The 230,839-nt window shown below is 35.0% G+C and overlaps 15 protein-coding genes and 1 long non-coding RNA gene across 26 annotated transcripts; 7 read left to right on the forward strand and 9 right to left on the reverse strand.

Moving 5' to 3' along the window:
• Window positions 1-19,560: 19,560 nt before the first annotated feature.
• Window positions 19,561-20,454, reverse strand: LOC123675458 (piggyBac transposable element-derived protein 4-like). The gene has a single exon (XM_045610818.1). It carries the CDS (start codon window positions 20,452-20,454, stop codon window positions 19,561-19,563), a length of 894 nt encoding a protein of 297 aa, XP_045466774.1.
• Window positions 20,455-38,152: 17,698 nt separating this feature from the next.
• On the reverse strand, window positions 38,153-39,881 carry LOC123676875 (E3 ubiquitin-protein ligase XIAP-like). Its single transcript, XM_045613136.1, has one exon. It carries the CDS (start codon window positions 38,932-38,934, stop codon window positions 38,335-38,337), a length of 600 nt encoding a protein of 199 aa, XP_045469092.1. The 5' UTR covers window positions 38,935-39,881; the 3' UTR covers window positions 38,153-38,334.
• Window positions 39,882-48,171: 8,290 nt separating this feature from the next.
• LOC123676876 lies at window positions 48,172-51,838 on the reverse strand. The gene is made up of 3 exons (XM_045613138.1): window positions 50,043-51,838; window positions 49,647-49,803; window positions 48,172-48,299 (listed from the first exon to the last, which is right to left on the reverse strand). Exons 1-3 carry the CDS (start codon window positions 50,311-50,313, stop codon window positions 48,281-48,283), a joined length of 447 nt encoding a protein of 148 aa, XP_045469094.1. The 5' UTR covers window positions 50,314-51,838; the 3' UTR covers window positions 48,172-48,280.
• A 1,659-nt stretch (window positions 51,839-53,497) lies between these two features.
• On the reverse strand, window positions 53,498-55,112 carry LOC123675459 (MFS-type transporter clz9-like). The gene is made up of 2 exons (XM_045610819.1): window positions 54,976-55,112; window positions 53,498-54,917 (listed from the first exon to the last, which is right to left on the reverse strand). The coding sequence occupies exons 1-2, from the start codon at window positions 55,110-55,112 to the stop codon at window positions 53,498-53,500; spliced, it is 1,557 nt and encodes a 518-aa protein (XP_045466775.1).
• A 17,355-nt stretch (window positions 55,113-72,467) lies between these two features.
• LOC123677151 (cytochrome P450 9e2-like) lies at window positions 72,468-78,808 on the reverse strand. Its single transcript, XM_045613685.1, has 6 exons — window positions 78,623-78,808; window positions 75,804-76,021; window positions 75,544-75,707; window positions 74,264-74,595; window positions 73,675-74,119; window positions 72,468-72,970 (listed from the first exon to the last, which is right to left on the reverse strand). The coding sequence occupies exons 2-6, from the start codon at window positions 76,001-76,003 to the stop codon at window positions 72,534-72,536; spliced, it is 1,578 nt and encodes a 525-aa protein (XP_045469641.1). The 5' UTR covers window positions 76,004-76,021; window positions 78,623-78,808; the 3' UTR covers window positions 72,468-72,533.
• Window positions 78,809-81,194: 2,386 nt separating this feature from the next.
• LOC123674811 (ribosome biogenesis protein BOP1 homolog) lies at window positions 81,195-94,755 on the reverse strand. The gene is made up of 9 exons (XM_045609901.1): window positions 94,566-94,755; window positions 94,183-94,504; window positions 93,683-94,077; window positions 93,357-93,622; window positions 85,815-85,979; window positions 84,476-84,861; window positions 83,423-83,713; window positions 81,513-81,861; window positions 81,195-81,435 (listed from the first exon to the last, which is right to left on the reverse strand). Exons 1-9 carry the CDS (start codon window positions 94,674-94,676, stop codon window positions 81,279-81,281), a joined length of 2,442 nt encoding a protein of 813 aa, XP_045465857.1. The 5' UTR covers window positions 94,677-94,755; the 3' UTR covers window positions 81,195-81,278.
• LOC123674810 lies at window positions 88,867-92,519 on the forward strand. The gene is made up of 2 exons (XM_045609900.1): window positions 88,867-92,293; window positions 92,377-92,519. The coding sequence occupies exons 1-2, from the start codon at window positions 88,960-88,962 to the stop codon at window positions 92,484-92,486; spliced, it is 3,444 nt and encodes a 1,147-aa protein (XP_045465856.1). The 5' UTR covers window positions 88,867-88,959; the 3' UTR covers window positions 92,487-92,519.
• Window positions 94,756-94,910: 155 nt separating the features above from the next.
• On the forward strand, window positions 94,911-105,016 carry LOC123676971 (dolichyl pyrophosphate Man9GlcNAc2 alpha-1,3-glucosyltransferase). 5 transcript variants are annotated; one of them, XM_045613330.1, is made up of 7 exons: window positions 100,284-100,543; window positions 103,009-103,103; window positions 103,166-103,348; window positions 103,405-103,604; window positions 103,658-104,156; window positions 104,311-104,609; window positions 104,681-105,016. In XM_045613330.1, the coding sequence occupies exons 3-7, from the start codon at window positions 103,279-103,281 to the stop codon at window positions 104,939-104,941; spliced, it is 1,329 nt and encodes a 442-aa protein (XP_045469286.1). In that variant the 5' UTR covers window positions 100,284-100,543; window positions 103,009-103,103; window positions 103,166-103,278; the 3' UTR covers window positions 104,942-105,016. The 5 variants fall into 4 exon arrangements, 3 of the variants coding, with proteins under 3 accessions (XP_045469285.1, XP_045469283.1, XP_045469286.1); XR_006747025.1 differs by lacking the exons at window positions 103,405-103,604; window positions 103,658-104,156; window positions 104,311-104,609; window positions 104,681-105,016 and adding an exon at window positions 94,911-95,307 and having other exon boundaries at window positions 95,357-100,543; window positions 103,009-103,191; XM_045613329.1 differs by lacking the exons at window positions 103,009-103,103; window positions 103,166-103,348; window positions 103,405-103,604; ... (1 more) ...; window positions 104,311-104,609; window positions 104,681-105,016 and adding an exon at window positions 100,636-102,496 and having other exon boundaries at window positions 100,222-100,543.
• Window positions 102,229-112,612, reverse strand: LOC123676972 (zinc finger protein 131-like). Of its 4 annotated transcripts, XR_006747027.1 has the most exons (9): window positions 112,416-112,608; window positions 110,763-111,045; window positions 110,468-110,630; window positions 109,585-109,768; window positions 109,338-109,514; window positions 107,541-107,827; window positions 107,189-107,458; window positions 102,516-102,559; window positions 102,229-102,370 (listed from the first exon to the last, which is right to left on the reverse strand). XR_006747027.1 is itself a non-coding variant. In XM_045613333.1 (7 exons), exons 2-7 carry the CDS (start codon window positions 110,996-110,998, stop codon window positions 107,378-107,380), a joined length of 1,122 nt encoding a protein of 373 aa, XP_045469289.1. In that variant the 5' UTR covers window positions 110,999-111,045; window positions 112,416-112,612; the 3' UTR covers window positions 105,446-107,377. The 4 variants fall into 4 exon arrangements, 3 of the variants coding, with proteins under 3 accessions (XP_045469289.1, XP_045469287.1, XP_045469288.1); XM_045613333.1 differs by lacking the exons at window positions 102,229-102,370; window positions 102,516-102,559 and having other exon boundaries at window positions 105,446-107,458; window positions 107,541-107,821; window positions 112,416-112,612; XM_045613331.1 differs by lacking the exons at window positions 102,229-102,370; window positions 102,516-102,559 and having other exon boundaries at window positions 105,446-107,458.
• LOC123676973 lies at window positions 107,860-108,997 on the forward strand. The gene is made up of 2 exons (XM_045613334.1): window positions 107,860-108,753; window positions 108,809-108,997. Exons 1-2 carry the CDS (start codon window positions 108,364-108,366, stop codon window positions 108,812-108,814), a joined length of 396 nt encoding a protein of 131 aa, XP_045469290.1. The 5' UTR covers window positions 107,860-108,363; the 3' UTR covers window positions 108,815-108,997.
• Window positions 112,613-113,569: 957 nt separating the features above from the next.
• LOC123676974 (mitochondrial import inner membrane translocase subunit Tim22) lies at window positions 113,570-115,197 on the forward strand. The gene is made up of 4 exons (XM_045613335.1): window positions 113,570-114,058; window positions 114,118-114,299; window positions 114,366-114,438; window positions 114,920-115,197. Exons 1-4 carry the CDS (start codon window positions 113,854-113,856, stop codon window positions 115,003-115,005), a joined length of 546 nt encoding a protein of 181 aa, XP_045469291.1. The 5' UTR covers window positions 113,570-113,853; the 3' UTR covers window positions 115,006-115,197.
• Window positions 115,198-118,579: 3,382 nt separating this feature from the next.
• LOC123674488 (protein I'm not dead yet-like) lies at window positions 118,580-188,623 on the forward strand. 4 transcript variants are annotated; one of them, XM_045609375.1, is made up of 6 exons: window positions 118,580-118,820; window positions 178,828-179,204; window positions 181,756-182,056; window positions 185,156-185,541; window positions 187,624-188,004; window positions 188,085-188,623. In XM_045609375.1, exons 2-6 carry the CDS (start codon window positions 178,845-178,847, stop codon window positions 188,346-188,348), a joined length of 1,692 nt encoding a protein of 563 aa, XP_045465331.1. In that variant the 5' UTR covers window positions 118,580-118,820; window positions 178,828-178,844; the 3' UTR covers window positions 188,349-188,623. The 4 variants fall into 4 exon arrangements, with proteins under 4 accessions (XP_045465331.1, XP_045465332.1, XP_045465330.1 ...); XM_045609376.1 differs by lacking the exon at window positions 118,580-118,820 and adding an exon at window positions 125,513-125,645; XM_045609374.1 differs by lacking the exon at window positions 118,580-118,820 and adding an exon at window positions 169,779-170,011.
• LOC123674489 (parkin coregulated gene protein homolog) lies at window positions 130,741-131,863 on the reverse strand. The gene has a single exon (XM_045609377.1). It carries the CDS (start codon window positions 131,527-131,529, stop codon window positions 130,741-130,743), a length of 789 nt encoding a protein of 262 aa, XP_045465333.1. The 5' UTR covers window positions 131,530-131,863.
• On the forward strand, window positions 188,554-192,432 carry LOC123675461. The gene is made up of 3 exons (XM_045610821.1): window positions 188,554-188,559; window positions 189,571-190,836; window positions 192,193-192,432. The coding sequence occupies exons 1-3, from the start codon at window positions 188,554-188,556 to the stop codon at window positions 192,430-192,432; spliced, it is 1,512 nt and encodes a 503-aa protein (XP_045466777.1).
• A 3,597-nt stretch (window positions 192,433-196,029) lies between these two features.
• Window positions 196,030-196,916, forward strand: LOC123674940. Its single transcript, XR_006746724.1, has 2 exons — window positions 196,030-196,136; window positions 196,189-196,916. It is a non-coding gene; the product is annotated as an uncharacterized LOC123674940 (long non-coding RNA).
• A 5,503-nt stretch (window positions 196,917-202,419) lies between these two features.
• LOC123674808 (14-3-3 protein epsilon) lies at window positions 202,420-228,906 on the reverse strand. Its single transcript, XM_045609898.1, has 4 exons — window positions 228,335-228,906; window positions 210,261-210,550; window positions 206,422-206,782; window positions 202,420-202,662 (listed from the first exon to the last, which is right to left on the reverse strand). Exons 1-4 carry the CDS (start codon window positions 228,396-228,398, stop codon window positions 202,607-202,609), a joined length of 771 nt encoding a protein of 256 aa, XP_045465854.1. The 5' UTR covers window positions 228,399-228,906; the 3' UTR covers window positions 202,420-202,606.
• Between the last annotated feature and the right edge of the window lie 1,933 nt (window positions 228,907-230,839).

A 230,839-nucleotide genomic window follows, 5' to 3' on the forward strand; every position in this document is an offset into this window, starting at 1 on the left:
ATTAGAAGAGGTAGTTTCCACAACACCCAGGAGGTACTACCATGAAGCGTTACTTTTTAATGGGTAGTTCGCCAGTAGCCCTATTTTCCCAAAAATAATTGGTATTCAACCAGAAATAAAAAATAAAAATAACAAAACATAAACTCTGTAATTGATAAATAGATAAAATAATATAGATATTCTGTGCAAATAAAAATAACGGAACATAAACTCTTATCTAGTTGATAAATGAATAAAATGATATATCTCTGTTCTCTCTCTGTTCATACTATCTGGGGAGTTTGTAATTTTCTTTTTTTGGGGAGGTGTTTAGATGAATCTAAGGGTGAATCGGTCTTTTTGGATTCAATGTTAGAGTTGGTTTTCTCTTTTCTATAATCATTTAATATTATATTCGCGAACACTGACAGCAAATGAAATAAAATTTTCTTATAGTCCTCTCCACATAAACAAGTATTTTGAAATTTTTCAAAAGCGAATTCTGTCTGAATACTCAGAAATCTGTAATTGCCAAAACGCTTTTCAAGTTTTTCGGTGGTGAATTTACCCGGTAAAAAATATTCAATGTCATAATTTGTGAAACTATACCTAATTACATCCAAAAGTGTAGAAGTACTCTGAACGAAAGCCTTGTAAGTATCATTTGTGAGATGACCGTTGGAATCTAAATCATGCCATTTATTTATCCACACAACAAATTTCTCCAAAAACTTAACTCTATAATCATCATCTTCATTCGAAATCGGTTTAGAAAATTCATTTCTCCTAACGATCCCCTTCATGACACTGGTATTATTAACAATATCCCACCAATTTCTTATCAACTGCAGGAAGTCTGCAATGTCGTTAAACCCAAAATCTTTCAAAGCAGCTATTGTGGTATCGTGAAATAAATTGTCAACTAGTGAAACTTTTTGCCTTTCGAAGCTATTTGGGAATAAAGTTTTGAAAATCAATTTGTATGCTTTCTTAATTATTGAATTTTTTTCAGCTTCGTAAACTTTTCTGACATCACTTAATATGGCATATTTGATAAGACCTGTTTCAAAGTCAGGATAAACGAATGTTTTATCTAAATTTTTTAAATTGAACCAGTTGTTTCGAATATTTTTCATAACATGAACAAAATCATAAGACAAGAATATAGTTTTGCCAGTTTTTGAAGGATTGGGAATAAAATTTGAATTAGACAATTTCTTAAACATTGTTTGGTTTATTCTACAATTATCTGTTATTATGCATAAAATTTCAAACCCACATTTCTGAACTTAATCAATTACATAAGTTGCGAATGGAATAATTTCACTTCCGCTTATACTGTCAACTGGAACTAATTTTACGATATATTTGATATATAATTATTATTATGGATATCATTATTTGGGGAAACATTAAGGCCAGAAAATATTCTCTGCAAATATCTTTTATTAGGTAAAATGAAAAAACCTCTCAGAAGTTCTTACGTGGAGTGGGAAGTTGTATGAATCAGAAAAGCCATAATAATGGTCGATGAAGAATATCTATTTTTCTTTAGAGTGATCTCGAAATTTGAATCGATCAGTTAAGAAACTGATCGATTCAAATTTCGAGATTTTTTGAATGCGGTAAATTATTTTCACACGATACAGTTAATGCTAGGTCCAAATATTTTAAACTTTTCTCCATGAGATAATTAAATGATTAAAAAAATATGTCGGTATCACTTCTAAAGTTTTCCTTGTATCTTGCCAAAATGTTCTCTAGTTGTGACCATCTGCTCAATTTGGAATCGAAAGGAAGAATCCACTTCAAATCATTGAAATTCAACTTGTTTTTACCCAGAAAAACTTGAACAACCATATTCTCATTAATTGAAATTTGAGTTTCAAGCAGAAGCGAATCCTGATTTTCCTGAACTTTCAACTGATAGAAATAAATTTTATTTTCCGCTTTGTGAACTATCCAATTAACAAGTTCTAATTTATTAGAATATTCATTTAACAATTGATCGAAATTTTGAATAATGTTCACAGTCTCAAATTGGTGAATAATTTCATTATGTGAATCAATATTATTTTGACGCCTTTCATCGGAAGTTTTTCTTGCAGAAACAGAAGGTTTAGAAAGATATCCAAACAAATTTGGAAAAATTGATGGAACTGCATTTTTATTTAATTTTGGATATCTGAGGAGGTTCTTTCCAATCGTGCCATCTTTACGTTTGAATACATCGTATCTAATTATTTCATTCTCTTGGAAATGAACTGAACAAACAGCTGTATTTTGGAAAGGTGACCAATTTTTACGAGGTATAGCGGAGATCCATTTCATTCTTGAATCAGGTTCCTTAGGAAATTTAAAAATAGAGACATACGTATTTTGTGAGTCGTAATTGGACTTACAACCTGTAACACAACAGCGACGAGGCATTTTCAATGTTTTTCTGGGGAGACAGGAAGAGTCAGAAACTTTGTACCAGATCACTATGTAAATTCAAGCACTAATTCACAGAATTGATACTGAATCACACTCAAAACTGATCAATATCACAATGTTTCAAACACTCAGATGAACTTTATAAACACTACACACTCAGTACACAAAACCGGTAACAAGTGCAACTTAACCTAGAATCTTAAACTCCGACCTTCCCGATGCATTTCGGGTCACGAGATCACAATCGCCAATAGAACTAGGCCTATCAGACATTGTTGCCGCTCTTACTGTACATGGCTTGAGTTCAAGAAGGCTATGCTCTTCTCCGTTTTCTAGAAGCGCTAGCTTGGGGCGCTTTATTTTAGAGGGGTCTTGCGGATCATAGCTAAGGGCATCTTCCAGAGTCTTATTAGAGTGGAACTCTAGTTTATCTAGCAGCTTTCTATTTCGGAGTTTTATCTGCTTCGATATCGTGTCCATATTCAGGTCTTGTCTAATGTCGGTGTTTCGGATGAACCAAGGGGCATCTGTTATTTTCCTTAGAATTCTGTTTTGCAATATTTCTAGTTTCTTTTTGTGGCACTTTTCAGCTTGGCCCCATGCTGTGGAGCAGTATAGAATACTTGGGATTATAACAACTTTGTATAGTCTTAATTTGTTATCAAGGCTCAGCTGACTATTTTTTGCATGTCTGCTAACTATTTTTGTGAGTAGAGATGTTACTTGGGCCAGCATCTTTGTCATGGATGGTTCTTTATTATGAGTTGGCTTCAGTTTCGGGGCCACTTTGTCTGTGTGGGATATTCCCTCCACAACTTTGTTTGATTCAAACTTCCTCGGCTGGGTTTTCTCCTTCTTTGAGTTACCCGGATAATTTTTACAGCCACGGTAATTTGCTGGGTGTGAAAGTCCGCAGTTTGCACAGACCGCCGGAGTTGTTTTTGGTTTTTCGCACTCGTAAGACCAGTGTTCTCCGCTGCACTTGACGCAATTTGGATTTAGCTGGCTCGTCCCTTGCGCGTGCCCGAACTTTTGGCACCTGAAGCACTGTTTATACGAGTGCTTGGTCTTTTGCGTTTCAACGCTAATTTTGAAGTGACCCAGGAATTTTAAGTTGTAAATTTCCTTGCTTGTTTCGCTTCTTGGGAGTTTCACTAACATCATGGGGAAGTTATGTTTAACTCCATCGATACGCTTGTAAAGCTGTGTAACTTCAATGACTTCAAAGCCTTTATCTCTCAGTTGCTCTTTTGTTGATGTTTCTGTCTCATGGTCAGGAATTCCCCTAATGACAACTCGTAGGAGCTTGTCCTCTGGGAGCGTGTACGAGAAGTACTGCTGGTTATGTTCTTTCAAACCGGCAGTCAGCTTCCTATGATCATCCGCCGTTTCTAAGTGAATTTGCAAGGCCTAGTTGGTGTGCTTTGCAAATTTGATTTTGATATTTCTTTCTCTGGCAAAATTCTCGATTGCCGGGAAAGATTCCGTGTTTTTCACCTTGATGGGTAGAATTCTTGGGGGGGGGGGGCTGGGGTTTTAGGGCTTCAGTGAGAGGCACTGTTTTCGTTGGCATAGGAGGGAACTCTAATCTGTTCCGTCGTTGACTGCCGAGGGGTCTGAGGTTTGTCTCAGTCTCTGTTTGGGTCTCTGGGGGGGTAATTTCCATTTCTTCGTCCTCTAGGATGGCGAAATGGTTTCTTGTTTGTGTGATATTATTATCTGCTTGACGTAGGGTTTTTCTCTGTCTTTTTGGAGTCTGTCTCCATTCATTCGTTTTACTATTTAACTCGTCCTCACTAAACTGTGGGCTCGGGGATTCTGCTCCATAAGTTGTTTGGATAAGTATTTTCGCCTTCAATTCCGCGTTTTCTCTCCTTATTTCTTGGAGTTCTTTTCTAAGCTCAGTTATGAGCAGGGTTAGCTCTTGAACCTGATTCACTCAGATCTTCTTTTTGTATAAGGTCCGGAATTTACATTCCCTTCGCCTCTACTTTCCTTTCACCTATTTTCTGCTTTTGTCTGGTCAGGAGGCTTTCCTCCCTACTTCATGTCACTTTTTTCTTCTATCTAGTTCTTTGAATGAGGTATTTCCTCTTATCGGTCGTTCTTACTTTAATTTGTATTATCTTTCTTAATTCCTTATTCTCGTGCTCTTTCAACGTCTCTATTTTTTTCTTTCTATGCTTATTGACTATTTCTTCAATAGTTTCAATTTTCAGTTCTTCTCTGATTTGTTTGTTAGTTATATACCATGGGGTGCCAACCGCTGTTCTTATTACTGAATTTAGTGTACTTTGCAACTGGTCATTATTGTTGTCCTTCGTATTGTTCTTTATATCGGCTTCTTCTAATCCATTGTTCGGGGAACGGTACACAGAGTAAATGTTTATTTCACCTGCCTTCGTTTTAACAATCACCCCTGTTTCTTCGATATTTGCAGTTTGGACTTCTGGTAGTTCGTGGTGTACAATTCCTCTTTTCACTGAGACGGCTGTACCTCCTCCTCTACCTTGTTCTCTGTCTTTTCTGTATACTTCATAATTTCTTATTTTGAATACTTTGGTTGGCTTCAAATAGGTTTCACCCAAGAGAAGTATATCAATTTTATTTTCTTCCAAGAAAAGAGTTAATTCCTGTCTTTTTTGGAAGACTGAGTTTGCTTTCAAAACGCAATGGTAAGATTTTTATTATTTGTGTGGTTCATTTCTTCTCGAGAAGCTTAATCAGTTTTTCCTGCTCTTCTAAGAAGGCGATCTTTTGCTTCATTGTCGCGTTGGTAGCGCAAAATTGTAGAGTCATTCTTCCTAAAATGGCAGCTAGATTGTCATCGTTTTTAATAGATTTTTTCCCTTCTTTAGGTTGCTTTTCCTCTCCAACCTTTTTGGCTTCTTCCTTTTTGGCATCCATACTTTTTCTATTTTCCATTATTTTGGTCCACGGATTTTCTTTGGGTAGTGGAGCGTCTCGATATTTGGGTTTTTGATTGTTTGGGTTGTTGGGATTTTTCGTGCATTTGATGAATGTCGAAAGATGGTCTCCTCCACAATTCGCACATTTCGGTTGAGTTGTGATCGGTTTGGGGCACTCCGCTGTCACGTGTCCTTCTCCGCACTTCATACATTTGTATGCTGCATGGCAGAATCTTTGTGAATGTCCGTATAACTGGCATCGGTAACATTGAATGACTTCAGACCTAACCCTGAGACTTTCCACCTGAATAGAAATTCCACAGCACTCTTTTAATTTCGAGAATATTCCTTTGTAAGCCTTGTCGATTTCGACAAGCACTAGGGGGATAGGATATCCCTTCTTCCCTTTCATCCTCGTTATTTTTGTAACAGGATAACCCTGATTATCTAGGTCAGCCTTTATTTCCTCGTAGGTGGACTCTAATAGTACTCCACGGAGGACTACTTTTAGTTTCTTTTCACTCTTTAATCCGAACGTGTGAAATTCTTCGTCACTTCCTTTTAATATCTTGTACAGTGCCCTGTAATCGTGTTCGATTTGAACCCCTTGCGCCACTAATTTCACTTTTTTGCACTTCACATTTTGTTTCTGTATCTCCTTGTTCACTTTATTCCATTTACTTTTGTTTCTTAAAATCAATTGGGCGATTCTTTCACTTTTCATGTTTTTTATTGATCTCCCGTTTTTACTCATGTTTTTGTTACTTGCCTGTGTGACATTTTCTTTGTTTGTCTTCTCTTCTGAGTCCATCTTCTTCACTTCCTCAGTAATTTCTGATTCTTCTTCGATTTCCATTTCATCCTCGCTCAGTAATTCGAACGAGTTCGAAGTTTTCACAGTTTCTACCTTCTGTTCTTGGGGGGCTTTGGGGTCGTTTTCTTTGGTTTTTTGTAGACTGGTTCGCCTACTGCTTCCTCGATTTCGTTTCCATTTTTCCTTTCATTATTCTCCTCTTTCCTCACACGTCTGTGCAATTGCTCGCAGATATCTTCTATGTCTACCTTGTTCTTGAGCAAATAATTGCCCAAGGTCACAAAATCTTGTATGGTTTTATCCATTTCGGTTAACTCCAACAAGTCAATAACTCACTACAGTATTGTAAAGTACTAAAACACTTCTTGAGTCGTAACGGAACACAAGATTCACTTAATGTCTCAATTGCCACATGTTTCACCACGTGTTTACTCACTCACTCTTTGCGCACCTCGCTGCGCAACCTTCACACTATAACGTTTACTACTCGACTGTCGACTGACTATGAACCTGATTCTCCATGATAACCAGTTTATACCTCTCGTAAAAACCGGTTGTCCGGACGAGTCCAGGCTCGGAGTAATTTACGTTTAAAAGTCCGTCGACTTCGTCCTCAGTTCGGTTGCGCACTAAGCACTGTCAGGAGTGTCAGGCAGGTATCTTCCACTAAGACACACTTTGGAACAACTGATCACTCCTTACACTTTAGGCACTGATGAATGAATTCGAATGAATGAATTGAATTGAATTCGAATTCCAATGGATTTGAAATGCTAGTCTACGCACGTCCTTTATTCTAATCCCAAAAAACAAGCTGTTGCTTTACATCAGGCGGTAATGTATGGTGATGCCTAACGTGACCATTTATTTTTTTCATCAGAGCGGGACATTTACATAAAAATAGATGAAAGAACAAAAAAAAATTGAGTCCAGAGCGGGACACTAGACTGAGTAACGCAAAAACAAAACTTTAAAGAGAAAAGGTGTACAAATCAAATGATTTCAATCAGAATTAATAAAAATTATAACTAACAAAAAAAACTTGTGATGAAGGACGAATGAAACAAAAAAGAACCGAAAAAAGGGTTCAATATAAGCAAACAAATTACCATTAACATTAAAAATGAATAGATATATTTAAGTGAAAACAACTTAGGCATGAGATTACACGAAACAAATAACAATAAATCAGAGAAAATGAAGAGATAAACAACAAAAGAATAAGAACAACTGGAAAAGCAATACCAATCATCGAAAAAAAAATATCAAAAACTTATGTGCAACATTGTAACAACGAAGGAGTCAAATAACAAACCGAGTAACAATCAGCATTAAAACTGAATGGGAATATTACTAAAACTGTTATCATCTTATTCATATGAATGAATAAACAAAAAACAAATAACAATATTAAGATAAATGAAAAATCAATCACCATTATTTTTGTACTTTTCGGTGGAGCAAATCTGTTTCAATATATCTGGTCTAGTTTTCAAATACGAATAAAGCTCATTACATGTTTTTTTGATGTTAACTTTTGTAAATAGAATGGCCTTCAATACTGCAACACTTAACTGCGTTTTTTCAATTGACCATATTTTATTCATCAGAGAGAAAATTCTCTCTACAGGAGCGTTACTTCCAGGCAGGCACATAACATACTCAGAAATGATATGAAAGATTTCACAGGGGATATTATTGGCACGGAAATGCAGGAACAGTTCTACCCATCGTTGTTCAGAGGCGATATTCTCAGCATTCCAGTTGGTGATTTTCTCATCTGTAAGATATTTTGAAATGAGGGAAAACTCTTCAAATGCTTCTGTATCCTGGCTGGAGCTAATAAAACCCTGAGTGATCAGTATATCCACTACCTTCTGAACTTCTTCCCAAGTCATTCTTTTGTTCAAGTTGACCCATTCGAATATCTCTAGTTCTATATTGAACTGACACCATTGGTCCAAGTATTCCTTACTCGTTTTATAGAACTCGGAAGCCACAGTATTAATGTTCTGTTGGTCAAATGTATCATCAATTTCTTGTAGTTTAACTGAAATTGTTCGGACAGAATGAGGTAAGAAAATTGTCCTCTCTTTAAGAGCGAGGCTTTCTCGGAGAAGGTTTATTTGTCTCCCCGATTCAACTGCAGATATGTTCTGTCCTTCAATTTTCAGCACGACTTTGTGGAATGCAGCTGCCTACGTATGCAGAAAATACAACCATAACTCAGAGGTAGGATCCTCGAAAAACATTTTCAAGATATTCGGGCATTTATCGATACTTAGGAAATAGTTTTTGAAAGGCTGAAACATTTTAATTACCCTCTCCAGAGCGGGCATTAACGCAAGCCATCTTGTCTTACTATATCCAAGCATTTTTTGATACTCTGTGCGAGTTGCATCAGAGAAGTCTTTCAGTGCTTCAACTCGAATGGTGTAGATATAGAAATGAGAATAGATTTTGACTATTATGCATTCAAAGTCGATGGGGAGACAATCTGCGGCTGTTTTGATGGCATTGTGCACTACGTGAGCTCCACATCCGATACCAATGATCTGTCTTTCTAATGATTTTTGCAATTTCGCGTAAACGTTATTACTGCCCTTTCTGTTTTTACCTCCAAAATTGCAATTTGTATTATCTCCACAAAATGCCACTATTTTTTTATTCAAATTATTTAGAGACTATTTATTCAAATAATCAACGATGATATCTGACGTTTCTCCCGGCTGTTCTCTGAACTCTAAAATCTTGACTTTCATACCTTCGTATGGTAAGAAATACCTGATCATAACTGGAAATAGCTTGATCGAACCATGGTTTGAAGCATCAGTCATTGAAGTAATGCAGTGGGTTTCATGAAGTTGACTTTTCAATTCATCCAATGCCATAGGAGCCAATACTTTCACAACTAAAGCTTGTGATTTTGTTCGAGCACAGCGAAATTTTTTTTCGAAGCATGCTTGAATTATAAGAGAACTACAATCATTTGAGCGAAAGCTGTGATTCTCTTGCACAGTGTGAAACGCCCAAGCACCTTCTGCTGCTTCTATATTTAAATCACTAGAAGTTGGCTGATCAGTTCTTTTGAGAAAAGTGAACATTGACGAACTGGATGCCGCAGCTTGGTCAGAAAGCCTGTGTTTTTCACTTTTAACATGTTTTTCAATATCGCCAGCACCACTATGATGAACACTAAAATCAGTTCGACACTTTTCACATCTCACTTCTGATGAAGATATTTCACTTCTCACTTTTATAAATGGATATTTGCTTTGTAAATTAGAATTGAAAGAACACTACCGTTTAGGCATTTTTCTGTATGAGAATCGAGCACTACGTATTTTCGTCCAACCGATACCGGCGCGAATTCAAGCTTCTCACTGAATAAAACCAAGAACTTCAAAGCAGTTCTCGCATAATAATATTGGCTTCAAAGCGGGACTTTCCCGCCCCAAGCGGGACGTATGGTCACTATAGTGATGCCCCATTGATTTGGTACCTTCATTGGCCTTTACATTTCTGCTGTCTAAATAACGCTTGAGGGTCGGTTTTGGAATTCCGTACTGTCTACAGCACTGGTTTAAACCCATATCTCCGTTCCTATAAGAAGCTAGAGCTCTCTCCATATCCTCTTCATTCCACACTCCATACTTTCTTTTTGCCATTCTGAAACACAAAAAATAAGAAACCTCTTTTTCTCACATTATAAATAAAAAGTAAAAAAAGATCTACGTCCTTGATCGCATTGATCTTTCTAGCTCTAGAACACCATGGCTGAATTTGGAAGACATGAAAAAATAGTTTACACGTTTACCTATACAATTAATACTTTTCACCGTTGGAAATTCATAGTTGAATATTTTTCTCACTTATTGTATTGTTGTGTCTCGATGTTGGTAGTTCATTTGACCTTGTATACTATTGCACAGTATTTGTGGAAAAAACAAAACTCACTTCGTATAGTGGACTGTATTTATTTTTAAACTACACTAATATTTACAGATTGTCGTTGTCTACCCTTGTGGTCTGGGCAGTTCGTTGCGATGTAATGAGACTAATGAGAGACAGTACTAAATTCACCCTGTCCGTTTACTATGTACGGCTTCGAGTTTGCGCACTATGAGCGTCGATCTGGGGGATTTGCGTACAAAGACTTAACATGCCGCCTCCCTTGAAAGATCTCAGCCTTCAACATAAATATAAATTATATACAATAAAATTACTACAAACTAATTGGTTCTATACAAATGCCTTGAATGAACAAATATGAAGAATTGTCATAACATTTCAATTGTGTGGTTCACTAATCGTCTGTGATCGAGTCTGTAATGGGTAGCACACACACTTTCGCTATCGAACGTTTAAGTAAGGTTCCACTGCTCACTCGTACGGTCACTACGCGAACTATTCCGTCTGCTCCTGGATGAAGTTCCTTAATTCTTGCGATGGGCCAACGAAGTGGTGGGTGGTTCGCTTCTATTAGTACCACTAGACTGCCTACTTGAAGCTGTGGACCGACATCCTTTCGCCATTTGTGTCGATGCTGAAGCTGCGTTAGATATTCCCGGGACCAACGCTCCCAAAAGTGTTGCATCATCTGCTGTACGAGGTGGTATCTCGACAAACGGTTACTTAACACCTCTCGCACATCTTCTTGAGGAGGTGCAACCAATGAGTCGCCAATCAAGAAATGTGAAGGAGTGAGGGATCATGGGATAAAGGAGTTAAAGGACGGGAATTCTTGTGGCAAAGCAGACATTTGTCTACTGGTAACTACGCGAGTACTAGGTAGGTTACCCATAATGAATTCTGCAGGTTTTGGGTTATTTCTAAAGCAGCATACACACCTTCTTAACACTGCCTTAACTTGGTGTTTGCCGTCTATCTGCCAATATGCAAGTTTTATCACCGACCATAAATTCTGCGCACCCAAGTGCAAGTGCCTTTTATGCTCGTGCTCAATTATGAGATTTGTTAATCTGTTTGCCTTCGGTAGGATAATAGGGTGCCTTTGCGCAAAGTCTACTAACGAATGTTTCAATCTCCCACCTACGCGCAACAGATTATCCTTATCCAAGAAAGGATGGAGTTTTAATAACTTACTATTCTCGGGTAGACTATGACCTTTATTCAGCGTATTTATTTCTACCTCGAATTCTTGATTTTGAACCATACGCAAGAGAAGTGTAGCTGCATATTCTAACTCCTTGACCGTTAAGGAAACACTGGGGCTCTTAACCTTAGTTAAGGCATGAATCTTGAATCTTATACAGTAGGCAACTACCCTTTGTAATTTTGAAAAGTTAGAATAATTTCTTATCAATTCAAGATCAGTTTCGGCTACCTTTAAAGTTATCTGTATTTCTTGCTTCAGCTCAGGCAATACATTGTATCCCGGTTCCAAAGCAGGATTTGTACGGGAGAGCTCACCCGTTGTTAAGAATTCGGGATCGCACCACCAAATATGTGAATTCTTCAACTCAAGTGGAGTTGCTCCCCGGGATATTATATCCGCTGGATTTTCTCTAGTATTTACGTATTTCCAATGTTGAACTGATGTCTTAGCTTGGATTATAGAAACTCTATTTGCCACAAATGTTTTCAACCTATATGGTTCAATCTTGAGCCAAGCCAAGACGATAGATGAATCGGTATAATATGTTAATTTATCAATGGGTATGTTCAGAATTTCCACCACGGAACTAGCTAAGTTAGCCAGCAGTGTTGCTGCTAATAATTCTAATCGCGGTATCGTGCAAGGTTTATGAGGAGCTACCTTGGATTTTGCGCATAACAAAGCACCTTTTCGCGTACCCGCAGAGTTTGATAAAACTAAATACATACACTCACCGTATGCCGCTTCGGATGCATCGCTAAATCCATACAACTATATTGTTTCCGCATCCTCTATCAACACTGTTCTATTTACCCTTATATCTTTTATACCTTCCAAATCTCGCATATAACTGAACCAAACTGAAGACAATTCCGACGATAAGGGCTCATCCCATGTGAGATTGAATTGCCACAGTTTTTGTAAAAATACCTTTGACTTAATAATTACCGGACCAATGAGACCTAATAGATCAAATAATTTTGAAATAGCACTTAACACATTTCTTTTGTTCACCTCATTGAAATTGAAATTTGTGTCCCATGAGTAAGAAAATGTATCTGAATTTGAAAGCCATCAAATGCCTAACGTCTTGAGGTTTGTTGTTTCACGGAATTCTACTGCCTTTTCTTTAATTTCTGAATTTTCCAAAATTAAATTTAAGATTGATATATCATTTGAAGCCCATTTTCTTAACCCTGGTACATCACACTTATTTTTTAAGACATGAACTTCACACTTGGGTCTCAGAAACCCCGAGCTATTTTATAGCAAAAAACAGAAAATTAGGAAATTTTATGGTTTTGGGGGAATATGTAAACCTAATAGGATGTGTAGAAAATAAAATCAATCATGATTTATTATTTCATAATGAGGTATATTTGTGGAAACTAAAAAATATCAAGGAAAATAACATTCGAACATAAAACATTTTTTTTAAACAAATAAACATAAAATTCTTCCAATTGCCTGTAAATATAACTCTATGATCATGCTTCTAACAAAAAAATAATCTCTTTGATCAATAGCGCTCTTAGGTATTGTTAGGTATTGTTATGTTAAATTAACGTCATGTTGTGGTTCTGGAGGGGGAACTTCAATTCCGAGAATGTCAGATATTCTGTGACGTAAGGATTTTTGTAAAGTAGCAACCGTCAAGCGTTCTTTTAAACATGGTTCAATTAGACTCATTCCTAACTGCTTCAAAAAAGATTTTCGATTATTGCTTCTATTTTCCTTCCAGTGTGGATTTGCGAAGGAAAACAGAACCATAGCATTTATTCCGCTAGCATCGAGTATATTGAAAAAGACTCGTAGTGGCCAGCGTCTGGTCTTCCTTGAGGTAGTATACGAATGCCAGAGCTGATCGAATGTGTCTGTTCCTCCTTTTGTTTCGTTATATGAATGTATAATATTGGGCTTCCCTGTAACGGCATTTATAGAGTCATCTGGATGTAATGTTGACAGCAAAATTACAACTTTGTTTGCTTTAGGCGTATATTGGGTTTAAGTCTAAGGATAAAACTTAAGGTCTAGTTGGATCCATGATCGAGATCGACATCGGGTAGAGTACGACATTGCTTTGAGACTTGGTGGTCAGGTGTATGGAGGAGATATCTCTTTAATCAAAGTCCCTGGTAGGAGACTGACGCAATGTGATTGTCATAACAAGAAAGGGAGCAATTTATGTGATGATTTTAAGAGGAGCAGTGGTTTGGATAGGAGGGTTTACTGAATTCCCACCTGGGTATGGCTGAATGATTGCTGCCCCCCTATGCAATGAGTCTTTCAAATCCATGTTTGATCCCTCCGTGTGTATCAAGGTGGCTTGTTCTACAGCATTAGTGACAAATGTTTGAGCACCTCCGAACAATTTCACAATGAATAAGGCATGCTTGACAATGGGGGATACTTGCTCATCGTCTGATGCACCTCTATAATTGAGCATTGATGCTACTCCGGAGTCTCTCGCTATTGCAATAGCAATGTCAGTGAATATAGAGAGATTCCTTCTATTGAACTCCTCTACTTCTTTCTCTTCCGTAATGAGCTTACAATATGGTGCCATGGCTCCAAAACTGACCCATTTCTTGTGAGCAGCAAGCAATTTATCAGAGTGCTTTGCTAATTCGTTCCAAGCTAATAAGATGTAGTTCTCTGCTAAGATGTATTTTAGGATGGTTATGAACATAGACATCTCAGCTCCTTGGAGGTAGACGAGAGTTGTTTTGAAAGCCTGATACAAAAAGCCCTTGTCATTGGATTGGGCTACCCCATACACTGCCATGAACACCTCTCGCCGGATCAGCCGGTTTCCATTTAGGAATCTGTAAGCTCCTGCGCAGAAGAACTGGCTAGGCTGCGCAAAAACATATGAATTGTTGGCACGGTTGCAAGTCAATGCTGCAGCAAATTCATCCAGGCGTCTCGCCATCCATGTTGTGTAATTGTTAGCATTCATCGACCTCCCCATCATTACGGCAATAATGCCCAAGAGGGCATGGATATGCAAGGAACTTAGGTCTTCCAGGTCCGACAGATCTTGGATGTCAACATCTGTGAAACTTGATGTTGCCAAGAAGTCTGCTAAGTTGGTACCCAACATCAGCTTGTATCCTGCATCACTGAACATTTTGGCGGCATTACTTGCAGCATCGGGAAAAGAGTAACAGTGGATATTATACCAGATGTGCGCCCACTCAACATAGGTTGCATCTACCTCACTGCTGGCAATCTTAAGAAGGATCTTTATGTGGCGGTGCGGGTCATTATCATCGACAATAGGCTCAAAGACTTCAAACGTAACTATATCTGGTGCTCTTACTCTAGGAAACGATAGTTTTCCTTTTGTCAAAAGCGAAAATCGATGTACCTACTTCTTTTTTTTTGGAGAAAAGTTGTAGGTATTTCTCTCTTATTTTTTCTAAGGGTTCCTAGAATAGTTAACTGATACTGTTCAAGCATTTGATCAGCTAGGGGAATCGATGTAAACCAATTATCAACTGTGATATTCCGATTAGTTCCATGTATTGGTTCTGAAAGTTTTCGAACATAGTAGGTAGGAACCGATACATTGTTTTCTGTAGTTACTCTTCCTACATATGGTATTCCATTGAGCATATAACTGGTTTTTGAATCGTTCAGCATCATTATTTTTATGCCATACTTATCTGGCTTACTAGCCATGTAGATTCGGAATGGGCATTTTCCTCTATATCCGACAAGCTGTTCATCTATTGTACAGAATTCATATAGTGTATAGAATGATTTACAATTATTCACAAACATGTCGAATAACTCTCGTATAGGGGCAAATTTGTCCACTAACCTTCTTTCGGCTCTACTGGATTTACTATCAAACCTCAAGCATAATGCAATAAATTGAAATCGCTGCTGTGACATTGCAGCCCTAAATATTCCATTTCCCGAGGGGGTAACCACTTCCGAAATCGATGTAATTCTGAAACACGAAATCCCGAAATCATCATCCGAAATCCCGAAATCGCCACCGAAATCACGAAATCATCTCCGCAATCCCGAAATCACCTTCGAAATCCCGAAATCGCTACCGAAATCACGAAATCGCTACCGAAATCACGAAATCGCTGTCGAAATCCCGAAATCGCTACCGAAATCCCGCAATCGCTGTCGAAATCTCGCAATCGCCGCGCCGTCGAAATCACATTTCCCGCAATCAATGGAGTGTGCGCAGTGGCTAAGGCACTGACGTTTGTTATGTTACATATTCAGAGGTTAGGTAACAGTTTTAGCACGATTTTCTTTTCTTTAGTTAATCAAGTGGAAGTATTTGGAAGAGTGTGTAGACGAGGAAAAAGGCAAATTTGGAATTTATGATTTCAATGAGCTCTGATAGAGATGCTGATGAAGAAATTGTTTTGGATTTCGAAACTAAGCGGTCATTGAATTTGACGATACAAAGGAGATCGGGGTCGAGCTGAATATACAGGGTGTCCCGGAAGTAATTGTACATACTCTTATTAAAAAAAAAAAGAATTGAATAATAAATACAAGAGGTAGAGTAGGGCTAGGTGAGTACGGATCGACGGAAAAAAATCAATTTCTGTCTTTCCTTGGAAAGCACATGGGGATTTTCATATTCATGGAAATAATGAAATCAAAATAATAACCAAACTTGTCGGTGGAATTTATAGAAATTTGGGATGTTATTGACACATACCGAGATTGAGTCAGAGATATTAATTACTTCAATATCCCATTTCAAGTGTTCAGGTTAAAATTATTACTTTGTATTTCGAATTTGAAATGAATCGAAATGAATTGTTTAGATTTTCAAAAAGAGCATAAATTTTTGCTTTAATATGCGGTATCATTCAAAGTTGTCACATCTAACATTCTTTTTTTATGAACTTTTGAAATTGGAAAAAGTTCGAAAAATTTGATTTATTCAGGATAGAGGTATCTCGTGAAAATCGCGAATGAATATAAAATCTTCTCAAAACACAGTGAACGTCTATAAGATGGTACGAATATGCTAATATATGAAATAATTCATTCACAACAATAAAAAACAGGAAAAAAATATGCTCAAAGACGAATTATGAATTCCTCGGAAATATTTTGTCGTCATTTTCTATGCTGAAAACATACTGAGAACTGAAATTTGAAATAGTTATCAGTTATTTGTTGGGATCTCGGTGGTGATTCAAATATTGCTATGAAATTTACGAATTATCAAAATTACCAATTTGACAAATAGAGCATTTGCTATAATATTGTTTTTGTTAGGAGTTGAAAATCTAAAATTTTGTATTATCTGTTCAACATTTCCAAAGATGCAATATTTTTTTATAAATAAAATTAATTTTACGGCATTCAAACAATTTTTAAATTTGGAAAAAAGTACCTCCTCCAGCGGGACTCGAACCACAACCTCCGATTAACTAGTTCGAGTTTGAGTTGGGAGGTTCTGGGTTCGAGTCCCGCTCGAGGATGTAATTTTTCTGAATTGAAAAATTGTCTGAATGCCGTGAAATTAAGTTCATTTATCAAAACACAGACATTAAACGATTATTCACGTATTTTTAATAAAGAAATCATCCAAAATCGCCCGAAATCCTCCGAAATCCCAGAAATTCTCCGAAATCCCCGAAATCATCCGAAATCCCTCCGAAATCCCTCGAAATCCTCCTAAATCCCCCGAAATCTTCATGATTTCCGAAATCGGTGTATCTTTTTCACGGAGTGATTACCCCCTCGCCATTTCCAAATTGAACAGACCAAAGTTCATCTAGGTTACAGTTTGATACGCGTTATGCACCTGCTGAAAATAATAATCCAAAAAAAGCCTTCACTTCTGTTTTACTTACAGCTCTAGTGTAACTCTTTTGTTTTATTTCACAGAATTTACGAATAATTTCTTCGTTTGTATGTAATATAACCATGTCTATCATTTGCTCGTTGAATAATAAATTCCAAGATTCTTCTGGGGACTGAACTGTTCCTGCTTCACCTTTGGGGCCAGGTAAATGAATAACCATGTTCTCTTGTCTTGTACGGCCCTGTCTTGCTGGTAATTGTGTGCTCCATCTATGACCATTTTTCCCTAGTATAGAAGCTATATTTCTAACCGGCTCGACCACTACTTCGTCTTCATTTTCGCTCTGTTCACTGTTGCTGTCTGTAGTTGCTCTTCAACATAATCTTCATCAGACTCTTCCCCTCCAAACATATCATCACCTATCTCACTTTCAGTCTCATTTTCCCATAGATTGTCTGCCTCCCTCTGCAATTCTGCCTCAATTAATGGACGACGATATTCCCTGATTTGTTGGCTAGTTGAAGCCATTGTGCTTAAACAAAACGTATAACATTAGTTGAAATAAAACGAGCATAAACATCACACTTGGGTCTGGCGTACCCATGGTTAAATATTTGGCGTTATCTTACCTTTTTTGTTTCGCTCAAATGCGGCAAACGACCCGTATTCTAACTCGACAAACTTTAGACTAGGGCTGGGAATCATGAATGAATGATTTGAATATTCGAATAATCATTGAATAATTATTCGAATAATTGCATTTTGCATTATTCGAATAATCATGAGTATTCACTGACTACTTTTCTATTCATGAATAATCAGTGAATAGTCGAGTATTCACTGAATAGTTGAATAATCAATGACTACTTTTCTATTCATGAATAATCAGTGAATAGTTGAGTATTCACTGATTATTCATGAATAATCAGTGAATAGTTGAGTATTCACTGATTATTCAGTGAATAGTTTTCTATTCAGTGAGTAGTTGGATATTTATGAAGTTACGAATGAAAGTTTGAATGATCACTTGACTCACTATTCAGGAATGATTAAAACAAGGTTTTGTGATTCACTACGGAAAAATCGTTTTATTAATATTAAAATTACTGGAAATTACATAATATTGAAATTAATGGATACAATTGAATTGAAATTATTCATTTGATAGTAGTAGAAAAAGGTATTCAGCCAAAGAAAAATTAATAAAATTTGGATTTCATCAATGAAGAAATATAAAAATGGAATATAAGATTCTAACATATGAATTTACCAATAAAGAGTTTCAATAATAATAATATAAGATTCTACATTAGAAAATGTAACCTTGTCTTCCTATTCCGTATGCATTGCTATTTCTAGACATTTATGAAAATAAGCCAATTCCTTCAACGAGACCGTACTAATTTGAATGACAATTTATTTGTTTAGATTCCGAACACTGACAGGAGAACCAAAAATGGCGGTGTGTGACGTCACACTAATAGAGCGTATATGGCGAGAGGCAAAACACCAAAACGATTATACCACGTCGCAAAGGGTATATTCACTCATCAAAACGCTCGGATTTTATTGGTTCATTAAAACATGAGTTTAATCACTGAATATTGACTGAATATTCATTGAATTCACTGAATCACTGAATAATCAACGAATAGTTGAATATTCATGACTACTCATGAATAATCAAGCATGAATATTTGTTTGAATGAATTATTCCAATGATCGAATAAATTTATGGATGAATATTCGAATACAAAAAGGCGAAAAAGTCCCATCCCTACTTTAGACTGAATTTACATGGAATGGCGACACAAATAAACCACTCATGCGCATGTCACATTGCAATGAATGCTGCTCTGGGTTTCTGAGACCCAAGTGTGCAGTTCCAGGGTTAATTCGAATCCACCTTGTTTTAAAATACTCGTCAACTCTTCATATACCTCAATTACCTCTTGTCTCGTTTTTAGGCTCACCAAAAGATCATCCATATAAAAGGAATTCAAAATAATCGCACATGTACGCGGAAATTTTGCCTGGTTTTCTAGAGCCAATTACTTTAAACATCTTTGAGCTAAGAAGGGGGCGCTAGTTGTACCATATGTTACTGTATCTAATGAGTATAATTGTACTTCTGTTTGTTCAGGAGGTCTCCATAATATTTGCTGGAATTTACGATCTTCAGGATGTATCCAAATTTGCCTAAACATCATTTTGATATCGCTACTCAGAACATATTTATATAATCTTAGACGCATAACTATGTCAAACAAATTATCCTGCAATGCATAGCCAGGATTGAGATTATCGTTTAAAGATTCTCCGATATTTGATTTCGCCAAACCATCGAAAACCACTCTAAACTTGGTTGTTGTGCTGTCATGTTTTATTACTGAATGATGCGGTAACAAAAAATAGTGTTGTGTGATCAATTCTCTTCTAAAAATACCCCACGATGTCATGTGTCCCGAATCAATATATTCTTGCATAAATTCACTGTAAGTTTGCTTCAATTCATCATCCCTTGATAACTTAATTTCAAGTATCTCTTTTCTAGTGGAACATTGGGCTTGTAGTGATTTATATTTCGTTCCAAACAGGCTCTACCTTTTTTCGGTGTCCCATTTCCAGCTCCTACCAATCCTGCTATTATAGCCAGACGAAACTCCTTCAGATTCATGCTCCTGCTGTCTCCACATCGTTTTTGATGAATTATGAAGGCATTGACTACGATGACATCGATAAAGTGCCAGAATATACGTGGCCACCATTTTTTACTCTTTCTATCGATTTCATAAGTTTTTTTCAGCATGTCCGCTTTATCTACGAAGCCCATATTTTTGTTATAATTCTTCAAAATCTTAGGACAAGAAATATTTTCCGTCTCACCATTTTTCTTTTTCCTTGTCACATTGTCTGTTTCAGATGGATTTTCGCAATTGGAAGCTAAGAGAACTATTCTTTTGTCCATCCATTTTACACATGAAATTCCATCATCAGTCATTCGCCAATCGAAATCACCACGCTTCAGCATTTTATGAGCTATGAAATCTCCAGGTATTCCTATTCTATTCTTTCTAATGGTTCCTGTTGCGTGAATGTTCTCTGCTCGCAACTGCCTAAGTAGCGGCAGTGACGTGAAATAATTGTCAAAATATACAAAATAATTTTTTCCAATCAGAGACCTTGTAAAATCCTTTATCACTCTTGGTCCTAACTGTGTCTCTACTGTATCATTGACTTTCCCTGTATATATTTGAAATTCATCAATGTATCCAGTTATATCTGCTCTGGTCCAAACCTTATAGCCCCATTTTATGGGTTTTTTAGGCATGTATTGACGGATTAACGATCTGCCCTTGAAACAAATCATAGATTCATCTATGAAGATGGTGTCGTGCATTTTGTAATAAAAACTGTAATTATGCAATAGTGAATCAAGAAATGGTCGCAACTTATAAAGTTTGTCATAAGTAGGGTCATTGCGGCTTGGCTGGAGAGCGTTATCGTTCAAATGGAAATTTCCTAACAACCAATCGAATCTAGTGCGATTCATCAGAGTTGGAATATAAGAATCTCTCAACTCTGTTTGTGTTGACCAGTAGTCCCGATAACTTGGTAGTTTTTTCACACCCATCAACATATTTATTGCCAGAAAAATATTCATTTCCTTGACATTCACAGGAACAAACTTTTTTCCACATTGGGTTACATAAAGGTTAGTTTGAAAAACAAAATTTTCAATTATTTTTGCATCAACGAGACACCCAAAAATATCAATAGGTAACTCAACATCATCCGGAATGTTTGTGGGCCCAACAATTTCTGAGAATATGGCTTCTTTACCTTTATTGGTTATTGTTGATAGTTTTTTCCAAATGAACTTATCTTTTGGCACAAAATGGGATAATGGGATGTCATCTTCATTATCCACAGGATCTGATGCATTCTGAATTGGGGGAATATTCATAGAACTTTCGATATGCATGGACGCAACAGTGGTTATGCGTTGTGGTATATTTGAGATACCACAAATGAATGATGGTGAAAAGCAATATTCATAAGTGAGAAAATTCAATATTTGAATATTTCAATGCTAATATAATGTTGCTACCATATATTGTTACTTACCTGCAATTATTTCCAGTTTTATTATGCTAAAATCATCCAATAAAGTTGAACATCAGAAAACAACAACCACGTGAAAGGGACTGACCCACCAGATCACTCGTAGGAAAATAACCGTTTTGTTTTTAGGTTATAATGGACGGAAATAGGTTCGTGAAGACGTAAAATCGGTGGTACGCATAACTAACCACAAAGCAGAACCGAGAATGAGTTTTACACCTGTGGTATGTCTAGTATACCACTAAGCTTGAAAGGGTTAACGTCTCAATTGCCACGTGTTTCACCACGTGTTCACTCACTCACTCTTTGCGCACCTCGCTGCGCAACCTTCACACTATAACGTTTACTACTCGACTGTCGACTGACTATGAACCTGATTCTCCATGATAACCAGTTTATACCTCTCGTAAAAACCGGTTGTTCGGATGAGTCCAGACTCGGAGTAATTTACGTTTAAAAGTCCGTCGACTTCGTCCTCAGTTGGGTTGCGCACTAAGCACTGTCGGACAGGTATCTTCCACTAAGACACACACTCTGGAACAACTGATCACTCCTTACACTTTGGGCACTGATGAATGAATTCGAATGAATGAATTGAATGAATTCGAATTCGAATTGCAATGGATTTGAAATGCTAGTCTACGCACGTCCTTTATTCTAATCCCAAAAAACAAGCTGTTGCTCTACATCGGGCGGTAATGTAGGGTGACGCCCCATGGATTTGGTACCTTCATTGGCCTTTACATTTCTGCTGTCTAAATAACGCTTGAGGGTCGGTTTTGGAATTCCGTACTGTCTACAGCACTGGTTTAAACCCATATCTCCGTTCCTATAAGAAGCTAGAGCTCTCTCCATATCCTCTTCATTCCACACTCCATACTTTCTTTATGCCATTCTGAAACACAAAAAATAAGGAACCTCTTTTTCTCACATTATAAATATGAGTTAACAATGTCGTCAGAAATTATTTTCGATTACCTACCCCCCCAAGTAAAAAAAGATCTACGTCCTTGATCGCATTGATCTTTCTAGCTCTAAAACATCATTGCTGAATTTGGAAGACATGAAAAAAATAGTTTACACGTTTACCTATACCATTAATACTTTTCACCGTTGGAAATTCATAGTTGAATATTTTTCTCACTTATCGATATATATTCCGTGTTGAAAGAGGTGAAAATTAGCCATTCTGGCGTATGAATCTAGTAAGCCGGAATTTGAAAACCTATTCGAAGATAAATAAGAGACATTTTATAACGTTGAATTTTCTGAAAAATCCACAGTTCCCCATTAATTCATTACCACTATCACTTAGCTTAGCTACTTCTAAGAAGCATGGCACTCATCGTCTTTTTCACTAAACTCTATATAATTATAAGAATAGAACAAAAAAAATCACAATAACAACCTGGCAATTTTGTTGGTATCGCTCCTAAAAAACGGTAAAAGATAAATAGAAGGCCACCTGATCAATAAAATGTTATGTTAAGTTGCACATTTCTACCAGTTTAAACTCTCATATCCTAAGTCCATCCAGGAAAAAAAACATAACAGATTCATAATGTGCAATAGTAAATAGTTATAGCTAATTCACCCCTGGAAAACGGAACACTGAAGTTTTTGCAAGTATTTGAACCTTGGAAATAAGCTACTAAATTGGAAACACCATCATACACTCACTTTGAACATTTCATTTGTTGAACTAAGTACAATACATACAATAAATTAGTTATCCCAATTTCATTGACGATAAAGATTAAATATTTTTCTCTTGATTTTCTATTTCATTTTCGATAATCATAACGAATTGAGCTCGCTACCGCCCATAGTAGCTCTGATATTCATATCCATTCATTTATTATATCGCATTTATGTAAGGATCTAAAAACCTTGGGCTAGCATTACTTACGTTAACACCCCCTCCCAATCTGAGAATCGGACAACTGACTATTTACCACAATAGGTAAAACTTAAACTATATATGTGTATAGAAATTTCTTGACTTATAAGACTTTATGTAACAAGGTTTATTTACACAAACGTAAAACAATTTATACAGATTTTAACATTAAGTAGTGTAGATGCGTATCTTTGGAATGTTGGAAACGTACTGCCACTACTGCCTCTCCCAGTGAAACATCGACGGGGTACCCAATACTTGTTGCTAGGGCGCGATAGAAGGGCTCGTCCCTTCGGAGCTATATTTAGACCGGGTTTTTTTTAGATCGTCGTCTTGATTCTTGAACAATATGTTTCGTTCTGACTGACTTTTCTTGAAACTAGACTTAATAACGATATATACTGAATATATACAATAATAATAACATAGATTACACATTTTTCAGATATGCAGGATATATACACTTTTACAATTTTTTAAATTCTTATATCTAACTGAATTGTCAGTAGAACTCAACCAAGGGCAGTCATTGCTGCTGACGAGCAAAGGTTTCTCAAAGCGAACTAACTTACAAATTTATTTTGAGTGTTTTGCTTCCAGGGACCGAAGACCCTTCTCGCACTTACTCAACATGATTATGTTGTACAGACATAACCAACAGGATAATTAATATCATTTTCTTACCAAAATTAGACTCAACATGAGTTTATACCTACCGAAGGAACCGAAGACCCTTCAGCACATAACCTCAACCTGATTATATCATAAAGACATAAGCAACAGGTTTATTAGTGTCATTTTCTTTCGAAAAATACACTCAACATGAGTTTATACCTACTTTCAGGGACCGAAGACCCTTCAGCACATAAACTCAACATGATTATATCATAAAGACATAAGCAACTGGATTATTAGTGTCATTTTCTTTCGAAAAATACACTCAACATGAGTTTATACCTACTTCCAGGGACCCAAGACCCTTCAGCACATAAACTCAACAAACATGTTTTGAACATTAATCAGTACATCGTACAAGTAAAATGTATGATCAATGACTCAACTGAACAAGACCCGTATTTATAGCCAGGTGTGACCTACTTGTATACCGTAAGGGGCGCATTTCTCATCGCCAGGGACCGAAGACCCTTCTTATTTTAGATACTTGCATTTGTCAAAATTATATCTCCAGGGACCGAAGACCCTTCTCGATTTAATCTAGACAAACGCCAAGAGATAAACAACCGCAACAATACAGTATACTAACAATTGACAATTCACAAGTAACCTAGATGGTCACGTAAACTACGAAACTTTACTGCAGGCAAAGGTTTCGTGAGTATGTCTGCTATTTGATCGTTTGTATTTATTTTTGATATATTGACTTTCTTCTCATGAACATGTTGACGAATGAGAAGATATCTAGGTTCAATATATTTCAGTCGACTCTAACTTGTACTAGTCAGACAGCTTTGTCTGGCTGCCTCATTGTCTTCATGTACAGGTATATAAAACAAACTATACTAACTGATTCTTCTAGCAACTGTTCTAGAAACAGAGCAGAGCTTCATTCACTGCATGTGTTAATGCAATAAATTCTGCTTCGGCTGAACTTCGAGCAATTGTAGCTTGAAGTTTCGAGCACCATACAACTGGATTACCAAAGGCAAAGATCACAATGCCAGTGGTTGATTTTTAACTGATTTTGTCACCAGCAAAATCCGCATCACAGTAACAAGAGAGACTTGGTGAACCATTTGTGTATTTCAAGCCTAATTCAGGAGTTCCTTTTAGATACCTAAATACTCTTTTCACCAACGTCCAATGATAATGTTGTGCATTTGACTGAAATCTGGCAAGATAACTTACCGCAAACGAAATATCAGGTCTAGTGAACAAACTAAAATACAACAAGGAGCCTATCGCTTTCTTGTACGGAAAATAAGCTTCATTTGTCCTTTCAGAAGCTTTGTGCTTCCCTTGAGGTACCAATGGAGTATCAACAGAATTTGAGTTTTCCATGCGAAACTCTTTACAAACTGAGTTTGATGAAGAAACAGATGGTTTCCAGTTCTTATTATTTCTAAATCAAGGAACTTTGTTTAGAATTTAATTGATTGACGGTATCTTTAATTAGTTCAACACTATTTCCAGTTACTAATAAGTCGTCTACATATATTAAAATCAGAACAATTTTGTCTTCCTTCTTTTTCATGTACAAACAAGGTTCACGATGATTTGATTCAAAACCACATTTCTGTAAGTATTTGTCGATAGTGACAAACCAACATTTTGGTGCAATTGCTAGCCCATAAATAGCTCTCCGTAACTTACAGACAAATCTCGTTTTATCGGTATTTACACCTTCAGGTATAGCTACTTACTTAATCCTATCAATATCTCCATGTAAGGAAGCTGTCTTAACATCGAGTTGTTCAATGTGCCAATTCTTAGTAACCGATAAAGATTAATTCAACTACTGACAGGGCAGGTGTGGGCGACGCTGTTTCTTCAGGATTATACTTTTCAGTGTATCTACACCCTACAACAACTTTAAAACTACCATCCTGTTTTATATTAAAGACCCATTTTAACGGAATTACTTTCATACTTGACACTTTTACTACAATATCCCATACAGTGTTGCTTTATTGAAATTAGTTCAGACTCAATTGCTTTCAACCATTTACTGCTGTTCAGGCAAGTAATGGCTTCATGATAAATTTGAAGTTCATTACTGGTATTATAGATCTCATCTTCAAAACTAAAGCCAAACTTACTTAATATACATGAGTTTACACTGATTTCTGGTGAAACTACTTCTTCACTGAACTGACTATTAAACTGTGAAATCTCTTCAAATTCTATTGGATTTATATTCTGACTATTTTCTAATTGAGAGATTTTTTCTATTTCTATATCATTTACGATCTGTTCATTACCATTTACCAACTGATTAGTATTATGACTCACTGAGTGTGTTGGCGATTCAACAGGACCAAACTCATTTGATCTATTGTCTCATATAATGAAGTAACTACTAGTTCATTCCCCTCAACTATCAAATCGCTTTTACAAGATTTAAAGTTGAATTTTTCATCATATTACATGAGATAACTGTTTTATGTAATATAGGATCATACAATAAATATCCTGTATCAGTGTACCCTACAAGATACATTGTGCTTGAACGGGGATTCAACTTTCTACCTTTAGGTATATTTTCAATTTCTACTTCAACTTTTGAACCAAATATTTTAATATTTTGCAGATTAGCTTGTTTTCCAAACAACTTTTCATATGGAGTTAAAAAATTAACAGAACAATGAGATGTTCTATTATATAAGTAACACGCTGTTGAAAACGCAAAACCCCAGAAAGTAATAGGAAACCCAAAATCAAATATTAAAGCTCTAGCTTTTTCTTGAAGAGTTCTATTGAACCTTTCAGCTGTCCCATTATGTTCATGCTGATAGGGTTCCGCTAACTGTAATTCTAGTCCAAATTTATTCAACACTGTTTGACTCTCTGCACTAATGAACTCTGTACCATTATCACATCTCAATTCACTAAACTGACCCGGTCCTGGAAGGATTTATTGTAAAAATTGCCACCCTGAGTTTAGAAACTTAGGTGTTTCTGATTTTAGATTCATTAGAAAAATTTGTGAATATCGTGAATATTCATCAATAATTATTGAAATATACTTTTTCTTACTGAACTGTATCGGAGGATTGACATTTAACAAATCAGCATGTACGATGTACGATTTGACACGGTCTAGTTGCCCCTTCGCGTTCTTTTAAACAAGGCTTTTTATGCATTTCAGCTTTTGAACATACTGAGCAACTGGCAGTTGTATAATTTCTAGTTCTTTCACACCCTGTACCACATTAGAAAGTTTTCCCAGATAAGAGGATGATATATGACCCATTCTACGATGCCATACTAAACCTTCTTCCTCTAGCTTTTGTAATTGATGAGTTTATTTCTTAATTTACGTGTCTTACGTTTCTTTTCAATAACTAGATTAAGTGTAGTATGCTTCATTTTACAAATTGCTTTATGAGACAAATTATTAACCCTACACTTCTCGAATTTTGTTTTTTGTTAAAAAAATATAATTTTGATTCGTAATATTGAGAGGAAGTTTAAAAAAATAATAAAGAAATTCTAGAGTTTGTATTAAGTTTTATTCTTGAAAAACATTAGTTGTATCAAATTTGATACATAATGCATATGAGAATACATTTTCAAGGATCGTGGAAATTAACAAAACAATTATTATTCTTGTTGAGACACGAATGAACACCAAATTTTGAACATTTCAAATGAGAGAATGATTTGCAAGAAGGAAATTTACATCTTTGTCTCACATCATCATAGGTAGGCCACTTTTTCTTTTTCGCAACAAGCATATTTTCGACGGAATCCTTGGATGGTCTACCTCGTTTCTTGTTTCCATTTTGTGACTTACAGAGTCATTCTGCTATTTCTAGCCGAACATCAACCTGTTTGAGCTCTTGCTTACCAATCCTCTTGTGGAGCAACCATGTATTTACTAAGGTCATGTCGACTAAATGGTAAAAAAGACGAATATACCATTTCTTAGATCTAACTTTAATTTTATTTTTGCCAATATAATTGTCCATGGCATTGTATTCCTCCCATATGAGCATTGTATTCCGGGACTAGGTTTGGACACTCAATATTCACATACTTTTTTGATTTTCTGCCCCACCTTCTCACTTCTTTTGGAGGCATTTTCCCTTTGAATGTTGAAAGAAACTGGCTTATTATCTAGCCATACTACAGATGTTATGTCAACTCCATCGATATTGCAGATATATTCATGCGAAGAGCCTCTAGGTTCTTTCATCAACTCTTTTTCAATTTAAATATGCGCTCAAATATGTATCAAATTTGATACAACTGAAATCATGTCGAATATAAGAATATCACATGGTATAAATGAATGAAATTATGTTATATTTGATATATCTTACCTTTATCGAAGTAAAAACAGTTTTTATAATGCAACTTTACGAAAATTCGAAGGATAAACAAATCTGAATCACCTCACACTGGATATGATATCAACTAGCTACCATTTTGAAACATAAACATACCACAGATGGTATTAGCGCGCGGAAATGTATTATGAACCGTATTGAATCTTAAAATAAGGATGTATCCTCAGAGGAAAGAAAAGATAGAGGTGCCTTATAACATTTGTTGACATCGCTATAACATTTTTGTTTACAAACACTTATAATGTACTGCGTTGCCATTCTGAGGAAGAAGTAATCTTTTCTCCGTTCTGTTGGATAGATGTTTTGCGAATATTCTGAGGATTTGGCAACACGGTTCTGTTGTTGTTATTGCACGTGTCAACTAGAGGTGCGTTAAGGGTTAACTGTTCATTTTAATTTCACGTTTGTAATCGGCGTTATTTCATACAAGTTTGTGAATTTTAAGTTACATATTGTTAATTTTAATCATGGTAAATACTCGAAAAACATGTATAGTGTGTACAACATCGGAAATGAAAACCTAACCTATCATAGGTTAGTTCACGTTTTGAGTCCATAGGCGTAGAATATATCTCGTCTATGGCGTAGTATTTGTGAGATATCGAAAACTTAATTCAATGCTAACATTTGTAGGTTTCCTTCAAATAGAGAATTTAGCAAAATATTGTGCCACGTATTAATATTGCAAATGAGCAATTTGCCGAAATATGCATATGTTTGTTCCAAACATTTCAGCACCGAAAACTTAATAAGAGGCAGTAAGAGAACCATTGACTACGCCACTGAAATGTTTACCGCCCCTCTAATTGTCAATTTTGCAGGTTTGTTGTTGTCCTATCTCACTTTATCATCATGCTGTTGCAATTGATTACAATACAACGCTATTTACTTCTAAGGGCACCTCTATCTTTTCTTTCCTCTGAGGATGTATCAAATATGATACGGCGCGTTATATGTAAGAAACTGCTAAATAAGATAACTTTAAATGAAGTTTATTTGGTTGTATCTGATTTGATACAATAGGCAGTGTAGGGTTAATATTCTTCTGACTATAAACACATTGGCTTCTTTAATGGTTGGTATTGGTAGACTATTTTCCTTTACTTCGTAAATGCGAACCGCAACTCTATATAGTCCCTCCGATACATACAGAAGACTTGATTTTCTTCGAAACTTTCTAGAGAGGATAAATCCATTATTAGAATTCATCACGACACTTGTACTAAATTGAGCATTGAATGCTCGAACACTGAGAACATTTTCTCTCAGTCCAGGAACATACTGAACTAACTTCAAAACATGTGAACTGTTTACAAACTGTACAAGAATTGGTAGAGTACCCTCTCCCAAAGCAACAATGTTCTCTGTTTTCGAAGCAAGTTCAACAGACATAGGCTATTCATAAACAGTTTACTCGAACGAGATATTTTGTGCATTCACTACATGGTGAGATGCACCAGAATCAACAAGAAACGACACAAAACTAACGAAGTTATTCAAATTAAATTCAAACTTACTTGATTTCTGACTTTGTAGTTTCTTACAGTCTTTCTTTTCATGACCACTCTTGAAGCAATTAAAGCAGAGTCTGCCCTCGCTACTACATTCTGAGGCCTTATGAAATAAAAGACCACAATTGTTACACCTGGCAGACTTCTTCTCTTCAGGTGTCATCCTTTTTATTTTTTCCACCTGTTCAGGCGTATAACGGAAGTTTTTGACCCTTTTCTCTGGATATTTTGAGTGAGGGGTCATTAGCTTCTCCCTCTTTCTATGTGGTTCTGATGAACTTCTTTCTAATCTACTTTCTACACAAATCAATACTACATTTACTACCATTTAAACAACAAACTGAAACAAATGCATCATTCTTTGAGTAAATTTCCTTTGGGAAATATAAACAAAGAGAACATACTGCGATAATATCATTTTCAACAGCCTTGTTGCTGTAATCTAGAATATCATCACATTCAGAACATACAATATCTGCACTAACTTCACTGTACTTTCTATTTTTCATTTCTAGACTATAGTTATTACCAGCTACATCCATAAATGTGTTTCTAACAAATTCGTACGTTCTAGTATTCTCTGGAAAAGTGGCCATTGTCGCATAAAATCCACTAAAGGTTCTTAGATGACGAACCTTGTGCAGAAAATATGCTACAACTATCTTCTTGTCCAGTGGAACACTTGTCTTACTGCACTCTCAAATTTAGTAATGGACGACATTAGATTTATTTTGGGATGTAGAACTATCTTCCCAAAATTGTCCAGAAGTCCACCATCTTTTGGATATCATTTTTCCCAAACATATCCTCCAACTTCTGAAAAACATCCGCTGCCGTTGCTTCATTTACAATGAGAGAACGTGGCCCATTTTGCAAGGTTGCCTCCAGGTATTGCCTTACTTGAGCATCATACATTCTCTTCTCATAAGAAAATTCTTGTCTTTCACCCCCACGTGCAAATCTTAGAAAGTCATGTCTGCCCATGGCTATTAAATCCCTTTCAACTCTATGTTTCCATGACCTATAATTGCTATGGCCTTTCAATTCATCCTCATCATCTATTGCCGGTATTGCAAAATTGGGTAGTTGAACACTTCTAGAGGTTATCGAAGTGATCTCACTATGATCAATATCTTCATTGCTAACCCCTGGTGTGGAATTCGGAATCAACTGATCCCTTAGTTTATCGGCTAGGACCTTAATAAAATCCTCATTAGTGAATAACGCAACCACTTGAGTTGCTAAATTTTGTGATGATGTTGAACATATTCCTTCTTCAAGATTCTCTTGTACATTCATCTTGAAATAGTAATCAAAGTTGATTTTGTCCATTTTCTTGGCTTTTAGTGAATTAACGAAGAAAAAAAAATGAAAAAGAACAAAAAAAAATCAAACCAAGATATCTGACTTGAAAGACGCTTCACTACAGAAGCTCTGCTACCATGTAAGGATCTGAAACGATAACAAAGTGGTTCTCGTGATTTATCTACAATTGAGATATAGAGAATATTTAATAGGCACTTCTGAGTATTAATTGATAATATATTAATACTGAATTATATTATAATAGATTATAAAGACGGTTAATAGCTTGGTATATCTTATCTGCTCTTTTTCTAAAACAGAACTGACATACCGCCTTCAACCATAGACTAGCTTTTCTTTGTGTGCACACATGTCCGATTGCGAGGTTACCAACCTAACGAAGTATGCTGCCACCTTGGGCCAGCATTACTTACGTAAACAATTTATAATATATCTTTGTTCATTTCATTTCGTACAAGAATTGCCATTTAACCCTACATTCTCAAATAAATAATTTTCATCTGTGAAAGTTCTAACACAGACTAGTAGTCTGTGATTTTAAGATCATCTGGTGTGAATGAAGAAGTATAGTTTCGGTGGAACAAGTTGAAAGTAATTCAATAAACTGAAATTCAAGACATTTCTAAGGTGAAGGCACCAATGCTCGACACTATAAGGAGAACATAAACTTCATTTTAAGAAAAAAAAAACTTTACTGCAATAGAATATTAACTGCTTCAAAAATTAATACAGTGGTCCATACAAAATATTATTTCACGACTAAACGCCTATAATCCACAAAAAATGATTCGAAATATATATATTTTTCAATTATGTCTGAGTAACCTAAAGATGACACCTCAAAAAAATCTATATCACCATTAGATGACATTCTACTGACCAATAGTGGACATTATATCTCAATATGAAATAAACATTTTAGTAATAACTAAACAAACTTTAATATCAAAAAATTAACATTAGCTCTCTAATATATCATCTACTATATCTATTTAATATTTTATCCATCAACCTCTAAAGGCTCTGAAAATGTGTACTTGATTCTATCACCCATTATAATCATCTTTGGGACCTCAAGGATTTCAATTATTTGTGAATTACTTAAATTACTGATATCTTTTTCATTTTCTTTAAATAAGGTTTTAGACTCATCACAAGATATTATCCCTTTTAGTAACCTTTTGAACTATACAAACATATTTATGAAATCTTTTCTTCCCAGGAAACTTAACAGTACCGTTATCACTCTGTTTAATTATTTTGCTTACGTCCTGATACTCTTCTCGCTCTACACACTCATTTTCTTGGTCACAATCATCATAACATTCGTCAGATATATCATCCATACTATTTCCAGACTCTAACCATTCTTCTTCATAACTAGAACTTGAACTATATTCAGTCTTAGATTTCTTATTCAGTATTTTGGTTTCTCTTTTTTATTTCATTGGCAGCCTCAATTTTTCTTGCTTCTTCATTTTCTTTTTTTCACTTTTCTCTTTCTTCAGCTCTTTTCTTTTTCAATTCTTCTATTTCAATCTTTTTCTTCTCCTTGCTCCCATGGTATTTTTGCCATGCAACAGACGATATGACGGAGGGGACTCTTTCTTTATAAAGTTAACTATAACGCAATAAGAACACGATATTGATGCCTAAAAATACAAAGAAAATTGCAGAGAAAGAGTTAATGAGCAGTACGCTAAAAGAAACTTTTCCCTCCGCCGTTCAAGATCAAATCTGAAGGTACCAATGTATTTACTTGTATCACCAGCCACTTTCTCGTTCCAACGACTTCAACATCCTTCCCTGATAGAGCCTTCATAACTTTATCTTTCTTTTCCCTTAGAGCAGACCTCAACGTGGAAGGGTCTTTGGAGTATTGGGTCCCTGAATTACCAGTATTTAAATAGTCCGTCATCTTCTGAGTTATTGTCCTCCTAGTAGCACCAGAGAAGGATGGCCTCGTGAAAAGACACTCCTGTACGTTGCCCAACGTTCTCGTCATGAGGGTCTGAGCCATTTTTGCTACCTTCGTGAACGTTATTGGCTGGAAAACAAGCTTAGTGGCCTGGGTCCTCTGCTTGAACATTTCATTCATCTTTGGCCTTTTCACCCATTCATTGTGATTAGTAATTTGAGGCAAGATCGAGATGTCGTCCAGATATGTTCCAAAGCTTGCGTGGAAAACTGCTTGCGAGGTTAAGTCGGCGGATCCGGATGATCTCATTTTGTATCTCAACCCACCTAATGCTACTAACTGAGAGTAAAGTGCCATTACGTTAGGACTTGCGAAATTCCATTGGAAGTCCTTCCCTCTTTTGTACCACATAATTCTGAAAATGCCCATGGGCAAGTAAATCTTCTGAGTGCATCGAGCTGTAGTCAGTATTAGCAGGTCTCCCAAATCGCCTATATTCCAGCTTCCGCTTTTTTGAATTTTCTTTAGATGTTGGCCAAAACAAGGCTCTTTTAAAGGGACTAGGTATTACCATATCAGATGAATTCTTTCAGGGACCTTCTTGTGGTATGGATTGTTTTGATGCTTGTGGCAATATCATTGAACTTGTACTCACGTTTTCCTGATGCGAGATGATTTTTTCGGGTGCTATGTTTTGATTTTGAGGGGTTGAAGGTGAGTTTTGTTTTGATGGTGACAGAAGATTGTGCGAAGAATTTTTTTTGGGAGTAAAGACATCTGATGTATTATTCGGTGGAGGTATCATTTCGAAATTTGTGGTATGATCTGGCATTGGAATGTTTGAGTTGTTTGTCAAGTCAGCAGGTAGTATAGTAAATCCAAAGTCACTTGGAGGAAGCCAAAATATTTCGATTATACAAGGGTTGTCTAAGTTTCCAGAAATTCCTTTGGGGCCAATGAATTTATTGCCTAATAATACTTTCAACCTGGTATTTATCGGATCGCGATATCCACTTCAAAAGGGACATCTGGCCAAGCGTTTTTATATGTACTAGTTCAAGTGACTTTGGATATACTATAGCAGGTTTTCTTTGTTTTTTTTTTTAAATTTCTTTGACGTTCTTATAGAATTTGAATGAACTGATTTCTTCAGTGGCGCCTAACCATTCGTCACAACCTTCAAACTGTTGAACTTTTTCTGTTTCAATGCTTATTCAAGTATTTCAGTCCAGTTTCCAGTTTCTTGATTTTTGCCATTTTTTGTAATACATTCAGATCTTCAATTGGGTCCTTCGACTCACAACACACTTCATCAGAATTCCATGGTGAAAGGCCGCACTTATCAGGTGTGTGAATAAGTCTTTCCCGTTTTTTTTCAAATTTCGAGCCTTTATTGTGAAAAAATGGTTACAAATGAATTATTGAAAGTATTGGCCATCGCTAGCTACAACTTTTCCCCATCTTTCTGGCAACATACGAATCCCGTTGCGAAAAAATTCGACCGGTTTGGCCTCTATCCAGTCATCCACCCATTTTTTGGCTTCCTCGTAGGAATGGAAGTGCTGGTCAGCCAGGCCATGCGTCATCGATCTGAAGAGATGGTAATCAGACGGAGCAATGTCTGGACTATACGGCGGGTGGGGTAGGACTTCCCATTTGAGCGTTTCTAAGTATGTTTTCACCGGCTGTGCAACATGTGGGCGAGCATTGTCATGTTGCAAAATAACTTTGTCGTGCCTGTCGGAGTATTGTGGCCGTTTTTCTCGCAGTGCGCGGCTCAAACGCATCAATTGTCGTCGATAGACCTCGCCTGTGATCCTTTCATTCGGTTTCAGAAGCTCATAGTAAACCACACCTAGCTGGTCCCACCATATACAGAGCATGAGCTTGGCGTCATGAATATTTGGCTTGGCCGTCGATGATGATGCATGGCCGGGTAGTCCCCATGATTTTCTTCGCTTCGGATTATCGTAACGGATCCACTTTTCATCGCCAGTCACGATACCCTGCAGAAAACCCTTTCTTTTATGTCGCTGAAGCAGCTGTTCGCAAGTGAAAAAACGCCGTTCGACGTCTCTCAGCTTCAGTTCGTACGGCACCCAATTTCCTTGCTTTTGGATCATTCCCATGGCTTTCAAACGCTTGGAAATGGTTGTTCGGTCAACTCCCAATGCTTCAGCAAGTTCTTCTTGCGTTTGACACGAATCTTCATCAAGCAAAGTCGCCAATTCTTGATCTTCAAAGATTTGCGGCCGCCCGGAACGCTCCTTGTCTTCCACGTCGAAATCGCCACTTTTGAAGCGTCGAAACCATCCGCGAACACTTGAATCATCGACACAACCTTCTCCATAAGCTTCCTGAAGCAACCGATGCGCCTCGGCAGCAGATTTCTTCAAATTGAACCAATAAAGTGAAACTTCCCGCAAATGACGTCGACTCGGCTCAAATTTCGACATTTTCACGATTTCAAAAATTTATGATGCGAAAAACTTTCAACTAATGTGTTAGTGTGGAATTGTTGACAGATGAATAAGCTTTGATTATGACATATGACATTAAATACTCGCACAGTATTGGTGGCGCCATCTCTTACAAAAAACGGGAAAGACTTATTCACACACCTGATACGAAAACCATTTTTGAATACTTCAGGTGATAAAGTTTCTTTCAATACTTTATTCAATAATGGGCAAAAATTAACCTTGCGCAGAACGGGATTATCAATATTATCCAAACGCCAGGAGTGAACTGCGGTTTTCCACGCGCCCTTCAAGCTTCTGAACACAGCAACATCTATAGGCTGTAATAAATGCGTGGCAAAATTTGAGATGAATTTTTTATTTTGTTCATAAATTTTTTGTCTCTTGTCATTTTCACACATCTGCGATCGTTATCGAGAAAAAATGATACGCCACATTCAATTAAAATTTTCAACAAAAAGTAGGAAACTAGTATCACAATCAAAACACAAAACTCTACATATTTTGTTTGTGATCTAAATAACAAGCTCCCTCGAACATTTCCTAAAAAAAAAAAAAAAACCTAATGAACCTATATTCCAAATTTAATCATAATATCTGGAAAACTGAAAGAGCTATGAAGAAAAAAATTAAAAATCTTGAAACTTCAACGCTCAGTAACGTAACGAAGCATTTGCGTACACATCTTTATGGAAAAAAGTCTCTTTTTGACCTGGAAAATATACCCCTGAAATCTTGATAGTAAATTTTGAAACACTCTGTATAAACATATAATTCAACTCTCATGAATAACTCTGCAGTATTTCGATAACGCAAGATGCCGGACGGTAGATTACTAAGAATACTTATTACAGACAGTTAAAAAAGGGTTGAGTATAAATGATTGAGAATACATTGTCAAAGTCAATTTTGAAGAGATAATGAAATGAAACGTTAAGTTAGTAAAAGAGATAATTAACTTAATTTCAAGAGCAAATTTTCAAATAATCAAATAGTTAATCAAAAATTGTGTAATCGCTTTTTTATTATCATTGGATACGGACAAAAACTTCCATATTTCTTATAAAAATTAATTTTTAAGACGAACGATATCTTCAGTATTTATAGTTATAGAGGAGAGTCAGTGTTTCTTAAATTGGACACCCTAAATTTTTCAAACAGTTTTTTAGCCGAAGATTTGTCGAAAACCATCCCGTTATCGACATTTTCAAAAATGTCATCCGTTTTGAAAATATCTAGTTTTCCGACTCCATTTTTATGGTACACATTATATATAATTATTTTTCATTAGAACAACTGTTTCAATTGTAATCGAGTCATATATAGGCCGTCCCATCCAAAAACCCCAACTCTCCTTTATATCTCTGAAACTGTAATTGATTTCTATGATCTATTAACGATTTATGAATTCAATTGTCATACGGCATCGCATTGTCCAAAACAACCCTAGTTTAAAATTCCAAGAATTACTAACTATCGAATCATCGCGGTAATTTTCAAACTGAATCACTGTAAGGTTATAACAAAAACAAACATAGCAATTTAGATAATGGGGTTTTGAAATTCATTACACATCTGTTTTAAATGAAAAGTTTAAGATAATAATAATTGATGATAGTTACCTCTGAATAGTGACCAATAAGATCATTGTTGAATTCATGTTTCTCTTCTTGTCGAACAGGTAGCAAATTTCTATCGTTTTCAGGTTCTTGGCCCAGGAAAAAATTTTTTATAGGATACATATTAATGTCCTCAAAATCTGATTCTGAGTTGAATTCATGTTTCTCTTCTTGTCGAACAGGTAGCAAATTTCTATCGTTTTCAGGTTCTTGGTCCAGGAAAAAATTTTTTATAGGATACATATTAATGTCCTCAAAATCTGATTCTGAGTTGAATTCATGTTTCTCTTCTTGTCGAACAGGTAGCAAATGTCTATCGTTTTCAGGTTCTTGGTCCAGGAAAAAAATTTTTATAGGATACATATTAATGTCCTCAAAATCTGATTCTGAGTTGAATTCATGTTTCTCTTCTTGTCGAACAGGTAGCAAATGTCTATCGTTTTCAGGTTCTTGGTCCAGGAAAAATTTTTTTATAGGATACATATTAATGTCCTCAAAATCTGATTCTGACCTCTCATTCGTAGTTTCAATCGATTTTCTACGGTTATAGAGTCTATCGATCATAATGTTGTTAGGTCCCGGTTTTAACGAAATATCGAAACCATACATCTTCTGGAAACTCTTTTCCTCTGAGGTTTCCGAAAATTCAATATTTGCCATTGAATTATGTCTCAATACTGCATTGAGATATGAGTCACTGAAAAGATAATATATGTAAATTAATTCTACAAAATTATATCAAAATATTTCTTATACTTTATGCGAAAAGTTTTTGAATACAAATAAAATGGTGTACGACAGAAACATAGAATTTTTAATTCGATTTTGAATTGTAAACATTCAAAATGAGCATTCAGATTAATTTTACCTGTTCTTGATTATGTACGATTAACGCTGTTGCTGTGGTTGTTGTTGATGCTGCTACTGCTCTATGAATAAAGTAAATATTTTTTATATAAGGATACAAAATTTTCAAATTGATGCTTACCCACAGAGTACACTAACACACACGCACAGCGAGAGATATGGTCAACCGCTCCAATAAAGTTTCGAATTGCAACTCGAATGAACAACAACAACAATGTATTGTCAGACGCAAATGAGGGAGAAAACTGTGATTCAGTAAGCAGAACGGCTGCTTAAATAGGCTCAAGTCACCCTCTAGGAGATGTGAGTCACAATATTGTTTACATTTGAGAGTTGACTGCTATGCAGAAACAAAAGAGCTTATCCCAATAGTTTTTCAATATTGTAGTTGCAGATAATCTCATATGTTGGGAAAAAATCACATGGAATGTTAATGACAAATCTAATGTGTATGAACAGGATTTTATTCCAAAAAATAAACTCACATATTGAAAAATGTATGTTTTACTTTATTATGATAGGAATGCATGTACTGTTGCTTGAATGTTTTTTTCGACACACTGGGCACTCTTTGAACGCTGAAGCACAATCGGTACAAGCCACCATATGCCCACAAGGTGAAAAAACGATAGCCAACTCGTCTTTGAAACAAATTTTACATAAAGTGACGCTTTGCTCTGATTCAGTACTCGAAATCTCGTTAATCGCATCCTTTTTGCTAGACAATAAACTCTTATATTTTTCATGAACTGCTTCAACGAATGCTGGAGTCTTTTTCAACAATAAAAAATTACATTTGGGGAACCAAAGGGCATGCTGTTCCCAAGGATCATCATCCTCACTCCAATCTTCAAGGCCTCCTCCGCAGTAAAAACACATGGTTTGATCACCAGCACCAGTATAGTATAATCCTGAGGCAGCTAATTGTGAGGGTTTTTGTTTCATACATTTTGACCAATTATCAAAGGTTGATAGCCTAGATTCGTATGTGATCTGATTCAGGAAGCAAGGATCTTTGGCTTTTTGTATGACTAATTTTTCAAGTCGGGTTTCGAAGTCTTCAGTTCGGGAATTCGGTAAAATTTTCACAGTCGACTTATACATCTTGAAGTTATATTATAATCAAATTAATCTCTAAATTTTATTGTCAGGTCGTGATTCTGCAATCATCGGTTTGCCTTTTGACTGAGTCCGGTACTGCTTTCTAATCAACTTGGATGATACTCAGCTGTTGTTGTTTAGATTGTCTCGAATGCGGATGCAAATCGATATGTCACCATATTTCCATTCCCGATATATCTCACATGCTTGTTGTTGACATGAAAAAAAAATTCCTTCAACAAAATCGCAATTCTGCTTTCAGACAATGTTTGTTTACGAATGGCTTTGTCTGAATCCTAAAATATTTTCCTCGGCAATGAATCATATAATCCCACAGCGAAAAGCATTAGCTACCTAGTTAAAAAGTGTAATTTGCTTTTTCATTTTCATATCACATTGAATGCCAAAATTCCATACATATCCTTGATTATCATGAGACACCCCCAGTACATTCATTCATTGAGATCATGCAAATATACACACACACACACACACACACATTACTCAATTCAAATAAAACACGCTCAACTATTAACATTATGAACTAATTAGTATGGAAAATTACAGAAATCCACATTCCACTGAGGATAAATCCAATCTTTCAACAACGTAACCATCTATTCGTTCAAATCTCAAATATTCAATTATCGCCTCGAAGAACACACTCCATTTCTACCCCTTAATTTACTACTTTACTGTGTGCCTCCCTGTAGCTTAGTTGCTAAACCGTTGGATTCACAATCCGACGCTCGAGGCACCGCCGGTTCGAATCCCGCTCAGACTTTTTTATCAGTTCAAGCTCCACCACAAGATGGCGCCGCGAACGGTAAAACAGTTTCCACCACTAGCTTCCAAACTCACTCACACGCTATCCACCACAAGATGGCGCCGTGTGTCTGCACTCCAATATTCATCCACTAATCCTACTAATATCAAAAAGTGAGGTTATGTTCGTTTTCTGGCTTAGAACATACTTATCCCTAACTACTAAGGGGCAGTTTACACTTATGAAATTTTTGAGAATAACCCTGTAAAAAATGTTTAGCCAAGTTCATATTAGGTATTATTACTCTCAAATAGCTACAGAATAACATATCCGAAGCACATTGATTTGCAGGCCGTCTAAAGGGTAGTTTAAACTTGTGAATTTTTCGAAATTTTCAAAAAAGACCCTATCAAAAATGTGAAGCCAAGTTCATATTTGCTATTATTACTCCTAAATAGCTACAGAATAACATATCCGAAGCACATTGATTTGCAGGCCGTCTAAGGGGTAGTTTAAACTTGTGAATTTTTCGAAATTTTCAAAAATGACCATGTCAAAAATGTTTAGCCAAGTTCATATTAGGTATTATTACTCTCAAATAGCTACAGAACAACATATCCGAAGCACATTGATTTGCAAGCCGTCTAAGGGGTAGTTTAAACTTGTGAATTTTTCGAAATTTTCAAAAATGACCATGTCAAAAATGTTTAGTCAAGTTCATATTAGGTATTATTATTCTCAAATAGCTACAGAATAACATATCCGAAGCACATTGATTTGCAGGCCGTCTAAGGGGTAGTTTACACTTATGAATTTTTCAAAATTTTTGAGAATGACCCTGTAAAAAATGTTCAAATGCTTAAATTCATAAACATATCGAGAAAAAAAAAAGGTTTATTTGATAATTGAACAAAAAATAATATGAACATCACATTAATGAATATAAGATAGAATCAATAAAATGAATATCACATATAAAAATATGAGAGAATGAAACAGAAAATGAAATAAACATAACATATAAAAAATGAAAGATAAAATAAAACAAAAATAAAATGAAGATCACATATTATCAAAAGTATGAGATTAACATACTACTTTTTCAAGACAAAAAAATATAATTTCGGAACACAAATATATAAAAGTATAAAATAAAAATATAATGAAGTTGACTGATAAAAAATCACATTCTTTCTAGCTAATAAATATTCATTTGAATATCACAAAGTCAATGATTTTCCAATAAGAAAATCTTGAAAATTGTGAAAATGTGAGGATTTTTCCGGGATTTTTCAATAATAATAAGAACAATCAGCAACACTAATATTGTTTATTCCCCTTTTTTTACCATCGTTACATCAACTCGTACATTTATGATATATTGACTTACGTCAACTTCACTACGGAACATAGAAGAACATAAATGTCATGCTTGAACCATAGAATACAAATTTACTTACAGCTTGACACACCTCCTTAAATTTGTATTACAATAATAATTAAACTCTTATTTCAGGCCTAATGCCTTCCTAAATTTTTCAAATTTAACATAGCCTAGAGCTTTCGTCAATATGTCTGCAGTATTATTCTCTGAATCAATCTTTACTACATCTATAAGTCTGTTCAAATAATTCTCATTAACAAAATGAAAATGTTGGTTACAGAGTTCTAGTGAATAATAAAATAATAGTGGCTAGACATGTTGATTTCATAGAAGAAGGAACAACATATATAGATTTTGATTCAGAAAACAAGTTTGAAAATATTAGTGAAATTAGATTAAATGAAAATTAACATTCTGAGGATAGTACTAACAGGGAAAATGATTTAAGACGGTCAACTTGGGAAAAAAGAAAACCAGCTAAATTTAACGATGACAATTTTGTCTATGATAATGATTTTGTTTATGTTAATTATGTAAATGCGAACATTCCAAATTCATATAATGAAGCCATGACAAATGAAAATCATGAGAAATGGACAGAAGCTATGTCTAGGGAAATGCATAGTTTGCTAAATAATAAAACATGGGTATCTGTTGAAAAACCTAAAGACAAAAAAATTCTTGATACAAAATGGGTTTATACTATAAAAAATGGTGAAGTTTATAAAGCAAGATTAGTTGTCAGGGGATATCAACAAAGTGAGTTTATTCATGATATTTATTCACCAGTTGCTAAAATGCAATCATTGAAAATACTTCTATCGTATTGTTGTAATAATGGGTTATTTATTCATCAAATGGATGTGGAAACAGCGTTTTTAAATGGCAAAGTCAAATCTGAGGTATATGTAAAACAACCTCCAGGTTTTGAGGATGGAACGGATGAAGTATTAAAACTTGATAAAGCTTTATACGGTCTAAGGGAGAGTCCAAGAGCATGGTATGACTGTTTCGATGAATATTTAAGAGATTTGAAAGAAGCAAAAATGATAACTGTTTGTATATATTGAAAGAAGAAAATGATATTTACATAATTCTTTGTGTTGATGACCTACTGATTTGTTGTAGAGATAAAGAAAGGTTGAATGAAATAAAATGCTTGTTACAAGAGAGATTCAAGATGAAAGATTTAGGCATTATTAAGACATATTTAGGTATTAATATAGATTATGACTTCAAAATTGGACAACTGTCTTTAGACCAAACCAAATATATAAATTCATTAGGGAAAAGGTATGATCTAAAAAATTCTAAATTGTTTGCAACGCCAATGGAACAAAATTTGAAATTGTTACCTGCAGAATCAGAAAATGAAAATATTAGATATAGAAATTTGATAGGAGCTTTATTGTACATTAGTTCAGGTACAAGACCTGATATAAGTTTCAGTGTTAACTACCTAAGTAGATTCCAAAACTGTTATGATGATACTCATTATAAATATGCCCTAGGAGTTCTCAAGTATTTAATGCTAACAAAAAATTTAAAGTTCATGTATCATAAAAATGAAAATTCTGAAATATTAAAATGTTATGTAGATGCCGATTGGGCAGGCGATATAAATGACAGAAAGTCCACAACTGGTTACTTAAATGTACCGTAAGGCGGTGTTACTTTGCAACAATTTTGACATTTTTATCAGTAAAACTACCTCTCATAATGAGTTGATAATTTGAAGTCTGATATATATGTTATTTTAGACTATTGTCTACACATGGAAGCCTATATATTGTCGACGAAATATGATAGTTACGAGATTTTTATTTTTGTGTAAAGTCACCTGTCCGTAGTGTGAATTTACAAGAACATATAAAAATAAATGTTATTCCAAGTCGAACTGTCTGAATGGATACTTTACACGTTATTTTTACATATGTTTTTTGATTGATTTTTTTTTCATTGAACAAACTCAATATTTTTTCAAAAATATTTCACTAAATTCTTCAAAACGGACAAATATTTATTTATATTCGTAAATAAAGTACAAAAGTAAATAAAACATTTTTGTTAACTTGATAAAGTAAAAAGCATTCTCAACTCTAAATATAGGTATACATAAAATATTCAAAATTTGTACTCTGTAGTATTCAGTCCATCGAACGTATAAATGCCCCTCTTCATTGATGGAGGCTTCAGATACATAACAATGTCGTCTTCATTTTGTACGGAAATATCATCTTTGTCCGGGAAAACAAAAAGATTTTCCCGTTTCACTCTCATAAATTTGACCACCAATTCTGGCCTGTTCACCTCTTCAATCTTGCATATAAAATACTTGAAGGATTTCTTAGAAGCTAGTTTAATCACAGTAAAAATTCCTGGTTTTGGAATGGGTAATTCCTCGTCACTTACGTCTACATCTGTGAGATCAATATTTGGAATATTTTCTTTTTCTTCTTCATCTTCGGCAGCGCCTTCTACAGCTTCTGCAGCATTTTCTTCATCGGAACAAAAATCTTCATAGGAAACTGATTTTCCTGGTTGAATTTTCAACATTTTTTTTCTTGATCGAGGTTTTATATTTGATTGAGGAGTACGAAATTCTTTCAAATAGTCCAGCAATGACTCGCTGAGTGTTTCGGAAATATGTTCCTGGGCTCTATTTGAATATGTTCCTCGAAAAACTCCCTCAATTGTAGTTTTATTGGTCAAATCTAATTTGTCCATCAACTTTTTCAGCAAATGTGGAAATGTGGACTTGTTCAGAGTTTGGTCTCGAGGATTCTGTGTTTTATAATCCGTCAGTAATTTCCTCCATATTTTTTTGAGAGGCCCGTAATAACCCACATCCAAAGGCTGGGTGATATGCGTTGCATTTTTCGGTAGAAATACGAACCTAACATTATTTCGCTGACATTCTATTATAATTTCTATGTTCAGATGTGAGGATAAATTATCGCCTATAATAACTTTAGGCCCAGAAAGCCTTTTCGCCCAAGGAATAACAATTGAGGAGAACCAATCTTCAAAGGTAAAGCCATCGAACCACCCCGATTTCGACCTGTTATAACGAGCATTCTTCGGTCCTCCAATGGTCCACTGGTCGTACAATCGCTCCGCCTTATACACCGTGTATGGTGGCAAAACATCTCCAGCCCCAGTGATGGCAAACAAAATGGAAATACATGCCTTAGAAGTATTCATTACTCGTTCTGGATATTTCATTCCTCGCCGAAATATACATTTTTTAGATCCGGGGTCATCGGAAAGATTAGTTTCATCGAAATTTAAAATATTAGTAAATGGAACATCTCTCAGGCTTCTCTCCAAATTTTCAAAATAATTTTGCATCTCCTCTTCCGTTTTCTCTGCACGACATGTCTTGATGTTCTGGCAGCTTCTTTGTGACAGCTTATCTTTGTGCCTATCCATAAAATTCAAAACCCAGTCGTGGCCTGGCAAGTTGTTTGGAAACTTGCTTATGATCGTTCCCTTTCGATCAAAATATCTTTTGACTAGTAATCTGAGATCGAATGCAGTGAGAGGACTTCCGAACTCACCAGCTGCAAGAAGCACGTCTACCAAAACTCTTTCCTCGACTTCCGTTAATGCAGTTGGTCCACCCACTTTGTTCTTATGTTTTCCTTTGACCTTGTTCCACAAGGTTTTCCATGGAATTCCATAACGGATTTCAGCTTCCCTGTAACTAGCCCCAGCACGGATTGCTGCAACAGCATTTTTTAATGTGTCTTCAGAATAATTTGCGTAATTTCTATTACCAACTCTTCTTTTATAAATGCGGCCCATTATACCAAGCTGAAAAAGAAGTTTATATTCATTAATTTTTGGAATCCCAATTTATGTGTAAAGTATCCTTGATATACAAAAAACACATAACGTTGCATAGGAATATATAATGTTTATTTAAAAGTGTGAATACATATTCTTAAAGTACTAATTCATATTGTACATATAAAATCAATCTGAAATTGCTGACTAAATTAAGGTAGTAACCCTTAGTACATACCAGTTGTTGAAACGGCCGATAATCACGCCGCAGCTCAAACGTCCACCACACCGTTCCACAACGGACTGAACACTTTTCTCGAATTGTGTAATTCCAACCATCATTCGACTTAATCAACTCTGCACGTGTTTTGTCGCAACGATGTCAGATTTAATACAAATATAATGTTCAGTGAAAATATACCGGTCATGTGTAAAGTCACCAATACGTAGCAAAGTAACACCGCGTTACGGTATGACAATGTAATTTTTTGGAAGTCAAAGAAACAAGGTAGTGTAACAAAATCCTCTACGTCTGCTGAGTATGTCGCTTTATCTGAATGTGTTAGTGATTCTCTTCCAGCATCCATAATCTTTTCCATCGAAAATGGGAATTTTTATAATTTCATCGGCCATTTTGTCGAAGCGTCCTTCTGGAATATTCTGATTCTTGAAATAAACTAAATCTGACTTTACCTTCAACTATTCGATTAATCGTAATGAAATTCTCAAACCACTGCCTGCTACCATGTGAAAATGTGAGGATTTTTCAATAATAACAAGAACAATCAGCAACACTATTATTGTTTATTCCCCTTTTTTTACCATCGTTACATCAACTCGTACATTTATGATATATTGACTTACGTCAACTTCACTACGGAACATAGAAGAACATAAATGTCATGCTTGAACCATAGAATACAAATTTACTTACAACTTGACAAAAATAAATCTCTATGTATCACAGTGTCTAGAGAACTTTCGTTGATAAAAACTATAAAATTGAAAGTGACTGAATTTTTTTCTTCCAGAAGGCGATCTTGAACACTCCCCTTATCGTAGTTGACTATGAACATATTCCTCAGAACCATTTCTAGTTGTAAATTATTAAATTGACACTGAGCTGCAAAATTTCTTAGACGAGCTGCCCATTCTTTTGCAGTTTCTGTTGACACCTTCTTAGCTGTATAATATTTGTATCGTGCAGCAAATACACTTTCACTCGGTTTGAAATGATTAGTGAGTAATTCACTGAGAACTTTGTATGTTTTAATTTCTGGTTCCTCCGGCAAGCACATATTAAAAACTAGCTTGTAAGCTTCTTCGTTAAGGACATTCAACAGGATGGCTCCTTTTCGTTTTTCGTCCGTGATCGAATTTGCAACGAAATAATTGTCAATTATTCTTTTAAATATGGACCATTCCGAAATGGCAGGATCGAACTCCCTTAAATATCCGATGCATGATATCGAAGATTCGGCCATGTTGTAGAGAACAAAAATTATTTGAATTTGTTAATTCACTTATCCTCGTCGCCACTTGTGATGTATTTCACTAATACTTATGTATATATATATTTCATATTCCAATAATATAATTGGGAATGAAACATGAATAATATCTAACAGAACATTTATTTCTTATGGAGGTTACACTCTGAATGAATGGAATAAAACCGATGTTAAATGTTACATATGTTTTTCTTATCTGCGCAGCAGTTAGCAACTACGAAAACATTCAATACAAAAATCAATATATAACAACCGCCTCATTGGAAGAGCGGCTTTCCTCTGATCAAGGGATGGTAGTTTTCATAGAACAAGTATGTATAGAATGGAAACTCTCACGTTAAAATTAACACTGCTTTCAGCGACCTCATGCGGTTGTTTAGGAAATTATAAAATGAGCGCGCGAAAATTTGAAATGCTTCGTATTGAAAATAGTTTAATTCACTTCAAGATTTTGAATGTGAGAAAAAACTACGTACGGAAATAAGCATTTCCTTTTGAATTAGCTATATAAGCATTATTTTCTAGTACGAGTTCTTTCATATCCAATATATTTGACAACATTAGAGGCTGAAGTTCAAAGAAAACACAAATTCATATAAAAAATTATCTATTTAAAATTTTCAATCTTTTTTTATATTTTTGATGTGCCAACTTTTTAATTGGGTCACACATTGCTGAAATTTTGAATTTTGTATCAGTGCCCTTCACGATTGCAATATATATATATATATATATATATATATATATATATATATATTCTTTTGAGAAAGAGCAATACAAAATATTAATTTCAAACAATCAAGCATATGTGTCGATGAATCTCAGTATTAGAAGAGGAAATGTAACGGGGCATCATACATTTCAACGTATGATACAAGAGAACAGATAAAAACCTCAGCAAAAATTCCAAAAATATAAACAGCATTTCACAAATAATTTACAGGCAGCCGTTCCATATTCAGGATGTAATTCACAATGAATTGGCTTAAAATTGACCTGTTCCTGTAAAATATTTTTTAATACTTGAGAAATATTTTTAATATGGCATAAGCGTGGAATGAGATAATATAAACGTGAAAAGCACTGAGTAACTAAGTAAAACTAAACTAAAAAAAACTACCTGGTATCAGCAATTTAGAATTTTCATTATATCTTCTAGCCTCAATGAAATCAACATTTTGAACAAGTTCATGGTTTGATTGTAAAAGTTGTTTACAATCGGAACATTTCAAAATTTTTGAGAGGCGTCTCACCAAATATCCACTAATATACACCAATGTATTTTCTGCCACTCTTGACTTTCGGGTCAGAGATACATTTGGTGGAAGATTAGGGATAATAGGCGATTCTATGGAGCAATCAGACTCAACAATCAAATTTTGATTAAGGAATGAATATAAATTGTTTAATGCACCTTCAGACTCATCATTCTCGCAATTTGAATTTGGAGAATGTGACGATAAAAAATTATTTATTAATAATGCTTCGAATGAATTTTCAAAATGAGAGGCATCTGGTGAAATATGCCTAGCTCCATGGCTCCTAATTGCTCCAAAAAAATTTTCAAGAGGGTCCTGATTAAATGCTCTTGTCAAAACATACTTGAATTTATGTTTTGACAACAGATTTTTTGTTAATCTTATGAACCCTCTAACACTAAAAATAAAATTTCTAATTGAAGGTACTGAGACCAGGCAGTTTTTGTTTTTACAAAAAAATTTCATATTCTGCAGAAATGGAATTGAACTTCTCCAGAACGCCAGGTGGGGAGATCCAGTTGTTACACCCCCTTGCAATGGTTTGCCGCTTGGAGCCAACCTCTTGCTGGTATTCATGCTATCGAAGAGCTTATCCATGAAAAGGATCAGCTCTGCCGTGTCCACAGCTTTTGGTGGCAATTTATTGTTGTCCTCGATATCTGTAGGAAGCAAAACATTCATAAGTACATCAAATTTATTGCAATAAATAGTTCTAAATTGATTTGATCAGAATTGAAAACTACTATACCATTTGTTTAAAATGTGGAACTCACAACTACTTCCAAAAGTGCGCCGTTTTCCATGGTGCAGATATCATCTAAATAATCTACTTCATTAAAATAATTAACTTGATTAAAATATTCGAAATAACTATTGAACTAAAAAAAAAATTATAAATATATTTACTCCAGCCTGCAATTCTTTTCATTAAGGACCCAACTTGATAGCTGAATAGCTGGGTACAACACGAGACCTTCATTTTTCTTATTTTTCCTCTTATAACATGTTGGTCCGTCAGTTTTGGGCATATTCTATCATCTTCAGAAGAATCCAGGTAATAGAACTTCTCTATGTGTGACTACTTCGCAATTCGCTGATTGCCTCCATGCCGAAAATATAAATTTTTTGTAATGAGGTTATTGCGAATCCCTTTGATTAAATGAGGAACATCATACAAAGGGATTATTTCCTCATTATTCACAATAAACCCAAAATAATTATCATCTAATTTTTTTTTAAGGCAATATTCTCTCCTCTCTTTCAAAAGACCATTGATTACAGCCGAATTTGCACCTCCTTGGTCACACACAGTGCATAAAACATGTTGACATTTCCTAATAACCTCTGTCACAGTGTTCTTCAGAAGAGCGCTCTTCATGGGACCACTACTGAAAGTGTAAGCAATCGGTTGCTTCCACTGTTTTCTCAGTCCCTTCAGAAGGAAAACTGTGACATGGTCAGCAATGTCCGGCATCCTAGAATGCCCAGTATCCGGAATTCCTTTCACGATGTCCTGCCTTGAATCATACTGCAATGTGGGAGTGAGGGACATCTCATCGAACATCAAAATACAAAACTTTTCTTCTTCCGACATTTTTGTTACAGTTTGATTCAAGGCAACAAATAAGTGTTTGTTGATTCCAGGATTCATGGGCACTTTATTCAAAACATTTGTTAACGTTTTTCTTGAAGGCAAGATGAAAATTTTTGAAAGTAAGCGATATGCTCTTCCACTTGCCTTCAAGAGTGATAACGCCAAAATTTTGTCCTCAAGCTTGAAACGCCTACCTCTTGGCTTAATATTTTTATTTCTCACTTGGAACATGATAATATTGAACGCAGTTGGAGACACATAATTCATCAGTCTACTGAAATTTGCTGATGAATTAAGTTTCTTGGCATTTTTTAGCCGCTCTTTATACGAGGAAACTTTTTTTTGCGAAATTCTCAGTTTTCTACTCTGATCAATCAAACATTTTGATAGAGCACGTTCATTTTCAATTAACCTCTTTCTGTTTATCACTGAAGTTTTCTGAGGCTGCTTAAAATTCTCCAACTGTTCTTCTCTGTTCTCCTCTGTTGATACTTCCCTCTCAGCATCACTTTGGAGTTGCATTCCTTCAATTTCATCAACTTCTCTGTCTTCCCCTTGATTTGAAGATTCTGTGAAATATAAATAAAAAAGTTAACAAATAGCAGATAGGTAAATAATAATGTTCTTGCCAATCATATACATCTATATATACATATGAAAAATGACTATAAGTTTTCAAAAATAAAAGATAATATTTATAGACAGTCCGAAACACGTGTCTACGGTTAGCGCTTCTCCTTGAGGACTATAATTAATCGCTTATCGTTTAACTTTTATACTGAAGCAATTAAAACAAAATTTAACTCACCAGGAAGAAATAATTCAGGGATAGCAGTTGCCCAAATTCCTTTAAGGGAATTCACTTTCACTTCATCCTTAAAATGCCTATCACAAACCAGATGAGTCTTGCGGATTTGTTGAGGTGTTCTGGAGTTTAGCAATGGATTGCTAACTTTTTCGAGCCAAAGTTTAAAAATTGTTGGCTCCTTCTCTGGATTCGGAAAACGATGACGTTTACTATACATATCTCCACAGTTAGGAACACAACATTTGTTGGTTTTCAAAGTTAGCTGCGACATATTAAATCTCTGATCAAAAATTAAGGTACACCACGTTAGACGGATCAACTCAAAAAGAACTAGTTTAAGTAAATATTTCTCGAGGTAGACAGAAAATCAGCGATGCGAGCGGTCTCTGGAAGGTGTTGGTGGAACTAAATTACTGTTTCAGAGTTTAGTACCTCAGTTTCCCCTCTATATATACTTACTCTATGGTAGTTTTATACTACAATAGTCTACCTATTGTACGTTGGTGACGTCCAGACCCAATAATCGAGAATTTAATATTCCCGATCATTACAGATACATCCCTCTTTGAAAAAATGATGACATCGGTTGCCATAACTTTTCCTTTATTATCCTTGTTTTCTGTCCAATAGTTCATCATCTCCCAAACACATATATTCAATAAGTATTATGCAATAATGCAATAAGCAATCCAACGCATAAGCAATTCTCCAACATATCAAAAAAAGAAAAAGTTAAATCGACTTATCTAAACTTCATCCCTCTAAAAAAAAATCCTTATTATTGAGGTGATATGTTAATTTCCCCCACTACATAAATATAACAAAAATTCCCAATCATAAAATAATTAAGAAAAAAACTACAACTTGAAACGAAACAAAAAATTCATCAAACATTCTCGTGAAATTCCTTCCTTAACCACTTCACTGCTCCAACATAGATGTTTTCAGTACACGACTGATGGGGAGGATATTGAGGATGAGAAGACTGAAATCATGGACATTGATCAGCATTACACTTATGAGAATGAAATAAGATCGTCTTTCAAATATGAAACAGGCGAATTTGCTTTCAACCATAAAAACAATAACGAAGGGTATATAGATGCTATCCGTTTGAATATAAGAGAACATAAATGTCATTTATGTGAGTATGTTGCAAGCAGGAAAGAAATCCTTCAAATTCATATAGATGCTGTTCATTTGAATAAAAGAGAACATAAATGTCACTTATGTGAGTATGCTGCAAGCAGGAAAGAAATCCTTCAAATTCATAAAGATGCTGTACATTTGAATAAAAGAGAACATAAATGTCATTTATGTGAGTATGTGCAAGCAGGAAAGAAATCCTTCAAATTCATATAGATGCTGTCCATTTGAATAAAAGAGAACATAAATGTCACTTATGTGAGTATGCTGCAAGCAAGAAAGAAATCCTTCAAAATCATATAGATGCTGTCCATTTGAATAAAAGAGAACATAAATGTCACATATGTGAGTATGCTGCAAGCAAGAAAGAAATTCTTCAAAATCATATAGATGCTGTCCATTTGAATAAAAGAGAACATAAATGTCACTTATGTGAGTATGCTGCAAGCAGGAAAGAAATCCTTCAAATTCATATAGATGCTGTCCATTTGAATGAAAGAGAACATAAATGTCATTTATGTGAGTATGCTGCAAGCAGGAAAGAAATCCTTCAAATTCATTTAGATGCTGTCCATTTGAATAAAAGAGAACATAAATGTCACATATGTGAGTATGCTGCAAGCAAGAAAGAAATCCTTCAAAATCATATATCATAGATGCTGTCCATTTGAATAAAAGAGAACATAAATGTCACTTATGTGAGTATGCTGCAAGCAAGAAAGAAATCCTTCAAAATCATATAGATGCTGTTCATTCGAATAAAAGAGAACATAAATGTCACATATGTGAGTATGCTGCAAGCAAGAAAGAAATCCTTCAAAATCATATAGATGCTGTCCATTTGAATAAAAGAGAACATAAATATCACTTACGTGACTATGCTGCAAGCAAGAAAGAAACCCTTCAAAATCAAATAGATGCTGTCCATTTGAATAAAAGAGAACATAAATATCACTTATGTGAGTATGCTGCAAGCAGGAAAGAAACCCTTCAAAATCATATAGATGCTGTCCATTTGAATAAAAGAGAACATAAATGTCACTTACGTGACTATGCTGCAAGCAAGAAAGAAACCCTTCAAAATCAAATAGATGCTGTCCATTTGAATGAAAGAGAACATAAATATCACTTATGTGAGTATGCTGCAAGCAGGAAAGAAATCCTTCAAATTCATATAGATGCTGTCCATTTGAATAAAAGAGAACATAAATGTCACTTATGTGAGTTTGCAGCCAATCAGAAAAATAACCTCAAAATTCATATAGATTCTGCCCATTTGAATGAAAGAGGACATGAATGTCACTTATGTGAGTATGCTGCAAGCATGAGAATAACCCTTCAAGTTCATAAAGATGTTGTCCATTTGAATAAAAGAGAACATAAATGTCACTTATGTGAGTATGCTGCAAGCAAGAAACATCCTTCAAAATCATATAGGGGAAAGTGGGGCAGGTTGAAACAAAAATAATATATTAGTGAGTATAAAAAAAAGTTTTGGACTAGAGAAATCTGTACTTTACATACCATTTTCTTACCATTTGTGGCCTGATATTATGCTTACAAATATGTGACATTGACATTGAAAATGATCTTTGAAAATCTACCTTTTTCATTTCATGTTTGATATTTCAATGTGCCCCATACATAGGGTAGGTTGAAACATCTCTGAAAATACTATGGGGTAGGTTGCAACATAGTTATAATTCGAAAAATTTTTGATACATTTTATTCAAAACTTAGCAAACACTTGGCAAAATAATGAATCATTAACATTTTGTTCAACTGGTAACAAAAAATCTGGAAAAAATTTATTCAAAACTAAAAAATTGAAAAAAAAACTCGTTATACCTTTATTAGAGTTCAACGAACGTCCAAACCCGTGAAATTTATAGAAAACCTTAGAAAACTGCAGGCTCTCTTTGTACCATTTTGCTTAATTGGAGGGGAAAGAATTAGTTTTATGTCCTTAATATCGACCTGAGCAATGTCTTCTACCAAGGGAAAAACAAATGCTTCATGCATTTTGCTGCTTTTTCGACAATATGATATTTCAATATCCCCATCGACCACTTTCGTCACCTTTCCCACATAGTAAATTTTTTTTCGATCTTGAAACTCTACTAAAACATAGTCCCCTGTGTGGACTACCTCAATATCTTGAAACTCCATTTGACGTGAATCTTCCTCGAATAATGATACCTCTGAAGAAGAATCAGAAGTGTAATCAGGTTCATCGGGCTCAGATTCAACGTTCTCTTCGAAGACTTTGCGTTTTACTTTTTTAGTTTTGATTTGTTTTTTCTGTTCTTTCATTTTTTTTTTTCATTTGCTTTATTTTCGATTAGAGTTTTTTCTGGAGTATCAGTGGGAATCATGCTTCGACCCCTTTTTCTTGGTCTTGCATTTTTCTGTCTAGGCGGCGCTTTTGGATAGCCTTTTATTTGCTCAGGGGTAATGAATTTTTTAAGCGTTGGGTCTTTTTGTGTTGATGCCGCTTCATCACAAGAATTATTTATCTTTTCCTGAGGTTGCGAGGGACCTGCTTGATCAGAATTGATATCATTATTATTATTTTGATCACTCAACATAATATGGTCAGGCTGCGCTTCATCATAATTGATGTTAGGCCGATCGGTAACAGAGCAGCAAAGAAAATCTTCTTCGGAGAAAATATCTTTGTTGAAGGGATAAATCCCACACCGTTCAAATCCTTTTGTGATGTTTTCTGGCGTCATTGCCTTCTGATGCGCAAACCGGACACAACCTGCTATTTCATAAAACGAAAAAGTTTTTCCTCGATTATTTTTCATCCAATTATCTATAGCCGTTGAATAGAATTTTTTAAAAGGCGCAAAGCATGTGACGTCCAAAGGTTGAAGTCTGTTACTACAATGCGGTGGCAAAGTAATGATCGTCACCCCATTATTTTTTGCCATGTCGATAGCTTCGATCGACATATGGCTGGCGTGGTTATCCATGATTAGAACTGTAGGGTTGTCTTTAGATGATAAGCTATACTTGATAAAATGTTCCATTACCCTTGGAAATAGATCTGCACTCATCCATCCGCTAGGTGAAGCTAAACCCAATGTACCAGGAACAGCATTCATTAGCATATGATCCCGAAATTTTACACGTGGAAATACCATGGCTGGTGGAATCGAATTTCCTGATGCACTAATAATGCACGTAGTAGTTACTAAAATTCCACGTTCGGCAGATGCTGCATTGGAAACGGTCCTTGCACCTTTCTGGGCGATGACTTTTACAGATTTGCTTGGAACTGTGCTAGTGGCCGTTTCATCCAGATTGAATATTCGAGAGCCATTGAGTTGATCACCAAATCTATTTAAAACTTCTTCCAGGTTGTGGAAGAATAACTCCACATTTGGTCTAGTAAAAGATGTCATTCTTGACAACGAGCAGTTCTCTGGTTGTCTTATGCTCAAAGTTCCATTTCTCTTAAAAAATCCTCGCATCCAATCTAAACCAGCCGATTTATTTTTATGCCAGCTTTCTGGCACTCTTATTCCATTAAGCGTAGCCATTTCATAAGCCAGCTCACGGGTGTTTCTTGTAGTTTTTCCGTAACACATTTTCGCACAGGTTTTCAAATATTCAGCAAGTATGGACTCTTGATCTTTCGTAAACACAAGGCGGGTCTGAAAGTGTGGCTTGCAATTAATAATTTCCTGATTCTTTCCGAGGGCTCTCTGTTTCTTAACGTAACTGAAAATATTCAAGATTTATTAATTTTACCACATCGTAGTCAATAACAATTAATTACCGGCTTAGTGTCACATGATCCACTCTATATCGGATGGCAGCAGGTCTAATTTTCATGTCATCGGTTATTACTGCTTTTACGGCACTTTGCATATCCTCGTGACAAAATGGCTGTGTTTTCCTGATGCGATTCCTCATGATTATAGCCCTAGTTACAAAATTTAACATCAAATTCCAACCAGAACAGATATCGGGGCAGGATGAAACGTTTCAATCTGCGAATAGGTTAGCTTTTGCTTCATCTGAGTATACTAATCCAGAAGGTCCATGTAGGGCAGGCGTTCCTTTTTTGTTTTTCTTCTTAAGTGTCCTGTTCCATTTCCACAACGATTTGTAGTTGTGCCCTGCTTCCTCACAGTCTTCATTTATCTCCTCCAGAAGTGATTGCCATTTATCATTTCTGTGTTTTGCTATTCCTTTTTTCACTAGATTGGTCAATCTGTTTGCTTCCGACTTGTCTGCTGGGTTCATGGTGGTGTGTGCTTTTATAAGTGCCCTGTTTTTTCTTTTTATGAGGGCTTTTAGTTCAGCAGGTAGTTGATGGGGGTTCCGGTCATTTCTGACTTTTCTTTTGGATGCGTTTGAGGCTTCCCAGATTTCCTTAGTGATCCTTTCTACTTCCCTGTCTATTTCCTGACTTGAATTCAGAGGAGGAGGCGTTCTTGCGGTTTTTTGAAGAATTTCTCTATATGTATACCAGTTTGTGATGGATTGACTGTTGTTTACTATGTTCTCTTGCCAATCATCGAGGTTTAGAATGATGGGATTGTGGTCGGAGCTGAGAGCTGATTCTGTTTCGACACTTATCATTTCTCTGATGTTGGCAAATATGTCCAGAACGTCCGGTCTACCGGAGCCGTAATGTGAGGGATCTAGAGGGCCGATAACTTGGTAATTATGTTTATCAGCGTTCTTCTCTAGTATACGTCCTCTCGAATTGGTCAGTCTGGAGTTCCAGGCTGAGTTCTTGGCATTGAGGTCTCCACCCAAGATTATTTTCTTTTTGAGGGCGATAATTTTGTCTAGATCTGTGGCTAGTAATTCTTTACAGGGAGAATTATAGGCCGCTATGACAACAATTACCGAGTTATCGGCCATTTTGATTTCGACTGTTGTGTTCTCTAAATTATCAGTATCGAAATTATCACTCCTCTTGTGCTCAATGGAGGATTTTATGAGGATGGCAGTTCCTCCTCCTCTTCCTGTAAGTCTGTCACTTCTGTATGTTTTATAATTCAGGAGGAAAAGTTGGTCAGCTGGTTTCAGAAACGTTTCATTGAGTAGGATGACGTCAAAATCTTTCTCAATTACCTATTCTTGTAATTCCGTTATTTTATTTATGATGGAATTGGCGTTCCAAGATAGGATCCTCAGGAATGATGGTTGTCTCCTTTTTTCAACGTCCATTAGCGTTTTTATTTACGGCTGTGGTCATTTGTGCTAGGATTTTCGTTATGCTGTTCAGCTGTTCCACTAGTTGAGAGATGTTGACTGAGTCTGTTTTTGTCCCATTCACCGCTTGAATATAGGAAACATTATCTCTCTTTTTATTTCTGTCCTGTGAGAAATGTTTTTGCTCCTGGTTGGGTTTCTTGTTCGAGTTGGGGGTTTTGTTGGCTGGGAATTCTCTGCAACCGCGGTAGTTTGATGGATGTGCCTCCTTACAGTTGGCACATACTGCTGGGGTGGTTTTTGGCTTCTTACATTCGTAGGACCAGTGATCTTCACCGCACTTGACGCATTTGGGGGTCATTCTGCAGGTTGCTTGTGTGTGTCCGAAGTTTTGACACCTGAAGCATTGCCATCATCGGGAAGTTGTGTTTGATGCCATCGACTTTTCTGTATAACTGACTGACTTGGTTTACTTCAAAACCCAAGCTCGTTGGATTTTCTTTAATTGACTCTGTGGATTCATGTGATGGGATTCCACGGATTACTACTCCCAACTCCTTGTCTTCAGACCTTGTGTAGGTGTAGTAATCTTGGTCGTATTCGTCCAAACCTTTTGTAAGATTCCTGTGGTCATCTTCGGTTGCCGGGTGTATGTGGAGGGCGTCAGTTTTTTCCTGGGCGTATTTGATCTTTATGTTCCTCTGGTTGGCTAGTTGGATTATAGTTGGGAAGGAATTCTTATTCATGATCTTTATTGGTGGTATTCTTATTGTTTTTTCTTTGGGCTTGTTTTGTGGGATGGTCTCAGCTTTCTTCTTAAGAGGGGGAAATTCTATTTTGTTCTTAGGTGGGGGAATTGAACACATGTTTACGACGGCATCTTTGAATGACGAACCCTGGGGGGCGTGTCTGTTTTGGGTGTTCTGCTGCGTGGGGGTCGCTATTGTGCTACCCTCTTTTTCGGATGAACTGTAGGGGGCGGCAAAAATTTGAAGCTATCCTGGGTTCTCTTAATACGGTGTTGTGGGAGTATCCATTTATTTCGGTTCATAGTGAAATAATCATGCTGAAATGACTCGGTTTTGTCACTCTTGTACAATGAACATAGGCAGGCAAGTATGTAGATTGCTGGTAAGGTCATTATTCTATACTGAGCGAACAGCTCCCTGCAGCTTGTTCTCTGTGATACTCCAGCAATTACTCTTATCGTGTGGAGGATGGTCGTTGATATGATTAAAAATTCACAGTATCATAACATTTTTATTATAAAAATATAAAATCTGAACAAATCCATATCCAATTTTTGCATAACAAAAATAACTTCTGATAAAATTAGAAAATGAAAAAAACAAGAACAAAATAAGAAACGGACTGTGGGAACTTATCTACTATTTATTTGTATGAAAACGCAAAAAAACAATTTTTGTCTTTCGTAAGACACAAGTGCACTTTGTATTTGATACACTTGATGCGTGATTTTCCTTTGCATCCCACTAATTTGCAGCGCGTTCCGGGCCCTTCAATATGAGAGGAAAATGACCAATACCATCACGAGCTATTGCAGTTGAGGGACGCACTTCGCCAGGCCTTCTTGGAATAATTACAGGGAAGGGATTGTTGCTTGGGAGACTTCTTTTAGCGGATGAAATTTTATTTCGGCAAATTGAGCTCTGAGCTAGTTGACGGCGGAACTGGAGAAGAGTGAGCCGTTTTGCTTTTGGTATTCCGAGCAAATCGTTATCGATATCGTATTCGCGGTAAGCTTAAACCACTGTCAAATCTTATGCGTGAAATATCATACGCAAAGTCCACTTCTTCGATTTTATGAAAGTCCTGTAATAACTCATAAGTTGATCAACCCCTCCCATAGCGTGATTTGTATTTCTTCACGATTTCAGGCCTCTCAACTTCTATAATTTTTTTTCTCAGTTTGGGACCATCTCTTCACCATATCCTTTTCTCCTATACCAATAAAGTTGTTATCCATCCATTTGACCATAGTAACATCTCCGTCAGCGCTACAGACCTCTTGAGACAAACAAATGGACGTTTGTATCGGAATAGTGTAAAACACTTTTATCCTTAGTCCTGGTTGTTTCCTTTTAGGAGAAGGAAACTTTAGAGAGCGTGTTGGAGTCTCACACGCTTATTGGGACGGAGTTTAGCTTTCCTTTTCGTTTTCTATAAGCGCTAACTTGGGGCGCTTTATTTTCGAGGAGTCTTGCGGATCGTAGTTAAGGGCGTCTTCCAGGGTCTTGTTTGAGTGGAACTCTAATTTTTCTAACAGTTTCCTATTTCGGAGTCTTATTTGCTTCGATATCGTGTCCATTTTTAGGTCCCGTCTGATGTCGGCGTTTCGGATGAACCAAGAGGCATCTGTTAATTTCCTTAGAATTTTATTCTGCAATATTCCTAGTTTATTTTTGTGGCACTTTTCAACTTGACCCCATGGTGTGGAGCAAGAATGGTTGGTATTATAACAACTTTGTATAGTCTCAGTTTGTTATCCAGGCTCAGCTGACTATTTCTCGCTAATAGGGGATGAAGTTGTACATTTTTCTGACTGACTCTCTTTCTGATTGCGTCGATGTGATCTTTCCACGTGAGTTTGCGGTCGAAGATCACACCGAGGTATTTAATTTTGTTGATCCACGGGATCTTTTCCCCATTTATCTCTATTTGATTTATTGGTAGACCTGCTTTTCTGCTGAAAACAATTGCTTGCGACTTAACTAGATTAACTTTCACCTTCCATTTTTCCATCCATTTCAGGATGTCGTCTGTGGCAGTCTGAAGGTATCTTCCACTAAGGTTCATGTTCCTTGAATGGGCAAGCACAGCAGTGTCATCAGCATATGTGAAAATTTTCAAATCTTCTTTAAAGATTCTTGGGATGTCAGACGAGAAAATGTTGTATAACTTCAGCGAGAGTACTCCTCCTTGTGGTACTCCAGCTTTAATTGGGGTTTTTGCTGACTTACAAGTGCCAATCCTCACTTGGAAGGTCCAGGAAGTGAGGTAACTTTTAATGAGCTTGATTAAATTCAGATTTATGCCTGCTTGGTTCATTTTGTACATTAGACCATCGTGCCACATTTCGTCGAACGCCTTCGAGATATGTTTGTAAGATCTTCTGAAGCTTGTGAGCTGGTTAGCAATTCATTGAACTTATCCAGTTTATAAACGTCTCCGTGTGCAATGTCGGAGTGTCGTGCCAATCTGCCAATTTTAATATAATTGGGTGGTGATCTGAACTGAGGGCTGTCTTCGTGTGGATTTCTGATGAATACTCAATATTATTGAGTATGAATACATCTAGGACGTCGGGTCTCCTTCTGCCATAGTGAGTCGGTGTTTCAGGACCAACAACAGAATAGTTGTTGGCCGTGGAATGAGAGGCGAGTATCCTTCCTCTTGTCGTCGTGGTTCTCGAGTTCCATATGGCGTGTTTCGCATTCAGATCACCACCAAGCACGATCCTGTTGGTCGAGGGGAAAACTTGGTCCAGGTCCGACGGAAGGAGAGGTTTATTCGGGGAGTTGTAAGCTGCGATGATCGTGATAATCACCGCAGCGTGTTCCAGATTTTCCGTGTTACAGTTTTGTATTCTTTCGTGTTCAATATTTGTTTTAACTAGTGCAGCAACGCCGCCGTTTCTTCCGATGAGTCTGTCACTTCGGTAACAGCGGTAGTTTGGGACTGACAGTCAGCTGGTTTTAAATGCGTTTCAGATAACAGAATGACGTCGAAATTTTCTTCTTGGACAAAATCGCCTAGTTCCAGAATTTTATTTTTGATGGAATTTGCGTTCCATGCAAGCACTTTTAGAGAGTGCGGTTTTCTACTTATTGAGGCTGCCAGCAATCTTGGTTAATAGAGATGTGACCTGAGCCAACATCTCCGTCATATTTGGTTCTTTAATTTCCGTCTTTTTCGGGGCCACTTTGGAGCTATAGGACACTCCCTCTTCCACTTTATTAGAGTTGAATCTTCTTTCTTAGGTTTTGGTTTTCTTTATGTTGCCGGGGTAATTCTTGCAGCCCCGATAATTGGCTGGGTGAGGTAGGCGGCAGTTTGCGCACACGGCAGGAGTCGTTTTCGGCTTCGGGCAATCGAAGGACCAGTGTTCCTCACTGCATTTCATACATCTTGGCTTCAGATGACATGTGGATTGCGTGTGGCCGAAGCTTTGACATCTAAAACATTGTTTGAAGGTTTGCTTCGTCCTTTGAGTTTCAACTTGGATTCTGAAGAACCCTAGATGTGTCAAGTTGAAAATAGTTTTACTGGCTTCGGTGCGTGGAAGCTTCACCAACATCATCGGGAAGTAGTGTTTCTCGCCTTTCACTCTTCTGTACAGTTGGGTGGTTTCGAGAACTTCGAATCCTCTGCTCTCGAGTTTTTCCTTGATGGATTTTTCCGTTTCATGGCCAGGAATGCCATGAATCACAACGCGGAGTAATTTGTCGTCGGGTAGCGTGTAGGAAAAATACTCCTGATCATGTTCTTTCAGATCTGAGGTCAGCTTTCGGTGATCGTCTGCGGTCTCGGGGTAGATTTGCAAACCCTGATTTGTCTGCTTCGCAAATTTTATTTTAATTTGCCGTTCGTCGGCCATCTTTTCAATAGACGGAAATGAATTCGAATTCCTCACCTTGATTGGAGGAATTCTTGGGGGGGGGGCTTTGGGCAAGATGGGTTTGAGTGCCTCGGTGAGGGGCACTGATTTCCTAGGCATCGGTGGGAATTCGATTTTCCTACTTTGCCTGTGTTGTTGCGCTGGGATGGATGTAGCGCTGGGGCTTGGGCTTGGGCTCGGGCTCGGACGGTTACTTGGGTTGTCTTCTTCCATTGTCTCATCTTCGAGCATTGCGAAGCTGTTTTGGGTGGAGATGGTGGGACTTCGCCTTGTCGGGTTCTCTCTGCGGAAACGTTTATTTCCGTTTCGCCATTCTCCATTGTCTTCCTCGCTGTGGTTGTCATTCGTGTTTGTCGGTGAAGGAGGGGCATAGCTCATGTAGAGGGTGAGTTTTGCTCTCAATTCAGCATTTTCCTTGCGATTTCCATCAACTCCGACCGGAGTGATTCGATTATTTCTTTTAGATCTTCCATATTGATAATGATTCCGGAAAGATCCGGGCTGTCCAAAATTCCGGCAACTTCCTTTCAATATCACTAACTTTAAAGAGTGATTCTAATAAGAACCCGCTCTTGCGAGCGCTTCACTATTAGTTTACTCTATTGTCTAAGATCACACGTTTACAACACAGAAACACTTAAAAACATTGAAAATCACAACAGAAAACTTACCAGAGGACTGGGATCAATTCTCTAGAAACTCACTAGACTAGTTGTAGTCACTCTCAGGACTAAACTCGCTTGCCCGAATTTCTGACACCTATGGCATTGGCCCGGACGCGTAAAGGCAAAGGCCTGTACAGTTCAGAGCGCGAGGTCCGCGCGGCGCTCTCGATCACTCGTGGCTTTGTTTATGAATACGCTGCATGGCAGACGACAAATTCCAGTGTAATACAGAGCCAATAAATTATATATGTCTTTGTGTCGTGTTCATATTTATACGTGCTTAATTAGGTATTTTGCAACACTGCATTTTCATATTATTTTACATAAATTTGGCATATGATTCTGAATTAAAATTACTTTTTGTTTAATTGAGAATATTGTGGCGAAATACCCAATTGAACAGTATAGGTTTGTCTCGTGAATTTTAAAATCTATTCATTCCTACCTTCATCTTCCTGATGAATGGTAGATATTCGTACAATAAAAGTCATATATACATGGGTCATTATATATTTTAAATAACGAAATACAGAATTAAGTTCAATGTAACTTAGCATTTGGTAGGTTATGCGAAATGTTGCTTCCAAGGCTGTGCTTCCGTTTTAGTTTTTCAATTTTGGAAGGCCTGCCAGCTTGAATTCTCCCAGATTGAGGCAATGCTTTGTTTTTACGTCGCGAAATTGACGTTGGCTGCACTCGAATTTTTCTAGATTTTCTCCCGCATATTCGACTTTTAGCTTCCAAAAAGTTTAAAATTTGGGAAGGGGTTTTCAGGCTGTTCATTACTGCATTAAACTTAATGATGGATAAAGTAGCTTCTGGGCTTTGATTGTCTTCGAGCGTACTTGTTATGCGCTCAAATTCACTGCGCATTCTTTTAATTTCTTCTTTAAATCGGCTTTCACATTCTTCGGCGTTCATTTGTAAATCCATTGATGTTGCTAAGTCTACTTCAGCAGGAACAGAATTAGTTGATTGAACTGAGTTTTCAAAGTTTTCAAGATCAGTTGTGTTTGAATCCATATTTTTATAAAATTCCTCTGGTGCTGAATGCCCAACAGCTAATTTGGCTAATTGTATTCTGTCATGAACGCTTAGAACTGGAGACGTTTTAAATAATATACCAAATTTTTGTTCTATTGCGCATAGGTGCTTACAGAATTTGCCACCTGTGCCTGATGGACAATCACAAAAAGCAATTTTAGCATTCACTGTATAAAATAAATTGGAATCTTTTTCAGATGCAACATGGAAAATTGTATTGTCCCTTTGATAAATAATGTTAATATCTTTTGCTCTAAAACACATATTTCTATAATCAATTTGGGGTTTAGATCTTCTTGAATTTGCAAATTCCAACAATTTTCGCTTATAGTAGTTTTCGAACACATTGATGATAAAATCAACCAATGCACAAGAGTTAAAAACCTTGCACCTTTGCAAAACTATATCTTTAAAAATCCTAATTGAAGCTTCAGTGTAATTATTAGTATTGTTACCTCTTGTTATTATATTATTTCTGTACGAAATACACCATTCTTTTCTGCGGACCCACAATTTCTCCAGATGATCATATAATGCTTTGTTACTTTGCACTATATTATTACTCATCAAGAAATCATAATTCTCTTCTGAATCTTGTAATGTTGGAGCGTAAAGTATGTTCCTAAACATTTCCATCACTGTTCTTCTGTCCTCCTTTTTCACGTTATGGTCAGTTTGCCAGAGCCATCTCCATAAAGCTTGACAAAGATGGAATGTACATAGAAGTAATATGGAGTTCGGAAATACAGCTGATAACGCATTGCGCTCGGATGCACTGTCATCAGTCATAAACACTTTTGGATCGAACTTTCTATTTTCTACTTCGATTGCTTCAGTGGCAGACGCAAAAGCTAAAGTATAATTCGCTTCAGTTTGGGATGTGTGAAGAATGCATGCGATAGGAACAGCCCCTGTTTTGTTTGAAGTGAATAGAAATGTGACACAAGTATTTGTCTGATCGCAAGATCCGCTGGAGTCCACGAAAACCATTTCAGTGCATAAATTTTGAAGAAATGCGCGTCGCATTATTGGAGTAATAACAACTGCGATAAAAGGATTTTCTTTGATGACTAGTGTACCGCCGGATTTCTGCAACAAGGACTGTCTGTTCTTGAGAACTTCTATCATACTTTTTTCTTCTCGACTACCGTACTGAGAGAAACGCCACTTATCATACAAGTACTTTATCTGCCTCTCAGTAGGATTTTCTCTAGCATTAGCAAGAAGATATGCTGTACTTACATTCTGTATTTCCTTCGTTTCTTCAGAACCAGATTCAATTATTTTCATTTCATGATAAAATCTAGCAGCTGACGGAGTCATTCCCGAAATAAAGTATGACTCAAAAATGTCTTGTACTGTCTTGTTCACACGCAAGTATCGAAAAGCTTGTGCCACATTTATCCTATGGGAATGTTGAAAATTTATTTTTATCACTACGTTAATTCCGTCTTTTAACAGCACATCATTTTTTATTGTGTTTCTATTAATTTTTTTGAATTTAATGTCTATTTGTGCTTTGCAATTTTTGTTCCTAACTTCACACGACTGCCGTTTTCGTTCAGCTACTTTATTCAATGATGAGTGTTGACACACGTATAGCTTTCGGAATTCATAGCGAGTTGCATTAGGATAACGTCTTAACGTTATCCAGTTTGTATTGGTCGAGTATGAAAAATCTTTTACCCAATTGTCACATTTTTCATCCACTGTGCCCACTCCTGAAAGCTTACACTGCACTAAAATACTGAACTTTTCGTTGTTGTCCACAGCTGTTATATTGAGAATGTTTACATTTTGGCACAAACGCCCGAACAATCTTTTTAAGGTTGATTCATCCATGATGCACGCGATAGAATCAAGAGAAAATAGAAATTATAACCTATAACAACGTGAACGTGTAATATGCAACTAGTAACTGGTCAATATTACGATTCCAAGTGAGGCGGACGAGGAATTGCGACAGTTGCTCTGTATCGTACTGCGATTTGTCACACGCAACGCAGCATATTCATAAACAAAACCACGAGTGATACAGAGCGTCGCGCGAACCTCGCGCTCTGTACTATACAGGCTTTTGCCTTTACGCGGCCCGGACCGGGTTTTCTGCGTAGTGTTTCCACCTTAACGCAGACATCAGCGGCAGTTCTTATGTCGTAAATACGACTTTGATCTCGCGGCAAGTGGACTAGAACCAGGGGGGTTGGCTTTCTTTCTTTGTCGCTTTTCATCCTAAAGGCTCCCGTTGGGTGGAAGCCTTGTTTCTTTAAGTCCTCTTCGACGGTTGTCATCTCAACCGTTTCAGGTATTCCCCTCAATACCACTTTTAGAACTTTCTCCTCAGGAAGGAAGAAAGAGTGATACGGGAAATCTTTCTGGTCGAAGATTTTCGTAATTCTCCGATAATCGTCAGCTCCAGCGGGTTGTAGTCTAACCCCATCTTTAATATTCTGACTCCTCAGAATATTTATTCCGCACTCTTTCAGGAACCGTATTATCTGCGACCAATTTTCCTTGGTCCGCAAGATAATAGGTGGAACTCTCGGTTTTCTCTCATCCGCAGCATCCGGTTTGGGTGATACCGGCGCCTCAGTCCTTCTTTTCTTTTTTCTACTGACGAGTTGGAATTCCTCGTCATCCTCGTCGTTTGAGACTATTTCATCCGCTTTGTTTTTCCCCTGAATCTGATGGTCGACTTCCATCTCGGTTGTCGCCTCCTTATTGGTCGAAGTTGTTCCTGAGAGGGCGTGGCCTATGCTTATATTCTGACTTCTCAGAATATTTATTCCGCACTCTTTCTGCGACCAATTTTCCTTGTTCCGCAAGATAATAGGTGGAACTCTCGGTTTTCTCTCATCCGCAGCATCCGGTTTGGGTGATACCGGCGCCTCAGTCCTTCTCTTCTTTTTTCTACTGACGAGTTGGAATTCCTCGTCATCCTCGTCGTTTGAGACTATTTCATCCGCTTTGTTTTTCCCCTGAATCTGATGGTCGACTTCCATCTCGGTTGTCGCCTCCTCATTGGTCCAAGTTGTTCCTGAGGGGGCGTAGCCTATGTTTGAACATTGCGTGAGCAATGTTTCAAGTTCCGTATTTCTGCGGCTGAGGGCAGCTTCTGTCTCCCTCAACTCCCGTATTTCAGCCATAAATCCCAGAATATCCTCATTTGTGATTGGTCTGGTCACCTTATTCTCCATTTTTTATTATTTTTTTTATCACTAATGACTAAAGTACTGAAAAGTACTCAAAAACTTCTTGAGCCGTAACGGAACACAACATTCACTTAACGACTCAATTACCACGTGTTCACTCTCTCACTCTTTGCTACCACGTGTTTCACCACGTGTTCACTCACTCACTCTTTGCGCACCTCGCTGCGCAACCTTCACTTCACAACGTCTACCACTCGACTTCATATTAATTCCTCACTCCACTCACTCCACTAAAACAAGAAATTATACGCATCAAAGTATCAGGTAAGTAAGGTTACTTTAACTGATGCTACGAATGGCACGAAATCCTGGAGGAAAAACTACTCTTATCAATTAATCTTCAAATTAATTTGAATGAGATATGATTACTTCAAACTTAATGAGCGAATCTTGCGGTGGGTGTATTTTCTTCCCATCTTCTTCAGAAAACTAACTGAATTTCCTATTTGGCTGATCCCTAAAGAACCACGTTCCGCCAGCTGTATATAGCACTAATCCGGCATCTTGAAGAAAATTCATTCCTAGTAGTGTCCTGTTGTCGGGTGATGTGGTAGAACAATAAAGGATGTTGGAATCTTTTTCACTTCTAATCGAATAGATAGAATAGATCTATTCAATCAATTAAATCTTTTACAATCTTATAAAGTAATATAATTGCTTTTATATTGACCATATACTCTAAGGACACAGCTCCAAATCTACTAAGCAGCTTAATATTATTAAAACCTACATGTGAATAAACGCTAACTTCTCTCCAAAAAAGATACTTGTAGAGCTTTTTTGTGCAGATTCAATTCGTTTTCTATGACAATTATAAATGGGTCTCCAAATAATGCTACAATATTCTAACTTGCTACGAATAAAACTATTAAATAATAATATTAACGTATACAAATTTACAATTTACGAATCTCCTACCATTACGAATGATGAATCCATATGTTTTACTGACAGAGAAAATTAGTTGATTCAAGTGTGGCACAAAAGAACATTGGCTGTCACACAATCCCAAATCCCTATACTCAGTTACACGGGATCAAATAAAAAATCATATTATGTTTCTTAGTTATTTTTACATAGCACTTAGAAACATTTAACGACAGCCCATTCGTTTCACACCATCTTAAGAGAGCATCAAGCACCCCCTGTAATCGAACACAATCAGCAATAAAGAATATCCTACAGAAGAGCTTCAAATCATCAGCGAACATCAAAATAGAAATGTCTATATCATCGAGTATATCATTTATGAACAGGATAAAGAGCAAAGGTAAGAGCCCTGAGGAACGCCAAATGTAGCATAGAATTCAAATGAGCGAGATTGCTCGACCTCAATAAAATATACTCTCTCGCCTAAGTAAGACTCCATCAATGAGGCCAACCTTTCCCCAAATCCATACATAAATTTCAACTTTTTCAACAAAATTCTGTGGTCTACCTTATCAAATGCCTTTTGAAAATCCGTATAGATTACGTCCTCTTGTTCAGATTTATCCAATGAATCCAACACTTGTTCAAAAAAACATGCAAGATTAGTACAGGCGAATTTTTTTGGCATGAAACCATGTTGATTAGGTTTGATACGGTGCAATTGATGAAAAAATTGAATCATGCAATATAACCTCAAATAACTTCGAAAAATTTGACAACATAGCAATTGGTCGGTAGTTTTTTATGTTTGTTCTTTCTCCCTTCTTAAAAATAGGTGCAATTTTTGACTTCTTCCACATAGAAGGATAATATCCCTCAATAGCACATATATTAAAAATATGAGCTGAAGGTGCAGCAAACACACCGATGCAGTCCTTGACTAAAAAGCTAGGAACTCCATCAGGTCCAGCCGTATACTTGTTCGACAGCCTTTTAGACGCCTTAATGACATCCTCATCTGTAATATTCACCAGCTTAAGTAAAGTGCTATCAAAAACCTGATCAATGAACAATGTTTCGACGGGTTTCTCAAACACATCAGAGAAGTGAGCAACAAAGCCATCCACAATATCATCCTGTCTTGTGAAAGTCTCAACACCACTAGCCATGACACCAGGTAAACAATTGAAATGGTAAATAAAAAATATTATAAAATATACTTATTCTCCTTATTGCTTATTACTCTAGCTGGTTGCCATTCGTTTCCTCCCCTGACAACTACCTTTTCTCCGCTGATTAACTCTGATTTCTCTTCACCACTCCTGTAGTATTGCTTAAAATTATTTCTTTTCTCTTCCAATCGATCAAAATGGTCTCTATAATATTTTCTTATTTTCTCAACACTGGATAATTTAGTTTTAACCTGCCTATTAAATATTAACTGAGCTGGTGATCTTTTTAAACCTGTTATTGGCGTATTGCGGTATTCTAGCAATTCTGCTTTTCTGCAATTTCGACATTACTTTATGTTATGCCAATGCACGTAATTTTTTGGTTTACCTCAATACATTCGAACAAAATAATATTATATTTCCTCAATATATCAATTAATTGAGCATGCAAACTGCAATTGCACTTACCTGTGCAATGTAATACCCATGACGTAGATTCGGGTTAATTAATTATTAACCCTACAATTAAGATTTGAAACTTTCTCGAACTCATCTTTTCTAAATTCGTTTTTAAGAGGTTCTGAAGTTATATGATCTTTTTCATCTAACTGAGAAATTAAATTATTACACTGAAAATTTGTAACATTCTCTGCATTTCTCTGCAAAATATTCAATTCATCATCTTGAATTAATTTGAATTCTCTAATTGCATCTGAGCCTATCAACAGATCATGGAAAAAGTTAACATTTTTTATTATGTGGGCATTTATCACTTTTTCAATATTATGAATTTTTAGAAGTGGCTCAATCATACAATACCCAATAGTAACACCACTGATTGTTTGAAAACTGTGTCTGTTGTGAAAAATATTTTCTTTAAAATCTTCTATGATTTTAGAATTTATGAAAGTGGCATTTGAAACACTATCATAAATTCCAGATACTCTTTTGTTATTGATCTCGACATTTAAACGAATCAGTGGTGTCCTTCTATGTTTTTTGTACTACTGTCATTTGTGTCATTAATTTTTTCCTGTTTATTTTTATTCCAGCAAGTTTCTACTAGGTGGAAACGCCCTGAAAAACCTAATTGTTCGCATATAATACAAGGCTTCTTTTTTCTTAAAACTAACTGTCCTTTCCTTAAATTTAACATCATTCTCTCTTATCCTATTATTATAAGTTCCTAAAATATTCATTAGTTTAACAGTTGAATTAACTTCAGAAATGTTTACCATTTGGTATATGTAAGTTGATAAACATAAACTATTAGATTAATTCTAGTGGTTTCTGTCATATCAGGATCAGGCTCTAACAAAAGTCTTATGTATTGAAATTTAAACGCATAAAATGCCTGGTTCCAATTTTTGCTGCCAAATGTTTCCAAAAAGTTTTGTGACCACTGATTCCAAGTTCCTCTAATCGTCAGCTTGTTAAGTGTAGCCTTGTACCATTCCAGTGCGTTTTCTTCCAGGAATAATTTCAGGACCTGGATTGCATTCACGTCTAAAAATACATTCAAACGACTACATTCCCTCTCAAAAAAATTCCTCCACTCTTCTGCATTTTTTTTTCCATTAAATCTATCCAATACGAAATGCTTAACAGATGAAGATAATTATGTCAAAATTTTTTGATTCAGCTATCTCCTTCGATTCTGTTGGACTTATTACTGCTAGAAGATAGTCTTGAAACACAAAATTTTGTTCCTCATCCAAATATAGCACGCTAATATCTTCTGGCAAAGTGACCATCATTTCTCGAAAATCTCCATTGTTATCTAATACTTTCACTACTCTTGTAATACTTAAAATGCTAAATAATTCATTATGATTTTCGGCATTTTGGTGTTCCTTGGAAAACACATACACTTTATTTTCTTCGAGATTTTTTATTGTTTTCACACTAATTTTGGGTACTCCCCTCTTGACTGAGTCGCATACTACCAAAATATTCACTCGTACCATCTTGATTCCAAGCGATTTGACAAAAATTGATTTATAAGATTGTTCAGGTGATATAGTAAACAATTGATTCATGCTAAAAAGAAAACTTGATTTTATTCACCGAATCAAACTTACTCAAAGGAAAATCAATTTAATGACTGTATTCCCTTTTAAAATCTTTGTGTAACTTCTCTATTTTTTGGGTAACGTGGGGCAATTCTTGAAATGATAGCCCTTAGGAAGTAATCACTCCTGCCCATGACGTAGATTCCAATGTGGTCGATGAATATCGAGCACAATGGTTGCAAAAGGTAGATGTTCGTGGTGGTTTTGTTCATTGGTATAAATAGTTTGTTTGAGCACTTTTTGACATTTCAAAATTGAATTGATCAAGATATTGTAAATTAAATAACAATCATTCAAGTTATATAATGTAACAACGAATAGTTTTTTTGTAATGTTCGATGAAAAATCGCAAATTATTCAAAAATTACAACAAGGAATGGAAGCAACGTCAAGATGCATGGGTCAAATCCTAGTTAACGGAATAACCTTATAGATGTTAGTGTCCAAAATTGAAATGAAATCGTGGAGTCCGAGGATATACATCAATGTTAGATATCAACTGAAAAATGATAATAACTTTGTCAATAAACTAGTCAGAGACCAACTCAATTAAGAATATATCAACGAAGAGGAGCATTATCAGCTTTAGAGCTTTTAAGCTGAAGAAAAGGAGGAAAGGGAAGATATTTTGAATAAAGAAGATAATAGAATGGATGAAGAAGATGATGGAATCAGAATGAAACTAACTCAGAGAACCCTGAATTTTGAAACCAAGCTGCAAATGGTATAAATATGTCAGTTGAGTAGCGATACAGTAGACTTCAGACCATGAGTTTTGCACGACGAGTCCAAAATGCTTCAATTTGGGAGATACAATTCCCATGGACATGAATGGACTAATGGTATTCAATGCCTTATTTATTATGGTTCAATAGCCTTAGAGTTATACCGATTCTTCTTGTTTGAGATTAAATGTGCGAAAAAATAATGTTAGCCAGTCGATGGAGTATCAGCCCTATGCGAGAAATAAATCGTCACCAAGGAGATCCAAAAAATCACCAGAATTATGATGGACGTCGAAGTAATAGTAGGAATCCATCACTTAATGCTAAAAGGTTATTTCCGTAACGAAGGTTAGATCCAAGAAGGAACAAACTATCATTCCGCCAGACAACCCAAAGAACTGCCATGCCGAAACCAGGAAGTGACGCGAAAGTGAATTTGAAATTCCGAAAAGTGAACATACTCTATGTTGGAGTTCGTGAAGAAGAATAGCTGTCCTGAATTGATTTTAACAAATTTGTTTTTTTTTTTGTTTTATTAATTCATTATTATTCAAAATTTTGGAATATTTGTGATTTTACTCACAGAAAACCATTTCACTTGGTTTTCTCTATTTTTTGTATATTCATGTCATTAGTCCCTCATATAAATCGATAGTTTAATTTGAGGGACTACTTTTTGTTTAATTCATGTATCTCTAAACTTTGATGATGAATGTTATTTTGATTTGATAAATATCAAATCAGTCCACTTGATGAAGGCAATTTAATATTAATATCGAAATTATCCGTTTACTCAATATTCTCACTTTTGGATAATTTATTCTTCTTTTGATTGGTTTCAATATTTTGCTAGTTGGAATTGTATTTCTAAACAAAATACTGAATAGTGAAGGATTTGGCAAAATATTCTATAATTTCGGTATTTATATTAGGTTTTTTCTTTCTTTGGAGTTAATAATATGATCTTATCGAAGAACATACCACCACACAATTATGTTTTAATATCGAATAAATAGAAGGGAGACACCTGCCTTAGTTATTTTTCTGAAAATTCTTGATAATAGGATATAACCTTCCGAGGTTGTAATTTTGAATATGTTTAAAGGAGATAATGGACTGTTGATTGAAAATATTTTTTTTTGTTTTAGGTTCAATATTGAAATTTGTTAGTGTTAATATATTTATGATGTTAATGACTTTGTAACTGTTTAGATTTAAAAATTGTTACTGTCAGGCACAAACCATTGGTTTAATTGACGTATTTCTCGAAAATTACTGTACTAAATTTGGTAAAAAAAAATTTATTGAATTGAAAAAACAAATTGAATCGAATTTACTGGAGAGGAGGGACTTCTGGCTAGCATAGGCGATTGTGAGGGAAAAGTCATAACTTTTCTCTGGAATGGGTGGAAATTAACTAATTAGTCCCGATATCTCTTCATTTCAAAGTTGTATCTACTAGATATTCAATTTTTTTGTTCGATTCAGTTGTAAACATCAGAAAATCTTAGCTTCTTGGCCAAATAACTGAAATTTGTGTACGATTTTTTTTATTTTATTATACGTAAATGGAAGTACAACTTACTCTGATTTAATAAGATTCAACCTATCCCATACGAAAGAAAATGACAATTAAGTTTTGGCGTTTCCTTAGAAATTATTCATGTTATCTTCTGAAGGAAAGAAAGAGAAATAAAATGCCTTTTATATTAAGATATATATTTTTCATTCACTGATATAATTCTGGATAAGGAATACATTTTTTTTGTTAGCATCTCCTTTTTTTAAGTCCAAACCAAAAACCTGTAGAAGAATTCAAACTGAAAGATTTCCTGTCTAAAACGAGAGGAATACAGCTTTTCTTCGTAGGAACTATTTCGAATTGATTCAACAGTTCAAAAAAGATAACTTTAACTTCGGAGATGGCAAATCTAGAACCTATACAATTTCTAGGCCCCGTACCGAAAGGAATATAAGTATATGGATCGATTTTGTGTTTATTTTCCGTGGAAAAACGTTCAGGGTCGAAATTATCAGGGTTTTCCCAGTATTTTTCATCCCTATGCAAGGCATATATTGGAATACTAATTATTTCACCACCATTTAATTGCAGAGATGTTTCCTCGTCAAGTTCTGCTTTAATCATATATGGTTTATTGCACTTTCTGTCGGTTGAAATCATAACAGGCCATTTCCTCAATGTTTCTGAAAAAATATAATTGATAGAGCTATACATATTATAATTTGCCTTGTCACAGAACTAAATTAACTAACAGGAAAACGAATTATGTAGGTACAGTTCTTCATTATATGCCACCGAAAATATCAACATTCAAACTTATGATTCTATTCCGAGAGTTCCTCTTTCCTGTTTAGCGCATTGGAAATAAATTAGAGTACCAGAAAAATGTTCAATTTTTCTAATTTCAATTACCCCAAAAATGAGTTAAATGTTGCGACTAAATCGCAACATGACAATTAGTACGACGTTCTATCAACATTTATATCTCGTTTAATGAAAATGATAACCGAAAATTCAATAATTAATTGTAATTAGATTATGACATTGAATTCTGCAATTTCTAACAATCATAACTTTTGTTCGATGTTCAATCCAAGTGAAACCATGGCAATTGGCATCGTTCAATAAACGAATACATCAAAATTACACTTTACGTAAAATTTGATTAATCTCAAAAAATAAAACTGAAGAAATTTCAACATCACCAAAAGTAAGTGCCGAAAATAAAGTACCTATAACTTTCGATATGATCATGAGTATAAAGTTTTGCGACTGCTACAACCCTCAGGTACAACCAAAAAAAAAGTGTACGCGGTATGCCACACAGTGTGCGTTGGCAGAGTAGGTATTCAAGGTAGGTATTGAAACAGCAAAATCGAAACCTCACCTGATAAAATCATATCCAAATAAGGTAATTTTGTCAAGCTATCATAGCTGAACTTTTCATTAGATGCTCTAAATTCATCTAGTTCTTCGATCAACCTTGTTTGTATGTTTGGATTTACGGCAAGTTCATAGGCAACGAAACACATAACTGCAGCAACTGTTTCGAAGCCAGCGAAAAAAAATATTAATGCTTGGGAAGTTATGTCATCAAGAGAAAGATCAAGTTTTCCTCTTTTGGATACTGTAAAGTCTTCGACTGCGGAAGAATCGGTTCGTTCCATGTTCTTCCCATCAGCTTCTTTTTGAATGTCTTTTTTAGCTTGCATGAGTAGTTGAAGCAGGTCAGGTCTATCAATTTTGTTGTCTGTTCGATATTTCAGGGTATCCCTCACCACTCCACGGAAAAAGGAGGCGACTTCCTCATCGAAAAAAGTTGCTTTGACAAGCTGCAATGAGAGCAATAAAAATCAAGGCCGTGAGCAGGAGAAAGAGTAGGTGGTTGTCAAGTCGCAAAAATTTATGGAAGGTATATCAAGCTTGATCATTATGAAATTAAGGTCAAATATTGATCCTAATAATATTCTACTCACCTTGGATAGTTTAGGAAAAATAAATACTATTAGAAATTTCAAGTTCCTTATAACACCTGACAAGTTGGTGACCCTCCTTCCATTCATATAAAATTCATTTTCCCTTTCTTTCAGTGAATCACATTGTATACCAAAAGCTGTGGAAGCGATTATGTCATTAGTGTATCTTGTGAAGACATCTTTCAATTCTAACTCGATCAATTCTTCTGGTTTTTCTTTGAGATATTTCACAAAATTTTTCGAGCAAACGTGCATAAGAACGAAAATTTGTCTCATTTTGCTCCCGGTAAATGAAGGACTTAGAGTAGAACGCATATCTTTCCATTTTTGACCTGTAACAATTCAGTTATATCAAACTAATGAGAAATGCTGATCATACAACAGGAGTCATTTAATTCATGTAGGTAAAACAGCTTACTAACTAAATCTTCATAATAATTTGAGTTTTCCTGTGGATTACTAGAGAATGATTTAAAATTTTTTTTCTCGAAATCGGTACCAGTGGTCCAAAGAAAAGTTCTGAAGGAAAGAAGCGGCAAAATAAAATCAGACTTTGTCACCGTGTACCTTGAAAACGAAGCGTTTGTGGGTCCATCTTTATAGGACTTTTTTCTCTTGAAATGATCTGAGAAATTTGCAATTTTCTTTTGTACCTCCAGACCTCCAATTTGGGAGCACCCTGTATACAGATGTTTTGCAATAAATAGTTCAAAAATCAATAGGGTTTCAATAACATTCAATTTTAATAGTCCATCGTTTTCAATATAGAGGGTGATAAAGATATGTGCCTCAATCTTAATCCCATTGTAAATCAATCTGAAACTCGGGAAACAATTCAAAAGCTTGCAGTTAGGTTAAGTATCCGTAAAAAATCACAGGAAGCTTAATCGCTGAACAGATGACGGCTTCTCTGATGACTAAACATGTGATACCTTTTCAAAATTTCAACAGCTTGACTTTGTCAAGTGAAGATTTACAAAATCTGATATATTTTTATTGTTTGAACTACTGGACACAGGCTCATGATCAGAACATCCAGACGGTTATGATATATCTTCTGAATGATATCGTTTCCTCCTTTATAGTATACCTTCCATTTTACAATAAAATGAATATTCCTCTTAAAATACATTTTTTATGTCAAAATGGAAAAACGTGTAGACTCTTATTGGAAAACCCTTAAGAATGTAGACTTTCAACTTTCTCAGAAAGAAATGAAATTTATATATGGATAATATAAAAATAAATATTCATGTAAAATTTCCATGTTTTGTACTCACCACTCAAGGCCACCAGATTCTTGCCCCACAATGGATCCACATCCTCTGCAACAAATGGTCTACGATCCAAGAAGTATTCGAAGTCTTTCACGCAAATCTGTTTTATTAGTTTTGGATCTTTTATCATCAGTATAGGTTGAAGGAACTGATAGAATCCGACATATCTAAAATAGTGAAATAAACTTAACATGATATAATCCATGCAACCTGAACTGCTGATTCCATCATCGTGTATTCTCAAAACTTATGATGTTACTCACCTGACATCATCGAAACTATCATATATCCCCTTGATCATATCGCAAACTGCGGTTGTTTGGAACACAGACCCCAAAATGTCGCTAAGAATTGATCTTGGAATTTTTTGCTTTACTCCTTTTTCTGACCAAAAATTGAATGTACTTCTTTCATAATAGTACCACAATATCAACAAGATCAATATAGAAAACAGCCAGAACATTATTTCTTCCTTATGTAACTGAAAAAAGAAAAATTGGATCTTCACTCAATTTCGAAGCCAGATGTTTCTACTGCTTCGGAACCTTTTTCGAGTATCGTAATTGCATATTACGCAATCCCAGCATCCGTCGGCAACGTCGTCGGCTTTATGCCCGCCATTCACGAGGCATTTTCTCGAGCATTTGGAAGCTTGAACATCTAAATGCCTAGCTTCCAAATGTCAGCCGGGCACCTACATGCCTGGCTTCCAAATGACAGCCAGTGTAGACTGGATCGCTGGACCGAGGCATCCACCCTCAAGAGGTTGTAAAAATACGGACCCTTTTACGGTTTATGAGTTTATTATCGCTTTCAAGATGAGTACATTTCTCGCACTAAGAGTATGAGCACGTCTATGTCCGAGGTTTATTATTTTCCTTTATCTATCCGCTTTGTAACTTGAATTGGCATAGATATTCCAAATGAAAGTTTCCATCTTGTGATATGCTAATTTTGACTGCATATCTATAAGCTGAACTATATTTTTGTGAACCACTGGTAGTTAAGAAAAATGTAATAAGAAACTCTGATCCAGTACTTTACTTTTTGGGTTTGTTGTAGTTTTGTCGTATCTGCTATCAATTTCGAGAAACAATTTAAAATAGCTCGGTATTAATCCTCAGGAAAATCCAAATTATTATAAACATCCACTTAGTAAGCTGTGATGAATGAAGTTATTATACCTATTTACCCATTATGTAGCAAAGATTAATAATGATTCAATAAACTGACATAAGCATCACTAAAGAGTATACGACTATAAAAGAAACATCCTTTATTTCAAAAACAAAGCGTTTGCGGGCTCATGTTTAAGGGACTTTTATTCTTAAAATTATCATTTTCTTTCGTAACTCCATTTTAGGAAATCCCAGTATAAGGTGAGAACAATCGAATTGGTAATAAAAAAAATTATTTCGAGTAAGTTGGTTCGAATTTATCGAAACCCATTTTCTCACATTACAGATATGAGTACACGTTGTTGCAAAACATTTTTTGTTCGATTAGACTTTCAAATCGGTAAAAATACTTATTGACTAGAAACACTACCTTCAAATGAGACATTTCATGGAAGAAAAATCTATTGATAAAAAGAAACAAATTTTGGACATATGCCAGACAAAGTCTGAAAGGAAATATCCAATCTAGTCCGGGAGCCAGGTGCAAATTTGGTTGATTATTTCTTCTCGAGAGATACTTGGTGAGATGCATCAGATAATAGTAATAAAAAGCCTCTTGAACGTCAGCTACGACTCGGCTGGGGGGGAGAGCGGCGGCAGCCCCCCAAACACGAAGAAAAAAATACATTCAGTAATTTCCTGCCAACTGAATATTTGTCAAATTGTAGCTAACCCAATATCTAGACGAAAAACAACAATCAGCTGGCTATAGCATAGTGTATTATACGTCAGATGGTGCCTCAAACATGAAAGAAAAAATTTATATTTTCAATGACAACTCTGACATAGACTCTGAAATCTGATATAATGGATCAGAGAGTGGAAGTGAATAAATAACATTGTTATTTTCATTGTTATTTTCAATCATTTTTTATAATAAATATTGTTTATCGAGAACCAGTTGAATTAAACGAAGCTAATCGATCAATTATTTAATTAAATATATCTCAAATTATTTAATTATATTCGTTATTATTCGTTTCAAGAATCTTGAAGCGAAATATTTATTTGATCCAAACACTGATATTTGAAATATTGGACTGTAATGCCGAATACTTAAAGATATGTCATTTCAGCTGATTATACTGCTGTGATAAATAAAAATATCAGCTAGCAGTAAGTCGAGGGAAACCTGGTCAGCTGATGCATTTAAATGGGCAATAGATGCATCCGCTTAACTTCTACGTAATAACTTTCAAAGTATCAGCTGACGGTTTATCCATAGTTGCATATAAGCTATCATCCGGTAAAATTTTGTTTGAGAGGAAATCATTGAAAATATTTTTTTTTTCATGTTTGAGACACCAGCTGACGTATAATACACTATGCTATAGCCAGCTGATTGTATTTTTCGTCTAGATATTGGGTTAGCTACAATTTGGCAAATTTTCAGTTGGGAGGAAATTACTGAATGTATTTTTTTCGTGTTTGGGGGGGCTGCCGCCGCTCTCCCCCCCAACCGAGTCGTAGCTGACGTTCACGAGGCTTTTTATTACTATTATCTGATGCATTCTACTAATTACCGTTTGAGAGGAACTTGGTCATGTATATCTGCTACTGGCTCCCGGACTAATCCCTCTAGGCTCTAATTGGATTATTATTTTCAATAATATCACCAGTCACCAACCGCTTCAAAAATGGGTCGATTTTGTTGCAATTCAGCTGTGATATTGGAAAAATAATGGATTTTTTTCACTCGCCTAAGATTTTTTTTCTATATTCATTTTGAATAATATTTATACTCGTATAGGATATAAAAACACAATTTTATTTTTAAAAGAACCCGGTGTTCGAAAAAGGTTGCCAACCCCTGCCACATATAATCAATCCAAAAAGCTCAATCGTGCAAAAAATATTGTTCATTCATAAATCAACCCTACACTCTGGAACTATCTCAAACTTACGTATAAAAAAAGGAAGAAAATCGAATATAAGGATATTAGTAGTGGACTTCGGATGCACCTATGTAATTTAAATCACTTTAGCATAATAGCAACGCTTTCCAGACTAGGGTTAGAAGGTTTTCTATTTATAACAACACTTAGTTCGTACTTTCAAGGGAATTTCATCTACATTATTGCAGTCCATAATTGTATGATGCATATAAGAGTTTTCATAAACAACACTTTTGACTAGTGCAAATGATAAGAATGATAAGATAACATTTTAATTCTGGAATGAAGTGTTATGGTTTACCAAGTTCTAAAATATATTTACAATCAAATAAGGAAAAATATTTATGTTATCAACAACCTACCAAAAAAACTGAACATCTGCAATGTAGAATGTTTTTCATAATTGCCTGTTTCGAAAAATAAGTGTAATTACTCTATTGAAATTTTATTCAGAGTTTACATCAAAAATAGGTATTTTTGTTGAAAGTTTTCAAAATTATTTTGCCTATACAGGATGTACCGGGAAAAATGCGACAAACGGATACCATGAATGAAGGTCATCATGGAGGACTCTTATCGAGGGGTTTCATTCGCCTGAGTGCCTTCGATTAGGATATGCAGGGTGATGTTCATCTCATTACTGAAATTTTACAGTTCAATAACTCTTTAACTAATCGACTATATCAACGTGCTCAAAAATGTATTGAATTGGTGGGATACCATTTTGAACAATTCCTTCTGCACTGAAAATATTTTATTCATTTTGTTTTTGATTTATTGTTTTCAAGTTCAAATATTCTCAGTTAATTTTCTGTTTTTGTTCTATTCTTTATCCAGTTAGTTGATTGAAAGTTTTTTTAAATTATTTGAGAGAAATTTAGGGAAGGCATTCGTAAAGAGTGAAAAACTGCAATTTTCGAATAATTCTACCAATAAATTCAAAATGTGTATTAAGCACCCTGTATGGCGGCGCGAAGCAGAGATTTAGAGTTATCAATTAATTTTTGTTTACAACGAAAAAAAAATAATATTAACGTACAGGGTGATCCAAATTTCAAGAAAATGAAAAAGTCTAGTCTGGATCTGATTTCATATTCTATTTCAGAAATATTGAATGCGCGCGATAGAAAAGAATGACAAAACTTCCAAATTCGAAATTATTCGGTGAATTAATTGAAGAGTTATTGAACTAAAGAAAATTCACTATTAAGGGAATGTTTATTGATCACCCTCTGCATGACCGTGCCAAACAGAGATTTAGAATTTTTATCGTAAAATAATTCTTTGTGGTTGCGAAAACGGAAAAAAAAATCATAATGTTCACGTACAGGGTGATCCAATATTCACAAAAATAGAAAATGTCTGAAAATTTCCTGGTCCGGATCTGATTTATTCGATTTCAGAAATTTTGAAGGAATGAGATAGTAAAAGGTGACAAATTTTCAGAATTTGAAATTATTCGGCCCATTGGTTAAAGAGTTTTTGAACTGTAAAATTTAACTCATGAGATGAAAATCACAAATATTATCTATGTGAGTATCATATAAATTTATTTTTTCGCGTGTGAAATAAACTGTCGTCTAAATGAGAAATTTTTAAGGAAAAGAACGGATCAATTTAATATTTTAAATTATTCAATAAAAGGTACCTGTGCAAAGTTTTTTGCAAAGCAGGTATTCATACTAAACAAGGTTGTTTAGTATGAATACCTGCTTTCATTTACATTTATACCTACATGCAGTTGAAACAAGCGCGGTCCCAGGGGGCGCGGGTTTAAGGGGGTCGTGTAACACATAAGTAAAGATGATAAATACCCCTAAAAAATTAAAAATAAACGATGATAATTTATTCCATTTTTCCTTATACATAATAATATAGGACCTTTAGGGGGCTATGTTGCCCGTACATAGGATGGCCCTTACAAAGTAAATTTATTTAATATATCATTCTACTTCCTCCCTTTTACATCCATTTATGTGACCCTGGTTCTTGTATTTATTCTATTCATCACTATGTCTATATTGAACACTCTATAACTTGGGAACCTACGATGATCAGAATCTTCTAATCAGCTTTTCTCATTAAGGGCATAAAGGTCTACAAAAAACAATACTAACATTTGATATTAACCAGTTACCATTTTCAAACATTCAGGTGCCTGGTGAATTGAAATACAAACAGAAAAGATCGTAAATTGACAAGAGCAAAGTGAGCAAATATCCCCAGATTTGTCAACAGTTCAAGCAGTAACAAGTATTTGGTTGGTACCAAAAAAAAAAGTGACAATATGCCATCACTATAGATATAAGATGCTAACAGATAACTTCAAAACAATTCAAAGAGGGCATTTCCTACACAATACAATATTTTACGATATTATATAAGCTTGCCTTCTTATGTGGTTCTATGTGAGGGCCATGGAATGATCCAGTGACTTTTTTCTTCGGTTATAATATCATGTATTGTATCTTATCTCTTTCAATATTATTTTTATTTCGTTTCTTTTTCTCTATTTAACTTTGTTTTTTTTTCACTTTTTTTCTTAAATTATACGGGTATTGAATAATTATAATTGAAAGAGTACATTTTCCAACAATTTATTTATTAACTTCGAAGAAAATATAACAAAATATGTATATATAAAAATAAATATTTTATTCAATACTCAATGTGTGTACAAATTAATGGTACCATCAGCACCGGATGAAAATACCCATGGTTCCATAGGATGAAAATGAACACCAAAGATTCCAAAATCATTGTACTGCTTGTGATCTTCCAACCTTTTCAAGGGAACAATTAATGGGTTCTGAAGTAAATCACTGCAAAAGAACAAAACAATTAGTGTTGAAAAAGACATCTCTTCATTGTTAAAAATCTCAAATAAAATTATACTCACTTATAGACCATTCCATGGGAAACAATCAAACTTTTATCATCGGAACCTGATGCAAACAAAGGATACCTCTTATGGAATGCAACACCTCTTACAGCTGTACCATGAAGCCTCAAAACTTGGTATGGTTTAGTGCTAAGATCCAAATCAAACCACAAAACTTTTCTATCATAAGTACCAACAAGGAGATTATCACCACCCGGATGAATTGCCATCGTCGATATCCATTTACAGTTCGTCATCAACTTTTTCACTAATGTCTGTTTAACCAGATCATATATTCTCACATGTCTCTGAGTGGCTACAAAGAGGCAGGGTTTGGTTGGGTGGAAAAGCACACACTGGATGAGACCTGAAACAATTTAATAACAACTTGAAGAAAGTATTCGAGACAGTATTGCAAATGAATATTTCACATTTAGTAATATGAAATAATATTAATGTAATATTAATGTAACGAGCGTTCATTTAAATTCGTGGTCAAGAGTGCTGTAGAGAAAGATTTTCTGTGATTACCAGTAGAGCTTAGCTTGTACCATGTCTATAACATTTGTTTAAATACTTCGAATATGGGAACTACAGAGTGTTCCTTTACATTCGAGTGCTGTGGAGAAATTAGAGTGGATTTTCTGTGATTACAAGTGGCGCTCAGCTTGTACCATATCACCAACATCTGTTCACATACTTCGAATCAGGGAACTATATGATACAAGCTAAGAGCTACTTGTAATCACAGAAAATCAACTCTAATAACTCCACAGCACTCTTTATTTTGAATTTAAATGAACACATGTTAGATTCCATATGGATATTGTAGATCAAAGATAACAGGTGTTTTTTAGCTGCATGAGAAGTTTCGATGGTTGTTGTTTGACAATTGAGAATGTCAGACTGTGTTGACATATCTGTTCAGTAAGGTTTGGCAAGGCAGTAAGGAATGGCAATTCATAACGAATCGTTTAACACCAGAACAACGCTTCTAAATTGCAGAAACTTAATTTGAAGAAATAAAAATATTCGTGAAGTTCATACAGCACGTCGTCCATTTTACAGTCAACATAATCGGCCTAGTGAACAAGCAATTTGTACAGTTGATTGTTTTCGCACTAATTTCACTCTTCCCAATTCAAAACCAACAGAACAAATAAATGTGCGTACCAAAGAGAATATTTCTGCTGAAGCGCGAAGTGTTGAAGATGACGCTGAAATGTCGATACGTCGCCGTTTTCAACTTGTTGGCCTTTGTCCTTCGACTACATGGAAAATTTTACTTGAAGATCTTAGCTAACGTGCCAAGGCAAATGACCATCTTTTACGTCGCATTTTCGTTTATTGAGCTAATTTGAAACAGGCCATAAGGATGGACTGGTGCATTTTCATTTCAAATGAGAAAGGAACTGCGGTTACAGTAAGTGACAAGTGCTATCGAGCCATGCTGACTGTTTGTTTCAAAAAATTAATCAGCTAAACATCGACGGCATTTGGTTCCAACAAGACGGCGCAACTTGCCATACAGCACACTTTTTTTTTAATTTACTATCAATTTATTGCAAAATCAATTTGATGGCATTTTTATTTCCGAAAGTGGTCCTGTTAACTGGCCCTCTCGTTAGTGCAACTTGACGCCTATTGATTACTGAAGCATTTGAATATTCAAACCACTATTAACGCCATATGTCCAGATTTATTGGAAAAAGTGGTGAAATTGAACCGATAGAATGGACTTTGTAAAACTCGTAGCCGCGGCGCATATTTGAAAAATGAATGCCATGAAATTATCTACCAGATTATAGTTATAATTGTCGGTCTCACTTGTCATTTGAAGTTCTCAACCTCTTAAAAAAAACAGCCGTTACTTCTAACTTGAAAGAAGGTAATTACCTAGTTAAGTGAAAAATGTTAATTTTGCTCACCTTTAGGTTTAGAGAGAGGTAGTTGAGATCGTCTCTGTGATATCTGGGATATGACAACAGATCTGTTTTGACCATCCGGCATGACTGTGGCGAAATAGTCTCCCTTACCATGCCATGTGACTTGCGAGACCTCTTTGAAATGTGTCAATACTATCCTTACACCCCTTTTGTATAATTCATCCTCTGGAAGAGACCACTGCACCGTTGTTCTGACTCTCTCTATCATCACAGCTTCCACTGATTGGGCTTCAAAGAGTACAGAATCTGTTTTCGAAGCAACCATTGCATCGCCTGAAAAATATTTCAATAAAAAGCACCGCAAGTTTTATGCTATAATTTTTTATTTTCTCTCGTATCAAAGTATATCTGAGCCATTATGGAAATAATCATATATATTTATATATTGTGGGTAGGATGATATAAATATTGGACGTGAGTTGAATTGCTTTCGATGAATCCTAAAAATTTGAAGGAAAAATGTAGTAGAAAGTTTGGTCCTTTGTGTTGGTGATTTCCTTGGATATTTTCCGTATAGGGTGCCCTTAATTTAATGCTCCCTAAAAGGATTTCGAGAACTAAAAGACTTAGAGAAAAATTATTTAAGGACCCCTCATTTTTTTTTATCATAATAATAAACGTTTATAATATTTCACTGTAGTTTGGTTTCTGTTCAAGAGTCTGTTATGAGTATCATATAAAATAAACCATAAAAACTACTGAAGAAAATATTTTAAAATTTTTCGAATATCTTGAATAGAAACCAAGATATAGCGAAATATATGAAGCAGTCATTTTTCAGGAACTCGAGTATGAGTTGTCATTTTAATTTTCAGATTATTCTATAATCTATATGAACATTTTCCATGACATCTAACACTCAAAAACTTTATTATTTTAATTATGAAAAAAATTCCCTTCAGAACCATTAGAAACTTTTAGTTGTTTACAAATTGAAAGAAATCAACCATTTTTAACCCCCAAAATTCTAACAAAAACTTCAAAACAAAAAAACAAAAATTTCGGCGATATACCCTTCGTTTTTATGTAACTTACCAACATGAGGGTTGATGAGAAGGACCCTTTTACCGCTAGCAACCAAAATCAGGGATAATCCAGCATTTGGACACCACTCAACAGACCTCACAACATCGTCAGTCTTTATGGTCTTCAAGCATCTAGCAGTACAGACTTCCCATATCTTCACTGTACCATCGTCGGACCCACTCAACAGGAATTTACCAGATTTATCTGTACTTATGGTACGAATCATGTCTTCGTGTCCCTTGTATTGTCTAGAGAGAACGTTGGGGAAAGGTTGGAGATCCTTTGGACTTGGCAGTTTAGGAACCAAAGCTTCTGGTTCGATGTTTATCTTCATCTTTATCGCTCTCGGACAGAGATAAAGATCTAGGCATCTCAGGAAACGTTCCCTTACATATCTGTATTCAATAAATTATTTATAAATTAGTGTTTGAGAAAATGACTTCGAATTCAATAGAATGATTTCATTGCGACCTATTTCTTATATGTTTTGTAGTAAATTTCACACCATGGTTTATTATTCTCTTTTTTAGTAGAAAAACTATCTCAAAACATGAAAAGAAAAAATAAAAATGTCTACATGGAAAAATCAAAATAAATATTTGATTTGAACTATTGATTGTTGGTTAGATAAAATGTTCTGAAGTGAAAGCTATAAGGGCTAGTACTCAATAGTAAAAAATAAAGTATTAAAAATAATTTTAGCAATACATATTTCCAATGTAGCAAAAATATTTCAACACATGGAAAAATAATAATAATAAATATCTATATGTACAAATTCAAATAAATATCTGATTTGAACTTAGACCTATTAGTTGTTAGTTAAATAAAATGCTCTAAACTGCAAAACCATATTAGCTAGGACTTAAAAGTAAAAAATAATGCATTCAAAATAATTTCAAGTTTACAGTGGCGACACTAAAGAGGGGAGGGCAGCGGGGCCCAGACACCCCATAATTTTTGCTGGTCCCCCTGAAATATGGCATCAACAAAAAAATTCAACATGAATTTTGCCATCAATAACTTTTTTTATGAAATGTTCATGATTACATATAATTTCAATTCAATTAAATTTATTTAGTATTAATTTCCTTTTTTTCCCCTATTCTTAAAAACTGGCGTTGCCACTGCAATGTTATAATGCATATTTTTGAAGTATTATCCCATGATTTTTAGCATTCAATATTAAATAATTGTATTCTCAAAATAGGAGGGTCAGTATGATATTCCAAACAATTTTTATACCAAATTTCTTGTCAACAGCTTTTACAGTTCATAAAATGAATAATAAACCAAACCATCTCTTTGAATAATCTTTGACAAAACAAACATTTGAACAATATCTCACCTTTTATACGAAGGTACCTTCCTCAAAGAATCGAATTTCTGGGGTACAAAATGAGATTTCCTCTTCCAAGGAGTATCTTTGAATTTGTTCCACTGCTTCATTTCTCTTTCATCAAACAAATATTCTGGCGGCGGATTATAAGATTCTGAGTGACCAGGTAAAAGCCTAAAATATTAAATAAAATAACGTTATTCAATCGGTAAATACAAGGTGATTCCAGAGGAGGCCGTTAGATTTCAAAGAAGTTTACACTAGTCAAGACAGTTGAGGAACAATGTTTGGTTTATGGTTGGGGGCCTTAGTTGAGCTTCAACAGGGTGGTTTGTCTGATTCTACTTAATTCAATAACTTTGGCATGGCTCATTCAAATTTGATGAAATTTTCAGGATAGCACAATTAATAGGAGTGGGTACATTTGTTAATTTCAATGCTTTTCATAATACAAGGTTCTTGTGATAGTTTCAGGGTTCTTGTGATAATTTCAGATTAATTGTGCGGTTTGAAAAAACACCCTAAATATAACATCTCCAAAACCATAAATAATTCATCATTAATCAGGTTTTTATCCATTTATTTGGCACACCTCCGGTTTTCGGAGTGAAATTTCAATATTGTTCTTTATTCAAAAAAAATTCCCGAGAAAACCAGAGATGTGCCAAAAAAAATGGAAAATACTTGAATACTGATTCATTATGGCAGAATCTGAAACAGGTAAAGAAGTTTCGAAAACGTAATGTACAAGGTGTTTTTTTCAACCTGTACAATTAATGTGAAATTATCACAATAAAACACGGTATTTTGAAAAAAGTGTTGGAATTATTGAATGCACTCATTCATATTATACAACACTAAAGATTTCATCAAAATTGAATAAGCCATACCAAATTTATTGAAGTAGAATCGGACAAATCACCAAGTAGTCTCAAAGAGGCCCCCAACCATTAACCAAACATCATTTCAAAACTGTCTTGACTAATATAAACTTTTCTTAAAATCTCACCGTCTTTCTCTGAATAATTATAGTTCTCGAACATAACCTCCCAAAATGAGATTCTAAATTATTTATCTTGTAGAGCAAGAGCCCGTGAGTGCCAGACCTTCGGATTTTCATAAAAGCTGAAAATTTTTCTATGTGTGTCCCTAGTACAGGTAAGAATGATCCCCACCCATGAAGCTGAGGCAGCGGTGGCTTTGGCAGGTAACAGGTAACAAAGGTGTATAAAATTCCATCTCAAATTTATCATAAAATAAAACTTAATTTTTTTATATTTGATTCATAATAATATCAAAACTCGCGTCGCTCATTGCCAGACAGTTAGTATGGTTGCAACCCTCTGCCGGACACCCTTAAACTATTATAATTTATAATTATACTTACGTTATATTATAAAATCTCAATTTTATATATAATTTTTTGGGGGCCTATTAATCTATGTTTACATGATAGCCGGACAGTTTCGACGGTTCTATCATCTTGCTAGACGCATTCAAAGTGAGCATTAGTTCGGGGAGCAAGGAGCGTATACAGTAACTAGTGCGAGTGAGACAGAGCGCTTGGTCTATTGCGGCCCTTTACTGCGCATCAGCTGTTGTTTATTGTAACTATCTGGTGAACGGCTATGCTCATAATAAATGTATTATTTTTCTGTGCAGTTTATAAAATAAATGTGATCAGTTGTAATAAAGTGCTATCATGAGTGACGAAAAAATAGTTTGCTTTGTTTGTAAGAAAAGTGATGAACACATAATATTATTTTCTGAAGAAACTTTAAAAAAATGCCAGACTATTCTTAAATTACGAAAAATACATAAGCTAAAATACAGAGACATTACTTTACCTAGTGAATACACCGAGAGTGGTTATCACAGAGTATGTTACAAGGTATTTACAGGTCTTATGAAAAAATATTTCACCTCTCAACCATTAAGTGCTGAAAAACAAAAAGGAAAAAAACAAGAGAGTTGTGTAATTACAAGCAACTCATCTTCAACCTTGTCGTCGATACGAGATTTGAGTTCCAAACTACCTGATCTACAATCTTCGTCAACAGAATCTTCATCTCAACTAATTTTACTATCCCAGTCCACAGAAACACAACCTTCGACATCTGAAAATGAATCTCATTTACAGTCTGTACCCTCAGAATCTCCCACGACATCTCAGCCAGCTCCAATTTGTGAATCAATAGGTCTACAATCTGCAACTCTTCGAGATATTGCTGACGTTTTCGAACCAGAAGTTATTGATAATAATTTTGTAACTCAAGATGTTAATATTTCGACTGATAATATTGCTGGTAAAAATGATAATGAAGTTGTTTGTATATTTTGTAATAAAAAGAAGAAAAAAGTGCGATCGAGAATGATTCTGCTTCATGCAGCTGATGTTCAGCAATTTAAAGATAGTGTCAAACCTAATATTGAAAGTCATGAAGAGTTTACAGATTTTTCTAATAAATTGGATAATTTTTCTGGCTCAAAAATCTATTATCATACTGAATGCCGAGTTGATTTTAATAATAAGTTATCTTCATTAAAAGCAACGCCTAGCAAAACGGAGTGGCATTATCACCGGGAGTATCATCAAACAGTTTTTAACGAAATTAGTACAATCATTAAAGAAGATGTGATTAAAAAAGGGCGGTGTTTTTTATTAGTGTATTTACATGAATCATATATCGATTTATTAGAAAAAATTTTTCAAGAAAATTCTATTCAAATGACAGCTACTTTCACAGCACACCACCTTGAAGAAAAAATTTTAAAAGTATTCTCTAAGGATATAAAATTCTTTACTGTTCGTAATAAAAAAATACTAGCTCCAAAATATCTAGAAGCCATCGATGATTCAGTACTGGATAATTTACAACAAGAAAACATTTTACAAAAATCTGCATTGATTCTGAGAAAAATAATACTCCAAATAGAAAAAAAAAAATTATCAACAAAAAATATAACATCACAGCATTTAATATCCGGAGAAGTTTCAATACCAGAAGAATTATCAGACTTTTATTCTACCCTTCTTGGTGGATGTAACCAAAAACGAAAGACTGGCCAAAAATGTTCTCGTCTAGTTCGTTCTTATTGTCAAGATGTTATTTTCGGAGTTCATGATGGTCGAGTTAAAACGTCAAAGCATATCATGTTAGGTATGACTCTAAAAAGCTTAACAAGCAGCAGAAAAATAATTGACATTATAAACAGATATGGACACTGTATTAGTTATCAAGGCGTTGAAGAATTAGAAACTGAAACTACATTTACATCAATGAAAAAGTCTAGCTTATGTCCAGAAAAAATAAAAAAAAAACCAGAGCTTTTTACTGGTGTGGCATACGATAATTTTGATCGTTTTGTTGAAACTTCTAGTGGTAAGGATACTTTACACGACACAGTCGGAATAATATACCAAAATATCGATGCAGATACAACTGACGAGCCTGAAATGTCCGAAGTTTCAAGTGAAAATACTTCGCCGAATAAAAAAAGAAGAAGAAGAACATTTGATGAAATAAATATAGATGAAATGCCATACCCTAAGAAACCCAAAATGACAAGTGAGTTACAATTATCAGTCGATGATATAGAATGTATAGACTCTCAAATAAACACGGAAATTGACAACATATGGATGATTAGTCACGCTTTAGAATTACCTGATGTACCTATGTGGGTTGGTTTCAATAGTCAGATTGATGATCAGGATAGTCCACAACAACATATATCTTACTTGACGCCGATAAATGCATCTCCAACCAGTACACCAATCGTATTAGAAACTATGAAACAAAGCCAAAAAATAGCTGAAGATTTACAGCAACCCTACATACAGGTAACCTACGATCTAGCTATAGCTAAAGTAGCGTTACAAATACAAGCTACAGAAAAACCAACATTTGATAATTTATTCATTCATTTAGGACCATTTCATATAATGATGGCTTACTTCAAAGCTATCGGTAAAGTAATTAATGATTGTGGGTTGACTACTGTAATGGTTGAGAGTAATTTGCTGGCAAACGGTTCAGTTAATGGGTTTTTAGAGGGAAAACACTTTAATCGCTGCAAAAGATTGCATCCTTTAGTAGCATTAGGACTAGAAATACTACATTTTAAATCATTTTTACAAAATGATAACATTACCTTAACTGAGGATATAATAGATGAAGTTAAAAGACTCCAAAATTGCAAAATTTCTTTGTTTGAAATTGAAAATGATGGCCTTAAAGAGCTGATAAATAACTACGGTATCTACAAACAACAAACCCTTAACGGGGAGCATGGTAAAACGTCACAATTTTATCTAATTTATATAAATCTTATACATCATTACTTGGACTTGTCTCGAAGTATTCGTGCTGGAAATTTTCAACTCTTTAAATCAGTGTTACCTAAAATTACAAGCATTTTTTTTATATTGAATCAACAAAACTATGCTAGGTGGAGCGTCAAATATTATGATAATCTACTGCAAGTTGACAAAACTCATCCTGATTTGTATGAAGGATTCCTAAAAGGCTGTTTTGGAATTAAAAGAACTACCAAGCCATTTTCAAGACAACCTATTGACCTGGTTCTAGAGCAAACTATAAATGCAGAAGCTGCAAGAAGGCTGACAGGTGTTATACACTTCACTAACTCAATTTCGGCGCGACAACGGTGGGCTCGAAACCATGATGTGAGATCTACAATTATAAGTCAAGTTTATCTTGAACTTGGACTACAAAAACATCAAGATATTTCAGCAGATTTGAATCCCCATAATATCAGGAAAAACGCCAAACAATTACAACAATTTGTCGCAACTTTCGATCAATTTATCAATCCTTTCAGTTTAGAAGTTCCCAAAGACCAATTAGTAAATATTTCATCAGGAAAGTCCGCATCACTGCCAGTAGAAGAATTTCTATTAAATTTAGAAGCTAACGGCGATAGCCTTCGAAAAACATTCATTTCTGAATGCCAATCTGATATTACGCGATTTGAAAAAGCTATTAAAAAAAAATCTATTAATAATTTTTCTAAAGATTATGAAAAAAAAAAAATTAAAGTCGGTGGACAAATTCAAGAAGTTAAAATTCAAAGGGATTTATTTGGACGTATGCTGGGAATCTCAATGGATTACAGCATTGACATTTCAAAAATCTTATCCTACCCGATTACTTCAGTACCGTTGTCAATGTGTCATTTGGATGGGACCGTTTGCAAGACCGATAAATCTGCTTTGATGAAATGTTTAGAGAAAGAGGCCGAGCATGAACAGCCATCTCAAATTGATATTCTAATAATTGACGGTTTTTTTTTGTTACATACAATGAAAAATGTTCCTAGAAAATTCGGAGACATTTCTAAAAAAATGTTGCAGATGGTAACTCAATTAAAAGCGTCAAGAATTGATGTCGTTTTCGACCAGTATTTTACCCCATCGATAAAAGGATACGAACGTTCTCTGCGATTTGAATCTGCACAATTGGAGTATACTATTGCTGGTCCTGAACAAGTCCGTCCTAGTGACTTTGTCAAAGAATTAAAAAATTCTAATTTTAAAGAAGCTCTAGTTGATTTTTTTATTTTACACTGGGCTTCTGACGAAATGGCGCCGTTTATTGGCAATAAAATGATACATATAAATTTCAGAAAATGTCATTCGTTTACTGTTAATGAGGCCAAAAAAGTGATGTCAGGTGTAAATGAGGAATTGTCTTGCCCAGAGCATGAAGAAGCAGACACCAAAATAGTGTACCACGCGTGTAAAATTAACCATGAAGCAAACATTGTGATTCGAACTGTTGACACCGATGTTGCTGCTATAATGCTAAGTCACATGCATCGTCTTAATGATGGATCACATGTTTGGATGCTTACAGGAGCTGGAAATAATTTAAGATATGTGGACCTAACTAATATACACGCCAAATTAGGAGAATCTATTTGCAGAAGTTTACCTGGACTACACGCTTTCACAGGATGTGATTACAATCCTGCATTTTACAGAAAAGCAAAATTAAAACCGTTTAAATTGTTAAAAAAATATGTAGAGTTTCAACAAGCATTCATGAAGTTTGGTGACAGCAAAATCATCGAAAATAACAATGAACAAGTATTAATCTTCGATATAATTCAAAGTTTTGTATGCTATCTATACAATATGAATGATATCAATGATGTTGATGCTGCTAGGCTACAAATGTTTATTAATTCGTATACAGTATCTGATGTGAACGAAGCTTTTAATCGAAAAAAGTTGCAAAATTTCGATGCTAGCTGTTTACCACCTTGCAAAAGTGAGCTATGGCAGCAATTTTTGCGAGCGAATTACATATGTAGCATATGGAACAACGCTCACTTACAAAAGCCAACAGCATATAAACCAGTAAATAATGGTTGGATACTGGAAAATGACCACTACTATTTTAAATGGTTTGAAGGAGATCAATTACCGACTTATGTCAGCGAATCTCTAAAAACAGTTCCAGGTATTTGATAATTATGTTAAATTATTATACATTAATTTTGGACTATTTGTAATTAAATTAACTTGGTTTTTTTACTATTGCAGAAAACAATGAAGAAGGCGATATTGAAGACGATCAATCCACAGAATGGAATAATAGTGACGAGGAATATGGATGTATTGACGACGACGATGAAAATGATGAAAATGTTTAAAGATTTTATTAAAATAAATATATTTTTCTGTAACTTTTTTATTTTAAAAAAAATTTGCCCTTTGATATAATAAACAATAAAATTTGATTTACTTTATTTAATTTCATTCATTTAATTCATTGGCTTTACAATTTTGATAGAATTGAAAATAATAAACTTCGTAAAAATGAAAAATAATATAAATAAAATTATTAGAGTTTCGATATGATTGGAGTTGTATTAGAACAATTTTACTGAGTACTGTTTTAAATATTTGTTATTCAAACTGTAAAAATTTATTTAATGAAATTTCTTGACTAAGAAAAAAATAAGCTGCACAATTTGAACTTGATAACAGTGGATGCGCAGTGAAGGACCGCAATAGACCAAGCACTCTGTCTCACTCGCACTAGTTACTGTATACGTTCCTTGCTCCCCGAACTACTGCTCACTTTGAATGCGTCTAGCAAGATGATAGAACCGTCGAAACTGTCCGGCTATCATGTAAACATAGATTAATAGGCCCCCAAAAAATTATATATAAAATTGAGATTTTATAATATAACGTAAGTATAATTATAAATTATAATAGTTTAAGGGTGTCCGGCAGAGGGTTGCAACCATACTAACTGTCTGGCAATGAGCAACGCGAGTTTTGATATTATTATGAATCAAATATAAAAAAATTAAGTTTTATTTTATGATAAATTTGAGATGGAATTTTATACACCTTTGTTACCTGTTACCTGCCAAAGCCACCGCTGCCTCAGCTTCATGGGTGGGGATCATTCTTACCTGTACTAGGGACACACATAGAAAAAGTTTCAGCTTTTATGAAAATCCGAAGGTCTGGCACTCACGGGCTCTTGGACTATTGGGCTGTTTCAGTACCTTTTAGGTGCGGGAATGTGTTTATATATTCTCCGCATTTCTTCAGCCTGATCATCACTTTTCCATAACATATAATATTGAGGCTCTTTCTTAGCCCTGAGTCTGGCAGCTTCCTCCCTAGTTTTGATCCATCCCATTTTTAAGGCATGAACCAATTTGGATACCTTTCTTTCTTCATCTTTGCTGGGAAGGAAAGATCTCTTATGTTCGGGGAAGTTACGAAGTGGCGTTTTCATAACCTCACTTGTGAACCATTCTACCCAAGGCTAAAAAACAGATGAATCATAAATACTTATAATCTATTAGAATATGGGATTAACACTTACAGCATATTCATCAAAGTTGGCATCAGGTATTTTTCCAGCCTTAATCCTCTTAATAAGTTTTATGTCTTCATCACTAAGCACAACGTTCTGACCAGTTTGGGGATCTTTTACAGTTCTCCAGAAATCTGGATCCTCCACTCTCTTAAGGAACTCATCTAACATATCACCAGTTTGTGGTTTAATGAGTTTTTTACCTTCCCAGTCATATCCGAAATGACTGTATTCATCATACCAATTTTTAGGTATATTTCCACATGTATTTCTAATATCTTCCTCATCAGAACTGTCATACTGATATTCATCTGGGACAGTTTCAGTTTTCTCCAATTTTTTTTCTGTTATTTCATTACCAATGATATTATTTTTTTTATTACTTTCTTTCCTCTTAGATGAACCTAAAAAACAAATACCATAAAAATTGCCCAGGTAGGATTTTGTCGATAGCAAAAATCATTCAAAAATAACTTGTTATTTCAACCTAAAATCAAAGAAATGAATACCTTTTTCGTGATCAATCCTTTTTTGGTTGCTTGTAGACGGCTTCTCTTTTTTTTCAATAATCTCTTTCTCAGATATTTCTGCTTGTTCACTATCAGAGTCGTTTTCTTCCTCTTCGGTGCTTTCCTCAAGTTCTTCTTCTGAGCTCCCTTCAAGTTCCTCTTCAGAGTCTTCCTCGTCGCTATTTCCTGATACATCTTCATCACTATTTTCAGATTCTTCTTCAGGATATTCGTCAACTTCATCTTCAGATTCTTCTAGTTCAGCCTCAGAATCAGAGCTATCTTCTACCTCACTTTCTATAGTGTTTAACAGTTCTTCATCCTATTACATAAATATCAAAATTTAATTTGGTTCCTTCATTAAAAAATTCTTATAAACTTACTGTTGAATTCTCACCACTTTCAATTATGGCTGTATCAATTTTTTCACTAACTTCATCTGCTGCCTTTTGATTTCCAGCAACTAATTTTCGTTTAAGCTTGTTGTTAGCCATTTTTTATAAAACAAGTATTTTGTTACAAAAAGCATGGACAATAAATGAATTTATTTAGGTTAGGAAATTAACCACAGAAACTGTGTAGTTTTCGAATGGATCATAGATAAATAGAAAAGCATAGACGAATTTATTTAGGTTAGGAACCTAACCACAGAAACTTGTGAAACTTTATAGTTTTCAATAGAATGGATCCTGCAAATTTTTTTCTACCCAAAAAATTTGCATGAAAACTAAAAACGTCTATTTGATTTTTTACATCAAATCAGACAACAAATTAATATGGTGTTTAAAGATGATTTTAATCTGAGTGAAACAGAATCAGAATATTTTAGTGGTACTGATGAAACTTCTGATGATAGTTTCAATGAAGTGTCCGATCCTTTTTACGAGGGAGACAATGAAAGTAACAGCTACGATGAACAAATAATAATTTCAGGTTCTGGTTCTTCAACTTATGAACAATTAATAGATGATGATTTTCTCGTTGAATCTAAACGAGATGATTGTTGTAGCACAGGTTGCAGTATTGACAGTGAAGGTGAATTCGAAATAAACAAAGAAAATGGAAATGATGTTGAAGCAATATTGGAAGGAATAGAAGAATATACAGAAGAAAGTAGCAGTCAAGGTAAGAAATTCCTCAGAATCAATGAAATAGTCAATGTTTTTCATTTCAGATTCAAGTGATTCTTTCGACGACGGTTCAGATTCGGACTATGATGAGGAATTCATTTCCTTGATAATAAGGAACACTAAATATCAACTCAAGAAAATGATGATGGCGTTAACTCCAATGATGATGAGGAAATCATAAACTTATACATTTTTAAACATACCTTTATTTCTTTATATTACATACATACGGTTACAAATGAAGAACTTTATGATAAATGAATCGTTAAAATGGCTGATTTTAAAAAACGAAAATTCTACTATTTTCATTTAAATTAGCAAAGAATGTATCAGTATGCCTCATAGCAATTATAACTATTATAAGTTTTAAGTGGTACCTAAGAGCGTAGATATAGGGTGGGAGGGATGTAATTACCCACCCCCAGACAATAAAAATATAAAATGACCTGAAATTAAATTTGTCAGTGCAGTGCAAGATCCCATCCGGAGCACATGCATATTGATAAAGTATCAGATTATTATTTAAAAGGCGGAAAACGAATTTAATTAAAATTTCACGTGCAAACTCATTCAGCGCATCGGATTTCGAGGCATTTTTCGCTAAAATGTCCGATCCAACTTCAAAAACATCGCAGAAAAGTACCGAAGATTCAACGGACGACGATCCTTCATTTAAGAAACCTAAAAATAGAAAACGGAAAAAGAAAGGTATGGAAAAAACCGACAACAAAAAAGTGAATGATAACAAAACTCCTGAAAGAGAAATACCACATATGGAACCACAAAAGAAGATTCAAGATAACGACGAAATCGTGCATATGGAAACAGAAACAATCAACACCACACAAATCGCTTCTACTTCTAAAGGTCCCCATACCCGCCAGGATGGCCTCCAGGCCGGATCACATACAAACACAAATATCAAAACAAACATAAAGAATTACTCAACAAGAATGCTTGAAATAAGCAAAGCAGAATACAAACATCTTTTCTATCTCGCGGTAGACGAAAACCTAATAACAGACAGGATTAAAATGGCAGATGAGTGGAACAAAAAATTTCCTAATTCCACAGATATTGTTATAAAAACTAAATTAGGTTACCTAATCAAATCCAATAATGAGAAAGAGAAATTAATAAAAGTGTTGGAAGAAATGAAAAATGAAAAAGTCATTTCAGGACACAAAGAAACTAAACCCTACATCCAGGGAAAAGTGAGAACAGAACCACAACAATCTTTCTCAGTAATAATAACAGGTGTTGAAAAAAATATAAAGGATGAAGAAATCAGTCAACACCTGAATGAACTGAACTTGAAACACAGATTCTGCAGAAGAATCACTTCTAGAGCATTTAATACACCCACAACTTATATAAGAATAATCACAGGTGAAGCTACAACATCTGAAAAACTTCTCAATGATGGATTGTTCTTCAAAAATAGACACTACTTGGTATACACAAGCCATCCACCTGAACCCATGCCTGTTCCATGCAGCAAATGCTGCCAATTTGATCATATTACAGAAAAATGCACCCAACAAGTAAAATGTAACAAATGTAATGGCAATCACAAAACAACACAATGCAAAACAAATCTTGCACCAAAATGTAGTGCATGCGGTTCTGAGGAACATCTTGCATGGTCAACCAAATGTCCCAAACACCCCAAAAAACCCATCGAAGGCATACCAAACGTTACCATAGGAACTCTCAACAAAAAAACCAGAGAAATAGAAGATTTACACAAAAAAAGCAACAGAATTCATGCTCCTCTCACTATCCATGACGATATCATTAACACATACACCAGAAAGTTGAACAAACCCAAAAACACCAACAGAGATGAACTTCTAGACAAACTGAAAAGAAGATTCCTCTCACAATATAAAATCGATACTACGGCAGTCTTTTCAGGCAACCGAATATATATACTTATGTTTGATGTGGAGGATCCTAACGAACCCTCGCCAACAGAACCAGTAGACAATAATATTAACCGGCAAGTTCAACTCGAAAATTAAAATCCTCTACAATAACATTAATAGTTATACACCAAAAAAATACCTGATTAATAATTTCATAGAAGAGAACGAGATACAATGTGCAATGTCTGTAGAAGCCAAAATAAAAAAAGATCATAACATCGCATACAGAGACTGGGACGTCATACATCGGGTGGGTCACACAGTTGATAATACACGTGGAGGTAGCATTGTACAGTGCCATCCCGGTTTAAAAATGGGTAAGAACAATTCTCCTGCACTGAATAACAATTTCAATGAAACATTGCATTTCACAATCCCTTTCAAAGAAGATAAATTACACATATTTTTAATATATATTCATCCACACTCAAAAATTGAGGAAACTATATTTACGAAAGCAGCTCTGTATAAATATTCAATAATAATAGGAGACTTCAACCCCAACCAAACAAAAAACAAACAAATAAATAAATTTCTTCAAAATGGTACCTTCAAAAAATTAATTACGCCTCCAACGTTTTTAATGGACAATAACCCGGACAGTACACCAGACTTATTACTTTACTCCTCAAATCTGGAAAATAACATCAAAGACATACTACTTGTACCAGATCTGGGTTCTGATCACTTAGCAATGCTGATTACGTTAGACTTGGATACTATAACTGAAGAGACTGTAGAAAGAAAAACTTTACAATTTAAGAAATGTAAGATTGATAAAGTGAATGAAGAGATGAACAACTTTATAAACTCTCACAAACAAACAAATATGAATGAAGATTACATCACATTATTCAATAACAAACTCTCAGAATGTATCCTGAAATATACACCTACGACAAAACACCATCCATTTCTCCACGTTTTACCACCTTTTATTGTGAATATGATCAAGAATAAACGGAAATTGTATAGAGAATACAGGAACTGCCCTAATCCTAATTTCAAAACCAAACTGAATGAATACAATACTAGTATACACAAAATGATCATGCAGTACAAACGTCATAGGTGGACGGAAGCTTGTAAGTCAATAAGAGAAGCCAAAGGGAAAAATTTCTACAGACAAATAAACAAACTCTCCAAGTACAAGAAATTTCACAAGATACCTACTATTCTAGCCAACAATAGAGAGTACAAATCAGATGAAGAAAAGGCGAACATCTTTGCAGAACACTTCAAACAGGCATATCAATATGACAATGACATTAACTTTGATAATGAAACAGAAAGAATCGTAGAAACTTGTTATTTTGATTACTTCAACAATAACGAGCGGGAAAGGGAATCAGAGCAAATTGAGGAAGCCACGTACTATGAAATCCTACATAATACCAAAAATAGTGCGCCAGGGACAGATAATATTCCATGGAGTATCGTCAAACAATTGAACCAACACATACACGAACACATAATGAAGATATATGAATGGTGTCTGAATAACCAAACCTTTCCAGAAATATGGAAAACTGGTACCATCATTCTAATAGCAAAAACTAATAAAGATCATAAAAAAGTAGAAAACTATAGGCCCATAACACTCTTGCCAGTACTAGGAAAGCTATTAGAGAAAATAATTAAAGCTAAACTTGAGGAACACTTCAAATATTTCATTCCCAAATAGCAATTTGGTTTCCGCAGAAAGAAAGCAACAGTTCACCCCCTCACAATTTTCTTCTCAAATCTACAAAATGCACAATTAAACAATAGGAAAACTGCAGCAGTATGTATGGACACTAATAAAGCATTTGACAGCATGTGGATAAAGGGTTTACTATACAAATTGTTCAAGAAAGACACACCATCATATCTTATCCATATAATAGGTTCATACCTAAAGCATAGAAGATTGAAAATAAAAATTGGCGACTCAGAATCTAACTTCTTCACTCCCATGCAGGGTACACCTCAAGGATCCCCACTCTCTCCTCTTCTATATAACATATATTGCAGTGACATTCCCACAATCCATAATACCCAACAATATATACTACAATATGCAGATGACACTTTAGCAATTTCACATGGGAAAACATTGAAAGACTGCATGAAAAATCTTCAAGAGCATGTTAATAACATCACATCATGGTTTTCAAAGTGGAGATTGAAGGTTGCTGAAACAACATCCCTTCGAGCAATAACCAAAATGAGACATCCAAACAACCGACTGCACAATCCCCCAAATCACCTTTTATATAGCAGAACCAAGGTAGAAGGGCGCCAACCAAGAGGGCGCATTGAGAAACTCAACAATAAATTCATACATAGGCTAGAAGAATTGGACGATATAAGTGATCTCATGCACGACGAACCAGCAGATAACCCACGCAGAAAATTTCCAACTTGCACTTTACTCCAAAAATTAAGAAGTTACTTAAATTCCTAAAGTACTCATGTTTTTTTTTTTTTTTTGTAGATATTTAGAAATGTATTTCAACCCAATATGGGCTGAAGGACTTTGGTCGATGGCCTGTTGATAACATATCAATAAAGATCAGTTATTATTATTATTATTATTAAATTTGTGAACGAAAAATTTGGAAATCGCAGATTTCAGATTGCTTTTTGTTGAGGAAATCACGATTTCACTGACAGAATCACATCAATAACTTTATCGCATTAGAGAACTTATTATATGTTCTGAAGCTGTTATGCTTTTTTCCTTCTTCTCCGTATGAAAATTCAACTCCTCACCAACTGAGGTCTCAATTATTTCTACTATCTTGAAAATTGTCTAAAAATGATGCTGTTTTAAGGGTCTGTGTTCGATGATATCCTTCCCATTTTCTTTTTTTGTTGTGAATATATGAACTTTCAAAAGTTGATGTTTGGACTGAATATGTAAATAAAAGAAGTCAACTTGGAAGAAGTGAAATCTGACAATTGAAAAGATATTTGAATTGTTTGATGTTTAGATGGTGACCAGCCTGGCACAATACAAAAGACACAAGAAGAAAAATATATCAATCATAGAATTCTATGATTGAAATAATGAATCTAATTTTATCAAGAAAATAATTGAATTTTGAACAAACGATTGAAAAACTGCAATCAAAGTTGCCTCTGTAAAATTTTTACATGACTACCATATTTAAGCGTTGTTTACAAATACCTAGACAAGTAGTAACCAACCCTTTTCGATTTGAAAATTTATCAAGATATTTTACAGTTAATATGACTGCTGTCGTCGACACCGAGCAAATAAAAACCAAATTAATAAATGAATTAAGAGCTAGCCACGTGGTAAGTGAGAAAAATTACTTTACACAAATATTGGAGAAATGCGCGATTTTCAAAATTATTTGAAAATGATCGATTATGTTTATTTTCAGCAGCGTTATTTCCATATTTAAAGTCGATAATTAACCTAACTTCCTACATCTATCTTGAAATTTTAAAATGGCTGTGGAAAAATTCTTGCTGAGAATATCTTGCAACCACTGGTTGGTTGTCTTCGGTATTCTGGTCGCTATACTTCTGCGAATTGTAACTATGCTCCATCCACATTCGGGACAAGGAAATCCACCAATGTATGGAGATTTCGAAGCACAAAGACATTGGATGGAAATAACTACAAATTTACCTATTAAAGATTGGTACCGAAACACCTCTGATAATAATCTTCAATATTGGGGACTTGACTACCCCCCTCTTACAGCTTATCACATGTATTTGTGTGGATTAATAGCATCTTGTTTAAGTTCAAATTATACTTCACTTCACAACTCGAGAGGGTATGAAAGTGATGGTTTAAAGCTTTTTATGAGAATGACTGTCTTAATTAGTGATACTCTTGTGTTCATCCCCTCTTTAGTAATTTTTTATTTCACCAGTGTTAAAGTATACCAAAGTGTTCAAATGAGCAGTGTCAAATTGAAGAAACAAGTGTCGTTGTTACCTGCCTCACTGTCAACAATTTTGGGTATTTTATACCCAGGAATTATATTGATAGATCATGGACATTTTCAGTATAATTGTGTTTCTCTAGGGCTTACAACTTTTTCCATTATATGTTTAATACATCGTAGATATATATTTGCTTCAATTTTTTTCTGTTTGGCACTCAATTATAAACAGATGGAACTTTACCATTCCTTACCATTTTTTTTTTACCTACTCAGTACATGTATACCAAAACCAGGACATAAAGCTCTCAGTGGGGTTATATCTTTGTTCAAAATTGGTATAACTGTTATTTTGGCATTTTATTTTATTTGGTATCCTTTCATTTCTGATTTCAAAACAGGTTTGCTCGTTTTACATCGACTATTTCCTTTTGATAGGGGAATATTTGAAGATAAAGTGGCCAATTTTTGGTGTATTCTCAATGTTTTTTATAAATTAAAAACCTGTGATCATTCCAAATTGACAAAATTGTGTTTATTCACAACACTTTCAGCAGTTTTTCCTTCTAGTATAGATTTGTTTTCTAGGCCTAATTCTAGAAAGTTTATTTTAGCTCTAATAAATAGTTCTTTAGCTTTTTTCTTGTTTTCTTATCAAGTTCATGAGAAATCAATATTAGTTGTAGCATTGCCAGTTTTGCTCTATCTACCAGAAGATCCTTTCATTTGCTTTTGGTTTCTGTTTATTTCAGTTTTCAGTATGCTTCATTTATTTATCAAGGATGATCTTTTAGTTGCTGCAGTATCTTTACTTATGTTTTTCAGTGTAGCATTTTTTGTTTGCATGAAGTACATCTATTGCATCACCAAAAATTCTAATGAGCAGTGTCCTAAACTTAAATTCATTCAAAACATTTTAAAAGATGATATAAGAGATACTAAAGAGGAAAATAAGTTATCAACTTTAAGATCGGGCAATGAAATGAAACAAAATTCTTGCTTCTTAGCCAATTTATTATTTTTTTCTAGTATGTTCTCCTCTTTGATAGGATGTATTTCAATTTTCACATTTTACTTGATCATGGAGCCTCCATCTAGGTACCCTGATTTATTTCCACTGATAATATCTGCATATAGCTGCATCCATTTTATTGGTTTCTTTTTGTATTTCAATTTTAAGCAACTCCAGATTCCGCAAGATTTTGGGGATATTGAAAATGTAAAGCTGAAAGGGGATTGAGTATTATATTTAATTCATATCGATTAAAAATACATTATGTCACATTATTGGAATTATATTGGTTTTTTTGTTATGTTATAAATTATAAAGAAATAAAGAGAGTTGTTATTTTACAGTTTTCTCTATTCACCTTCATAAATTAATTTTTTAGTTGGATACTTCTCATGTGCTTAGCTAAAATAAAAATGGATGTAAAACTTCTTCAAGTTGCTTAATCAGTGCAATATTTTACATTGTGTTAATGAAGTGCAAAGTTATCACTAACAATGAGTAATATAATGACTCTTATTATGCCTTTTTAATTAAAGTCAAATCATAATTGCAGTTCATTGTTTTACATATTCAAAGGTTATTCAATGCTCATAAAGAAAATAATAGTTGAAATTTCTACAGGTATCATGTGAGAATTAAATCTGATCAGAACTTTACAGTTGGCATTTTTAAAGCAAAGGTCCTTCTACCAGTAAAAAGTCTAAATCATTTAATTTCACCTTCCTATTCTATTTTTTTTTCTAAATTGAAAGAATTGGTTAATTTCATACTCTCTGTTGTCAGAGAGTATGAAATTAACCAATTTCTTTCAGTAAGAATTGTTTCTTACTGAAGTAATTGATTGTCCTCAGGAAGTCAGAGATGATTCTGGTGGATGTGGAGCAAATATAACTTGCATAGTTGTGGCTGATAAATTTGAAGGAGTACCTCTGTTGCAAAGACACAGGTGATGCATATTAATAAATTTACACTGTTATTTCTTCTAAATACACCTTATATTAATTCAAGATTGGTCAACAAAATCCTAAACGAGGAAATTAAGAACATTCACGCTTTTTCCTCAAAAACATATACTCCCGATCAGTGGGAGGATTTGAAGGAAAAAGAGGGGAAGTAAAACCATGTCTTCAACTATCGACTCGCTATTTTTGAACACCCCATCTTCTGGAGATTTTATCAATAAGTCCAATGGTAAATAAAAATAGTGTTAATTTGTCTATTTTCTCAATTTCTAAAACTGATTTCAGGTATTATTTTTACCATATCTACACCAGGTAAAGTCATACTCCATGGAGAACATTCCGTAGTCTATGGTAAATTAGCTTTAGCTGCTAGTCTGGGACTTCGAACTTCTGGAACTTTCAGGGAAAATGAATATTCTGACGATGCTTCTGTTATTGAAGTGCACTTTCCCGACATAAACCTCCATTATTCTTTTAATTTCAAGGTTGGCCAACCTAATTCTCCTCATAACAGTCGTAACATGTAAAAATTTTCCAGGAAATTCAGAATCTTTTGGAGAAGCCTTTGCCAGTAAATCCAGACATATCCTGTTTCAATTTAGAGAATCCGGAGAAAATAGATCATGACCTTCATCTGAAGAACATCGAAGGGTTTCTCTCCGGTAGTGGAAATTACGACACTTTGAATAAAGTACAGAAGAACTCGTTGGTATCATTCTTGTACCTATTCACCGCTATGTTTAGTTCCTTGAATTTGAAATTATGTCCATTCCATTTTTCTGTCAGTAGTCAACTGTCCATAGGAGGGGGTACAGGTAGTTCTGCTTCTTTTGTGATAAGTCTTGTTGCCAGTTTTCTCCATTACATTAAGCTTGCTACCAGAAGGAGCGGAAACAGGGTTAACTTGTCGAAGGATATTTATGCACCATGTCTTTTCACTTTGGATTCTGACACCACGATGTTCAATGAGGAAGAACTGAAGGCTATATCCAATTGGGGTTTCTATGGAGAGAAGATACATCATGGAAATCCTTCAGGTGAAAAAAATTAAATTAAATTGTTTAGTCATCAGAATATTTTGATGAATATATAATTCTCTTATTATTATATTAATATTGTAATATAACACAATTGTCTTTTTCTCATTGATTGAAAAACACCGATACTAAAGGATTAAGTGTTTCTTTTCAGGTGTCGACAACACAATATGCACCTATGGTTCTTTGATTGCATTCAAGAAGGGATGTCCTCCAAATAGAAAATCAATGAGTTATCCTTTGAAATTGCTGTTGATCAATACCAGAGTGTCACGAGATACTAAGTCTCTAGTACTCAAGGCTGCTGATTTCATTCAGAAGTTTCATAATGTTGGAAATGCCTTATTGAATACAATGGATGAAATATCTAAAACTGCTTTGGAATTATTAGATGTTCTTAATAAATCCAACTCCAATGAGGATGAGATTGCTACTACCTTTCAAAAGTTGGAGGTGAACGAATTTTCCAATCACATTACATAACTTTTTAATCTATATGTTAGAAATGTTATTCTTGATTTTAGGAACTGTCTGAAATCAATCACAGCCTTCTACGAATACTTGGTGTATCTCATCCATCTTTGGAAGAAATCGTCAGAATATTAAAAGAGTATGGTTTGAAAGCTAAACTCACCGGTGCAGGAGGTGGAGGTTATTCAACTTGTCTTGTTCCACCAAGCTTTTCTCAGAATTACCTGGATGAAATATTGGCAAAATTATCAAATAGCGGTTTTGATGTTAAAATTACAACATTAGGTGTTGAAGGTGTACGAGTCGATAGTTAGTTATGAGTTTGGTGTTAATCCTTATTTATTTTTTTTTAATTGATTAGTTAATGATAATAAAGGATTCTTCAAGTATCAAGAGTTTTAGATTACCTTAGAACCCCTTGAATACTAAGGTTCATTTTTTTAAAAAAGTATTTCTCAGAAATATTTGTGAAATACAACTGAAATCTTGAATGAATTCTCATTTAATTTTCTGAAAGTTTCTCAAAAAATATGTTTGCTTCTCTCCAAATCTTAATAGTCGACTGTTGAAAAATTTTGGCTCTAACATGATAATTTCGGTTAAAATTTGTTCTATATATTTTTAAGATGTCTGATCCAATAGGTTTCGCAATGCGAATGCTGCACTTTCTGAAATGTTTCAGAGAAAGTTTAAAATTTTTTTTTCTTCAAAATATTCCAAAGATTTACCATTGGAAATAATAAACTGAATGGACCCAAACTATATAAACATGAATTCCAAAAATATAGTTATTCCTTAGAAAATCAATACAAATCAAATTTTATATAATACTTTTATATTAAGACCAAATACTGTATACAATTATGTCTAATTTCACAATACTTAAGCTTTCTATTAAACTAGAAAAATATATTAAGATGGCACTTTACACATGGATGTAGGTACTTGTTTTTATAGAGGAAGTAAGAATTATTTCGAAAAAATACATTTTGATTAAATCAACACAATCCTAAACTTTAAGGGACATTCACCTAAATATAGACATAAATTTTTCGTACCTACACTGATTTTTTTTTTTGGAGGATTATGTTTTCTGAGATCAATGAATAAAATCTTTTGTGAGTTTTGTCCAAATATGATTTCATAAATTATAATACTGCATTTCATTGTTTGAAATAAAATTGTAGATATGAGAGGCACTTTGTCATTTGACTTTCATGGCACTATTGATATTTTGGAAGGCTATATTAACTGAAATATTATTTCAACTGAAAGCTGTGAACTTTTTCTGCAAATCCATGGTGTTTGATATTTTTAATTATTTTACATATTAAGAAACTGCAATTCAAAAATCAATTGAGTTTTTCATATATTATTTGGACTAGAATTGATTCAGTGAATTCTTCTACTACTTATGACTTAATTATAGTACTATAATTTTGTATTACCTACATTTTACCTAAACCACATCATATTACTGATTGAAGACAAAAAAATTCAAATATATCAAATTAAGTCAATACAATGTACAAGAAAGTTGCTTTGGCAATCCAAAATTACCAAAATAGAATAGATAACTCCTCGACTGATTCAAATAGGATATATCATTTCCCCAGTTCATCTGCTAGATTTTCAGGTAACTCCAAGAATAATATGATCAAAATCTGCTAAATGATTCCTCACATCATCACACGAGCGAAAAGCATACAACACATATCCCCTACGATACTTTGATGAATATTTATTTACATTGATTTTGGTATGGGTATGATACTGGGAATTCCTTAAATACTGTCTTGATGATATACTTAAACTTAAAATAATATCAAAGAAAACCTGAACAACTCCACCTGCTACAATTAAAAATCAGTCTCAATATCTGTGTATAGTGTTCTGAACAGTCCTCATCTTTACGGACACTACTCAGAATAACCCGCTAAAGATCGATTAAATAAATAATGGGAAATAATTCTTTGTTAAATAAATTACATGGCAAGATAAAACCAAGAAAAAAAATCATTTAAATTAGATGTAACATGTCATAAAAACGTGAAAATAAATTATCTTAATCTAAGTGAAAATGAAATATTCATTTGGATCGTAAAAAAAAATAAATAGTTTATGTTTCAACATTCTCATAAAACTGAAATTTTCTTAGAATCAAAGTTTCAATCTATACCTAAGAAAAGTAAGTTCCAATTCTTTAGAAGTTTTAAAAAGAAGGTTCATTTGCATTAGGAATGACTGTCGTTTCAAGAATTTCCTGCCTGGTATTTTGTTTATTGTCTGCTTTATCTGAATTGAACTTTTTGATAAATAACCTTCATTTCGGTATATCATTAGCAATTTTAAACAATTTAAAAAATATGAGTTCCTGAAACTTAAATACATACATTAGTCAAGTTCCTTAACTTAAGAGTTAAGAAACTCACAAGTTTCTTAACTTAGGAATTAAGAAACTCACTAGGAGTTAGTTTGAATAGTCCATGAGTTTAAATAGCTCATAATAGACAATTTTCACAAATTGCCTTTCAGTCAAATATATTTGGGATCTACATTACCTTCTGTCGGTAATAGAGAAAAAGTCCCCTTATTTCAGTTTCAAATAAAATTAGTGTAGATTCATAAAAATCTCTTCATTCAAAGTCAAACCTGAATGCTTGTGGACCACTTTTAAAATTCGCATTGAAATAATACACATATTCTTGACTTCATTGTTGAAATTGCTTTCTGGTCAATTCTTGGCCACTTTATCTTGATGCATTCGACTTCAAAAATGACAAATCATTCCTAGGATTCATATATTTATACAAAATCTGGGGTCTAGCAACCTGGAAAGAGATCGTTTCATTTCAATTTAGATACTCCCAGCTGAGATAATTTATAATGTACAATATGGTAAGGTGGACCTACTGGACTAGTGTTACCAGGTGAAAGGTGGTTCGGTGCTGTAGAGTACAAGTTTGAATTATAACCCGAATTATTAACAGGAAGATTGACATGAACCGAACCAGAACATGCCCGTCCTCTTTTACGCCTTGGTAATATTCCTTTTCTGGCCATATAAAAACGTATCGTGGAGATTGGTATGCTAAACTGATCGCTCACATTCTGGAACGTTTGGCCCCTTGTTATACACTCTGCCGCCCTTCTCAGTTCTTCATCTGTTCTTCTTATTCGCTTAGCCGAAGAACCTGAAACTTTTTTCCAATATTACATTACTTTTTCCATTTTACCATTTAACCCTTACTGGAACAGTGGTACAAAAATTGTACCACCTTTTCCCGAACAAGCGCAGCACAGTGGTCCATATAACATACCACTCATTTTATCGCAAATTTGATACGGCACGGAAGCTTTAAAAGTATACCACCTAATGCATCGCGTGCATATATGCATAATACGCATATCTTGTGCGCAAACGTAAACATCCCTTTTATCAAACGTTAGTTTCTGCGACGCATTTGCAGGATAGTACACGTTTATATGCAAACCAATTTTTTTGTGAACAAGTACCGTCTTTTTTTCATTTGAATTTATTTGTTGAGTGTGTTTATCCTATAAGCTTCAAGAATAGTTTTCATCAAGTAAGTATATTTAAATTTTCTCAATATTTTGTCTAGAATGTAGTGGTACTTTATATGTACCACTGCGCCGTACGTATATAAGGGTTGGTCATGAACTATTATTCCAGATACAATGGAATATTTGCCATTCACATTGAAAGGACTAACCCATGCTGAGCTTATGGAGGAATAGTATTTTTTTCCATTTTGTAGATGTTGCCGTCGTGAAATCTTATATTTTATATCTCTTGAGCGGCGAAGAAATCACACATAAAGATTTTAGGAGAAGAGTTATAGATGGATTAGTAGCAGAGATGATTGTCTCATTAAAAAGAAAACGAGACAACAGTCCATTAGAAATTAAGAAGCATAAACCGCAAGTATCCATAGAAGTCAGACTTGACAGTTCAGCACATCAACCTGGAAGAGGCACCAGAAGAAGATGCGCAGTATGCAGCACAAAAATTAATCAAGTGAGAACTGAATGGACCTGTACAATTTGTAAAGTTCCTTTGTGTTTGTCCAAAACGAGAACATGCTTCCAGGATTTCCACTCAAAGGTAAAATTACTCATCGTAAATAATTCGACAAGTAACTTTCATTTCTATCTTTCAGGCATAGTGGTACACTATATGTACCACCTCCTATAGGGTCCCACGATTTTTTTGGAAAAAAATTTACATTGATTTTTCATTATATATTCATATTTCTTCCTAAATAAATACAAAAACATAAGTAATTATGAACTTTTATTTGTTGTGCCACCCGTGCAAAATATCTTCGCTGATCTCTGTGCCAATAAGGGTTAAATGGTCAATACCATTGAGAAAGTAATGTATAGTTTGTACAGAACATATTCACATCCGGGGCAACTGTGGAAAATCTAAATTGAGCTGGTAATGGCTCATTCAGTAATATTTTGATTAGCAGAATTGAAGTTGGTGTTGTAAATGCCATTGACAGAAGATTAAAGATATTTAGATTTTAGTTCCATTTGTTTATGTTATTGGTTTTGATTCAAGAAATTACGGAAATAATTTTATCAATTTTGAACACCCATTGAACGATTTTTTGTTCATTTGTTTCTCATTTTTTTTTTGGCTCAAAAATTTAATTATGAAAACAATAAACCTAATAAAATTACCTGGGTTGCCATCATAATGACATGAAACGTTTGCCATTGCAGTAATGGGTGTTGTTTTGTCTTCCCCTCCTGTGTTAATAATTCCTTCACCTTCTATAAATTCTGTATCCAACATTTCAGATTCACCCTCATAATAAGATTCATCCACTTCCGGTTCTTCCTTAACTTCATTATCCTCTAGAAATTCAACATATAAATCTCTGTGATGTTATTCACAGAATATCATGTTATGTTGTTATACATTTACCTCTTATTTGTAAACAATCGTTAGAATCTGATTCGGATGCCGATTGATGACAATCCATTTCATCTGTTTTTTCTGATTTTACATTATGATCCTGATTTTGTGATTTTTCATTTTCGTTTATTGGAATTGTGCTAGAGGATGCTTGTGAAGAAGCTGCAGCTACAGCTGCCGAAGCTCTAGCCAACTGAAAAGAAGTCTTTTGTCAAATTGGTTATTTTTCTTAATCGCACCTTGAAAATATGACAAAAGCAGAATAGGACAAGGTGTTCCTAAATTGGGGGTACAATTAAAAATGAGAAATTCCTTGGTTAATTCAAAAAAAGTTCTATAAATCTCCTTCACAAGATATTTAACTTAAATTTGGCAATGACATTCCCATTTAGTTTTCATCATGTGATATGCTAATTTTGAATGCAAGTTTAAGTGGTGATATCTTTTTTTTGGAACAGTGCCTGCTTCCTTCCTCCAGAACTTTTTTGGTGGACCATTGATAGTTCAGAAAAATGTGAAAAGAAACTTTGGTCCCTTACTAAACTTTTTGGTTTCTTGTAATTTTTTCATATCTGCTATCGATTTCGAGAAAATATTTCAAACATTGCTCTAGTAATATTCAGGAATATCCAAATTATCATGAAGATCCAGTAAGTGAGCTGTGATATATAAATTAATTATGAATTTTGGTGCTTATTTACCGAATCTGTATCGAAGATTGATAAAGATTAGATAAACTGGTATAATCATCATAAAAAAGTAGGAGTACAATAAATCCCCCTGTGTCTCGAAAACGAAGTGTTTGAAAGCCAATAGCCAAGGAATCTCTCATTTTCCTGAGTACCACCAATTTAGGAACACCCTGTATAATTAGCTTATTCGGGATATATACCTGTGTCTTGACAAAATTTTGTTGTCCAAAGATTTGATCTGAACCACATAGCCCTCTTATTTGTAGAGCTTCCGCTGATTTCAATAGGGATGGGAGATCATCTTGAGATACATTAACTTCACCTTTATACATAAAATCAATTAATGACTGCATTTCATGAAATCTGCAAATAAAGGGAATTTTTATTCTACACATTTTGAAATTCATGAACTACATATTTAAGATGATGGATAAATATAACAATTTTCAGATTTTATTGAATTCAAGTTGACTATTATTCATAAATTCTCCTTACTTCATATCTTTCATGAAGATGATGGGGTGCTGACAGGGATTATGTAGGAGCAACTTTTCAAAATATGTCGAACAAGCTGATAAAACCACCTTGTGACATTTTAGCATTTCATTCTCACAAGCCAAGGTGACATCCACAAAATGCTCTGAGTTGAGAAGTTTTGGGAAGGCATTTTGGAGATTTGACTGGTAACTGTTCCATCTCACACAAAACTGTTGCGGTAGAGATAATGCCATCTTATTTAGGTTCTGTTTCAGATAATAAACATCAAGCTATTTCAAAACTGGAAATTAAATAGAAATTAATAAATTTATATATTTGTATACATCCTTTGGTATTGGGTTAAAATAGTTCTAGAATAATAAATTGTTTTTGTCAAATTCAAATTGAGCACAATTAAAATTTTATAAACATCTATTTATCATTAGGACTTATTCACATTAAATTATACCTGTTTTCAAGGCTAGTAATTTTGTTTATATTAACAATCAACATTGCACAAAAATAATACATTTGATTTCAAAACCAGAATTATTTGAATAGCAGAAGTTCTTATTCCAACTACTACCTAATTTAGAATGAGAGTGAGACTCAAAATCTAGATTAGATTTTTGCATAGCAAAATAATAAATATGTCTATATAATAGCAAATTTTCGTGTGAAAAAACTTTAAATTATCCAATAGTGACGCATATAATACGAAATGAATAAAAACTTGGTAAGACTTTTCGGTTTGCTAATGTATTAGCTTTTCAGGTTGAAGAAAGATTATGGGGTTTCACAAAAAAAAGCGAAAAAATAATTTATTTTTAATTGAGTTCTAATTTTCAATTCACAATTCAAAACTATAGATACATTTCAGATATTCGAGACATTATCCGATTTTTTAAAATGTTTACTGACAGTTGATAATACCAAGGAAACTGAAGGTTTCAGGGGGCAGTACATCTTCAAAACAAACGAACAGACCGCAACATAACCTTAATGTAAGTAAAGGTAGTAAAACTCAAGATGAAATAATATTTAATTATGAATTATCATGCATAAAAAGAAATGAATTAAAATACATTTGATGAGAACAATAGGAAACCCACACTTCTTGAAAATAAAAAAATTGGCCATTCTTTCAAAAAAATATTATAGGAATATAACACTAGAATACTGCACAAGGAATTCTATTGATCTTATTAACTTGCAAAGGAGAAGTCGAACTAATTACATAAAAACTATACGCCATTTTGCTTACCCCTATTTAAGGAGAAAAAATATAATATTAATCATAACTACGATATTACGTGCAAAAATAAAAAAGAACACCAAATTTATATTGACAATTGATGGAAAATACCTTAAACGCCTGATGTAAAGCACGAAAACGCACTGAGACCGCTGCAAATCGCCAAAATCGATAAAAAACGTTAATGTAAAAGAAATCTCTTAAATAATTATATTGCTAGGCTGAAACTATCTCAGACGTAAGTTAGCGACAACGCGAGTCTAAGAACGTTGGTTGAAAAGAAAATATGGTGAGACGTATGTCTTTGATAGAGTGAAACGTCGGCAAATATTTACTTGTTAATAAAGGGGATGAAATGATAATTTTCGAAGAACATGGGGTAGTTTTCGATGAATAATTGTATCGTACGTACTCACCTGATTTTTTTTCCTAAAAATGTAGATGCATTCAAAGTGTCGAAACTGCTTTTTGTTTAAACTTAAACATGTAAACATTGTCTATATTTAATATTTATATATAGTTCGGCGCCATTGGTGAGACCGGCGTGGTACATTCGAGTGACGTCTCGACTCTCGATATTCACAAAACGAAAACGAAATAATTTCCAGTTATAATGAAATTATTCAGGTTTGTAATTATTTTTAACGTTATGTTCTTGACGTACGACCTGGGAGAACTGGTCTATAAATAAACTGTTTGTTTTAAACATTACTTTATAGTTTTGTCGAATTCTGAATGAGAGTGTACATTTAATGTTGTAGGGGAAGATTTGGATATATTTGCATAATTTCAGGGTGTTTTATTGATGTACGTGACATTGTTTAATCTTTGCTGAATTGCACATAGAAACATTTCCTCCCCTACTTTCTGGGATAAAAATCAATAAGTGGCTTTATAAAAGAGAATCCAAGATTGAGATTGCGCAATTTTTTTATTATGAATTGCAGATGCAGATTTCTATAACACGCTTCCGAATACTCTCAGAAATGAAAAATGATGTTCTTTTCGTTTCACGTGATTCATTCAATTCAATAGGAGTACCGACATGAATCGGAAACAAATGTAAATCAATAAATGTTTCTATCAAAATTTAAAGTGAAAGGAATCAAAATGAGATGTTTCAAGAGTATACTTATACTTTATAGAGCTATATTATACCCTAAATTCAAATTGTTTGATGCAATTCATGGAAACATTATGAACAATCTTTTGTTTTTCATTTATAAGAAAAATGAAAATGATCAAATTCAAGTGGTTACTCAAAAACACATACAGCTCGAAAATGAGTGATGAAAATTTTATTTTCATTTATTCTGCATTCTTTAATCATAAATAATTTTTAAGGTTTTTTGAAATCTGCAAAAGTTTTTTCCATCAAAAAAGGGCAGTTGACCCGAAAATGTAATTTCTTCTTATATTATAATTTTATCGATTTTTATAAATTTTTAACTATTAACAGATTCCATAGAGAAATCAGAACATATGAAAATGAATAACTATCATCACAAAATTTGCACCAGATTTTGAACCATTCATTCTGGTTAAAACACAACATTCGTGCTCTTCTGCAAACAAAAACTGAAACAAGACATATCTGTGCTTTAACCTTAAAAAATCCTTTCATAACCTTTAAAATAAACAAAAACATACCGTACTGAGATCAGTGATCAGTGAGATCTCTGATACTGTATAAATAAAACTTGTGCAATAAAATGCATACATTTTATCATTCCGGGAAATACATACAACTGTAAATTCAAGGAAGCTACAAGGAGCTACAAATATTTGTTTGTTTTTTACTCTAATGCTAAAGAGATCAAGACTTAACGATCCTTAGAATAAAATTCCTCCATAATGAACTCAGAAAAAAAACGTGAATTATCTTCTGATGAATGGTCTTATTTGACTAAATATTTCGTGGGAAACAATTTTCGTTTTCGAGAAAACATCATCATACCTAGAACATTGGGACCAGTACAAATAAAAACCAATGAAGAGAAAATGATGGAAGCATTTCTTGAAAGTTGCCCATTCAAATGTATGATGAGTTGTGTTATGGGTTTGTACTTCGACTATAGGTTTTATTGATGGCTTCCTTCTACACTATCATTCTTATAGGATATGGTTTGGGTGCTGCCATAGGTCTATTTTCTTCAAGCGTAGGTCCTACTGCTACAGATGTAGAGAACCAAACTGCTCGTCAGGTTTTTAGAGAAATGAAAACTACCACCTTAAGTTATGCCAAGAATTTTGCCCTTATAGGGGCCCTCTTTTCATCTGTAGAATGTTGTATAGAAACTGTAAGTAGCTGAATAAGTTTAAAAAATACTTTTCTTAATAAAAGTTTAAAATTTAATCTCTTCAAGGTAAGAGGCAAATCAGATTGGAAAAATGGCACATACGCTGGTGGTGTGACAGGAGGCTTGATTGGTTTGCGAGGTGAGTTATGTAAATTAAGCAGATGTGTTTTGTGGATTGCCAAATTGTCTGATTTGTGCTGTTTCTTTTTGGTAATATTTGTGAGTCCATTTATTTTTTTTTTGTGAGACGTCTTGAGGAGCAGTAGTTAAGAATTATGGAAAAATGCAACTAATGCCAATGAAGGGGGTTTTAGAAATATTGAATTTTCTGACACTAAAATATTGTAAAGTTGTTTCTGAATGCATAAGACGTTGTGGATGTGTAACACATTAATTTTTCCCATTTTTTTCGACGGTTGGATTTTTGGGAAATTTGAATTAATTCCCTGAGAGAATTGTTGTAATAAATTTATCATTACTGTATGTCCTATTTTCTATGTCACTAGTTCAAATGTTTGAAAAAACATTGAAAGTTCAAAATTGGTTCGTTATGGCTCATGTTTAGTGAAATTTTTCTATTTATTTTAGTTCTCAATATTAATTATTCTAATTTTATACAGCTGGTGTGAAAGCAGGCATCATTGGAGCTGCTGGTTTTGCAGCATTCTCAACAGCAATTGATTATTATATGCACTCAAGATTCTAACATGAAAAAAACTAGGAATTGACAACAAAATACAAAAGCATCATATTTGGTTGTTTCTATGTGAGGAACTATGTTAATACCCTAAATGGTTTGAAATGCATCAGATAAGAATTTGAAAGCAAAAAATACAACACTAAAGAGTTCATTGCAAACCATATTGTTGAAAATATTAGGAATAAATAATTACTCAGATTACTCTTTTTATTATTTCTACGCCATTACTACAGTTTTTGGATACTTGATATCTCTCAAGAAATCCAAAAAATATTTGTGTCTACTTATTACCTAAGAAGATTCAATTTCAAACAAACCTTCATTAATTCAACTAGTATTTCATTTATTCTCTGATTTCAATTACTTTATTACTGTTTTTATCGTACAACATGAGGTTCCTGGAATCACATAGCCAGGAGTCTCTGCTGACATGGGAGTGTCGTAATACCATAAAGCAACTCCAGAAGCAATAAAATAACTCTACTATAAGTACCAGGCATTTTAGTATTGAAGGAAATGAAAATGCCGATGAACTTGTGAATAGACCATCAAGGTTAAAACCCGGCAAGACCCTGAGTCTTGCTGAGGGCTTGGAAAATACCAATATAAGGCAACAATGCCTGGAAGGTGGAAAATAGAATAACCCTCTGCAGGAACACCCTGGTCTTGCTCAGGCAAAGAAAGTTGTGGTGCTTTCACCGGCTGGAAGCTGTTGAAGCTGCCACGAGCTGATCTTTGGGTAATGGTGGCTGAGAGGACACTGCCCCTGTGCAAGTATATTTTGTACCACAAAAAAAAAAGGTCATCCATTATTTATAAAGGCATAATACTATACAATCATTTACCACAGAGGGTGAGGGTACTAAATGGAGGAGAGTTTGGGAAAACGGTGAAAGAAATATTGGCGAAAAAAGCCTATAACACTGTAAACGAATATTTGATAGATACGAACTTGATGTAGATTTAATCTTTGCATTGTATATATCTATTTTTAGACTTGTCCTATACACTTTGTGTCAAAGAGGATGAATAAATCATTTCGTTTCATTTCATGGCTAAGTCGGCAGATGAGATTTGCAGGCTCTGTGGAAAGGAGGTAGAAACAGCCGAACACATAGTGTGCAAATATTCGGGGTTGACTGGCCTAAGAATCATTCAAATGGTAAAGTCAGTCCTGGATACTCACTAGGTAACAGCAACCCTCCTAAGGATGTTGTCGGTTTCGTTAATAGTATCGACGACCTCCTTGGGTTTGTATGAATAGGTAGTGTTAAGAACAAAAGATCAATTTGGTCGCAGTTCCCAGAAGGCTAACTGAGCCGCAACGACTCTGTTACAAATAATAATAAATAATCGTTCAGCTATTTTCTTCAAGATGTAGTAGTGCAATCAAAGTTACAATTATAGTCATCAGAAAGTATAAGAATGTGAGATTCAAACTGCTGCGATATCTACTCAATTATACTAACTGACAAAGAAACTGCAACACCATCAGAAGCAGTTGTTTCAATTTAAATTTTTTTTTTGGTAAAACATAGATATAGCAAGGAGTAAGGAGGAATGATTGAATTTGGAGAAAAAAATCGTTAATCTTTTTCATGTAAACAATTTTTGTTATTTTAATATTGTAGTCGTTTTTTGCATTTTTTTTTGAATTTTACAACAAACCAGCTGTTCGAGAAGATCCAAAGACGATGTTTAGTTGTTGTTGAAATACCTAGAGCATGTTTGCATGTAATTTATCGCCAGCTAAGTGAATTTGAAAAAGGTCGAATTAATGATCTATGGGAGGCGGGGTTGTCATTTCGAGAAATCGCTAACCGTACGAACAGAAATCCAACTACTGTTATGAGATGTCGTCAAGAGTGGTTTGATAATGCCCAAAATCGAAGAAGAGTAGGAACCGAACGTCGAAGGGGCATAAATGAAGTTCAAGATCGACGTCTAAGACTTATGGCCATTAGACACCGATTTGCGACAACTCGATCTTTGGCTGATGAGTGGTTAAAAGAACAAGGCCATCCTCCAACTGTCCGAACGGTTTACCGCCGGATAAGGTCTTTTGGACTGCAACATTACCGACCCCATCTTGTGTTACCTTTAACGGTTGAGCATCGCCGGCAACGATTAGTGGTGCAGAAAACGTCAACATTGGAATGTGGAATGGCATGAGGTCGTCTTTTCTGATGAATCTCGATTCTTCTTGGGTGCACATGGTGGCTTCGACCATCATATTGGAAGGGTTAGACGACGTCTGGGAGAAAGACGTGAACCTCAGTTTGATGTTGAGCGTCATGTACACCGGACAGTAGGTATGGGGTGGTATTGCTCATGCAAGTAGGTCATCTTTAGTCTTTATTCGAGGTAACATGACAGCGTTGCGTTACCTTCAAGAAATAGTAGAGCCATATGTTCTCTCTTACCTTAACCGGCTCGAGAATCCAATAGTTTAGCAAGATAATGCCCGACCGCACGTTGCCAGAGTTAGTTTAAACTTTTTTGAATCGACCCATATGTGAAACTAAAGGGTAGAAGGCTTTGAAATTCACCCCTGCCCCCACGGACTTTGGCGGCTCTGAGACATAAAGTACAGGTAGCTTGGGATAGTATACCTCAAGAAGAAATAGACCTTCTTATTGCATCAATGCCGAGACGTGTTGGGGAGTGTATAGACATTATTAAAAAAAATTGTAAACCCTTCGTTTTTTTCTCCAAATTTCAATAATTTACTCCTTGCTACCTATACTATCTATGTTTCACAAAAAAAAAAAAATTAAAATTTAAACAGCTCCTTCTGGGTGTTGCAGTTTCTTTGTCAGTTAGTATATAAATTACGTGAACGGATTACCTATGTCTATTTATCTACAGGTATACCTATTTAATGTAATTACTGACAGTTATGTTTGTGAACTTTACATACTTCATTAATAGTAGTATTTTTTAAAGAGTTTATTGGTGTTATGTGCTTTTATGATATAATGTATTTGAAGGTGAATAGCGATGTGTTTAATATTTTGTTTTTTTTATTACGGAAATAACTGGGATTTGAAATTTTTATAGCCAATTAATGAACTCAATAAGAAATTTCTCGTTTTACTACAAAGAGTGGTATTTTCACCAAGAAAAAATTTTTATGTCAAAAAGTATGTCTTGTTTTATTAACTGACTTTGCGACCCTACAATTTGGCGCCCCGGCAAAATGTCCGTTATACCGGTATTCCCAGCGGTGGCCCTGAATAGTAATTCATGAATTTGCTAAATACCAAATATTGAATAGCATACGATTTAACAAATATAATAAACATGTAACACATCTACTAAAATTTCTGAAGTTTGAAATTTGCAGTGTTTTTATTGAAAATATTTATTCGAAGGATAGGTATAATGCAAACTGTTACACCCAAGACACACAATTCAACATAGCAACCTGGTGCTGCAAACTTTCAATCTGACACATGAACATATAATTTGTATATCGTTAGACAAAATGATCCGATCATTTTGTCGTGTGCCAGACATAGGTGGAGACCAGGTCAGAAATAATGACCAAGAAACGCTCAAGTCGACCGTGAACGTTGACGTTCAACTGTCGAGACTGTCGAACCGATATTCATCAGCCTCCTCGATCTCCATAATCATACAGAACGCCTTCGAGGACCGTCGAAAATCTCACCGGCATTCTGTTGTCGGTTTATCGTGGTGATTTTCTGAGATTTTCATGATCAGGATATGAATAGTGTGTGTGCGGTGGGTTTGGCGCGAAACGAAGTGTTCAGGGAGTTCTCTGATAGGAGGTGGAGATTCTAGATCTAGAAAGAGACGTGAGTACAGATTGTGTCGGTTTTCTGCCTTTATTGTTTCCAATAATAAACCTAGGAGAGTTCAAATCCGGCATTATTCGCTAGCCAAACTGCTGTCCTAGGCTGATATAGGCTGTCGCCCTAACAGAAGTCAACCCTGTAGAATTCAAAAAATTAAAATTGAGTTATTGGGGTCTTCCTCCTAGAGATCAAAATTGAATTCTTTGAAAAATGTTGATAAAAACATAAGGGAAATACTGATTCATTAACAAGAAACCCACAAATTCAAACCTGATGTGCAAGAAATTAAATTCATTTTAGGATTGCTAGGAAAAAAGAAACCTTTGTCCTTTTTCTTCATATTATTGGCGTTATCACCCTACGATTATAAAACTAGAGGAAATTAATTACAAAATCTAGAGATAGGTACCACTTTTCAATAGAAACGCGAATCAATGGTTCTTGCTTTACTTGTTGCCAAAAATGTACAAAATTCTGCCTGTTGACATGAGATCTCTTCAGATTAATAATTATAAAATGTATAACAAAAAATTGAAGAAATATGTAGGTACTTGATAATTCATCCATATTTAGAAATCTTTTTCTGTCTGAACATCTGCTTCCAAATAATTGCTAAGCACTGAGTGCTTAGCAATTATAGAAAACATTAGATTACAAATTAGAAAAAATTAAGGTGAAGTGATGATCATCCATTTTCCTTAATTTTTTCTTGCTTGATCACCTGTGTATTGATGATTTATTTTATTGATTTTTGATGTTCTAATGTTCATGTAGGTAGGAGAGTATAATATTGAGTTAATGTGCCAAATATTGTATCAGAAGAAAGTGGCGCACAAACCTTAGTTTAGGCAAATTTATTTGTTATATGAAATACATGTACCTATATTTTTGAACGTCAACAAAGCAACATCATTATTATCATGTGGTATCATATTTTTTAGTTGTAGAGATAATTTTTCTAGTTCGTTGGCTTACCCTGCGCCAAAAAATGTTTGAAAAATAAAAAAAACGCCACTGTTGAAAAAGTAAGGAAATGAGAACTCTCACTTTGCATATACCGAGGCATATACTTACACTAAACGATTAAAAAATATTTTAATTGATTCTGGTATGAAATGAATACACTTCTTACCTTCATTTCTTCAGAATGATAAAATGGAAATTGCGAAATGGAATCGTTTCTCCAATATTTTGCATTTAACATTTTGATTGGAGAATTGAAAATGAGAATAATTCTTGAAATATCAAGGAGCCGCTCCAAAAACGAAATAAAAGTCGACAAGGTTCATCGAAGAGAACGACGACAAACCTTATGAGTGTATGAGTTTTATAACGTCAATAACTCATAATAAAGTATGTACTATGAGGCTGATGGTTTTTATGTTAAATTGGTCTGTATTCCTTTCTGTTGTTTCTGTCTGAATTACATCTTCATTCGGTACTTAGATTTTTCTTGATCACGCTTGAAATGCCGTTCCTGAATTTTGGCGCCATAGGCGATCGCCTACCTTGCCTACCCTCTAGCGACGGCCCTGATTATTCTTCCTGAATAAGGAATGAAATTTTCAAAAATTCATAACTCTGAAATGATTAGGACTACAGTTTCGCAATACATTTTTTCTACAAGCGTGCACTTTCATTCTCTTTCCCGCACGTATTTCAATTCGTAAAGAGTCACATTGCCAAAAACAGTGTGGGAAAAACACCTGCTATTCCATTACCGCACGCAAATGCGTGTGGTAATGGATTAGCAAGATTGTTAAAATAAGCCTTCTGTACGAGTATATTATTTTCTCTAATTCCGTTCATTCTTCCACATCTTGTAGAACAAAATCGTGCGAGAATATATCAGAAACGCACAGTTTTCATGGTTATATTTTATTATTCTATGTTGGTTCTCTGAACTTTCCGCCACGGCTTTATCTGTCAATTCATCAATTTGCCTTAAGGAAATCAGTTCTGCCAACCAACATTTTTCAATACAAAAATCACTAAATTATATTTATGGAAAAATTTCATTAATTTCAATGAAAATGCAATGAATTAGAGAAAATAATGTATAATACTTGTGCAGAAGGCTCATTCTATCAAATATCAATATCAATGCCTTCTGCACTTGTATTATAAATAACTATTCCCCTAGACTACTATAGAATTCAGCTTTTCCTATTTCAAATTTGACGACATCGTGTTAGTATATTTCATCACTTGATATGTGGGTAATAATAATTTTGCAACAACTGGTTTCCTGAGCATTTTGACTGAATTTCATTCCATCACTTCGGCAACAAACAGAATAAAATCTATCTGTGATCAGAATTGATTGTCATATTCACAGCACCTTTTGAAAACATCATATGCATTTTTCAATTAAATGATCTAGTATTTATAGCGTTGAAACGAACAAAAATGGATGCATCAAGCGAGTCAGATCTGGAAGTTCAAAATAAATTCACTTAAAATTATTTAATCTGCTCAGTGCTCATACAATAATACTACCTCCGAAATCAAAGGATATATGAAAAATTCAATTTCAATAATACCCTGTATATTTTAGCGCTTTCGAATATCGAGTTCTTGAATTTTCCTTGAAGGAGCCTCTGTTATTCTTCTCATAACATCTTTTCAGCTTCATATGAAAACGTATTTTTAATTCAAAATCATCTTGACAATTTTATCAAAGAACCTTCAGTCTATTTCATCAAAAACTCCCTTAATTGTTTGAAAGTAGGACGCTCTATAGTAAAAGACGACGACGTTCTTAAAGGTGCATTTTAGTACCTATTTGTATTTTCATAACTAATTGAGAGCTCCTATTCGAAATCTTCAATGAAATTGGCGCTTGACAATTTTTCTACAATGAGTTGTATCACTTAGAAAACATTTTTGTATCAAAAATTTTGGCTTATTTTGTTAATTGACTTTGCGCCCCTGAAATTCGGCGCCCCGGCGAATTGTCCGATATGCCGGTCCTGGCGGCGGCCTTGTCTTGATGCATCCATTTTTGTTTGTTTAAACGCTAAATATTGAACCATCTTATTCAAAAATGATATGACTTTTGAAAACTTTCATTCAATCAATATGACAATCAATTTGGACCACACAGATAGATTTCATTCTGTGTGTTATTGAAAAAATTTCGTAATATTCATTCATTCTATGCATAACAAGTGAAAATCAGTCAAAACCAGGTGGAATTATTATTACATATCATCAAGCGATGGAATACTAACATTTTGTGATCAAATTCGAAATAAGGATAACCATATATTCTATAGCAGTCATGGAGAAACTCATCATCAAAATCTACGAGTTTTTTCTTAACAAATCTGGTTTTCCTACGACTTATGCAATATTTTCAGCACTTCGTTATACAGGGTGTTTCCTAAACATGCGGCAAAAATTCAGGGGGTTGTTCCTTGGACTATTTTAAGCATGTTTTGTCCTTGGATGATTTTTGAAAAACCTCTTTGTTTCGAAGATACAGGGCGAACAACATTTTTCATATTTTTAAAATTAATAATAGTTTAAATAAAAATGCGTACCGCACTGTGTTTACTAAGTAGGTACAATTTATTTTTAAATTTGTTTAACAACATTCCAATTACTAAACCCCTTAGATTATTTCCTATGGGGCTATCTAAAATCATTAGTTTATACCACTCCAGTAGAAAATGTGGAAGACTTGCGAAATCGGATCATTGCTGGGTGTAACTTAATAAGAAATGATCCTGGTGTTTTTGAAAGGGTTCGGCAGTCAATGAGGAGAAGATTGGATGCTTGTATGCTGGCTAGAGGTTGTCATTTTCAACAGTTTTTGTAGGTTGAGTTGAATTTTCATGTAATTTTTCATAATAAAATGTTATTATCTGAAATTTTGTTTCCCCTATATCTTCGAAACAAATAGGTTTTTCAAAAATCATCAAAGGACAAAATATTCTTAGAATAGTCCAAGGAACAACCCCCTGAATTTTTGCCGCATGTTTAGGAAACACCCTGTATAAAAATTTCATTCGCAATGAAAAATTCATGGAACATTGTTCAATATTTTTATTCATTGCGAACATCTCAAGTACTGTGAAGAAAATAAATGGCAGATAACGCTCAAATTCTGCGTGAGTATGAGGACCATTGTGCGACGAAAGGCGAGGAAACAAAAATATGTAAGTTTCTTATTATGAATATGATATACCATATACCTATCCTCCCAGAATTCTCCATAAAATTAATTTCGATTATGTGCATTCGTTTCAAACTTTCTATTCAACTGGTTTTTACGATTTTTTGTTACATGGAAGAAAAAATATAATTGTTGTTTGTTTCAAATAAGTACACGAACAAATGTATATTAAGGTACATTTATTGCCCTCAAGGCTGCGGTTTTTACAGTTCGCAAAGTTGTATAAAATAAAGATAAAACATTTCTGCAATACATTTCAGAAACGTCGTTATGTTACTTTGAATTATGTAAGGTATTTTCAACTGAAACACATCAAGTCCTTCAATTGAACCAGTTTCATTCAAACTTCGTAGGATTGGTACGTGTAATTGATTTGCGTTCGAATGACGTATGGATTTACAACTTTTGAGTTGCTTGACAGCTTTTATACTCCGTTATGTTAATTAATCAATTATTTGCAACGAGTGTATGGCAATCATGAAAACCTGAAATATCGGTGTATTGAAATTCGTTGCATCGTCGATTGAATGCGACATAATTTACCAGGAGTAGTTTCCACAAATACACTCACCGTCAAAAAAAATTGAGTTCGTTGTCCAAGAACTTGGATCATCGATTTTATTTGTTTCTACGCCAAATTGAAGATTTGAAGATTGAATTCTTTGGTATTGAAACAAACTCCAAAAAGTTTTCCAAAAATGTTGATCGGTTATTTATACAGGGTGAAAAAAACATGTATTGTAGTTTAATACAAAGACCATCTTTTTCACCATCTTCCAGTTTTTATTTCTCCTTGATATCTGTATACACGAGATACATATATGTTAGATGGAAAAAAATTAAGAACCAAAATACAGAACAGGCATTTAAAACACTGAAGAATGAAGTCAATAAACTTAGGAGAAAGCTGAAAAAGAAATATGCATAAAGGAAACTAAACCTTGCTGGAAAAGACCCAAAAAAAGGATGGACAATATTAAATGAATTATGTCTCAAGGGATCTAAAAAAATAATAACATAAAAAGCATTAAAAACCAAAATGGACAAGAATTGGATAGTGAACAAGACATCGCAGAAGAATTCAACCGATACTTTTCAGAAATAGGAGTAAAACTTGCATCGGGGGACAAATTCAGGGAGGAGGAAACTGCATCGACAATTTACTTTTGTCCGGCAGATTTGAAAGAAATTCAGAAAATCATTGAAAACTTGAGAGGTGACTGTTCTCCTGGCGAGGATCAAATTACAATGAATGACCCCAACCATGGCATTCGATATCTGATTATACTCTGAAAAGTTTGAGTTCTTAGGTTCGTCCATTCCAGAGTTATCGTTATTACAGATGGCCTGACAGACTCTTATCATTTAATACCATTCCCGGCTCAAAAATCCAGAATTACGAAACGATCAAGTGATCTGCCAGGAAAATGAACGCTCAAAATGATACTTTCAAAAAGGTTGACAAAATATCAAAGATCTTACTTACGATTTCTGGGCTCTCTTATAAAGATGTGATCCATTAACGAGTTCAATTGAAGGATTATTGTCTGTAGACCGTTTCATATCATTTATTAAATCAGTAACATAAGTTACACATGAATTCTCTCAATTCATTACCTCCAATTGTCGATTGCTCTGCAGATAGGTGAGTCCGGAAGAATTTCTTGCAAATTCGAAGACTGATTCTTTTTTGTGGTAGAGTATTGAGTTGAGTATATTATATGTGATTATGTGACAGCTTTCTCTTTCTCTATTTTGAACAACTTATATTATTACTTATCTCACAAGCAACGAAATAATAGCAATTCTGCAAAAAAAGTTTCCTGGCCGTGGTATTTTCGATGAGGTGATTAAAATTAGCTATGACATCTTTTGATTTAACACCTTTAAATTCTTTTTGGGGCCACGTGAAAAGTAAGATCCATGTCAATGCTCCACATTTCGATTTTCGTTGGGACACCCTGTATGTCACATAGGATATCTCGTTTGAGATAGTGATTTCCTTAGAGAAAAGTGAGAAAGCCTATTGCAAGGGAAGTTTTCTCTCCTTCTCTGATAGGTTCTTCAGAAGGCATTAGGTACAAATTCAAGAGTTTTCATTATTAGATTTTTTTGCGGTTTATGTTGTTTTTTATATCTATAGAGTGTGAGTCAGGCAAATCGTTTCTGCTTTGGACAGACACTACTAATTATTTACTCACCATCGAAATGGCGATAAGGAAACTCCAAGTAATAAGTAGTTTTGGGAGGACAATTAATGAATTAATTACTGATGAAAATTGGAGCTTTTGCATTAATTTTACTCTTAACGATAAGTCCTAATTACTTGCTTTAATTTCAATACCGTAACCAAAATTAATGTCCTATTTTCAATGAAATAATCAAACAAATTTCATTAAACGATTGCGTATCCATCTCGTTTATGTTAGATAACAATTTATGGCTTTTCCCTGATTGATTTACCAGCAAAATATCCGTAATGATTACATAAACATGAAAATCCTGACTGTGTTACAATAGGGGGCGATGTACATATAGTTTTCCATCATTTGTCTATGTGGTATTTTTCATTTTCTCATTTGATAGCATCTTATATTGTGTAGTTATTGTTGGTGATGTGTTCATCGGAAGGCTGTGATTCAATGGTGAGTGTTTAGAATTGATAATTATACTTTTCTTAAATCAGTAATTTTTTGAATTTACTACTCTTTGGGACGTGAAAATCTTTGCAGTGATAATGAATATAGTCAAAGACATGCTAATATTTAAGGAGGCGATTAAAAAACAAACTACATATGATTGAATGCTTTTGAGATGCAGGGTGATAAACTTTCGGGAAAAAATAAATTTTTATAACCATCATACTTGTTAAAGTATCCACGAACCATTTGTGATATCGATAAAAAGAGAGGCATGTAGGTATGGTAATATGTCACAGGTCAAGGGCGTAGATCTTTTTTTTCTTGGGGGGGGGCGGTGGCTAATCGAAAAAAATTTTTTTGACGACATTGTTCCCTCATATCTATTATGCGAGAAAAAGAGGTTTGATAACGAAGTTTGAACAAAATTTCTCGAAATAATTTTTTTTTATTACTAATTCGATTGTTCTTATTTTATACTGGGCGTTCGTGAATTGGAGTTACGGAAGGAAAATGGGAGATTCCTTGGATAATTTTAAAAATGAAATGGCCATAAACATGAGCTCGCAAACGCTACGGTTTGGAGATACAGGATGTTTCTTGTAGTCCTACTATTTTGTGATGCTTAACCAGTTTATCGAATCTTTATTTATCTTCGCTACAGAGTTGGTAAATAAGTACCAAAACTTATAATGAATTTATTTATCACGGCTACTCAACTGGATCTTTATAATAATTTGGATATTCCTGAGAATTACTATACAGAGCTGTTTTTCAAAACTACGACAAACCAAAAAGTGTAGTACTGAACCAGAGTTTCTTTTTAAATTTTTCTGAACTACCAGTGGTTCACAAAAAAATAATTCTGGAGGAAACACTTTCCAGAAAAAAATCACCCTGTAGATTTGCATTCAAAATTAGGATATCACATGATGAAAACTTTGAATTGGAATATCTATGCCGATTCAAGTTTAATATCTTATGAAGGGAAAGTGCTAAGAGAGAAAAACTTGAACTTCAACATCTGTATCTCAAAAACAAAGCGTTTGCGGACCCATGTTATAGGACTTTTTTCTTGAAATGATCCGAGAAATCAGTAATTTTCATTTGTACCTCCAATTTAAGAATGAATTGCAATTTGAATTAAACACAATAAATTGTACAACACAGCCTAGACAATTACTCAGTTCAGTTCTTTGATAACTACGTATTGAAATTGTGTGACGAGAATGATACAAAAAACCGAAAACAACGGGTAAGTGTATACCGATGACGAATGCAAAAATCACACATGGCAAATAAGGGGCGATGCCGAGAAAGTGGATAGATAAAGGGAAATAATAAACCTCGGACAAAGACAAGCTCGTAGTGCAATAAAAGTATTCATCTTAGAAGCTATAATAAACTCATAAACCGTGAAGGGGTCCGATTTTTTTCTGACGTGTCGATTTCAAAGGAAGGTAAAATGATTATTATTGTTTCATTCTATGGAGAAATTTTCGTTCTTTGTCTTTGAGAGATTTCTAAAATGTTATATTTTGAAAATCTTGGGGGGTTATTACCCCCAGTACCCCCCATTTCTACGTCCTTGTCACAGGTTCCGTCGCCATCATAAGATCGAGCCAGCATTTTTTTCGCTCGCTATTAATTATTTTTCTGGGATCTTCTTCTATGATAATATTAACTGAAAAGTTCACTCCAATCGCTCAATAATATTATGCGTTACAAATGTTCTAAACTGAATTATATCTGTTAGATATACAGTGTGTTCTGCAATTTTTGAAATCGACTTGTGTATCTGATGAGCAGAAAAACTTCTGGGTATTCCATTTGGATTAATTGATTTGTTGACATTTTTAAAAATTGCAGTGTTATTCGGACCATCTGTAGAGATGCGTAAATTTTCAGAAGTCTTAAAATCTTTTCGGAATTCAATAAATCTAGAAATCTAGAACGGTTTTCAAGATATAATCTATTTTGACCTCTAGGTCAAAAAGCACCACACATAAATGATGACAAGTATTTCGAAATTAAAATTTCATGGAGATTATGAGTAAAATATAAAAATTGGACATTCTCATTTGAAAAGAGGGTGGTATCGTGTTTCACCACTTGAGGACCAGACTGTGTAGTCGAAAAATAATTTAAGCTTATGTGCTGAGTATTGTCGATTCTGTCAAAATTTGAATCATTCTCTTAGCCTTAAACTTCCAAGAGGTATCTATCGATCTACTGACTCACCCTGTATACACACCATCAAAATCAGCGGAAACGGATGAAATCTCAATGAAGTCTGTAGTTCATTATTGTCTCTAGAACCCTTTGGCCTATTTAAGCATTTTTTTTTTAATTTTTAGCTTGATTCCTCGGCAACAGTACTGTTCAAATGATCGTCCTCTGTTACTTACTTTGTTTTTTGTTTTATACAGGGGCGAACGAAAAGTAACCTTTTATTCGGAACACCCTGTGCAGTGAATTGTTGACAGAAGAAAATGTTTAAGCACATTCAGATGTTGCCTCATGTCTAACTTGATGTACCCTGTATTTATGTCTGCTAGATCTGAAGACCTGATACAAACGAATAATTCATAATGCATGAAGGAAAAAGTGATAAATTTTCATAATCACTATTGTATGTACAATTTAATATGTACCACAGTGCGCTATTCGTTATCGTTTATATCTTATGTGTGTGATATCTATGCAGATTCAAAAATACAAAAGGTAAGTAGTTTGAAATGAAAAATTAATCATCGATGCTAATATTATCAATAGTTTTGATTGAGAGTTGGGACAATTACTGGACTTGAAACTAGAGGTTCATTTAACTAATACATTTCCCACAAATCGAGACATTTTTTGAATAATAGGTACATGAGTTTTGGCCGATTAAGACAATACTGTTTTAACAGGCAAAAAAAATAAAGGTTGATGACGCAACCGCCTGCAAGAACATTATTTTCTCAATCGACCAATAAAAAAGCATTATACAAAATATTCATGGCTTTCTGGGATGTGAGTTAGTCGAATGGACCACTAGCTCTCCTAGTTAGAGCTAGAATCTTCAACAAATTGTTTTTGTCATTTGATTAGCCTGATGAACTCAATCATAGGATAATAAAGTTTCTTCTGAAAGTTTTTCTATGAAGAGGTTTCAATTTTATTAAAAAAAAAAAACCGGTATATTGTAGGAGAAATCGATGAATGTTTATTTTATTGTGAAGAGGAAGGCATGCCATTAACGATTGAAAACGATATCAGTCAAATGGCTTTCACGGTTATGGTTGCAGCACCATACTCTTTTCATGAAATTTTCTGTGAACAATTCGCACATTTGCGACTGTATGTCCTCCATAAATTCACCAATTCCATTTTTAAGGGCTTGAATCGATTGTGGAGGGTTGACATAGATCTTATCTTCCACCTGGCCTCAAAGAAAGATGTCCGTAAAATTGCTTCACGATAACCCAAAGTAGCTTTACTCTTTAGTTTTGCGATCTGTGACTCCAACACTTTTACCATTTTTGTTGTGAATTTAAACAATTCATATGTATTGTTGAAGCATGTATCTTCCATTTTTGGTAATATTATACAGGCTGTTTCCAAAATTAGACGTGAACCTTGAAGGAGGCGTTAGTATCGATCATTTGTTCAAAAATTTCTCACCTGACTTCATTTTCTGTCAATTTTTTCTACGTTGACCAAGTTCGAATTGAATTTTGGATCATTTTCATCAGAAAAGGATATTATATGTATGAAAAAGACAAAACTATGCTGTAATCAATGTTGAATAAAAATTAGATCTGATTTGAAAGTTGGTATATGAAGAAAAGAATAGTAAATTTCTCATATAAATTTGCCTGCAACTTTCGAATTCCACAATGTATGTATGAAAAATATCACTTTAAAACTTGCCGAATTCCTTCTTCAATTCCTAAAAAAATGTTCGTTAGAATGCATGCACTAATTTTGTTTCAGCAGCAGATTTTGATTTGAAAGGGGAAAGAAGCTAAGAAAGGAAAGTAATGAATTAGATATTTGTTTTTTGTAATTAAACTCAAAATTTCGAAAGTAAATGTATTGATAAATTATATATTATAATTTTTTTTTGATGTTTGTAGTGAATAAACATTATATTATTATATTATTATTATTATATTATTTGAAGTGACCTCCACCATTCCTTATACAAGTACGTGCCCTCTTTCTTATTTCTTCAATAGTTACTTTCCGCCTGAAATTTACTTTCAATCTTCTCACTGCTTCGTCTATTCTAACGGTGTTAGGTCCGGACTTCTCGCTGGCCACGAAAATGATCCAAAATTTCAATCAAATTTGGCCAACGTAGAAATAATTGACGAAAAATGAAGTAAGGTGAGAAATCTTTTGAAAATCAAAAAAACTCAAATATCTTTTAATATGGCTCAAACGACAGCAAATGAGTCATACTAACACGTCCTCCAAGGTTCACGTTAAAGTTGGAAACACAACTATCGAATTGGTTTCTCAAATAAATAAATACTTAGTTCAATTCTATTTTGTCCCTAATAGAATGATTTCATTTTCTTATTCAATTACATCAATCTCTTTTAGAAGTTTTAATTAATTTCACGGCATTCAAACAATTTTTCATTTCTGGAAAAAGTACCTCCCCGAGCGGGACTCGAACCCGCAACCTCTGAATAACTAGTTCGACGCTCTAGCTACTGAGCCATCGACGAACCTGAAGATTCTCCTTAAAGAGGTACCACTAATCCCAGGATCGAGGGATAGTACGCCTCACGAACTATATATAATTCGCAAGGGTTGAGAAAAGTTGAAATTGATGAAAAGATTAGTGGTTACTCTTTGCGGAAAATTTTCAGCTTCCTCGATGGCTCAGTTGCTAGAGCGCCGAACTAATTATTCGGAGGTTGCGGGTTCGAGTCCCACTCTGGAAGGTACTTTTTCCAGAATTGAAAAATCATCTGAAAGCTGTGAAATTGATTTAATATGTCAATACACATACGTTAAACCATTATTTAACTTTTTTGAAGGTTATTCAATAAAACTTCAAACATTGATAATCAGTATATTTCCTAAAAATTCACTTAAACATAATCTAATTCAACAGACACGACTCGTAGGTAGGAATCAAATATTTGATGTTGATGAAAGCATCTTCGCCCCCAGTCCTCTCCATCAACTCCAACGTTTCATTGATCAAATCGGATATATTCTCCCCTCTAGTTTTCGTATAATCTATCTCATCTCCGCAGTTCACGTTACAGTTCTTGAACATGTTCAAAACTGGCAAAAGTTGCCTGTAGTAAGGTACCAAAGCCTCCCCAACTTGCTCGTTCGTCTTCAGGAGATGTTGCAGGACCTTCAGTGTGATGCATATGACTTCTCTGTTTCGGGTGTTGAAGGCGTTCTTGATTGGGATTATCAGCTGGGGGATGCAAGGAAATGTCTTACTACCACCATAGGTTAACATGTCGTGTACTGCCTGCCTGGCGAAGACTTTATAAGGGTGTTTGGTCTCGGTTAATCCTTCAAAGAACATCGGCAGATAGAAGTGAAAGTCCAGTTTGGTGATGTCGGTCTTCCAGGAAATCCCCTTGGTCTCCAGAGCCACAGGAAAATCTCCTCGATGGTAACGATACCTGAACAGGTTTTTGACCGGTGGACGTTCTTGAAAAGCATGGCAGCTGGGGGCTGGCGCCACATGGATACCTTTCTGCAAGGATTGGATGGAAAAGGGGGGAACAACTCTTCTGACAGCACCCTTGGCACTTGGAAGAGGTTTTCTCAAGTTCGATCTGAATTCTTTACCGCAAACCATCTGTGTGAATGCCGAGATCACAATGAATGTTTTTCTGGTCGTTATCGATGTAACATTGGTTGCCATGTTTTTGTAGGTCAGGTCGTCTTAGGAACGGTTTGTTCGTGCCTTCTGAGGGTGTTTAATGAGGTTTGGGAAGTTTATATACCTACAATCATAACTGCAAATCATCTCACAATATGTGAGATGTTTTCTTCGACATTCGTTCATTATTTATAACAAGCAGTATAGCTTGATGGACGCTAATATAGGGTTCAAATATTTTAATATTAGAATCAGATAAATTGGCATCATTTAAAATACAAGATGATTCACCGCGATGGCCTATTAGGCGTTTATGGAAAAGAAATCATAACTTTGTGCTGAAAATTTGCATGTTGGGGTTTCAGATAATGATCTTTCTCCCTAAAAAACATTCAGATCTCTACAACTTCTGGTTATACCGGAAACATTAAAATGTATACTTTAAAAGTTTTCGAGGAAGAACTTTAAATGAGGAAAAATCGAATATTCTAACTTTGCGGAGTAGTCTGTGACTTACGGAAAACCCAGAAAGCAACTAAAATTTGATGTATCGATAATGAAATTTGACATTTAATGAATTGTAATTAATTATTCGTTGGATTTGCTGAGAAATCCATAAACCAATGAAATTTTCAATTACGAATAATTTATTCTTTGGATATAATGAGAGGAACGGAAATCGCACTGTTGCTATAATGTTTTGTCACTCCTTGCCTGACGGGACGCTATAGCAGTAGCGTAACATAATTTGATTAATTTCGAAATTATCAATTGATTCTCAAAAACAGTTCAAATTGAGATTTATTCATAAAAATTCTTTAGTGTTTCAAAATGGTCAATGTTTTTCTCAGTTAATTGATTTAGCTATTGTGAAGTTATGAAAAAAGGATCTCCAAGCCTATTGCTCTCACAAACAATCGTCTAGATCGATTGTGATTGACGACATTTAACATCGCTCTTGTATTCAGGATCTAGAACAAATTTTTACTTTCCGTCCCTTCTATACATATATATTCTAAGAATTCATTACAATTTTTTGAATGTCGAATTTAGTTATCGAAACATCGAATTTTAGTTTCTTTCTGTTTTCCGGATGTTACAGACTACCTACTCCAATCAGTTAGAATATGCGGTATTTTCCTCATTTAAAGTTATTCCTCGAAAACTATTAAAGTATTCATTTTAGTAATAGGGTTTGCTTGATTAATCTACACCCTTTCTTATTCTTTCTATAAGTAGAATTGTCTGAAAAAATAAAAAATATGGGTTCTAATTTGAAAATATTGAGTTTTGATGAATTTGAACTGTCCACGTTCATGATCTCCTGATGAACACCCTGTACATTTTTGATCCAAACTGCATACTTATACTACTACGTATTTGCAGAATCGAAAATGCAAAAGACTTTTGGGAAAAAAACTTTTTCTGCAAAAATATTCAAAAAAAATGTGAGTCCTCGTCGCCACCATTTTTTTCATAAGAATCCCATTAACTCATGAATCTTTAAGTTCATACCCAAGGCATGGCATATTGCTGAAATTATCATCAGAAAAGCTACTCAGTATAAAAAAATATACAGGGTGTGCCATTTGAAATATGGAAGTAGTAGTCTGTTTCCGGAATAACCGGAAATTGTAGAGATCTGAAAATATTTTCGGGAGAAAGATCAATGTCTGAAACCCCAACATGCAAATTTTCACTACAAAACTATGATTAGTTTTCCATAAACGTCTAATAGGCTATCGCGGTGAATCACCCTGTATATGTATGTGCAATTACCCACACTGAACCTCGCCCTATTTATTTGTATGATATATTTTCTGTAACTAATGTCTAAATAATAAAGGCCTTTATTATTATTATTATTATTATATAGTCCTATCTGTAAATAGACGTGTGGACCGTAATGTTAGTGAAAACCCTTAGGATTTTCTGCAGTAATGTTCAAATTGAAACAATCGATGGTGTCTATAAATAGCATAAGATTTGACCATCCAATTTTAGGTTAATCAACATTCAGATCGCCACACACAAAAATTCAATGATCAAATTTTCAAACAATGTTTCAAAGTATTTGACAAACTGTCCATAAATTACTGAAAATTACCGGAACAGGGGTTTTATACGAACTATTTTTCAGTATTCGTCGAAGATGGCTCTGCAATCGAATTAAATTTTTTCGTCTGAACGAACATTAATAATTCATATAAAATTCTAATATTTACTACTGAATTGTTTGTTTTCATTACATGTACTACCAATGATCATTTGTAAATGGCAAATTATTTGTTCTTGCTGTGTTTGGTTCGAAATATCCATCAATTAAAAAGCATGTTAGTTTTAATTGATAGGAAAGAAAACATCGAAATCGATCTCTTTTATTAGGAATCTAGTAGGAATCTTCGTTAATCCTTCTATCTTTATGGAACATTTTCCAGCGTTTCAACGAAGTAGTTGGACAACGACTAAAATTTCATGCGAATCATTGATGAAACGAATACTTTAAGTTCAGACTGAAAATTTAAATTCGATTACAGAGCCATCTGCGACGAATCGTTATAAATTGTTCATACAAAATTTTTGTATTTTTTGCCGTAACATGCGTTGAGTCATTGGTTTAAGTTGTCAAAGTAGCAACTCTTGAAGCATATTCAAGCCACCATTAACGCCGTAAGTAGTGAGAAAATGGACTGATCGAATCTAACAGATTATAATAATGCAAAAATCATTCCAATAATATTTCTATTTTTCATCTATTTTTATTATACTAACTGACAAAGAAACTGCAACTCACAGAAGGAGCTGTTCAAATTTTAATTTTTTTTTGGTAAAACATAGATAGTATAGCAAAGAGTAAATGATTGAATTTGGAGAAAAAAATCGTGAAGGTTTTTTCATGTAAACAATTTTTGTTACTTAAATATTGTAGTCGTTTTTTGCAAATTTTTAACATCAAACCAGCTGTTTGAGGAGATCCAAAGTCGATGTATAGTTGTTGTTAAAATGCCTAGAGCATGTGAAGAAGAGTGAATTTGAAAGAGGTCGAATTATTGGTCTACGGGTGGCGAGGTTGTCATTTCGAGAAATCGCTAACCATACGAACAGAAATCCTACTGTCAAGCGTGTTTGATAATGCCCAAAATCGAAGATGAGTAGGCACCGAACGTCGAAGGGGCACAAATGGAGTTCAAGATCGACGTCTGAGACTTATGGCCGTTAGACACCGATTTGCGATAACTCAATCTTTGGCTGATGAGTGGTTAGGAGATCAAGGCCATCCTGTTACTGTCCGAATAATAGAGGTCCGAACGTTTTATTATTACTTTACTATTATCGAGCCCATTACGGTGGTGCAAAGAATGTCAACATTGGAATCATGAATCTCGATTCTCCTTGGGTGCACATGATGGCCGAAGAAGGGTTAGGCGACGTCGGGGAGAAAGACGTAAACCTCAGTTTGATGATGAGCGTCATGTAATAACACCGGACAGTAGGTGTTATGGAATGGGGTGTTCTTGCATATGCAAGTAAGTTACCTTTAGTCTTTATTCGAGGTAACACGACAGCGTTGCGTTACCTTCAAGAAATAATAGAGCCATATGTTCTCCCTTACTTTGACCGGCTCGAGAATCCTATATTTCAGCAAGATAATGCCCGACCTCATGTTGCCAGAGTTAGTTAGAACTTTTTCAAAGCGACCTATGTGAATCTTTTGCCATGGTCGCCCAGATCCCCCGATCTTTCGTCCATAGAACATGTTTGGGACATCATGGATGGGTAGAAGGCTTTGAAATTAACCCCAGCCCTCACGGACTTTGGCGGCTCTGAGACATGAAGTACAGGTAGCTTGGGATAGTATCCTTCAGGAAGAAATAGACCATCTTATTGCATCAATGCCGAGACGTGTTGGGGAGTGTATAGACAATCGCGGTGGACAAACACATTATTAACAAATTTATTAAAAAGAATTATAAACCCTTCGTTTTTTCTCCAAGTTTCAATTATTTACTTCTTGCTAAACTATCTATGGTTTACAAAAAAAAAAAAAATTAAACAGCTCCTTCTGGGTGTTGCAGTGTGTCTTTTAGTATATTTTATCTCTATTTATTCTATTATTTATAGTTATCAATCTCCTAAAAAACACCCATTACAACCCCTTTATTTTATTGGTGTGTAGTATGAAGAGTACCATGATTCATAAGTAGTTTCAGATCACATGGAATAGGAAGAAATTTCGTTGTTCAACCATTATAGATGATGATTCAAAGCTGTCTTTATTAATTGAGATTAGGATTTGGACCTTGGATATCTTCATTTAAATCATCATCATCATTAGCGTTGGTTCAATTTTGAATATATATTTCATGAAAAAATAGTAACGAACAAAGCATGATCCCCAAAATCCACAAGATCATCGGCAGTTGAAGAGAATTCAAGGATAGTTTTCTAACATGAACAGTGTTCCTTTCATCTATCTTATGGGTGATGTATTTCGATTTACTCAAAGCAAACATTCCACACTCAATTAAACGACCCATTTTATCGTTGACCACATCAGTGAGAGGAGAGCCCTTCTTCAATAACGACACGAATGGCAGGGATATCACAGGTGGTTCTAATATTCTCAATACTGGCCTGTTATTTTCATCTAGAAAATCGCCTATTTGATATCTGAACAAGGTACGGAGAAATAGTCTGGCTGTCTTTTCTCTTGTCAGGTTCATATCCAAAGCAGATTCTCGATAGTGGTCCTTGAAGTACTTGAGGACTCTTGTTTCGTGAAAAAAATGGAATCCAGAGTTGGCGAATTCAACTGTATATTCATTTTCCATAATATCGTCGAAATTATTGATGCTAGTTTCATACTTCACACCTGTCAGCATGAAAGTGAATCTACTGTCGTAGAAAAGATTCATCCAGAATGTAGTCAAAATAAGAGTACCCAACAAAATTGTTTGGGATAGAGTTGATGGATTCAAGCGCTGCGATTGTTCCAAGAAATGTTTGAAAATGATTACTAAACCATCGGTGATTATTCCTTTCCTTTTCTGTAGTATTGTTATGATATAGTGCGCTATGGAAAGACTTACGACCGCTAAAAACCATAAAAGCCAAGTCTGTCTTGAGAATACCTCCATAGCATATCTCCATCTTGGAATTTCCTTCGGGGATCTTACTAGCCAATGAATGGAATCGAAAAAATGCGCATGGCTGTAGTCGAAGTTACCTTCCATCAGGTACATGCTACTGAAGATGTCACAGGAACCATTCGTCATCAATTCGTCCAAGAAATTTTCAATGTTTTTCTCAGGAAAGATAAATATCGAGTACACGCCTTCGACATGGAGTGATTCAAAAAATATTTTCCATAAGTCAAATTCAATACCAGACAAATGGCCATTTTGGAGGATAACGTAAGGCTCCGCTATGAAAAAACATACACTAACTCCTTTTTCACTCGAAAATATTTCATTTTGTTTGAATTTAATCTGAGAGTAGTTGTTCCCACAATTTCCAATTTTTGTGTCCACACTGAACTTCTTCTGTTTCTTGCCAATGTTACTGTGGATGCTACCACTTCTGGAGTTGATGAAAATTATATTTTCGAAGAAGTTCAAAGACTGATTGAAGGTTATTTGATTCGCCAAATCATCACCGAGAAGAATATATTTCGTGTGGCTGTTGTATCCGAAGTGGTCTCTCAAGTTCAGCAAGTCATCAATCGTAATCTCGTTTAAATTCGAGATATACACTGCGGGTTTTTCAAGAAGATGTTCGAATCCTTTGAAAATTGTGAAATTTATTCTAACACATGGAAAATCGAATTTTGACTCGGAGTTCATGACAATAGCGTAGTTTCCATTAAGGATGTAGTTTTTTACCAATATACTGATGCAAAAGACACCAGCAGTTGGATATATCTGAGGTATCATGATATTTGTTGAAATAGCTGAATTGGGAATAAATTTTGTTGAGTATAAAAAGGGGATCAATAACAAAATTGAGGTAATTGCATGGGACTTGTTGTTTCACGTAATTGATCCTGATAAAATCTCCAATTATTTTATATCTGATGGCAATTAGGAAAAACATACCATTTATTTCTTCCAGAACAGAACGTCTTTAAGTTTCATTGTTATTTTTTCCTATAGTTTTTAGGAAATTCTATTGACTTGAAAAAACTTAATCAGAAAATGGATTTTTACTAGTTCTCATAAGAAATAGGTATTCGGATTCTCACAAAGTCCCATTCTGAAATTTATCATGTTCTATTTTCCATTTTCCAAAAATCCGTTCAACAATGTAATATAAGATATAATATATGTAATAAGATGGAAAAAATTTCAATAACGTTCTTATCATTATCTAAAAAGTTCTTCATTTCACTGAACGAAATGAGGATATATACTGCTCCACAAAAGTTTTGAAATTTTGTGACCATATCGAAAGTTGCCAATCCTTGTCTAAATAAACTCCATTTATGAGTTTATTCTCTTATACCTGAATGTTTTTTTTTGGTCTTCGTTTGATAACTGTTCAGTCTCAGGTAAGTTCTAGTCGTTTCTAAGAATTTTCAATTAGTTTTATGTTTTCACAATCAACTTTGATTCAAAATCTGAAAATTTGTTTTGCAATAATGCCTAGACTGAAATTGAATAACTCATAAAAAATAGGCAAAAAAATGAGTTAGAGTTAGATAAACATTTAGATTCCTCATATTTGAAAAATTGGTTGAAAAAATGGAAACTTTCGAAACAGTTTCAAAATGTCTGCACCTCTTTAATATTTGTGAAGTACTATAGCTCGAAGAAATTATAGATATGGTTATGATAATTTTGTGATTCACAAAAGCCTGAAATTATAAAATTGATCTTTGAGTAGCAGGCTGGTTTAGCAATCATTAGGTTCAGAAAATATGAGGGTTTTTTTTTACCAAATAATATTCAAAACAGTGGAATTTGTCAACGGAATAGAAAACTCTTCGTAGATATCAAGCCATATCGTTATTATCATAGATGGAAATGATATTCGATTAATTTGAATACCATATTGCCTTTATCGCTAAAATATATGCTTAGACAGTGAGTTAATTCGGAAGGAAGCAATAATTATGATGTTATCTATTATCTTCCTGCCGATGCCTATTATCGACTGAAATTAAGATTAGAAAGAAGGCGATATAATTTTCCACAAATCGAAGTGACTTTGTGCCTAGAATCAGTCTTTGAATTTGCAAGAAATATATACGGACTCACCTATCTACAGAGTAATCAACAGTTGGAGGTAATGAATTTGGAGAATTTAGAATATTTACATGTGATATGTTTGTGAACTTATGTTATTGATATCAAAAATGACATGAAACTATGTACAGACAATTGTCCTTCAATTGAAGTCTTTAATGGATCACCTTTTCATAAGAGCCCAGAAATCGTAAGTAAGATTTCAGATATTTTGAAAGTATTTTTTGAGCGCTCGTTTTCCGGGCAGATCACTTGATCATTCCTTAATTTTAGAATTTTGAGGCGGGGATGGTCTCAAACGATAATATTCTTACCGTCCGTCATGCCATCTGTAGTCACGATAACTCTGAAACGGACGAACCTAAGAACTAAGAAATTAAAATCTTATTAGATTGAACAATTTCTTTTAATTCACTGAAAATGATTCTAGAGCATCCAATGCCTTAAGACCATAACTCTTAAGATCTGCTTCTAGAATGTATCGCGAATGTATGACTTGTTACCCGATTCCGGCTTGACGTTGACTTCTGGGACACCTGTACAGGGTGGGCAAATTTCGATGTTTTAGTACTACAACTTTTGAACCAGAGGAGATAGACAAAATCTGATACCCACTTCTCGATCTCTTTTTCTGAGAAACTAACAAGGGTAGTATTCATTTTTGGCCACCTTCTTTTGTTTTCGAGTTATAAGCGAAAATTGGAAAAATGGCGATATCGAAAAACATTTATATCTCCGCTAATACTGATGATAGAGCTCTGAAATTAGAACATTATACAGGCACTTTTTTACGTAGAATCCAGTGGCGTGTTCGTATTTTCAGAAGGGTTTTTAATTACGAAGCTATGACCCAAAGTTATGTTTTTTCTAATGGGAACACTAGATTTTTGTGTCATTTTCTGAAAGCTTGATTTTTCCTGATTTCAAAAATACACACATCGGAAAAGTCTAAGGATATTTCAGTATATCTCGCATGGTAAATCGCATATTGCTTTTATCTCAAGTTTTTTGCAGACTATCAATTGAAATCATCATGCGGAATGAATTTTGGTTGTATACATATGCTAGCCAAGAAAATATGGGAGATATGATAAAAATAAAAAAAATGAATGTCGCAGTTAAAATTTCTGTATTTGATTTTAATCATTTCATGCATTCGTTAGATCGATTTTGGGTTATAACATCGACAATATTTTTCTATCAACTTCTTTTTATTATGGAACGACATCATTTAACTTTGGAAGAGATGAATCGAGTGGTTGGTTTACTTGAAGGGGGCATGAGACAAGTCGATGCAGCTGAGCGAATGGGTGTTTCACAAAGTGTTATAAGTCGTTTGTGGAGGCGTTTCAGAACAACTGGAAATCCTGCCGAAAATCACCCAGGACGTGGACGTTGTACAACTGCTATTCAAGACAGATTTTTGGTTTTGACCGCCCGAAGGCAACCCACTATAACGGCTCCTGAGTTGGTTATGGAATTTCAACGGGCTCATAATTTGACCATTGGGCGAGATACTGTGAGGAATCGTCTTCATGAAGCCGATCTTCATTCCCGACGGCCCATTAGGTGTCCACCACTTTCCAGAGGAAATCGCGCTGCAAGATTGAATTGGTGTCGTGAGTTTCAAAATTGGGGTGTCAATGAGTGGTCCACAGTTTTATTCACAGATGAATCAAGATTCGGATATCATCCAGATTCTCGTCGAATAAGACTATGGAGACGATCTGGTAATTTAGAACGCTTGAGACACGTCCAGGAAGTACACCGTTATAGAGGTGGTACAATTATGGTGTGGGGAGGAATTTCCATTGGACGTAGAACAGAGCTCGTTTTTCCTGATGGTTTTCTAAGAGCTCAGCAATATTTGGAAAATATTCTGCAACCAATTGTACAACCTTATGCAGAAGCTGTTGGTGAAAACTTCCATTTGATGCATGACAATGCTCGTCCCCATACCGCTCGTATTGTGACACAATGGTTGGATAATGAGGGAATTGATGTTTTGCCATGGCTAGCACAATCTCCGGACCTGAATCCGATAGAACATGTATGGGACATGCTTCAAAGAAGGATTACGCCAAATATGGGAAACGTCCAAAATGTTTTAGAATTCAGGGAGCTTCTGACAGCTGAATGGACAAATTTAAATCAGGAAGACCTAAACAATCTGATTTTGTCTATGAATCGTAGGTGTAGAGCCGTAATTAATCAACGAGGAGGCCACACATTGTATTAAATGCCAAACTTGAATTGATTTTCGATAAAAAATTACTAAGAATAATTACTATGTTTTTCGCAATTTAGAGACTTCGATTTTTTTCAGTTTTTCACTTTTTCATTATAAAAATTTCGGTTCATTTGAAGTATATAAACAATTATTGAATACATCTATACATAATTTCCTCGAATTCTCTTTCATTTAACTCAAAACCAATCATTTCGAAGAATATCCTTAGACTTTTCCGATGTGTGTATAGAACATCGTATGATTCGGATCAATATAAATGATAGAAAATGACCAAAAACCTCTTTTCACCTAAGAGTCTCAATATTTCTATGGTATCAACTCGAAAACAAAAGAAGGTGGCCAAAAATGAATACTACCCTTGTTAGTTTCTCAGAAAAAGAGATCGAGAAGTGGGTATCAGATTTTGTCTATCTCCTCTGGTTCAAAAGTTGTAGTACTAAAACATCGAAATTTGCCCACCCTGTACATTACCGCGATATTTATTCTTTAAATTTCTATCTTTTGTCAATCAAATAAGTATTCTTTCATTTTTGTTAACATATTTATACATATAAACAAATTTGTCAGTTTCAAGGAGAATGGCTGTTAATATTGTTCATCATTATATTCCCTGAGTAATTGTCTCGATAGTAATCTACAAGAGGAAATTTAGTATGGAAACAATTTTTGTATCAATTTAATCATTTATGAAAATTATGAATATGAATTAATAATCGACTATTCGTTATTTCGTTACGTTGACAAATTAATCCATAATTCATGTTGAAAAAATTATAGAGAGGACAACTTTCACAATATTTGTTTATTTTGATAAGTCCTGAACAGACTAAAATCAATCAAGGGTCAGAAATTTGAGTCAAAAAAGTGGTCGGGCATCAATTGAATCATGCAAAGTTCTAACGTATATATCTCTCTCTAGTCGTTCCATCATTGCTGATGATCGTGATTCCCTCCTATACGCTCGGTCAGTTGTTTCCACCTCGCTCTATCCTCTGCATCTCGAAGAGCCTGAAAGAATGGGCGGGTCGTACTTTGTTGAACTTGGTCGGTCCATCTAGTCGGTGATCTACCTCTCGCTCTCTTACCCGGAACATTTCCCGACACAATTAGTTTCTCCAGGTTGTCTCCATCTCGGCGGGCTATATGACCGAAAAACTGAAGAACGCGCTGCAAGCAGATGGACGATAGTCTGGTTCTTATCTTCAACTCACTTAAAACAGAAACGTTAGTGCGATGAGCTGTCCAAGGTATTCGCAGCATTCGCCTCCAACACCACAATTCAAACGCGTCAATTTTCTGACGTTCAGACGACCGCAGAGTCCAGGTTTCAGCACCATACAGGAAGACAGAGAAGACAAGAGCTCTAACAAGTCTCACCTTTACACTCTTAGAAATCGAGCGGTCTCTCCATACTTTAGTTAACCGGGTCATGGCGCTCTTTGCCATGATTATGCGCCTTCGTACTTCCGCTTCGCAGTTTCCATCACTAGTTATGGAAGAACCCAAGTAATTGAAACTGTCTACCAGGTCATATTGGCTCAGAAGGCCCGTCAACCGTAACGTGCCGAATCTATCGACTATCATTATTTTAGTCTTTATTTTATTTATTTTCAAACCGACATTGTTGCTCTCACATTCCACCCGTCTGAGAAGTTCCACCATCTCTTCTTCCGTCGCCGCTATGAGGGTGGTATCGTCAGCAAATCTTAAGTTGGTGATTTTTTTCCCGGCAATCGTTATGCCTCCAGACCATTCATCCAAGGACCTTCTCATCACAAATTCACCATATATATTGAAAAGGTCTGGCGATAAAACACAACCCTGTCTGACTCCCCGTTCCGTTCTAAACCGTTTCGAGAACTTCTGGCTCAAACGAACAGTTGCCTCATTTGATTCATAGAGATTTTTAATGAGGGATACCAGATGAACAGGGGCTCCCATATGTACCAGGATTGTCCAAAGTTTGGCCCAGTTCACACAGTCGAACGCCTTTTGATAATCGACGAAACATATTATCATGGGTACTTGGTATTCTCTAGATTTTTCGATCAGCTGTCTGATATTCAGTATTTGTTCCCTAGTACCTTTTCCTTTTACAAAACCTGCCTGCTCTTGGGGTATTTGGCAGTCCAAATATGCTTTCAGTCTTGTTTTCAAGATTTTCAAAAGGACTTTGCTGGCGTGAGATACAAGTGACAGTGTTCGGTAGTTCTCGCACTTTGTAGTTGATCCTTTTTTGTGTAATGGAACGTATATTGACGTACACCAGTCGGTTGGCCATTTTCCCGTGCTCCATATAGCCGTACAGATTGAGTGGAATATTCGTACACCCTTTTCGCCCAACATTTGAAAGAGTTCGCCTGGTACGGTATCGATTCCTGGGGATTTATTCTTCTTCAATGATCGAATGGCTTCTTGTACTTCAGATAGTAGTATCGCTGGCTCTCTGGGATAGCTACATGGCCATGAAATTTCTGGTGGGTCCTGCCTGCTCTTGTACAGATCTGCACAGTAAATCCTCCATGTTTCCAATATTTCATCCATATCAGTCTTCAGATTTCCCCCAGCATCCAGAATGGACCAGTTCTGCGGTCTGAATTCTCTTGTCAGCAGTTTTATTTTGTTGAATAATTCCCTAGGCTCATTTCTGATCCCATGCCTCTCTATTTCCTCACATATACCAGCTATGTACTCCTCTTTGTCCTTGCGACATTGTCTTTGGACTTCCCTCGACAGCTTCCTATAGGCATGGTCTGCATCAGCCTTGCGCTTCACATCTTTCCTGCGTTGAATTAAATCCCATGAGTGATCAGTAATCCATGGTTTGCGCTTTGTGTTGTTTGGTGGTGTATGTTTTTTTGCTGTCTCAACCATTATGCTCTTCAAGTATTCCCAACCTTTTTCAGGATCGCTCTCTACCTGATCTAGGCAGAGTTTACTTTCTATGTCCAGCCTAAAATCCTGGACTTTTGATGGTTGCGGTATCATGGTCTTTCTTATTAGTTTCCGAGACACTATTTTAAAACGAAGCCTGAAATCGAGAACTAAAAGTTGGTGATCTGTTCCGCAGTCCGCTCCAGGGTAGGCTCTGCAGTTTGTGGCCGACGATCTCCATCGTTGTTTGATCAGAATGTAGTCAATCTGGTTTTTGGTTCGACCATCTGGGCTCCGCCACGTGAATTGTCTTCGAGGGTGGTGTTTAAAGAGAGTGTTAGTAATTGCAAGGTTCTGTTGTATGCAAAACTCCAAGAGGCGATCTCCTCTCTCATTTCTCTGGCCCAGTCCAAACTTACCCACAGCGCGCTCGACTTCTGAAGATTTTCCGACCTTGGCATTGAAATCGCCTAAGATGAACAATAGGTCACGGTTTGGAATATCGGTAAGAACCTCCTCAAGACGACCGTAGAACGCCTCTATCTCCACCTCCGAGGATGTCGATGTTGGTGCATAGATTTGTACAAAATGCGCTATTGTTGTGGTGGTTTGTATCTTGACATGTATTATTCTGTCATCTACTGCACGGTATCCAATCACAGAGTTATTCAGCTTTGGAGGCACAATTATTGCGACACCATTCGAGCTCGTATTTTCTGGACCCGAAAAGTAGACGGTGTTTCCCTCGGCGGTTCTGAAATGTCCACTATTCCGCCAATGTGTTTCCGACAGTCCCAGAATATCAAGATTATAAGTTCTCATCTCTCTCTCGACGATCTGTAGCTTCCCAGAATGTTGGACCAGACCTCGGATGTTCCATGTCCCAATTTTCCTTTTCTTTCGGAGATTTATATTTGTGTTGGTTCCAGTAACATAATTTCTGCAAGGTACCTGATTCCTCACACCTTTGCAGCCGGTAGCATATTTCACACCATCCGACCCGGAATCAGTATGGCGCCGAGTGTGAGTCGGATCGCAGCACGAACTATCAACCGTATCTTTGACTTTCATTATGGAGGAGAGAATTCTCTTGGGAATGTAGTGCAGTGGTTTCCCGTTGCCTTCTGCAGATATATAACGTATATATACATTATTATATATACAGGCCGATTCACGAGGACAGTTCGTTAAAATATTTCGAAAAAAGACTCATTTGAAAATTTCCATTGAAAAATGTTGATTGGCAGAACAGTTTTCTGCATCAAAAATTTGACAGATAATAGATAAATCCGATGCAGAAATATTCATGGTACCAACATAAAATAATAAAACATAACCATGAAATATGTGCGAATCTGAGATATTCTACAAGATGTGGCAGAATGAACGAATTAGCCACAGAATTAGAAAATTTCCATTTTCTGCATAAGTAAAATTGATATTTCACTATTGGTTTTCTTAAAGTTTTTATTTAAAGAAAAGCATTACAGTCATTACATCATAAGTTTGAATATTTCACGAGAAATATTATAAAAGGGAATATTACACAATTTTCCATCTCTGAGAATTATCTTTTGATTTCGCAACAAAATACACAGAGACTCAAAATTATTCCTATAACCCAAACAGCAATCGGTAATTGTAAAGAATTGATAGTAAGGCTTTTATGAATATGAATTGGTTTTTCAAGATAGAGGTTTTGATATTTCGACATTATTAATGATATGAAGCCATTTTCATGTAGCATGAACAATTTTTCATCAATGAAGTTTTTTAGAGGATCTCCCATTCTTAAAAAAGCATTGGTAGCTAGAACAACAACCTCTTCCTTGATCATTTTCAAGTGCGGCTTTCCATCATTATTCAGATCATTCCTGATTTCACTAAGATACAGTAGTTTCATATATAAACTAGCGCTCTTGCCTTTTAAATTCCAACCTATGTTTTCTCTTGCTTCAAAATTTTTATTCAAATAATTCAACACGCGTTGATCGTTTTCAAAAAAATCGAAAATTGCTCTGTGTGCAATAATTTTATAATTATTGTTCATCAAATCTTCGAAAGAGCTTATACTTGAACTGTCTTTGTTACCAGTGAGTGTAAAAATTTGCTTGGTTTGATAAAATCGATTCATGAAGAATGAGCTTATAATTATTGTAGCTCTTATTATATTCAGTGAATGTTTTGAAAGTTTAACAGACTCAGATTGCTCGCAAAAACTCCTTAACATCTCATATAGAGCTTCACCTACTTCTTCTAACCTGAAGGTACAAGTAACTCTTTTCGTTATAAGTAAGATTAACGAAAGACAAACTACCGAAATCAACCAAGCTATGGAAACATGAAAGGAAAAAACTTCAAAGGCTAACTTCCAACGCGGTTTTGGTCCAGGTGCTTTGATTACCCAATGGGCGGAATCGAAGAAAAGTGCATTCGAAATGTCCACAGTTTCATGAGGATGTCCTATACCAAGAGAAGGATATACATCACACGTTCCGTTATAGAGAATTTTCCGTTGATAGACTGAAAAATCTTGTGTAGGAATTGGAAGAAGTATGTATTTTGAAGTCATGTTCAGCACCTCAACAATCATCTGACATATATCAACGATAATGCCTGTCAAGACGGATGACGCGTCAAGAAATGTGTAAGGTTTATACAGATGTAGGCATATTTTAATCATCTTGACATCTTGCTTATTCTTCACCAATTTTCTCGGTAAGCCATCATTCGTTATATTCAGATGACAGTTTCCACCGTTGATAGAGTTGACAGATTTCCAATTTCCAGATTTTCCTTTGGATATGTTGTAGTTGTGTTCATTCGTTTGGTCTATAATTATAGATCCACTGATGGTTGAATCTGAAGCAACATTTGAGGTAATCAAAGAAGCGTCGCGAAGGAATATGTATTTAGAGTGGTGGTGTCTGTTTTGGGTCTTTCTTAAGTCTTTAAATATCTGTGTATCTATTTCCTTCAAATTGATGATATAGACATCTGGTGCTGGCTTCAATTTATCCATATTTTGATGGTCTACTCTAATTGTGGAAAAATTGAAGATGTGGTCTAGGTTTATCACTCCAGCATAATTGGTAGATAGCATCAAATCCTTCACCAAATGGTTTATGCAAATAAGTTCAGCTACCAATCGAAAGAGTGGTTTAATCATTTTTCTTGCAACATCAACGGCTACAAATATATTATTGACGTCTTTATTCTATGGAAATAAATCCAGATTATCAATGAGGCTATTGCATGTTTATCGAATTAATGATCTAAGACAGACATTTAATAGCGATAACAATGTTCATGTTTCTAGTAATAGGAATTAATTTCAGGAAAATGAAAATTTAATTCAACTTACACGATATTGTGAAAAGGTTTTGTAATTGATCCATGTAATTTTCTCTCATGTCTCTTTCATCATTAAAAATTTACTAGGATTTGCAGAGAGTAAATATATTTTTCTTTTTCCTTAAACGGTGACAGAGTTAATATTCAAGATTTGAATCTTCTATTCCCATTATTAATATACAGGGATGGAACTTTTCAGAGGAACACTATAGGGATATCGAAAACCGTTGGAGATATAGGGTGACTTAAATTACAAAAAAGTTGCGTTATTTAGGGATTAGGAATATTTTGGAAAAACTAAAAATCGAGATTTCCTTTTTTTCTGTATAACTCATCTGTTTCTGTAGATAACTTCACGAAACGGTTTGTAGCCATTATCCAATATAGACATTCTAATGGTGTCATCAGATTTTTTTCTGTTTCCCATTGTTTCAGAGACGCGATAGTCAAGTTTTTTTCTTATGGATGCCATATTGGTTGTCCTCATGAAGTGAAAAGAAAAATATTTCGAATTCAACAATGTATTACACTCTACAAAATTATCGAGTTTAGCTAGGCAAATTTGAACTTCAGAAGGGTTAGTTCAGTTTGGTGTGCCACAAGGTACTGTCCTTGGGCCACTATTGTTTTCAATATATCTCAATAGTTTACTCAGCTTAAACACCACCGGAACTATAATCATCTTCGCAGATGATACTGTGATAATATATGAGGATAACAATTGGCATGACCTGAAAGAAACCAATAAACTATGAAAAAACAAAATTTATGACTTTTACAGCTTACAGAAATCACTTACCAAATTTCAACACTCTCGATATACGGGACAACAAATCGGTTATTAATTTTTCCAGAATAAATACTATTAAATATTTGGGTGTAACAATGGATAGTCACATGAGATGGAACGTTCACACTGAGAATGTCACAAAAACTTTAAGAAGTATGCTGTTTAAATTCAAATATTTGAGTAAATTACTTGACATTCACCAGTTGAGGATCCTTTACTTTGCTCTGGTGGAATCTCTTATTCGATATGCCATATTGAGCTGGAGAGGGGTTGCTGCTACTCACTTGAAAAAGTTGGAAACGATACAGAAACGAATTCTGAAAATTATGTATGGAAAAGGACCAACCTTCTCCACCAATTTCCTTTTTTCGCAAGCAAGAGTATACAATGTAAGACAAATATTTCTCACTAACAAACTAACATATATACACAGGAACAAATATTTAGTAAATGATATTGATCCTGAACATTTCACTAGGAAAAAAAGGGAACATCACGTTGAAACACCTCTGCGTAGTACAAAAATCGGACAACGGAATATATTTTACCTCATTGCAAAAATCTTCAATTTTCTGCCCACTGAACAAAAAATGAATATAATGGATATAAATTCTCGTCACATGTTGGAAAAGAAAATCAGAAACTACGTTCTTAACTTGATCTAGTTCGATCCCTGATTGGCTGACAGATTTTTTCAATCTTTATGTTGTAGTTCTCTCATATGGGTGAATATATAGTATGTCAATTCTAATCCACAAATTATTCAAAAAATTTGTTTATTGTTGATTTCTTTTCTTCGTTGTTATATCTAGGATAAGTTAAATGTCAAAGTGCTAGGAGTCAAATATTGTAGATATCATATGCATTATGCATAGGGAATACTGTAAATTTAACTGTGCTAAACCCACGCGCTACTTAAGTTTTAGTGGGACTTCCATCTTAATTTACAACACAATTATTCTTTTGTTAGTTATGGAATATTTTTTTTTAGTAAATAAACTTAATTATTATTATTATCAAACGAAAAAATTTCGAAGGCTTATTTCCAACGTCGCTTCTCTCCAGAGTCCAGGTGCCTTAATAATCCAACTGAGTTAATAGTAAAAAAAGGAATTGTGATGTCCACAGTGTCAACATAAAAAGAATATTATGAAACTAACGCATCAATTGTGCTTCTTTATAACTTCTGAAATATATAATTGGACCAATTTTAGTTGAATTAATCAAAGTAATAGTTATGCCTTCAATCCATTCTGTAGCCACTACCGCAAAAACTTTTTATAACTGTATGTGTCCATCTTAGTTTAACGATATGTCAAAAAATATCAGTTGTTTGATACATTTATCTTAGCACTTTCAAAGTTCGTTTAAGTTTAAAGTTAAAGTTTCAAATTTGGAAAGAATATTGAAGTTATCCTTTAATTTCATAAAACAGAATACAGACACTGAGAGTAATTCCTAAAATCCATATGATAAAGGGGAATTGAAGCGAATTGATTGTTAAACTCTTTCTGACTGGAGATTCTCTCTCGAATCTGAAGGATTGGTACTTCGACATGATAAACGATAAAAAGCCATGCTCGAATAATAAGCCCAGTTTTCTGTTCATCAAATTCTTCAATGGGTCTCCCCTTCTCAACAGAGCACCGAAACCACGAGTATTCACTTCTTCTTCCAGCATTTTCAACTTGGGCCTTTTTTCATCATCTAGATGATCCTTGATTTCGAAAAGAAAAATCCGCTTCAAATTGAGAACAGCTATGTTATCTTTCGTTATGTTCAAAGTAAATTCACTCTCTTCATAATGTCCGCTCAAATAAGTTGAAAATCTTCTGTCCCCTTCGAATATATACCAAACGACATCAGGTGCTACAATTTTGAAATGATTCTTCATCAAATCCTCTGTGGATCTGATGGTGCTACTGTCCTTGTAGCCTGTCAATAAGAATATGAACTGACTCTCGTAGAAAAGCTTCATCAGAAAGGTGCTTAATAGTATTACAATTTTGATTATATTGTGAGAATGATTGGATAGTTTTAATATTACGGTTTGGTCTACCATCAGTTTGAAAATTATGTAAAGACCGTTAACAAGTTTCCTCGCGTTCTTACGATCACTTTTTGTTACGTATAAAGTAACAGAAAGACAAATTGATGAAAGCAGCCAAGTTATCCAAACTTCAAACGAAAAAATTTCAAAGGCATATTTCCAACGTGGCTTTTCCCCAGGAGCCTTGATAATCCAACTGAGCGAATCGTAGAAAAAAGGAATTGTGATGTCCACAGTGTCGATATTGAAAGAATATGAAACTAAGGCATCGCAGGTGCCGTCATACAGAGATGCAACCTGGCGGCCTAAAAAATCGTCGGTGGGATATGGCTGCGCTAAAAATTTTGCAGATACGTTTAAAATCTCGACTAATATTTCCCAAGTTTCTATTTCAATTCCTGTAGCGTTATTGATTCCGTCAAAAAACACATAAGGTTCACCAGGCGTGAAACATATTTTCAACTCGATATGCCTTTTTATCATAGTTTGTTTTTGAAAACCTACATTTGTCAGATTTTTCTGGCAGTTTCCAGATTCGTTAAGATTTATTAATTCCAAATGAAGACCCCAGGATGTTCCTGATATCTTACTATGAATATCGCCATTCCTTATGTTTATGAAGATGGAATTGCTTATTAGGTTTGGTGTAGCTTCTGGAATAATCAAAGAATGTATGCTATCTCCAAGAAATATGTATTTCGTATCGTAATAAAAACCTAGAAAATTTCTCATCTCCAAGAACTTCTTCAATGTTATTTCTTCCAAATTGACAATATAGACAGTAGGAGATTCATTCAGTCTCCCTAAATATCGATGATTCAATCTCACTGCCGAAAAATTAAATGTTTGATTCAGGTTTATTACAACAGCGTAATATTCATTGCAAATCAGATCCTTAACTAAATGGTTTATACAAACTACTCCTGTTGCAAATGGGACAATGGTCATCATTATGCTTTGGATTATAGAATGAAATTCTGATTAATACAAAGAATGAAGTAATTTAAATGGTCACTTAAGGTAAATTCCGAATATTCTGATAAACATCCGCAAGGAAAATTACTGATATGAATTAATGATGAATGGTTATTATTCAGTAACGTTCCCAAAGTTTCACAGTTGGTCCATTTTACTTTTTAAATATTAATCAATCGGGTTTTTTTTCACGGAGTATATTGCACAATCGAAAAAACTTTGCCATGGCAAAGTTTTGATTATTTTGAATAATAAAGACTGAATACTATCCATCTCATTGTTTGAATATACGGGGTGGTCTAGATTGTCACGCTTCAACTTTGGCATTGGATAGAACAACTCTTTTCATGAAAAAGAGTTTATATAAACATATATCCTAACAAGCTTCATTTTCGGGATACAGGGTGTTAAAGTTTGAAAAATAAATTCAGTTTTTAACTTATAACTCTAGTATTATTACATTCATTATTTTGATTTTTAGATATTGAAGTCTTGATAATGTAATGTTTAGAATTGGGTAAGTGCCTCCTGCCAAATTTAACAGTTTGCGTAAATATAGGGGTGTTTTTTTTGAAAATACACACTACTGTCTTTTTCTCGAAAAAATTGTTTCTTTTCTGAAACTAATAGAGCTTTCATATAATGTACCATTTTCGAAATAATCGAGTACAAAGCGAATACAATCCACAAAAATCTACAAAAATTAATTCAACGATCTTGTTGTCATCTTTGAGATATCTAAAAGAAACTATTAAATGTAGGGGTACCTATTAACGAACCTTGCGGTACACCTGATTTAATATACCTTGTTTCTTCTTCTTTCCTTGATATTCTCCGTTATTTTTCTGGTTGGTGGATTGTTGAGTAATATTTTACTAATCCTACGAAAAAGACTTGAATCGGGGATTCAATCAAACATGCAAAAAATACCATTACCATATTTTATTTAATTCTCTGTCTGGGAATAATGATAACTCTGTTGATGATTTAGGTCGAAAGCATTCGTACTAAAGTACAATTTGTTTTTATTTGCCAATATTTAGTGTTTAGAACCGTCCTAAACCATAATGAAAAATTAACATATGAATTGAAATTAATACTAATCCAATCATCGAATTTATACTTACATGTAGGGAGAAATTAGGGGGGAATAATCTTTTTAAATTCAAGTTTATTTCATAATATAGTTATAAACAATATCTATGAAGAATATGGCACTATTGAAAACAAAAATATTAATGGGGATTTCATAGCCTACTTCAAGAAAATTTATATGAATGATTTTTTTGAAGAAATTGGAATGTAGGGCAATGAAAAAATCCTTTGAAAATTTTGTTTTCAAAGGAATATGTTTGATATAGAACCATATCAATAAAAAAAAAAGATTTGCTCAAAAGGAAAAGGTATGGGTAAACGCATATCCTTCAATTCTTATTAATAATGATAACCTTTAACTTGCGATCAAATCCTTCTGCTTAGAAGTAAAAGTAAATCCATACGGAAAACACATGTTGGAAAGTGGAAATCAGATGTTCTAATTGTTGAGTATTGTCCAGCAGAAGTACTGTCAAACTATTCAGATCATTGTTTAATTCTGCAAGTAATCTGTCTGTGCGAATTAGTAAAATTTGAAAATGAGTTCAAGCGATATTGAAAACATTTTTCAGCTTAACGGGGCAGACAATCTGCAATATTGGAATCATTTCATCACCTGGATCTGAGAAGTGTGTCATCAATCATAGCTCCAAACCATATCCATCATCCTCTAACAGTACTGCATTGGATTTTTATGTAGGTATAACATTCCTAACTTGCGAAGTTCTCCAAATTCTGGCTCCGTGCATGGATCAAGGCCGACTGACATCAACACTTGTGACTTAAATGTCACATGTCGCTTGAACATTGAGGGTAGGCTTGTTTTTCCTATTTATGTATTCATTCTTGTGGATTTCTGGTTTTAAAACTCCTAAGTGCAATAAATTACTCCAGCTGCTGTTGGGAAAAGGAATCCTACACAATTTCATCATTTTTATCCAACGACTGGCCTTCACAATGGACTAGTTTTCATTTTTTTGTTAAGGATTAATTCTAAAAATTTAAGTAAAATGAAAGAAAAATGTGGAAGAATCATTGAAATATCTCTAGAAATGAAAAAGTTATGGGACTTTGAAGTTGCGCTTGGAAGAATAATTTCATAGCAAGCAGCGTCTAGTGTGTGACGTCACGCCACTTACACAAGGCGACTGGTATTCGCAGAGTGCTTACGAATTCATTGGTGTACAATCACTTGTGCCGTTCGTGTCGTGTTTTGTTCGTTACACGATGGCTGATTATTTATTTATTAGCCATTATTTATTAATTATTATTATTAATATCATTATTATTATTTGTGTAAAATCGCGTTGTCTCAGGAAAAACACCTATTTAGATCGTTCCGAACCCTTATCGACAATATTGAAATCTTTAAATTCACACACAAAAAACAACATATTACACCACTGACATTGCGAACTATCTCCCTCATGTTTTAAAACATAAACAAGACGATATGACGCCCGTCAATATCAAGTCCACTCAGATAGAATTGATTCATACCGGATTTTATACGGGCAGTAAACATTACTTTTTTTTTTTTTACTGCTCACATAAATATGTTTTGCCATTGATAATGGATAGACTTCAACAACCAGTACTCAACTACAAACTGTTTATGAAACGTTTTTCAAATAAATCATCGTTATAAGTTGAACCATGATGAAGCAAACTCAAAAGTAGATACTTACTTGAAAAGTTTAACACCTTTTATTTCAGCACTGACATAAGATGGATTTGAAGAAAAAAACTCCATCACTGCGAATATATCTATTTTAGGCAAATTGTCACTTTGTCCTTTCACGAAGCCTTCTTCCATTATGGTGACATAAAAACAGAACTCGAGTTAAAACTACACTGTACAGCTACAAACGGCGCGAGAGCCTTGGCGCGGCTAAGTATTTTTGGTGTAGCGATCACGGGCAAGTGGCGTGACGTCACAGACGAGTCGGAGACCAAAGACGTTCCGCGCTAAAATACGTATTAAATAATCTATTTCTCAGTCATTTATTGATGGATTTTCAAAATTTTTTCAGTGATTTATCAGTTTTGCTCTAAATTTTGATTCTATCGTGTCAAATATAGTATTATCAACATCACCAAACTAGTCCATTGTAATAACTGGTGTAAAGTTATAATGGATTTAATAACAGACTGTAGTTTTTCCGTTATTTATTTCTCAAACTTCCAAAATGAAACACATACGAAATATTTATAATTTGGTAACAGAATAGAGCACATATGTTTGCATATCAAAGTTAAACAGAGAATGATTCATTTGTCGATTTAACACACACATTACAGATGTCCGAGTACACATTGATATTCTCAAGTGGAATTAAAATCCCTTCCTATTAAAAATTCGAATTTTTGACAGGATATCATATCAATAATTTCAATAAAGACAGTACACATGGTTTGATGACTATTGTATATTATTTTTTCCGAAGCGAAATAAAGTTTCGAAGTGTCTGGTTTGTGGAGTTTTACGCTCTTTGTAATACTTAACCTCTCTCTTAAGTTCACTACATCATCCATATTGCATTACAAACCACAACACATCCTTTCAATTCAACAAATAATCTGCTACTGACCAGATGCATCAGATGCAGGATTTGCTTCAAACTGAAAGTAAATGTTGATTTTTTTTAATAACCTTATAGGTATTTTATTTATGAGCAAATTCTCTTAATTCTATGGATTATAAGTATAATGTTTTTGCATATTTTTATTAATTCAGATAGAAGGATTTGGTTCATTTTTTGCAAGTAAAAAGTTTTCCTTCTTTTATTAATATGGCTCTTTATGTCTTTATGTTCTATTCTTGAAAAATGTTTCAAACCAAGTGGAGGTAGTAAGTAATCATCATTATTTATTATTTTTATGGATCATGGAAACCTTAGTTACGCAAACACTGGTTTCGCGAATTGAAAATCTCAAAGGAGAAAACTAAAATGCCAATGGGCATCCCAATAAGAAACACCGCTATAGGTAACATTATGTGATCAATTTCCAATTTTATCAACTCAAAATCCATAGTATTGTACTCCTGATAATGTGTGTAATTCTTGGTTATCCTATTTACAAATCCATACTCCCATAGATACATCAAATACTTATCCAACTCCATCACAAAAGGGTGGCCCCTAGCGAGAATAGGATTCATGGAACCAGACACTATAGCTGGTTCAAGTTTTCTCACTAGTGCTCTACCATTTACATCTAAAAAAATTTTTCTGTCATACATATAGAACATGTTCACTTGAACGGTGGCAATATCTCTCTTGAATGCAGTTCTGCTCAGACATATGTTGTCGATGAAGCAAAGTTGATGATGAGTTTTGATGTAGGCTTCTACCTCTGGTTTCGATTTCATTAAAGGCAAGAAATAATCTGGGATACCTAGTGTCATACCCTTGTCCATTACGTCGTCTAAATCCCTAATTTCGATTTGTTCATAGTGTATTCCGATCAACATGTAAGGAAATCTAGATTTAAACAACATATTCATCAGGAAAGGTAGCAGAAATATCAAATAAATAAGAATGTTGGAGGTGATGAAATTCAGGGTGAATTTTTGACTTTGCTCCATGAACAAACTCGCGATTAGGATAAAACTGAATAGGAAGTTCTTGAAAAATTGATCCTTTTTCATCAGAACATTCTCCAAAGACCACATAAAACAAAGAATTATGATTAAAATGACCCAACACATCCAGGATCTTATCTCGAATACTCTAAAGGCATAACTCCATTTGTTCACCTCCTTAGGTGAAGGAACAAAAACATGAGCTGAATCGAAGGCAAAAGCTGTCAGACAGTCACTTTCCTTCATAAGGTAACCCATGTTGACATCACAAATGCCGTTATAAAACTTCTGTTGGTAGTGTTCGATCCAGAATCCTTCTATAGGTAGTTGGTCCATAGTCCAAATCAATGTGAAGTTGCAAATTTCAGCAATCAAACTAAAAACTTTAGGGAAAATACCTTCAGATGGGTTGATGCAGCTTGGTGGCGCAGGCGCGTAACATATGCGCAAAGTAGCATGATTCCAACGTCTTGGAATCTTCGTTTGGGTTAATATACTTCCATCGCAACTGTTTATATCTCCAATTTTTGAAATACTTGTATTTCCAGAGGGGTAAACAGCATTGGAAAATGGTTCATATGTCAATATATCACCTGTTACTCCATTTAATGAATAAATATTGAGCATATAGTACTTGGCGAAAAACTTAAGGTCGTTATCTTCTAATTGTTTTCCTACGAAGAAATAAAATGCCCTGGGCCAGAATATATCGTATTTTCTCAAGGCGTTTATCAAATCTGATGTGTTTAGTTTCTCCTTATCCACAATATATGCGTCGATCCTCTCAGGTTGGAAATTGAAATATGGTCCTTTTTTCATGTCGAATGTTTCGAGAGGAAATTTGAAGTTTTTATTCGGTTCAAAATTCACCGAGACAACTGTGGACATTCGATTTGAATCCAAGAATATATTGTTCAAACACAGAATTATTTGTGAGGTGTTTATAACTGCCATATCTGCAGGGAAGATCGAAAAACTGGACATTATTACGCAAAATGTTAAAATGAATAAGTACGCATTGTGTGCGCTTCCATTATAAAGGGATTTATTGGTAATAGGAATAATCGACGGTGATTTATGTGGGATAACTACAGACATTACCTCTGGGGGTGTCTAATTCTTGTATATTATCTCGGGCCGTCCCAATTGGGAATTCCCCCAATTTTTTACACCATAAGTCTTCAGCCTGGGATACGCCTGAGCTCTGAAAATAATTCTACAAAGGTTGATTATTTTTTCATCAATCAAATCCATATTGAAAATTCTATAACTAATGCATTGTTAACAGTATAACTACGATAATGTTTCCACTCAAAAAAATCACATGCATAATATCAAAAAAGAGTCCAGGTACCTGAATGTATGAAATGATTATCGGTCGATTTCAAAGGTTAGTATTGTTTCTTGTAGACCTTTAATAAGAAAAACTTATCAGAAGACTATGGACAACGCTGGTTTCCTACTTATAGATTGTTCAAATTAGACATAGCTATAAAAGCTATAAATGTGATATAATCATAACATATTTAACATCTCTAGATTTTCCAATTTTTTAGGTATATTTATGGCCTTTACTTACTAGTTATAAGGTGTAGTAAAAAGAAATCCATTATTTGCGCATGAAAACCCAGGCTTCAATTACCATAGTTAGAATGATACTATTTAAATCAAATATGCGCCGTTTTGTTCGATAACTTGTTGTCATTTTGAAGGAAATATCATTATGCCTTCTATGCAGGGTGTTCCTAAATTGAACGTACAAAGGAAAAGGGGAGATTCCTTAAGTGAGTTTAAGAAAAAAAAGTCCCATAAACATGGGGTCGCAAACGTTTCGTTTTCGAGATACAGAGTGTTGAAGTTTGAATATTTTTCAAGTTTTTTTCTCATGGTATCTACACTTCACAAGATATTCAACTGAAATTTGGCATAGATATTACATTTGAGAGTTCTCACTACGTGACATGGCAATTTTGATAGAAGATCTACAGGGTGATATTTTTTCTGAAACACTTCCACCTGTTCTTCAGCAGAACTTTTTTTTGGTGAGCAACTGTTAATTTGAAAAAATGTAAAAAGAAGCTTATACTAAACTTTTCGGTCTTTTGTAGTTTTGTCGTATCTACCAACGATTTCGAGAAAAAAAAATTTGAACGATTATAATAATAATAATAATAAGATTTATTTCCCAGAAATTAATACATATACAATCAGTTATGAAAAATCATATTTGTAGGTAATTCACAAAAAAAATGCAAGAAGAAAAAAAAACAAGCAATCCAAACCGGGATCGTATGAAATAGTGAAAATTAAAAACAGATCGCTCTCAATGTTCTAAGAGTGCCATTAACCAGAATTCACGGTAATCCTGTCAATCTCATCCGCGGACATACCTCTCAACCAGATCTTCAACCACTTTTTATATAATGTTGGACTATTCACATTTCTGATATGAAGCGGAACCAGCGAGAAGACTCTTGGAGCCATATAATAAAATGATCTCTGACCTACTGCTTTTGTTGCTCTTTCAGTGACATATTCCGATCTTTTTTTGTGCCTAGTGTCGTGAGTATGGCTTATAGACGGCAATTCCGTTTTCCTTTTGTACTGCTGGCAAAGAACTCTAAAATAATAAAGTTTTTCCAATTCTAACATGGTTACTTCCTCGAAGAGTTTTTGGGTGGGATAAGTCCGTTCCTTGTTATACATAATCTTGAGGAAGGTTTTTTGTAAAACTTTGAGTTGTGTTTTGTGACATTTGTACGCTCCACCCCAGGATGATATTCCATATTGTAAGTGCGACTCAACCAGTGCATGATACAAAATTTTGAGAATACCATCGTCCATGATTCTTTTCAGGCATCTGAATGTAAATAATAGGGATCTAAGTTTCTTCGTCACCCTGGCGATGTGAAGGTCCCATCTAAGGTGTTCGTCGAATTCCACTCCAAGATAAGTTTTCGATTTTATGCACTCAATTACACTGCCATTCCTCAATACCAAATTCTGAATCCTGGGTAAGCCAGATACTCTGTTAGAGAATACCATGCACTTGGTCTTTTCCATATTCAGCATCAAGTCCATTTCACTTAACCAATTTCTCATCTCTTCCATTCCATTCTCGGCCTTATCCACAACTTCCTCCCAGGTAGAGCCAGTAAACAGGATCACAGTGTCATCTGCGAAGGACGATATCTCTGCATCCACCTCAAGAGACAGGAATCCATTTATATAGATGAGAAATAGTACAGGTCCTAGGACCGTCCCCTGGGGCACACCGGTCAAAACCTCCTGCCCCTCACTCATGACTCCATTAACCTCCACGCATTGTTTTCTATCCTCAAGATACGACCGGAACAAATCACCCGCTACTCCTCTTATACCAAGGTCCTCCATGACGTCCAATAGTTTGCGGTGGTTGACAGTGTCAAAGGCCCTGGACAAGTCTAAGAAGAGTCCCATCGTACATTTTCCCCCATCGAGTGCTCGATAGAAACAATTCGTCAAACAAACAATAGCATCATCCGTTGATCTCTCCGGTCTGAAACCAAATTGTTTTTTGGAAAGCAAATTGTTTCTCTCCAGAAACTCGACCAGTCGTACCCTGATCACCTTTTCTACAACTTTTGCAATGGTACTAATCAGTGAGATTGGCCTATAGTTGGAGAGACTTTCTCGATCACCTTTCTTGGACAGAGGTTTTATCATAGCCGTCTTGAGGTTGTCTGGAAACTTTCCTCTTTCAAAAATAACATTCACCAGGCACGCTAGAGGTCCCTTTATGTGTTCACCAATAATTTTCAGATGTTCTCCAGTTATTTCATCGAAGCCAGGGCATTTATGATTTTTTAGTCCATTTATTATTTCAAGCACTTCTCTTCCATCTGTCGGCCTCAAGAACATTGTTTTGCTCTTTCTGTCTCTCCTCACAATACGGGTCACTGGTCTCCTGATCTGATTAACCATCTCTCCACCCAAATTCACAAAGTATGAATTGAACATCCGAGCAATTTCATCTGTATCTGTGATGCTGGTACCTTCTTTATTGATCTTATATATTCCAGGTTGGGTCTTCTCATTTCCCGTCAGATCTCTGATATTGGACCAAAGAGCTCTTGAATTATCCTTATTTTTTCCTATCTGTTCTGAGTAGTAGTCTTTCTTCGCTGTTCTAATCAGATTGGTGAGTTTATTCTTATATGTTTTGTATTTGTGTAGTAATTGAGCATCGTTCGGGTTACTAAGTACCAACCTATAAATCCTTTGTTTTTCATCAACAGACTTTACCAAACCCTTCGTTATCCATGGTTTTCTCTTCACTTTACGGCTTTTAATATGTCGTCTGGAAGATGATGCCACCGCACTTCTTATATTGTTGAGCAAACATTCAGACATCCGGTTCACATCATCCAAACAGAAATAGTCACTCCAGTCTTCCACCTCCATGGTCTCAAAAAGTTTTTTCCGATCTAATACAACTCGTTTTTTTGATGGAGGTTGTTCTCTAATGGTTGACATTGAACATATTCCAAGTATAGGGAAGTGATCTGTGACATTGCAGTGGAGGACATATGACTTGCATCCTGAAGGGTTCACCGGATTCTTGACAAAGATATGGTCCAACAAAGTTTGGGACTCACCCTGTACTCTCGTATATTTATCAATCATTGAATTAAAGCCAAATTCTCCTAGTATATTCAGATATTCATTACAAAAATCAGTATCTGATTTAATATCTATATTAACATCACCGACAAAAAAATACGTATATTTGTTGTCCAGGCAGTAGTTCTTCATGCAATTATAGAGATGTTCATTGAATTCGTACGGACTAGATGAGGGAGAACGATAGAGGGCATCAACTGTAATATCTCTGTCTACGCCTTTGATGGTGAGGCGAACTGTCCTTATAATACCAAGATCGAGAAAAAAACACTGAAACACCAGGTTCTTTTTTATATACACGACAACTCCGTCGTTCTGATTATAATCTCCTGTGTTATAAATTATTTCGTATTCTGGCATTTTGAAAAGGTTGATATCCGGAACACACCATGTTTCCGTGAAGACTATAACATCAAAATGGTAATCGAACTTTTTCAGTAAAATTGACATTTCATCGAAGTTTTTATTGATGCTTCTAATGTTCGCATGAAAAACAGCAAATCCCGCCTTCTTGGCTACCCCATCAATGATCCTAAAGCCCTGGTCGTCGTCCACTTCAGTCGATTCGTACTGCAGATGTTCGAAATCCCTTATATATTGATCCATCCCAAAACTCTTGTAGACCTAACAGAAAAAAAAACGAGCACAAAATGAAAACAATTCAAGTAATATGAAAATAAATCAGGATAATCCCACGAAGAATTCTTGTAGTAGGAGTTACTAATCTACATCAACAAAATGTTGCACACATAACAAGCACACAAATAATACAGAAACTAATCTCTGAGACTCGCTTTAGCCGAGTTTTTTCTTGTATTTGGTCGATCTCTTGCCAAAGCCCTTAAAGAATTTTGTACAGTACCTGGTTTAGGCGTAATGGAAGACCCTCTTTCAGAAACGCTGTTGGTTGTTGTCAGTTTCACTGGTTGGGTTGGCGGGGGCAGTTTCACCGTAGATTCACCTGGCTTTGCGTGTCCTATTTCTTCCTTTGTAGACTTGGTTTGGTGGATTCTCTCGAAATTCTCGTAACTATGATATGAAGGCCAGTTTGTAATCTGTGGTGAATGAATTCAGTGCCAGTTTTGACACATCAAATTATTATTATGAGACGAAGAACAGAAGCTTGTATAAGAGTTGGGGGAGGACATTTTCAACATTTGCTGTAGTTCAGTCCTTGGCGGTTACTTAGTTTTCTTGTTATGATTTTTTTTTAGTTTTACGTTTCTTGTTGTAATACAGTTTTTGTGTTGATTATACGAGTTTATCGAATCTTTATGGATATAGGACCTACCTAAAACGATGAAAAATTAGAGTTGATAAATTATAAAGAGTCAGTTGTAACAAAAGCAATCTTATCTTATCTTTGAAAGAAATTTGTGAAACTCTTGTTGAATGTGAAGGCAGAATATTGTAAAATTTTGGCGGTAAATAATCAGGCGCACTCTGTGACTTCTTCAACCTGCAAAATGGGACTCAGAAATCATCCCCATTTCTTGTGAAATAAGGATGGCATTCTCCACGTACTTGCCCTCCTATGGGCATACATCAATAACTCCAGTACGAATATAGATGGAAGTGTAAGTATTTCCAATTTCTTAAAAGAATCTCTGCAATCATCTCGATAGCCTATGTTGCCTACAATACGTATAGCTCGTCTCTGTAGTCTGAACACTCTCTCAAAACTACTGCAGCGACCCCACATAAGTATCCCATAACTCAAATGGGACTCACATAACGAGAAATATGTCGCCCTAAGTACACCAACCGAAACAGAAGAAGATAACTACCTAAATACAAAAATGTTCCTTGCCAGCTTTAAGCACAAGTCATCAACATGAGGGAACCAAGTGAGCTTTGTGTCCCAAGTATTTCAGTCTACTCGCCTCAGTTCTCTTCAAAGAGAAAATAAACTTTACGGTTTCCCCTTTATTGACAGAGAGTCCATTACCCGAGAACCATTTCAAGGCATCCGCCTGCATATCAGCAAACAGCTCCTCCGCCATATCCACACCATCATATGCAATCGATATATTCTTATCGTCGGCAAATAAAACATTATGCGTCTTACATAAATTAAACATAAAATAGGCCCCAATATTGAACCTTGTGGAACTCCAATAGTATTTTTCATTTTTTATAACCACTTATTATCAACGAATACAACTTGTAATCTATCAGACAAAAATGATTGAACTAACTTACAACTATTCTCACAAACACGATACCTCTGTAGTTTAGCCAACAATGCTGTAAGAAGTACGCAGTCGAACGCTTTGGTTAGATCTAAAAAAAAAGACAATGAACAATTTCCTGACTCAAAACAATCCAAAATAAACTGATATATACTTGAGATAGCATCGATTGTTGATTTTTTCCTCCTGATGAAGCTGTACTGACAAGACGAATAAAGTTGGGGAGCAAGTCATAGTACATAATTCCCTGCTTGGGCCATCATTTCCGCCGGCTCACCGCGTTTCGACCACGACCGTTTTTGCTTGACGTTGTCGCAATTCAGCAGCGATTCGCAGATAGAAATTGGGTCTATGAGGTTTTTTTTGCGTTAATTCATGTGGTACTCATACCTCGAGCTTCTTCTTGAGACCAGCCTTATGAAAATGGTTCCAATGTTTTTATTGACATTTTCAACAATTGGCCTTTCAGTGCGTAGTGCATCTATGACATCGACACTACCGGATCGAAATCGACGAAAAGAAAATACACTATTTACATGTTCACCCTCCTATTTTGCGTTTTCGCCTTAATCGAAGAAAAACTGTGAAATAGCTTCTCTTTGCTAGTGTCCATCGTTGACGCGCGCTCAAAATAAAACGAGTTAACTAATCACAAAACTGTCACAGAAGTTTTTATAGTACGAAATCTCATCTTTCTAGTGCTATCTAGTGGAACCCGATCGGACTTTTACAACGCAAAATACAGATAACTGAAGCCATCTATTGGAAAATTAATAGATTTCTTTTTACTACACCTAAATACTTGTTCACGTAATTGCTTATAGCTATTTTGCAGATACAATGTTTTATTTTTATCAAGTATTTGATTATTATTTCACTACTATTCCTATAGCATTATTAGAAGTACAGTCTTCTGATCAGTTTTTCTTTTGTAGTGAAGGTCTACAAAAAAAACACTAATGAAATTAACCGCTTACCATTTTTCATACATTCAGGTGCCTGTTTTTTTTATACTTCGTTTTAATTCAAATAAGTTTAATGCCAATGAATTTTTTCAAAATTTCAATTCAACATTATCCATGAAAGAAAATCTTCTCACAAGCTTCTGCTACATTTATTCCATAGAAATAAAAACTTTTGTACCTACGTTAATGTCGTTAATCAATATATTATTCACAATTATTCTTCTTGCAACTCAAAATAAAAGATAATGGAGCTCATCAGTAACCCCACAACAAGTATTCCCAAAGGAAGTTCAATGTGTTCGATATCCAAGCCTTCAGTTGAAAAAGCATACACGTACTTCTCCTCGATTTCATACTTTGAATTCACCCAACTAATGAAACCGTGGTCCCAGAGCCTATGCATCTTTCTATTCAGAAATTCCATCATTGGTTGGCCCTTCTTTAAGATCATATTAGGGAAGAAAGTAGCGATCGGAGGGTACAGTTTCAACACAAGATCCCTACCATCTTCATCCACTAGCGGTTTTTTATAGTACAGGTACATCTTATTGACAGTTAGAGTTGCTAAATCCCTGTCGAAGGCTGTTCTATTCAAACTGATTTCATCATCGATAACATCCGAGAGGTAGCTATTAAAATATTCTTGTGCTTTTTTGTTGTTGTCGAAAGTATAAAGAACATTTGGTATTACATAGACATCCATTTTTCTGTCCATTATATCTTCAAAATTTTCTATGGTGTTACGTTCTGTTATTTGGCCAAATGTCAGAAGATGAGCAAAGCGGCTCTTGAAAAATATGTTAATGAAATATGTTAAAAATATCATGTTAACAATTAAAATTTTTTGGGAAAATAGTTCGAAGTATACAACAACGGGTTGTTCAAGAAAATATCTCGATATTATGGCTAGGCTACTGACAAATCTGGTCATGTTTATAATTCCATCTTTGAACCAAAGAGTCCCGCACCAGATTATGCAGAGAACGACAGGAGTACCAATCCAAAGCGTCCAAACACTCGAGGTGAAAATTTTGAACACATACTTCCACCTAGTCAGTTTCTTCGGGCTAGGGATGTACCAATAAGCTTCTTCGAAACCATGCGGCGTTAAATTATCGACATTTTCAATGAAGTAGGTGAGAAAACTGTCGCATGTACCGATCATTAACTCCGTTTGAAAATGATTTGTCCAATCCTCGTACTTTGTTAGATCATCTTCAATCCATTGTATTTCAATATCTTCTTTTGCGAACAGGTAATGCAATATTCCTGGACATATACCCACGGTCTTATCGATAAAATAGGGTGGCGCATCAAAAAAACAAGAGCTGAAGATAGACTTTTTCCAAACTGTTGGTATTTTATTTTCGAAAAAATTCGTTTTCGAACAGTTTGTAACTGCTCCGACTTTCACCAGCGTGAAATCATTTCCTGGATATTTATTTTCTTTGAAGGGATAGTAAGTGTGGATGGTGCCATCAACTTCGTTCACCAAAATAACATTCACAATGAACAAGTAATACAGAATTTTCAAAGTACTTTCTTTGAGATCCTTGCACAAAAACACAAATTTCGCTCTAGGATTGAAATCAATGTGTCTTTCCAAAGATACGAGATTAATTTCCAGACTTTGGTTAGCATTGATGATATACATGTCTGGCTTTTGATAATCAACTCCTTCACCTCTATTACGTAACGAAGCTACTCTTATTGTGGGAAAATCCAGGTTATGTTCGAAATTTATAACTTGCACGATTTTCACATCCTCGTACAGTGTTAAAATATTGTTCAGGCAAATAATTACTTGCGCTATTGGTATTGATTGCATCTTCACCAGTATGTGGTTAGCTAGGTTCTAATGAAGACCGTCCTCACGTGCTGTATATTTCTCTGGTTATCTCGGAAAATGATCTACCAAATTCATAATGACCTAATGATTAAATTCATAAGGCTTTTGCCGCTATACCTTTATATGTATAGAACAATGAAAAAATAATCATTTATAATAACGATAAAATTCAAAATATCGAGGCGAGAGATGAATATCAACAATTAATGTGTTATTTGTCTTCTCTTTTCAATAATGAGATCGATATGTCAATCTCGTCCTTTTTAGCATTCAAGAGATCCTTATTGAAATGCTGAGATTTTCAACATACAGCGTGTTTCAGAAAAAGGTGACCCCGTCTATAGGATGGGTAGAAAACTGAAAAATAATTGCTCACTAAAAAATTTTCGTAACGCCATCCGTATTCGAGATAAAGGGCGTTGAAGATTAAAAAATTACACATTTATTACGATTTTGCCAAAACTACGGGCAACATTGTAATGAAATTTTATACAAATATGTTTTGGAAGCTGATACATTTCTTTAATTTGTTTTTATATCTGACTCTCATAGAAGGCGATAGTTATATGGTTCGTCGAGTCATACCAACTAATATTGAACATAACTTTTTTAAGGTTGGATTTATTAATCAGAATTTTAAGAAAACTTGAACATCATTCAATTTTATACCAAAAAGTTACTCTTGATGAAACTTGATAGAATGTTACTGCCATTTTGGTTTTATCTATTATCATTTCAGCTCCCAAATTCTTCATTGTTCAATTCCTATATTTATCAGATTTATGTGGAATTTATGACTAATCATAGCTGATATCGCCAAGAAAGACCTTGATCAAGAAGACAATTAACGAATATACTAAAAAAAAATCTAGAAACCGAACAACGGAATATGTTGTGTTGATAATGAGTTTTAAGTAATAAATAATACTGACGCAAAAACTTTGATCTTTTGGTAATTCCATTGATTTGAAAATAATGAATAATCATGTTAAATTCGTCGTGTGTGGAAATAACATAATTTTTAGTATCATTTGAAATCAATAAGTAAGCAAGACACATGACATTGAGTACTTTTTCAGATTACTCTGCTTCAACTCACAAAACCATCGTATAACTAACTACTACTATTTTGAATATTTTATTTATACTTCAAGTTGCAAACTACCTTGTATATTGAAACCGAGATGTTATATAGAGCTTCTAATTTTGTACTTAAATCAACAGCATATATCTACATATTCTTGATGACGCTCAAGGAAGTTTCGCTTGTTTTTTCAGATATAAACCGTCTATGTTTATTTTGGAAATTTCAATGAAAGCTGATCTTTGACTTCCATAATGTCGTCAGTTTTGTTATGTATGGATACTTGTTTCATAAATTCTGTTTGTATACATGACATTTATATTTCTAAATCCATCATATTTCATCATTGAAATAATTGTAATTGAAAATACAATTACAAAGTTCCGTTTTTTTTTAAAGGAGAATAATATTTTTATAGTTGAAAAATTATTGTGAATTTTATTATGTTCCTTAATTGAATATAATTTTCCTCTACATTTGACCTGTATTGTTGAAAATGAAAAAATAAAAAACATTCAAGTATCGAAGAGAAAATCTGCTTTCACCATATCCATTCTTGTTGCCATTCCAGTTTATGCAAGAACTTGTAGGAATGAGATATTCGCGATGCTGAGAGAAAACCTGATATAGATGAAATTGAGGCAATAAAATTAATTGCCTCAATTTCATACATTAGTTTAAACATATGTGTTATAATATTAATGAATCATTCTTTAGAAGAAAATGAGATTTTGCCCTATGTCTCGGAAATTGAATAATTTAGCAATAGTATGTATTACACTTATACACAATTTTTTTATGACAACTCCACCCATAGAGTAATAAACATAGATAGAGGGAGTATACGCAATTTTTACATGACCCCAACATGCTTAGATTACGTTGTCGGATTATGATATATTTTCGAATCCACAAGATTTCTATATCATTATGAATGTATATTATATTGAATGAAATATAGTTATTTGAGTGATTCTCAATTAAATATTCAAATTTGAATATTTGGAATCCGGTATTTTTTCTTATTGTCGAATTTATAACATGCAGAATATTTATTATTATGTTTGAAGTGATCATATCTCATTAGAATTAATTTGAAGATTAATTGATAAGAGTAGTTCTTCGCCACGATTCGTGCTCTCCTAGTGTCATCCGTTGTTTCACGTCGTTTGGCGCCCTTGAAGTTTTTTTTCTGAATTTCTGTTGTTGATATGATGTTGATTCACTATGGAATATGAGTAGAGCGTTCTTCGTGGAGAATCTCGCGAATTCAGTGAAATATCGTAGTACTGACATGTTTTCATTTCCGCTCGCTTCATGTCAAATTTGATAGTTCATGTTGGGAACAAAATTTGCTTACTGAAAATTGCATATGTTTCCTCTATCTATATTCATTACTCCGAAAATCCCACCTAAACGATAACAAAAATGGGTTCCCATTTGAAAAAAAAAGAATTTTGAAGTTTTTGTCAACGCTGACTTTGACATTTAAATCGAAACACTCTGTATTTTCAAGCAACGGATTAGAAACATTGGTGTGTCTTCTGATAGAAGCTAGAAAATTAAAAATTCTCATGCAAAAAATTGAAGTTATTGACATAAGAATGAAGCCCTATTTGAGGATATTTTCACGTTTATTTTCACGACAAATTTACTGGAACTGGAAAAATATGCGAATGACACAATCGATGCAGAATTCCATGAATATTCTGAAAAAAACTGGATGTTACATTAAAAAACGAAATTTGGTATCATTTCCGGTGAAACCGGAGTCGAAGGAATCTGAAATTTTTTTCCAAATTTCTAGTGTTTTTCTGGAGTCTTTCTTCGAAATATTCTTACCAATATTCTTCTTGAATCGTCCTGTATAGAATATTTTTTTTCTATTCTTAATCTCAGGTTATTGGAAATCATGGTTTTATTCAATTGAGTAATTAATTATTCATTAAAGGGTTCACTGAGTTGAGATTCGAATATAGGTACCGGTTTTTTCACCATAATTTGACCCCCCTTCAACTTTGTTACTAAAAGAGATACAAAAAATGTTTTGTACAAAAGATTCACGAAACCGACTAGTGTTTTTTAAAAAGATTTCACAAAACGAAATATATATAGAGTGGGCAACATATAGTAACTTCATTTTTTCAATGGAACACCCTGTATATTTTTCTATATTTGACTAGCTCTTTCAACCCTGATTTCGAATATATAACATATGTTTGGTCTATCTCTCTTATTCTGAGTACCACAGAGTTTCAAATTTTAAGGATCACCTGGCATGCTCAGTAATCAGTTGTCAAGTGGTAGGCTGCGATAACTCAAAATGTCCTTTTTTGTGTTATCTCGTTGGCAATGATATGACACGTTTCTCACTATAAATTGGAATTCGATGATTTGGATGCAACTCCATATATTCTCGCCTTAAGCTTTCTTATTTTTATTGTTCTTCGCATAAAGTGAAAATATTTCAAATTTTTCCGCTTCTGTGTAGTGCATATTCGATGAATAGTTTCATTCAATGACAAATGTATGTCGTATATCGTTGGCAACGAGATAACTCAAAAAAGGCATTTTGAGTTTTTGCAGCCTACCACTTGAAAACTGATCACTGAGTATGCCAGGTTGTTCTTAAAATTTGAAACTTTGTGGTACTCAAACTGAAAGAGATATACCAAACATATGTTATATATTCGAAATCAGAGATAAAAGAGCTAGTCAACTATAGAAAAATATACAGGGGGTTCCATTTGAAAAAATGAAGTTGCAATCAATATGTTGCCCACCCTGTATATATTTCGTTTTGTGGAATCATTTCAAAAAACACTAGTCGATTTCGTGAAACTTTTGTAAAAAACATTTTATTGTATCTCTTTTAGTAACAAAGTTGAAGGGGGGGGGGGGTCAAATTATGGTAAAAAACCCGGTACCTATTGTTTTTACAGTTCAAAAACTTGAAAGGTCTAATCTCCAATGTTTGAAAATATTCGGATGGCTTCTAGTTTTAACAGGTGGTAAATATGATAATATGAATAAATACTGAAAGAAAACTCAAATAATCAAACGAAAAATTGCTGAGCGAGAAATATTGCATTATTATTGATTCAACATTATTTCTTTATTTATGTATTCGTGAAGGAATATAGCTGCAATAATTTGGAGGAAACTAGAAAAAGCCAACTGAAATCGAGATGTCACATGTTATCAATAGCAAGTGGGTAAGATATTTGTCTTCTCAATACGCGAAGCTCCAGATTGACCTAACTTTGGATACGATGAGAGAAGGGATTGGACGGTATATATGTTCGATGCGATCAGACAGGACTTTTAGTACTCCTTGGTCAACATGCGAGTTGTGGACATCAGAAAAATACTGAGAGTAGTCACGATTAAATCTGTCTTGTGTTATGTTGTGGACACTGATTGAGGTGAATTTTAAGTTGTGAGTTGTTAAGTGCTGTGATTATTATTGTGATAATACATAACGAAGAAGAAGAACATAACGAAGTAACTTTGAAAAAAATTGGTGCTCTTGAGATTTTTTAATTTTGAAGAAGTAAGATTTTTAAAATATTTCCTTAGTCTGTGAAAGTTTGTTAAGCGAAGTTATCATTGGGAAAAAAACAAGAAATTATATCATTACATTCACACTGGCATAATGAGGAATAGGGCAAAATCTCAACGAAGTTTATAGTACATTTTCTCTTGAATTCTTCAACCGATTTCAGCAATTATTTGTTTATATTGTAGCTTAATTCTTCGGAAACGTAACTACTCAGATGCCATACTCAGTTTTTACATTTTTCGATATTTACAGGGGAGAACAAAAAAAGTGAAAAGTAAGCTTTCATTCAGAACACACCCTGCGCAGTTGACAATCAAGAATGTTTAAGAAAGCTCAGATGCGACTTCATCTTTTTTGAACAATTTCTTTCTTTTTTATTAATTGCGATATGCTTAGTTTAAGAGAAATTACAGCACTTCATATGGTACCGTTGTAGAACGAGTAATTAATGTTATGAAGCTCCTAAGATTGATTTTAATTGATACATTGAACCAAAAGTTACATCAATTTGATGAAAAAGTTTATTGTATTGATAAATTCAGTCATAATTTTCAACCGATGAACATATACATCAATACAATAATAATAATAAGTTTTCATTCCATTGGGACCATTTACATGATATTGCAAAAGTCAGCAGAGAAAAAAAAGAAACATAAAATATGTATATATAAAATTTGACACGAACAAACATATAAAGAAGTATAAAAGTGTTGAAAGCTACATTCCATAAATTCATCTAGATCATAGAATGAGTATTGCAACAGGAGATCTTTGAGAGATTTTTTGAATACCTTGAGATTTTGGATTTCTCTTATAGAGATTGATAGCTTTTTGTACAACTGTAGGTATACCAGTATAAGATGGACTCTTTTCATCCAAAGATATCCGATAACAAGTGATTCATCACGTTGATGAATTGTTTTCATTGAATCAACTTCCATTAAATCAATGAAATGTTCATTATTACAATGTTCGGTTCATTATGTGATCGGTTATAGTTAGTATCAATAGGTAATGTATTACCGTTCATTGAAATTATCTGAAATAATTAATGTACCTACTGTAATGAATAATACATCTAAAGAACGAAACAACGAACATCCAATATAAATTTTAGAATCGTGATATTGATGAGCAGGGATGCATATAATATCCATAAATAGGGGTATATGTTAAGGAATGAAATTTCATTATATTGATGAAATAGTACATTGTATCAATGAAAAAAATTGATGATAGCCATTCTTCAATAAAATCAAAACATCTTTTCAGTGTTCTTAAACCACTCAGTGCTGTGATTTCCTTCAAAATTAAGAAAGAGGAAATGTTTAGAAAAGATGAGGCACTATTTGTGTACTGAAACCATTTGAAGAACCAACTGTAATTTATCCCAAAATTAAGCTATCGCAATTAATAAAAAACAATATTGTTGTAGAGTTTCAAGTTGCTTTTATTTGAAAATTTAACCTACAAATTATTCCATCTTAATAATTTGTTAATTGTAACAATGTTGTATATATTTCACTCAAAAAGCTTTATTCAGATCACCATTTATATAATGAGTTTTACAGTTAATTGCAAGATGCACGTTATTTTAATTTATTCCACTTATAATAATTATTATATTTATTATAAGCATTAATTCATTCTCACAATTTTGAAATTTACATCTGATTTGAATGAACGATTATAGAGGTGCTTTCTAGTCAACGGCTGGAGCGCTCTTTTTCTTGTTGAAGCAGAGGGAATCCTCAAGGACATAATTATTATATTATTATAAATTGGGATTGTCTGTCACCTTTTGAGAGCTTTTATAAAGGAAACATCGGCTGAACTAGCCTTTGAGTGAGATTGAGTGACTTTAGGCCAATTGAAAAGTCCCCTGTCTGATGCACAGATGGCGGTGCTAGTATTAAATCCATATGATTTTTAGTTAGTACCAACTTTCAAACGAAACGTGTCAAAATTTGACAGCAGTCCGACCTTTAATTTGCGTTGTGAGTGTAGCTACTTTTGTTATTTGAAAAAAGATATAAAAAAAAGAATTTCGTGGGCTAATAAAATATTTCTTCTTGAAGAGAAAAAATACAGTTGAAGCAAAATCTTGGCTGGATGAAGAGTTCCCGAGGTCTGCACCAGGAAAATTCACCATCCTTGATTGGTATGCTAAGTTTAAACGTAGTAAAATGAGCACCGAGGACGGCGAACGCAGTGGACGCCCAAAAGTGGCTGTCACCGACGAAAAACTCAAAAACGTTCACAAAATAATTTTGAATAACCGTAAAGAGAAGTTAATCGAGGTGGTAGACATTGTGAAGATATCATCTAAACATGTTCATCGTATCATTTACGAATATTTGTACATGAGAAAGCAACATGGATGCCGCGCGAGCTCACAATCGATCAAAAGCAACAACGTGTTAAAGATTCTCAGCAGTGTTTGAAGCTGTTTAAGTGCAATAAACCTGAATTTTTGCGTCGATATATGACAATGGATAAAACATGGCTCCGTCATTTCACTCCGGAGTTCAATCGACAGTCCACTCACCTGAACCGAATCCAAAGCGAAAAAAACACAACAGTCAGCTGGCAAGGTTATGGCATCAGTATTCTGGGATGCGCAAGGTATAATATTCATTGATTACCTCCAAAAGGGCCAGACTTTCGACTTTCAACAGCGATTATTATATTGGATCGTTTAAAGGATGAAATCGTTAAAAAACGGCCCCATTTGTAGAAAAAAGGTATTGTTTCATCAAGACAATGCGCCGTGTCACAAATAAATGAAAACAATGCAAAATTGCATGAATTGGGCTTCGATTTGCTTCTGCATCCACCGTATTCGCCAGATCTGATTCCCAGCGACTTTTTCCTGTTCTCAGACCTCAAAAAAATGCACGCTGGAAAGAAATTTAGCGCCAATGAAGAAGTAATCGCCGAAACTAAAGCCTATTTTGAAGCGAAATACAAATCGTACTATAAAAATGGTATCGAAAAGTTGGAAGATCGCTATAATCGCTGTATAGATCTCGAAGTCAACTATGTTAAATAATAAAATCGAATTTTGTCGAAAAAATGTGTTTTACTGTGGTAGACTGGGGACTTTTCAATTGGCTTTTTACAGTTCAACATTCACTGACGGTCATCGAAAGACTCGATTTGAAGTCAAGTTTTGAACGCTCGAATCTGGTGGAAGATTCGTCGTAGTCGAGAGATTCTCAGTTGGTGGGTTTCATCGCTTTCCCAAGAGTTTGGAGAGCGATTTCAAGAAGAATTAGATATTGCGAATAAACCAAGAATCGTTGAAGGCGGTCCTGAGAAATTTATTTTGAATTATTTGTAACTTATAGAACTTCATTACGGAGGAAGCGAAAGCCCAACACATTGAAGCATAAGTTACAGTGGGACAGACAATTGTTTTGTACAAGATGAGCTTGTTCTGGATGGACAAGAGAGCAGCGAAGACAATTTGGAAAGCTTCATTTTACTCTTTTGGATGGCATAATCCAGGTAATCCAGGTTGAATGAGAGTTTTTTGTCCAAGATGATTCCCAGATATTTAGTAGGTATTCTCAAGGGATATCACGGTCTGACTAATCTCCGTGACAAGAGAAAATCACAAGTCTTTTTTGAGTTCACTTCAATTAGCCATTCTTTCAGTCATCCTGAAGATATTTGGTTACTAATCAGGGGAGTTTTGACCTGGCCACGATGGCAGTGTCAAGCTAAAGAAATTCGTTCAGACTTGGGGATGTTGGCAGTGTATATGCTGAATATAGAAGAGGATACAACACACTCCCTTGGGGGACTCCTATGCTTCGAGATCTCTAGGGACATATAGTTTTTTGGAGATATGCTCTGAAGGAGCGATTTTTATTCGTTTAAATTTAAATTAGGGTACTCTCAATCAGATGTGAAATAATTCTAGTTTCTTTTCTTTGTGAGTTACAACAGTTGCAAAAACGGATTGAGATCCTACTGACCCATTTGAACCTTGAAATCCGTTTCTTCAAGCTCAAAACTGCATTTTGGAATCGTTGTAACGTATCTATCGGTAATGCTGATGAATTCAGTCTGATCGATTCGACATGACATGAGTGAGTTGGAAATTGTTCAAGTCAATCAGAATTTCAATTCAATTCATCGCGTAGCTATCGACGCATCAATAGGAATAATAGATTGTTTATGTTGTACAGAGGAAATGGGAAAAAAAACCAAGGCTAATTCGGACTATGGTATTAAGTATCACAAATTGGAATTATTTGATAGATCGAGTGATGAAAATTATAGTTCTTTATTTCATTCATCTCACGGCCGAGTAACTATTTACCTATATGCTTCATTCATAATACTCTTTCCCCTCAATTGCATAGAAAGCTCCAACAATGTGATACTTTTCTGTTATTAAAATGTGATATTTTTGTATCAAACCTAAAATACATCGATACATCATAAAACAGAGGTTCCCCAGAAGCTCAGAATAAAATGAAATGCTAATACCAAACAAATTCGATATAGCAGTTAATGGAATAAAAAAGTTCAACAAATAATTATTATAAATTTTTGTAGTGAATACCTACTAGTTTGTGCGACTTCATCCGCGAGAATATTCATTTTTAAATAACTTCTCAGTTTTTTCTTTCATCCGATTGCAATAGAATACAGCTTCCAAAATAATCTCAATTGAATTAATTTAACAATCAAGAAAATCAAAAGCTGATCAACTGACAGAGCACAAACCAATAAAAACCAAATTAAATAAAAATGATGGAAAAGCTATAACTCATTCTAGATTATTAAAAACAAAAAATGGTCCGAACTTCTGGGCATATAAACTATATAACAAGTTGCCTCAATCAATGAGAAACCAAAAAGAACAATTCCGTTTTACCATTAAGAAATATCCCATTGATAATAGTTTTTATTCATTGGAAGAATTCTTTGCTAAGCAAATATAGGTAACAGCAAATTTGTAAAAATGACGAATGTAAATCGCAAGATATTGACACGAATAAAGGATTATTATTATTAGGTACCTTATAGATATTAACATATATTTAAGTATTGTGAAGATTTATATTACAATATGAGATGGAGAGTTCGATAACCCATCGAATGTCATTCTATGAATCCACGACTACTACTAAAAACAAAATATTTTTAAATTTCGATTTATTCTCGAATATCACTGCTTTTCTGAACTGTCTACTTTTAGTTTATCCTTTGAATAAAAAAAAATTGTTAACAATAGTTACATCAAGAAATTAATGATTATGATATATAACTAGCAGAGATGAGAACTTGAAAAAAAATGAAAAAGAATACGGTAAAGGACCCTATTGGAAAACATTTTTTTCTGAATTTTTTGTATAGACAAGAAAGTCCATGGGTCCAACTCATACTTTGGCTAGTTTTCGAATACAGGGTGTCAAAGTTAGAAAATGGAATTTCTCGTTAAACATCTTAAATGAAACACTTTTGCGCGACAAATATTGCTTACCCATAAGGAAATCATTTTAGACTGGTTTTTGATTAAAATTTTTGTTAGATACGGGGTTAGTCGAATATTACTCAATGAAATTCGTTTATACATAATTCACCCTGTAACTGAAAAAGTCCGTGGATTTTTCCCATTTTTCATTATTCTCAGTTCGAGTGCTCTATTATTAGGTATGTCAAACAGGGGTTTGGTATTGCCAGTTTTTGAGGTACACAGGGTATATAATAATATATCAAGAGGGGCGCCGTTATTATAAAAGTGGTCAAAAAGTTGTATAAAATGAAAACTTCATACAGAGTTATGGTAAGTGACACGTTGAGGTTTAATTATTTTTATTTTGTCATTGTACAATGAAAGACATTGTACAGGGTTGTCTTAAATTCGATGTTCAATGAGAGCATCTCAAGAACTATGAGACTTGGAGAATAAATCTTCAAGGGCTCTTTTTTCGAAATAATAAGATATCAGAAAACAGATCCTAGATATCTTGATTCGTTCTCGAGTTACAAAATTTCAATTTTACCGCACTATAGTGCGCTCGCACTGATTTTTTCATGAATGTTTATATGAGTCATGAGTCGAATGTTCATTTTGCGTCCGCATACTGTGAGCGTACTGGACCAAGTACAAACAGATCATTGCTACTGTCCTTTTCGATAGCAATTAAATCAACCTCAAACTTTGGAACAGACTAATCCATATGTTTATAAACCATAACATCGAGTCTCTCAAAAGTTTATTCTTTCAAACAATCAACTTAATCTTAATTGGTCAATAAACACCAACTAGACATAATAGCAATGTTCTGCATGAAACGATTATGAGAATTTAATTATCATTATCGCCTTTGAAGGATAAAATTTGTGCGGAGCACTTATCAGAAAATATTCTTTCAAAGGTGGCGGAAAAGAACATATTATCAATATTGTATTCATAATAATCTAAGTATTGTGCGTAAAACACAATTGGTCCGTAATCTTAACTTGACAATGAACCGTAATCGGTTACTGCTTAAGATATTTCTGAATTGTGTCAACAATCAATCACTTATTTATGTATATTTCAATAGTCCAATCTCGACTACGCCACTGACATTACTGAAATCGAAGGAGGACTCTACAAGGCTTTCCGCTGATTGTATTTTATACTTTTTCTAACCTAAATATTTCAAAATGAATAGAATTTGTTTGACATATAGAGGGTTTTCCAAAAAAAGATTTCATTTTGCTAAAACCGCTGTCGGGGCAACTTTGACATTTGACAAGTAAAAACTACGTCATTACTAAAAATGGAACATTATGCGGTTCAAGAACGCATTGAAATTGTTGAAATTCACAACAAAAATGCAAGTTCGCAAAACTAAAGCACTTTTGGCTGGACGTCAAGCACCTTCTCGGTCGGCAATAATGAAACTGGTGGGAAAATTTGAGTTGTTTGGACAAGTTAGTCATGTGAAGAGTCCAAACAGATGCTGCTGTAGGCTGTTTTCCAGTTTTTTAATCAAAAACTCTAAAATCCTTCAGAAATGGTAGGTACAATGAATGGTACTACAGGATGTAATATGAGTGGTTGGCCATAGCCTAGTGGTAAATGCAGGTCATCCAGACCTAACAAAAAAGTAGCTATTTGTTCATCCAAAGATTGTCAGTTTCGGAGATACAGGACGATTCATGAAAATCGGCCTAATTTTTGGTCTCCATAACTTGGAGATCAGCAGTCCGATTTTTTTTATATTTTGTGGGTTTATTCACCTCATACTACCCTTCAAAAAGTTTCATGTAATTTAAAATTTTCATGCCAATACTCGGATTATTGAGTTTTTCCTTTTACATCGAAATCTATATTTTACATGTTTCAGAAGAATGTCGTTATTGCTATGAAAAATTACATAATTCAGTCTGATGAATTCAATTTTTAATTTGAATGGCACACTTTTTCCAAAAGAGTAGCATAAGAAAATATTCATGTTTTATGTAACTTTTTCAAAATAGGATTCTGTTTTTATTTCTGTCGTGATAATATTTGACGTTATCCGCTGATACTTTGAATTTTATAGCTTTCTATTCAACTTCTCTTCATTCTTAACCTCTCAGCACCTACTGAGTGTTGTAACAATCTGCGTAAAATATTAATTAGAAGTACTCATGCATGACCAAACCTTGATTTCTTTCGAAATTAGAAATTAAATTTCAAACGAAATGGCGTGACGTGGCTAGTGTCCGCTCTGCGTATGGAATCATACAGAGTGTTTCCAAATTACACGTAAACCTTGTTAGTATGGTTCATTTGCTGTCGTTTGAGCCATATTTAGTGATCAAACAGTTTACGAGATATTTAAGTTCTTGTGATTTTTAGGTAAAAGATTTCTCACTTTACCTTGTTTCTCGTCAATTTCTTCTACGTTGACCAAATTTGATTATAATTTTGGATTATTTTCGCGGCCAGCGAGAAGTCCGGACCTAACACCTTTAGAAAAGACGAAGCAGCGAGAAGATTGAGAGTAAATTTTAGGCGGAAAGTAACAAGTGAAGAAATAAGAAAGAGGGACATACTTGCATAAGGAATTATTATTATTATTATTACATATAAATGAAGGCTGAGGTCTAAGTCCGATGAATGATGGAGGTCACTTCAAACATAAGTTATGAATACATTTTCTAGTGAAATTTTGAGTTTAATTGCAATGAAAATAATTCAATTCATTACTTAGTCCTTTCTTTGCTTCTTTCCCCTCCAATCTGCTGAAACAAATGGAAATGGAAATGGAGAAAGAATTCGAAAAGTTTTTAAAATAATTTTGTCATAGATAAATCGTGGAATTCAAAAGTTGCACGTAAATTCATATTAGAAATCTACTTTTCTTTTCTTCATATACCAACTTTCAAAGCATACTAATTCTTATTCAACATCTAATACAGCATTGTTTTGCTTATTTCATACATATCATAAAACAAAATTCAAATTGAACTTAGTCAACATAGAAAAAATTGACGAAAATGAAGTATGATGAGAATTTTTTTTGAAAATACAAGAACTCAAATATCTCGGAAACTGTTGATTTTCGGTTATCAATAAATATGGCCCAATCGACAGCAAGATTCACTTCATACACCCTGTGTATGCTCGAAAAAAATACCCATAACAAATTACATCGAAATCGATAAAAAAAAGACTGTTAAAGGATTCTCGGACCGATATACGAAGTTCTTTATTGGTCTAAATGAATTTTTTCCATCACAATGATCATAAAGCTCCTGATATCTTCGGTAAATCCGGAAGTTATTACATCTTTCTTTCTTTTCAGTGAAAACCCTTGAGAACATGGGAAAGACCTACCACATGCTGGCTCACGCCTTAAAGGTCTACTGGAAATCTCTTTTCGTCGTCCTGTATCCTCTGGTCCTCCTGCCAGTCTTCCTTCTCAACAACATAGCGGCTCTGCGATGCCTGTACGTGGTGCTACTCATGGCTGGATATTGGGTGTTAGAGGCCTTACCTTTACCAGTCACCTCGCTTCTGCCTATGGTGCTTTTTCCCCTTATGGGTGTGTTGGATTCGGACAAAACATCGTTATGTTACTTGAAGGAGACTAACATGATGTTTGTTGGAGGGTTGATCATAGCCATAGCTGTCGAACATTGCAATTTACACACACGGGTGGCACTGCATGTGATTAAACTGGTAAGTACCTTCCTATGTTGATTTGAATCTTGAATCTTTCAACTTCCGCCTCTAATATGTGCTGTCAGAACGATAATATACAGTGCTGACAGGACATATACTAACCGATAAGGAAACTGCAACACCCAGAAGGAGCTGTTTAAATTTTAATTTTTCTGGTAAAACATAGATAGTATAGCAAGGAGTAAATGATTGAAATTTGGAGAAAAAACGAAGGGTTTATAATTTTTTTTTATAAATATGTTAATAATGTGTTTGTCTAGCGCGATTATCTATACACTCCCCAACACATCTCGGCATTGATGCAATAAGATGCTCTATTTCTTCTTGAGGGATACTATCCCAAGCTACCGGTACTTTATGTCTCAGTGCCGCCAAAGTCCGTGAGGACTGGGGTGAATTTCCAAGCCTTCTACCAATATTGTTCCTAACATGCTCTATGGACGAAAGATCGGGGGATCCAGGCGGCCATGGCTAAAGATTCACATGGGTCGCTTCGAAAAAGTTTAAACTAACTCTGGCAACAAGAGGTCGGGCATTATCTTGATGAAATATTGCATGCTTGAGCCGGTTAAGGTAAGGGAGAACATACGGCTCCACTATTTCTTGAAGGTTACGCAGCGCTGTTGTATTACCTCGAATAAATCCTAAGGGTGACCCACTTGCATGTGCAATAGCACCCCATACAATAATGCCTACTGTCCAGTGTACATGACGCTCAACATCAAACTGAGGTTCACGTCTTTCTCCCCGACGTCGTCTCTAATTCTTCTTCGGCCATCATGTGCACCCAAGGAAAATTGAGAGTCATCAGAAAAAACGACCTGATGCCATTCCATATTCCAATGTTGACGTTCTCTGCACCACTGTAATTGTTGCCGGCGATGCTCAACCGTCAAAGGTAACATAAGATGGGGTCGATAATGTTGCAGTCCAAAAGACCTTATCCGGCGGTAAACCGTTCGGACAGTTACAGAATGGCCTTGTTCTTTTAACATCTCATCAGCCAAAGATCGAGTTGTCGCAAATCGGTATCTAATGGCCATAAGTCTTAGACGTCGATCTAGAACTTCATTTGTGCCCCGTCGATGCTCGGTGCCTACCCTTCTTCGATTTTGGGCATTATCAAACCACGCTTGACAACTTCTCTTAACAGTAGTTGGAGTTCTGTTCGTACGGTTAGTGATTTCTCGAAATGACAACCTCCAGTATACCAATAATTCGATATCTTTCAAATTCACTTAGCTGGCGATAAATTCCGCGTACACTTGCTCTAGGCATTTTACCAACAACAAAACATCGACTTTGGACGTCCTCAAACAGCTTGTTTGTTCAATATTTTAAAAAACTTACAAAAAACGACTACAATATTTAAGTAAAAAAATTGTTTACATGAAAACCTTCACAAAATTTTTCTCCAAATTCAATCATTCACTCCTTGCTATACTATCCATATTTCACCAAAAAAAATTCAAAATTAAATTTAAACTTAAAAAGCCTCTTCAGGGTGTTGCAGATTCTTTATCAGTTAGTATATTACTGCACTCTTTTATAGAAACCAACTGTACAATTGTATAGAATGAGGTGATTTCCCTCAAGTGATATAATAAAAATCATTTTGGCCAATCGAATAATAAAAACAACACATTTTACAAATAAGTTTCGAAATCGAGTAAAGCATAACATTGTAGCAATAAATAAAATATGTAAAACTTATATTTTAACCCAATTTTATAATTGTTGTTTAGTCCACGATGGTCATGGCACTCAGGTTAGTTTATTCACATAATTGACTAGCAGCCAACTGTTTGTTTATAAATTAGATATTGTTCATATAACAGGGTATATCTCACCATTAAATGATCCAAATAATCTCAGAGAATGAAAAAGGATTTTCCAATAAGAGAGATTCTTTCGTTGTTTGTGTGGCACATAACGTCATCTTGTTGAACATAAACATCGTCCACATGGATATCTACCATTTCCGATCATAAAAAATCATTAATCATAGCTCCAAAGCGCAATCTATTAACCGTAACAGTTGCACTAGCCTCATTTTCTAATAAATAAGGTCCAATCAGACTACCAGCATTAAACAGTGACACCTTGAGTATGAAGAGGCTTTTCAATAATCATTCTTGAATTTTCCGATATTTCTAGTGATAATTCTGCTTATTAAGGTGTCCTGCGAGGTGAAAATGAACATCATTATTGAAGACGATTTTTTAATGAAAATCTGGATCATTTTTATGCATTTCAAGAACCCAATCAGCGAAGATCGAGCAGCTTGAGTTCTTGTGTTAACTGAACTTCGGAAGCCTTTAAAACCTTAGTCTTCATGCTAAAATGGTGTAAGGTAATTTGTAAAATGCATCATTCCCAAGATCGGCGAGGAATTGACTAACCCTTCATGCAATAATATTCATATTCCTACATTAAAGGAGATGATTTCAAAATCAATCATCTAGCCCTAACCCATTAAGCGTATACATTACTTTCTTTCAACAGAAGCAATCGCTTGACTACAACCTCACTATTTTCTTCTCTCTAGGTTGGTTGCAGCCCGAAAAAACTGAACCTAGGTCTTATTACCGTAACTATGTTTGTCTCAATGTGGATTTCTAACACGGCAGCTACAGCTATGATGATTCCCATCATCGAGGCAACATTGAAGGAACTGGAGTCGCAGGGTATTGGAAATATGTACGAAGATGACATTGCAGAGATAGGGGACGATGCACATGAAAAAAGGCAGTCAAGAAATCAAGAGGTGGTCGAAACTAAGAGACCTACAAGAACAACTATGTGCTACTTCATTAGTACTGCTTACGCAGCTAGCATTGGAGGAAACGGTAAGTGATTCGCATCTTCAATTGAAAATCTTATAGCTTTGTTTCTGTCTTATTCGATTGCATATCAGATAGAGATCAAATTTTGTGATATGGGATTCAACATCTTTGAGTTTGAATGTTGTCATTTATTCTGGTTAATCATTTCAAATGATTATTTAACTCGATTTATCTCGAAAGCTGAAAGGAGGAAATATCGAAAAGTAAAGTTAAGTTAAGTTAAGCAGTATTTATAGTTTGGCGATGCCGAGCCAAATTCTAAGGTTAGCTAGCGCTCTCTCTGAAGTTTACAAGAATTTGTAAATTTCGAAAAAATTGATTTTGAGAATATGTTACTAAACTACCATTTGAAATTTTATCTGTATTCTTATGGTCCAAAATATCAGTTTTTTGTTTAGCTGCCTAATTTAACGTTACAATTCAATGAAGTAATTAGTACCTAAGATACAATTCGTGCCAGAATTTAAGCTGATAACGTTATTGCTATTTCGAAATTATTTTACTGAAGACCGTAAAGACCTCAAAATGACACTAATTATCGATTGAGTGGTACGCAGAAATCATATAATAATCTTAATGAATGATGCAATCTATTGATAATAATCATGAGAAAATAAATCTTGGAACTTCCTATTTGTTGAGTAATTTCACTCTCTAGAGTTGCAAAAAACATTCGAGTTAAATGTTTGTAACTTATCTCAACAGAAAACTAAGACGACTGCGCATTATAGTGTTTTAAAATTGGTAATCGAAATATATCTATAACAATACTAAAAAACATGAGTTTTCTCCAACTTATTTCTCAAATCATCTAGAATGGTCCAACTGAAACGCAGAAACACCTAGGTATACAGGGCGGTTCACAATGTCCCGTATTTTCGAGGCTTAGGTATAACTTTTGATAGGAGAGTCATAGAGAGGTCAAACTTTTTGCATAATATTCCTTATATCCTCTTTTTTTTCTGGAATAATAGATTATCTTCATCTTATAAGAATTTCATAGAAAAACCACAAGAAAGAGGTTTTTCTCCATATCTAAGATATATTAGTGTTTGATGGTCTTAGATACATGATTTGTCCGCTTCTAAGAGTAGATAATCGTGTAAAAAGTTTTCATAGACATAACATGGGAAAATCATTTTTTTGGCACGAAGTCGGGGAGGAAAAACAATTCTTATCAATTAATCTTCAAATTAATTTGAATGAGTTATGATTACTTCTTCATTTTTTGAAGTCTTAACGTAATTGCAAGCTACGATTTACTTAATTCCTACTCTTTTACTTTTTCTAACCTTCCAACCAGCAGTGAATTAATTCACAATTATTTTTACTTACATTATCGACAACTTTTATATTGGACTCTCTCTCCACCGGTTTTCACGACTTCTTGAAGTATTTCTCTGGTACTTGAGCATACATATGATATCTCCACCATGTCGAGTCTTCCAAAGAATGCCTCAATCCTCACTTTTAACATGGTCAAGTCAGCGCTTCGTTCTTCAAAAACAATGTCTTTGACTTCTGAGGCAGTATTCACAAGAATTTAAGTCCTGGGATATCGGTGTCTACTCAGGACACCTTAGACTCAACTGGTGATTCGGGAATTACTACCAATACAATTATTGTTGAGGTTTGAATGACCACTAAACTAACCTGAAATGAGACTTCATCTGTCCACCGTATTTCATTGGAAAAAAGAGGGTTTTCTTTCAGATAAAATTATCGTTCCGAAGATTTAATTCGATGGTGAGGAATATCAGTCACAAGGAACAGTTGTATACAATTTATTCAATGGCAACGTTAATTAGACTGGTAATTTTGCACAACAGCTTTTGAGTAGGATCGTTATACATAGGCGTACAACTTTGCTTCCGCCGTTTTTTTCCGAAATTCGAAGCTCTATTCTGAAAAAACTGGTTATACATTTATGATTCAAGTTCTGTCCATCGCAGGCCACTACTTTCTCCTATCTTTCGGACAGCAAACGGATCCCTCATTGAAAAAACTTTTTACTTCTTCATTAGATCGGAATTGCTGGTCAGCCAGGCCGTGTGCCATTAATCGGAACAAGTGATAGTCCGAGGGAGGAACGTCTGGACGGGTGTGGTAGAACTTTCCATTTCAACATTTCCAAGTATGTCTTGACCACTTCGGCCACATGGGGTCGAGCATTGTCATGCTGTAAAATCACTTTATCATGTCTCTCGTTGTATTGCGGTCGTTTGTCTTTCAATGCGCGACTCAAACGCATTAGTTGCGTTCGATTACGATCGCCTATGATTGTTTCAGTCGGTTTTAACAATTCATAATACACTACGCCGAGCTGGTCCCACCGATTACTGAGTATGACCTTGGAACCGTGAATAATTCGGTTTTGCCGTCGACGTGGAAGCTTGGCCGGGATATCCCCATGCTTTTCTGCGCTTGAGATTATCGTCTCTACTCACAATGCGATGCAGAAATTATTTCCGTATTTTCCTTGCAAGCAGCTGTTCACAAGCAAACAAACGCCGTTCAACATATCTCGGTTTCAAATCGTACGGTACCCAATTTCCTTGTTTCTGAATCATTTCCATGACTTTCAGGCGTTTTGAAATGGCTTGTTGCGTCACTCCCAATTATCCTTCCAATTTTGTATGTAATGCCTCCAATTCCTTTCCTCTTCCACCACCATGCTGGTCTTCGACGTCAAAAACACCGTTCTTGAAACGTTGAAACCACTCTCGACACGTTCTTTCACTAATAGTGATCTGAACATAGGCATTTGATAGCATTCGATGAGCCTCAGCCGCAGATTTCTTCTTATCAAAACAGAAAATCCCGCAGATGACGAGAATTTGCTCGTAGACTGACATTATTAATCGAGAATAACTTGATTCAGACAAAAATCGACTAATATTTCGATGGCGTCATTTTTAGAAATACTCAAGCATATTGTATGACATCTGCGATCTATTTGTTCCGACTACCATTTACCGATACAGCTATTTATCTTAAAACGGCGGCAGCGAAGTTGTACACATAATAAGAATGAGAATTATTCAAGAAATTTCATAAGACCACAAAAAGATTTGATTTTAATTATGTTTCCATGATATACAGGATGTATAGTAGGCAGCGGAACCAACCTAACCTTCAAAGGCATCTACGAAACATCTTTCCCGAACTCCCCAGGTGTAGAATTCGCCAAGTGGATGATGGTCAACATACCTCTTATGCTCATAATGATGTATCTTTCTCTGGCATGGCTTCAGTTCTGGTTTATGGGACTGTTCAGGCCGCATTCCAAAGATGCGAAAAAAATAAGGGTGGGTACCCAAGGAGAGATTGTGGCTAGAAAGTTGATCTGTCAAAAAATCGAAGAGATGGGTCCTATGTCTTTCCATGAAGCATCGGTGGCTGTCTGCTTCGTACTCTCGGTCTTGTTGTGGTTCTTCAGGAAGCCACAGTTTATCACTGGATGGGCAGAGCTAATCACTCAACACAAGGTGAGATTCCTCAGATTTTTATGTATAATTTCACATGAGGTGATAAAAAACATGATGAAAACACTAATTCCATTTGAGCACTCATTCATTCAGGCACCAATTGCTCAGAGAGGTTGAACTTTTGACTCACGTGAAATAATTTTCCATTATGACCTAATATTTTATTTTTCATACTAGTTTGAAATTGCAAAATACTTTCAATTGTATTTGATTTTCACAGGATTTTAGGAAAGTGGGTTATCCAAAACTAAAACCAACTAATGCCAACGTTTCGCGGATATATTTCCACTTCTTCAGGGCTACAAGAGAGAAATTTACGAAGATTAAATAATGTACAATCATTTCTTCAGTTAACATTAAATTATCAATTTCTCAAACTGCTTCGAAACAAATTCTAAACACACATATACAATAAAAGACGATAAAAATATATTGATCTAAATACATATTAAAATTCATAGATTCGATTTTTTTTTTATTTATCTTATTATGGAATTGACTAAAACAATACCAATTAACTCGTAAAACTTACCAAAGTTGAAACTTATGTTTTCCACATAAAAGATCTTAATATGAGCTTGTTGAGCAAATAGAAACAGAAATAAACATCAATTAGGATGTAGAAAGTAATTATATAAAACGAAACCTTAGTGAAATGATATACATTAATCTGAATGAAACTGTCAATTGCCGAACGGACACACAAAATTTGAGCTTAATCCTTAATATACAACAATATTTTGAATCTTTTCAAAAACAGATATTTAACACCGTGAATCAGGATTCCTACATTCAAATAACATATTGCAGACTCGACCTGTAGTTGAACAGGTTCAAGAATAAGGTAAACACATCAGTTTGACACTCTCATTGATAGTGACAATTTGTATTGTAGAGGACGATCGATTTCATGGAAGATCACGACAAGATTCTCCTAATTGATGTTTATTTCTGTTTCAATTTGCTCAACAAGCTCATATTAAGATCTCTTATGTGGAAAACATAAGTTTCAACTTTGTTAAGGTTTTACGAGTTAATTGGTAGTGTTTTAGTCAATTCCATAATAAGATAAATAAAAAAAAAATCGAATCTATGAATTTTGATATGTATTTAGATCAATATATTTTTATCATCTTTTATTGTATATGTGTGTTTAGAATTTGTTTCGAAGCAGTTTAAGAATTTGATAATTTAATGTTAACTGAAGAAATGATACATTATTTAATCTTCGTAAATTTCTCTCTTGTAGCCCTGAAGAAGTGGAAATATATCCGCGAAACGTTGGCATTAGTTGGTTTTAGTTTTGGATAACCCACTTTCCTAAAATCCTTTGAAAGTCAAATACAATATGACCTCACAAGGAAATGAATCTTCAGACCAATACTTTCAATATTTGGCTCACGGACATAGCCAAGGGAATTCAGGGGGTACAACACCCCCCCTGCCCTGCTGTTTTGTTTAATAAATCATCGCCCATATTTCTCCCATTATCCCCTCTTTATACTAAAATGAGGATGCATCTGAATTTCCCAAATTTATTAAGTAATCCAGAAAAGGCCTACTGAAACGTATGCAATTTTTTTCTATTTCCAAATTATTCTTTCTATAGTCCCATTTCAGCCTTGAAATTCACAGAAAGCACCCACCTTAATTTAATAATTTATGTGCTTATTATCATTCCTGAGTTCCATTGCACTTCCTTATAGCTATAATCTAATTTCCTTCATGCTACTCTTCAAAAGGATCAGTTGAATGCAACGACACCCACAATGATGAGTAAATAAGGTAACCATTCATATTCACTTAGTGTTTTCACTGACAATGTTGAAAAAAAATTAAGGGCGTCCTTCAATGGATACTGCCTAGATGAGAAAATATAATAGGAACTATTTGTATAATTAGGACAGAATCATTATTTATGAATTTCAACCATCAATGTCAGTGATTATAATCATAATAAATTAAGCAAAATATTGAACTTCATTTATAGAGGAATTGTTTATCGTTTTCAAAAATAAATTCAAATAAATTTAAAGATAATTCTTTATCATTCATTTTTCCTTTGATGTTTCATTTTCTCAGGTAAAAGATGCAACAGCAGCTTTGATTGTAGTTATGCTCTTTTTTATCATCCCAGCAAAGCCTGATTTCATACACATCTTCAGCAAAGATGAAACAAAAAGACCGAAAACGCCATCTCCAGCACTCCTAACCTGGAAAATTGTACAGCAGAAGCTTCCCTGGGGTTTAATATTTTTACTAGGGGGTGGTTTTGCTCTGGCTGAAGGATCAAAGGCTAGCGGAATGAACCACTTCATCGTCCTCTACTTGGGAGATGTGGTTACTTTGCCAAGGATAGCGATCATGGTGATAGCTTGTCTTTTGGCTTGTTTATTAACGCAGTTTTCAAGTAACATAGCTGTGTGTAATGTGATTTTACCAGTAATGGCTGAAATTTCAGAGGTTAGTGTTCTTTTACCATTTAAACTTTATCTATCATCGGTACCAAGCTCTTGAATATAATATTCAAACTATTTTTGAAGGTTGCCAACATCCATCCAATGTATCTTATGATGCCAGCAGCCTTGAGTTGTTCTTTTGCTTACTGCCTACCTGTGTCAACACCCCCCAACGCAATAGCAGCAGCCCCATGCAACATGCCCTCATCCGAAATGGCCAAAGTTGGTGCAGGAGTAGCAGTTATATCACTTCTAGTCTTGTTTTGTGTATTTCCATTGTTGGCACCCCTGATATGGGACGTGGATACTGTGCCTGATTGGTTAAATACAACCAATCTAGATGTATGAACATATATGAATTCAGAACTGATGTGACATAATGATTAAAATTTTGAACGGTCAATGTTGATAGACAAATTTTACAATTGTACAGTATATTTAAATAATTATCAATATTCACCATTTATACATTTTTTAGAATTGTTGAATTTTCAACAGGATAATCAAAAAATGTTCACTTATTTTTTTATATCAACATGATTAATAGCATGTTATGATTGTAGGTTCTTTGTTTTCCAAGCTAAATACTTGGATTGTATAATAAACTCACGTTTAGTATTAAATCCTTCTTTGACTTCCTATTTGCCATGAAGATTCTACTATAGAAAATATTTTAATATTCTAGATACTCTTTACGTTCCTACGATAAGATCTTTTTTATGAATAATTGTATCGTAAAAGTTCGCTTTGGACTATAGATTGCCGCTCACAGTTTAAAATTCAGGATCATTCATTATAGTCCATTCAGGAATTATCAACATCGAAGTAGGCCTTTAACGTCCAGTCGCGGCTTCATTTCTTGTTACAATATATCACTAAGCATTGCTGTGGTTTTGCCATAGAAATAATAATATATAATAATAATAATAAAAAGTTTATTGCTTTCAACACAACCTAATATAATAATCTATTAAATATTGCAATTAAACACGATGAACAGAGGCTCACTAGAGGTTCGCCTGTTAGTTCTGAAAAAAAAACAAGAATTTCCTTCCTTGAACGTCGTGACAACAGTATACAAAAAAAAATAAATGAATAAAAATGTCTTAATCATGAGTGAATAAATCAAATCAATCAAAAACCCAAATATCGAGATGCTCCACTACCCAAAGAAAATCCGTGGACCAAAATAATGGAAAATAGAAAAAGTATGGATGCCAAAAGGAAGAAGCTAAAAAGGATGGAGAAAAAATCCCAGAAAACAAAGAGGAAAAGCAACCTAAAGAAGGGAAAAAATCTATTAAAAACGATGACAATATAGCTGCCATTCTAGGAAGAATGACTCTACAATTTTGCACTACCAACGCGACAATGAAGCAAAAGATCGCCTTCTTAGAAGAGCAGGAAAAACTGATTAAGCTTTTCTAGAAGAAATGAACCACACAAATAATAAAAATCTTACCATTGCGTTTTGGAACGCAAACTCAGTCTTCCAAAAAAGACAGGAATTAACTCTTTTCTTGGAAGAAAATAAATTGATATACTTCTCTTGGGTGAAACCTATTTGAAGCCAACCAAAGTATTCAAAATAAGAAATTATGAAGTATACAGAAAAGACAGAGAACAAGGTAGAGGAGGAGGTACAGCCGTCTTAGTGAAAAGAGGAATTGTACACCACGAACTACCAGAAGTCCAAACTGCAAATATCGAAGAAACAGGGGTGAGTGTTAAAACGAAGGCAGGTGAAATAAACATTTACTCTGTGTACCGTTCCCCGAACAATGGATTAGAAGAAGCCGATGTAAAGAACTTCTTCCGAACTAAAAAACCTACGATAATCGCGGGAGATTTAAATGCGAAGCATCCTGATTGGAATAGCAGGAAGACAAATCCCCAAGGAACCAAACTGAGAGCCATAGCAGACAAATACAATCTGCTAGTACTAGGCCCAGAAGATCCCACTCATATCCACGAAACCACAGGTACTATGGACGTACTGGATATAGCACTAATGAAAAATGTATCAGCGAATTACGATATAGAAACTAAGATGGATCTCTCATCGTATCACAGCCCAGTGATCTTGACATTAGAAATCAGAACAGACAGATTACCCACAGACCGAAAAACAATTAATTGGGCAAAATTTAACGAAATAATTCAAATAAAACGTGTTAATATAGAAAGCAAAGAACAGGTAGACGAAGCAATCGAGGATCTAGAAAAAAGAATGATCGAAGCTGAAGTACAGTCCACTAAGATCAAAAAAATACCGAAGAAGAGACCGCTACCTCTAGACGTGAGAATTTTGTTAGAGGAGAAGAAAAAGGCGAAGAAACAGTATAGACGCACATTAAACCCCAGTGACAAAACTATACTCAATAAACTGACGAACGATGTGAAAAACAGAGTCGGACAAGTGTTCAACGAAGACTGGGACAAGAAGTTAGAAGAACTAGACACAGAAGACCAATCACTGTGGAAAATGACGACAGCACTAACTGGAAGGAAAATGAAAGCGAAGATTCCAGCACTCAAAAAGGGAAATCAAGTAGCTGTCACTAATGAAGAAAAGGCAGAAATGTTTGCGGAATCTCTGGAACATCAATTCAAGCCGAATCAAAAAATCAGCGACGACCAATTCAACCAATCAGTCGAATTACATGGAAATATTACAGACGAAGATCACAATGAAATGGAAGAAGATTCAACCGAAGTGACTGAAGAAGAAGTCGAAGAAATTATCAAAACTTCAAAAAATAGAAAAGCACCTGGAATAGACGGAATACTCAATCAAGCAATTAAAAACTTACCAGGAGAAGCTCGAGATGAAATCGTTGAAATAGCCAGATTCATACTAAAAACAGGATATTATCCAAACAAATGGAAAACGGCGGAAACAATATTAATTTGGAAAAAAGGAAAAAACAAAAAAGATCCAACGAATTATCGGCCCATAAGCCTATTATCGGCAATCAGTAAAGTGGTAGAGAAATTATACACAGAAGACTGACAGATTTCGTAGAAGAAAAGAAAATAATTCCTGATCACCAGTTTGGATTTCGTAAAGATCATTCAACGATTCATCAACTGGTAAGAATAACGGAAAATATTAAGGAGCAAATGAACCTCATGTGGCATCAGGGATTGATCTACAAAATGAAGTTGATGAAATTTCCAATTAAACTTACGAAATTGATACAATCGCACCTGGCAAATAGAAAATTTAGGGTGAATATCGACAGCACCAGGTCAACGATTAGAGAAATAGAAGCCGGAATTCCCCAAGGATCGGTGATAGGACCGCTGCTGTTTAACATATATATGGCAGAAATACCGAAAATGAATAGATGCAAGATAGCCCAGTTTGCAGATGACACTGCCATATACTTTCACAGTAGAATGCGGAAAACAATCACTAAGCAGCTACAGATAGACCTAGATACACTGATGGAATACTTCGAGAAATGGAGATTCAAAGTTAACAAATCGAAAACAGTTGCAATCTACTTCGGAGGAACAACAGTAAAGAAAGAAAGAGCAGGAAACGTCAGAATAGATAACCAGACGATAGAATGGAAAAAGGAAGCAAAATATCTGGGAGTTATACTGGATGAAAGAATGAATTTTAACAAACAGATAGAAGAAAACAGACAAAAGACAAGGCAATTGCACGGCAGATTGTACCCATTGCTCAACCCTAGAAGTAAACTTTCTTTAGAAAACAAGCTGAAGATAATAAAAATAGTGCTAATACCAAGCATTACGTATGCAGGAGTTACCTGGTACAATACGAAGGACAACAAAAATGACCAGTTGCAAAGTGCACTAAATTTTAAGAACAGCGGTTGGCGCCCCATGGTATATAACTAACCAACAAATCAGAGAAGAACTGAAAATTGAAACTATTGAAGAAATAGTCAATAAGCATAGAAAGAAGACAATAGAGACGTTGAAAGAGCACGAGAATAAGGAATTAAGAAAGATAATACAAATTAAAGTAAGAACGACCGATAAGAGGAAATACCTCTTTCAAAGAACTAGATAGAAGAAAAAAGTGACATTAAGTAGGGAGGAAATCCTCCTGACCAGACAAAAGCAGAAAATAGGTGAAAGGAAAGTAGAGGCGAAGGGAATATAAATTCCGGTCCTTATACAAAAAGAAGATCTGAGCAACATAGTCACTTCCCAGGCTGTTGCCCAAGTGCCAATAACCCCCACAACCGATGCTGAGGTCGCGTCATATTCCGTCGCTGTGAAGAAGGGAGCCGTGCCAAAAGTTATTATACATGATATACCAAGGAATCCGATAGATTTGCTTGCCCTTTATGCGGATGACACAGGAATAGCAGTCGAACACAGAAGAGCAAATATCATACACCAAAGATTACAAGAAGTAGCAGATGAAATAACCAAATGGTGCATTAAATGAAAGATTGAAATAAACGGACAGAAAAGCCAAGCTATCCTACTGCAAAAGAGAAGATTACAAATGGAGGAAAAATTATCAATTGACGGCAACGAAGTTGAATGGCAAAACGAAGCAAAATACCTCGGTGAGATCATGGATACGGGACTAACGTGGAAACAACATGTTAAGTATGCGGTGGATAAAACCAACAAAGCGATGAGCCGTCTATACCCAATCATCGGAAGAAGAAGCCTAATGGACATAAACACCAAACTCAGAATAATTAAAGCCGTTGCCAGACCCCAACTCACGTACGGCTCAGTGGCTTGGGGATACGCGGCAAAGAACCACATCAAGAGAATTCAATCAACGGAAGATAAATATCTAAGATGGGCAATAGATGCCCCTTGGTTTGTTAGAAACATCCAAATCCACAGAGACCTAAAATGGGACAGAATAACTAACTACATGAAGAAAAAAGCCGAAAGAATATTCGAAAAATTGATAGAACATCCCAACGAAGAATTGAGAAGATTAATTGATTACGACCCTGCCGAAGATGCAAGAAGAATGAATACCTACCGCAAAAGACCCAGGGATCAATTGCGAAACTTGACCTAAATATATAGTAAACTCAAGAAAATACATCAAATTGAAGAAACAATCCGAATAAAAAGGACTCCCGAATAACCCAGCACAATAGTGTGCAAGTAGAAATTTATCCGACCAAGAGAAAAATGGTTTATAGGCTTTATGCCCGAAACCTAAGAAGCAGCAGGTTAGGTTTAGTGAGTATTCTCGCTCTTGATGAGCCAGGACCCTCAAACTTGTTCCTTAGGATAAGGTTCATCTGTAAATGGATTCCCCCTGCTTTGACAAAAAAAAACACAGTCACTTCTCAACGATATGAGAGAAGGTGTGTCTTAGGCAGAGATCGCTGGATAGCCTAACTGAAGAGTCCACCAGCGATCTCGGGACGAAACACAATACCCCCCGGGAGAGGGCGCACATAAATCTTGGCTCGAGAAAGACTCGCCAAACTACGTTTACCTAATTTAGGGATTTATTCAAAATGTAAGGCCCATTTTACTGTATTATTCTTTAGTTGAATAAATTTGTTATACATACAAATCAGGTCCAATAATTTTAATTTTGACGGAGAGTCAGTTCAGTTAATTGAGTTCTATGTTTAAGCTCCGCCCCATTCGCCATTTTTAGGCTCAATTTTAACGTAGTGTCGTCACTGTCGAATGAGCCATATCATGTATTTTAGCTCTGTGCCTTCGACTTGACCTTTCGGAGATTATCCCGCTGATTTATTTCATGAACATGTGACTATACTTACCCCTCTTACGAGCGGAAGCTACGCCAGAGAGGTGAATTCTCCCCTCCTTACCAGCCGAAGGCTCTACAAACGCAGTCGAAAGGCTTCTCAAAATCTGCCGAAAGGCTCCACAAACGCAGCCGAAGGCTCCACAAACGCAGTCGAAAGGCTCCGCAAACGCAACAGAAAGGCTCTGCAAACGCAGCCGAAATACTTTGTTTAACTGAGACTGTTCAGCTGAATATCTGTACCACAGCTTCACTCTCTCAGGGTTAGCTTTAGTCTTGAACATTTCAGACTTTCTAATTTAACTCTCTATTCTCCAGATGGCACTGCCAACCCACTTTATCAAAATGGGTGAACTGCTTGAAGAATCTGCAGAGACAGAAAATGGTAATTTGATTTTGGAAAGGCTGAAACTTTTGGCTCAGGCACACTTGCCAGAGGGTTGGACCGAGTGGAAGGTGGCCCAGCTGACGAAAGAACAGGTGCTGGGTAATCCAAGTGGATTCCCTGGTCCTCAACAAAATCAGGTTTGCACTTCCTACTCTGGGAGTAGTGTCCATTAGTTTCTCCAGAAGCGGATCATCTGTCGGAAAGACCTAGAGGGACATCAAAGTGTCTATGTTAGAATGGGCCTTCTGCATGATCCTGATTATGAGTCCCCCATCTGTTTCCAATCGAATAGGAGGTTCGGCCGCCCAATCCGAAATCTTCAATCGGGCGGTTAAAGATATGAAACCTTTAACTACTTGTAAATCTCGACTAACAATTTATAATTGGAAACAGAAAGGTTATCGGGTATGTAGTCAAACTTGAACAATTTTAGCTCTTTATTGCTTCAGCCAAGCTTTCGGACAATAACTTGTCCTTCTTCAGGGCAACTAAAAATTACATAAAGTTGTAAAAAACACACAGAAATCAATACAGCAGGACTTACATCAATGTGAGTCTTAAATGTTAAAATTACTTCAATGTCCATATATAATATGTAACCTGCCAGGAATACATACCCGATAACCTTTCTGTTTCAAAATATGAAACCTTTGCTCATATCCAGGCAAGAAGCTTCAGATCAGTTGGGTGAGAAGTCAGATTCTGGTTCAGAAGAAAAAATGTCTGAAGACTCCCATGGTAAACGTCGAAGATATTCTTCAAAGGAGCAAGTTGTGAAGAGACCAAGATTTGATCGAGTCACCCTTCTTGAGAATAAGGTGGATACAATGTTTGCTTCAATCTGCGCTCGTCTGGATGATTCAGCAGAAACTCAATATACAGAGGTCGAGTCATCGGCCGTAGAGGAAGATGAGTTACTGTATAATTCTGATCAGAAGAGCTCCCAAACTTGGCAAGCGCCAGATATTGTTTTCACAGATAACCTAGATCTAGATTTTTTACCTGATGTAAGGGAAGCTGCTTCGGACATTCCGGAGCCCAGTCCAATCATAAAGGCAGATGGTATTGCCTGCCAACGTTTTCGTTCAGAATCGTGGAACAAAATTAGATATAAAGAAGTTCAGAAACGCTTGCAGGCGGCGCCAGTTTTTGGGGCTCTCAAAGTTAATTCGCAGTTGGGAAGTTTAGCGACCAAGTCTTTCGCCTCGGACCTACTAGTAAAATTTGATGATACATTAGGCACTATCTGCCATGGCCTTTTAAATCAAAGAAAAGCACTAGCTGAGGCTTTGAAAGGCCTTACTGCTAAGCACCCTGATATTGTCGACGACCAAAAATCGGTTGTAATTGATACCAATTCTAACTTTGAAAACTATTCAGATGATCTTTTATAATTAGTATTTGCTCATAGAGCAGAAACCATTAAAATTAGACGTCAAGCATATAAAACGAAATCGGACTTTCAAACAGTCAAATTGAACCAAATTCCCTCTTCTTCGACGCACATTTTCGATGAAGAAAAACCAACAGATTTTTTGAAAGCACTGTAACGTTTTTTTTCCTTTTATCATTTTTATTTTAATATTATTTCTGCTTGGAGAATGAATGTACCGCTGAAGTGGAATCGTCAGGTACACTTTCTAATTGTTTCTGCTTGTTCGCGATTCTGGTATTGAATTGCCAGAAATTGTGTTGGGGTGGTCATTTCAAATAAATATATCTTTTCCCGCTCCTCAAGTATAATAATAATAATAATAATAATAATAGAACTCATTTTTCCGTATTTCTCGAGTGTAGAGCATCTCAGCTAATCCGAATAAAGATTTTCTGTCTTCGACCATTTGAGTTGGATTATTTGGAAAATTGCAGATAATATCATAATTTTGCTGATTATTTTGGGATATTTATATCACGTTTTGGAATCAAGCAGAATTTCCGTCTTGTACGGGATAAAAATTCTACATACTCTGATAGAAATTTCTATAAAAGCCGCCCTCCATCTTAGGTAATGTAAAGTACAAATTTCAAATGATTGTCTTCATGAGTTTTAATTGCAGGCTTTCAATTCTTTCAATTCTTCTGAATATTTTACTGATTCGATATATAAGTGGATCAACCTGAATTATTGGCGTGTTGGTTGATGCAAAGACATCCCTTGGACATAGGCACCCCCATTGCCTTATACTGAGGGTTGGAATAACTTCTAACCGGTTGGGAGCGAACCGAATTCAACATTTCCATCAACTGGACTTCTCCCTCTGGATGAGTACAACCCTTTTATTTTCATTAGAGAAAGTTACCAAAATTAATCATTTATTTTGAATATATTGAATAACCATATTGGACCATATATAGACTCTGAAATTTAACTAAAATCCTACAGTTTATTATTTTATTGTGAATACCATTATCTGTGAAATTCTCTGTAAATGAAAGCCGGCATTCATTCTTTTAAATTATTGTTCATACTTAAGTGCACTCAATTCAAATTCATTAATTACATTTCATATCATAAATATAACGCTTTTCTCTTCAAGTACTTAGTAATTTGGTAGTTTTGGAAATTTTACAGAAAAGTAGGAATCTTGTTTATATTCGATTGATATTATTAAAACTATCTGGCGCCCCCCCTATTTATTGAGCTGTTCATTTTAAATTAAGAAAAAAATTATAGAATCCACCCCTTCTCCACTAGAGCTAAGCCGCGAGCTTCATTTTACCTTATTTATGTTACATCTAGAGAATATTTGAAAATAATTCACTTGTTGAGAAAAATAACGTAACAGCACAAGGAGGTTTTTTCGATGTTTTTCACGAGCGGTTCGGTAGATCCGGGAACAGAACATCTGTCTCGCAAAAAAAGACTCGGTTAGAGCACAAGAGACTGTTTAAATTTCAACCATCGAAATTTAAGAGCTCATCTTAGCGAAATCGTTCGAGTTCTTATTCTACTACAGGGGTGGTCACGTAGGAAAAACCAACAAGCCGCGTCGTCCAAAAGGCAAGAGGCGTCTTTGACGCGCCCTTTGTATCAGATCAGATCAAAGGGTACTCGAGCATCTGGAAAGAGCTAGGGGCTCCACCATACGTGATGAAAGCCATAGAAGGGTATTCCATTCCCTTTGTAGAGAAACCTCCTTCTGTTCCGTTAACAGAAGCTCTTATAAAAAAATTTTCCACAAAAGTTTCAGGAACTATGTTAAAAGAAATCGATAGGTTAATAAACCAACGGGTGGTGGAACCATCGGTGGCAAAGACCGGGTTCTTATCTCAACTATTTTTAGTCCCGAAACAAGACGAAAAGATGAGGCAGATTTTCAATATAAGGCGTCTCAATGGATATTCAAATTCCAAGAGTTTCCGTCTGGTGAGTCAAAACAAGGTACCAGGGTTTCTTCAAGAAGGCGACTTTGCAGGGAAATTGGACCTATCACAAGCATACATTCCAGCAAAGGAAGAGCATCGCAGCTACCTCTCCTTTTCTTACAAAAAGAGGGTGTTTCAAATGACATGCTTACCATTCGGTCTGTCGAGTGCTCCTCTGATTTTCTCTCGAATAAGCAATTGGTTTATCTGGACGATTTTTTTCTTACACCAATATTCAACAGCGGTGATGAGACAATTGGAATACGCAGTAGATCTTTTTCAAAGCCTAGGCTGGAAAGTAAACCTAGAAAAGTGCAATTTGGAGGCACTGAAATCAGTGGAGTTTTTGGGTATAATTTGGGACACCAAACAGGCCAGAAATACCTTACCCTCCAAGAAGGCTCAACAAATTCTAGAGAGCCTACACCAGTTGGCGAGCAAGGGTATTTGGAGCTGAGAGTCGGGAAAATCTTTGATAGACAGGCTAGGTTTTGCGTCTCTGGTTACCCCAATGGGACGCCTCTTTGCGAGAAGGCTTCAACGGGCAAGCAAACGGTTGCCAGAGATCCAACCGAGAAAGAAATTTCTGTTTCCCAAGGAGGTTTTGGCCGAATGTCGATGGTAGTTACAGACGCAGATGTCGGGGACGTGGACACAGACTCAGAAAGCTTGGCATATCAACAAGAAGGAATTGTTCACCGTGCTTATAGACGTGAAGAAATATTATTGTTGGAAAAATCCCTGATGAAACAGTAAGACAACAGAACTTTTGTGGCCTACTTGTGAAATCAAGGGGGGACGAAATCAAAAGCTGTTTTGGAACTAACGATAGAGATACTTTTGATAACACACGAATTTGGGATATCCATATTTCCCTACTACCTTCTCGGACATTGCAACACAATGGCAGATTGTCTGACAAAGGGGTCTGATTCTTCCCGATTGGCATCTAAAAGCGGATGTGACATCGATGATTTTTCCAAATGGGGAACCCCGCAAATGGATTTGTTTGCGACGAACCGATCACGAGTAGTTCCAAAATATGTAACGATAGATGCGAGAGACTCGTGAGCAGTGTTCATAAACGCGTTCAGCAGACCCTGGGTGTTCAAGCTCGCCTGGATATTCCCACCACCTCCTCTAGTTCTGCAAAATTTGAACAAATCCCAAGGAACTTTCATTCTAGTAGTCGCACGTTGGGAGAACGTTCTGGAGGGCAAACCTCAAACAGAGATCTAGAAGCTCCAATTATTCTAAGGAATTTGTCCCACGGTTTTATCGATCTTTCGACCGATCTTCCTCCGCCCAGATCAGAGGACCTTCGTTTGGAAGGTACGGGGTGGACTCCGTTAATGTCAGGTATATCACCAGATGATGTCACACTTCTTCAGGGTGCTTGGTGCCTTACAAACCTATCACTCGGCCTGGAAGCAAAGGTCGGGTGTGAGATCCAATGGACCAAGCGCATCAGATATTTGTGCATACCTGTCTGAGGGCGCGGAACGACTGCCAGGGCATCCATTGATTAAAACGATGTTGAAAGCCATAGGCCTCAAGACCTCAGCATGTCTTACGCCCAAGTCAACCATTTGGAATATCCTAGATCTAGTAAACTGGTTGAAGACACATCCCTCGGATCAGAAAATTTTTTTAAGTATCACGCCACACCGCCATCTTGTTGCTATTGGCCTCAGGTTGTAGGATTCATGATCTTACACTCATCAGCCTGGATAAAGATCACTGCCATCTGTCGAATTCTAGGAAAACATAGGACATTCTGGCCTATGTTTGGGTCTAAAACGGATCGAACCAAGTATCGCCAGCCAATCCGGTATGGAGCTAAGAAGTTCGGGAGATGAACTCTTAGACTTGGTCAATTGGGTTCATCTCCTAATTGAAGTGTCTGAGCAAAGGAGGGCTAAAAAAAAACTTTTCCCTCTTTTTATCACAACTAGAAGGGCAGTTAGAGCAGCAACAAGGACAATAATAGCAGGATGGCTCAAAGAACCTTTTAAGGATTTGAGAATTGAAATGGGTCCCGGGTCTATCCGTTCCGCAGTAGAATCTTTCGATTTTCAAAATAATGTTTCAATAGACTCCATCTTGGAGAAGGGTAATTTGCTAGGTTCAAATAACTTTTTCAAGCTCTACTGCAAGAATGTTGAAAGACCAAGAGAATTTAAAAGACTTAATTTACGAAGTTCCTTCAATTCAGTATGATCCATCAAACTCTATGCTGTGATTTCTCATGTGATATCATTGGACAGATATCTTGTTCATTGAATAAAATGTTTTTCTTTCAAATTTTTATATAAATATCTTTCTTACATATATATATTTCATAGTTATATATGCATTGTTACAGTTGTTGAGTTTTGTTTGTGAATCTAGGGAAATATTATATTTATTTTTTCAAATTATATATTCTTTGAGTAAAGAGGAAGTTTTATTTCTTACTCTTAATCTTATAATCACAGAACTCCGAATGCCGGCAGATGCCAAACACTTCTCCGAAAGGTCAAACCGAAGGCACAGAGCTAAAATACAACCCTTTTCCACCCCGTAGGTGTAGAAAAAGGATATTTTAGGTCTTGCCGAGGCTTGACCTGAGTAATGCCTTGCCGTCATTTTAAGAGAAGGTACTCAAGAAACATGGGGCACTATGGACAACAGCGCCACTCCTAGCCGGCACAGGGGAAATGGTGAGGGGAGAGTTCTCCTCTCTGGCGTAGCTTTCGTGCGTAAGAGGGGTAAGTATAGTAACATGTTCATGAAAGAAATCAGCGGGGTAATCTCCGAAAGGTCAAGCCTAGACAAGACCTAAAATATCCGTTTTCTTGCCATACGGGGTGGAAAATGGTTGTATTTTTTGCTATATTCAGCCGGTGGTCGAAACCAGTAGTGTTTCTCAACCGGATTCACTGCATGGTTTAAAATATCTTAGTACGTTATCGATGACCGGTAACGGCAATCTTTCGGTCAATTAGTCATTTTTTAGCACATACAGAATGCTCCTAAATTGGAGGTACTAAATGAAATGACAGATTCCTAGAATCATTTTGAGACAAAAAAGTCCTATAAACATAAAACGCAAACGTTTTTTTTTGTTTTTTTTCAAGTTCTTTTTTTATCATAGCACCTTCCCTTTACAAGATATTCAACTTAAATTTGTCATAGATATTTCAATTTGAAGATATATTTTTAAATAATTCTCTTGTAATTCTCTGGAAAATTCAAATTATTATGAAGACCCATGTAGTATGCTGTGATGAAAATAAAATAGGTCATTACTAATTATGAGTTTTCGGTGAGTTGGTGAGTTATAAATAAAGATTCGATAAACTGGCAGAATCATCACAAGAAACACCTTGAATCTCGAAAACAAAGCATTTGCGCGTCCAAGTTTACAGGATTTTATTTTTTTAAACCACCATAGGAATCTCTCATTTTCCTTTGTATTTCTAATGTAGGAACCCCCCTATAAACAATGAATCAGCTTTTCGCAGACCGGCAAATTTTTCTTGCAAACAAGCCATCAGAAAACTTGTCTATCTCATTAAATTAGTTCCCACTAAACCAAATTTGAAATAAAAAAACAACGTTTTTTATATTTTATAATAATACATCAATTTGTTTTACCAATCTACACAGCATTTTACATTCATACATACAAGAAAAATGCAACTTATTTCAACATCAAGTCTCGACATAACAATCTAAAAACTTTGACTGCGGCCAATGCAAAAAATACTTCAAAAAAATACTATAAGGGCCTTTACCCCCCCAAAAACCAAGTTAGATGAATCTAGTAAGTACATATTCGACCGCAGCAAGTATCAAAGATCAGTTAATACGGGACAATTGAAATATATAAAAACTGTGAAAAAGAAAACCAGTGATGTTTTGCGAAATCTATTCAAACTATAAAATTCAAATTCTAGATTGTCATTTCTTTTGTTTTTGTACAGGTAATTGCTTTACCTATATAAATTTTATTGCTTCCAATTATCAACTAAATATAAAACGTAGACACATAAAAAGGAATGCTTTTGTACGAGATACATGCACTTCCTCCGGTCAAGTCTGCAATCAAACTAAGACCTCCTACACGATGGAGGAAGAACAAGAAGAGGTAATCAGCGATCCACAGGTTGATGTTTAGATTGGGATTTTGATAAACTTGAAGTGGCAGTGTATGAAAAACTCTCAATCCCTCTCTGAACAACCGCAGAAAATTATTCAGGTATTGGATCTATGCTATGCAAGTATGGAAAAATTCATGGCCACAACAAAACGGTCATTACTAAATTTAGAGTCCAATTCGTCTCACATTTAGTTTCTTTTCGTCAATTCATACTCTGCTACATCAACCTGAAAGCTTGAGATCAGACAGATGAAAAAAATTGAAACGTAAAAATATAGATCGATTGTGGCTGAATGTAAAATGTCTGATAATGGTTTGCGATTTTTTTGTGAAGCGTATTTCCAATTTCATTAGCTTGGATTTTCTAGAGCATCTTACCAAATATTCGATATTAAATTTTCAATAAACATGACAATTAAAATTCGAAACCATGGTCAGAGGATACCCATTTGTACGAAATGTTAAGAAATCAAATGATCTTGAAAAAATTTAGTGTTGTGTTCTTATTTACGCTGCCATAAACTTACCACCGGAATATTGCTGGTAACGACTAAAAAACAATAAGAAACTCATAATTTTGAGAATACAAAAGGAGTTAAATACACAAGCAAATCCTACGCAATTATTCAAGTAATACCATTCACACAAGAATTTATGAGGGAAGAGTGGGTTGAAAATTGAAGGCCTAACGTCGTGGGGGGCTCTAAGAGGAAGGAAGGGGACACGTACCCGGGAAGGTACATTTCAAGTTTCCACTCATTCTTATCCAGAGTCATACTAAGACAAAACAGAGACAGTATATTTACGGCTAAGAATAATAATAATAATAATACAATATGTACCGGGCTCTGTATCGGGGAGTTGTGATACGATGCCCTGTTGATAATGTCTAGAGCATAATTTTGAACTTTACGCCCTGCACTACACAGCACTTTTTTAGTTCGTTCTTTTGTTAAACGCTTAAATTACGAGACATCCTGATCTTCAACGTCCTGCAGTTGTTCCTTTGGTTCGTTCTCACCTACAAACAAAAAAATATTTGGTTAAAGAGATTTCAGGAGTTCCTAGTGGACAATTACTTTTTACTATAGAGAAAGTTTAAACTTTAGACAGATAATTGATTAAAAAAGATGTTATGGTGGGTTATAAGATCATCAAAACAAATGATTTTGTACTTCAAATATTAGGTGTCCAACTTTACTTCCGCCGTTATGCAATAAATGGCTCTAGCGGTAACATATCGAAACATCGAAATTTTACTCCATTTGTGTCTGCATCATAAAGTTATTCTTGACTAAGCATGTCAGCGTACGAGCCAAATTCTAGCCATTTGCGGGAACTTTTAATTTTTTGCTTTTAAATAAAGAAATCTCCGGCTGAGAGGCTCATCGAATGCTCTTAAATACCTATGGCGAGGCCACTTTTAGTGAAAGAACGTGCCGCGAGTGGCTTCAACGCTTCAAGAATGGTGATTTTGACATCGAAGAGCAGCATGGCGGAGGAAGACAGAAGGTTTTCGAAGATGCAGAAATTGGAGGCATATCCGAATATTCACGGTTCCAAGGTCATGCTCAGCCTTTGGTGGGACCAGCTCGGCGTAGTGTATTATGAGTTGTTGATACCGATTGAAACAATCACAGGCGATCGTTATAAAACTCAATTAATGCGCTTGAACCGAGCATTTATAACAGACTGCAATACAACGATGATTAAGTGATTTTACAGCATGAAACTGCTCGACCTCATGTTGCGAAAGTGGTCAAGACAAACTTGGAAACGTTGAAATGGGAAGTCCTAATCCACCCGCCGTATTTTCCAGACGTTGGTTCCTCGGACTATCATTTATTTTTTACTTATGAAGAAGTAAAAAATTGGATCGATTCGTGGATCACTTCAAAAGATGGACAGTTTTTTCAACGCATGATTCGTACACTGCCCAAAATATGGGAGAAAGTAGTGGCCAGCGATGGATATACTTTGATTCATATAAGTATAACCCGTTTTTTACAATAAAGCCTCAAATTTCGGAAAAAAACGGCGGAAGACAATTTGTACGCAAATGTACTAAAAATGAATTTACACCTGAAATTGTGGAAATTGTGAAGGAATGGGCAAAAAATGATATCGATGAGTGAGTAAACATTCAATTTCTTATATTCAAAAAATTGGTGAAAAAAAAAGGAAACTTTCGAAACAGTCTCAAAATATCTGAACTTCCTCAACTTTTGTGGAACAGTATATTCATTTACTGAGATAGGCAGTACATAGATGTACAGTGCATCCCATCTTGGGTGAGACTAGAGATGAGCGATATTTCACGAACTGTGATTTAATCACTGATATCAGACTGTCACAGGTAGTCACGGTTCCGAAAAACGAATACAGAGGGTGACGTGATCACTGTTTGAACATTTCACAGATATTTTCAGGGTTTATCAACGTCCGTGCAATCGTAAATTATGAAGCCAGCCTGCCAGCCTGATGTTTTTATCGGAACCTTTGTCGGCAGTTACTACTGATGCACTCTAGCCACATAAGTTCCGTGCGGACGATTGTTTTCGAAAGCCGGACAATTAACAGAACGTCCAAGCAGGCTAACTAATAAAAAAACTCAAATGATTCTCTTCCTCAACGACAATTACAATTGTGTAATTGTCGTTGGTGGAGAATGAATAGGAATAATTGTATTTTTCTCTCGAAAAATTCATCAAATATAGTTGGGAAATTCGATTATTTAGGGACTGTTTTAACTACCCATTTCTGAGTTTTTTGTTGTGAAATTTTTAATTTTTCTCTCATTTTTTGTTACAGTATTAGCCCCTTAACTATTTCGATATATACAATTATAAAATGAGTGTATTTTGTTTGGAGGTTGATTACTTATTATTATTATTAAATAAATAAACGTCTGAATATATGCATATGGCTAATTATTTATTATTCGATGTCCTAAAAATCATACCTTTTCATTTAGAGATTTCACAATTCTTTGATTAGCTCAGAAATTAATAGAAAATATCAGATATATTTAGGAAATTTAATTATTCAATAACTGGTTTTACTATATTTTGTACATTTCTGATTGTTACTTTTTCTGTTTTTCTCTTATTTTATTTGATGCAGTATCAGCCATTCAATATTATCAATATATATTCACATGTGAATTATTGTATTTGTAGGTATTATTTATTTTTCGATGTCCAAAATTATTCATATCCATATTCCACAAATCTGTTACCTCTAAAGAATTAACAGAAAGACAAAAGAGCTGAGGTTTGGGTGATTCATACAAATAATAATAACAAGCACGGTCCGTGCTCAGCGTTGTGAAACGTGAACGTTCCTGTTCCTTTATGATATCAGTGAAATTAAAGCGTGATCACTGTTTAGGTATCGGATTCGGTTAGCGAACGTTCCGTACAGCACTGGTAGTGGGGTGACCCCACTTCCAGTGCTGCGGAACGGGGAACGGACTCTAACCGAATACGATACCTAAACGGTGATCACCGTCACGCTTTAATTTCACTGATATCATAAAGGAACAGGAACGTTTCACAACGTGATCTAGAAATCACGGTATCGCTCATCTCTAGGTGAGACTGCCAGGTTTCTCGCTTGTTATTTAAGATAGAGCCTTGCGGTTTTCACGTTCCTGTCCTACTTTTTCGTGAAACTCAAGTTGGTCTAATCAGATTCTGCATAACTATTTCCGTTCAAAAGATACAGGGTGATTTTGGAAATTGATACTTTTCGGACCCCTCCTTTATCTCCGAAATTATTAGAAATAATGCTGAGCTGAAAACTACGTCTGAATCAGAATTTTGCGTAGAATCCAGTGGCGTACTCAATTTTTTTTTTCGGGGTATGGTTTTGAAGATTCAACACAAACCTATATTTTTTTTAATGGAACACCCTATATATCATTACTTCGTTGAATTCGTTATTTTTTTCCCTTCAAAATGATATATGATACTATGTAGGTAGGATGTTCAGAAATGTTGAAAAAACATTAAAACGTCAAATAATGATGATTTTTTGTAAATGGGCCATGAATTTTTTATGTTTCAATAAGAGGATTATTACTTTCGATTTTTAAATGTAGTAGGTCATTGATGACACAAACATCCTTGTTGTTATTATGGCTACTATGCATTTGGGAGCATTGTTTTATCAAGTAGGCATTGGAGGGAAAAAACCAACCTGATCTAGCTGTCATCGCTATAAATTATTGTTATCATCATTGATTCTTCTTTTCTATGGGAAATCTATTGCCCATTAACAAAAAATCATCATTATTTGATGTTTTAGTGTTTTTTTAACATTTCTGAACATCCTACCTACATAGTGTCTTATATCATTTTGAAGGGAAAAAAATAACGAATTCAACGAAGTAATGATACACATGGTGTTCCATTAAAAAAAAACATAAGTTTGTGTTGAATCTTCACAACCATACCCCGAAAAAAAAAAATTCAGTACGCCACTGGATTCTACGCAGAATTCTGATTCAGACATAGTTTTTACCTCTGCATTATTTCTAATAACTTCGGAGATAAAGGAGGGGTCCGAAAAGTATCAATTTCCAAAATCACCCTGTATCTCTTGAACGGAAACAGTTATGCAAAATCTGATTAGACCAACTTGAGTTTCATGAAAAAGTAGGACAGGAACGTGAAAACCGCAAGTCTCTATCTTAAATAACAAGCGAGAAACCTGGCTGTCTCACCCAAAATGGGATGCACTGTACAGACGAATATCTGTCTTATAATGTTAGACCTACCGTCTCCCTGCATGTCACTGGTCCACAAGGTAAGATTGTCCCTGAGCAGCTGCATGATGAGCGTGCTGTCTTTGTAGCTCTCCTCGCTGAGGGTGTCCAGTTCGGCAATGGCATCGTCGAATGCCGCCTTCGCAAGGCGACAGGCCCTATCAGGACTGTTCAATATCTCATAATAAAATACGGAGAAGTTAAGAGCCAGACCAAGCCTGATGGGGTGTGTCGGAGGTAATTCGGTCATGGCGACGTCGCTCGCCGCCTTGTAAGCTACCAAAGAATCTTCGGCGGCATCTTTGCGATCGGTGCCAGTTGCGAACTCGGCTAAGTAGCGGTGATAGTCGCCTTTCATTTTGTAGTAGAATACCTGAAAAAAAAAAGACTTATATTGAATCACACTATTCTCAAAAGTTCGTTATTCATCACTACATGTCATTGGGCGCGTTCAGTAGACAAAACAGTTGTGGAACAGTTGTCAATATTCTATGAATTTTCTGCTGAACGCATTGTATCCAGTTTCCTCTAGGGAACGTATGCTACGGAGCGGTCGCCATCTTTGGTAGTCAATTTATTTTATGCTACTTTTTAGTAACATGTTGAGTAACTGACATTGATGACAGATGTGACAGTGATTTTGGGAAGAAATATAAATTTCAAATATACCAATAATGTTTATAAGTTTGTAATGATGAACTCTCACTTTGGCTATTTCTTAACCTTTAAAAAGCATCTGACTGCTTGAATCACTGTACATCATTAGATAAGTTAGAGAGGTATGGTAGGTACTAGAGGGCCAGCGTTTTAAATCATATCTAACAAACATAAAACAAATGGTAGTACTTGGCAAAGATCATCAGATAGCGAGATCTGATTTGAAAATATTGAACTTGGGGTACCTCAGGGGAGTATAACGGGCCCGTTTCTATTCATATTATATTTGAATGATTTGGAAGAAATAACAACTGAGAGGCGCAAAATGACCAATTATGCTGATGATACAAACTTACTGATGAATGCTCAAGACTTTCCAAGGCTCACGGCCGAGGCTAATGAAGCACTCACAGAGGCAAATCAGTGTTTTGGGAAAATTAACTTCACACTCAATGAGAATAATACTAGCACCATCGTTTTTAAAACAAATCATGTACGCGCTTTGAAACACCCAGTGAAATTAATCTTCCAAACAGCTCACTACCCATAACAAATTATACCAAATTTCTGGGCTTGTACATTGACAGCACACTTTCCTTCGGCGGTCATGTCAACTGCATTAGCAAAAAATTGAAGGCAGTTGTATACTCCATGAGAATACTAGGGCAATTTGTAGATCAGAGGACAATGAAAATTGTCAGCCATGCTAATCTTGAATCGGTGATTAGATATTGCATAATATTCTGTGGAAGTAGTAGATGTAGCGAAATAATTTTTATTATACAAAAAAACACTCAGATCAATGCTAAAATTGAAACATAGATACCTGTCGAGGAAAATTCAGATCAAATGGGTTACTTACTTTCACGGGAGTCTATATCGGGTGTCCCAAGGTGAGTGGCCTATTAGATTATTATGGAAACTATTGATGGTAAAGATTTCAAATTTTGTGGATAGATATTTGGCCATGACAGGAACGTTTTTAAAATAATTTCACATTTCCAGTGTTGCCGGATGTATGACAATTTGGCAACAACTTTGTTATTTTAAATGGGACATCCAGTATTTCTATTTTTTTATGATACTCCATAAAATATTAAATCTATTCACTCTTACTTTTCTTCCCTATCTTTAACGGTTTTTGAGTTATTGATTATTTTTAGAAATTTTAGATCAAATTGGCGTATTACGAAAATGACTCTAGTTCGCTCAATATTTGAGATTCAAGTCAGAAATTTTGCAAGTCGTTAGATATTGATCTGATCTGTGTCACTGCTTTTGAATTATGGTTGTCAATAATACAGGACGGACCAAAAAAAATCATCATTTGCCAAGTTACAAAATTGTAAAAAAGTCTATTTTTTCAAATTAGACACCTAGTTTATTTTTCAATTTTTGGAATCAGTACAACACACTCTACAATTTTTCTATTTACGTCCCTATACCTATCTCCACTGGATTCCGAGTTATATGCGTTATATGTGTAAATCTTTCTTGAGCCATTATTTATAGAAAAACCTCGGAACAAAACACCTGTTAGGCAATAATTGTTTATTTTGACATTTATGGATTGAACTGATTCATTGATATATCGATCTATGAACGACATAGAGAAAATAACAATACAAAAGAAATTAACGCTTATTGAATCAATGTGAAATCTAATAAACGCATATAACTCGGAATCCAGTTGAGATAGGTATAGGGACGTGAAAAGAAAAATTGTAGAGTGTGTTGTCCTGATTCCAAAAATTGAAAAATAAACTAGGTGTCTAATTTGAAAAAATAGACTTTTTTACAATTTTGGAACTTGGCAAATGATGATTTTTTTCGGTCCGTCCTGTATTATTGACAACCATAATTCAAAAGCAGTTACACAGATCAAATCAATATCTAACGACTTGCAAAATTTCAGACTTAAATCTCAAATATTGAGCGAACTAGAGTCATTTTCGTAATACGCCAATTTGATCTAAAATTTCGAAAAATAATTAATAACTCAAAAACCGTTAAAGAGTGAATAGATTTAATATTTTATGGAGTATCATAAAAAAATAGAAATACCGGATGTCTCATTTAAAATAACAAAGTTGTTGCCAAATTGTTGTACATCCGGCAACACTGGAAATGTGAAATTATTTTAAAAATGTACCTTACATGGCCAAATATCTATCCACAAAATTTGAAATCTTTACCATCAATAGTTTCCATAATAATCTAATAGGCCACTCACCTTGGGACACCCGATATACAGGAGATTTTATTATTATTCTTCAAGAACAAGCATATATTTGATTTTTGTAAGGCACAGAGTAACTACAGCACTCTTAAATTTGTTTATAATTATCCGAGACATAGGTTAACTATGACAGAGAAAGGTTCAATTTAAAACTGTATAAAAATGTTCAAGAAACTGCCAACCAAAATGTAGCTGATGAATAATGTCAAAGAATTAAAAAAAAATGACTTTGAGCTACTTCTGAGTACAGAACCATACAAAATAGATGATTGTTTGAATCACTAAATAATATTAACATTTGATAGGAACTTCTAAGGTTATTTTTTCTTACAGATCTATGTATGTAGCATTTCTTTCAAAATAAAGATTATTATTATTATTAACATTCTTACATCACAATGTAATCTTCAAGAAGGACCCGCAGAACCTATTGCTGTCAAGAAAAGGGTCAATCCGTCCAGCAGAGAATACTGACGTTACCAAAATGATACCTATCAGTAGCGGAGCTACTCACTTTACCGACCTTTCTGCTGAATGCGCCCATTGCCTATTATTCATAATAATTGTTATTTTTCAGTTGGATATTTTTGCATAATCGGTGAGATTTTCATTTAACGGGTTCTAATGGGTGTTTTTTCAGCTGCCTGGTTGGTTGATTATTTTAATAGTGCCACTTTAAGGAAGAAAAGGGAAAAGTGACCCATGCCAAGCCAAGTTGCCAGAATTATCTTTTTTTTTGTTTGTGCCGACAAACCAGCAACTCTCGAAGCATTGAAAGCCAAAATACAAGCAACCATTGACGCCTTACGGCCAGATTTATTGGAAAAAGTAGTGAAAAATTGGACTGATGTAACTCGTGGCCAAGGCGGACATATGCCGGGAACTATATTTAAAAAATGCATGCCATGAAATAAGCTAACAGATAATAATGAAAAAATTCTAAAGCACCCATTACCTTAGATTCGCTCGTAGAAGCAGAAGGTATCAGATGTTTGTCCAGGACGGTGAGGATGTCGGAACAGATATCGTGAAGTTCCTTCTCAACTTGGGAACGATACTGGCGGATCATTTCCAGTTTATCGTCAGCCCCCTTGTTTTCCTCTTTCTGCTCTATTGAGGAGATTATCCTCCAGGAGGCCCTTCTTGCTCCGATCACATTCTTGTAGGCCACAGAGAGGAGATTACGCTCCTCGACAGTGAGCTCCAAGTCCAGCTTGGCGACTTTTTTCATGGCTTCCACCATTTCTGAAAAAGAAAGAAGTCGAAATAAATATCTATGCAATAAACGCAATACGCGACAATAGAAAAGAATATGTATATATTATAAAAACCACAAACATAAAAATGTTCAAACAAGAAAGCGTTTTAAGCAATGCTCCAGTAATCTTGCCCTAGTCGAGGTTTCTGGATGAATAAACCTGTTCAGTTAAGTTACGAACACTTTCGATTCCACTTTGATTAATGTCTGATCAGTTTTAATTAAAGGCATCATTAACCTCAAGGGTCTCTTCGAGGTTGGACTGTAAATTTAACCTAGGTAACAACTCGAGTCGCAATTCCAGATTTATCGGGAAACGGAAATAAATGTAACGCAGTCATCCGGAAACGATAAGATTCCGCTTCACTTTCAGGTCCACCGAGTTTCAAATATTGAGCCATTAACAGGGTTCTCCTAAATTGGAGGTTCAAACGAAAATTTACTCAAAATGATCCAAGGAATCTCTTATTTTTTCTTGTACCTTCAATTTGGGAACACCTGTATCTACAAAATTTTCCAATAAGAGGTTTCATTTTGAATAGCCCACTATCTAGGCAGCAGTCACTTTTAAACTTGTCATCTTTTGATATTTGACAAGTAAAAACTACGCTATTACTAAAATTGGACCAATAGACGCTTCGACAACGCATTAAAATTGTTTTTCTACATTCATGCAAAAAGCTAAACTTTATTGAACTATATTTAGGGGAAAAAGAAGTTCTTTATTGCACTCATTTTGAAAATTGCACCAATTGTTCATTCACTTTCAACATTGAGGGTAAAAATAAAGTTCGAGTTAAATAAATTGTTCGTAACGTTTTAGTTCCTGTTTCAATGCAAATCGATATTAATAATAAAGTATTCAAGTTGCACTTTTCATTTTCCTGCACCTAGTGCCGCACCTCAATAAATCATTTTTTGCTTTTTGCATGAACGTAGAAAAAATGTTGTATGCAACTCGTGCAAAAATTGTTTATTGCACTCGGCGTGTTGTCCAGCTCGGCCTAACGGCCTCGTCGGACAATTTCACGTCGAGTGCAATAAACATTCACTTTTTGCACTTGTTGCATAAATAACTATAAAATTTACTTCAAAAATGGTAGAAATTTTGGAAATTTGCAAAACTAAAGTACTTTTAGATCATCATGAAGAACCTTTTCGCCCGGTAATAACGAAATTGGTGGAAACATTTGAGCTGTTGACGACTCTAGACTTTTTTTTTAGGGTCATGTGAAAAATTCCAATGCTCCACAGTCGATTCAAGACCTCAAAGTGTAACCTCTCACTGAAAAACCCTTTATATTCCGACAATTGCTGGGTTAGATCTTAATCCTCTATTGATTTCAAATGATGTTACATAAACTCAGCCAAAAAAGTCTATAATTCGAGTTCTTCCAACGTAATAAAAGTTAGAATCGCAGTAGTTCCAACTGGCGGTGCCATTTCCAGGAAAATTGGTGGTGACCCCATTATACGCCATTCACAAGCGATTCTATGAGTTGGTCGACCGGACACATTTCAACGATCGGTGGTGGCGGTTGTCCCTAAGTGGATTTGGTGGGAAAATCAGCTTACAGCGTTTGATCTCCGAGGTTGGAGTTTGTCGCTTTTACTTTTCAGTTTTCTGTGAGGTCGAGAAGATCGTTAGCGAAAGATTTGCTGCGATAAATATGTATGCTTAGAGAATACTATCGAAAGTTGTTCGCATTCTTGAAATCACATCATGTTCTAAATCTCATTGGGTAAATTACTATGATATAAAGGGTTTTCCAATAAGAGGTTCCATTGTGGACAGCCCGTCATCTGGACAGCTGTCACTTTTTGAAATTTGACAAGAGAAACTACGCCATTACTAAAAATGGAACGATACACGCTGCAACTACGCGTAGTTAAAATTCGTCGTGAAATACCTTCTCGACCGGCAATAAGGTGAAAAAAATTGAGCTGTTGGGACAAATTAGTTATGTGAAGAAACGAAACCATGTATGTAGCATAAGAACTGAGGATATTGCTGCTGTAGCCCGTAGTGTTGGCGAAAACCCAGGTTTGTCGATTTTGGGAATTTGACATTCCACAAACGACATTTCACCGTATTTTGCTTCAAGACGACGTTTATAACAATATGTTCGAGACGGCGCTACGTACTACACAAGCAACAAAACACGCAATTTTTGCAAGAAAACTTTCCTGGTCGTGCTATTTCTCAAAGAGATGCCACCGAGATCTTGCGATTTGACACCTTTAGAATGTTTTTCTGGGTCACGTAAAAGATAAAATATAATATATGTACTTTATCGAACATCTCCCTAGTAAAAAAAAATGGTGGTTGTTGCCTCAGATGTTTTTTTCTGAACGTCGTCATAGGAATTATTTCTCTCTAATATAGACCTTGTAAATTATTCTTGCAATCTCAAAACTGGGCAATTCAACTGTCTAACATAACCTATTGACGGAAGTTCAATATTGAATTATTTCGTCAATAGTGAATCAATTTTGAAAATTTCAGCTGGGTTAAATACAGAACTTGAATAACTTTCAAACTAACCAACTCTCGAAATCTCTTCCCTATGTAAAAAAACAATGATGGAAATTCCCCCCCCCCCCCAAAACAGTAGACGGTTTTTTTCAATCGTCAAAAATTCTTCATTTCCGAGTTCCAGGGGGCCAAATTCTCGTTGGGACACACTGCATAACTATTTACATCATAAAATGACCCTGAAAGGGGATTTTTCCAAAATGGCGGCGAGAGTGTCGAAGGTGGCAAAGTTGAAAGTCGAAAAGTCCACATCGAAATCTATAAAATCACCAATTTTGAGAAAACGATTGGTCAGGACCCTAGCCACGAATATCAAACGCGAGGAAATCCCCTGCGATGACCTTGACCTCAATATCGGCGAGAAGAAGGGTACAGACGTTGTGAAAACCATAAATCCCCTAGATCTGGTAGGCAACTCCTTTGCGAATCTTGCTACGTCCGCTGTAACAGTGTTGCCGACGCCTTGGCGAGAAATCATGTTGCACGTTGCCAAAATTATTAGATTTCGCTAGAAATCATATTGAAATTTTAAATTAACTGATAATGCCTAATAATTAGTAGTAAATGAGCGAGAAAGTAGAACAAATTTTTTTTCGTCTTCAAAATACACCAATACAAGTAAAAGAGAAACTGAAAAATTTTAATGACAGGAAAAATATTCCATAAATATGAGTAAACTACAACATGAGAATAATTTAAAAAAAATAGCATTTTATATGAATAAAATGAATAAATATATGTAAAATAATGAGTTATAGATAAATACATCCTATTTTACTTGGTGTTCCCGAATTGAAGGTAGAAGCGAAAAAAGTTCCTCGGATCCTTTAAAGAAAAAAAGGCCTATAATCATGGGCCCCCACAACGCTTTCCTTTCAAGATACAGGGTGTTGAAGTTTGATTTTTTCTCATTCTCATAGCACCTTTCCCTCACAAGATATACAACTTAAATTTGGCATAGATATTAAAATTTAAAGATTTCATTATGAGATATTTTCTGTTCATCACAAAAAAGTTGGATTACAAGAAACACCATATATCTCGAAATCACAGCGTTTGCGTGCCCTTGTTCATAGGACTTTTTTTTCTTGAAATTATCCAAGGAATCTATCATTTTCTTTTGAACGTCCAATTCAGGAACACCCTAATATTCCGGTTTCATCAAAATGCTTGGGAAACTGCCGAGTATCGGGAAGTACGTATGTTATATGTTCTGATATTTGTAATCAACATCGGTTCATTTAGAAGACAAGAGAATTATTTTGTATTTGTATTTCACAGGAAGAACAAGAAAGAAACCTATGACTACTTGTCGTAATTGTTTTCTGTGAAATCGTATTAGAAAAACAGTTACTTTGAGAGTTATCAATTTTTGTGATATTGTTTAGTGTGAGTAGAGATACAAGATGTATGTTGGTAAATTCAGACATTTTTTTGAACTCTAAGGCACTAATGAGGAAAAATTGTATTGAAAAATACGAAACTTCCGAAACGTATATTTGTCTTTTTGATGATTTAGTTATTCAATTTGTTAACCGTGTTAAATTTGTACAATACGAACGTGTTGGAATTGCCTTCTGCAACGAGTATTAGACGATATTTTCTCTATTTCAGTCAAGTTTTGTGAAATATTGTCGAAATTCAATGAAAAATTCAGATTATATATCCTAGTGACTTTTGTATTGTATCTTGGCAGTTGGTGTGACTGTTTCGGCAGATTACGGAATTTGAATAATATGAATCGTTCGTTTCGAATTTTGAAATAACTTACAATTTCGCATTAAATTCGTGAATTATTTCAGACGAAATCGATTTAACACCACCAGAATTAAGAGAAATTGCAAATTATATTGCAAAGCATTTCACTATATCCAACTATTATATTGACAATTCAATAATTCAAATTTCAACAAACGTCAATACGTTTGTTGAAATTTGATAGGATTGGAAGTCAGTATAGACAACTACAAAACGAAAAATATAACGTAAAACGATGCTGTAATGAAAGTTCGTTTCAACATTGTTTTAAGAAAAGTAATGAATACATTACGATACTGAAATAGAGAAAAATATATTGTGAAAAAATTAAAAAAGTGCACAATGTTGTCAATTTTTTTTATTTATATTTTTATCGAAAATAAGCGATTCTACTTTCTATTGAAAGATTGTGTTTCTTTGAAATATATTTTCTTTCATTGCCCAAGGTTCACAAATTTTCATGGAAATGGTGAAAATCATGTAAAAGATTGAAGAAAATTACTATAAAATCCGATAATGATGCACCAATCGGCAACCCTGGTGGGTCCGGTGTAGCGCGATTTACGCGAACGTCGCAAACGACAGACGACGTCAGGACGGGAGTTCGGCGAACCGGCAACGGACGTCCAACACAAAACGACGGTGGGCGTCGCGTCGGCCGCTATTGATCTGAGCCGCGGCGTCGACGTCGTGGAGGACACGAGGGAACGGGAGTTTTCGCCGGGGTCGGGACGACGGGGGCGGTTCGAACTTTGCGGAAAAAGTTCGGGAAATTTCTGGGAAACCGGGGAGAGAAGAGGGGGAGGTTACGGGCGGCGAGAGGTCGTCGTAACATGCTACAAACTTGTTTTTTAGGCAAGGTTCAAAGGGACATGTCGTTCGAGTGTGGTTTTGGGGCTGGATAGTTTTACGTTTCCCTCTGGATTGCGAAAAAGGCGCATCTCTCTTCATTATTCAGAAATGTGAATTTCAAGTTTTGCCGTCATATAAAAATTTATTTTTTATTGCGATACCTACCCTATATTGGGCAATTTTTTGTAATATTATAATTGTTTTTTCATTTTGGATTCTTTTTATTTCAATACGCATTCTGTGAACATTTTTTTTTATGCAGGATGATCCTAAATTGGAGGTACAAACGAAAATAAGATAGGCCTTGGATAATTTTTGAAATAAAAAGTCCCATAAACATAGACCCAAAAACGCTTTGTTTTCGAGATACAGGATGTTTCTTGCAGTCCTACTTTTTTGTGATTATTATACCAGTTAATCGAATCTTCAATAATCTATCGAGGAAATAAGCACCAAAACTAATAATTAATTTATTCATCTTAGTTTGCTGATGGGATTTTTATGATGATTTGAATTTACCCGAGGATTTCAAGAGAATCGGTTGAAATTTCTTTTCTCGAAATTTCTCTTTTTCTTGAAATGATCCGAGGAATCTCTCATTTTCGTTTGTTACTCCGAATTAGGAACACCCTTGGGAACACCCTATAAACAGGATGAGTCAATAGTGGTCGATCGGTCGATAACTGTTGTATGATTTGGACTAGAAGAATGATTCAAATTTTGTCTTAAACGACAGCACTCAGCGCATAAGTCTTATTTATGATTATATAGGTCGGTCCGGAAGTGGTGATACACGATTCCACCTTGTTGTTTTAAATGCCTAATTTTTATGTCATACTCAGAATCTCCATGAAGTTTTGATGAGGAAATACCACACTTGTCATCACTTATGTGTGGTACTTTTTGACGTAGGCCATCTTTTTTTTTTTGAAAAATTTCATGGTTATAATGGTTTGAACTGAAGACCATATCTCGAGGACAATTCGAGATAATTGTACGATTTTTTTTATTGAATTCTCGAACAATTTACAAGTGTTCTGCAAATTAACGGATCACTCTCAAGATGCTCTAAAGGAAGCTGAAATTTTTCAAAAATGATCTTTGAAAAATGTCTATTTTTTCAATGAATTATTTAAAAATGCTTCGCATTTCATGTTTTGTACTAGGGCTGGAGGTATACTATTCACGTATACAAATATCTCATAAAAATATCAATCAAAGATAAGCCAAATCAAAGAAATCATCAAAATATTTGAAAACATTCATTTGAACAAAATGAAATGGAGACCACTTGAACAGAGTTCGAAATGACTGAAAAAGTCTCATCAATATATTTATTGCTCATATCATCTGCTCAGATGTCTGCAAACTTTTTCAAATCGAATTGGACCTCATTTCGATCATATAGAAATGATTTGAAAAGGTTGCAGACATCTGAGCAGATCATATGAGGGATAAATATTGATTAGAATTTTTCATATTTACGTAACAACAGACCTGGCTAGATTTAATTTCAATATGTAAAATCACTCGAATGTTCAGCTGGCTCGTATCACCTGAATCCCCAAGAGCGCAACATGCGCATGAAGGACGAGCGCTCGAAAGCTCTTGGAGTCAAGTCAGTGCTTCTTCGAATTTTAACATTTCGAATAATTTATTTGTGAAACTACCTAGATTTAATTCCTCGACATTCTTAGTCAAGGATAGAATTTTCAAGTTAGGGATATCAATGCGGTATATCAATTCACTGTTTCAAACTAAATTTCGTGAAAATAGCTTCAGTTTCCAGGAAAACTTTAGACACATTCATATACTTTTTCCAAGTAATATATCTAAAGAAAAATCATAAAAGAGAACTCACCACGACATGAACAAGAATCAATTAATTTACCCTTAACCGTTTTGTGCACGAAAGAATGCGATTAGGGGAGAACGTTAACACGAAGGGCAACATGTGGAAAAGCAACCACTGCGAAAGAGCATTCAATAGGGCCCATTGAGATGCTGCAAACGAGACCATCAAAGTAAAAATATGATGTGTTAACGCGAGCCGGAGACACCATAGTTTTTTATGAAAAAGGGGTGTGCTATACTTATCAACCCCTTCACCTGTTTAGATTTACACCCTTGGAAAGTGATAAGGGGGAAGCGTACAAAAAAAATTGACGATTCGCGAATTGGTGTATTCGGTGTATTTCATTCAATGGAAATGGTGTTGAGGAGCACCATTCCCGAAAACCATAAAGTTGGTCCTTACAGTTTGAGAGTCAAATCTATTGATGAAATTCCTTGCTATTATGACAAAGAATATCAATCATATCACAGAGTCATAGATTCGGAATTAAATGTAGATTAGCAGGACTGATTCATCTGTGGTTTCTAGGTCAAACCCACGTAAATCCTTATGGTACATTTTTTAATTTTTTCAAGTCTCGTTCAAGGTTATCCGGACCACCTTATGGCTTCACGATTTTAACGTGTGAGAAAATTTTACAGAACAGCATATATTATTGCTGCAGCAGCTAACGTTGTTGCAGCAACAACTAGCAGCTGTGGCTGCACCTGCATTTATGCCCGCTATTATTTTGAAAATTTTTTCGACAATCTTCTGACCACTGCTACAGTTGTTGCTGTTAGATTTGCTACAGCAACAACAGCTGCTGCTGCAATTATGGTTGACGCTGCAGTAACAACAGCATTAATAACAAGAGCAGCAGCTGTTGCTGCTGCAATTGTGACTGTTGTTTTTTTTTATATTTTCTCAAACGGTGAAGCAAAAAACCGAAAGATGGACCGAATAACCTTGAACGGGACTTAAAATTAATAAAAAAGTAACAAATTCAGACAAATCGACCTTAGATTTTCCATAAGACTTCACAATGTTTTGGCCTAGAAACTAGAAATGAATCAGTGCTGCTAATCTATTTGAAAATTCGATAAAAAACATATGTTTGGTCATTTACACTTTTTTGATACACCCTGGGTATTTCCAAACAATTTGAGCATGTAGCCCTAATAGAGCCTAATGATACTGTGTCGAAAAAAAATTAGAAGATTTCAGGGTTTTTTCCACAAGGGAGCGTCGCGTTGATGGTGGAACACTCTGTATAATTTTCAATACGGGGGGAAACGATAATAACTAGTGATTCATCAAGTCAAGTACCTTGATATTTCAACCAACTAATTGATTTGAAAGTCAAGCTCGTGACAAATTACAAACTTGAACTCGACTTGATTTGAGATAATATTTGCTTGACTTGATATCAAGTTACTTGAGCTTGATATGCACGAATCGCACTGCATATATTCCTGCAACCTCGTGCGCGCTTTGATAAAATAATCATTTTCAAAAGTTGAAAACAGTGAGTTTGACTTCGATCTGCTTATTCTGTAAATATCAAATAAATCGAGCAAATGAAATGATTGGCGGTATTTAATAGACAAATTCCTGACTGAATCACATGATGATGATTCTGAAAATTTTTCAGAATGGTGGAAACGTTTTGTCAAACTTGGCTTAACATTTTTTATCGACTCCAGCATCTTGAGCTCCTATTGCAAGACAATTTTCCAGAGCTGCTCTGAGTGTTACAAAAACCAGCGATAGGAATTCACAGATTGACTTGATATTCAAGCTACTTGATTCGGCTTGACTTGAAATCAACTCAAGTTCAAGTCAAGTTGTGGTTTTTAATGTCAAGTAAAGTATTTATTTATCAAGTACTTGACACTGAAAAATTACTACTCGAGTTGATTTCAAGTCATGCCAAGTCAAGTAGCTTGAATATCAAGTAGAGCCGTGAATTCCTGATTGCTGATTTTTGTAGAATTAGAGCAGATCTCGATTAACGGCTTGATTTTATATTCAAGCTACTTGATTTCGTTTGACTTGAAATCAATTCAAGTTCAAGTCAAGTTGTAGTTTTTCAATGTCAAGTAAATTATTTATTTATCAAGTATGTTTATTATTAGTATCATCAGTTTGAACCCTTACCATACTCCGCCTATGGGTTTCATAGATTTTTCTAGAAACTGTAGGGTCGTGTGCAACCAACCTCACTTGAAACCACTTGTCACCCTGCGAGTCTATGCAGGAACGCAAGTTATTTAGTCCATTATACAGTCCACCCAACATATTTGGTCCTTCGAGCCGGATCAAATTTGTTGGATATTTTTTCAACTTTATGTTACGATAAAAAACGCTAGTTGTTTACGAATAATATATTCACTTCCTGATGATTACATATATATGTATAATGGACTAAATAACTTGCGTTACCACATAGACTAGCAGGTTGTCAAGTGGGGTTGGTTGCACACGGCCCTACAGTTTCTAGAAAAATCTATGAAACCCATAGGCGGAGTATGGTAAGGTTGCAAACTGATGTTACTAATTCTAAACAAAGTATTTGACATTGAAAAACTACTACCTGACTTGAATTGATTTCAAGTCAAGCCGAATCAAGTAGCTTACATATCAAGTCAAGCTGTGAATCAAAATACCAGCAATAGATTAAACGAAAAATTCATAATAAGCGTTTCAGATACTGGATGGAAATTTTTTATGGACACACTACACAATGAACTGCTAAAAATCAAGTAGCTCGATGGAATATACTTGCTTTCTTAAGTACTTGATAAATTAATATTTGACTCGACTGAAAAACTACTACATGACTTGAACTTGATTTCAAGTCAAGCCTAGTAGCTTGAATATCAAGTCAAAAATATCTAATAAGAACATTAAAAATTGATTTGCTTAATTTTTGGTGTACCTATGTCTAAATGTAGCTTACTATGCGCTTTGTGAGTCCCATTTTAGGTATGGCATTCTAGTGTGGGGATGCTGTGCGGAGTTTGAGAGGTTGTTTGGATTACAACGTAGGGCTGTCAGAATTTTAGATAAACTTAAATATCGTGAGGATTGTAGGAAATCTTTCACTAATCTGAGGATTCTCACTCTGCCTAGCGTCTTCATTCTGGAGTGTCTCCTATATGCTTATTCGAACCTTGGGGAGAGACGATTGGGTGCAGATGTTCACGATCATGACACTAGAGCCAAGCATGATATACGTGTGCAATATTACAGACTGAGGAGGTCGCAGAATGGACCCAACTTTCTGGCCTTCAAGTTTTTTAATACGCTGCCTGTAGGTTGGAGATCGCTGCCACCTACCCATTTTAAAAATAAAATTGAAACATTGTTACTAGATAAGGCTCCTTATAATTTTAATGAGTTTTTTGATTTAAAGTTTGATTGATTCCTTTTGAGACTTACATATTTTTTTTTGTGTAGTTTGTAGTTGAATTTCAGATGTCTGACGTGTGTAAATACTTTTGTATATTAACACCAATAAAGATGATAATGATAATGTAAGTGTTACAAAACGGTTTCTGTTGAGGTAGGTAAAGCTCAACATGTAACGGGTGTTTTTTTTTTCGAGGTATATAACTTTAAGTTGGCATTACTGTTCAAGATGGTGACCGATTTAACAGCTGTCAAGTGATTTATTCTCAGTTTGGTTTGGCCATTCAACTTGAATAGACTCAAGCCTGAACAACGCTTGCAAATAGTGCAATTTTATTTCGAAAATAATGGTTCTACGTCAATTTTATCGTCGACAAAATCGTCCATCAGAGCAGTTATCCTGAATTGAACAACCATGATGTCCAGGAGATGTGGTTCCAACAAGACGGCGCAACATGTCACACAGCTCGTGCCACAATCGATTCATTGAAAGACACGTTTGGTGACCGCCTAATTTCACGTTTTGGACCTGTGAATTGGCCTCCAAGATCTTGTGATTCAACACCGCTTGACTACTTTCTGTGGGGCTATGTAAAGTCATTGGTCTATGCGGATAAGCCACAAACCCTTGACCATTTGGAAGACAACATTCGCCGTGTTATTGCCGATATACGGCCACAAATGTTGGAAAAAGTCATCGAAAATTGGACGTCCAAATTGGATTACATCCGAGCCAGAAATCATATTTAAAATGTAATGCCACAAGATTATCTTGCGGATAAATAAAATTCATGTCAATCGAATAATCCATCGTTGTTTTATTGCAATTTAAAGTTCTATAGCTTTAAAAAAAAACACCCTTTAAAAACGTTTAGGCATTGCCCAAATTAACATTGGATGGAAGCGAAAAAGAAGTTGACGAAGTTGTGGTCGAAAACTAGTTGGAAACGAACCAAAAAAGGGTTTGCCAGTCGCGTAATCGTATTTACAGTCTTTCACCTGTGAACTTTGCCGGCGGCGGCTTCAGAGATCCCCGAATATTGCGAAACGGGACGTTCGGGCTTTCAATTTTACGTCGTAGATGACGAATCCCGGCCGCGTCGTTACCAGGGATCCGGTCGATACACATCGGATACTGGCGTGAATCACGGGGGAGGTCTTACGGGCACGTAGAAAAATGATTGGGTTCTGGTTGGGAACCGTACCGATCGAATTTGTCTCATCTCGTCGATATTCAGACCATTGTTAAGGGTTTTCATTTCGATACTGAAAAAAGGAAGAGTATACAGGGTGTTCCTTAATGATCTGCCAATATTTAAGGGGGCGATTCCTGGAGCCATTTAAGGAAAAAATGTATGTCGTAAACGTGCTAACTTTTGAGATACACCGTGGAAAAGTTTTCGGAAAAATCTACATTAATGCTATTACAGATATGTCTATAAAATTTGGTACACGTTTACACTGCATCAAAATACATCTTCTCTAATTCTGTGGTTATTCCGTTCATTCTTCCACATCTTGTAGAACAAAATCGTGCGAGAATATATCAGAAACGCACAGTTTTCATGGTTATATTTGATTATTATATGTTGGTACTCCGAACTTTCCGCCACGGCTTTATCTGTCAATTCATCAATTTGCCTTAAAGAAATCAGTTCTGCCAACCAACATTTTTCAATGTTACAATCACTAAATGATATTTATGGGAATATTTCATTGATTTCAATAAAAATGCAATGAATTAGAGAAAATAATGTATAATACTAGTACAGAAGGCTTATTCTACCACTCGTTCATTCAAAAACTCGCCACTTCGTGGCTCGTTTTCGAATTGTATTATAAGTAACTATTCTGATGTATCGGGTGTCCCAAATTCGTTATCTAGTGAGGTGATCTCAGAATTCCTTCAAGATAAAAATAAAAAAAGAATGACTCTTTTTCGAGTTAGATATTTTAGTATTAGTTTGATGAAAATCGCAACCTTATAAATTCAACTGTTTTCAAGCTATAAGAGAAAATTGGAGAGCGACGTGAAGTGAAAAGTTCTCACAACTTCTTTGTTACTGGTGCTATCAACATGAAACAAAACATTCTACAGGCACTTTTTTCATTGGTGTAATCATTTGTTTTTATTGCAATTAGTTTCGAAGTTATAATATCAAATTTTGTTTTGTTAAATGCGTTAGTGCAACATTTCATTTATTTCAAATGCACCACGCTACCGGAAGGGCACTGTACGCATGCGAAGTGTGGTACTTTTAAACATATTATTACAGTCGATTGATGATTGTCGGTGTATATGAATCGCATATATATATTTCTTTTCTTTTCGCTGACTAATTCAAGTGTTCAAACTACAAACTATTCTTTTCATTTTAACAAGACTATTGATGTTGAAGTTCCAAATAAGAGGGGATCCTCAAGAAGGGAAGATTTAATATCGAGGCTAAGTGCAACTAAATTATTGAGGTTCATTTTCTAGTGTTAGCTAAAATTGTTCATTTTCATACAGTCCACTTAATTTATATTCCGAGTGCTAACGAAATGTGAACCATAAAAATTTCAGTAACAAATAAAATCATTTTTTTCTCTTTTCAAAAATATATAACAATATGTATTAATTTTCTCATCAAATTATAAAATTATCAAAGCTTTCAATTTCACACGGCAAATCAGTGCATATCTATGATATTCTATGAACTTCAGAATCTTCAGATAATTGAAATATTCGGTGGTCTCCGGATTTAACACCGATAGATTCTTTCTTGTGGTCACATTCAAAGAACAACATTTATCAATTCGAAATTGTTGAGAAAATCTAAAGGTCTTGAATCCGGAAACCCTGGTGCCCACCGAATATTTCAATTGGTTGATTTGCCGTGTGAAATTGAAACTTTTGTTGATTTTCATAGTTTGAGGGGAAAACGATTCTATTTGTTATAGAATTGTTTATGGTTCACATTAAAAAAAAACATAAGTTGACATTATAACTTCAGAACCTCTTACAATAAATAACAAATGATTACACCAATGGATTTTACTGAAAAAAGTGCATGTAGAATTTTTTTTTCATGTTGATAGCACCAGTAATAAAGAAGTTATGAGAACTTTTCATTTCATATCATTTTCCAATTTTCTCTTATAGCTTGAAAATAACGAATTTGAGACACCCGGTACATCACAAAATGTATCTTGATGCAGTGAAAATGACACTGCTTTTCCCAAATTTTTGAAATTCTCATCAATTTCTGAACAAATATGTATATTACACCATCCGGCGAAGTTTTCGCTTAACAAAAAATTATGACAAGATCAAATTGGTTCAGAAACGAATGAGAATGATTTTTTTCAATTAAGAAAATGAATACATACCTATTTTCCGAATAATTCTCATTCTTTTCTGAATCAATTTGAAAATTAATTTGATTTTAATATTTTATGGTAAAATCTCAAGGTTCAAAAGAACTTGTAGCCAAAAAAATGCCCCAAGGACCAAATAAATTACTGGAAGTAAATTTTTAGTATGTTTCAGGGTATATTTGAGAAGTATTGTACTAAGTTTGCATCTTCAAAATCCTCCAGGCATTTTTTCGTGAACCTAAAACCTCGAATTTTTTCATTTCCTTTAAGAAATTGGCTCATAACTTGTGATTTTGCTACAATTTCAGTCCGGCTTCAGCTCCAAAATGTTTGGATAAATTCAAATTAAAGAAATTGGTATGAAAAAGTGCTTTAACTGATAAAAAAAGAATTTAAGAACAGTTATTAAGCACTGAATGAAGTCTGATAATAGTTATTTATAAATATTTTTCAATTCATTGATCCAGAGGTAGAAGAAATCAGGCAATGTTCTAATCAAAATGAAAAAAAAAGAACCACGACTAGAGTTCAAATCCTGAACAATCAGGTCAAAATCTTCTGAGAATGTGCATCAGTCAGACGACAACTAAAAAGAGCACTTTTCCTTGTTGACCCAGTTTTCCATGACTGTATGAGAGTATGAGGTAGGACACAAAACTTATTTCCCTCCTCTCTGAAAACATCTCCATCATACAAAATATGTTTGTCGTTGTCGACGAACACCAACTCCACAGGGGTAGTTATCTAACAACGAAATTGGAGCAGTCTACTACTACAGGAGGAATGCAGCTGTGATCTTCGGGAGCTACTTAGAGGAGCAGACTGGCAGTATCACAAAAGCACCAGAGCAATTACGACAAGACGAAACAGTAATCAATGTGCATTGATTACTTTCCAATGGAAAGAAGAACTTCATCCGAGCTGGAATGGAGAGCCAAAGAATGCCGACGGAGCAAGCTCTAGACGACACTGGTTGCCTTAGTACCAGGAGAGCAATGTAAAAAGAAATGGAAATTTTTCTCAACCGAAAGGGGGCACGACCTGAAAAGGTTTGGGAACCACTGATTTAGTGCATACATATATAAGAAAGGATGTGGTAGTGAGAGCTGCTCTCGCCAAAGATCAGGTCCCTATTGTTCTAGATTTTGAAGATTTTGCCAGGGAAAGACGAACCTCAACATACTGCACAATTGCAAAGCACCCAATAGAAAAAACTAGATTGAGCCCTAAACCACCAAGAAAGCCAGACATGTCTTCAATTGATGAACTAGACGCGAATTTTGAATAAGTAACTAACTGCATTAGTTTTTTTCATTGAAACTCCAAAATTGATATACGTTATAAATAACAATGAATCCATGTTGTGATTCCCTACATTAAACTGAAGGTAGAAAAAAAATTTGAAAAGTATTTCATGAATTGGAGGTTGAACAAAAATGACAGATTCCTCGGATCATTTCAGGAAAGAAAAAAAGTTCTATAAACATGAATCCGGAAACGCTTTGTTTTCGAGAATCAGGATGGTAAAGTTTGATTTTCTTTCAAAGTTTTCATCTTGTTATTTGCTAATCTACAGAGTGATATTTATTCTGGAACATTCCCCCGATTTTTTTTTTTGGTGGACCATTGGTAGTTTAGGAAATGTAAAAATAAACTTGGTCCAGTTCTCCATTTTTGGTTTCTTGTAGTTTCGTAGTATTTGCTACCGATTCCGAGACAAAATTTCAAACCATACTCCAGTAATATCCAGGAAAACCCAAATTATTATGAAGATCCAGTTAGTAAGCTGTGATGAATAAATGAATTATAAGTTCTTATTTACCTAATGTGTAGCGAAGATTAACAAAAATTCGATAAATTGGTATAATGATCACAAGAAACACCCTGTATCTTGAAAACAAAGCGTCTGCAAGCCCATGATTATAAGACTTATTTTTCTTAAAATTATCCAAGGAATCTCTCATTTTATTTTGTACCTCCAATTTCGGAGCAGCCTGTATATAACCCAATGGAAAACCAGGTCGAGCCAGTTAGAACCATTGATAATCCGAATCTGCCGACAGGTTGTACAAAAATTGATATACAATTAATGGTATCGGTAAGAACCACTTCGAATCCCAACATTTTCCAATGAACTTTAGAACAAATCCAAAGAATAGTAGGTAGCATATTTGGAATTGTTCTCAAATCTTCGTAGAATTCTTATCTTAATCAAACTTCAAGAGACAAAAGTCATTCTTTACCTATTTGGACAATGAATAACAATACAAACGACAATACGAGTATAAATGATCCACATCCACAATAATACTTGATAGATATTATCAAATCAATATTCTAATCAAGAATATTGTATAATGAATTCAACCTACATCAATTCTTATTAATTGTTTTGTGTTTAGGGAACTAGGATTATATCAACAATCATGTATGTTTGTTGTATATATTTATAAACAAATACAAACTATTGGGTGAATGTTTTTCATTTTGGTTTATTATTCGATTTATCGAATCACTAGAATCATTCAGCGATGAAATTCTGCTTCACCTACGAAACTTTCTCATTTCGTTTTGGTGAAAAATATAAAGAAATAAAAAAATTGAAAAAAAAGATACTTAAAACGTGTATTGGAATATTGATATTTATTTTAATATTATTTGATATATTCATATTCTAGCTTAGCTTAGAAGCGTTTATCCCGAGGTTTATCCTAACATAATTTCCGAGTCATCAGATTTTGAATAATAGTCAATTTAGGAATAAAAATTCCTAATTTTGATTGAAATCAACAACATTATTTATATGGCCGTGATGGAATTTGTTCAATTTTTCATATACAAGAATTCGAATATGGTCATACCAACACTACTAGCATTCCAACTTCGTGAAATCTACTGAATATACACATAATAATCAATAGAAAAAATTGTAGTAGACAACCAAGCAAATATGTTATAGGTATTAATTCGAAAATAGAATTGATAAGATGAAATTGATTCCTCTCACTCCTCACACTTGCTGAAGCATAATTCGAAGAATAACACAACTTTACTAATAAGTGAAGAATGAAGATAAGTTTATAATGACATTTCTTCCGTCCCCATTTGTCATTGTTATTTTGAATAATCTCTACGAATACTACCTCTATTCTTATCACATAATAATCGACGAAAAGCTCACCTAAGATGCACATATTTCAAGTGAACCAATATCGATAGAATTTAATAACTCATTAATCAATTTGAGAGCCTTTCAACAAAAAGATCGTTCAAATTTAGTTCGCCTCCATTTAGACTCATTCAGTTCATACAGAGACGTTTTCAAATACTCAATGGCTTCATGAATTCTTATTGAATTGACAAAAAATAAACGTACGAAAATCATAATTGATGTGGGTGGAAAGAGATTTCCCCGAAAGAAGAACTAATTTGTAATGTGATATTTCCTTATCTTTCAATTAAATTGCGAAATTACATTTTCATTGAACAATTCCATCAAGACCAAAATCATCTGTAGAATCTAAGGTGGTATCAACAGTTAGGTATTAGAACCATCTTCTAAAGAGGAAGTTCTTTTGGATTCAAGTCAGCAATTTCATTGTAACTCCTTAAAAAAAGCAACCCAAAATGAATCACACAATTTATATGCCTTCCTACGTTCTGAATGAGAAATGAATAACTGCGCGTTTTCCTTAAAAGAAAGCGGAAAAAAGCTAGTTAACTATTTCGAGAAAGGCAAGTAATGAATCATTAGGAAGGAATCCAGCCAAATATCGAATTACCCCTGAAAGGAACAAAATCAATAAGTGTTGAAATGGAGAGATTGAAGTGCATTCCATTTGATATCCTCCAATTCATTTAACTAAAATTGAGTCTTGTGGTAATTGGTTTTTCAACAGAATAGAAGAATTTTGGAAGCTGTCAAAATTGTCAATACTCCAGCGTCTATTTGCCGACAGGAAAAATGATCGTATCATCAAAAATGAAAATGCACAACTAATACAAAAATAAACGTACCATCATATCGTTCAGCTTGTTCTGCTAATTTCGCTTTGTAAACATTATCCTCTCTATCAGCCATTTTCAGATGATTTTAGATGAAATTCACAGCACAACACAAACCTATCAGCTTTTTTCCTCGTACTACCAATATGGCCGCGCCCGCCACACTAAGTGGACGATATTTCACGAGGTATCTTTCGTCTATTATCGACTTGACGTCACCCCTTGGCGGACTATTTGAATTCGATCTTCTTGGATACCCGCTATATAGCTTTGAATTCTTGAATTTCCACTCGAATTCTTGATTGAAACTTTGATTCTCGACTATTTCACGCTATTTGTTTTCCATGACATACTAGAAATGCCAAACGTGACGTTTTAATTTTAAATGAAAATCTATCCCCAATAAACCCAAACGAATTGCCCTAAATCCGCTCGATTACAAAATTTAAGGTTTCAAGACTACCAATTTTATCAATTAATGATTTTCCTATAACAAAAGTCACTAGCACTAGTAACAAGCACTGCGTTTGTCTGATAGAAATACGGAAATGAACCTCGCACTCTCGCAGTTCTGCTACAGCAACCTACTCGATTTTCCTGCGCTTGTGCGATGACCAATTTTTCTATTTTTCATATTCTCAACTAACTTTATCTTACAGGGTGTGTCGCGATATCCTCTTTTGAATGTTATTTTGACAAAAATTAGAATTGATTTAGAGAAAACCTAACAAAAGTTTATTTCAATACATTATATCTCAACTCATAGAATGTTAAATACATTTTCTATTAGATTTGGACGTTTCTGCACCTCCATAATGTCCATGATATATGTATATCTTAATGGACGTACATGTGCTACATGGGTCATTATCAATTCTATTGGATTGAATCGGTTTTTATTAAAAAATGTCTTTTAATGGCGGCATTAAATTTTGATGAACATTCCTGGATCTGGGTGTTAGACATCTTAATTATAGTACACAGAGTAAGAGGATCCATGGATATTATAACAAAGGGCATCGCGTTCAAACGACTGCACCAAATTGCATAATTCTTTTTTTGTTGTGTTCATTGTTGCCATGGGAAGGTTAATACAACAAATTATTTTAGTAAAAGCCTTCCTCCGACCGAGCGAACAATCATAGAGTATAATTTGACAATTCGAAAGATATATTGGGTTGCCTGACAGAACGTGCGTAGCCGAGGCAGGCAGCTAGTTTTTTACTTCCATTCGATTTCAAGAAAATATAGACCAAATTATTTTTCAAGTCAAGTTTAATTTAAAAGTGCAAAATGCAAAAATATCCGTTCAGAAGTTTGGGAGAGAAACGAAACATTTTAAAAAATGCTTTAATATTTTAATTATGTGTTATTTTACTCTTTGGCGTAGTGGTCGCGAGCGAATTTCGAAGGTGCACTCCCTCTATGAGGATTGCGATGCATCATCCCTGAGATCACTGATGGAATCAACCATCCCCATAGCGAAGTATGGTGATGTGTGAATTTGTCTACTCAGATCTTCTTTTTCTTTAATGTCCGAAATTTACATCCCCTTCGCCTATAAATTCAGTTCTCCTATTTTCTGCTGTCTGATCGGGAGGCTTTTCTCCCTAATGACTTTGCCTTAGCACAGTTGGGTTTACATATCCAGAGGAGCCGATTTGGAGAGAGACGCGCAGCCCACGACGCCATCTCTCGGGAAAACACTGAGTCACTACAACTCTATTTTTATCGCTTGCATTAAATTTTTGTAAATTTATTTAATGTACAGACGCACGAGTTTTCATGATTTATATATGTGTATAGATTTGGAAAATTAAAGTTTGTCGTAATTTTTAAAAATATTTCTACTTACTTAGGCTGGATATCTTTCTTTATGAAATGAGAAAGATCTTAACCATCGAATAAAATCACATGATTCTGCTACTATACATATAGTGGTTGATATATCATTTCCTCATTAAAAAAGTCTGAAAATTCATAGATATCTACTTGTTCTGAATTCGATTCATATATTAAAACATTTGGAATATGATAACAATATCCGTTTTTTTCTCAATAATTTGAAAAATTTTGGTCTAGTTTTCAGTTAAAATAAATTGAAGGTACAAAAGAAAGGAGAGGTTCCTTAGATAATTTTAAGAAAAAGTCCTATAAACATTGGCCCGCAATTGCTTTGTTGTCAAGATAAAGGGTGTTTCTTGTAGTTTCCTACTTTTTTGTAATGATTATACCAGTTTATTGAATCTTTATTAATCTTTGCTACAGATAGAGTAAATAAGTACCAAAACTTATGATTAATTTATTCATCACAGCTCACTAACAGGATCTCTATATAAATTCAGATTTTCCTGAGGATTACTAGAGAATTTTTTTCTTTCTTATATTGGTAGCAGATACCACAAAACAACAAGAAACCAAAAAATGTAGTACTGGACCCAAGTATCATTTTACACTTTTTCACTACCAGTGGTACACCAAAAAATATTCTGGCGGAAAGAAGCGGGCACTATTCCA

Source organism: Harmonia axyridis, chromosome 3, assembly GCF_914767665.1.
Source record: "Harmonia axyridis chromosome 3, icHarAxyr1.1, whole genome shotgun sequence".
NCBI lineage: Eukaryota > Metazoa > Arthropoda > Insecta > Coleoptera > Coccinellidae > Harmonia > Harmonia axyridis.

Coding starts and splice junctions, on each gene's coding strand:
- LOC123675458 (XM_045610818.1), bottom strand. CDS start 20,454: ATGCACGACACCATCTTCATAGATGAATCTATGATTTGTTTCAAGGGC.
- LOC123676875 (XM_045613136.1), bottom strand. CDS start 38,934: ATGTATAAGTCGACTGTGAAAATTTTACCGAATTCCCGAACTGAAGAC.
- LOC123676876 (XM_045613138.1), bottom strand. CDS start 50,313: ATGTCGCAGCTAACTTTGAAAACCAACAAATGTTGTGTTCCTAACTGT. Junction 49,804..50,042: donor CCCTGAATTATTTCTTCCTG/GTGAGTTAAATT, acceptor TATATTTCACAG/AATCTTCAAATCAAGGGGAA.
- LOC123675459 (XM_045610819.1), bottom strand. CDS start 55,112: ATGAGGAATCGCATCAGGAAAACACAGCCATTTTGTCACGAGGATATG. Junction 54,918..54,975: donor GATCATGTGACACTAAGCCG/GTAATTAATTGT, acceptor GAATATTTTCAG/TTACGTTAAGAAACAGAGAG.
- LOC123677151 (XM_045613685.1), bottom strand. CDS start 76,003: ATGTTCTGGCTGTTTTCTATATTGATCTTGTTGATATTGTGGTACTAT. Junction 74,596..75,543: donor GAATCTGGTGGCCTTGAGTG/GTGAGTACAAAA, acceptor GAATTGTTACAG/GTCAAAAATGGAAAGATATG. Junction 74,120..74,263: donor TTTTTCCTAAACTATCCAAG/GTGAGTAGAATA, acceptor CTCTCATTGCAG/CTTGTCAAAGCAACTTTTTT.
- LOC123674810 (XM_045609900.1), top strand. CDS start 88,960: ATGTTAGGTATGACTCTAAAAAGCTTAACAAGCAGCAGAAAAATAATT. Junction 92,294..92,376: donor ATCTCTAAAAACAGTTCCAG/GTATTTGATAAT, acceptor TTACTATTGCAG/AAAACAATGAAGAAGGCGAT.
- LOC123674811 (XM_045609901.1), bottom strand. CDS start 94,676: ATGGCTAACAACAAGCTTAAACGAAAATTAGTTGCTGGAAATCAAAAG. Junction 84,862..85,814: donor AAGGTACCTTCGTATAAAAG/GTGAGATATTGT, acceptor TATTGAATACAG/ATATGTAAGGGAACGTTTCC. Junction 81,436..81,512: donor TCCCATGGAATGGTCTATAA/GTGAGTATAATT, acceptor GTTCTTTTGCAG/TGATTTACTTCAGAACCCAT.
- LOC123676971 (XM_045613329.1), top strand. CDS start 100,700: ATGGCTGTGGAAAAATTCTTGCTGAGAATATCTTGCAACCACTGGTTG.
- LOC123676973 (XM_045613334.1), top strand. CDS start 108,364: ATGCTGAGCTTATGGAGGAATAGTATTTTTTTCCATTTTGTAGATGTT.
- LOC123676972 (XM_045613331.1), bottom strand. CDS start 110,998: ATGGCATTATCTCTACCGCAACAGTTTTGTGTGAGATGGAACAGTTAC. Junction 109,515..109,584: donor CGATTGTTTACAAATAAGAG/GTAAATGTATAA, acceptor TTGAATTTCTAG/AGGATAATGAAGTTAAGGAA. Junction 107,828..109,337: donor TCATTATGATGGCAACCCAG/GTAATTTTATTA, acceptor ATTGGAAAAAAG/TTTCAGGTTCTTCGGCTAAG.
- LOC123676974 (XM_045613335.1), top strand. CDS start 113,854: ATGAACTCAGAAAAAAAACGTGAATTATCTTCTGATGAATGGTCTTAT. Junction 114,059..114,117: donor TATGATGAGTTGTGTTATGG/GTTTGTACTTCG, acceptor TCATTCTTATAG/GATATGGTTTGGGTGCTGCC. Junction 114,300..114,365: donor TAGAATGTTGTATAGAAACT/GTAAGTAGCTGA, acceptor AATCTCTTCAAG/GTAAGAGGCAAATCAGATTG.
- LOC123674489 (XM_045609377.1), bottom strand. CDS start 131,529: ATGGCAACCAATGTTACATCGATAACGACCAGAAAAACATTCATTGTG.
- LOC123674488 (XM_045609373.1), top strand. CDS start 173,452: ATGAGCTTGTTCTGGATGGACAAGAGAGCAGCGAAGACAATTTGGAAA. Junction 173,534..178,827: donor TTTTGGATGGCATAATCCAG/GTAATCCAGGTT, acceptor CTTTCTTTTCAG/TGAAAACCCTTGAGAACATG. Junction 188,005..188,084: donor TAATGGCTGAAATTTCAGAG/GTTAGTGTTCTT, acceptor CTATTTTTGAAG/GTTGCCAACATCCATCCAAT.
- LOC123675461 (XM_045610821.1), top strand. Junction 190,837..192,192: donor GAGAAGCTCGAGATGAAATC/GTTGAAATAGCC, acceptor GTCACTTCCCAG/GCTGTTGCCCAAGTGCCAAT.
- LOC123674808 (XM_045609898.1), bottom strand. CDS start 228,398: ATGGCTGATAGAGAGGATAATGTTTACAAAGCGAAATTAGCAGAACAA. Junction 206,783..210,260: donor CTTCTACGAGCGAATCTAAG/GTAATGGGTGCT, acceptor TTTTTTTTTCAG/GTATTCTACTACAAAATGAA. Junction 202,663..206,421: donor CAGTGACATGCAGGGAGACG/GTAGGTCTAACA, acceptor TTTTGTTTGTAG/GTGAGAACGAACCAAAGGAA.